We start from the raw sequence: 225315 nt of genomic DNA, 5'->3' as shown, positions 1-225315 counted from the left end.
ATTCTGGAAACGGCAAAGCTAGGGGGACAGTAAAAAAAAAATCAGGGATTGTTAGGGGTTGGGGAAGTAGGAGGGGTGTGGGCAGATTTTTAAGGTAGCAAAACTATTCTGTATGATACTACAATTGCAGATAGCTGTCATTATACATTTGTCAAATCCAGAATGTACAACACCAAGAGTGAACCCTAGTGAACACTATGGACTTTGGTAAATAATATTGTTAATGTAGCTTCATTGATTATAACAAATGTAGCACATGATCTAGTGTGGGATGTTGATAGTGATTGAGGCTGTGCATGTTTGGGGGCAAGGGTGTATGGGAACTCCGTACTTTCTGCTTAATTTTGCTGTGAACCTGAAACTTCTCTAAAAAAACAAAATCTACTCAAAAACACACACAAACCATAAAGAAAGAAAAAAAAGACAAAATGACAGAATGGGAAAGAATATTTCTAGCACCCACAACCTATACAAGTCTAGGGTCTTATTACCAGAAATCAGTGAGTAAAAGCCCAATAACTCAGTAGTACAGCTGACAAATACTTGAAGATTCTCTTCTCCAGAGAAATCCAAGCAGCCAAGAAACACGCACAAAGGTGCTCAGCTCCAGGACCAATCAAATAAATGCAAGGAAAGCCACAGTAAAATCTCAAAGTCTGGGGCTCCTGTGTGGCTCAGTTGGTTGAGCTTCTGACTCCTGATTTCAGATCAGGTGATGATCTCACGGTTGTGGGATGGAGCCCCGCATTGGGCTCTGCACTCAGCAGGGAGTCTGCTTGAGATTCTCTCTTTCCCTCTGCCCCTCCCCCCACTCGCGCACACACTCTCTCTCTCTCTCTCTCTCTCAAAGTAAAAAATAAAATCCTTAAAAAAATTTTTGAAGTCTAAAAAATTCCAAGTATTAGCAAGATTGTGGACCATTGAAATTCACGTACGGCTAATCAGAATCTCAATTGACAAAACCCACTTTGGTAAACAGTTTGGAATTATCAAGAAAGTGAAAAATCAACCTACAAAATGGAAGGAAATATTGGCAAGTCATATATCTCAGAAGGGTCTTTTTTTTTTCCAGATTTTATTTATTTATTTTTGTCAGAGAGAGAGAGAACACAAGCAGAGGGAGCAGCAGGTAGAGGGAGAGTCAGGCTCCCCACTGAGCAAGGAGCCCGATGTGGGACTCCATCCCAGAACACTGGGATAGTGACCTGAGCCTAAGGCAGACGCTCATCCGACTGAGCCACACAGGCATCCCAAGGGGCTTTTTTTTTTTTTTTAAGATTTTATTTATTTGACAGAGAGAGACACAGCGAGAGAGAACACAAGCAGGGGGAGTGGGAGAGGGAGAAGCAGGCTTCCCGCAGAGCAGGGAGCCCGATGCGGGGCTCAATCCCAGGATGCTGGGATCATGACCTAAGCCGAAGGCAGACGCTTAACGACTGAGCCACCCAGGCGCCCACCAAGGGGCTTTTTTTTTTTAAAGATTTTATTTATTTATTTGAGAGAGAGAGAGAAAGCTAGGACAAGCAGGGGGAGGAGCAGAGGCAGAGGTAGAAGCAGGCTCCCCGCTGAGCAGGGGCTCCATCCCAGGATCATGACCCAAGCTGAAGGCCGACGCTTAACTGGGCACCCTAGGGGATGTCACTCTCAAGACTTATCAAAAGATACAAATGTAGTGATCTGAAAGGGCACCTGCACCCCAATGTTTATAGCAGCAATGTCCACAATAGCCAAACTATGGAAAGAGCCCAGATGTCCCTCAACAGATGAATGGATAAAGAAGATGTGGTATGTATATACACAATGGAATATTACACAACCATCAAAAATGAAATCTGGCCATTTGCAACGATGTGGATGGAACTAGAAAGCATTATGCTAATTGAAATAAGTCAATCAGAGAAAGACAATTATCATATGATCTCACTGATATGTGGAATTTAAGCAACAAGGCGGAGGATCATAGGGGAAAAGAGGAAAAAATGAAACAAGAAGAAACCAGAGAGAGAGACAAAACCATAAGAGACTCTTAACTCTAGGAAACAAACTGAGGGTTGCTGGAGGGGAGGGGGGTGGAGGGATGGGGTAATTGGGTGACAGGCATTGGGGAGGGCACGTGATGTAATGAGCACTGGGTGTTATACAAGACTGATGAATCATAGACCTGTACCCCTGAAATGAATAATACATTACGTGTTAATTAATTGAATTTAAATTTTTTAAAAATCCTCGAAAACAAAACAAAACAAAAAATCCCACTTGCTTACCAAAGACCCGGAACAAGGACTTCTGCTCCTCCATTCTGACCTCAGATTTTCCAGTTCGGCTCTTGGTTCTGGTGCAGGACCCTGAGGGCAAAGCATCCCCTGGTGGGAACCATAACCACCCCCTGACTATAAGGACTGCCCTGAGCCAGCGAGACCCTGACCACCCAGTGATTGACCCCAAGACAATGACCAGTTTGACTTTCATTGCCCACCAGCTCGTACCCACCCACCATTACCCCACATTTTGTTTATATAGACCTGGAAGTAATTTCAGCACTTTGCAGACAGTGTTTGAGACGCTAGTCTACTATCCTCGCTGTGTTGACATCACTGAAATAATCCATTTCTTGTTTCACCACCACTCATTTCTCTGCCTTTGGATTTTGTCAGCAGCGAGTGGCTGAGCTGGTCTGTTTGGGACTCTCCGAGTCAGGTACTCTTGCTCCCCGCACCCCGGCTACAACCCCTACAACCCAAGCTGCTTCGGCTCCTTTCTGCTCTCGCTCACTCTGTCTCTCTTCCGGCCTGAGAGCCCTCCCTGGAGGAGGGGCCTGCTGCCCTGTTGTGGGCAGTCCTACGGCCATGGCCGAGGAACTGATGTCTCTGGCCAACAGCCGTGAGGAGTTGGGGGCTGCCAACAGAGATAAATGCCTAAGTCAAAGACCAAGGAGGGAGGAGGAGGGTGAGCGGTCTCACCCTCACCGGTACGGGGAATCCGGATGCTCTTATGATCCAAGCAGCTCTCCTGTCCTTCAGAGGCTCACTCCCAGCCCTCTTCCCAGCAGCCCCCTCCTTCCAAGGCTTGGCCCCATCGATTTTCAGTGTTGGGGTGTCAGTCTGACCGACGATGAAGTGCCGCGTGGAATTAGGGATGAGCACAACCTTGGATTTCTGGAACGTTCCTGTGCAAGAGCTGGTGGTCTTCGTACAATGTACTTGGAGAGACCCTACCCTGCAGGGTGGGAAGGAGGGTGGCAGAAGAACCAGATCCTACCCCCAGCCCTGCTCCTGTGAGCCTCACTTTCCCATCAGTAAAACAGGTCATTGCCTGGAAGAACTGAGTTTTCCCAGCTGCAGTTTGTTTGTTTGGTTTGGTTTGTTGGGGGGGAGGGCCAGAAGGAGAGGGAGAAAGAGAATTCAAATTTTGGATAAACGTGGAAGTGTCCGTCCTGTGTCGCAGGAAGTGGGGGGCCTGGGGCTCCAAAGCTGCCACGCCCGGCACCTGCGAGCCTGCGGCCAGGAACAGCTCTCAGGTCTGGCGTTCGCTCATCTCCGGGCGGGGCACTGTTAAAGGACTTCTTTTTTTTTTTCTTTTTTTTTTTTTTATTCATGAGAGACAGAGAGAGAGACAGAGGCAGAGGGAGAAGCAGGCTCCCCGCGGAGCAGGGAGCCCGATGCGGGACTCCATCCCAGGACCCTGGGATCATGACCTGAGCTGAAGGCAGACGCTTAACCGACTGAGCCACCCAGGCATCCCTTAAAGGACTTCTGATTTAGTTCCATCCTGGTCCGAAAAACATGTTCTATGTCACTTAAATTCTTTTCAGTTTATCAAGAATTGTTTTATGGCCCAGCATTGATCTATTTTGGGGGGACTTGGAAAGAATGTCCACTCCGCAGTGGTTGGATGCAGTCCTCTATAAACACAATGAGTTCACGCTTGCTGACAGTGTGGTTTAAATCCTTTGTCTTTCCTGATTTTCCCTCTAGCGTGTTCCGTCAACTGCTGTGACAGAGCCATCAAATCTCCTCCCCTCATCATGTGGAAATGCCTCTTTCTTTGTCTCATTCTGCCAATTTTTACTTCATGTAATCTCAAGCTCTCTTAGTAGGTGTGTGTACACGCGCTTCTTCCTTATGAATGGACCTGCTCATCACTGTAAGATATTTTTGCATGTGTTTGATCATAATCTTTCCTTTGAAGTCTACCTTATCTGATAAAAATAGAGACACTCCAGTTCCTCATGCTCATTATCACATGATTTATCTTTGTCCATCCATTTACTTTTAACGCATCCGTGTCTTTATAGTTGAACTGAATCATTTCTAGATAGTCCGGTCTTGCTTTTTTAATTTTTTTTTTAAGATTTTATTTATTTATTTGACAGAGAGAGACATAGTGAGAGAGAGAGCACAAGGCGGGGGAGTGGGAGAGGGAGAAGCAGGCTTCCCGCTGAGCAGGGAGCCCAATGTGGGGCTCGATCCCAGGACCCTGGAATCATGACCTGAGCTGAAGGCAGACGCTTAACGACTGAGCCACCCAGGCGCCCCTGGTCTTGCTTTTTTAATTTATTTATTTTTAAAATTCAGTTTGACAATCTCTGCCTTTTTTTTTTTTTTAGGATTTATTTATTATTCGAGAGAGAGAGAGAGAGAGAGAGAGAGAGTGAGCAGGAATGGAGGGGCAGAGCGAGAGGAGAGAGAAACTCAAGCAGACTTTGCACTGAGTGCGGAGCCTGACTGGGAGGGGGAGCGGGGGTTCCACGACCCTGAGATCATGACCTGAGCCAAAACCAATAGTAGGGTGCTCAACCGATTGAGCCACCCAGGTGCCTCTCTGACTTTTTTTTTTTAATTGAAGTATAGTTAGCACGTTACATTAGTTTCAGTATTGATTTGACGATTCCATACATGACTTAATACTCACCATGATGAGTATAGTCACCATCCCTCACCATACATTATCACAGTATTATCAACTATATTCCCTATGCTGTACTTTTCATCTCTGTGACTTACTGATTTTATAACTGGAAGGTTGTACCTCTTCATCCCCTTTATTTCACCCATCCCCCTACTAACCTCCCCTCTGGCAACCCCTGGGTTGTTGTTCTTGGTATTTAAGAGTCTGTTGTTTTGTCTCTTTCTTCTTCGATGGTTCATTTGTTTTGTTTCTCAAATTCCACATATGAGTACAATCCTATAGCAATTGTCTTTTCCTGACTGACTATTTCACTTAGCATTTTATCCTCGAGGTCCCCATCCATGTAGTCACAAATGGCAAGATCCCATTCTTTTTTATGGTTAAGTAATATTCCATTCTATATAAATACCACCTCTTCTATATCCATTCATCTATGTTGTTGTTTTTCAATAAGCTGTACATTAAACGTGGGGCTTGAACTCACTACTCTGAGATCAAAAGTGGCACATACCTCCAGCTGAGCCAGCTACGTGCCCCTATTTTGTTTATTCTTAAAGAATGTTTTTGCTAGATATAGAATTGTGGGTTGACGAGAGTATTTTTTTTTCCTGACTTCTGGTCTCCATTGTTTCTGACTTCTGGGAAGTTAGAGATCATTCAAACTGCTGTCCCCTTGAATGTCATTTTTCTCTGGCTGCTTTCAATATTTTCTGCTCAAGTACGGTTTTCAGTAGTTGTGCCTGGGTGTGGTTTTCTTTGTATGGATTCTTTTTGTGGTCACTGAGCTATTTGAATCTGTAAAGTAATGTTTTTCACCAAATCTGAGAATTTTTGGCTACTAATTTTCCAGATATTTTTGTCTGCCTCCTTCTCTGTTTCCAGTCCTCTTGGGACTCCTATTTTATTTTATTTTTTATTTTTTTAAAAGATTTTATTTATTTATTTGACAGAGAGAGACACAGCGAGAGAGGGAACACGAGCAGGGGGAGTGGGAGAGGGAGAAGCAGGCTTCCCGCTGAGCAGGGAACCCGATGCGGGGCTCGATCCCAGGACCCTGGGATCACGACCTGAGCCGAAGGCAGACGCTTAACGACTGAGCCACCCAGGCGCCCCTATTTTATTTTTTAAAGACTTATTTATTTGAGGGTGCCTGGGTGGCTCAGATGGTGAAGCGTCTGCCTTCAGCTCAGGTTATGATCCCGGGGTTCTGAGATCATGTCCCGCATCGGGCTCCCTGCTCCTTGGGGAGCCTGCTTCTCCCTCAGCTTCTCTCTCTCTCTCACTCTCTCTGCCTGTCTCTCATGAATAAATAAATAAAATCTTAAAAAAAAAAAGACTTATTTATTTGAGAGGGGGGAGGGGCAGAGGGAGAGAGAAACTCAAACACATTCTGTACTGAGCTTGGAGCCTGATGCGGGGCTCAATCTCACAACCCTGAGATCACATCCTGAGCCAAAACCGAGAGTCGGATGCTTAACCAACTGTGCCACCCAAGTGCCCCAGGACTCCAATTTTAGACATATCAGCCCTCTGTTTGTCCCTGCTCAGGCTGCTGCAGGGAGGAGACAGGAAAAATGGTCTCCTCCCCCTAGGACAGGCCCTTAATAGCCTCTCCAGCATCTGCCAGCCCAGGCTAACTGGTGAGGGCTGCCAATGAGGGCCTTCAAACCAGAGCACAACTCTTGGGTCCTCCTGCCCTAGCACGCATCTTCTGCCCCTGTCACCCTCTGCACCTACCCCTTAGAAGGGGGCCAGGAGTTTGCTCTGGTCACCATGCTCCAGGGCATTTGGATCTCATCCCGGGCTCACCGTAGGTGAAGAGCCTGAGGATACTGCTTGTACCCTTCATCTGCTGGTTCATGAGTGCTCAACACCCAGGACAGGAAGCATTCATTTGCCCAGATAAAATGGGGATAAGAACCACACGCTGAACTTAAAAAAAAAAAAAAAAAGGCTAACCTTCATTTATACATAATTCTAAGAATATGTATTACTCTTTTGGTTGAAAAATGACTTTTCCTGGGGCGTCTGGGTGGCTCCGTCGGTTAAGCGTCTGCCTTCAGCTCAGGTCATGATTCCAGGGTCCTGGGATCAAGTCCCGCATCGGGTTCCCTGCTCAGTGGGGAGCCCGCTTCTCCCTCTCCCACTCCCCTCTGTCATGCTCTCTCTCTCTCTCTCCCTCAAATAAATAAATAAAATCTTTTTGAAAAAAAAAAAAGAAAGAAATGACTTTTCCTTTATGAAATGATAATAATAGTAATTGGACTTTAAAAAACAACAATTTTATTTTGGTAAAATAAAGATTCAAAACCTTATGTTGCTTCCAAAACTTTTGGGTAAGTCATTCCTATGAAACCCAAATTTCTGAGGATCCTGGTCCAGTTTATGCCAATAAGTTGGGGCACGGGGACAAAGAGGAAGAAGAAGGTCTGCATCTCCCCCCGCCCCCCCCCAAGACCACAGAAGGTGTGACCCAACTCCTTCCTACAGGAAGCCTGCAGTGGGGTGGTGTAACAGGAGGCCATGAGCGCACAGAGCGGGGAGCTCTTCCGACCTGGGGTCTTCACAGGGCTTCCCATACAAGAGGCCCTTGGAGGAGCCTGTGTGAGTTATGGAAGACAGGTAGGATGGAAAAGAGTAGCTGGGTTGTCTGAAGACCTCAAGCATTCCCACAGGTTGTGCAGGGCTGAGCACCTGCCTCTTCCTCTACTGTGTGGGTCCTGAGGCCTTGGAGGCCTCAGGTGCTGCAGTTCTTCCTCTGATGAATTGAATAAAAGTGGATTATAGGTGGTTTTTTTTCTTTTGTAACTGTGAAATTTTTATCCAAAGCAAACACAATAATGTGGCCGGACATAGCCTGCGTGTAGGGAAATTATCTCCCCTGTCCACCGCTCCGTCTTCCCCTCTGTGTGAGTGGACTGCGGTCCACTGGGTCCATACCCACAGAGCTGGTGGGAGGATCTGAGAACATTCCAGTTTGGAAATGGGATGTATCCATGTTATCTAGCAACTGGATTTCTCCACTCTATCGGTACTCCTGCAGAAGACCCATAGACCTGTCTAGAAGCTGTGTAGAAATTCATGGTACCTATCCTAATTTCTTTGCAGAGTTCCAGGGTTCCTGCAACTACACAGGCTCTGGGCCCATTCTCTGTGTGTCTGTCCTTAGGCTCCCAGGTTTGTTACATTTTAATGTTGCCACAGTGACCTTCAAAAGGTTGAGGTTGTTTACATTCCCATGGGCACAGTGTGAGGCACCTGTTCCCTGCATCTGGAGAGAGCTGGGCTTCTGACTGATGTCCTATTGTGTTAAAATCACACTAGCACTTGAATTTTCACCAGGACGACTGAGCAGTGTGGCTCATGGGCTTATGCCCACCACTGGCATCTTCCTGCACCCTCTCTTGTGATAGCCTGAGTCTATTTTTCTTTTGGGTTGCCTTGGTTTCAATGTGTAAATTTCCTTTGTATCTTAGGTATAATAACCCGTTATCATATGCACAGCACATGTATTCTCCCATTTGTATTTTGACTTGATGACTTTTTTTTTAAGATTTTATTTACTTATTGGACAGAGAGAGTGCGTGCACAAGCAGGGGGAGCAGGAGAGGGAGAAGTAGGCTCCCAGCTAAGCAGGGAGCTCCATGCAGGACAGGATCCCAGGTCCCCGGGATCATGACCTGAGCCCAAGGCAGACCCTTAACAGACTGAGCCACCCAGGTGCCCCTGACTTGATGACTTTTATACTACGTTTTACTTTCACAATTTTTATACTTACATAACATTTATTATTATTATTTTTTTTTAAAGATTTATTTATTTATTTGAGAGAGCGAGAGAGAGAGAAAGAGAGAGTGCATGAGAGGGGGGAGGGTTAGAGGGAGAAGCAGGCTCCTCGCTGAGCAGGGAGCCCGATGTGGGACTCGATCCAGGGACTCCAGGATCATGACCTGAGCCGAAGGCAGCCGCTTAACCAACTGAGCCACCTAGGCGCCCCTACATAACATTTTTTTTAAAGTAAACTCCACTCCCAACGTGGGGTTCAGGAACTCAGGACCCGGAGATCAAGAGTAGCTGGCTCTACTGACTGATCTAGCCAAGTGCCCATACTTACATTTTTTAAAATGTAGTCAAATGAGTACCTTTTCCTTCATGATTCCCCAGTTTCCTGTCCCTCTTGCTTAATAAATTATTTCTTATCCCTTTATTCCAAGGGGTGTGTTCTAAGTCTCCTTCTAATATTTTTATCATTTTATTCTCAGCAGTTAACCATCTCATCTAGTTGGAATTCACTGTTCTGTGTGACGTGATGTGGAAGGCAAGAGCCTCTGTAGACAGGGCCCTCCCTGGTGGGAGCCTCAGCTTCCTGTCTTCCAGCCGAGGCCCTGCCAGGTGGGTCCTAGGCTTCTTCCCACTGCAAATGCTCTGGTACTGAGCACAGATCTCCTGACACCAGCCCAGGGCACCAGGTCCATCTATAAGTTTACCAGCCCCCAGACACAGCATTGGGATGGGGCGTGTCTGCCACCTCCCCTCCTACCTGGTGGGGAACTTGAGGCACAGGAGTCTCACACTGAAGTGACACACTCAAGGGAAGCACCTGAGTGAGGAGGGCTAGCGGGGGACCTGAGCCCAGCCCAGGGTAGGAACAGTTTTCCAGTGCTCAGTGCTGACCACAGCTGCTGTCCCAGCATGACTCTGGCTCAGCAGTGCACTAAAATCAAAGCTCAGCAAAATCCCACAATTGACCTCTGTCCCTTTAAATTGAGACTGGCCAGCAGCCCCGGGATTCCTCTGCGGCCAAGGGTGAGGAGGGCCCAGCCTAGATCCCAAAGGAACAAAGGGTTTCTTAATGGCTTCACACCTTGGCCTCCACTCTCCACCCTTTTCCAGCTTTCTGTGGTCTTGGGCTGGCTGGGTCAGTGTTTGCCCCCTTCCCTTCTGTAAACTCTCAACAAACAACCCCCAGTCCCTTCCCAAGCAGGACAAAATTCAAAAGACACCCACAGGTAAAGTCCCTCCTTCCAATCCTAGGCCAGCGGGTTCCCTCCCCCAGAGTCAATCAGCATAACCTGCTGCTGGATGCATCCAGTCATTTTATGTCTTTGGTGCATGCAAATACAATTTTTAAAAATCTTCCTACAGGGGCGCCTTGGTGCCTCAGTCGGTTAAGTGTGTGACTCTTGATTGTGGCTCAGGTCATGATCTCAGGGTTTGTGAAATCGAGCCCCTGGCCTGCTTAGGAGACTCTTTCCCTCTCCCTCTACCCCTCCCCCCTCTCTCTAAAAAATTTTTCCTACGAAAATGGTAGCTTTCTATACCCGTTGTTCTGCCCTTTCCTTTTTTCAGCCAAAGCTACATCTGGCAGACCCTTCCCAATCGGTATATAGAGCTTCCTGGTTTGCCGCCACACTGTATCAGTGTTTGAATCACGGTGTGAATGTCCATGATTTGAATGCCCCATTGCCTAATGACCAACATCTGGACGTATGAGGTACCATAATGCAATCTCACACTTCTGTGAGCATCTCTACAGGGAAAATGCAGAGGTGTGATGACTGAAGCAAAGCTATGTGCTCTTCTCACTTTGGTAGCTGAGTCCAGAGACTTCCGGAAGCTCTAACCTACTGCTCACTAAATACAGGAATGTCCATGGGCCCACAATCTTCCCCTTCCAGTGTGATCAAACTTTTTGATCTTTGCAGATTTGTTAGGTTTAAGAAAAAAAAGACGTCTACAGGCTTTTCAATTTGCATTTCTCTAAGGAGGGGAGGTTGGAGTCTGTTCTTGTTCATCTGCATATTCTTTACAGGAGTCTTCTTGGATTTACTGGAGAGTGGGTATTTTGTTATTGATTTGTAGAGACTCTTCATTATTAAACTATTATCAATCTTTTTTTTTTTAAAGATTTTTACTTTTTTTTTTTTTAAGATTTTATTTATTTGCGAGAGAGAGAATGAGAGACAGAGAGCATGAGAGGGAAGAGGGTCAGAGGGAGAAGCAGACTCCCTGCCGAGCAGGGAGCCCAACGTGGCACTCGATCCCGGGACTCCGGGATCATGACCTGAGCCGAAGGCAGTCGCCCAACCAACTGAGCCACCCAGGCGCCCCTAAAGATTTTACTTATTTATTTGTCAGATTGAGAGAGAGAAAGCCCGAGCACAAGCAGGGGGGAGCAGCAGGCAGAGGGAGAAGCAGGTTCCTCCCTGAGCAGAGAGCCCAAAGCGGGGCTCATCCCAGTACCCTGGGATTCATGACCTGAGCAGAAGGCAGACACTTAACTGACTGAGCCACCAGGCGTCCCTAAACCATTATCAATCTTGGAATGCCTGGGCGGCTCAGATGGTTAAGCGGCTGCCTCCGTCGCAGCTCATGATCCCAGAGTCCTGGCATCGAGTCCGGCATGGGGCTCCTTGCTCAGCGGGGAGCCCGCTTTTCCCTCTGTCTGCCGCTCCCCCTGCTTGTGCTAGCTTGCTCTGAGAAATAAGTAAAACCTTTAAAAAGATAAACTATTATTAATCTTATTAAGATTGGGACTTTGTGATAGGAGTGGCAAGAATGTCCTTCCCAGTTTATGGATTGTTTCTTGACATTGCATAAGGCAGTCTGGCTCTGGCTCTGCAGAAAGCTTTGATTTCACCTAGTTGAATTTCCGCCTCCCCTCTAGTGTGCTGGGTTTGAGGTCATTATTTAGAAACGCCCTCGCTTCCACCAAGACTCTGAAAAAGTTCCCCCAAGTTTTCTTCTTTTTTAAGGCCTAAATCCTTATTCCGTTTGGAATCTAACCCAATGTGAAGGGTGAGGGGTGAATCCCACTCACTGATGCAAATCGCCACCTTAAAGAGTAGGAAATTCCCACTCGTCCATGGAGCCTTTTCATTTTGCCATAGGAAGTGTGTTCTTTACACACACCCGCCCCTCCCCGAGGCCCTCATCACGCGTCGCCCGGCCCACGACTCAGGGAACCCAGACGCTGGCGTCCCATGGACCCCAGCGAGTGTAGGAAGCACTTGGGGCGCTCGCTTGCCGCCTCAGATCCACAGTGGTTTCCAATTCACGACCCGCCACTTTCCCTTCTGAATCCCTGGGTCCCGCGCCAGCCCTCTGCCCTCATGCACCCGGGTCCCACGTCCCTCCTGCGCCCGACTGGGTCCCGCGCCAGCCCACCTGCCACGCCCCCCCGTGCCCCCTCCGTCCCACGTCCCCCGCTGGGTCCCGCGCCAGCCCGCGGCCCCCCCCGTGCCCCCTCCGTCCCACTTGCCCCGCGCCAGCCCGCCGTCCCCCCCCCAGTGCCCCCTCCGTCCCACGTCCTTCCCGCGCCCGATTAGGTCCCGCGCTAGCCCGCCGCTCCCCGTGTCTCCTCCGTCCCACGTTCCCCGCGCGCCGCACTGGGTCTCGCGCCAGCCCGCCGCTCCCCCATGCCAGCTCCATCCCACGTCCCCAGAGTGCCCCACTGGGCCCCGAGCCAGCCCGCCGCCCTCCCGTGTCCCCTCCGTCCCACGTCCTTCCCGCGCCAGCCCGCCGCCGCCCCGTGCCCGCTCCGTCCCACGTCCCCCGAGCGCCCCACTGGGTCCCGCGCCAGCCCTCCGCCCCCGGCCCCTCTCGGTTCCGCGTCCCCCGCGCGCACTGCGTGACCCTCCATCCTATCCCGCCCTACCTCCCCCTATCTGCGCGCGCGGTGGCGGGTCGGCATTCCCTCTCAGTCCACGACCTCCCTCTGACCCATTTTCCTCGCGCTCCCCGTGTCCCCAAGTCGCCTTCGGCCCGCTTCGGCCCCCCGCCAGCGTCCTCCTTCCGATTCCTGTCCCCGAGTCCGGCTCCGGCCACGGCTCCCGCAGGGCGGGGCCTCGCAGGCGGAAGTGCCCGGGGCGCCGGCGGCTGGGACCGGCCGGGACGATGGGAGCCCGGGGCAGAGGCGGCAGCGGCAGCGGCGGGGGCCGCAGTGGCGGCGGTGGCTGCCCGGGCGGCGGCGGGGGCGGGCGGCCGGGGACGCGGTCCGGGTAGCGCCGGGCCGAGCGCGGAGCCATGGGCCGGGCTGGGACCGGGACCGGGGGCGCGGCGGTGGCGGTGGCAGTGGCGGGGCCGTTGCTGCTGATGTTGCTCGCTGGGCCCCCGCCTACCGCCGCCGGCGACAGCAGGAAGAGCGGTGAGCCGGCGCGGACCCGCGGGTGCCATGGCGGGGGGGCGTGGGCTGGGGCCCGGCGGGTTGGGGGGCGGCTGGGAGGCGGAGTCTGGATTGTGTCTGGATTGTGACTCACCCTGGGGGCGCCTGTGCGCTCACCTGGCGCGGGCTCAGGGCCCAGGTCCCCACCCCAGGCAAGGGGGTGGGGGGGGGCCAGGGCAGCCCCTTGCGTGCGCCCCGTGTTAAAGTAGAAGTAGTCGGGGTGGAAAGGACGCCGGTGCCCCCTCCATTGTCCCCAGGGCCGAGTTCGTCCAGACTGGCCCCTTGGAGTGCGCCCTCCCTTCCCGGTTCCTCCCTACGCGTTTCGGTAGGGCACAGCCGCGCTGGAAGGGACTTGGAGGTGGAGGAGTGCAGGGGGACCCAGCTGGGAGGCCCACTGGAAAAAGGGTTGTGCGGTGGCTTCCAGGGCGCCCCCCTGGCCTCGGAGAAGGGCGGGTTGGGAGAAAGTTGCTTAGGTTCAGGAGAGGGGCCAGGTGGGTTTCCTGTCTTCACCCTTCACAGGGTCATACCCAGCCCAAGTGCAGTGACTTTCAGCAGCCGTGCTTCTTGGAGGCTGGACTCCCACGGGACCCTAGGAGCCTGGTAGGCCAGGGTGGTCTGAGGGTCCCCACCCTGGACTGAACCTCTAGGAGGTGGCTAGACCAGGAGATGCTGTCCCTCAGGGTCCTCCTGGGGGTGTTGAGTAGCCTCCCTGAGGGCCCTGTGGCCAGGGCTGGGAGGGCCTAAATGCCCCCTTGGGCAGCAGCCGGCTTATCCAGCACAGCATGGGGCTCTCTACCTCCACTTCCTGGCCCCCTGCCCCTCCCCCCTTCTCTGAAACCCTCCAAGCTCCTATTTCTTTGAGGGCTGTGCCTCTGGTTTCTGAGCTTGGCACAGTTTGAAATGAAAGGTGGTTTCCCCAGAGATTGGCTCCTGATTCAATTGCTCCGTTGGATATTGCCATATTTATGTCCACCTTTTTCTTCATCCTGGGGTCAGGGCCCGGTGAGGGCTCACTGGTGGGGGGGCTTATGGAGATGGAAAACTTGGGGCAGCCCCTCACCTCTTAGGCCTGCTGAGAAGTCAGGCCACTGTGTGGCCCTGGTTTCTGGAGTCTGTGCATGGGCAGAGTCCCTGTACTGGGTACCTGTCCTGCTTTGGAGGGTGTGGGATAGTGTGGGGATAGTGTGCTCTCCCTGGGGTTCCCAGGACAGGCTCAGGGACTTTCTCTCTTTTCTGTCTAACCCTGTGTCCTTGGAGGGGCCTGTGGGGCAAGGCTGGGGTACATGAAGCTGGTGCTCCCTGATAGAGGTAATGTGCTAACCGCCTGGTGTTCAGCAAGATAACCCCGTGGGTGTCTGGGGCAGGGAGGTCAGACTATAGAGCTGGGGTGCTGGAGGAGCTAAGTAGCCCTAGGAAGAGGGTTCACTGGGTCTTAGGGGGACCTTGAGCAGGTCTCTTATCTCCTATGCACCTGCTGAAACCTACCAGCTGTGTTCCAGGTGCCCTCAGGCTGGCATTCTGGCGCTGGCAGTGGCCAGAAGTCCTTGCCCCTTTCAGGCCAGGGTGCTGGGTGCCCAGCTGGCAGACTGTTTCTCTACGGTCCCCTGGTCCTGAGGTGGAGGTGGGGAGCTGTCCTACCTCAGCTCCCCAACACTTTTCTCCGCCCTTCTCATCATGTTATCCTGGGGGCTGAAGCAGCCTCACGAGGAGGTTTGTGTTAGTTCAGCAGCTCCTGGCTTCCTAGTGTTCAGTCCATAGCCTGGTGAATGGGACCTGGTGGCCAGCAGCCACCGGGAGAGTCTGGGATTCGTCCTGCATAGAGCCTACCCCTGAGCACCCTGCTGTGTGGGGCTGCTTTGTAGCTCAGACTGGCTTTGCAAGTGGGTCATTATCTTCTCTCCCGTGCCTCCCATGGGAGGGTCAGGAGGCTGGCGGGAGAGCAGATGCTCACCTGGCTCCCGTCCCTGCTCACCTGGCTCACCTTGAGGGGCCCTGGCCTGTGGCTGAGGTGGTGTCAGCCAGCCACTCTCCCAGTGGGGCAGAGATAGGCATTCAGCTTGGAAGAGCGGGAGGCCGCACCCTGTGTCCACAGTGCCTTTCTTCCGGAAGCACTTTAATATCCATTAACTTTGGAGGGCAGGGCACCTGAAAGGAGGTGCTGTCTACCTCAGCCAACTCACAAGGAAGCTGGGACTCAGAGAAAGGAAGGGACACCCAAGGTCACCAGAGGTATGAGGCCTGAGCTGGTGCTGGGGCTGGACTCCCGGCCATCCAGCCCAGGCATGTCATGACCAGACCCCATGCACGATTAGCTGTCCCCAGGAGCACAGAGAACACTTAGGGTGTTTTTGTCCTGTAGGAGCCCCAAGAGGGAGGGTTGTGGGTGGGCTCCACGCATGGGGTCAGACACCTGCTCTGGTGCTGGTTGTGCTCAGTCAGTGGACACCCCCAGCAGGGGCCTAATCCAGGGAGGGGCCTCTGGTCTCTGTGCTGAACCCCAGAAGACTCAGAGCTGGTCCTGGAATGGTTGGCATGACACAGGCTGAGTTTTAGAGTGTGGAGGGGAGGGTAGCCGGGGAGCCACAGAGGTGAAAACCTGAGAGCTCCTAGGAGGGTGGGCACAGGGGCGCCCCAGGCTGGGGCCATGGGCAGTTTTGTCTCTGTGGCCACCCTGCGTGAGCACAGGAACCAGCTGTCCCTTCGTCTTCAAGGCGGCCAGCCTTCCGGCCTGGGCCCTCCTCCCCCCAGGGTCTCTGCTCGCCTCCTCTCTGGGTGAGGGGGAACTCAGGCTCTCGTCTGGCTGTGTCTCAAGTCATCATGGGGCTGAGCAGGGGGCCAGGCTCTGGGCCTGAATCCCCTCAGCACAGCATGCCCCACAGCATGGAGCAGGAGGGGCTCCGAGGAGGTGGAGTGAGTGTTCTGGTGTCTGGTGCCCAGGACAAACGTGAGGTGGGGGCAGGCCTACCACCCTGAACACTTCCCGTGACCCTCAGCCTCCATCTCTTGGCCCCCGAGCTGCTGGGGCTGCAGTACTGAGTGAGACCATGACAGCGTGCAGGGGCGGTGGGGGGTGTGGGGGCGTCGGAGGCGTCTGGGGTGACAGGTGTGGGGGGCTCGTTCTGGAAGCTGCCCGATGGGTGGGATGTCGGTGATCTGGGGAGGCTTGGCAGAGACATGGCTTCAGGGTCGGAGCCTGTGCCCCGGAGAGATCAGTGGTGGGGGTGGAGAGGGTTAGAAAGATGACAGCTGTGGTTGAGAATGTGCGGCAGCTGAGAGGGAATGTGGCGGTGGCGGGAAAACCTGAGTCCTGGGCCTGCTGGGGGGGGACAGCGACAGGTCCAGCCGGGGTGCCAGGCTCATCCCTCTGTGGGATCCCGTGAGGAGGTGGGGGCCTGGCTGACAGCACCCTTCTCCCCGCAGACATCAGGCTGGTGTCCGAACATTTCTCACAGTCCCCACAGAAGCTGTCTTTCTACAGCTGGTATGGCAGCGCCAGACTCTTCCATTTCCGCGTGCCCCCGGACGCCGTGCTGCTGCGCTGGTTGCTGCAGGTGTCCCGGGGCAGCAGCCCTGCGTGCGCCAACGTGGAGATCACTGTGTAGGTGCCCGCCCGCCCGCTCGCCCACCCGGGTCCGCCCAGCGTCCACCCCTGACGCCTGTCCTGCTCTCCCTGTCTCCAGGTACTTCCGGTACGGCGCCCCTCCCGTCATCAACCCTTTGGGCACTAGCTTCCCTGCCAATACGTCTGTGCAGTCCCCCTTCTTCATCAAGATGCTGCAGAGCAACGCCTCCATCAACATCTCCCACCCAGCACCCGGGGACTGGTTTGTGGCCGCTCACCTGCCCCCCTCCTCCCAGAAGATTGAGATGAAGGTAAGGGGGCTGCCTCCCGGGGATGGGGGGCAGGATCCTTCGCTGCATGAATGCGCAGTCACTGTCGTTTACCTCCCCGGGGCAGACTTGCCTCTAGGTTCTGCTGCCCTGCTCTGGTCCAGTCCTGCCTGGCCCCCATTCCATGCCTGGGCTCTCTGCTCCGGCCCTGACCACCCCCATGTCTGCATGTTCTTTCCCCCCACACTTCGCTCTCTCCCCAGGGTTTTGCTCCCACCTGTGCCTACATCTTCCAGCCCGACATGCTGGTCGTGCGGGCAGTCGAGGTCTTTATCCTGGAGCCCGACGTTCCCCTTCCGCAGACTCTCCTCTCCCATCCCAGCTACCTCAAGTGAGTGGGACCCTCGGGGAGGCCTAGCCTCCGGGTGCGGTGGAGTGGGTGATCCCACTGTCCTCACTGTGCGGGCCTGGGCCTCAGGGCCCAACGCCCAGCTCCCTTGGGCCAACATCCCGAGTGTGAGTGAGGGGGGGTTTCGTGGCGGCCACAGAGCCTGAGCGAGACTGTGTCCCCTTGGCCACAGAATCTTCATCCCTGAGTACACCCGGGAGTTGCGGCTGGAGCTGCAGGGCTGTGTGAGCAATGGGAGCCTGGGCTGCCCCGTGCGCCTTACCGTGGGCTCGGCCACCCTGCCCAGAAACTTCCAGAAGGTGCTCACATGCATCAGCCCCACCTGGGCCTGCCACCTGTTCCTGCCCTCACCCCCCGGGGACCGGTGGCTGCAAGTGACTGCCAAGAGCCTGGCGGGGCCTCACGTTTTGGTGGCTTTCAGGGCTATAGCTGCCCTCACAGGTGGGCTGTGTGGAGAGGGCAGGGCGAGGGTGGCTCTGCCCCCTGCCGCTGACCCCCAGGCCTTCCTGCAGCTGAGCCCCTTATCCTCCTGACAGCCTGCAGGCCATGGAATCTGAACTCCCAGCACCTCCTGCAGAGCAGCCCAAACCAGAGCTGTAACGCCTCCACTGGTCTGCTGCCCCCGAGCCCTGGCTGCCACGGCCTGGGCAGGAGCAGCAGGGTGGGCGGTGGCCCCTTCTGCCTCGTGAGCTACCCGGTCATTCGGGAAGACATGGACGTGGTGTCTGTACGCTTCTGGCCTGCAGACAGGGTTTCGGTGCTGGTGCGGCCAGCCACGCCCTCAGTGATGCGGCTGTACCTCAGCACAGGCATGGACAGTGGGGGCTCCCTCACCATCTCCCTGCAGGCCAATAAGGTACCTTTACCTGTGAGCACCTCGCGGCCGGGCTCAGCTCAGGGCTCTCACGTGCCCAGGCTGAGGGATGCTGCTCAGGTCTTCCTGCCTTGACTTTGGCATAGACACAGGTCAGCCTTCCGGGCAACACCTGACTGCAGCAGGCCTTGGGGCAGAGTAGGGGCTCTGTCTGAGGAAAGGAAGGCCTGTTCTGTGGGCTAAGGAAGTGAGGCCGTGGGTGGGATCGGGCTGGGTGTCCCTGGTCCTGGAGGGATGGGCCCCGGAAGGGCCCTGGGCCAGCAGGAGCCACCGAGAACGGAGCCCAGCACCAGAGAGAGTGGGAACTTAGGGCAGTTGCGCTGGGGCTGGGGCTGACTGCATGGCCTCGCCTTCCAGACTGCAATTACCAACAACACCTTGGTAGCGGTCTGCCTGAACGCCGCCTCCCCCTTCCTCGGCTTCAACACATCGCTCAACTGCACCACAGGTATGGGCCGGCAGCATCCGGCCAGTGTCCCCAGCCAGCCCCTCTGGCCGTCTCTGCTCAGGCCCTCCCCCTTCCCTGCAGCCTTCTTCCAGGGCCACCCCCTGTCTCTGAGTGCCGCATCGCGCAAGGCCGACCTCATCATCCCCTACCCAGAGACAGACAACTGGTACCTCTCCCTGCAGCTTGTATGCCCCGAGAGCCCTGAGTAAGTAGACTTGGGGACCACCAGAGGGGGGCAGGTGGCATGGGGCTGCCCGGGTGCAAGTTCGGGAGTGACCAAGCCTCCTGCAAGCCACGTGGGGTCAGTTGCCTTCTGGGAGTTGAGGGATTCTGCTCACCCTTCCTGCTGCAGCCCCGGGAGTCAGGACACAAGGAGGGGGACCAGTCCAGGACACAGCCCTGGGAGACTGGGACTCGGGGCAGGGCGAGGGGAAAAGGCATCTCGGCCTCGGCAGGGCTCACAGCTGCTGTCCTCCAAGGCTGGGAGCCTGGGGGCCTCAAGTCTGGGTTCATGTGTCCAAGAGCCTGCTGAGAGCACGGACGAGGGACTGGCCAGCAGATGTCAGCAGCTAGCCTTCCTGTGGCCCCTTCCTCACAGGGAGTGCGAGCACGCCTCGGTCCTCGTGGAGACCACCTTGTCCTTGGTGCCCTGCCTGAATGACTGCGGTCCCTACGGCCAGTGCCTCCTTCTGCGCAGACTCAGCTACTTGTATGCAGGCTGCAGCTGCAAGGCCGGTGAGGGCCAGGCCTGAGGCCTCCAGACGCTTCTTTTTTTTTAAGTTTCTTTATTCAAGTAATCTCTACACCCAAGGTGGGGCTCCAACTCACGACCCCAAGATCAAGAGTTGCATGCTCCTCCGACTGAGCCAGCCAGGCACCTTGCCTGCAGACCCTTTTGCCCTTGGCCTCTCAGCCCGGTGTCTCCCTCTGGGAGCCCATTTCCCCTCTGTCAAGGCCGGAGAGTGACTCTGCCAAACAAGGGCAAATGCCTCCTCCTCATTCCTCCCCTGCTTCCTCAGTCCCCTGCCCCCCTGCCTCCCAGGCACAGATGGCACCCACAGAGAGAGTCCTGCCTCCTGACCTTGGCCTGCCCTTCCCACACCTGCCCCAGCCTGGCCCACGCCTGCCCCACGCCTGCCCCACGCCTGCCCCAGCCTGCCCCACGCATGCCCCACGCATGCCCTGGCCTGCCCCACGCATGCCCCACGCACGCCCCACGCACGCCTCATACATGCCCCGGCCTACCCCATGCATGACCCACACATGACCCATGCATGACCCACACATGCCCCATGCATGCCCCTCGCCTGCCCTAGCCTGCCCCATGCCTACCCCGGCCTGCCGCACGCCTGCCCCACGCATGCCCCACGCATGCCCCACGCATGCCCTGGCCTGTCCCACGCCTGCCCCAGCCTGCCACATGCCTGCCCCACACCTGCCCCAGGTGAGGAAGGGGCTTCTCTGCAGGCCTCTAGGTGAGGGGTAGGCCCTGAGCTTCAGAAGAAACCCCCCTCCCCGGCCTCAGCCCCCTGGCATCACACTGGCCCACAGGCTGGCGTGGATGGAGCTGCACGGACAACAGCACAGCCCAGACCGTGGCCCAGCAGAGGGTGGCCACCCTCCTTCTCACCCTCAGCAACCTCATGTTCTTGGCCCCCATCGCTGTCTCGGTGCACCGCTCATTCCTGGTGGAGGCCTCCGTCTATGCCTATACCATGTTCTTCTCCACGGTAGGCTCGCTCCACTGCCTTGGGGATGTGGGGGCGGGGCTGGCTGGGGGGCGCTGGGCTGCGGCTTACCACCCCTGCTCTGCAGTTCTACCATGCCTGCGACCAGCCCGGGGAGGCCGTGCTGTGCATCCTTGGCTATGACACCCTGCAGTACTGCGACTTTCTGGGCTCTGGGGTGTCCATCTGGGTCACCATCCTCTGCATGGCGCGGCTGAAGGCAGCCCAGAAACATGTGAGTGACTCCTGACGCCTGGGTCTGGACTCCAGGCGTGCCCCATATCGAGGAAGAGACCAGAAAGAGGGCTTGGCTCTTCGAAACCTGCCTTCTCTTGTAAAGACCATTCTCCTGCTGGAGGAAGCTGCCTCCGGCTGGGAGGGACCGGCTGCTTGGAGAGGGCCAGGAAAGAAAGGTGGTGGGCAGGGTCAAGTGAGGCCCCCAGCCTGTCTCTCCCAGAGCCCCCTTCAGAGAGGAAGCCTAGAGCGCCAACCCTAGGCCAGACCTCCCTGAGAAGCCCCCAGCTGTGCTCCTGCAGTCCTTGTGCGGAGGACACTTTGGGACTTTTCTGCCTCAACTGGCTCTGACTAATAAGGACACATGCCTGGGGCCTTGCCTGGCCACATTTGTGCCTCAGAAGTCCACTTGTGGACGGATCAATGGAAGCCCTGGGTCCCAGCAATGCAGAGCAGGACAAAGTGTGCCAGCAACTCTAAGGCCAAGGGACAGTGGGGGCCAGCAGGACGATGACCATGCCCAGGTCACCGGACCTTGCATTGTCATGAACGACTGGCTGAGGGTTCCCATGACCCTGTGGTCACCCCTGTGTCTTGCCCAGGTCCTGTTTCTCCTGGGCACGCTGATCTTCGCCATGTCCTTGCAGCTGGACCGCAGGGGTGCCTGGAACATGATGGGGCCTTGTCTCTTTGCCTTTGTGGTCATGGTCACCATGTGGGTAAGGAGCTGGGACAAGCCAGCGCTCCTGGCCAGACCCCCCTCCTCTGGTGATTGGGATAAGAGTCTGGGCTCCCCGCAGACCCCTCATTCTGGCCATGTTCCCGCCCCTGGGCCCGAGTCCTGCACAGCTGCTGAGGATTGCTGGGGGCACCCACGAGGCCCGGGCCTGACACCTGTCAGCTCTTTGTGCCCTTAGGGCCCCCTCCAAGCAGCCACACCGACGCGGTCCAGCTGCCCAGACCTGGCGGGGGGGCCCCCGGGAGCTGCGGCTGCAGCCTCCTGTGCCGGACCTCACGCGGCGGCTCTCTCCAGGTGTACCGCTGCGGGCGCCGGCGGCACTGCTACCCCACCTCCTGGCAGCGCTGGGTCTTCTACCTCCTGCCCGGCATCTCGATGGCTGCTGTGGCCGTTGCCATCTACACCTCCATGATGACCAGCGACAACTATTACTACACGCACAGCATCTGGCACATGCTGCTGGCGGGGAGTGCGGCCTTCCTGCTGCCGCCGCGTGAGCAACACACCAAGCCCTGGGCCTGCTCGCAGAAGCTCACTTGCCACTATCAGATCTGTAAGAACCACCGAGAGGACCTGTACACGGTGACGTGACGTGGCCAGCTCAGGGAGCCTGGCAGCTGCGAACATGACCTCTCTGGCCAGGGGCACGACCAAAGGAGAAGGACCCTGTCCAGATCGATTTCCAACTGAATAAAATTGCCCTTGCACTCTTTGGCTTCCTCCCGAGGAGAGGAGTGCCCCCCCCCCCCCCCATTCCCTCGTTCCTGCCGGTTGCTGGCTACCACGGTCCCTCTGCAGGTCCCAGCTGGTGTCTGCAGGGGCCCCTGGGGCCTGGGCCTGGCTGCTTGGAGACTGCAGGTGCCATGCAGGGGCAGGCTCTGTGTTCGGCTGGCTGAAGGATGGTTGGCGATGTGGAGCAAGATTCCCCCATCATCCCTGTTCCCTGTGAGGTGGTGAGGTGAGGCCCAGGGGGACCGAGGAGGCCTGAGCCCACCTCCCACAGGCCTCCGCCCCACTGAGCCTGGGACCGTGCCCTCCTTGCGTCCCTGGCTCCGTGACGAGGTGTGCCCTGATGCCGGTCTTCCCGGGTGTGGGCATGCTCCCTGCTGATGCAGTGGTGTGGGGAGAGGCGACCAGTCACCAGGCACCTGCTGGGCACTGAGAGGCTGGGTTTTGGCCTTCCGGTCCTGCCCCTCCCCTCCATTCGGCTCTCTGCTTTGGAGGTGCCGCCCCTTGGGAAGAGCTTCCTTGGGAGGGGGCTGCCAAGCTGCTCTGGGAGTGCAGTACCACAGGTCCCACCCTGCCCCAACTCCATCTCTCCAGCCAGCCCATGGGTTCCTGGGCCCTTGCCTGGGGAGCCACTCATGCTCTCCAGTTGCTCCAGGAAAGCAAGTGATGACTGCTGCCTTGTACAGGCCTAACCGTGTGTTTGGGGAGGGGGTTCCCTGAGACCCGGCCCAGCCTTTCTCCATCCTCTGTGGGGGAAGCAGGGTAAGGGGGGCTGACTGCCCCTCCCCTAAGGCAAGACTGCCATGGCTGCCTACCAGGGGTGCCTGAAGTGGCCCAAAGTGGCCACAGGAAACTGAGGCCTCTGAAGGTGGGGTGGGTTGGGGACAGGCAGCCCTCCCACCTACTGGCCCCGGGGCTTCCCTTCCTGTCCCGCTGCGGCCTCCCGCACCCCTTGTCACCCTGCACTCGGCCCCTAGCACATTCTCTAGGCTTGTAAAGGGGAAACAAACATTTAGATATGGTGGTTTTGGGGGTTACAAGTTTTCAAGGCATTAAGACATTTTTATGTAGCTCTGATTTTGCTGTGATTGGTGAGTTTAATATTCTACAGTGATATTTCAAGGCACAAGAGTCTTTTATTTTATTTTTATTTTTATTTTTTAAAGATTTTTTGTTTATTTATTTGACAGAGAGAGAGAGCGAGAGAGGGAACACAAGCAGGGGGAGTGGAACAGGGAGAAGCAGGCTTCCCGCCGAGCAGGGAACCCGATGCGGGGCTCGAACCCAGGACCCTGGGATCATGACCTGAGCCGAAGGCAGACGCTTAATGACTGAGCCGCCCAGGCGCCCCAAGAGTCTTTTATTTTAGAGTGAGCGTGCAGGGGGAGGGGAGGGCGGGGAGGATCTTAGGCAGGATCTATGCTTCGCGAGGGCCCGATCTCAGGACCCTGGGATCACGACCTGAGCGGAAATCAAGAGTTGGACTCTTAACCGACTGGGCCACCCAGGCGCCCCGAGACACAAGAGTTTTTACATTGATTTCTGCTCCCCATCCGGGAGGAGAGGGGGTGGGACCGAGGATGACAAGCTCCACCCCTCCCCGCCCCCAGCTCCGCTCAAGGGGAAAAGGATCCGCATTTGCCGACGGTGCCTTGAGCTGCTGCTGTCACTGCCGCGCATTTTCCACGGTCCCTAAAGACAGGAAATGGGGCGGGACAAGAGTAGACTGACGGGCTTTTCAGCCAGTTAGCGGCGGATGGGGTGCTAGGCGCTGCGTCGCGACTTCTGGTTCCGGTGGGGCGCGGAACTTGGAGAGGTAGGCAGTGGGCTAGGTCAGGGTTGGGTTTCGAGGGGGCGAATAGGGACTGCAGATCCGGGCCAGGGACGGGAGTCAGGGTCCGGGATTAGGAGTCTGGGCGAGGGGAGAGGCTACACGGGTACTTGGGGCCGGATCTGGAGTCCTGGGGCCGCGGTTGGGAGTCCGGGGGACCGGGGTCGGGGCCGGAGGGACCGGGGTCGGGAGTCCGGGGGTCGGCGTTGGGAGTCAAGGGGCTGGGGTCGGGGTCGGGGGAACCGGGGTCGGGAGTCAGAGTCCGGGATTAGGAGTCGGGGCGAAGGGAGAGGCTATACGGGTACTTGGGGCCGGATCCGGAGTCGTGGGGCCGCGCCGGTAGTCTGGGGGCCAGGGTTGGGAGTCTAGGGGCCAGGGTCGGGGCCGCGGTCGGGAGTCAGGGGACCGGGGTCGGGATCGGAGGGACTGGGATCGGGAGTCAGGCGGTCGGCGTCGGTAGTCAGAGGGTCGGAGTCGGGGTCGGGAGTCAGGAGGCTGGGGTCGGGGCCGGGGGTCGGGGTCCGGGGGACCGGGGTCGGGAGTTAGGGAGTCGGCATCGGTAGTCAGAGGGTCAGAGTCGGGGTCGGGAGTCGGAGCCGCGCGGGTAGTCGGGGCCAGAGTGCGGCCGGGCTGCGGCGTAACGGCGCCACCCCTGTCTCCCGCCAGGCTCGCCGCGATGCCGCTGCACAAGTTCCCGGTCGGCCTGTGGAAGCAGCTCCGGCTGCGGGAGGGTATCTGCTCCCGCTTGCCCCGGCACTACCTGCGCTCCCTGGAGGAGGCGCGGACGCCCACTCCCGTGCACTACAGGCCGCACGGGGTTAAGTTCAAGATCAACCCCAAGAATGGGCAGCGGGAGCGTGTGGAGGATGTACCCATTCCCATTTACTATCCCCCAGAATCCCAGCTGGGGCTCTGGGGTGGGGAGGGCTGGATCCTGGGCCATAGATACATCAACAACGACAAGGTACGTGAGCAGGGCAGGCTTTGGGGTACTCCTCTGGGATTTGCTGCCCTGGGCCCCAGGGGGTGGGATGGGGGTGTGTACTTACAGTGTGGTGGTGTCCTGAGACAGGGTGGTGCAGAGCCACTGGATGGTTAGCCAGATCAAGTGTGAGGAGGAGGAGGAGACCTGTGTGTGAGAGGCAGTAGCGGGAGGTCAGGTCTTCGGTTACCTGTCAGCCTGACACGCTGTAGTTTGCCTCCTTCTCGTGACTGCCACTGCATCACTGCACTTAGGAAGGCTGAGAGATGCACAGTCTGCCTTCCACACCGTGCAGTCTCTGGTGGGAAACCTGGAGGGGCTGCTGAGCCCTCTGCAGGGTGGCTTGTGTCTTTGAGGCCTCCTGGGGGGCCTCTCCTTTTGTCTTCGGCCCCTTGGTCCCTGGTTTGGAGTGTGATGACCTGTGAACCACAGAGTTATGGTTGTACATGTGGTGTGTCTGGAACGCACACCAGCAACCCAGGTAGGGTTGAGGAGAAGCTGATCTCTGGGTCCCCAGGTGGGGCCTGGTCCATCCAACTCTCGGTCCTGAGCCTCAGTAAGATGCCCCGGCCCCATTTGGCTCTGTTGGGAGAAGCAACAGCCCTCACGAGGTCTCTTTTCCTCCCTTAGCTCTCAAAGAGGGTGAAGAAGGTGTGGAAGCCACAGCTGTTTGAGCGTGAGCTCTACAGTGAGATCCTGGACACGAAATTCACCATCACAGTGACCCAGCGGACCCTGGACCTCATTGACGAGGCCTACGGGTTCGACTTCTACATCCTCAAGGCAAGCGGAGGCTGTGCCAGCACACAGCGGAGTCTCCTAGCGAGTCAGAGACTCTCTGGGGCACACCCGTGTCTGGGGTGGAGGGACACCAGTGAAATATAAACGGGGTCTCAGTGAGCATTGCTGCCTCCTTCCCTGCTCTCAGACCTTCCTTTGTCCTGTGATGGCCTGGGGCCCTCCCGCTGCTGAGGAGGTGGTGGGGTCTGCTGGAGGGTGGGCAGGGCCCCGCCAGCAACACCTGGCCCCATGCATAGTCTCCTGCCAGACTCCAAAGGAGGACCTGTGCTCCAAGTTCGGGATGGACCTGAAGCGAGGGATGCTGCTGCGGCTTGCCCGACAGGACCCCCAACTGCACCCAGACAACCCCAAGAAGAGGGCAGCCATCTACAGCAAGTACAAGGTGAGGGCTTTGGTTTGTACTTCTGGCTCCTTGTGGGTCCCATTGGCGGGCCGTACGTCTGCTCATCGAGTGCCTGGTCTCTCCTGTGCAGGAGTTTGTCATCCCGGAGGCAGAAGCCGAGTGGGTCGGCCTGACGCTAGATGAGGCTGTGGAGAAGCAGAGGCTCCTAGAGGAGAAGGTGAGCACGTGTGAGCACCAGCTGCTGAGCACTAGCAGACCGGTGGGTGGGGAGGCGTACTGCCTCAGGGAAAGCCTGGACTGGGGGCCGCTGCGCCCGGTGAGCTCGGGGAGGAGCTGCTGCTGTGCACGGCTGGCCCGGTACAACCATGGCCTTGGGTTCCGTGCGGCGTGCCCCCTGCCCTCGAAGTCCTGACTCTGTCCTGCCCACCCCACCCCGCCCCTCAGCTGACTTCATAAGTTCATGGACAGAAAGACTCTTGGTGGTACCTTTGGTTTCTTTGGCCACGTGGCACCCCCCTGTCCTGCAATCTTCCTGGTATCGAGCTGAGGTCTTTTTGTGTCTGCACCCTGGAAGGGTCTGGAGCTCGTGGTCGCTGCTGGAACAGGGAGCCCACCAGCAGCTGTTGCCCCTGTTCTCTCTGCTTGGTTTATCTGCAACCATAGGGCCCCAAGGCAGGGAAGTGGGGGAGAGATGCCTGGTCCCTGGGTCCCCAAGGGAAGGTGGCCTCTGTCTCGTGGACAGGGCACTGTGCTCTGGGCTGGTGGCTGCAGCCAAGCCTGAGGGGTCTAGTCTCACGCCGGATGCCTCTGTTTGGCCAGCAGCAACTGGATTCCTGCCTTCCCCAGAGCGACTCATCCTGACCCTGTCTCGTTCCTGTAGGCCCCGACTCCTCTGTTCAGGGTCTATGTGGAGGAGCTGATTGGGCAGCTGCAGCAGCAAACACTGTCGGAGCCCATGGTGGTGCACAAGAGAGCCAGCAAGAAATGACTGCACGGTGACCCAGGCCTGACAGCCATGCTCAGACATGCCCCCCCACCCGGCACTGTGGACACAAGAGCCTGGGGTGGTGGTGAGGGCCACGTGTGGGTAGCGGATGAACCCGTTCTTCTGCTCTGACTCAGCAGCTCCCAGGGTTGGGTGGGCTTTGTGGAGGCCCCAAGGGGTCTCGTCCCAGGGTCCCCAGAGGTCTGGGGCTGTCTTGCTGCCTCTGTGGCTCCTCCTTCCCCCTGCAGTGGGGTCACCACACTTCGGGGGCAGCACAAGTAAAGTCTGAACTGGGCCGTGTGTGTGCTGCTTTGCTTGGAAGACTGGAGCTGTCCTGAGTGGTCTTTGACCTCGTCATGCCCTGCCCCAGAGACCCAGGATATGGCTGAGCTGTGGGACCGGGGTTTGTGTCAGTGTCTTGGCTTCCTCTGGGAGAGTCCAGTGTAGTTGAAGGCATCTTGCAACAGATCGTCTCCCTGTTGCACATCCCCACCGTCTGGAGGGTTCTCCAGAGTGGAGGCAGGGAGGCTTGGCCTCAGTCTGGGAGTGACAGGGAAGGCTCTGTGCTGGCATACCATTCAGGGTGGTGAGCACCCCCACCAGCTCTCGGGAGGTGCAGGGATGGGATTCCCAGTGGGAGGCTAGCCCAGGTGCCCTGACACCGTTCCTGCTCTGAGATTTGGGGGCTGCCTTGACCTTCTTCCCCAGCATTTTCCTGGGAGTATTAAGCGTTGAGACCCATTCAGATCACTCAGGGAGGACAGGGAGTGATTCCCCTGGCCTGATCCTGGCAGCTGACCCCGGGGCACCTACCTCCCCTGAGAGATGCTGTGGAAGTGAAGACATCTGGGCTGTGTTCGTGGAGGTGGAGACCAGAGGGGGCATGAGGCTGGGCAGTGAACACAGCGGCAGGAGGGCCTTAGAGACCCCACAGCATAGGGAGGTCATTGCGGGGGGGGGGTTCTGTCCTCTGGGGAGCAATCCTGAGGTCTCTGTGCGAAGCTGGGAAATGCTGTCATCAGTCCCAGAGTCTGCTGGGGCGTACCTTTGGACCCATGTCTTTTTTTTTTTTTTTTTTAAGATTTTATTTATTTATTTCACAGAGAGACAGTGAGAGAGGGAACACAAGCAGGGGGAGTGGGAGAGAGAGAAGCAGGCTTCCCACCGAGCAGGGAGTGTGATGCGGGGCTCAATCCCAGGACCCTGGGATCATGACCTGAGCTGAAGGCAGATGCCCAACGACTGAGCCACCCAGGTGCCCCTGGACCCATGTCCTGATGCACATGATTGTTTCTTCGTGGGGTGCCCCAACGTTGGGAACAGTTTTTAATTTTTCAAAAGTTTTACCAAAAGCTGCCAGCGCCCAGCCCACCGCTGCCCCAGTTCTGGCTGATCTGCAAGGCCCAGCCCAGCTATCCGAACCGCAGCCCCTGGCTCCAGCTACATAGGTGGTGGTCTGGACTGGCCAGCCCTCTGACCCCCACTGGATCCCACTTGCTGCTTCCCATGCTCAGCCCTGAACTGAATCACACTGATTCCTTTCTAGCCTGTGTCATCTGTGCGCCCCCCCATGCTGTGCACACAGGTGCCCCTAGTTCTTGGCCATGGCTCTCAGTCATGCCTTGCTCAGCTGCTCTTTCCTGCCCCCACTCAGGGTACAGGTCAAGGTGGGAGGAGCTCCTATCAGGACTTGTAGTGTTTGTGTGTCTGCTGGTACCTGAAGGGGCCTAGACCTGGTGCAGGGTGTGTGGCTGGAGCCGGGGGGTAGGGGGGTGCTAGGCTGCCTGTGGCTGTGGTGGGGGAGGGTGGACTCTGGCCTGGGTCTCCCTGTCAGCACTGGAGGGCCACACAAAAGTGTCGAAAGCAGAGGCCCAGCCGAAGTGGGGTTACCACACTTGGGGGCAGCACAAGGAAAGTCTTAGGGTTGCAGCTTTGCTCTCCCTGGGGCGTGGGGGTTACCGCAAGGACGGCCCAGACTGGCCTCCAGGCTGCTGGTCAATAAAGGAGCTTGGTGTGGCCTCAGCAGGTCACTTCCCTCCCCATAACCTACGGCGGGTCTGGCTGTGGCCTTGGCCGTTTTCTGGCAGAGTCAGTCTCTGTTTCACCAAATTCTCATGAAGAACTTCTACCCGGGTAAGGTTAGGCTGTCAGTGAATGACAGACTCACCTCCCCAACCCAAATAAAACTGCCCGGTCTGGGAAGGTGCCTGGCAGGCAGAAACTGCCACACTGTCCCCTTCCAGAAGGTGGGGAAGCTCACACGCTGCACACCAAGCAGGAGCTGGGCAGTGGGGGCCCACCAGGCCACATGTCCCCCTCCAGGGTCACCTTCCTCGTTACTTGTCCCCACAGGCCACGGCTCCACTAGTCTGCTGTGTGCATCCCTGAGAGCCGCCAGTCCCCTCACTGAGTCCCTGCAGCCCCTCAGGCCCCTAGATTGGGGTGGGTAGTCGTACTGACCAAGGTCAAACCTGCAGAAGTCCAGACTGCCCTGTGCTGGCCTGGGTGGGCAGACAGGCTAGGCCACTGTGGAGGGACCCGGCCCTCTAGGAGCCCTTGGGCAAGCCCCCTTGCTCGTGTGTTTCTATGACAGCCCAACCAGTCAGGGACCATGGACATGAGGGTTGACCATCACCAGCTATAGATGAAGAGGTCCCTTGGTACCCGGGCATTGGAGGCCCCTGACAAGTGTGACCATCAACACCATGGGGTCCCGAGGCCCAGGAAGGACACCTGAGGTTAGGAAGGGCGTGGCCCAGTCCATGGCTCTGTGTCTGACCCCTCACCTGGAGGGTCTTGCCTGAGTCCTACTCAGGTGTGCACTGGCTTGCAGGGTGGAGGATGTGGAGAGAACAGGCAAGTCTTCACATCTCCCTGCTAGGAGCCCAGAGGAGCTGTTGTGAGGCCTACCCACATACACTGTCTTTCCCTCTGGAGCCTGGGCTCCAGATCCCCTTGCACACCAACTTGCTCAGCAGCATCAGCCCTATGCCATCTGGCACTCTCTGCCACAGTATGCCAGAGCCCTCCCCAAGCTCTCTTGAGCCCCAGAGTGGGGCTCCCACTGCTGGACCCTCCAGCACCTCCAGCTGACTCAGACCTATGTCCCCACCCACACCTCATCCCTGGACAACACCTGTCTGCTGGTGGTGTCCAGCATGGGGGTGGGGAGGGCCCTTGAGGCTGGGGGCTCACTCCTGTGACTGAGCCACTTGGGGTGGGGCCAAGCCAGTGTGGAGAAGTCTGGGACCACGTCCCCAGGCTGGCTGAGCAGCTTCGGTGCCATATAGTTCTGGGCCCAGCCTGGCCCACCCTGAGCCCATTCCCTTGGATGTGCAAGCCCTGTGGACCTGTGTACCAGATACCCCCTATTTCCCAGGTCCCTCTGACCTTGGCAGTGGCTTCCTCAGCAGGCCCTGGGCCCCTGCAGTCCTGGCCTCTTTGCAAAGATTTGGGGCTCACAGCTGCTCCTCACAGACCTGTGGCTGTTGTTCACTTCCTCTTTTCTCCAGCAAGTGTGGGCTGGACGTGGGCCAGGAAGTGGGATGCAGCTCCCCAGGGCTCTCAGGTGGATCTCGTGGAGGCCTTGACTCTGCCCCTGTTTGTGCGGAACCAAGAATGTTTGGACTGTCACAGAGATGGGTGTAGGTTTGCTCCGCCATGGTCAGTCCTTGGGGTGATGCTGCCTCGAGGCCTTGATGAGAAGCCCTGGTCTTGAGACATCTGGGAAGGCCTTACCAAGGGGCTGGTGCTGACGGACCCAGGGGATGCAGGCCAAGGGATGAGCGCAGGTGTGTGGTTAGTTTCTGCAGGGTTGGAAAGTGCTTGGTGTGACTGAAGTCCCAAAGTCCTGTTGGGTTGGGGACATGGGTCTGTGAAGCGACAGGGCCAGGCTGGGCCTCTGAAGGCTCTTGAGAGGGGACTGTGGGAGTCTGTGTGTGTGCTCAGCAGGTTGATGAAAGTGGAGGAGGGTTTGACAGGCCCCTTGGGGTCTCAGGTGGATTGAGAGCTTGGCTCTGTCCCCCTGAGTATGGGGAGTTCCCCCTGCCCTTTCTCCCACTGCCCTCACCCATTATATTCTCACCAGATGGCCTGGCCTTCAGCCTCTGGGGCAAGCCTGACCTGAAATCCTCCTCAAAGTAGAGGCTGCAAAGACATTGTTCCTGCCTCCACCAGGTGGTCAGGCAGGGCATGGAGTGGGCTGGGACATGCCCCAAGAGAGGGACCTGGACCCTTCACACTGGACGTATGTGAAACACACACACACACACACACACACTCAACAGCTGGTGCAGGAGCAGGGTCCAGTCATGCCTGACCCGACACTCCGAGGGGACCCTGGTGTGGGCCCACGGCGGCACTGCCTGCTCCCTCAGCAGTCAGGAGTGGCTTGGGGGTGGCGGTGTCTAAAGGGGCTGGTTGCCATGGCTACCATAGGGTTCTGAGGCCGTCATCTGGTCCCTGCCTCAGCCAATCGGCAGTGGGAGCCCGAGCTGCAGCCCAGAGTCACACTTCTTCCTCCCAGCCACACAGTGGCCAAGAGCAGGGACCCGCGTCCTGGAGTGGCTGAAAGTGCTCAGACAGACGGCCAAGCCCATCATGGCGGACCGCGGGATGGTGGGGCATGAGCAGGCGCCTGGAGCCAGGCAGGTGAGGTAAGCCGGGCGGGCAGACGGATGGACAGACGATCAGGCGGACAGGTGGATGTGCTCCCTGCTGCCCATTGTTCTTATGGCTGAGGCCCTGCCCTCAGCCCACCCTGCCCTCTGCACCCTCGTGTGCACACTCGCACACACACCCGCAGCCTCACCCTTACCCCGGGACCCTCTCCCCAAATGTCCCAAAGAAGGGTCATGGGAAGAGAAACAAAGGGAACCGCACGAGGCAGGATGAATCCCACTGCACCGTTGGTCCCGAAAATCGTTCTCCCATGTCTTTCACTCGGATTTCACATGGAGGCGGCATCAAAGACCCCCAACTGGCCAGGCCCTCAGTGTGCCGGCCACCTGGTCCCTGGCCCGGCCCCGCTCGCAGGGCTGGGCCACAAGCCACGTCCAGTCAGTGCTGTTTAGGGAGCATTTTTTTTTTTTTTTTTTGAAAGGAAAGAAAACGAGAAAGGAAAAAAATGTCCACCTGTACCGGGGAGTGGCCAGACCAAGATGGATCAGAAGTGCCAAATCCCATTACTCGGGACTTTAGTGGACAGGCCCCGAAAAGGCAGCTGCGATTAGGAGCTTGTAAATGGAGCGTCCTTTGGAGATCAAAGAAGGACATGCTTGTGTGTGTGTGTGTGTACGTGTGTGTGAGTGCACGCGTGTGTAGAAATGTGCACCGCGCGGCAGCGTGGTGGGGCCTGGCATGTCACCTGCCCGCCACGATTACCCTCCATGTTGCTCATGTCCTTGCTGCTGTTTGCAATGTGTGGATGTGCCCGGGGGGCAGGGCTGGGTATAGCAAGGCCTGGTCCCCACCACCCACGCCTGGCCTCGGGCAGCGGGCCCTTTGGAAGGCGGTCCTGGCTGGGCCTTGTTCCCCTACCTAGGTCTCTTCTACCTTCCCCTAGAATCTGGTCTCGCCCCCAAGTTTGGCCCAGATGGGCCTGGCAAGAGCACAGGCCTGGCCGCTGGCAGAGTGGAGAGTAAGGACAGGCGGCGGCTCCCTGTAATCACCCTGACCGCCATCCCGTTGCCCGCAGAGGCCGAGAGCTCCCAGATGGCCTGGCGAGCATGTCCTGAGGTTCAAAGCCTCTGTCGGCACAATTGTTGGGTTATTAGGTAAACTCTGGGAAGCAAATCTTTTAATCCACTGTGGCTAATCCAGTGCACTTTTGTTTGCTACGACAGATTCTGCAGCAACAAAGGGCCGGAGGGACCCCGGCATACATAATCACATACTTCTCATGTGGCTGCAGCGGCTGCAAGGCTCCTAGGCAGCCAAGAGAGACATCTCTGGACAGCACAGTGGGGGGCAGGTGGCGGACAGGCCGATCTGGAGGGTGTGGGTGTGGGCACGGGTAAAGGCAGCCGGCCGTCTTGGGAGGGCACCTCCCTGCCTCCCCATTACCAGGCCTCCTGGCTACCAGCTCAGGGGGCTGCCCCTGGCCCCTGGGGTTGCACAGGCTTGGTGGAGCTAAATGAGGTATGTCAGGTGGAAGGAGAAATGAGAGCCAATAGCCGAGCGAGGGGCACTGAGCTCCTGGCGCTGGGAGAGAGAGGCCTTTGGGGACGGGGCGGTCAGGTCAGGGAAGGACAGTCCAGGTGAGGGAATAGCAGAGACAAAGGTGGCAGTCGGCCTTATGTCACGGTTAGTATAGCGGCAGGGCAGGTATGCCCAAGACCAGAAGGGGAAGTGACCTGAGGCCACCTGGGAAGCTAGGACCTCAGCGGCTGCTTTTACCAGGTGGGCTGAGGCCCCTCAGGAGCCTGGCCCCTCCACTCAGACATTTCCCTTCCTGAGAAAATGGCGTTGGGGGCAGGGAGGACAGCAGGCCCTTCCTTCTTTGGCTTGGGCCACTGCCAGTCAGGCTCGTTGACAGAGGGTGGCCCACAGACCTCTGGGGCCAGCAGAGTTGGGTCAGGACCCTTTGCTGAGGAGAGGTGCCCGCCTTGCCACAGGCAGACATGTCCCCAGGGAGGCAGGAGCAGGGTCAGCCCTAGCTGCACCCCTACATCCCTGAGGCTCCCAAATTGGGGAGGTGCTGGGCTGGTGATGGGCGGGCTGCTCTCTCCTCCTCTCTCCTCCTCTCTCCCAGGCCCCTGTGGCTGGCAGGGACCACCCAGACCTCGCTCAAGTACTGTCCTCCAATCGTGAGCCTACTCCACCATCTCTGAGACCCCCAGACACATCCCCAGGGTCAGAATTCTCCAGGGGGCAGCATGGGAGGATGTCCTGCTGTAGCCCTCAGCCTGGAGTGACAGGAACCCCGTAGGACGCTGGGGGTGAGCCCCAAGTTGGGCTGGGTGTGGATGGCACCTGGGGCCATAGGCCTGCAGCCATGCCACTGCTTTCCTGTTGGCTTTGAGACCTGACCCTGGACACATGGGGGCCGGCAGGGATGTGGGGGCTGCGTCAGGTCTGCTGGGGGACATGGGACAAGCACAGCATCAGCCAGCTCGGCCTGGAGCCCTGGACTGCCGAGCCAGTGGGGACAAGCACAGTGACCACAGCGGCTGTTTCTGAGGGCACCGCCCCACGCCTGCCTCACTACCTCTGCCATGGGGCCTCCTAGCCGAGGAAAGGGGAGAGCACAGTAATGTGAGGCCAGCCCTGAATGCAGCTGACGACGGCTCCTAGGAGCAGGGCCTATCAGGGGAAGGTGACCTGCAGCAGCAGGGGGAGAAGGTGACAGTTACGCCGGGTCTCATCAGCACTGAGCTGAGGCTGGAGCCAGCTCGTCTGAGGGAAAGCCCTGATCTCATCCACTGATCTTAGAGAGGTGGTGCCTGCTGCAGAGCTTCATGGTTCCCACACATTCACGACAGTCACATGCGTGCAGAACTGCTTCCTGAGTGCATAAAGGAGGCAACGGAGCACTCCCCCCCCCAACTTCTGCACTCCAACAATAACTAGTATTAATACTCTGGAATAGTCTTTTAGTATTCTTGACTTTATACGCACATTTTCTAAATTCACAAAAACGGGCACCCTGTATGTGTGGTCTTGTAGCTTTCTCCTTGGTGTTCTATCTCATGGCCTTGGTGTGATGTCTCTGCATCCTTTTGGGGGCTTGGGATGGGGACACAAACAATACCCAGCCCTCCCCATTGAGCTCAGAACTGATGGAGAAAGGACACTCAGGGATGATGAATGGAGCCCGGGGGCTGTGCTTATGGCCAAGAAGGCGGCTAGCCAGTGTGACTGGGGCTGTGCCTCCAAAGTGAAGCCCACACCATACTCGTCAGAACTGGATGAGCCTCCCTCCCCCTCGGGGCCTTGCCTGCCCACCCACCGCCCCCTCCCACACCTGTGGACAGGGCAGAGGGGCAGGGAATGGAGAGCCCAGAAGGGACTCAGCCTGAGACTCCTGTCTCCCTCCAGAAGCCCAAATCAGAACGGTCCCTCCTGTCCTCCCCTCCCAGGAAGACAATGGGGATGTGCCGCCCAGTAACCCATCTCTGCAGCTTTTCCTCTGCTGCTGGTTTTCATCATCACACATCGGGCCATGCTGGACGCGCCTCAACATCCTCCTTGGTGCATCTTGGATGATTTCTTTGAATCACTTTTTATAAGTGGTCTTCCTCAGCCAAGTGGACGAACACGTGTAAGGCTTCAAAGCTCCCTTTATTTCAAAATACTCATTTTATGTCTGAGTTGAAGAAAATAATTTCATTTCTGCTCTTAAGTTTTTCATGTAGTTCCTGGAAAGCCTGAACAAATGTCCTCTATGGTTCATCAAATCAAAGCCTCTAGTGGCAAACTCCAGAGCCCCCTTGACTGGGAAGGTGAAAAAAGGGTGCCCCATCGAGGAACTCACCCGTTCCGAAGTGAGGCTCCCGTGGTTCTTTGTCTGGTTTCACATCTGGGGGTCTGACACAGTCCCCTCCAGCTCACCCCTATTCCCACCCGGCTCAGACAATCACCCCTCCATGCCCACAGTTGTAATCCACTGTAGCTGGGCCATTGCATTTCCTCCAGGCCTTCTGACTCCCTTCCTGTCCCTGCAGGGCTGGGGCCCCAAGGAGCCAGGGGCCCCAGGGTCCTGTTCTGGTCCCAGGGCCTGGGGACACCAGCCGCCATGGGTCAGGAGGAGGATGGATATGGACACAACCCTGGGAGCCTGGCCTGGCCACAGCAGCAGCTCTGCAGAACCAAGGCAAGCATTGGGGACCCGTGTCTGGGGAGGGGGAGGCAACTTGAGGCCAGTGTCTGGGAGTTCTTGCTGTCTGTCCAGCCCACCCAGGACTCTTACACCCCACAGAGACCCTGCTATGCCTTGAAGGCCACTCACTGTGTCTCATCTCCTCTAAGACTCCTAGGCTGAACAGAGTTGGGGAGGACCTGCACTGTGGGGCCTGGGGCCATCCCAGCTAGATGCTGGTGAGACCCCTACTGCTAAGACCCTAGTGGGGCCAGTGTGGGTTCAGTAGTATAGCTCCTCCCCTACAGCCCCAGCCCTTGCCCAGCCTTCCCTGAGGCATGGTGATGGCCCTGGGTGGCCTGGGCCCTTGGTAGGCTGGGGATGCTTCCCTAGTGGCCCCCATCCCTCATTGCCCCCCTTTCCTACGAAACCCTGGATGCTAGGCTGAGCCCTCAGAGAGGCAGGCTGGCATGCCTCCATACCTGCTCCTCCCAGGCAGGCACCACCCCTGGGTGGCTGGGTGGCAGCTTGGTGGGTGGCTCATGGAGCCCTGAGCCAGGACTTCTGCACTGGTATGGGGATTAAGAAAGAGGAGGATGGGTAGTGAGGGTGAGCAGTGTCCAGGAGAAGATGTGGTGGCCTATAGCCCTCCCCCGGGGGCTACTGGGAGCATTTCTTGAGGTGCCAGGCCCAGCATGGCTCTGTGCAGCGCAGGGTCCAGGTGGTCATGGCAGGGGGATGTGCCAGAAGCAGTTCCTTAGGGGCAGTGATAAATTTTTGGCCCACATCCTTCCCTCATGGAGGGGCCAGTGATGGGTGGACAACATGGAGTTGGCCAGCTATGCTGGCAGGTTGGGAAAGAGCTACTACGGTGACAGTGAGGGGAGAGTGTGGTGGGTACAGGAAGCCCTTTCTCTCAGGCTGGCCTGTGCGAGTGGGACCTGAAGGCAGTGGTAGGAAGGAGAGCCCTTGGCCGGACTCCGGATGATGCCTGGAAGAAACTGAGCAGGCGTGGCCAGATGGGTGGAGCCCCAGGCCACAGCTCTTTGGAGATGGGGGTTCTTGCCCCAGTGACAACCAGCGTTTACTGGAGGCCTATTGCCTACTGTGTGCCCTGGCCTTGAGTCCAGACCTACTGGCGACTCAGGGAGGGTGGAGCCCCAGCCCACCTCCTCATGGTCCTGGCCAGCTGGGGGGGGCCGCAGGCCCAGAGAAGGGGGAGAGAGGGACTGGACGTTACCAGGGGCTCAGCTCCAAGGCAGCCTGGCTCTGCCCTGCAACCGCACAACTCTTGCACACCTGCTTCCTTCAATGCCCTGGCGAGGTCTCCAGTCCCTCCGGCCATCCTGCCAGCCCGCGTACATGCTGCTCCCTCTGAAGGCGTGTGAGGCCGGTTGGGTGCGGGCTGGGCCTATTGGCGCCAACTTTGAGAGCCCTGGGCCAGTGGACACCCGTGTGGGCGGCAGAAAAGGGCTGCAATGTGGCGTGCGCCTCGCAGTGCTTACATAAGGGGGCGGCCTGGCCGCTCGGCGCACCAGACCAGACATTCCTGGTGGCCACAGTCTCTCAGCGACCCTCGCAAGGGTGTCTCCGCACGCCACAGCCCAGGGGTAGAAGCTCAATTGCCCGCAGCCTACGCACAAGGCACTGGCCCCACACCTGCAATTTGACCACGCCCACTCATTTGGCTCCGCCCCACACTGGGCCCGCATTGACGTTCTTGGCTCCGCCTCCGAGCTCAGGGCCCACCCTAACGCCCACGCCCAGGCTCCACGCTCTTCGCTCTTCCCAGCGCTCCCGCTTCCCGTCTCGCGGCCCGCCCAGGTCCTCTCTCGGCCCCGCCCCACTCTCTCGGGCCGCCCACGTCCCGGCCCCGCCCCCATCTTGGTCCCGCCCCCTCCCGGCCTGCCGCACGGTCCCGGTACGGCTCCCACGCTCCGAGCCCCGCCCTTCGCTCCAAGTTACGTCCCTCATCCCTGTCCCGCCCCACGTCCCGGCCCCGCCCTACGCTCTAGGCTTCGCCTGCGTTCCTGGTCCCGTCCCACCCCCACGCTCCGAGCCCCGCCTCATGCTCCGGGATCCTCTCGCAATTCCGCTCCGCCGGGCGCTTCGGCCCCGCCCCAAGTCCCTGCCCCGCCCCGCGCTCTCGCCCCGCCGCACGCTTAAGGTTGTGCTTCCCGTTCCAGCCCCGCCCCGCGGTTTCAGAAACGACTGCGTCTTGGCCCCGCCCCGCGCTCCGGGCGCGCCGCACGTCCGGCCCCGCCCCGCGATCTCGGCCCGCCTCACGCTCCGGGCCCGCCCCACGTTCTCGGCCTCGCCCCCACGCTCCGGGCCCCGCCCTGCGCTCCGGCCCCGCCCCCGCACTTCCGGGCGGCGCCGGCGGGGGCGCTCCGGCCTGGGCTTCGGTGCTCTGGGCTCGGGCTCCCCGCTCGGGGAAGCTTTTGCGGCCGCCGCCGCCGCCGCAGCCGCAGGACCGGCCGGAGTCGGGCCGGAGCCGCGTCCCCCGGTGCAGGCGGGTGAGAGCGGGCGGCCGGCCTCGGCGGCGCCCCCGCGGCCTGCCCCGCGCCCGCCTCCGGGTCGCCGCGCCGCCGCTGCGATGGGGGCCGCCCGGGGCCGCGCCCCCGCCCCGTCCCGCCGGCCGCGCCGCCGCTGAGCGCATGGGCCGCGCCGCGACGCTCCGGGAGCCGGGCCGGGGCGCCGCCGCCGCCGCCGCCGCCGCCACCGCCGCCGCCGCCGGTGAGTAGTGCGGGCCGGGCGCGCGTTCCTGCGGGGCGCGGGCCTGTGCGGCCGCCCATTGTAGGCCGCGTAGGCCGGGCCGGGCGGGACGGGCGCGGGACCCGGAAGAGGGGCTCGGCGGGTGCGGGCTCCGGGGGCGTGCGGGGCGGCGTGCAGCCGTGGGCAGGCTGTGCACCCCGGGTGCTGCAAGGGCAGGCGTGCCGAAGTGGGGGGTGCTGGCTCGGGATGGAGACGGCCGGGGCCGTTGATGCTGGGCTGTGTGAACCTGGCAAAGTGCGGGGTTTGCTTCAGAAAAGGCAGCCCTTGCTCTGGGTGAGCGGAGGGGTGTAAGGAAGAACCAGGATTCTGAGAAGGGGTGTGGGGGGCCCCTCCTGGAGGGGCAGGGTGCGCAGCCGATGTGTTTGATTGGGTGGTGCCAGCCTGTGGGCCTGGGGCGTGTTTCGCGTGTGCGTGGGGTGCAGGGATCCTGGAGAGAGGCTGGACGGTGGCGCATCCCTTCCCTGTCCCTCCAGCAAAAAGTAGGGATGAGGGGATCCGAAACCTAAGGAGGGCCCTCCCGCTGAGGCAGAGCTGCCTGTGAGGCCGGATCCAGGTGTGGTTTGGCTTGTCTCAGTGGCCGTACTCTTTCAGATTGATACCTTGTTCCCCAAAACTCTCTCTTGGGGGTGGGTCTTCGACCTCCACCCCACATTTTGGAATTCAGTCCCCCATGAAGCCGGACCTGCACGGCTCAGCTCAGCACTGAGGACAGTAGAGAAAACAAACTTCAATTCTCTGGGGATTTTTCTCAGCCCATCCCTAAGATAACTTACGAAGAGTTCTTACTGTTCATCTCAGCCCCTCCTTCTTGCTCGCCCGTATGTTCTCTGCTTCTTCAGGAAGAATCTCAGGCATATTTGGATCCACAGGCCTTGTTTTGGAGAATACACATGGTCTGAACCTGACCTCCCAGGGTAGCCGTATTTGAGTTTCAGTTTTGAGAACTTATATTGGGGGACAAGAATGGACAGGCATACAAAAAAATGTTTCTGTGGGATTTTCAGGAGGTGTGGGGGTTTCTTGGGTTTCTAGAGTCAGAAAAGTGAGTGGACTTTTTTGGGCTGCATTGGTCATTGAGAATTTAGATGGTGAAGGAGTGGATTACACTGTAAAACAGTGACCCTAACCCTTTCAGAGCTTAGTTAACGGACAGGAGAATGTCAGAGTCATGCTCTATTACTTCCGCACTGCGCAGAAATCAAGAGTTGAAAAGTTACATTTGAGTAAAATAAACAAACATATAGACATGTATAGCATTGAGCTGGCTGCCATGGCACCTGGGGGTGTATGCCTCAGCAGTGACTACAGGAGATTTTAAATGCCTTATCAGGGTTGTAGGTTACTTTTATGGAATCCTTTTATTGATGGTGGTTACAGGCTGTTGGCCAGATTCAGTGCTTGTGGGCATTTGACTCTACCCTGAGTTAACATTAACTGCTTTATGTGTGGTATGTACGTGTGTACGCTAAACGCTTGGTGTGCTTCTATGTGGAACCCAGAGATTGAGGGAGTTAGAGCGTGTTTCGATAACGTCAGTAATTTGGAGAGGTGTTCATATGCTTCCGGGGACACCAAAGGTCTTCTGTCAGTTGACAGCCAAAAATAGATGTGAGTTATAAGAACTATTTCTTCCGGGCAATGAAAAATAGTTTAAAATGATTAGGGGGACTTGTTCACACGTGAATTAAGATGTTAGTTTTTAGAGACAGCCCCAGTTTTGTAATAAATGGCTAGATCTTGAGTTTTGTTGTTGTTTTTATAGCACAGTAGTTCAGCATCTATGAAGGGCTAACGTTTGGCATCTATGACGGTTGGCATTTGCCTTCATGTCAATGAATGAAATTATTTATTGGTTGCAAGACCTTATGCTAGGTGCTGTGGGTCCTTCAGAAAATGTTTAATCAGGCTGCTACTAATAATTTACACAGGAGATCGCGTCTTCAGAGCAGGTGACAGTGACTTGTAATTAACCTCCCTTTGGAACACAGTGACTCAGTTCTTTCTGAGGGCTGGTGAAGTAAAGAGTATCTCTGAGAGTAGGGCTCAGGGGGCCAGGCGTGGGCCCTCCTTCCTAAGAAGGCGTCTTGGACAAGAGGACATTAGAGATCCATGAGCTGGTGTGGAGCTAAGACACCACAGGTGCTCATTCATGTTGACAGGGCTCAAAGAAAGCGACTTTGCAGTTGAAGTGGTCCCTGACGGCAGGGTGCCACAGTCCATGGGCCTTGACCTTAAGAAGCAGGCTGTTCCTGCTGAGATTACAGCCTACCCAGTAGTTTTCACAAAAAGTCATTAGCTGCAGAAATGTCATTTGGGGCACATTATTTTGACCAACCATTCTCTGTCTCTGTTTCGCTTCTAGCCATCAGCTGCTGCTGGCTGGGGCGGTATGTACAGTGTGAGAATGCAGGTGTGGGGCGGATTACATGTAGGCCCTGGCCCAGAGTGTGGAGTGGTGGCCAGGGAGAGCTACCCTTTGTGTTGGCACCAGGTTTTAGGGGTTTATTTTTCTTCCTCTGGCTTGTTCAGGCATTTGGACTTGACATGCTTCTCTCCAGCCTGTTTCTAGCCAGACCACTTTGATCACGGCCGGCCACCAGGTTGGGAGGTGTAGCTCAGCTCGTGGGCTCTGTGAGCTCCTGTAGGATATGGCAGGGAGGACCGAAGACTATGAAAGAGTCCGGATCCAGGAGAGCCTTCCTTTACACCTACGGCAGGCCTGTCGCAGCAGCAACGACAAAACCACAAAACCCGTAGTCCCCTGACCCCTAAGAGGGTGGGTAGTTTGGATTTGAGCTTATGGAAGTAGATCATGTGAGCTGTATGCTTCCTTAGCTAAAATGTATAATTGTATTTGGCCTTCATTTTCTTTTTCTATACCTTCTCCGTTCTTTAGAGTACTAAATTGCCGTTTGCTATCAGAAGGACACTTTTTTTTTTTAAGATTTTATTTATTTATTTGACAGAGACACAGCGAGAGAGGGAATACAAGCAGGGGGAGTGGGAGAGGGAGAAGCAGGCTTCCCTCTGAGCAGGGAGCCCGATGCGGGGCTCGATCCCAAGACCCTGGGATCATGATCTGAGCCGAAGGCAGACGCTTAACGACTGAGCCACCCAGGTGCCCTGGACACTTTCCTTATAAACGAGGTCAAAGGCAGCATTCTGGTGGAAGCATTTTTCAAGATTGTCCACACTGGTGGTATGAGATGACCACTGTGTGTGTGGGGGGGGACGGGGTGTCCTTTGATCACTTGGTTGAAGGTGCTGAAGGTGACCCGCAATTGTTCGTGTAGGTGTATGTTGAGAGTTAAAAGAACACCTCCTTGTGTGTTTGCACCTGTTAGGAGGCATACCAAGTGTGAAGTGATGGGGTAGGCAGAAGGCACAGTGGCTGTGGGCCTAGAGAATGTGGGAAGCAGACGTGACACCTGCCTGATGGTGTGTGATGTTCCATAGCTTTCTGTATCTGAATATCACAGCGACCCTGCAGTGCAGGTAGGCGATCATCCTCATTCATCTTACATGGGAGGAACCAGCTCTCATCCAAGTTTATACAGCCAGGAGGACTAGAAAGCATATTTCTTTCCTCCCATCCTCCTGCCTCCCTGGAGCTTGCAGGGAAGGACTGGTTGTGGCAAGATGGGAGGTCCCTAGGCTGCTAGTCTCCATGATGTTCTCACAGAATGACACCTGAGGGAGTGGCGCTCTCCCTGCTCTGGGTGCTTAGTTTTTAGATTCAGAGGCATTCCTGTAGTTAAAAGTTCCCAGAAATTGTTTTAATATAGCACAAACCTTGTGGCAAAAGATTGAAAATTTAAACTGAATTTCTGGCTTTGAGTTCGAGCGGGAGGGCATCATTACGAGTCTTGTCTTGAGAAAACCTCTGTGGTCATGTTTCCGTGGACCCACGTTTCCTAATCCTTGTCCTCTTAATGGTTTCAACAGGACAGATTGATTCACTTTGGAGCTATAAGTACTGATGTATTAGGGTGCAGCGCTCATTGTTCATTGACGCACAGAGTCCCAAAATGAATATCCAAGAGCAGGGTTTCCCTTTGGACCTTGGAACAAGTTTCACCGAAGATGCCCCCCGACCCCCAGTGCCTGGTGAGGAGGGTGAACTGGTGTCCACAGACCCCAGGCCCGTCAGCCACAGCTTCTGCTCCGGGAAAGGTGCCGGGGTTAAAGGTGAGACTTCAGCAGCCACTCCCAGGCGCTCGGATCTGGACCTGGGGTATGAGCCTGAGGGCAGCGCCTCACCCACCCCACCATACTTGAAGTGGGCCGAGTCGCTGCACTCCTTACTGGACGATCAAGATGGAATAAACCTGTTTCGGACTTTCCTGAAGCAGGAGGACTGTGCTGACCTGCTGGACTTCTGGTTTGCCTGCAGCGGCTTTAGGAAACTGGAGCCCTGTGACTCGAATGAGGAGAAGAGGCTGAAGCTGGCCAAAGCTATTTACCGCAAGTATATCCTTGATAACAACGGCATCGTGTCCAGGCAGACGAAGCCAGCTACCAAGAGCTTCATAAAGGACTGCATCATGAAGCAGCTGATTGATCCTGCCATGTTTGACCAGGCCCAGACGGAAATCCAGTCCACCATGGAAGAGAACACCTACCCCTCTTTCCTCAAGTCTGATATTTATTTGGAATATACGAGGACAGGCTCAGAGAGCCCGAAGCTCTGTAGTGACCAGAGCTCTGGGTCAGGGACAGGGAAGGGCATACCTGGATACCTGCCCACTCTGAATGAAGATGAGGAATGGAAGTGTGACCAAGACCAAGATGAAGACAGTGGCAGAGACCCTGCTCCCCCTGGCAGGCTCACACAGAAGCTGCTTCTGGAGACGGCCGCCCCGCGGGCCTCCTCAAGTAGACGGTACAGCGAAGGCAGAGAATTCAGGTGAGTCAGATGCAGGGCGTCCGTGTCTGTGCTCACATCCGAGACCTGGAGGACTGGCAAGGGAAAGGTGTCGGGAAGGAGCGGTCTTGTCTCTCAGCCCCCAAGTGGGTATGCTCCTGCTGCTGGGGGTGAGTTGTGGTGTTCGTTCTTCTTCATGATACCTTCACGTTTGTCATTAAATGTTTTTAATATTTGTGAGTTGAGGACACTTTTGTTAAGAGCAGTCTAAATAATATATGGCTTTGTATCCCATTAAGAGTCTTGGAAGTCTAAAAGTCTTGACATTCGAACTTACCCTTTAGCAGTAACATTTGTACTCTCTTGCATAGGAGGTGGGCTTACTCCATTGATGCAATCCTTGTGGCCTAATAGAGGAGTGGACATGTAAAAGCATCAATCCGTAGAGAATTCTGGATCGTTGCATTTTTGTGACAGTTTTCCAAGATTCTTCCTGGAGGTTGGGAAGTGTTGGCGGGAGGCTGCCATGCAGCAAATTGTCAGAGCACTTTGGGAACCTCCTGTGAATGTAGTTCTAGGGGTGGACCATTCTCCCTTCTGCTGACAACATGAGTGCTGTTGTGTGGTCCATTCCCAGTGGCATTAGCATTTGTGGGTATAACTTGTGCATATAGCCACATTGCAACTTGGAAGGTGCCAGTGGTGCGATCAAGAGGTTGTTCCAGCTTGGGAAACCCGTATCTTCATTCTCTTTTCTTGGTAGTCCCTTCTGTGCTTACTGGAGATTTATTTGGTATGGGTTGGAGCCTCTTGCCGGTGCGAGCGATGTTGGCAGGGCACTTCTGTTTCCCACTCATTTCCCTGTAGCTGGTCCCAGGGACATCTGCCTGTGAAACTTTCAAAGTGGGGAATCCGCCTGACCCTTGCTGATTTAATCAGTCAGAATCCTCTCCTCTCCTGTGGTATTATTAAAACCTGGATCATTTCTTCAAGCTTATGGTGGTAGAGAAACTGGCTACTTGCTAATAAACACAGGACTAAACATTTCTAAGGGTTTTTGTTTTTTTTTTAAGATTTTATTTATTTATATGAAAGAATTAGAGACAGTGAGAGAGGGAACACAAGCAGGTGGAGTGGGAGAGAGAGAAGCAGGCTTCCTGTGGAGCAGGGAGCCCGATGTGGGGCTCGATCCCAGGACCCTGGGATCATGACCTGAGCTGAAGGCAGACGCCAAATGACTGAGCCACCCAGGCACCCTAAACATTTCTAAGGTTTAAATATCATTTAAGTGATGTGATTCAAGATATAGCATTTGAAGTAATTTTTGTGTGCCTTTTGCTCATTGTCTTGAGCTGAACACTTGATATAGCAAGCTTTTTAGAGCAGAACTTGCCATAAAATTATTCTAAGTAAGGCTAGTAACTGATACAATTTTTGTTTTATTTATTTTTTATTTTTTTAATTTTTAAAAAGATTTTATTTATTTATTTGACAGAGAGAGAGGGAGTGTGCACAAGCAGGGGGAGAGGCAGGCAAAGGGAGAAGCAGGCTTCCCGCTGAGCAGGGAGCCCGATACGGGACTCGATCCCAGGACCCTGGGATCATGACCTGAGCCGAAGGCAGACGCTTAACCGACTGAGCCACCCAGGCGCCCGACACAGTTTTTAAAACCCAATCTAAAATGATTTAATTGGAACAGTTTTAAGATGGGATTAAATCGGAGGCCTGGGCTTCAGGGGGAAAATTTTGAGCTCAATTCTGACTCCTTTCTTCCTTTCTGTCTTTCTGTCTTTTTTTCTTTCTTGATTTTACTTCTAAATAATTTCTACAACCCAGGGTGGGGCTTGAGCATAGAACCCCAAGATCATGTCATATACACTACCAGCTGAGCCGGCCAGGTGCCCCAGGGCTCAGGAATTTTTTAAGTCAGAAATCAGAATTGGCTGGCTCAGTTGGTGGAGAGAGTGACTTTTGATCTTGGGGTCGTGAGTTCGAGCCCCAGTTTGGGTATAGAGATTACTTAAAAAAAAAAAAAAAATTCCTGAGCCCCATTCTGCACTTTTTTCAGTTCTCAAACAGCAACTTTGCTTTTTCTTTCTTTGGTTTGCTCTATTTGTAATACACAATGTTTGCTTTTAAATTAATAGAATATGTTGGCATCACTTGTTTAAGTGGGTTGAGCTCTAAGGACTGTGGTACATTTTAGTTTTGACTTGCTTGTCATGGAGCTGCTGGTGGCAGAGCAAGGCTGAAGTTTGAGAGTCCCATCTGCAGTTGAACACCATGCCGCTCGAGGTTGCTTGTGATGCTTTTGTGGGTGGCGGATCTCTGATGTCAGGGGCATCATTTACTAGTACTGACAGGGTGTGGCGTCCAGCACATTCTACTTGTCCGGCAAGGGTGTGCACTTAGGATGCACTAGGTTGGAAGTCACAGAAAGTCCAGCCCACCCTGGCTTAAACAGTGAAGGGGATTGGTTGACTGAGATCAATGAAAAGTCCATAGGCAGGGCCAGCCTCAGATGTGGTTTGATCTGGACTCCAGCCATTTTTCTTTTAAAGACTTTATTGTTTTAGAGCAGTTTGAGGTTATCAGCAAAAATGAGAGAAAGGTACAGAGGTTCCCCTCACCCCCACCCCCACAAACACACAGCCTCCCCCATTATCAGCACTCTGCACCAGAGCAGTGCGTCTGTTAGAGCGGACAGAACTACATCAACACCATTACCACCCAAAGTCCGCGGTTTGCATCGGGGTTGGTGCCTGGCGCTGGGCACGCTGGGGGCTGGATGAAGGTGTGGTGACGCGGAACCAGCATCATAATGTCGTGCAGAGCCGTCCTGAAAATTCTCTCTGCCTCTGCCTATTCATCCTGTCCTCTCCCCCAACCCCAGGAAGCTGCTTTTGCCTTCTCCAGAACGTCGTGCTCTTGGAATCATACAGCGTGTGCCTTTTCTAACTGGCTTCTTTCACTTGGTGACCTAATGTTCCTCCATGTCTTCCCATGGCTTGTAGCTCATTTCTGTTTAGCGCTGGATGATAGTTCATTGTGTGGATGGACGACAGTTAATTTATGCGCTTGCCTGCTGAAGGACGGCTCCATTGCTCCCAAGTTCTGGCAATCATTAATAAAGCTGCAGTAAACTTCTGTGGTGCAGGTTTTTGTGTGGACAGAAGTTTACACCTCCTTTGGGTAAACACCATGGAGCGCGATTGCTGGGTCATAAGGTGAGAGCACATTTAGTTTTGTAAGAAACTGCTGCTTCTCTTCTTTGTCTCTGCCTTCCCGTGGCCAGTTTTGCTGGGGCAGGTTGGAGGTGGTTACTGTAGTGACCTTGGGCTCCGGGCTCCCTTGCTTTGTAAACAGACACTGCCCCCAGCATTCGAAGGAGGTCCTGCATTTTGCTCTGTATGGCCAGGGGTTCTGTGTGCCTCTGTCCTGACTATTCCAGCATAATCTTTGTGCAAAGGCCCGGGACTGTGCTGCTGGGCTTCGCATCAAGTAGGGTAAACCAGAAGGCACAGAAGGTGCCCACTGCTCCCCAGTGGTGGACATGGTCCTCCAAAGGAAGGGAAGAGGAGGGTGGGTGCTGCCTGCTGCTAAGGGGGCTGGGGGCTGGCCTGAAATCTCCTTATTGGGGGATGCACTTCCTGTGGGCAGCAGGTGCCTCCCATAAGCATTGATTCTTCATGGAGAAGTGTGTCTGGAGGGCCATTATTTAGGGTCTCCCGACCTGAGCCCTACAGTCCCATAGGTTCTCCATCCTGGGGCTGGTCTGATTGTGTTCTCTGGTGTTGTTCAACCTCCCTGACGGGGCATGGCTCTTTCCCCATAGGAGGCCTGAGTGTCAGTCTTCATTTGGCCGTGCAGGTGTGCACGTGGCTGTTCTTCATACAGCCAACTTGTGAAAAGTTAAATGAGCATTATGCTTAGGTCTCTGTCAAAGCTCAGAAAACACCCGTGCCCCTGGCCTTTTTCTGCATTTATCCTGCTCACCTGGGGTCCTTTTGAGCCCCTGGGCCAAGGGATCCCAGAATTCCTTGCTCTCCGTGTCTCTGCAAATTCTGTTCTCTGTGTCTCTGTAAATTTTCCCAGTCTCTATTGCCATAGTCAGTGAACTTTGAACATAACTTTGGTTGGTTCACACCCACCATTTTAAGTGGTGTGAATTGACAAAAGGTTCTCTGATGATGCATGTGATTTGACATTAGGGCCCAAGGGCTGTAAGACATAGCTGGCAGGCTCAGGTTTTACTCCCCCATCAGACGTGTGGCATGGGGGCGCCTGGGCATCTGCCTTTGGCTCAGGTCCTGATCCCAGGGTCATGGTATTGAGCCCCTTGTTGTGTAGCGCGTCAGGCTCCCTGTTCAGCTGGGAGCCTGCTTCTGCCTCTCCCTCTGCACCCCCTGCCCCCTGGCTAGTGTGCACAAGCTCTCACTCAAATAAATGAATAAAATCTTTTTTTTTTAAAGATTTAATTTATTTGACAGAGAGAGCATAAGCAGGAGAGTGGCAGGCAGAGACCAGGTCAGGGCTGGTCGTCATGGTCATGGCCAGAGAGTAGACCGTGGATACCCTTCATAGCGGGAGCAACTCAGCACTTAAAGGGCCGACAACCAGGGTGTTTGGCGGCTCGGTCGGCAGAGCGTGCGACTCTTGATCTCAGGGTTATCTGTTTGAGCCCCACGTTGGGTGTAGAGATTACTTAAAAATAAAAAAATTAAAAAGTAAAGGTTGGACAACTGGCCCTTCCTCTCCAAGGTCCCTTCGGAGTTTGGCTGAGGAACTGTCTGACCTGTTTCTTGGCTTTTTGATTGTATTTCTGGTAGTGGCTTAAAAGGTCAAGAGAGGAAATGTAAAAAGAGGAAATGCGGGCGCCTGGGTGGCTCAGTTGGTTAAGCGACTGCCTTCGGCTCAGGTCATGATCCTGGAGTCCCAGGATCGAGTCCCGCATCGGGCTCCCTGCTCGGCGGGGAGTCTGCTTCTCCCTCTGACCCTCCTCCCTCTCATGTGCTTGCTCTCTCTCATTCTCTCTCTCTCAAATAAATAAATAAAATCTTTAATAAAAAAAAAAAGAGGAAATGCCCCAGATATATACAATTTCACATGGAAGGCAGAAAAGTAAGATTGATTTTGGGTTTCTGATTGGAGTTCAAGTTGAAGGGGGGTTAGGTGTTGGCTCTAGCGGTGATGGCTTGGCTTTAGTGTGCGCCCGTGGGCCTCTTTGCTTGAACCTCCAGCAAATTCTCTTCACTGGTGAGTTTTTAGGCCATTTGTGATGGAGGGAAGCTCATTTTTAAAATCCGGCTCTCGGGCGCCTGGATGGTTCAGATGGTTAAGCGTCTGCCTTCGGCTCGGGTCATGATCCCAGGGTCCTGGGATCGAGTCCCACATCGGGCTCCCAGCTCAGCGGGGAGCCTGCTTCTCCCTCTGACCCTCTCCCCTCTCATGCTGTTTCTCTCTCGCTCGCTCTCTAAAAAATAAATAAAATCTTAAAAAAAATAAAAAAATAAAATAAAAATAAAATCCGGCTCTCCCTGAAGTCCTCCCCTGCTTATTCTACGGCAGTGATTGTGGTTCCTCTGTGAGGGGCATGAAGCTTAGGGAGAGAGCATGGCCCTGTTGCCATTTCCTTGTCATCTTCCAGATGTGTGACTCTTTCAGCTGGATGAATTTCTTTAACCGAACAGATGATCCCAGAGTAGGTGACCAGAGATGTTTTCAGACAGATCTTAGTATGCAGCCGTGGGGTTCTCGAGTCAGGAGTGTGCAGATCTTCTCACTCACCTTGCCAGCTGGATGGGGAGAACAGTAAGCCTGGTGGTTTAGCTTAATGACCCCTCACTTGATGACTTTTCCACTAGGCAGTGTCTTGTGAGGTCAGCCTTCTGGTCTGTGATGGTGGGGAAGTTGCTGTATCTGTCTGTGCTTATCTGTAAAATGGGGAGGATGAAGTGCTAACTGCCTAATGAGGTTGTCACAGGGCTTCCGTGTCATAACGCCTGGGGGTGATTACACCAGCCCATGCCTGCACAGAGCAGGTGCTCAGTAAATTTCAGTTCTTGCATTGGTGGCTCTTCTTCATCTTCATCATCTTCATCGTTGTCTGTTAGATGTTGGTGAAGTTTGTATCAGAATTACAGATGGTTTCAAAGATATGAATGACATGCTCAGATTTTAATAACATATTTCCTTCAAGGGGGGCATAGTAATTCTCCACCCCAAACCTGTTCCTCTTGTAATCATTCCAGCCTCCAGCAGCGGCACCACCATCTACCAGGTCAACCCAAACCACCAGATCCCTGCTTCCTTCACCCCCACGTCTGGTACAGCAGCAAGTTCTGGTTCCCTGCCCAATGTGTGCTAAATCCCTCTGCTTCTTGCTGTCTGCACGCCGGCTCCCACCTCCTCCTCCTGGGCCGCTACAGAACCATTTTTTTTTTAAGTAGGCTCCACGCATGGAGCTCAACATGGGCTCAAACTCATGACCCTGAGATCGAGATCTGAGCTGAGATCAAGAGTCGACGCTTAACTGGCTGAGCCCCCCAGGCGCCCCACCACAGAACCTTCTACCTAGGCCTCTGTCTTTTCTCCCCACAGCACCAAAGCAGTCTTTCCTAAGCGCAAGTCTGATCGCATCATCCCTTCTTCCAGCTCTGTCAGGACTCCCAGTGCACCCTGACTCAACCCTAAGCTCCTACGATACACGCATGCCCGTGCTGGACTCCCATCACTGGACCTCGGACGTGCTGTGTGCATTTCATATACCTATCAGTGGGGTAGGACTGGCCATTAAAATTTTTAAATTAATTACAGGAGAGTCTAAAAGTGTTTTTTCTCTACTTTAGTCATATAAAACTCCATGGTCTTCAGGTTTCAGCAGAGTCCAGCAAAATATCTGTAGTTAGATATCAGACTGGAGAATTCTGGAATAGAGAGGCCTCTTTGCCTTGACCTCTGTATCAGTGGGTTTATGAAAAGGAAGTGCTTGTAGAGAGCTGACGAGCAATGTTGTTGACCGGGGCCCTTTGCGTGAACTGCGCTGCCCATGGCTCTGACGTGCAGCTGCAGCTATTTTAGGAGAGTGTGGGCTTGATGTGCTTGGCCTGGTGTGCAGTTCTTGGAACTGAGCCATACCTATAGGTCAGCTGCTTGGTGTCACTGCCCATTCGCAGGTTTATGCCCCAGTGTCACAGAGATTTGAATTTGACTCTTACTCACCAGCTCTGTTAATCTTTTTTACTGTCCTGACTTCATTTACATCAGTGTACCGTGTAGATATTACAAGTACGGGGATTTGGGTGAGTAGTGGTAGTTCAGTTAGGAAAGCAAGGCAGTCTAATAATTCTTTCTCCAGTTTGGGACCCACATGAGAGGCTGCACACCTGTGTGTAGAGGGGAATCAGTGTTGCTTTATTTTCCCCGTGTCACATCAGTACAAATGCTCAGTTTAGTGAGCCACTTGGGGTCCTTTTAGAGCCTGTTAATTCCAGAAAGTGTTTGATCTGAGGAAACAGTTCAGTATATCTCTTCTGTCCCTTTGTGGGACTGAGCCTGGTTGCCTGACTTCAGCGTCTTCAGAGAGCCCACAAAAGAGGCGTGAAGGGGCTCAGCCTTGCCCCTCCATGTCCCCCCTGCAGTTGGACTCCCATTGCTGGGTGGGTTCCAGTATTGGCCCAAGAGCCTTCTCTGTGAACCATTGAAACTTCAGGTAGCAACTGGACTTGGCTCTTCTGGTTTCAAGGGACAGAGGTGGCTAGGTGCTTGGGTGGGTGTCATCGTTAGCCCCGCAGCAGCAGGGAGCTCTCTGTCCATTCCTGGGCCATCTGCTCATCCAGCTCTGTGCACTTTGAGCTATTTAAATGCTTTTTGTTTTGTTTTTGTTTTTGGTATTGACCCCCTCTGGATCTTTACTCATCTTCAGTCTGTAGCGCCAGTGTCTTCTCTTGAACCAACATTTGAAGATTTATTTATTTATTTGAGAGAGAGAGAACGCGTGCACATGAGTGTGGGGGAGGGGCAGAGGGAGCAGGAGAGAGAGAATCTCAAGCAGACTCTGTGCTGAGCACGGACCCCCGACGCAGGGCTTCATCCCAGGACCCTGAGATCACAGCCTGAGCCAAAATCAGTAGTTGGACACTTAACTGAATAGTGAGCCACCAAGGCGCCCCTTGAACCAACATTTAAAAATAATCATGAAGGAGGACCTGGCTGGCTCAGTTGGTAGAGCATGGGGCTCTTGATCTCACGGTCATGAGTTCAAGCCCCATGTTGGGTGTAGAGATTACTTAAAAAAAAAGTCGTGAAGAATGTTGCTTGCAGTGTTACTTGTGATAGCTAACAGCATAACTCAAATGTCCAATTGTGGGGTCGAATGCACAGGGATTTTTTTTCTGTATGGTTGGAGAATGTAGGCTTTTTATTTTCTACTTTGTGTTTATTTCTACATTTTCCAAATTCCTATAAAACATATTTATAGAAAGTATGTTATTAAAATACAGAAGTATGTTACAAGGTCTAAATTATATGCTCTATTCAAAATCCTATTTTTTCTTTAAGAAGGATGCATGTAAATGTTTCCTTTTCACATGATCTTAGATATTCTTAATGTTTGCACTACTATCAGTATTTTAAGTTAATTTTAATTTTTCTGAAAAAATATGGAGGCAAGGAAAAACTCAAATAATACCAAAAGGCTGATAACTGGGGTACCTGGGTGGCTCAGTCGTTAAGTGTCTGTCTTTGGCTCAGGTCGTAATCCCAGGGTCCTGGGATCGAGCCCCGCATTGGGCTCCTTGCTCCACAGGAAGCCTGTTTCTCCCTCTCCCACTCCCACTGCTTGTGTTCCTCTCTCGTTGTGTCTCTCTCTGTCAAATAAATAAATAAAATACTTAAAAAAAAAAAAAAGGCTGATAACTAAGCTTGGCAGTCCATGTCCCCCCTCCCAGTTATTTCCAGCTGTGTCTTACCCTCATGTATGAGTCTGCTCAGGCTGCCCCCACAAAACACCATAGCCATGGGGGCTTAAACAGCACACATTTACTTCTCACAATTCTGGTGGCTGGAAGTTCCTAATCAAGGCCCGGCAGGGAGATTTCTTTGCAAGGCCTCTTGGTCTGGCTTTCAAACGGCCACCATCTATCTCATTGTGTGCCTGGAGTGGGAGCAGCTCCCTGCTCTGTCTGAGTAAGGACTCTAATCCTGTTGGGTCAGGGCCCCTGACTCACGGCCTCATTCAAACTTCACCTTTTTTAGAGGCTCCCTCCAAATGCAGCTGCACTGGGGTCAGGGCTCCGGAATGGATTTGGGGTGGTGTAGACTTGTGGTCCCTCACACCTACCTTTCTGAGTGTGGCTGCTGTGTGTGTGGAGGAGAGCTTGAGTGGGTTTGTAATTCCAGTCTGGGGGATGTTCAGAAGTTAAAGCATTTGCACTACTGTCTTCTTTCTTACAGCCTTGTACCCGAGAAGCCTGACTCCATTCTATTTATATTCCCGTAGATGTGGCTATCCCCTTCTCTCTGAACATTTCTTGGATGTTTTATCAGCAGTGCTGTCTCATAGTACTTGCTGTGGGGTTTTTTAATTTCTTTGTGCTGAAGAAACTAGTCCTTCAATTTTGGGAGTTTGTTAAATGTTATTTCTTCAATAATTTCCTATTTCCCATTTTCACTGTTTCCTCATTTTAGAGCTTCCTATTATTTAGAAGTTGGACCATCTGGAATGAACCTTTAAATTTTAAATCTCTTTTTCTCCTACTTTTCTCCTAAAATTTTTCTGCCCTTGTTTTCTTTTTTTTTTAAGATTTTATTCATTTGAGACACAGATATACACACAGAGAGAGAGAACACAAGCAGGGGGAGCAGCAGAGGGAGAGGGAGAAGCAGGCTCTCTGCTGAGCAAGGAGCCCGATGTGGGGCTCGATCCCAGGACCCTGGGATCATGCATGACCTGAGCCGAAGGCAGAGGCTTAACCATCTGAGCCACCCAGACACCCCCTGCCCTTGTTTTCTGAATATACACTCTACTGTACATTTTCTGCTCATGGGTCAACATTTAAAAATCGTTCTGGAGAGGGGGGCCTGGGTGGTTCAGTCGTTGGGCATCTGCCTTCGGCTCAGGTCATGATCCCAGGGTCCTGGGATCCAGCCCCGCGTCGGGTTCCCTGCTCAGCGGGAAGCCTGCTTCTCCCTCTCCCACTCCCCCTGCTTGTGTTCCCTCTCTCGCGGTCTCTTTCTCTGTCAAATAAATAAATAAAAATTTAAAAAAAAAATCTTTCTGGAGATGTTAGTTATTACTTATTAATTGTTGTTTGCCCAGCTTTCTGCATAGGATAGTCTTTGTGTCCTCCTAGTTCCTTTCTTAATGGTTTGTTTTGGTTTCTGTCCTCCTTGCTGAAAGTTTTACCCAAATGATCCTTGGCTGTTCTTGTTTAAAAGTGAGGCACCAGGGGCGCCTGGGTGGCTCAATCAGGTAAGCGTCTGCCTTCTGCTCAGGTCATGATCCCAGGGTTCTGGGATCGAGTCCCTCATTAGGCTCCCTGCTCAGTGGGGAGTCTGCTCTCCCTCTGCCATTCACTGGGCTGTGCTCTCTGGCTCTCTCTATTTCTCTGTCAAATAAAATCTTTATTTATTTTCTTTTTCCCTTTTAAAGATTTTATTTATTTGACAGAGAGAGACAGCGAGAGAGGGAACACAAGCAGGGGGAGTGGGAGAGGGAGAAGCAGGCTTCCTGCCGAGCAGGGAGCCTGATGCGGGGCTCGATCCCAGGACCCTGGGATCATGACCCAAGCCGAAGGCAGTCACCCAACCAACTAAGCCACCCAGGCGCCTAAATAAAATATTTAAAAAATAAAGTAAAAGGCTCTAGAGATAGTGGTTGAAAACTGCATGTGAGCTGGCCTTTTTGAGTGGTATACTCAGTGTTCACGCTGCCAGTGGACTTTCTTTGTGGGGTCTTTTCTCTGGGGTGATTTGCTTCCCCTTGAGAGGGATGCTTTAAGTCCCCCCTTTTTGTGGGGGCTGGCTGTTGGATTCTGGAGCTGAACAGATAAGGGAGTTTGGGGTTTCCCAGGTGCCCATGCACACTTTCATCTAGTTCCTCAATTTTCAGTCTTAGTCCCTGTAATGTCTTGCCCTATACCTGATTTCCCTAAATAGGAGCCTTTGATTTTCATTCTTCCAGAGATTGTCTCTGATGTCCTACAGGAATGTGTGAGGAGGAGTTGTGTGACTGTGCTGGATGTGAGCACAGGGCCCTAAAGGCCTGCCTTCCCCTCACATGTTGCTCAAACAATTCTTGTCGTTAGCATCATGCCCTCTGTCCTCCCTCAGTAGGGAGGTATGGTTGGTTATTGCCAAGAAGTCCCGCATATATGTGGGAGGAAGATTGCCCCTTGTATGTATAGAGCTAGGCCTGGTTTGCAAAGGTAAGAGAACTCTGTGAGAAGAAATCTGTGAAGGAAAAGGAGATGGGAGCATGCAGTTTAGTGGAGGTCTGATGTGATTACTGTAAAATATATGATTTGGAGGTGGCAGCATTGCGAAAGAGTTCTTTCTTTTTTTGTGAAAATTCATTCAGGATGCCTGTAATACCCTGAGATCACTCAGTGAATAAAAATTCTATGCATACGTGTAACTTCTTCGGAGCACATTTCCCCTGTGGGTCAGGCTTGCCTGTACTGATGTAGCTGAAGGGTTGGAGTCTTGGGGTAGATGTAGCTGCTGTTTTTCCTTCTTGTGTGACTCTTGGTTTGTTACTGGATCTTCCTGAGGACGTTTGTTCTTCTTAGAGGGGACAGTTGATCCCTATTCTGGTAATGGACTATTATACGATCATGACGTTTCGGATAACAAAAGGAGAGTAAAGGGCAGTGGTACACACATGTCCAAGAAAAGCTGTGTCTGAGCAGACAGGGAAAGATACCTTTACTGTGTGTAGCTCAGTACAGCTGCCCCTCTAGAAGGAGAATTGACAGAAATACAGATGCATTCATTCAGTGAGTGCTGTATGCCAACTATTATTCTAGCAGCTGGAGATTCACCAGTGAACAAAGCAGACAGAATCCCTCCGCTCATGGAGCTTACATTTTATTTCAACAGGGAGAGATAAAAGGTGAAAAAAGTAAAATATAGAATGTTCCAGATGGTGATAAGTACTGTGGTGAAATAGCAGGTGAGAAAGGGCAGTGAGGGGCAGGGGGAGGGTTGTAATTTTAACAAAGTGTTGCCAGAGAGTGTCCCATTTTAGAGGATGACTTTTGTGCAAGACCTCAAAAAAGTGAGAACACAAACCGTGTACCTGGAGGAAGATGATTCTAGGTAGAGGGAAAAGTGAGAAAGGCAGCATGGCTGGAACAAAGGGCTGGAAGGGAGAGTAGTGGGACATAGCTCAGAGAGGTGGTTTGACATTTCTGAGACGAGGTTAAAAAAGCCACTGCAGTTTCTGCTTTGGTGTCTCTCTCTCTCTCTCTCTCTCTCAGGTTCTCAGTGTATGCATGGCACCTAGAGCCCTGAGCCCTGAGATTGCCGGAGTGTGTGTGCAGATAGAGAAAAGGAGTTAGGTGACACTCCACCGTTGAGACTTCAGGGATGGGAGATGAGTAAGGAAGAAACCAGTCGAGTGTGGCATCTTGGAAACCAAACGAAGAAACTGTTTAGGAAGGATGGAATGATTAGCTGTCAAACGCTGCTAATAGGTGAAGTAAGATGGGGACTGACAGTCATTAAGTTTAGCAATGTAGAGATTATTGGTGATCCTGAGTGGTGGTTAGTGGGAAACTGTAAAAGTATATGGAAACGACTTTCAAAGTTAGCTTTAAATAACTCAAAGCCTTTAAAAAATTCTTTTAAAAAAATATTTATTTAAGAGAGGGAGTGAGAGAGAGAGCAACAAGCAGGGGGAGCAGGAGAAGGAGAAGCAGGCTCCCCGCTGAGCAGGGAGCCCGATGCGGGGCTCAGTGCCAGGACCTTGGGATCATGACCCGAGCCGAAGGCAGACGCTTAACCAACTGAGCCACCCAGGCGCCCCAACTCAAAGTCTTTTGAGAAGGGACTGTGTTTTTGTCTTATCTGTATCTCTTGGCTTAAGATAGTGGTTTCCAGGTCTGCTCTTGATAAATATGTGTTGAGTTGAAATGATTCTAGTTATTAGAAAATATGTGCAGGACTTAGAGTTTGATGGCTTTATGCACTTGAGCCATGGCACTCACATCATCTTTTTGGGATCTGTCTTTTATTAAGGAAGCTGCTACTTGAATTTATAGTGACAGCCAGTAGCCGCCTCTGCATTGGTTTTACCTTTTTTGACCTCTCACTTTGACAAAGAAGTAGATAATTTTTTAAAAAATCAGATAAAGACATTCTTTCTGATTTATTAAGTGTACAGGAGGGGCGCCTGGGTGGCTCAGTCGTTAAGCGTCTGCCTTCGGCTCAGGTCATGATCCCAGGGTCCTGGGATTGAGTCCTACATCGGGCTCCCTGCTTGGCGGGAAGCCTGCTTCTCCCTCTCCCACTCTCCCTGCTTGTGTTCCCTCTCTTGCTGTCTCTCTGTTAAAAATTAAACAAAAAATCTTAAAAAAAAAAAAGTGTACAGGAACAAGCTATGACTTAAATGTTTAGCACCACTATTACTGAATGTTGAGGCTGAATTTATTGGCTAAAATCTCCCATTATGAATGTTAATATCTATTTCTTATTTTATTTATAGTTTTTTTTAAATATGATTAACATGTAGTGTTATATTAGTTTCAGGTGTACTATTGCTGTTAGATTTTGCTTTATGTGTTTTGAACCATAGTTTGAATGCATACAAATTTAGAGTATATATTCCTTATGGATTGACCTTTTTATTATTATGAAATCTCTCTTTATATCTAATGTTTCTTGCTTTTTTAATTTTTTTTAATGTTTCTTGCTTTAAAATCTAATTTGATACTGGTAATGCTGTCCCAGATTTTTTTTGTTAATATTTGTGTGACTTATGTGGTTTCTCATCTTTTATTTTCAACTTTTCTATATTCTTATATTTAAATTATTTCTTTTATAAGCCATGGTTAGTTTTTTTAAAAATCCAGATTATCTCCTTTTAATTGGCATAGTTTATTTATATTTAACATAATTACACATCATGACCTGAGCTGAAGGCAGATGCTTAACCATCTGAGCCACCCAGGCACCCCAAAGTAGGGATTTTCTTATGAGAAATGGATGTGACCTAAAATTATTAGGTCAGTCACATAGAGTATGGTATATTTAAGTATAAATTCTGGATCTTTTGCATATATATTCATTTTTCTTTTTTTTTTTTAAGGATTTTATTTATTTATTTGACAGAGAGAGAGATAGCCAGAGAGGGAACACAAGCAGGGGGAGTGGGAGAGGGAGAAGCAGGCCTCCCGCTGAGCAGGGAGCCCAGTGCGGGGCTCGATCCCAGGACCCCGGGATCATGACCTGAGCCGAAGGCAGACGCTTAACGACTGAGCCACCCAGGCGCCCCTCATTTTTCACTTATAAACATGACTTTACTAATTACTGCAGACATTTCTAGGATTTTCTTTGTGTTTTGAATTACATAGCTTTTATCCATCTTAGTTTATGCCCCATTCCCCATGTGACAAAGATGATTGGATGGATTGGTGGCCACGTTCACTGCTGGGGAAGAAGATGAACATAACTAGCTGAGGAGCAAACTCAAGGTCTTGGCAGATACAATGCTGCCCAGCAGACACATGCCAGGTACACTCAGCTCTGTGTGTCCTGTGTGTTGGGGCGTGTATGCATGCCCCAACACAAAGATGTTTAGCATTCAGCTCTCATCAGCAAGCTAAGTATGCAGACATTTTGAGCCCGTGTCCCTGGTACTTTTGCTGGGAGGACAGAAAGCAGAGGCCCGTAGGTGTGCCTGTGCTGGAACCCTCTTCCCCTTTACCTGGAGTTCCCAGCATTGGGGCCAGGACTTGCCCTCAAGGCAACCTCTGCAGTTCGCTGGTGTGGAAATAGCAGTGTTAGGCCTGGCGCTGTGTTCTAAAGTAGAGGTCGGGCTGGGGTGAGGCCAGTGGCAGACATGCCTTGTTGGAGATCCCAGCAATGGAGGGAACAGGATTGAAGGAATATCAGACTTGTACCTTGGTTCTTTGAAATTTCATTCGCTTTGGAATGTAAAGTTCTATGACGCTACATGGAACTGTGTTGGAGATGCTTTAAAGATAAAAACATTTCCATGGTGAAGAAAGATGGGCAAATAAGAGTGTCCCTGGCCACGTTCCCACACGCGCAGCTGTCATTATACGTTCTCTTTACATATGAGCACATTGCATGGATCCTTTGTAGTTTGGCTTTCTCATTAGGTGGTCCTGTGAAGTTCATTTGGATAAAGTAAAACCCTTTAAAGAGAAAATCCTTTTGGGGCACCTGGGTGGCTCAGTCGTTAAGCATCTGCCTTCGGCTCGGGTCATGATCCCAGAGTCCTGGGATCGAGCCCCGCATCGGGCTCCCTGCTCGGCAGGAAGCCTGCTTCTCCCTCTCTCACTCCCCCTGCTTGTGTTCCCTCTCTTGCTGTGTCTCTCTCTATCAAATAAATAAAATCTTAAAATAAATAAATAAAGAGAAAATCCTTTTGAAACATTGTGAGAGAAAACTCATAAGCAGAAAAATCCAGTAACTTTTTTTTAAACTTTTTTTTAAAAGATTTTATGTATTTATTTGAGAGAGAGAATGAGAGAGAGAGCACATGAGAGGGGGGAGGGTCAGAGGGAGAAGCAGACTCCCTGCCGAGCAGGGAGCCCGATGCGGGGCTCGATCCAGGGACTCCAGGATCATGACCTGAGCCGAAGGCAGTCACTTAACCAACTGAGCCACCCAGGCGCCCTAAACTTTTTTTTTTTAAGATTTTTATTTATTTGACAGAGAGAGAGACAGAGAGAGCACAAGCAGGGGGAGTGGCAGAGGAAGAAGTAGGCTTCCCACTGAGCAGAGAGCCCTATGTGGGACTCGATCCCAGGACCCTGAGATCACGACCTGAGCTGAAGGCAGACGCTTAATGACTGAGCCAGCCAGGCGCCCCTAAAAATTATTATTATTATTATTATTTTAAAGATTGTTATTTATTTGAGAGAGAGAGAATGAGAGAGAGCACATGAGAGGGGGGAGGGGCAGAGGGAGAAGCAGACTCCCTGCCGAGCAGGGAGCCCGATGCGGGACTCGATCCCGGGACTCCAGGATCATGACCTGAGCCGAAGGCAGTCGCTTAACCGACTGAGCCACCCAGGCGCCCAAAAATTATTTTTAATAAACCACGTTTTTCCAAAGTCACTGTTTTGGTCTTGTAGCTTCAAAGCTGAGAATAGGTCTTCTTCCCAGCTTTGTGGGATCTTCATTTGTAAGCTTCTGCATCTTGTTTTGGATTATGGACTGATTCTGACCTGTGTTAAAGACATTATGAGTCTGACATGTGATCTGCCATTTTTTAAAACTTATTTGATAGAACAGAAGGGAGAGGGAGAAGCAGGCTCCCCATAAAGCAGGGAGCCCGATGCGGGGCACCATCCCAGGACTCTGGGATCATGACCTGAGCCCAAGGCAGACGCTTCACAGACGAGCCCCCCAGGCGTTGCTAACCTTCCTGTTCATCTGATCCATGACAACCTGAAAATCAAAAGTGAAACATCTCTGTAAGTCCAGGCCCTGAAGAGAATCCCACTGATGTTGAGCAGACTGGCAGTGTGTCTAGTTTAGTTATTAGCTCATCGTGCCAGAGCCCCACTAGGAAGTTCCATGAGTGACTTCTGTACAGTGCTTACTGATTCTCAGTCCTCTTCATGTATGTTGTTCTGTACATTTCAGTAACTGTTCTGCACAGATCAATCACGAGACAGGTTATTGTCAAAGTCATATAAGAGTACATTTAGTGCAGGAAAATAAGAAAATACAGATGAGCCAAAACTGATGTAATGTCCCACTGCTCAGAGATAGCACTGTTCTATCTAGATCCCTCTAGAGTCCTCTTGGCATAAACGGATCTTTATGTCCCCCACAAAGACAGGGTCCCGATCCATGTGGCCCACGTGTGTGTCTCCCACGGTTGTTTGGGAGAGCTGCTGGTTTCAGGAGCACAGCTACATGTAAGAAGGGTGGCACAGGGAGCGGTACTAGGGGATCCTGCCTGCCTGCCTCCTGTCCTGGGGACCCGTCCTCCAGGGCTTGGGCTTCCGTGAGTATCACGTGCTTCCGACCAGAGCCTCGAGTCTGGTTTGTTCGCCTTCGTATTGACTCTTACAGAAAATTAGGTGGAATGATGGGTCTTAACTGCTGCCTGGAGGGTTTCCCGTCCAGGACTTCTCTCTGGATGTGAGGGACACGGTGCCAGGACAGCATGGTCGTGGTCTGCATGGAGGGCTTTCTGCATCTTATGCTGACCCTCAGCAAATGCTGTGTGTGCCGTTCCTTAGACACTTGGAACCATTGTCGTTCCACTTGGCAGGAGACGAATGGCAGCTTGAGCAAGGTCAGTAGCTGGTGAGTGGTGGTGAGTGGGATTTGGCCCCGGGGGCCACTCTAGAGCTAGGCTTCTCTTCTGCCCACCTCTGGCGATGGGGGGCAAGTGTGAGTGGCCACCCAGTGGCCACCTGGCTCGTCTGTGCTGTGCCTGTTCACAGAACACACATCCTCCCATCTTACTGTTTGATTGTGACCATAAAGGGCCTTTGATATGTTGCACAACCCAGACCCTGTGTTGGGTGGGGTGCGCCAACTGTAGAATAAAAATAAAGTGCCTGCAGGAATGTGTAACCATGGGCAACCTCCTGCACAGATACCATGATGGCTGAGCAGGAAGCTCTCACCTGGAGCCACCAGGTGACTCATTCAGCTTCCATCTCCTCCCACCGCAGTTATCTCTGCGCTCTGTCAGGAGTGGCCCATGTCCTCTGTGGTCTATGTGTCAGCGGAAGGCTGTCTGTTCAGCCTCTGGCCACACTTGTCCTGCCCCCATGCTGACCCAAGTGTCTGTCATCTGAAGCCCACGATGGGTGTGTAAGTCAGGGTGTGTGGAGGAGTCAGTGGAGGGGGCTGTTAACCCTGGCTGTGGGTTTGTGTAGGGGCCAAATTTCTGCACTTTTGCATAGAGCATATAAGGTAGATATTTTATGGTTGACATTGGCCTGACTTTTGTCATTTTTAGTGTAAACTTCTTGATGTTATTTGTTTTATGGGTAATAATACCTACGTGTGAATGTGGGCACCATGGCCTGAAGTTGTGTCTGCTGCTGGAGAAGCACAGAAGTATGTCTTCTCCGGAGGCTGGTGCTCTGCATTTTGTAAAGAGGTTAATTTGAAATGAGGAAACGTCCATCCCGACCCTTCTGGTGCCTTTGTCTTGGTCATTTCTTATGGCGTTGAAGGCTCTGTAAGAAGACAGAACTCTTGGGGCGCCTGGGTGGCTCAGTTGGTTAAGCGACTGCCTTCCGCTCAGGTCATGATCCTGGAGTCCCGGGATCGAGTCCCGCATCGGGCTCCCTGCTCGGCAGGGAGCCTGCTTCTCCCTCTGACCCTCCCCTCTCTCATGTGCTCTCTCTCTCTCATTCTCTCTGTCAGATAAATAAATAAAATCTTTAAAAAAAAAAAAAAAAAAGAAGACAGAACTCCTGGAGCACGTTGCTTTGTTAGGAAGCCGGCTCTCCTTCCTTCTCCCTAGGGGCTGGCTGGTCCTGTGAGTGACACCTGGATGCTGGGCAGAACCCCATCTGAAGGCTGGCCATGTCGCTCTGGTGTGGGTGATGATGTTCTCGCTTGGTGGAAAAGAGCTCTGGCCCTAGATTTGGGTCTAGACCCATACTCCCTCCCATTGGGAGAGTGCAGGTGTGTGTGTGGGGGGTGCCGGTCTTTGTCAGCTGTGCCGTGTTGTGCACCTGGGGGGGACCTGTGTTACTGCAGGAGCTTGAGGATGGTGCCCACATTCACACGTAGGTATTATTACCCATAAAACAAATAACATCAAGAAGTCTACACTAAAAATGTAGTGGAGTCAGTGGAGGGGGCTGTTAGGAGTCAGGCCAATGTCAGCCATAAAAATCTCTACCTTATATGATCTATGCAAAAATGCAGAAATTTAACCCCCCAGCCCAGGTTAACAGCACCCTCCACGACCCAGGGGGCCGTTGCCAGGTGGCTGGAGAAGCAGGCCGTGGTGCCTGTAGCCCGCGGTGCCACCCACAGAGGAGGGACGGACTGCCGATGAGAGCAGAGCCTGCACAGATGTCAGAACAGGTGTGCCAAGCGAAGGAAGCCAGACAGAGGGCGCACGTGGCCCCGTGTGGTCCCATTTACGCAGAGCTCTAGAAAACGCCTCCTAGCCGCTAGTGACATTGGAGGTGGGGGGCACAAGGGAACTTTGGGGTGACAGAAGCATTTACTGTCTTGCTTGTGGCAGTGGTTTCACGGGTGTGGATGTATCCTAGAAGTCATTACGGTGTGAGCGTTAACGATGTGTGGTGCGTTGCACTTCGGGAAAGCTGTTTCTAACAAAGCAGTTTACATGCCTTCCTCTAAGGGAACTAGATTTTTAGGACTGGGGGAGAAGGGCTGGGGCAGAGCCATGACAGGTGTGGGCTCCTGCCAACGGCCACTGTCCCTCGGGTCTCGGTGAGGACCAGGCTCTGGGACGGGCAGGGTGTTGCTTGGTGATGTGTCATGGGTGTTCTTGCCTGGCCTGGCTGCTGGCCCTCGGGTGCACGCTGGTGACAGCATGGCAGCATCTGAGCTCAGGACGCCCCTCCCCCTCGGTTTTGTGAAGGTGAGTGAGTGACACTGACGCGGTGCTGTTTGTAGTATAAATTGTTATTTGTCTTGTCAAAATAGCTGTCAGTTAAATTTGTCTATTTCATGAGCTAATGTGTCCTTTAGGGTTCTGTAATCTCACAGGGTGAGATTTTTTTTTTTTAAGATTTTATTTATTTATTTGACAGAGACACAGCGAGAGAGGGAACACAAGCAGGGGGAGTGGGAGAGGGAGAAGCAGGCTTCCCGCTGAGCAGGGAGCCTGATGCGGGGCTCGATCCCAGGACCCTGGGATCATGACCTGAAGGCAGATGCTTAATGACTGAGCCCCCCAGGTGCCCCTTACGGGTGTATTTAAGAGATGTTGTGGGATGGCTTGAAGCTTAACCTACTTCTAAACTTCTATTTTATTTTTATTTGTTTACTTTTTAAGTAAACTCTTCGCCCCAGTGTGGAGTTGAACTCAAGACCTGAAGAAGAAGAATCACATGTTCTCCCAGCTGAGCCACCAGGCGCACTCACTTTGCAGAAATCACTTCAGGCATTTGTTCCTTTTAGTTAGTTTAGTTAAAATTACCTGATGTGGGGTACCCGGCTGGCTCAGTCAGTGGAGCGTGCCACTCTTCATCTTGGGGTCCTGAGTAAGATAAGGAAAGCAAGCTTAAAATTAACTGATGTGGTGTGCGAGTCCACTCAGACCGTGCACACCTTTGCAGTTTGCCGACGGCAAGCAGATCGCCGTTTGTCAAGTATTATTTTTAGGGGTGGAGACCATTTTCATTAACTCTTAGTAGAAAGTCCCAGGGGAGGCCTGAGAGTATTTAGGACCAGAGAGAGGCACTCAGCAGGGAGAGAGGTGCACGCAGCTGTAGACAGCGGTGTTGCCAGGGGTGGAGGAGATGGCCAAGAGCACTGTGCGCGTCAGTCTGGCCGTATCACAGATGACCAGCGGTGACCGGACTAGCTCTTACCGTGGCCCGAGCACCAGTGACCGTCTGTGTGGGGGCTGTCCTTCCTGCACAGTCGCCCGGAGGTGAGGGAGCAGGTGGCCTTGGGGTCCCGTGGGCCCCAGGCCCCAGCACTGTCTGTCCATGCACCTTCGAGTCACGTGTCAGAACCCTGAAGGCTGTCCTGGGCCGAGCGCGCTGGGGAGGAAATGAGCCGCGGCAGGTACTTGTCGCGGCTCCCGTTCTCGCGCGTCAGTCACAGAAGCTGCCTGAGGGAGGCCCGGCTTACCTCCGTCCCGCAGCAGGTGGTGGGGTGAGGTTGTCCCGGAGCAGTGGCCCAAGGGTCTGTCTGCACTGTGAGCCGCCTGGGTGGAGGGACACTGGCCACTTCGGTGTGGTGGCCTCCTTGAGGTCAATGAGTAGCCCAGCCCAGCAGCCCAGCAAGGACAGGGGAGCCTCGGTGGGGGCAGGGTTAGTCAGAGCGAGGCAAGGACAAGCTGACCACCAGGCCGCCTCCTTGGCCCTTCCTGCCTGTCAGCCAGCTTTCCAATTTAATAATAAGAGCTGACAGCTTCCTTCTTTTCTTTCTTTCTTTCTGGAGAGAGTGAGTGTGTGCGCCGCATGCGCGGGCACACGAGCAGGGGGTGGGGTAGGCCAAGGGGAGAATCTCCTGCACATGCGCGCGCACACAAGTGGGAGGGGTCGGGGGGAGAATCTCGTGCACGCGTGCACACAAGCAGGAGGGGCAGAGGGGGAGAATCTCCTGCACACACGCGCGCGCACACAAGCAGGAGGGGCCGAGGGGGAGAATCTCGTGCACACACGGCACGCACAAGCAGGAGGGGCCGAGGGAGGGGCCGAAGGGGAGAATCTCCTGCACACACGCGTGTGCACAAGCAGGAGGGGCCGAGGAAGGGGCAGTGGGGGAGAATATCGCGCACACAAGGGGAGGGCAAGGGGGAGAATCTCCTGCACACGCATGCGCAGACAAGCAGGAGGGGGCAGAGGGGGAGAATCTCGCACACACAGGGGCGCGCATAAGCAGGAGGGGCCGAGGAAGGGGCAGAGGGGGAGAATCTCGCGCACACACGGGCGCGCACAAGCAGGAGGGGCCGAGGGAGGGGCAGAGGGGGAGAGTCTCAGGCAGACTCCCTGCTGAGCACAGAGCCCAATGCAGGGCTTGGCGCCGGGCTGGATCTCAGGGTCTTGAGATCATGCCCGGAGCCGACATCCAGAGTTGGTTGCTTAACCGACTGAGCCACCCAGGCGCCCCCAAGAGATGACCGCTTTAAAGTGGGAACACTGTCTCTGACTCCAGTCGTGGCTCTGCCTGCTTTGGCGGCCCACTCTCCTGTGTCTCCCGTCTTCCAGGCCAGGCCACCCCACCTTACTCTGTCCCCTGCTTTTACTTCATATGAGAGGCTGCATCAGACTCTCCCCAAACTCTTTGGTGAGGCCCTCTGGTGTCCCAGGTCAGGGGCCTGGCTGGGCTTTGCTTTCCGACTTTCTCATCCTCCCGCCTGCGTTTTCATCAGCGTATGACAGGCCCCAGCACCAGAAGTATCTAACTTGCCTCTCCTCTGTCTCCTCGTCTCGGGAAGGGGGATGTTGAGCCGCTGTGTATGGCGAGCACGCCATTGTAACCTATTTTACCTGTAAGCAGACAACCGTGTCACGTACTGTGGGAACCAACGAGTGCACTTGTCTGGAGAGGGGAGCCCAGGGGCTGGAGCAGGGCACGAAAGCTCACTCCTCTCTCTCCTTTCTGCTCTTTGTTTTTATTGTTCCTTCCCAGAGATTCTGTAACTCTTTAGTTTTCTACAGAATTTTTAAAAACGCAGGGAAGAAACCAAATCCCCACGCCTCTCCTGGAGTTGTTGCAGGACACTGTGGTCTAGAGTGAGGCCCTGACTTGCTCCCGCCGGCCAGTGCGTGTGGGCCTGAGAGGCATGCTACTTCTCTTGTCTCTGGTTCTGCAGGCGAGGACCTCCGGCACGGCCACAGGACTAGCAGAAGGTCCTGCAGAAAATGGGGAGGAACATGCTGGTTAGGCAGAGCAGAGCGCTAATCAGGACCCAGGTCCAAGCTGGAGCTGCCCTCATGTGGGCGTCTTGATGTGAGCAGGGCACGCAGAGGACAAAGCCAGTATTGGCCACTATTTGCACAATGATGAGGTCTTCTGGCTTTCCTTATACCTTAGGAGTTTGAGGAAAGACACGTGGGAGAAGGTGCTCACAGCCCCTTCTTCCTACCTACCTGACCCAAGGCAGGACTTGGTGCTTTTGGGGCCAGGGTCTCCTGACCAGCCCTCTGCTGAAACAGCTGTGGTGGCCAGGTACACACCACACGCCTGGGGTCTGCCTCTAAGTGACGGCAGGAGTGGGTGAGGTGTTCGAGGCCCGGGGGAGACAGGCTGGTCGTGAAGGGGTCGTCGTGGAGGTGAGTGATTGGAGCCTTGGGTTCATACGTTGTTCTCTCCACTTTTATACAAATAAACATTTCTTAGGATCAAAAATGTGTTCAAGAACTGACCAGACTAAATGTACAGAGGAAAATCCAATGAGCAAACTACGAGGGAGGATCTCTCCGAGGTCAAATTTGGGGAAATTTGGGGCTTTCCTTTGTCAGCTCCCAGGGCTGGGGGCACACTCCCAGCCTCGGACCAAGGGTGCTTCTGCACTGGGCCTGGTGACCCGGAAGCAGGGACCAAGAGCCAGAGTCACCCCAGGAGCACAGCTTCAGATTGAGTGCGGGTGGTTCTGGCGTCTGGCAGAAGGCACTTCATCCAAACCCACAGCGACTCCCGCAGGAAACGTTCTAACAGCGGCCAGTCCGCAGCGATGGGTGGCCAGACACGCGAGCGGGGGCCACCGGAAGCAGACGCCAGAGTAAGCCTTGGCAAAGCTCCAGACATGGGGTGTCGGACAGCCTGTAAACGTAAGCTCTCTCCAGCGCGGCATTCAGGGCTCGCTGACAGGTTCTCCAGACAACAGTAGAGGGAGCAGTGAGGTAGTGACCTCAGGCAGCCAGAGAGATCTTCCAGGGCCCTTGCCGTGTGCCGGTCCACGCTGGCTGCACAGCTCCGCAGCCCCGGTCGCACCCCTGCAAGAGCCCCTGCAGCGCGGCCGCTGTGCCCGAGGAACTGCACTTCTAATCCATGTAATTTTGATGACATTTAAATAGCACATGTAGCTAGTGGCCACCATAGAGGATGGTTTAAGAAATAAGATCTACAACAGCCAAAATAAAAAATCCCACGGATGGATTGAACAGATGAGTCCGTTAGAGGATGAGCCAGAAGGAAGTTTCTACAGGGCAGCAAGAAGAACAGGAGGTGACTCCAAAGCCTTCACACAGATGGTGTGCAGTGGACTCAGGAAGAAATGGCCTTCGAGGAGCAGCCATTTGTCCGGCAGTTTGTGGGGATGGGTAGATGGTGAGTGGGGCTCTGTGCACCATCCCAGAGGGGACTCCACGCCGACGGGGGACGGCCTGACATACTCGTGGTCAGTGTGGGTAGATAAGAACTGATAAATACGTAGGTGACCGCAGTCGTCTTCGGGCTTCAGAATACATCCACGCAGGGAATTCAAGTGTGTGCAGCAGTAGTTTGCCAGCTGCAGGCTGCAGGCTGCCTCGAGGTCCTAGAATCGTCCAGAAGGAGAGGGCCAAGGCATCAGCAGACTTGAGACTCTGCTCACTAAGGACACCTGCTACGGTCTCTATGGCAACAGAGCTCCTATCCTGATCCACTTGTGTACATAGTATACAAGGGCTTGAGCTAGTAGGGTGTAGGTCTTGCAAAGGGACATAGGAGTGACTTTGCCAGGGGCAGGGCTTATGGCATCTGTGGCACTGAGCACAGTGCCAAGGTCAGGGTCAGGAGGTGGGGGTTGGGTACAAGGGGCTGGTTTACTGTCTCTGTGCCAGGCACTGCTGAGGACACAATCAAGGAATCAGAGCTGGGGTGGGGGGGTCAGAGCAGGCATGTTAACAATGATTCATTTCAGATGCAGAAAATAAACAGACCAGAGGAAAGAAGGAGCCCATGGGGCTTCCTTGACCCGTCAGCCATGAGGCCCACCTGTCACCTCAGCTGACCAGAGACCACCTGAATTGCTTAGGAAAGACAGTGTGGGGACGTTGGTGTGTGGTCCCCGACATTCCCTCCAGACCGACGTGAATGCGAGAGGCCGGTGGGGCCAGCTTGTCAACCTGAGTGTGCAAAGCTGCTGCAGGACAGAAACCTGAGCGCTTTTCTGGAATGCTGAGTGGAATTACTGCTAAGCCCTGGAAGGCATGATCTTTGTGTCAGAACAACCAGGGACAGAACGTGAAGGATAATGCAGTAGGTGCCTGAATTGCTGAGTAAAAAATCACAAGACTCTTACTCAAGGATACTTGACTGAGGAGGTTGAAAGGAGTGTCCTTGTGGGGCGAGGGCACAGATTAAGGCTGTAGGTAGTGGGGCAGATGGAGAGGTCTAATCGACATTTCGCTTGGGTGGAGTGCAAGTTAGTTGACTCTTTCATCCGGAGGATTTCTAGGAGATAAGAGGTCTCACTAGGAGGAGAAGCAATGCTTCTGATATCAGATAATCAGGTGGTTCAGGGCAAACCTGCTGCTGAAAAGAGCTAGAAATGTTGAGAACTGTTTTTTATTTTTATTTACTTTATTTTATTTTTTTAGAGAGAGGGAGAGGAGCAGGGAGGAGCAGAGAGTGGGGAGAGAGAGAATTAAAAAAAAAAATCTGATTGAGGGGCGCCTGGGTGGCTCAGTCGTTAAGCATCTGCCTTCGTCTCAGGTTGTGATCCCAGGGTCCTGGGATCGAGCCCCGCATCGGGTTCCCTGCTCTGCGGGGAGCCTGCTTCTCCCTCTCCCACTCCCCCTGCTTGTGTTCCCTCTCTCACTGTGTCTCTCTCTGTCAAATAAATAAATAAAAGCTTTAAAAAAGCAAATCTGATTGAAGGTGGGGTGCTTGTGTGGCTTGGTCAGTTGAGCGTCCAACTCTTGGTTTCGGATCAGGTTGGGATCTCAGGGTCCTGAGATTGAGCCCCACGTCCGGCCCTGTGCTCAGCGTGGATTCTGCTTGTCTCTCTCCCTCCCCCAGCTTGCGCATGTGCTCTCTCCGCCCCCCTTCAAATAAATAAAATCTTTGAAAAAAAAGAAAAGGCGTTGCAGAACTAACCAGGCAGGAAGGAGTTGCCCCATTCAGGGAGAAGGGAACCCAGGTGGGTAAGCTGGAAGGCATGGCCGGCTCTTGGGCTCCAGCTGCCAGGGCCTGCCTAGGAGGGAGGTGCCCCACCCTCCAAGGAGGTGCAGTCTGGAAGAACACAGGCCCTCCACGCATCTGCAGCCCAGTGCAGTGGCTCTCCATTCCTGACACTGGGTTAAGGTGGTGGGGTTCCTGGTGCCCCAGCGTCCTGCCATGTCAAATGCATATGCTCTGGAGAAGAGTGTGTCGTCCTAGGGCTGCCCGGATACAAGGATTTCCACACAGTGTTTGGTCCTCTGTCCAGAATAGCCAGATACTGAATGAAAAGTAACCATGTGCTCAGGGGTGTAAGACAACATGATTTAAAAAAATGAGAAAGAGAAAACCACAGGGATCCAGATAATGCAGCTCATGGACACCTTCTTGGTGAGACTCTCAGGGCTGGGGCAGGGGGTGCCAGAGAGCGAGGGAGTGTTCGTAGGCTGACGGGCAGTGCCAGGTATGAGCAGAAAAGAAAGTAGTGTATTGTAATCCACTGGATGGAGTAACAGTCCGGGTCTACACACATGTAACTAAAGGCAGGTGGCGAGAACATGTTGCTTTTTTTTTTTTTTTTAAAGATTTTATTTATTTGAGAGAGAGAGCACAGAGGGGAGAGGGAGAAGCAAGCTCCCCACTGAGCAGGGAGCCCGATGCGGGACTCAATCCCAGGAGCCTGGGACCACGACCCGAGCCAGAGGCAGACGCTTCGCTGACTGAGCCACCCAGGCGTCCCCAGTGTGTTCCTTACAGTGGAATACCAGCGAGGAAATACAACTGAATGAAGGGGTTAGAAAATCATCGGGTGGTAACAGAATTTGCATGTAATCTCAGAGTGTCTCCCCACAAATTACCTATTAATGACAAAAGAAAAATAATAGAGTGGAAAAAGTTGGCGGGCACTTGGTTTGCTACCACTATTGGGACCAACCAACCTCAATGCTCTTGGGGTGACTGAGCATCATTTCTGTGACAGTCCTGCCGAAAAATGCCCACTGTGAATGTCACAGTGAGGAAACCATGAACTGTTGTGCAGAGTACCTGGCCTAGACTCTTGGAAACGTCATGTCGGTGAGAGTGAGGACTGAGGAGCCGCCCAGGTGAAAGGAGGCAGGAGACACGGGACCGTCTTAGAAAAGAAAAAGAGCTCTAAACGTGACTGCTGGGACAGTGAAGCAGATCTTTGTCCTTTGGGCTAGCAGCTGGTGTTGCGTCCGGGTTGGGGTCCTGCTGCCCTTGTTCGTGGTGCGTCAGGGCGCAGCACCCTGTGAGGGATGGGGACTGGGACGCGCTCTGGCCCTGGGCGCTAGCAGTGGGAAAGTCGCCGTCAGCCAGCCTTAGAGCCCGTGGGGCGGTGCGCAGGCAGGTGCCTCGCTGCCTTCTGTGGAGCAGGCCATGTTCCCCAGGGCCCAGGGGGACAGGCCTCTCTTCCAGACCCTGCTTTCCGTTCCTGCAGACATACCATGCAGTCGAGTTGCTGGATCATATGGTCATTCTGTTCTGTTGTTTAGGAACTGCCGTACTGGGGTCTGGTTCCTTAGCGGTTGTCCCATTTTACATTCCCAGCAGACGTGCCCAAGGGTTCCATAGAAGTAGGTTTCCAACCCAGAGAGAACATCTCTGGAGAATGAAGGTGATGAAGACAGCCTCAGCTGCTGGCAGCCGCCCCTTCCCGAAGGAGACCGCTAAGAGTGTTCTTCAAACAGAAAGAACCAGCTGTCAGCTGGAGACTACCTGATGCACATATGCCGGTAACTCTAGGTGACCATCCACGGGACAAAACCATACTAACAGTGTCCTGTGGGGTGTAAGATGTTTAGAGTTAAAACACAGGAGACCAACAGCACGTGAGTGTGCAAGTGAAGTGAATGGAATTAATTCTGACCTTGTGTTGCCAGGGGGGACTTTGATACGCCAGGGCTCCTGCTGTGATCTTCACGGGAACCACTGAAAGCATCGTAAAAGGGTTATTTTGTTAGAGAGAGGAGATGGAAAATAAAAATTATCCCAAAAGAAGGCAAGAAAGAACTAAAGAATGTGGAACAGGAGGACAAACAGAAAGCTAGTGACGAGACGGTGGACAACCCCCTCTCTGACAGTGATCACACCCAGCACAGCAGGATCAGATGATGCAATTTGAAGAAAAAAATTGTCCAGCTGGATCTTAAAAAGACTGGGTTTTACAGAAGACACACAAGAGTAAAAATAACATATATCAAATTAAACGTCAAAAGAAGGAAACCCAACGTTCTGCAAACAGCAACCAAAGAGAAAGGCAACGCAGAGGCAGGGCATGTTCGCGGTTGGGCATGTTCGTGTCCATCCCATCGAGATTTTACTCTGAGAACTTTGAAAGGTACGGAGAAGTCGGAAGTTTCTCTACCGGCAGCACCTGGAAAATTGGCTATGTTGGCTGTGCCCGTGTGTGCGCGCGTGTGTGCGTGCCTGTGCTCCGGTGCCTGGCTGTCTTGTGGGGACACGGTCTCCCCCACTGGCATTTCCTCTCGCCGGTCACGGGCCAGAACTTCGTCGTGTCAGCCAGCAGCGAAGGCCCAGGGCACTCAGTCTTTGTCCCAAGGGCCAGCTTTGCTGTCTAGAAGGTTAAAAAGGTAAACAATTAACCAGGTAAACAGATAACCAGCTTTTTCTTTTCTCTCCCCTTTGTCATCTGAACTTAGAGCTCCTGTACATAGTGGGGTTTGCTCTATACTGGAGGCTGTAGAAAATTAAGAAATTGTGTTTTTCTTGGTTTCTGCCTTAAAGATGGACTTTTTATTTTCTTAAGTTTTGTTTGTTTAAGTAATCTCTGTACCCAGTGTGGAGTTTGAACTCACCACGCCGAGATCAAGAGTCACATGCTCCACCAACTTAGCCAGCTGGGAGCCCGAAAGATGGACTGTTTGTCCATGTGAAAGGCACGCTGGGGCCCTGTCTGGGGAGGGACCAGACAGTCCTGCTGGACGTGGGTCCTGCTGCATGGGGGCAGGGCAGAGGCCAGTGCCTGCAGGGAGCAGAGCTCCAGGGCCACCACGCTCCCCAGCATGCTCTGTGGGCTGGGCCTTCCGTGCCAGGCTACCTTTTTCCCTTTAATTTGAAGGTTTTTTTCTCGTTTGACCAAATGGGTATTTACAGAAAATTACCAAAGTTTAATATTCTTTAAATGAAGCGGGGAAACGAAAAAAGTTTATTTAGCACTTAGCCTGGGATGAGGATTTCAGTAGTGGTTAGAGTGGTGACAGTATTGGTGGTTTGGGCGCCTGGGTGGCTCAGTTGGTTGGGCGACTGCCTTCGGCTCAGGTCATGATCCTGGAGTCCCGGGATCAAGTCCCGCATCGGGCTCCCTGCTCAGCAGGGAGTCTGCTTCTCCCTCTGACCTTCCTCCTTCTCATGCTCTCTGTCTCTCATTCTCTCTCTCTCAAATAAATAAATAAAATCTTAAAAAAAAAAATATTGGTGGTTTTATTTTTTTAAGTATAGAAGAGGAATAACAGTGTCATTTAAAAATAATGTTTTATGATAGGGGTGCCTGGCTGGCTCAGTTGGTAGAGTGTGCGACTCTTGATCTCCAGGTCGTGAGTTCAAGCCCCATGTTGGGCCTAGAACTTACTTTAAAAAAGAAAGTAAAAATAAAAAAATTTTATGATGTTGCAGGCTCCCATCATTTTGTCTGCTTCACGTCAGATATACTCTAGATGAGGAGGTATAAACAAACAGGGCCAGGGACAGGCTGTCTGCGTTGCTGTCCGTGTCCCCATCCCTTCCTGCAAGCGCGGACCCTGTTCTGAAGAACATGCGCTGCCCTGGCTCGGCCGTCATTCGGCTGGAACCAGTTCACGGCCTCCGAGGAGGGGTCAGTCTGCGGCGGGTGGGTCAGAAGAGCAGATGTGCTGTAGGGCAGTGAGTTACTCCTCTCTGGTGCGGGGACGTGGAGCTGGTGGGTAAGTTATGTGGCTGTGTCGCTGGCCACCTGTGTGGCCTCCTGGCTGCAGTAGGAGGATCACCTGGTACTCCTCTGGCTTTCGTGGCCTCAGGTACTGCTCCTCCTGAGGCAGTGGATGCCAAGACCACCGGGAGAGTTGACCCCACTCGGTCGGGCCTCTCTTCCAGCCACAGTGCCTGGCCCAGCCCAGTCCTGCACATCCTGCGTGATGGGTGTTCAGGATACTGAGGTACCTGGTTCCAGGTCTTGTCAAGCGTCTTTTCCACTGAGTGTGTGCATGGTTAGGATTGGGGCTTCCAGAAAGTTCTGTCGATCGGTGATGGTTGTCACTCCTTCTGGGGTCTGAGGATTGCACCGATTCATCCCAGGTCCCCCCCGGCACTTGGCACAGGTTGTTGTCCATGCGGGTGACAAGCGTTCGGTCCTGTTACCAGAAGTGAGGCTAGAGCCCAAGGTGGGACTGCGTCCCGGGCCTTGTGTACAAATCACTGAGCGCTCGACATGGGTACCCCAGCCACCAGGAGGGCTCGACGGGCCCCCGTCGTGTTGGAGCTGTCAGAGAACCTTGCTGTCGTTTGTCACTTGGCCTAAGATCTGTATGTTGCTTTAGGAGGACAGAGTTTGGGGGAGGAGGAGGGGTCGATCGTGCTGCGGTGACATGGCCGTGGGTGGTGGGGGAGGCGCCTAGACAGGAGAAGAGCGCAGCCTCCAGGAAGAGGCCCATGGAAGGATGACAAGGACTGGCGTTGAAAGTTACTCAGAATAAGGTAGATTATTCAGTATTTGGTGCTAACAACCGGCTCTCCATTTTGATGCAAGGGAATGAGGTAGATTATATACCCACCATTTTAGGTAAAGTTTGAAATTTAAAAAGAAACGAACTATTGGAGCATTTGAGGAAAAATAAAAGAATATATTTTTAATGTTGGAATGAGGAAGGCCTGCCTACTAAGATACAAAAAATCTATGAAGGAAAAGATTGGTAAGTCTGATTTCATAGAAATGAAAACCTTTGTGTGACCAAAATCAATCTAAACAAAGTTAGAAAAGTGACATTTAGGGAGAAAGTATTTTTCGCATGTGTAATTAGAAGTTAGTAGTAAGAATATTTAAAGGCTTTGGGAGATTCCTGAACATCCCGGTGGAAAATGGACGAAAGGTGTGAGCAGGTAACGGACAGAGAACAGGGTGTAAATGATGTGTGAACGGCTGCCCTGTCACCTCTCGGGGAGATGCAGACTGAAACCCAGTGGCACGTTCTGGCGAATCTGCCCTGAAGGTGGAGGAAGTGATGAGAAGGCAGCGTGAGGTGTCCCTTCCCTCCTGTCTTGCATGTCCCGTCCTATGACGGTTCTCGGACGTGTGCACGAGGGTCCCGTTTTAGTTGGGTGCGTAAAAATGCACATACAGATGACGGTCTGTGTGCTCACCGAGGCATCTGTGTAAATGCACAGGGAAGGTCTGGAGAGACATCTGGGAAGAGCAGTGGGCGGAGGCAGGACGGACACCGGCCCCTTGTGCCGTCTCCTCTGGAGGGTTTGCGTGTGCGGTTCCGGAGCCAGGGCGTCCAGGTGACTCGGGAAAGGGGGTGAGCGCCACGTGTTGCTGGGCTGCTGCTGACCTCTGCTCTCTGTTCACAGGTGTGGGTCCTGGCGGGAGCCCGTCAACCCCTACTATGTCAGCTCTGGCTACGCTCTCGCCCCGGCCACCAGCGCCAACGACAGTGAGCAGCAGAGCCTGTCCAGCGACGCTGACAGCCTGTCCCTCACCGACAGCAGCGTGTGAGTGCCTGCCCCTCGGCCGCGTCCTGTGCCGGTCCCAGCGGGGCCTGTCTTCCTAGGAAACGTTGTGCGGCCCCCCAGCTGATGCACAGACAGGCTTGCACTGCCCGAAGTATCATGACACATCCTGACTTTTCCGTAGGCTTCTCTCCTGGGACCTTTGAAAGAGGGAAAACCGTTGGGGGGCAGGTGGTAGTGCCGAGAATGCTTGCTGTGCTGGGGTCCCTCTTTGTCAGGGCCCTGCTGTCATTGTTCCAGATCTAGTCTCTATCACATACTCTGCGTAGGCCACGGGATGACAGGAGCCGGACGGGAGCTGGTGTGGCTGGTTCTGTGCTGGCCCCGGTGCCTGGAGGACTCAGGGATAGCCGCTGGGGCTGCTCGTGTCCAAGAGGCCTCGGCGACCGTCCAGAGCCCCCTGGAACCTCAGTGTCCCTCAGGGGTCACAGTGGACCTTATTCTTCCATTGTCCTCTCCAGGGAGGCCTTCCCTTTGCGGGAAAGTACTTACTTTCTGACACTTGGCTTTGCTTTTTGGCAGGTGGTTTTTGGGACCCAAATGCACCAGAAGTTTGGTGGTGTAAAACACTCTATGGTTATATCAGAGCGTGGCCCGACCAGCCTGCCAAGGGCATTTGGGGTCGTGACTGCCCATGAACGTCAGATTTACCCCACTTTCAGTCACCTGACTGCCACTGATGGGAGGTTCCTGACCAAGACGGGGGCTGGGGGCTGGGGGCCGAAGCCCGGGCGCTGCCCGCCACTGTCAGGGCCAGAGAAGCCTTTGGCGGGGACAGTGAGCAGGTGTGAGACCGCAGTGGGTGGCGGCAGTAGCTCTCAGCTGGCTGCCCGGCGTCTCTTCCCCAGCCAGCAGCTTGTTTCTTCCTGAACCTGTCTTTCTGCAGGGAACAGCTCTTAAAACTGTGCTCCCACTTCCTGTAGCGTTTTCAGAGTGTGTGCTCTTCTGTGCTTGTGTCCACGTGTTCCTCTGACCCTGCCTCGTGCTGTGCAACCCAGCCAGCGTGGGCCGTTCCCGGGCCACACCAGCCAGCCCCGAGTCGCTGCGCATCTGGGGCACCTCGTCTTCTCCTCTGTGGGGACCACATGGTGGTGACATCGCGAGACACGTCTGTCCCCATCATTTCCTTCTCCTTTGTGTCAAACCTTTAAGATAAAATGTTGATGTGTGTATAGCAGCTTCTTCCTTGAAATGACCATGGTTTCAGCAGTACTTGCCACGACCCCCATGAGCAGTCGATGGCTTCGGATTGGGCATTTATAGCATTTGGTGTTCTCTCTTCCCGGAACCGGCTACTACAATGAAAATTTGCCAGCACATTTTTTCTTGAAAAGTCTTAATTCTTTCTAAGAAAAGGACATATATTCGCGAAAGGAAAGAAGTTTTTTTTTTTAAGATTTTATTTATTTATTTGACAGAGAGACAGCGAGAGAGGGAACACAAGCAGGGGGAGTGGGGGAGGGAGAAGCAGGCTTCCCGTGGAGCAGGGAAGCCCAATGTGGGGCTCGATCCCCGGACCCTGGGATCATGACCTGAGCGGAAGGCAGATGCGCAACGGCTGAGCCCCCCAGGCGCCCCTAAATAAATAAATCTTAAAAAAAAAAAAATGGAAAAACCATTCTTAGCTATGAAGGCGTAGAAAGCGGGCCATGCTGCTCTACTCCAGGTAGAACCAGCACAGCAGAGTTTCGTTGAGCTGTTCTGTTTGCCCTCACACTAGGCTCTCCTTCTTCTGGACAGGGATGGAATCCCACCGTACAGGATCCGCAAGCAGCACCGCCGGGAGATGCAGGAGAGCGTCCAGGTCAACGGGCGGGTGCCTCTACCTCACATTCCTGTAAGTTCGGCTGCATAGCCGTCCCCTTCCCGTCAGGGAGGTCGGGGCTCCCCAGTCCTCTTGGACCATACCCAACCCTTCTCCCTACCCCACCTGGCCGCCGTGGCACTGGGCAGTGGGAAAGGCGCTTGCCTGGCTTCTTGTGAGCTCAGCTCACGTCCAGGTTCAGCACGTGGCCCCACACGGTCACACCCCGCAGGCTGGAGGGGGCAGCATGGGCGGCTTGTAGGTGTAGCCGGCACGGTCCCCCACAGGACCAGGGAGGGCCTGACACAGCACCTGCCGGGAAGTCTTCACGCATCCTGTCAAGTGAAGTGCTTCTCCTTGAGGTGGGAGAGCAGCTCTCAGCTCATCACTGGCTTCATGCCCGGGCCCGGCCCCCGCACGGGCCTCCTGACTGGCTCCGTCGTCGACACGTAGTGACCCTGGCGCCAGGTTCCTGGGAGGGCTTTCTTCTGCTTTGCCTCATAGTGTGAAAACAGTGAGGGGATTGGTGGCCCCGACTATGGGCACTGGGGGGCCGCACGGAGCAGGCCGGGCAGCCTGTCTCCACCTGCGCAGCTTCTGTGTGGGTGAAGGGAGGGGTAGCTTTCCTTATTCGGCCCACTGACTGAACGGGAGACCCTTCTCAGGGAGAGAAGGAAAGCTCTCAGGAGTCTCCAGCCCATGGGTGCCTGTGAGCTCCCGTCAGCGGTTTCTGTGCGGGATCGCTGCACACCTGTCCATGGTCAGGGCTCCTCAGTTAGAGTCTTCTAGCTTCTCCAGATACTTCAATTCCCGAATGAGAAAAGTGGTGGTTGATGGTTGAGAAGAAAGGATGTGGGTGTGCTCTTACTTCTGAGGAAAGGGTGGGCCAGCATTTTGTCACCTCCCAGCCCACCCTGGGCATGGCCCAGATTTGGCCTACATAGGCACTGACGGTGTCTGCTCGGGGAGGAGCGGAAGACGCTGTGGGGAGTGTGTGCGCGCTGCCAGTGACCTCTTGGGGCTCCCTCTCAGGGCGCGCCTGCCAGGCTGGCTTGTGTTGTCTGGAGCCGCCTGGGCCTCAGCCCAGGCAGGTGCCTGCCCATGCCTTTGCCTCACTGTGTGGTGCGGCCTGCGTCCCCCAGCTGTGCTCTGCGGACGCTGAAACTCAGAACTGGGTCTGGGCAGGGGAAGCAGAAGGTATCCCATGTCCCTGAAAGGAAGGGAGTGAGCGGACACAGGAGCCGCGTGGAGGTGCTCCCTCCCCCAGGCTCTGCTGGAGCGTCAGAGTCCGTGGTGGTGCAGGAGAAATCTGTGCATCTCTGCTGGTAAAAGGAACAAGTAGAGTGTGCTGAGGGACAGGACACTGACATCATCCCGGATGGTCCCTCGGGAAGTATTTGCTCACAGCGGGAAGAAGCGACTTTCTGTGGTGGGACAGACGGATGCTGCCCTTGTGAGGACAGTGAGGAGGGCCTGGCGCCCCTAGGGGCCTCTTGCGGGGGATGTCACCAGGACACAGCCCACGTTGAGGGCCACCTGCACGAGAACTGGCTTCAGATTGTCAGACATGACAGGGTCGTGGAAGTGCAGGGACGCAGGAGTGCGGAGAAGCAGCCCAGCTGAGCACCGCAGGCCTCGGTGGGGGAGGGAGAGAAGCAGTGTGGGGCCCGCGTGGCCTTAGGGTCTGGGGTGCCTGCATCAGAAAGCCCTCCTGTGTGGGACACTTGCCAACAGATTCCTGCTGATGGCACATCACGGAGGGAGCTGACTCACGGGGTGCGGGAATAGTGCTTTGCGTGTTCCTGCAACTTTTCTGCCCAGCCGCCATCACCCTGGACGCTTGCTTCTCTCCAGCGGACTTGCCTTCACAGCAGCCCCCCAGCTTCCTCCCCCTTCTCTGTAAAATATCGTCCTTTCCTTTGTTTGAGGGAGTGGTCTATGATTTTTGCCATACATTGCTTGTTTTCAGTTGCAGTTCTTTGTTTTTCTGAACAAAGCCATTTTTCTTGGTAAAATAACTCCCTTTTATTTTCAAGGGTAACGTTTCTTACCTAACAAACCAGCAAACAGCGGTCCTCATCTTCACAGAGGTTCTGGAGGGCCGTGATTGCGGGTGACGCCGGCCTGCTCCAGGGTCCTGCACACGTTCTTTTGTCATTGGCGGAGGCGGGCCCAGGAAGTGCGTGCCAGACCCGCACGGCCCACAGCTGCCCCTCGTGCCTTCACTGCGCTGTGTGACTTGCAGGGGCTCCCGGGCCAGGCTGAGGGGCTGTGTGTCAGGGCCACAAGGGCGCCAGCCGGTGCTGACCATCCAGGGGTGAGATGTCTGCTCCTTATGGCTGAGGGAGGGGCCGTTTTCACGCTCCAGGAGGTCCTGGTTCTAATGACTGAAACTTTTTCCTTTGTGACTGTTTTGTTCCTCCCCAGCTGGAAGGTTGTTGGTTTGTACAGATCTGGTCTTTGTAACTTCCGGCAGGTTGCTACTTTCAGAAGCATAATTGTGCAGCCTAGAGGCTCTTTTCCAGAACACACGGGCTTGGGGGTGTGCATCTGCCGCAGGGCCGAGCCTCCCACGTGTCCTCTCGCCGGTGTCACTTCATGTGCGTGTGGTTCGGTCTTGTCAGGACTTTTCTCTCTGCCCGTGGCCTGCGTGTCACGTCATGTGGTCAGGACTGCGAAGCTCTTGCCATCTGGACGTCTGGCCTTCAGCCTTCAGTCCCATGTGGGTCCCGGTGGCATTCTCTGCTCGGCGCGGTACCCAGAGAAGCCAGCACTCCCCGGCCAACCCCACTGGCCTCTAGGCCTCTCTTGTCTGTCTGAAAGTCCTGTCCAGGAAGATTCCTTCAGAGCCTCAGCCACTTGGCTGTCCCCACTGCCCAGGCTCTTCTGGGAACACTGGGCACCCCCAGCTGCCCCTTCCTCTTGGGTCTCGCCTCCTCGCCTCCAGGACAAACTCCTGTCCGGCGTTAGGCACCACTGGACGGTCAAGAAAATGCCTGTGTGCGTCCGTGTGTGTGGGAGGGAATGACAGTAACTGGCAGGTAGCAGCAGTTAGGGAATCTGGCCGAAGAGTGCACAGCAGTTCTCTGTGCTGTGCAGGACGGTCGCGGGCCGTTTCTCCCCTGGGGCTCCTGGACTTGGCTTCTCCCTCCTGCATAGTCCTTGCAGCTCTCCCTTCCCTCTGATCAGGCCTCACTGGGGATTGGCCTGGCCAGTCGTGTTAGAGGCCCTTCTCTGGGCTAGGGTAGGGGGGCGCCGAGGTGAAGGGTACACCTGGGCTTAGGACACCAGAACCTCCTACTAGCTGGGGCCCTGCCAACCGCTGCCCTGATGACCTAACCAGACCCAACCCGGCTCCTGTCTGCTCTAGACCCCCAGTTCTCTGCTCACGAGGCTGGGGAAGCATTGCTAGAGCTCTGTTCGTCCTCCTCGGTCAGGGCTGGGTGAAGGACAGCTTCAGTCCAACAAGGAAAGTGGGTAACGAGGAGGTGGACACCAAGCGAAAGGGAGAAAACGCGAACACTTGCTTGAAGAGAAAGTGCAGATTTCATAGGCTATTTCTTATCACCCAGAAAGAGCTCAGCTGCCATCTTGGCATGGGGGTGGCCGTTGAAAGCTGCACGTGGCTGGCTAATCAGCGGTGTCTCCTTGTAGCGCACTTACCGAATGCCAAAGGAAATCCGTGTGGAGCCCCAGAAGTTCGCCGCGGAGCTCATCCACCGCCTGGAGGCCATCCAGCGGACACGGGAGGCCGAGGAGAAGCTGGAGGAGCGGCTGAAACGCGTCCGGATGGTGAGTGGGCGCCCCCTGGGGAAGGCCACACCACATCTCCGTTCCTGAATTATCTTCTTGCGGTTGGGTTGAGACAGCTTCAGGCCCCAAGGAGCCCCTTCCCGGCTCTCCCAGCGTGCTGGCTCCTGACACACCCTGGCCCTATCCTGGGGTCTGGCTGCTCTCCTGGGATGCCTGCCCCTCTGAAGCCCCCACCGTGCATGCCTGGCCTTCATGTCTCCTGGGGGGCAGGTGCGCATGGTTGGGGGGTTGCCAAGCCAAGGCCTGGAGCAACCCATAGGCGCTCAGCAGCAGCTCCTTGGCTCTTTGCAGGGCTGGGGTTCCTTGACCACCTTCTTATGGGAAGATGGTTCAGAGGCGGGCTCTCAGGTCCTGGCCCCTTCCCGCTCCCTTCCCCTCACTGCTGCAGGCTCTAAGGGCTGGTCCTCCCGTCTGCCTTGCTGGCCACATCTCCGTGTCCCCTAGGCTCCCTCAGGGTGTAGAACTGAGAATTTCCCTGAGTGCTGATAGATGGAGGCCCGTCATGGACACGGCCTGGTTCTGTGCCACGTGCATGTGCAGAGCGGAGCGTGTACTTGGCAGGAAGGGCTGGTAGCTCCCACTTGTCATCTCAGAACGCAGAAAGGCTTTAGTTTCGGACATAGACTTCTGGGTATCTTGTTCTCTGATCTGTGGCCTTCCTTGATAGAGTGCTGGATAATAGGGAAATTTAGTATGATTGATAATTTATTTGCTTTAAGCTTGCCCCCCAGGAGACATGAAGGCCAGGCATGCACGGTGGGGGGTTCAGAGGACCTTTTCTGCCTATAACTGCCAAAGAGACACTTTGCTTTTGTTGTCCCTGCGTGTCATCCTGCAAGATTCACTTCCACACACGTTCACGGGCTTTGTGCTGAGACATTGATGACAAGCAAGCCCCTCGAGTGAGGCCCTCCCTGGCTCCCCACACCTTACGAGGTTGTTTCTCCTCAAGGCCATTGCAGTCTGTCCTCCTGGAGCCACAGGCCTCTGAGTACCTGGAGTCAGGCCTCTGCTTTTCTCTTAGCACGTGGAGTTCCCTGCGGACATTAAAAGTGGGGGCGCCCGACCAGCTCAGGTAGAGCGTGCGACTCGATCTCAGGGTCATGAGTTTGAGCCCCATGTTGAGGGTAGAGTTTAAGAGAAAGAGAAAAGAAAAAATGGTCACCACCACTTGGGTGTCTTCTGTTCTTTTCTCAATATTTTATGCCCAGCACCTTAAACTCAAAAATGTGATGGTGCTTAAAGGAGGTATTTCTCTACCTGACGTTTGTATTTACAGTACACCCCTGAGCCCTCCACAGACCCTTGTCAGAACCCCTCAGCAGGGGCCTGCCGTCTTCCACTTCGCATGCTCCCAGCTGGGTCGTGTGCATCCGACGTCTGGAGACGCTGCTGTGAGGGTGGTCCTGGGCCACGGCCCACGGCCATGCTCGGTGGGTTCCACGGCTATGCCCTGCAGCTGCCCTCAGGGTTTCTGGACCTCCCTCATGTGACACCCAACTTTGAAACAAGGGGCCTGCCCCCTCCACACACATGTTTCAGATTTCACATAGCTTCTCAGAACCTGGGGTTGGTGGTGGGTACCAGGAAGGCGGGTGTGGTCGCTGAGGCAGTCGGACTGAGGGCGGTGCTCTCCGGGAGGGAGTCTGCGTGCACACATTTTCAAGCACTGTGCAGGGACATGTACGTGAGTGTGGCCAGCGTCTTGTGCTTCCTCCCTCATAGAGACCAGGGCCCCACAGCACAGATGCCGGCCCGAGGGTCTGTGTGAGCTGACATGCTGGGTTCCAGTGAGGCCACCTCTTCCTCGGGGTCCCCCTGGAGGCCTTAGTGAGTGACGGGGGCTGTCAGGAGCAGAGTGGCGGGAAGCATGGCATGTTGTAGTGGGCAACAAAGCCGGCACGCTGAGCCCCGTCTGGGTGAGGCTGCCCTCCGCGAGCCTTAGTCAGCAGCTCTCAAACAGCTCATGAAACGAGTACATGACGTTTTGTGAAATGAGCTTGGGAGGAAGAGTTCACCTTTTGCTGTAGGATCGAGTTTTTATACTTGGGCCGAGTTTTCAGTCTTGGCTCAGCGGCTCTGTGCGTGTGGTCCTGGCAGGTCAGTGTACCCGGCAGGCATTTTAGATGCAGCTTAGCTATAGGTACAAGGCGGAGTCGTAGTCTCCTCTTCTCTGGGGCATCCCTAGCGGGTCTGGGCAGTTGTGCCCAGATCCAGCAGGAGCCCTCACTCATAGAGGGGCTGCACCTGGGCACAAGGACTACACGGTGCTCTGTGACCTCACAGAACATGTTCAAACCAACAGCCCCTGTGTTTCTGTCCTGTCAATTCAGCAACTAATGGGCGAGCACATGGCCTCAGCTCAGGTGTGCGGCCCTGTGCAGGGCCTGCGGCGGCCTCTGGCCAGGGGTGCCGGGCTTAGCCGCTGCAGCCACGTTGTTCCCACAGGCGCCCCTCACGGCCCCACCACTGACAGTGAAGTCTCGTCTCTCATCCTTTGTGTTTCAACGCAGAAACCCAGGAGAAAATCAGATTTAATTACCTGCGTACAGGGAATCCACACGGACGGGAGACTCCCAATCTTGTATGATTTTGTATCCTATATAAATATGCCATAAATTAGTCTTTTTTAAGAATAACTACAGGGGAGCCTGAGTGGCTCAGTCGTTAAGCGTCTGCCTTCCGCTCAGGTCATGATCCCAGGGTCCTGGGATCAAGCCCCACATCGGGCTCCCTGCTCGGGAAGCCTGCTTCTCCCTCTCCCAGTCCCCCTGCTTGTGTTCCCTCTCTCGCTGTATCTCTCTCTTTCAAATAAATAAAATCTTAAGAAGAAGAAGAACTACACATTTTAAAATAACTTATTTTTGGGGGGCACCTGGGTGGCTCAATCAATTCAGCATCTGCCTCTTGGTTTCAGCTCAAGTCACAATCTCAGGGTTGTGGGATCGAGCCCCACATCAGGCTCTGCACTCAGTGGGGAGCCTGCTTCAAGATTATCTCCCTCTGCCTCTTCCAACTGTGTGTGCGTGCTCGCTCTCTCAAATAAATTAATAAATCTTTGAAAAAATAACTTATTTTTATTGTAAAATTTGGAAAATAAGAACAAAGAAGAAAGTGAGAACTATTAGCTAGACAATTCAGTTAAGCCTATAACATTTCAAAACCCTAAAATTGATTTCCTCTATACGCAGAGCCACTGAGACAGACTGGATCTCGGTCCAGGGTGTCGCCAGCTCGCACCCCCTGGGGATGGAGAGAGCCCCCCTTGCTCACTGCTGCCTTTGGGGTCACTTTCAGTGCCCTGGGGAGGGTATGCCAGAGGGGTCAGGATGGGGACATGGGGTGGGGTGCGGGAGCCCAGGGTCCCAGTGTGAGCCCGTGAGGGGCACATGCACTGTCCACCCCCCCATGTGCCCGTCCCTCTGTCCTTCTCAGCACCACCTCCGCCCTGAGCAGGGCTGACGTGTCTGCAGCTGACCACCCGTGCTAGTGACGTTTAGATACTTTCCTATTAAGTGAGAAGTTTCATGGCGAAGTTTGTGAGGTTTGTTTATAGTAGACTGCAGGGGTATCTATCCCGTCCTTTTTGGTTATTACCAAATTTACTCAACATTGTTCTGGTTTGCGCAGTTCAGTGAAATGAGAAAATCAACATGAGATGTATCTTTTGGAATCAGACTGACCAAATGTTTATGTTTACAGATGTGGTTCTGTGGACCGTCAGACAAATGAAATTCAGCTAGTTCAGTGTGAGAATTTACTAAGAAACACAGAGCAAGATAATTAAGCAGAAAACAAGAGCTCTTCTGTACAAGGGCAATATTCCGTTTGGAAATATAATGGAAAATACGGCAATAAAATTGAGAAATAGGAGGGGCGCCTGGCCGGCTCAGCCAGAGGAGCGTACGACTCTTGGTCTCAGGGTTGTGGGTTCGAGCCCCACATTGGGGGTGGAGATGACAAAAGTCTAAAAATTTTTTTAAAAATTTTTAAAAATTGAGGAATAGGGCACCTGGGTGGCTCAGTCGGTTAAGCGACTGCCTTCGGCTCAGGTCATGATCCTGGAGTCCCAGGATCGAGTCCCGCATCAGGCTCCGTGCTCAGTGGAGAGTCTGCTTCTCCCTCTGATGCTCTCATCTCATCTCATCTCCCTCCTCCCTCTCATGCTCTCTGTCTCTCATTCTCTCTCTCGCAAATAAAATAAAATCTTTAAAAAAAAAAAAATTGAGGAATAGGAAAATCAGTTGAAAAGGTAAAAATACCTTTACTGAGAAATGTGAAAGGAAACTCAGTATGGAGGTTTCTCAGTGGGCAGGACGTAGGCTGACGTAATGACCCTGGGCCTGCTGGTGCACGGTGGTCATGTGCGTGTGTGTGAGGTCGCACGAATGCAGTGGGCGCAGCTCCGTATCCCAGAGCCCAGCGCTTGCGGCTGGGTCGGGGCGGGGGGCCCTCTCGTCACCCTTGAGTCAAGAAAGCGGTACGTCGGGTGCCTCACCTGGCCCCGCCTCATCCTGGGCTCAGGGCTCAGGGCCCCCAGGACAGTGCTGCCAGGCTTCTGTCTTTGTGACCCCAAATGTGAGATTTTCGTGACACAACCAGTGTCAGACGCTGACCCATGGTCTTGTCCTGCAGGAGGAAGAAGGCGAGGATGGTGACATGCCCTCTGGCCCCCCGGGGGCCAGTCATAAGCTGCCTTTGGCTCCTGCCTGGCACCACTTCCCTCCCCGCTATGCAGACGTGGGCTGCATGGGACTGCGGGATGCGCACGAGGAGAATCCTGAGAGCATCCTGGATGAGCACGTGCAGCGGGTCATGAGGACGCCTGGCTGTCAGTCACCAGGGCCCGGCCACCGTTCCCCCGACAGTGTGCATGTGCCCAAGATCGTGGGGGTGCTGGGGGGCATGCCCTCTGGGCATGGTAAGCACGCGCCCAAGTCAGGGACAAAGCTGGACGCGGCTGGCCCGCACCTCCACAGGCACAGCCACCACCACGGCCACCACAGTGCGGCCAGGCCCAAGGAGCAGGCGGACGCGGAGGCTGCCCGCCGGGTGCAGGGTGGCTTCGCTTGGGGCCCGGAGCTGCACGGCCACGCATCCAAGCCCCGCGGCCACTCAGAGAGTGTGGGCGCCGCCCCCAGCGCCAGTGACAGCCTGGCCTACAGGTGAGTGTCTGGTGGCCTGAGCCTTGCTTTGGGATCGGGGCTGTGGTTCCTTTGTCTCCGAGCCTGTGTCCATGAGGGCCACGTGTGTCTTCCCGGGGAGGAAGGTCACAGTGAGAAGCTGCATCTTCTGTGGATTCTGTCATGGTGGCTTTCTAGGCCAGGATTCCCCTGTAAAAGTCATTCAGCCATGAGGGGCGCCTGGGTGGCTCAGCCGGTCGAGCATTGACTTGGCTTTGGCTCAGGTCATATCTCAGGGTCCTGAGATCAAGGCCTGTGTCCGGGCGCCGTACTTAGCGGGGAGTCTGCCTTTTTCCCTCTGTCTCTCCCTTTGCATCTGCTCTTCCCCTCACTTGTGTGCTGTGCTATCTTGAGCTAGCTCTCTCTCAGATCTTTAGAAAAATAATTTAAAAAAATCAAAGTTATTCAGCCACAGTCAGCTGCAGAGTCCGGGCACCACGCACGGATGCTGGGCCTCCCAGGGCTCCAGCCTTGAAGGGTGCTTAGGTAAAGATGCACCTGTTTCAGAGGGAGGCGTCTGGGCGAGGAGTGACTGGGTCCTGTGGCTGCCACCACCAGGTGGGTGAAGGACAGGTGCTCTAGCCCTCCCAGCTGGTGCTGTCCGGACACCTTCCTCCACATCCCACCAAACAAACCCCTGGCAGCCCCCCAGCATTGTCACAGCTGCCCAGTGTCAGGCCAGGTCACGTCAGCAGGTGACCCCCAGCTCTTGTTTTTGCAGCGGGAAGGCTGGTACTGCCTCCAGGAGAAATGCTAAGAAGGCTGAGTTGGGGAAGAGTGCCGGCACTGAGGTGCCAGGCCCGTCGGAAGACACGGAGAAGAACCAGAAGATCATGCAGTGGATTATTGAAGGGGAGAAGGAGATCAGCAGGCACCGCAAGGCCGGCCACGGGTAAGAAGCGCCCAGTGTCCTGGGGCGGGGACACCAGTGTGGAGAGCTAGCCTGACGAGCCTCCGGCCTGCGGCTGCCAGTGCCCTTGAAGTGGTGGCCTGGCCACCCACGGTCTCCTCACGTGGCACATACAGAGGGAGCAAGATCTCTGTGGCCACGTGAGCTTGCTGACACCTGCCCCGCCCCCTGTGGACCCTGGCGCTGCCTCAGTGTCCTGGGCAGGAGTGCCCACTGGTGAGATCAATCTCGAGTCACCGTGCCTCTGTCTGAGCTCCTGCTGCACCCCACCTGCCAAGGAGGGGCCCTGCTGCCACACGGCTGCTCTCACGAGGTTATTTCTGGGGTGGTGACGCCTCCACGTGACAGTGACCTAAGTTCCTGGGGAAGTTAGGCTGGTACCTGCCCATCACCCCAGACAGAGCCCCCAGGAGAAGCCGTCTGTGTTTGCAGCGGGTCGTGCCCCCGGCTGTCTGTGGCATCTGCATCCCTCTGAGCTCCGTGTGGCCCCTGTAGGGCCAGAGGCTGCTCTGGACAGCGTGGAGCCAGGCCTGCAGATAAGCCACTGCTGCCCCACGTGGGGGACTGGGGCTGGCTCAGACACACCCCTGGCCTGCGGACACATCACATCACTCCCAGAGCCCCTGCCTGGGCCCTGGGGCTCGTGGCATCTGCTGCGTGGTGGGTGGGCTTCCCCTACTTCTCAGTCTCAGACTTGCCTGATCCTCCATCTTGGACGTGGTTGGGGAGGGTGGAGTATGTGGGGGGGCAGGGGGGGCGTCCTGAGTGGTGAGACGGGGTGGCGCTGCCCGCCTCTGGATCCCCGTGTCTGGGTCCCCGAGTCTGGTCTCCACATGGCCCTGGGGACAAGCAAAGTCACAAAACCTGTCCTGGGTGAGGGGTCTCTCCAGAGCCCCTCTCTTGTTCTGGTTGGGGTGGGGTGGATTGTTGGTTTCTCTAGATTTCTTTCTTTTTGGGGTTTTCACAAGGAGTGGCTCTGTCCTGGCCACTCCTCCCTCCCCGAACAGAGGGCTTCTGTGGTTGAAGAGTAAAAGGTACATCTGGAAACAGTCTCAGGTTGGAAGGTGCTTGCTGTTAGGACAAGCTGTTATTTATTAAATGACGGTGTTTCAGTATCCCCTTGAGGTTCCTTTGGTCTCTCTAGAGTTGGGGGGCAGGGAGAGGGAGGACCTGGTGGGGCCAGGAGGTATGGGGGACAGGGAATGGGGGTGGGGAGATGGGGAGAGGAGGCTGGGGGTGGGAGGAGGGGTGGGGGGAGATGGATTGGAGGGGATGGTGTGGCGAGATGAGGGGTTCCAGGGAGATGGGGTTTGGGAGGAAGTGGGGGAGGGGAGGTTGGGTACAGATGGGGGTGGGGAGGGGGTGGGGGTTGGGCCCCAGAGGGAGGTCTCTTTAGGAGGAAGAGCCCACCGCCCCCTGGGGTGTCGAGCCTTGGGCACTTCCAAGGTCATGAGGGCACTGAGCCTACCCCACTCCTCAGGGGGCCCTCTTCTTGGGGCTCCTTCCTGGTGCTAAACCCCCTTTCCGAGGGCTCCAGCCATGGCTAAAAGAGGCTGATGTTTTCCCTGGAACTCACTCGGGTTGAGCAGAGGCGTAACTGCACAGTCATAAAGCATTTTCTATGTTTAGTAAGAAAGGCACAGGTGGGGAAAAGTCAGAAAAAATTACATGTTCAGAGTTACGCCAATTAGTATTTTTAACAGGGAAGAGAATATACCAACCGAGTAGGTATTTCAAAATTATGAGGTTTTGGGTTGTTTATTTATTTTTTGAGTTTTCTGTATATTTCAGGTTTCTCATAAAGCACGTTTATTTTGATATTAGAATGTTTTTTAAAAACTAAAAGCTTAAAAAAAAAAGCCTATGTAACATAGGATTTATATCATAATAAAGTTATTAAAAATTTGTTACAGAAGGGGCACCTAGGTGGCTCAGGTCATGGTCTCAGGGTCGTGAGGTCGAGCCCCGCAGTTGGTGGGGAGTCTGCTTGAGGCTCCCTCCTGCCCCTCCCCCCCGCCTCTCTCTCTCTCAAATAAATATTTTTTAAAAATTACAAAAGAAGTGTGCCACAAAGGAACGTGTGTACCGTGTGTACAGGGAGAAGCTGTGGACGTTCCCTGGCGGCCAGGGTCAGTGCTGCGCTTGGTCTCCCCTGCCCCGCCCGGTTCCTGGCACCCGCCTGTGGCCAGGCTTTCAAATGCTGCCATGCCTTGTTCTCTTGCTCCCGAAGGTCTTCTGGCGCCAAGAAGCAGCAGGCCCACGAGAGCTCCAGGCCCTTGTCCATTGAGCGTCCTGGGGCCGTGCACCCTTGGGTCAGTGCTCAGCTCCGGAACTCCGTCCAACCCTCTCACCTCTTCATTCAAGACCCCACCATGCCACCCAACCCGGCCCCCAACCCCCTGACCCAGCTGGAGGAGGCCCGCAGGCGTCTGGAGGAGGAAGAGAAGAGAGCCAGCAAGTTACCCTCAAAGCAGAGGTATGGGGGCTTCAGGGAGAGCAGGCCGCACTCCCTGCTAGGGCCACTCTAGCTTCTGTGGTACTGCTTTGGGGCTGAGGTTTCCCAAGGCCTAAGGCCCCCATGCTGGCCGCCCGCTGGTAGTCCTGGTTTCTTTCCCCCGAGGGCCGCGTGGGGCATGGCAAGCAGCCCTGCTGTGTGACCAGGGTCTGGGAGGGCACGTGGTCGTTACACTGTCCTTCTGGGGACGGAGAGGGGGCCCTCTCTGTTCTGTGAGCGTACTCCTCCCGTGTCTTTGCGGGAGCCCGCGGTGCCTGTCGCCACACAGAGCAGCTAGAGCTTGCCGTCAGGTCACCCTGGCTGCTGTGCAGGCTGAGCTCACAGTGGGTTCCTGGGGTTCCTAGCTGCCTCTGCAGCCCCAGGAAGGGGGGGCCGTAAACTGTGCCATCTGCAGGTAGGATGGTCAGCGTTGCTCGAGTACAGGCAGATGTGAAAGTCTCCTGGAGGGACCCCAGCACCAGAATCCCCCTTGCTGGGGGCACCCCTCTGTGATAGTAGGTCTTCTCTCCAGGCCAGAATGTTGTTTCCCCACTTTTTCAGCTGGACCTTGAGGTCACTTTTCCCAGAGGGATCAGGGTCTCTGAGGGGGGCCTGGAAATCTGCATTTCCCACCCAGCGCCTAGAGCATGGTCACACGGTGGCCCTGTTCTCCTCGGACGTTGCCGGCGCCCTTTGTCCAGTCTGTGGTCGCTGGTCATCCTTCCCAGGGACCTCCCCGTGTGTGGGGCTGTCCAGCTCTGGGGAGGCTTGTGTCAGTGCCTGTCTCATTGGGCAGAGCCCCAAGTCTGAGTGTGTCCCCTGGCCATTGCGGGTAGCCACGTTTATGGCGCCTGTCTCACACCCTGTGATCCTGTCAGCATAGAGCGAGAGAGCCAGCCCGGCACAGGAGGCCTGGGCTGGTGCGGGGGATGCCTGGGGTCTGACGGGGCCGACGGGAGCAGGGGGCCATCTGGGAAAGGGCTGGGGCGTGTGGGTAGGAGGTGCTCTCTCTGCACAGACTGTCCGCAGGATCTGTGTGGGACCGTTGTCCCTGCCATGCTCTGGGGGTGCCGGGCTTGCGTCTGCTCTTCCCACCAGCACCCAGTGGGCCCTGCACCTGCCCTGCTGGCTGGACACACTGCACAGGCACACAAGCCTTCAGGGATGCGTGTTTCGGGCTGTGAGCCTCCTGACGGGGTGTTGGCCAGTGGTTGGCGTCTGCACGTGTTGTCAGGCCAGGGCGTGTAGGCCTTTTGTAAATGGCCACAGACACGAGTGAAGGTCCAAAGACAGCAGTGGGGGTGCTGGGCCGTCCCCACGCTCCTTGTGGGGTGACCCCCCCCCGGTTGGCAGAAGACAAGTCACTGCCAGGGCTGCACAATATCACGCCTGGGGCGGGCAGCCATGTGGAGAGGTGCCGCTGGGCAGCCGGCCCCGGGACAGGCATCCCCAGCTGCTCGGGATGGAGCGGTGTGGAGCGCGGATGAGGAAGAGCTGTGAGCACGAAGGTGGCCAGAGGCAGGCCCTCTGCAGAAGGCCCTTCTCGGTGTGGATGAAGTGACAAGACCCTGGTGCCTCAGAGTGGTGGTTCCCGAGTGTGGTCCCGGGAGCTGTCATCCAGTGAGGAGTCTGGGAACTCTGGATTGACTGAAGCAGCACCAGTCTCCTGACCGGCCCGACGAGCCCTTGATATTCCAGTGCCGTGGTTTGGTGTTTTGTCTGCTCACATAGTAGGAGCCTTGTTTGGTGGTGACGGGCCCTCTTGGGGCCCTGCTCCGTGTGCCGGTCTGTGGCCCCACTGTCACCGCGGAGCCCAGCCCCTGCGGCTCACTCACGTGGTTGTTCCCTAGGTATGTACAGGAGGTCATCCAGCGGGGGCGCTCCTGCGTCAGGCCAGTGTGCACACCCGTGCTGAGCGTGGTGCCAGCCGTGTCGGACTTGGAGCTCTCCGAGACAGAGTACGTGCGCCCTCCGCGGGTCCCGGTACTGCTTACCCAGACCGCGCGCGGGCCAGGCCCGCGGTGGAGCCGCTCTTCCCAGGACAGGATTTGGGGCGCCGCGCTGGAAGAGATGGGGCTGGGCTCAAGCTTCGTGTCTCCATGGAAGGAGACGCAGGCCGTCCTCGTGTGACACGTGGCCTGCCGTGGGCGGCAGGCCGCAGAGGAAGTTCTGCTCTGCTTCCTCCACTCTGGCCACGCCCCCCACCCGCCTTTACTTTCCTGAGCTTCCCGGCTGGCCCTGGGGCTCACTGGTGTGTGACTGGCCGTGTTTGCCCTGGCTCGGCCGCCTGAAAGCGCCTGCCCCGGTGGCGTGGGCGCGTCTGGGTGCTGTGCGCACGCTGAGCCTCGCCCTGTTCTTCTGTGGAACGCAGGAATGCACTGGCGTGTCCGCTCCCCAGGCCTGCGTGGAGCAGCGTGGGTGCTGGGGCCCCCGTGTAGACAGTGCTGGCCGCCCAATCCCTGCACTTCTGCTCAGGACAGAGCAGAAAGAGGGGGTCCCCCAGTTCATCCCAGACCATGCTTTGTCACGTCCAGCCGGATGCCTGAGTGACTCAGTCTCCCCACCAGCTCACTCCTTAAGGGTGGCCTCTGGAGAAGCAGGGACCCCGCCTCCCTTCTGTAGAGAACGGGCCCCAGAGGACCCCCCCACGTGAGGTTGCAGGACTGAAGGAAGGAAAGCAGGCACCCAGGAGCCTGGCTTGAGCAATGGATGGCCACATAGCCCAAGTGGCCGCCTGGTGTGTGCCCAGGAGCACCAGGGAGAGGGAGGGTCCGCAGGGAGAGAAGAGCCCACGTGAGCTCAGATGGTCAGATGGCCTCTTGACAGGACGCCGCACGCCCGGCTGGCAGGGGGCTGGCAGGGGCAAAGGGCCGTGTCCGCGTGCACCTGGGCAGCTCTGGAGCGGTCATGGGGACGAGAGCTCCTGGCCTGCTGAAGGCTGCTGACTGTGGTCACAGACACGGCAGCTGCTCAGCACCTGTCAGGATGCGTGGTCCTGGGCAGGAGACGGTGCTGGCCTCGTGCCCTTCTCTGCAAGTCTGGCTGGCCACTGCCTCTGCTCTTCAGACAGGCGCTCTGCTATGGGGCAGGTCCATTTCCAGATCCGTGCATGGTGCGGTCTGTCTGGCCACTGGCCTTGAGAGGCTTCTGAAGCTTTAGGGCTCTAGGCCTTTCCTAGTATATGGGGAGTGCAGCCCAGCCTAGAGGCGGGAGCTGCATTGGTTCCAGGAGCCTGGCGTCTTAGGATCCACCATGGGTTCTGGCCCTGAGAAGCTTGTTCGCCCACAGTGATGTGGTCTGGGTAGGGGGTGCTGCCCCCCGCCCCCCTGCAGCCAGCTCAGACCACGGGGAGGCCTGAGGCCATGCAGTGGGTGCAGGAGGGTGGTGGGCAAACCAAGGCCCTGGCTGCTGTGGGGCAGGTGGGCGGGCGGATGAGAGATGAGCTGGTGTCCTTGCTGTGGATCTGAGAGAACATGGGGCCGGCTCAGGTCCGGCACCTCGGGATGGGACACCGCATGGAGTGAGGCCCCCAGGGGCTGGACGTGGCGCTCCGGGCGAGGGGGTGTCAGGGCCTTCACACACGAGGCGTTGAGGATGGCAAGGCCCACTGTCTGGTCCTTGCTGAGTGTTTCCTGGGGTCCTGAGGCCCTTTGGGGTGTGTCCTGTGAGACCCCGAGCCCAGCAGTCATCACTGCTCCTCTGTCTCCAGGACGAAGTCCCAGCGGAAGGCGGGCAGTGGGAGTGCCCAGCCGTGTGACAGCATTGTGGTGGCCTACTACTTCTGCGGGGAGCCCATCCCCTACAGGACCCTGGTGCGGGGCCGTGCAGTCACCCTGGGCCAGTTCAAGGAGCTGCTGACCAAGAAAGGCAACTACAGGTGAGAGCCGAGGGGCTGGCTAGGGGCAGGGGACCCTGCATGTGGTCACTGCACGTGTTCGGTGTCGGCTCCCAGCAGTTGGGCAGCAGGGTCTGCCGCTCACATGAGGAGGGTGGGGCCACCGGGCCTGGAGAGGAGGGCACAAGGCTCTCGTCTCCTCTCGCCCCTGTCCTGCAGATACTACTTCAAGAAAGTGAGCGATGAGTTTGACTGCGGAGTGGTGTTTGAGGAGGTTCGGGAAGACGAGACCATCCTGCCCGTCTTTGAGGAGAAAATCATTGGCAAGGTGGAGAAGGTGGACTGACAGGTGGGCCTGGCCTCTGTGCCGGGTTGGGCCTGCGTCTGTCAGGGGCTGGGGCCACACGCAGAGCGTCAAGAGGGTCGTGCTGTGTTGTGTGCTTCACGCAGCTGCTGGGAGAAGGCCAGGTGCTGCCTGCCCCGCAGCCGGCCTCCTCTTGGGTCCATCTGTGTGCAGATGGGCGGGGGTCCCTTTGTGTGGTCCCACAGGCCTCCACCCTGCAGCTGACAAGGAGGGTGCCCTGTCCGCTCCTCAGTGATACTCAGTCCGCCTGAGTGGGGAGCCCGCCATGGCGCCGCATTGAACACCCTCTCCAGCGGTGCCCCGCTGCTGACGGCGGGCAGACGCACCCACTCCTCGGCCCTGGCGCTCACACCGCAGGCTCTGCCCCTCCTTCTGGGACTTGTCCGCCACACGGTACCCCGGTCAGGCCTGGCCTGGGCCTAGGGCGCCAGGGGCCCTGTGGGGGCCTCTGTAAATTGTACATGTCACCGAGTGCCTTCGACACAGCTTGTCTCTTGCCTGCCACTGTGTGGATCCGGTGATGGAGCCCCTTAGCGCTCTCCCTCCTCCACCCTTGTTTCCAGAGCGCTGGCTTAGCGGGTCCCGGGCCCCTCCCCTCTAAGGGCCCATGTAAATATGTACATTTCTCAGGCCAGGGCCAGTGGGGGCTGCCCCTGCCCATTTTTCATGCGCTGACTTGTACAATTATCTTTTCAAAGGTACTTGGATAATAATGAAATAAAATCATTTTTGAACCTTCTCTGGCTGTGGAGTGTACCTGTCTTCTGTGATGGGACCTGGCTGGATGGCCTGCCATCCCCTGCAGGCCTCGGAGGGTTAAATGTGTGTGTGTGTGTGTGTGTGTGTGTTGGAGGGTCTTCTGGAGGCACGGGGACAGAGCTCTGGAGAGGGGTGGGTTCCCAGACTCAGATCTGAGTCAGGAATCTACCCAAAAGGGATGGGGGCAAGGGCTAGGCCATACTCAAGATGGAACGGGGCCCAGGAGGCTATCTGGCTAACCCCAAGGGCCAGGCGGCCAGGCGTGCTCAGGAACCACACACACAGTCTAGGACCAAAGCTCTTTCTTTATTCACTGCCCAGCTCCCAGGGCACTGTTGTGGGGGCACCAGATGGCGATGGGGGGGCAGCTACAGCTCCTCTTTGGGCTCTGTGGTGGAGTTGGCAGGTGTCTCCTGGAAAGGGTCACAGAGGCCCAGCTTGAAGCTGCACCCTTGGTTCACCCCTACCCCTGGCAACCCCAGTGCCACATGTCAGGCTTGTCCAGAGAGTGGGAACCTTGGGACAGAGGCACCCACCGGGTCGGGGGCTGTGGGTTCCCCTGCAGGCTCCTCTGCAGGCAGCTTGCCCCCATTGTCCAGGAACTTGGAGAAGGTCTCCAGGTCCCTAGTGCTCTTGTATTCAATCACCTGAGGAGGGACACCAGGTTCTGGAGAATATACCCCACTCAGCCCTACCCTCCGACACCCCATGTAGGCTCCACCCTCAAGCCGGGCCCTACCCCCAAGCCCACACCCTGCCTCGAGGCCCCGCCCACCGGCGCCCCGCCCCTCGAAGCCCTGCCCACCCGAGGCCACGCCCTTCGAGGCCCGGCCCCGTCTCCTGCCACCGCCGGAGGAACGTGCTGACCAAGCCCCCGGGTCCCGCCTCACCTTCCGACCCGGCCCCGCTGGGAAGTATTTGAGGGTAGGGAAGCCGTGCACAGGGAAACCCTCCAGCTCATTGGCTGTGGCGTCCAGCTCTGCGATGATGATGTCCTCGTGGTCCTTGTACTTCTCGGCCAGGGCCTCCCAGGCCGCAGCCATGTCCTTGCAGTGGGTGCACCACGGGGCGTCTAAGGCAGCGGCGCGTTGGCACAGCCAGCAGGGACCCCCAACTGCCCACTGCCCCCCACCCACTGCCTTCCACACTCACAAAACTTGATAAACACGTTCTTGGTTTCATCGAAAGCCACCTGCTCAAAATTCTTGCCCACGAGGGTCTTGACCGGCCGCTGATCCCAGTTGGGGGGCACCTCCTGGCTCAGGAGGTAGGGCTGGGGGGACGGGGCCAGGGGCTCCAGTGGCGATCTCCCCTGGGAACCGCTGCTCCCACCCCCCACTCCCCGGGTGGGCAACTCAGCAGCAGACCTTGACGTGGCCCCCGAGGACGGCGTGGCAGAATGTGGTGATGGAGGCCGCGGTGACTGGCCCGCCATCCGCAGGCGCATACTTCTTGGTGGTCTCAATGTTGATGAAGCGCAGGGTGGGGGCCTCCTCGGCCTTCAGACCAAAGTACTGCAGCACGTGGTCATTGTCGGCACCCACGTCCACCACCACGAACAGCACCTGCCAACAGGGAGTCTGTGGTGGGCAGCCCACCTCCCTACCACCCCCTCCCTGCCCCGGGCCAGCCAGTACCTGTCCCCGGAACGGGGGAGCTGCCTCCCCAAAGCCCACCAGCAGCTCCTGGTGCTGGGCCAGCGTCTGGTTGACGAACAGCAGCAGGTGGTTGAGGATCCTGGCCGCGAAGATCTTCGGAGAGGTCTGCGAGGGCAGGCTGAACTGACGGGCGCTGGCTCCCACAGACACGCCCCCACCCCTGCCACTGCTCCTACAGCCCAGCTGACCTGGCTGTTGAACTCCGTGACCAGGTGCATGCTGTGCATGAGGAGGAAGTGCGACAGGTCCCCCTGGTCCAGGCCCAGCTCTTCGTCCACTGGGAAGTCGGCCCGACCCTCGTCAAACTGGACGGCACTGGGTCGGTCAGCAGGAGCCACAGCCCTGACCCCCAGCACCCACCTTGGCCCTGTGACCCACCTTCTTGAAAAGGACCACGGTGTCCTTGGTGAGGCCAAACTTCTGAAAGAGCTTTGGCTGGTCGGTAAGGCCAAAGGTCATGTCCAGGGCGTCCTGGGCCAGGGCCAGGAAGGTAGCCACATCCTCATCCTGTAGGTCCTAAGGAGCCCAAGCCTGTGAGGTCAGCTGGCACCACAGGCCCTGCTCCCATGGCCTGGACCCCAGTGGCACCAGCTCACCTGGAAGAAGCCAATGACCACAACATCCCGGCCATCTATCAGTGCTTGGGCGCCCTCTTCATCCTCCAGCCGGGTGGCACTGGGCCCCAGCCTCCGCCTCAGCCACTCAGCGATGCCGTCGGCCTCCCTGGGGCCTGTGAAGAGTCCCCTCAGCCTGGGCCCAGCCCAGCCCCGCCCCTGCCCGCCGGTGCCTGCTGCTGGTACCAGAGTACTCCTCCGGGTGTGTGCGGTTCCCGTCACGGAAGAACTTGAGCGTGGGGTATTCCGTCACAGCAAACTCCTTGGTCAGCTCTGCCTCGGCGGGCCCGTCCACCTTGGCCAGCCTGGCTTTGGCGGACTCTGCCGCCAGCAGGGCAGCGGCCTTGCTGTATTCAGGGGCCAGTGCCTTGCAGTGCCCACACCAGGGGGCATCTGGGGGATAGGGTCATGAGCGCCCCGGGCCTCCGTGGCCCCAGCCTTAGCCCCGGCTCCCGCCCAGCTGGAGCTGGGAGACCTTGGCGTCAGTCAGATCTGGCAGGGAGCATTCCTGTCCACACACCCCGCTCCTTCGGGGGCCCATCTGAGCCTCTGCCCCAGAGCCAGACTCCCCAAGGCCCCAAGTCGGGGGGGCAGTGGCGGCCCCATCCTGCCAGCGTGTTTGAGAAGAATCCTCCAGCTGCCACTCCCTGAGGCCGGCAGCCTGGCCACCTGTGTCCGCTTGTGGAAGCCTGCAACCTAGGAATGGCTTTCCCATGTGTAAACGTTTGTAAAAATCTACAGAATGAGCAGGGCCTGAATGCTATCTGGCCCCTTACAGAAAGAGTTTGCAGACGGACGATGATCAAGGGTCTTCCCTGCACCTGCACCTCCCTCCCCAGTCCCATCCTCCCCTGCTCAAGCTGCACGACATCCCCCCCAGGCCAGCTCAGTCCCAGGGCTTTGCTTCCAGGAGCACGGTGGGGGCCGAGTGCTCAGTGGGGAAGCCCTCTCACTGCACAAGCCCTGGACCCCCAGGGTGGGGGGCTGAGCCCCCTGGGCGGCCCCGGGGGGTCCTCCAGCCCACCGGCCCCGTGCACTCACAGAATTGCACCAACAGCGAGCGGTGCTTCCGCAGGGCCGAGCCCAGGTTGCGCTGGCTCAGCACCAAGATCCCATCCTCCTCAGGGACCTCCTCCTCGGGGGGCTCTTCCTCGGGCTCCCCCGGCCCCGGGCCCTGTCCCCACAGGACTGAGGCCCCAAGTAGCAGCAGCAGCGGGAGCAGGAACTGGCCGTCCATGGCAGTGCCGGGCCCACGAGGCAGGGGGCAGATAAGGGGGCCGGGGGCCAAGCTGCAGCTGCCACGTGGCGCCCAGTCCTAGTCCCAGGAGGATAAGGCCACAAGGCTCCCCCCACCCACCCCGGGGGAGGGGAGGCAGACAGAAGCAACACCCAGGGCACTGAGACAAGGCGACTTTAATAGGACTGTCTGGGGCACAGTGCCAGCCCAGGGAGGGGGCGTCCCAGGACGGAGCAGAGGGTGTGGGGGGTGTGATCAGTGACTGAGGGGCAGGGAAAAGCAGGACCCCGAGTGGGAGGACAGCCCCTGGGGTGGGAGGCGTTCAGCTCTTCCAGTCTTGGCAGATGTGGAGGCCCCACTCCCAGGACAGGTGGTCTGTCCTGTCGTCATCCGTGAAGAAGGACGTGACCACATAAGCACCCCGCACCAACACTCCTCGAGGCACTTCCTCCACCGGGGTCACAAACTCATACTCCTGGGCGCTTGGGCCGTAACTGCCCACCATGTACACGGCCTTGTCCACTGGGGGAGGGGGAGGCTGTCAGGGGCCATGCTCTGCCCCACCTGACCCTCCCCACAGCCCCCCCCCCCCGGGCCAGCCCCGCCTTGCCGCCCTCACCACGCAGGCCCTGGCGGTAGGTGTGATGCAGACACTTGAGGCCACTGACGATCTCCTTATTGACCTGGGGGACAGAGAGTGTTAAGGGCCCCTCTGGGGGGCTGACCTTGAGCTGGCAGGCATCCCCCATGACAGCTACCCTCACCTTGAAAGTAATCTTCACTTTGTAATCAACACCCTCCTTCAGGACAAACACCTGGTTTTTCAGCTCGGCCAGCTCCCCTGTTAGGGAAAGTGCAGCTAGGGAATGACCTCCTGGGATATCACAGACCCTGCCCCAGGAGCCCCAAGGGGGGCAGTACCTGTGAGGTCCATGGTGATGGGCCCTGGAGCCTGCTCAGACATCAGCGTCAGCCTGGTCACCTGCACATTGGGCAGGCTCAGGTCTGGGGAAAAACCGGAAGTCACCAGAGTGCTCTCCCTGGCCTTCGCCCCTCCCCTCCCCTCCCAGCCCAGGGCTGTGCATACCCGTGACAGGGGGCAGGGGCCCCAGCAGTGCCTGCTTGTACTTGGCCAGGCTCTCATCATCCGGGTCCAGCTGCTGGATCTCCTGGAGGCTCTTCCTCCCTGGGGCCCGGTACTCAGGCACAGCCTCATCCAGTGCCTCGTCAGGGGGCAGCTGTCTCCCCTCCTTGTCAGTCAGGAGGACTGGGGGTTGGGGAGGTGCGTGAGCCGCTGCCACCAGCGGACCCCGGCGTTCACTCATCATACTGGAGGCCCCCCATCTGGCCAGCTGTGCTGCTCACGGCCCACAGGAACTCAAAGGAAGCAATGGAGGCTCAGGGAGAGAGGTGGGGGTTAGGGAAGGGGATGTGCGCTCAGAGAGGGAGTGCTGCATGGGGGCTCAGGGAGAGGGGTGGGCTGGGAAGAGACTGAGCAGCACCCACACCCGAACCCTTTAGGAAGGGCCCTGGGGGTTGGAGAAGGTTCCTGAGAGATGGAGCCAAGTGACATCCCTGAGGCACCAGCTGCCTTCTCTGGCCCAGCCATCCATCTAGGGCTCCTCCCTGACTCTGAGGCCAAAGATGGGGCGGCACGGGGGCAGACCCTAAAAGGGGGATAGCCCCAAGGACTGGAGGCCACTACTGTGGACCGCTGACCTCCAGGGTCTTCCCTAGAGCAGAGGCTCTGCCCACTACATCTCTTCACATCTCTGTATACCTTCCCACTGTCCTAGGGGTTCTTGCCGGGGGTGCTCCTGGGTCGTAGAGGCGGTTCTCTCTAAATCCCTCAGCTTATGCTCTGGGGCTACCTCCCTGGGTGCCTTGAGACTCAGTCTCCTAGAGCCCCTTGCCATGATGCCCTGGGGCAGGGGTCTCTCTAAGCCCGTTCCCATAGTGTTTTGGGACAGGGTCTTTCCGACTGTGCGCCAGGCTTCTCAGGGATCACCACACGCCCTGAAGGAGCCCCAGCCCCACCCAAGGGAGAGGAGATCTCAGGAGCAGGTTCCCAAGGGGAGAGGGTCCCCCTGCAACCCTGGCTTCACAAACAGACCCGCCCACTCTTGGCTCCTTTGCCCCGAGTATCTGGCCTGGACGAAGCCCCCCACCCCCGACAGAGCCCAGTAGGGGGACCGCGCCAGGATTTCCCCACGCGCGCCCCCAAAGTTTCCGCGGGGGAGGCCCAGCCCCCGCCCCAGGCTGAAGCCTCCCCAACCCCCCACCCTCCACCCTCCCTGTCCCAGACCCCCGCCCACGTGGCCACCCTGGCCCCAGCCCAGCCTGCTCACCTCGGGCGCACAGCGCCAGCCGGAGCAGCTCCAGCAGCTGCGCCCCCAGCTCACATGCGTCCAGGCCCAGCATGGTGGCCCGCGGCCCGGCTCCGCCGCGGAGCCGCCGAGGAGCCGCCGCCCGCCCCGCCGCCGCCCGGCTCGGCGCTCAGCCCCGGCGCGACTGCGGTGAGCTCATCCCGGCCGGGAGCGCCCCCCGCGCCCAGCGCCGCGCCCGCGCCGCGCGCCCCCAGCCACTCCGCGGACCCCGCGCAGCCCCGCAGAGACGCGCGTGTCGCCCGCACGGCGCCGGCACCTGGTCGTCCCCGCCGCGGGCGCCCCAGAAGCCCGCACAGCCACCGCGGTGACGGTCCCAGCCGCCGGCCCAGGCTACACCCCGCTCTGTCCATCAGAGCGGCCCCTCCCCCACGGCGCCCGTGAGAGTCTGGGGGATTCTCCGGGGAAGCCCTCTGGGAGGGGCGGGTGGGGCTGGGGGCGCCCAGTGGAGCAGGTGCTCCCCGCCTCCCCCAGGCCCCTAGGCTCTCATTACCTGCAGGCGGTACAGGCCGCACTTGGGGCTCGACAGGTTCCCCTCCCTTCCCCACCCCCACCGGATCTTCTGTCTGGGCAGTGGGGACTCCTGGAGTCTGCCCAGCCTTGGGAGCTGCGGGATGCGGATGGGGGTGAGTGTCTGCGCAGCCTTGTGGCTCCACATCCCGGAGGCGTTAGCACAGAGAGACCTGTGTCCACATCACCCAGAGACAAGGGTCCCACCCTCCTAGTGAGATGCAACATGGAGTCAGTCACACAGCCATTAGTCTAATGTTTATGGACTGGGCTGCGTGGGTGTGCTGCAGGTCTCTGGGCGGTTACACCCAGACCATAATGAAGCACCCTGTCCTTGAGGAGGAAAGGACACTGATCCAAAGCAGAATCCTGGTGGGGGAGGGCTGAGGGGCACAAAAGGGGCTTCTGGTCTTGATGCCTAAGCAAACCTTGGGGTGGGCAGATGGGGGCAGCCAGTGCAGGGAACAGGGGTGAGCTGTGCGTCAGGCTGGGGACGGCCGGATCAAGGGTCTGAGTGGAGGAGGTAGAATACCAGACCAAGTCCCCCTTTCTTCTGTATACTCCTTCTGCCCCCCCATTTCTAAGGACACCTAGGCATCATACTACCTTTTGCATAAAACAAGAGGGAGAGGGTCCCCCTGCCACCCTGGCTTCACAAACAGATCCCCGTCCACTCTTGGCTCCTTTGCCCCTGAGTATCTTGCGTGGACAAAGCCTCCCTACCCCCACCAGAGCCCAGTCAGGGGACCGTGTTATGATTCCCCCACCTGTACCCCCAAAACTTCTGCAGAGGAGGGCCATGGGTGCTAGGGGACACATGGGCTTGGTGTCCATCCCCCTTGGAGTTCCACCTGTCCACAATCTTTCCAAGGCAGGATTCCCTCATTTCTGCTGCCCTTTCCCCGGGGGTGGGGATGGGGGGTAGTTGGTCCAGAAGCCACTTGTTGAGGCTGGGGACAGCTATGGCCTCTGGTGGCCCTCAGCTTCTGTAGATACCCACCCATCCAGAAAGGACCGTCAGGCCTGGGACCAGCCTGACCCCACCTGTGTGGGTGGGGATGGTTGGGAATTCACTGGGATCTAAGGAAGGATGGTACCCTGATAGAGGTAGCCCCCAATCCGGTCCCCCTGCCCCAGCTCATCCTGGACCTGGCCTTGTCAGCAGTAGAAATGGATCAGTCTAAGGCTGTAAGCCAAGGGCCACCCCCATCTATCCTGCCCTGTCCCCAGCACCCCCAGAGGGAGGAGAGGAACTCTATTTCCAAAAAAGCAGAAATAGACCTATTTGAACTTCTTAAAAATGGGGGCGCCTGGGTGGCTCAGTTGGTGAAGCATCTGCCTTCGACTCAGGTCATGATCTTGGGGTCCTGGAATCAAGTCCCATGTGTTTGGGCCCCCTTTCAGTGGGGAGTCTGCTTCTCCCTGTCCTCTGCCCCGGCTCATGCTCTCTCTCGCTATCTCTCAAATAAATAAAATCTTAAAAAAAAAAAAAAATTGTCCAGCAACAGGGCTGTGGGGTGGTAGTGGCCAAGCTGCTGGAGCAGGGAGAGAAAGGGCCAGGACAGGGCCCTGAGCCTAGAGGATGCAGGTGCACCATGAGTGTGTCTGGAGGTGGGGGCTGGGGGGTGGGCGCTCAGAGCCTCTCTCTCCATAAAGCTCTTCTCCCAGTCTCAGATGTCCTGCATCTGTGGAGTCTCTGCCTGTTCCCCAACTGGTCCTGCCCACGTGTCCGTGCAGCTGGGGGAAGTGAGCTTTCTGCCATCCCCCCAGGCCTCGATGGACCTGCACAGCCCTCCAGTGTCACACCAGCCTGCAGGCGCTGACACGGTGTGACGTCCGGCGTCCCAATAACAAACACACTCCTGCGGCACACAAACCCGCGCCCTGACTGCACAGCCCCCTCCACCACGAGTGTGGCCTGATCCCGAGGAGGCCACACAGGGGCTGGCTGTGCGAGGCAGGTGCTACCGGTGTCCCCCTCCCCACCCCCCCCTCCCCCACAAGGAGCCTCTCCTAGAGACCCTCCTCTCCCTGAGCCCCCCCACCTGTCCCAGCTGAGCTGCGATTCCCTCACAGTCCCCCACACCAGCCGGGGGCGGGGCCCCTCCCACGGGCCTCAGTTTCTCCTGACGCGGGGGGAGACTCCTCCAGACTCCAGACCCCACACCGTGCGGGCGCTGAGGCTCACACGGCCGGGGGCCGGCGGGGCTGCGGAGCCGAGCTAGCGGGGCGAGCTGGGCGGGGCGTGCGGGCCGGGGGCGGGGCGTGCGGGCCGGGGGCGGCTCCACACCCACGCGCCATCTGGCCTCACCGCCGCCATGGCCGGCGGACGCCGGGGTGTGCAGATGCCGCATCTCAGCAAGGTGGGTGCTGGGTGGGGGTCCCGCCGTCCCCCGCCCCCGGATTTCCCGGCATGCGAGGCCGGGAGCGGCAGAAGAGGGGTGGGTGCGGGTGCGCACGAGTGTGGACGCGGGTCTGGGGGCGATGGCACTGTGTGAGGCGGGGCGAGGCGGCGGAGGCCGGGGCTGGGGGGGGAGGGGAGCGGCCCTCGCCTCCGCCCCTCCCCCTCCCCCGCTCCTCCGCTGCCCGCCGCGGCCCCAAATCCCACCATCATGCGCGTTAATCTTCTCTGAGCTCACCGATCCCGGGCATCCCGGCCCGTTGCGGGGAATCAGGATGTGGGGGTGGGGGGAGGCCGGCCGGAACAGCCCCTCAAGGCCCCCCTTCGCTCAGATGGAGCGGGTGGTCGTGAGCATGCAGGACCCCGACCAGGGCGTGGAGATGCGGAACCAGCGCCTGCGCATCACCGTCATTCCCCACACCGTGGCTGGTGAGGCGCCGCCGGGTCCGGGGTTGGTGGCGGCCCTGCCTCGCCTACCCCTGCCCCATGCCAGTCTCTGGTGTGCAGGCAGCGACGTCGTGGACTGGTTGGTCCAGAAGTACTGCATCTCAGAGGAGGGTAAGGGGGTTATCCTGCCCCCTGCCCTCTGCCCCGGGGTCGCTGTGCTGATGGCCAAGGCTGGGCCTGCTCAGGGCTCACAGGTGTTAATGTTGAGCCAAGTGCACTGGGGAGGGAGAGCTCCCAAATTGCTTCTCCCAGGCTTAGCGCTCGCCACCCTGCCCCTCCCGCCAGAGGCCCTGCACCTGGGCACCCTCCTAGTGCAGCACGGCTACCTATACTCTCTGCGCAGCCCCCGCAGCCTTGTGCTCCGGCCAGACGACACACCCTACAGATTCCAGGTCAGGTGCAACTGGGAGCAGGTGGGAACCCCAAACCAGCAGCCCCGCTAGAGGGGACTTGTGGAAGGGGGGAGACTGAGTTTGGAGTAGGAAGTGGTGATGTCATCACAGGCCTGGGTCCGCTGCCCCTCCCCGAAAGGCCTGGACTATGAGTGTCCTGTGGTAGAAAGACCCGATTAAGGGGAGAGACCTTTAGTTTCTCTGAGGCCACAACAGGGCCTCCATAAAGGGTATAGTACTTGTGGAGGATTCTGATGGTTTCCCTGAGAGTCCTTAAGCCCCCGCTCATGAATAAGTCTGTGTGGTACCTGAGGACAGGATCCTGGCATCTCACTGTGTATCCCTAATCACGGTGGAGCTCCCCTGCCTGGCCTCGTGGCTACAACAGGGACCCAGGCAGGGTTTGCTCTCAGTCCTCACCCACAGTCCTCAGCACAGACTGAGTACATGCATGACTTGGGCAGGCCCCACCCCACCCCACCAGGCAGTAGGGACTCAGGGAGCCCAGTCAAGGAGGCAGTGCCTGCACTGGGCCCCAAGGGGTGAGCAGAACTCAGTTCCAGGTGGGGAAAATGGCCAGTGGTCTGTGAATCTCCAGGCTGTGGGCAGACAGGCAGGTTCTGAGACACCGCCTGGCCAGCCCACCCCCTTCCCAAGGGATCTGGGAAGGTGGACAACTCCTGGGGTGGGGAAGGCCCAGGAGGTCCCGGACACCCTGTCCCTGCACCATACCAGACGCCCTATTTCTGGACGAGCACCCTGTGGCCAGCTGCTGAGCTGGACTATGGTGAGTGAGGAGGAGTGGGCTCTAACCCGGGACAAGTTCCTAGCACTGTTGCCCTCCCACCCGAGTGATGCCACAAGGGTCGAGGGGCAGAGATTTTTCCTCTGCAGCCTGGCCCCCTGTCCTTCCAGCCATCTACCTGACGAAGAAGAACATCCGAAAGCAGGGGGCCCTGGTCGGCCACGAGAAGGTGGGACCCTCCTGCCCCTCGGCTGAGTCCAGCCAGAGGAACCCAAGTCCTGCTCTTGGCCTCTTGGCTCTGGGGCCTCACAGTTTGCCCTGGAGCACATAGCCTAGGCCCCAGGAGAGTGCAGACACACAAACACGTCATCCCTATGTGTCTCAGCGGGGAGGTGGGTGGTCTGCACCCCCAAGCTGGACACAGGAGGGGTTACCCAGTGGAGACCTCGACATCCCCCAGGAACACTATGACCAGCTACACAGGAAGATCAACCACACGTGGGACCTGGTGGTGATGCAGGCCCGAGAGCAACTACGGTAAGATCTTGCCCTGCTCACTCGGAGTGGGCACTGCCCGGGAGGCCCAGGAGTACCACACCGGGCACTGTGGGGCCAGAGACACCATTGCCCAGGCTTGGCTCCCCACCAGGCTCTGGTCTGAGGGTGGGGAGGGGGTGGGGAGGTGCTACGGTGGGCGCCATGTCTCCCCCAATTCCACCCCCCCCAGGGCAGCTAAGCAGCGCAGGAAGGGGGACAGGCTGGTCATTGCATGTCAGGAGCAGACGTACTGGCTGGTGAACAGGCCCCCGGTAAGCTCCCCTGTGTGTGGGGAGAGGGGGGTGTGGTTTCTTGTTCAGCAGTGGGGTCTTGCTGGGAGTCTGTGTGCCTCCCTCAGATGCTGTCTCTGGACCTACATTTTGAGCCTGTGGTAAGGATGGGGCTTTCGGGGTCCCAGCAGGAAGTTCTCGTTCTGGGACCCATCGGAACCCAGAGATCGCAGGGCCAATCCACACAGCACAACAAACCAGTTTCTTTGAGGTCTAAGGGAGGAGGCAAAGTGGAGCCAGGCTTATCCACAGCATCAAGGGACTGGGGTCACAGGCCAAGAACTTCTGGGGGCACTGGCCTGGAGTTAGGCCTTATCCAGAGCCATGGTCTGGGCAGGTGGTTTGCAGTCCCCCGGCTGTGTGGGGCTGTGGAGCCGTCAGATCTACCATGAGTGGGGGTTCCTGTGGGAAAAATCCGTGAATAAAAACAGAGCGAGTCACCCACAGGTCCAGCACCTCACCCGGGGTGTGTGTGTGGGGGGGGGTGGCTGTCTCTGGGAAAATAATGGCTCATCTTGCGCCTGAGGGCCAGGTGGGTGGGTGGGGGGAGGAAGGTGGGGTGGACGTGGCCCCAAGGGTGTGTATGTGGGCTGAGGGCAGGGCCATGCAGGGCGAGGGTCCAAGTGGAGGGGACTCTGGGAACGGCAGCTGGAGCTTCCGGGGCAGCGGGCATAAGGGCTGCGCCCTGGGCCGCGGTGAGGAAGAGGCCAGACCAGCATGTGTATTTGAGGTCAGGGCAGCAAGATGCGTGGCAAGTGACCGTTTCAAGACGGGTGGTGAGAGGGGTGCCTGGTTGGCTCAGTTAGTGGAGTCAACTCTCGGTCTTGGGGCTGAGTTTGAGCCCCACTGGGCACACAGCCTGCTTTAAAAAAAAAAAAAAGAAGGATGGTGAGGGTTGTGGTGTGAGCAGTCAGGAGCCCAGCAGGGAGGTGAGCTCGCCTAAGGGGAGGTCCCCGCAGGTGTGGGACAGGTAGAGAGGAGGATCAGCCTCTGCAGTTCCTCCGAATGTCATTCTCCGTGTTACAGGATGACGTGCGGGTGCAGAGCTTCAGTTTATGGAGGCGGGTGGGGGGCAGGAACACAAGGCTGGGTTGGGTCTCAGCAGCCCACCTGGGCCGTACCCCCACCTCATCTCGGCCTTCCGTCTGCAGCCAGGTGTCCCCAGCGTCCTGGAGCAGGGTCCAGAGCGCAGTTCCTGCACAGCTGGGCGAGTGCAGATGGTGAGGGCCCTGCACACATGCCCCCAGGCCACTCCCCGCCACCCCTGCATACATGTCTCCCCACCCCAACGTGGGGGCTGCCCATCGGTCCGTCCATCCATCCATCCATCCAAATGGCACTTGACCCTGACACCAAGAGGCCCTGCTCTGCTCCTGGCATTACTCACCCCTGCCTACACCCCCACTCCCAGGCCTCTGCTAACTCTCACTTCTTGCCTCCCCAACCTGCTACACTGGGTACAAGTAAGTGTGATGGGGCTCTGGGAAGGGTGGGAGCTCTTGCCCAGGCTGGGACAGCCCCAGGGTCCAGGGCAGTTGGAGATGTGCCCAGCAGAGCCATGGGCCTGAGAGGCCTGGGCTGAGCCAGCCACCTCCCTCCAAGGCCTCTGGTGGCCGCTGGACGGACATGTCCAGACCTGGTAGCAGCTGAGCCCTCTGTTCCAATCCCACAAAACCCAAAATATACAATATCTAGTGCCTTCCAGATAAAACTTCTTCCTGACTTTTAAGTTGTAGTTCACGATCACAGGTTTGTAATTTCCTCATTATAAGGTCGGCCAAAGAGAGCCAAGACTAACATTGGAGATCCCAGGCATCCTGAGCAATTTGTGGGTGTTGGGAAGGGTCAGCCTGTCACCTGGCCCTGAGGATGCGGCAGGCACGCTCTGAGCTCTGAACAGGATGGGATAACCTTGAGCACAAGTTAGCAAGACTAAGTCCCCCATGGTGATCCTGTGGCCGTATCTCTCATGTGTCTGCTGGTTTTTGTTTTTTTTTTTTTTTAGATTTTATTTATTTATTTGAGAGAAAGAGTGAGAGAGAGAGAGAGCATGAGAGGAGGGAGGGTCAGAGGGAGAAGTAGACTCCCTGCCGGGCAGGGAGCCCAATGTGGGACTCGATCCCGTGACTCTGGAATCATGACCTGAGCAGAAGGCAATCACTTAACCAGCTGAGCCACCCAGGCGCCATATCTGCTAGTTTTTTTAAAAAATGACCTAAATACATTTGAAAATGTGAAATAGGGACAACTGGGGAACTGTAAGGTACTTTGACAGTGTGTGGGCCCCATGGAACATTCTGGAAACCTCTGCACTAGAGGCCTCCAGATACTTTTTGGAAAGCCAGACGCCTCCATTAGAGGAGGGGGCTTCAAGGGGCAAGGCGGGGTCCTGAGCCATTTTCCACCAGCCGAAGGATGGACTCATGAGCCCAGGGTGGGTGGTCAGTCCCCACAGGGCCTGCCTTCTAACTGCAGCCCATTTGGCCCCTTTCAGACCAAGAATATGGAGTTCTACAAGCAGGAGGTAGGTCCTAGGGGTGGGTGGCAGGGAGGGGCCTGGGCTGGCTGACCTCCAGCCCAGGCCCCACCTCATAGGCCTCGCGTCCTAGATGGAGCGCTGCAGGAAGGCCCTGACCAGGGCCCGGGTGAAGTCCTCCATCTGCCTCGAGGCGTGAGTGGGCTGGGGGGCCCAGAGCGCAGACCCTTCCCCAAGTGCCCGTGTCCCCACGGCCTCTCCCTGCACTGGCCCCTGGCACCTCCCCCCACCCCCTAGGTACCTGAAGTTCAGCAGCCAGCATGGGCCACACGACCCCATCATGTCAGGGTGCCTGCCCAGCAACCCCTGGGTCACAGATGATGACACCTACTGGACCATGAATGCACCCAGGTGAGCCCAGGGTGGGCAAGGGGCACTGCTCCCCACCCTTCCGTCCCACCGGCCCATTCCTTGTGCTCCTGACCAGCCCTTCCGTGTCCCCTCAGCGTGGCTGTGCCCACGAAGCTCCGCGTGGAGCGATGGGGTTTCAGCTTCCAGGAGCTCTTGGAAGACCCTTTGGGACGGGCCCATTTCATGGACTTCCTGAGGACCGAGTTCAGTGGTGAGAGGCCCTATGCCCTGCTCGAGGGCCCTGGGAGGGCACTGCTGCTGAGGACCCTCCGGGTTTCTGCCAGCCCTGGCCACGGCTCGGGTGGGCCTCACCTGGCGTGTGGACCTCCAGCTGAGAACCTCAGCTTCTGGGAGGCCTGTGAGGAGCTGCGCCACGGAAGGCAGGCCCAGGTCCACGCTATGGTGGACTCTGTGTACCAGTGAGTGCCGAGGGGTGGGGACCGGCCGGTGGCGGGCGGGCGTGTGGAGCCCACACCCACTGGGCCTGTGTCCTCTCCCCCTCCCGCCGACACAGGCAGTTTCTGGCCCCTGGTGCTGCCCGCTGGGTCAACATCGACAGCCGGACGATGGAGCGGACCCTGGAGGGACTGCAGCAGCCCCACCGCTACGTGCTGGATGATGCCCAGCTGCATATCTACATGCTGATGAAGAAGGTGGGCGTGCGGGCCCGGAGAGCGTGGCAGTACCCTGCCCCGTGGGGGCCAGCCCCTCCCCACTGCTCTCCAGTCCACACCTGCAGCTTAGGCTCTCCCTTACAGAGGAGTAAACTGAGGCTCAGAGGGCGGAGGGCTTGCCCCAGCCTCTTGCTTAAGGAGAGGTCCAGTTGTGATTTTAAAAAGTATTTTAACGTGGGGGCGCCTGGGTGGCTGAGTTGTTAAGCGTCTGCCTTCAGCTCAGGTCATGATCCCAGGGTCCTGGGATCGAGCCCCGCATCGGGCTCCCTGCTCGGCGGGGACCCTGTTTCTCCCTTTCCTGCTCCCCCTGCTTGTGTACCTGCTCTCGCGTTCTTTCTCTCCGTCAAATAAATAAATAGGATCTTAAAGAAAAAAGTTAATGGAAAATTCCAAATGTAAACAGAAGTATAGTAAAATGATGGATCCTCATGTTCCTACTGCCTGACTTCAAAAACAGTCAGCTCAGGGCCGGTCCTGACCTCTCGTCCACCCCTGCCCACTGCCCCGACCCCGTGACTTTCAAGCCATTTTCAGACTTCTGTCTGTGTATTCAGGATCCTCTAAAGGATGTGGACCCCCTCCTTCCCTTTCCAGTGTGACCCCAGATGCCAGCATCACACATGAACACGGGATATTTATTCGGTGTTCTCAAAGAGCTGGTCAGGGTCCAAACTTCCCCACTTGGGCTCTGTGCCTAGTCTCTTGTTGTCGCTGTAACAAATCACCACAAACCCAGAGCCGTAAGACGGCGACTTTTTATTCCGTCACCGTGTGCAGGTCAGAAGTCCAACCCGGGTCTCCTGGGGCGGAGGTCAGGTGTGGGCAGCGCTGGCGTCTTCTGGAGGCTCCGGGGTGGGGTAGGGATCACGTTTCCTGCCTTTCCCAGTTTCTGGAGAGAGTGCCTTCCTTGGCAAGTGGCCCCTCCTGCGTCCTCATAGCCCCCAGTGGAGCATCTCCAGCCTGTCGCTCCAGTCCTTCCACAGGCTCCTCTTTGGCTTTTAGGCCCCATGGTGACACTGGGTCCACCTGTCCAGTCCAGGGCATCTCCCCACCTCAGTCCCTTTGCCTTGTAAGACACGACCACAGGTCCATAGGGTAGGGTGTAGACATTTCTGGGGTCTTCTCTGAATGCCGCAGCCTATAAATATCTATTTTCTTTTTAGTTTGCTTGAATTTGGGTCCAAAGCAAAGTACATATGTTAGAATTGGTTAATAAATTTTTTAAACCTCTTTTTCTTTTTTAAGTAGGCTCCACACCCAGTGTGGAGCCAACATGGGGCTTGAACTCATGACCCTGAGATCAAGACCTGAGCTCAGATGGAGTCGGATGCTTAACCCACTGAGCCACCTAGGCGCCCCAAACCTCTTTTTTACGTTTATTTAATCTCTACACCCAACATGTGGCTCGAACTCACGACCGTTGAGATCAAGAGTTGCACACCCTTCCGACTGAGCCAGCCAGGCGCTCCTCTTGAATCTCTTTTTAAAGTACGGTTTTTGGGGGCACCTGGGTGGCTCAGTTGTTAAGCGTCTGCCTTCGGCTCGGGTCATGATCCCGGGGTCCTGGGATCGAGCCCCGCATTGGGCTCCTGCTTGGCGGGAAGCCTGCTTCTCCCTCTCCCACTCCCTCTGCTCGTGTTCCCTCTCTCGCTGTGTCTCTCTGTGCCAAATGAAGAAATAAAATCTTAAAAAAAAAAAATGAAGTATGGTTTTTGTTTTGAAGGAGTTGGAGGTCCTTTGTCCTGTAGTTGCTCACAGTCTGGGCCATACTAACGGTGCCCTCGCGGTGTCTTTGGAGTGTTTTTCTGTCGCGTGTGTTTCTGGATGTTGGTAGTGATGTTTCAGACTTGATCAGATTCATCTTCAGTTTTATTGTGTGTGTGTTTGGTTTCGTGGACAGTATTTTTCCTCAGAGATGGTGTTCGGTGTGTCCTCCCATCAGGAGGTACGTGCGGCCCAGCTGTCTCCCATTTTGTGCTGTGAGCAGCCCCTGGCAGTTGCCGGCCAGACCCGATTCCGTTTGGGTGCAGAGCTGGCCCGTCCCTGCCTCTGTTGACGAGCTGGCACATACTCGGAGGGCATCTCCCCTCGCCTGCTCTTTGTTGCGTGGTTCCCCAGGGAGGGCACAGTCAATGCCTCATTCCTTATTTTCCACTTTTCAGAATAATGACTTGGACCCACCGTGTCTGCCAAGGATGGTCAGTGAGTTGGAGATGTTTTTAATACCACAGTAAATCCATGCTCTCAGTAGATGGCGGGTTTCGTTCACATGGTTCTTACTCTTCCTTGCTGTGCAGAGGGCCCCCCCCCCGCCGTCCCCGCGTTGGCTCCTGAGGCATTTGATGTGTTCTGACATCTGCCGCAGCTTGTCCCAGGCTCCTCCTGCACCGTTCCCGCAGGCAGCCCTGGCCCTTCTAGGCTCTTTGGAAATAGGGACCTGCGTGCCGGACGAGTTCGTTGTCACCTGGCTTGTTTGCAGGCCTTTCAGTGAAGAGAATTAGGAAACAGAAGTGTTTTAGGTAGAATATATCAGGAGTTCATCCTGACACGGCTAATTCAGATGCAGGATTACACAGTTTCCTTCAGCTCTCTTGACTTTCATCTCTTTCCTCGCTAACCCACTGAAAACCGTGGTTTGCAGCCAGGCTAACATAATGGCTCACTCGCTTTTCCTCCCATTTCACTCAGGAGTCCCAACCGAACGACACAGCACTGCCCTTTACGATGCACTCACCGACAGTGGTTTACTTTTTTCTGGTCCTGGGGACGCCCCTTGAACAGCTCCGTTGAGTGTGGTCAGGGTGCTGTCACCCTCTGGATGCCCAGCTCACTCATTCCTCTTTACCTTTGATGTATAGGAATTGATTATTCCTTGTTTTGTTTTGTAATTATGTAAAGTATCTACACAGGTTCAAAATTCAGTCTACAAACAAGGTACATTTCAAGATTTTTTTTTTTTTTTAATTGAGAGAGAGAGAATGAAAGCATGAGAGGGTGGAGGGTCAGAGGGAGAAGCAGACTCCCTGCTGAGCAGGGAGCCCGATGCGGGACTCGATTCTGGGACTCCAGGATCATGACCTGAGCCGAAGGCAGTGGCTTAACCAACTGAGCCACCTAGGCGCCCAACAAGGTACATTTCAAATAAATCTAGTTATGTCTTCCCACTAAAATTAACTGTTTAATATTTATATTTTTCTTTTAAAAATATAAACAGGTTCGTAGATTTCTCTTCTTTATTGCATACCATACAGTTTTTCTCAACCTTGCATTTTATTTTGCTCCATGTCCTCACCCTCACTCGTGGGGTACACCAAGAACCAGGGGAGGTACTACTTGGAATTTCCCACTGGAGGTCCCATGGCTCACTCCTCCGAGTGTGGGCACTGGGCCCCTGCCCACCTTTTGAGGGTTAATGGCCCCACTGGCTAGGAGCCCAGGTCTCCCTGAGTCTGTCTGACATGGTCGGGGCAGGTCTGGGATGGTTGCCTCCAGCACTGTCCACTCGGGGGTCTCTGGGGCTGGCAGGGGCCCCCGCAGTGCCAGGCTAGACCCCCAGCGGAAGCTGGCTGAACGCCATCTCTTGCAGGACTCCTACCCAAGGTTCCTGAAGTCCTCCGCATACAAAGACCTGCTGGCAGAAGCTGTGATTCCCCCAGAGGCCAAGAGAAGGTGAGCTGGGCCGCGCCCTGTGCCCCGGGCAGTGAGGCAGGCGGGACCCACACAACTGCCCTGTGCTCAGGTCCGCTCTCCTCCACAGGGTGTTCCCATTTATGCGGAAGCCGCGGCATTCAAGCCCCAGCCCTGCTCTCCTTCCTGCCTCCACCTCTGGGGAGCCTGTGGCTGCAGCCAGTGGCCCTAAGTGTGGTGACGGGGGCACCTAGGTGGGCATAAAGCAGGAGGGGGAAGTGGCCATCCTCACTGCTTGCCCGGGGTCCTCACAGCTTTGAGACCCCTGGCGTGGGCGTCCCCTAATGCCCAGAGGGCCCGCCTTGCCCCTATGCCCAAGGGCGTCTTGGGCTCCCACCTTTTCCCTTGTCAAGCCCTCCCCTCCCCAGAAGGGGCTGGGCCAGGTGCTGATTCCCGGGAAGGGGTGTCATTGAGCTTGGGTCACCTGGAGAAAGGTAGGATGAGGTGGGTCAAGCAGATCAGGCCACATGAAGGCCCTGGCATTCTGTGGTCTGCAGTTCATTAAATCGCTGGCGAATACCAGGTGGTTTCCAGCAGGGGGCACTTATCATGAGGAACCGCAGGCCTCAGGGCAGATTTATCCACAGCCCTTGGCCCAGTGTGACCCTGCAGGGACCCCACACCATGTCCCCAGTTACGCTGGGGCCGTGCTCAGCCTTCCGACCAGCCCAGAGCTGTCCTCATGGGTCTTGCCCACACCGTGGCTGTCACTGTGAGTGTCCCAGACCTCATCCCACAGGGACACCTCCAGCTGGTGTCCTCGAGGCTGGGACTCCTCTGCCAGAGCTGCACAGACATGACTCCAGTGTCATCACCTGTGACAACCGGCCCCGGTCCATGGCCAGGGCAGGTGGAACCCTTGGGGAAGGGGGTGATGCCAGACCCAGGGTGAAGTACAGTCACTCCTTTGGGGTGCAGCTCTGTCAGGCCAGAGGGGGGTGCCACCCATCCCACTCCCACCCACACCCGGCCCAGAAATAAAAGACCCTTGCCCTCACTCTGAGCCCACCCTATTGTGGTCCGACTTGTGGACTGTGGGTTGAGTGTGTGGTGTGCACGAGTGAGACGTATGGCACATGAGGCATGTGTGGTGTGCATGAGACATGCAGGCGTGAGGCATGTGTGCGTGTGAGGCATGCGGTAGGTGTGAGGTATTTGTGGTGTGCGTGTGAGCATGTGTGTGTGAGGCATGTGGTAGGCGTGAGGCGTGTGTGAGGCATGTGGTAACATGAGGCGTGTATGTGTGAGGCATGTGGTAGGCGTGAGGCATGTGTGCGTGTGAAGCATGTGGTAGATGGGAGGTATGTGGTGTGTGTGAGGCATGTGGTAGGCGTGAGGCGTGTGTGCATGTGAAGCATACAGTAGGTGTGAGAGGTGTGAGGCATGTGGTAGGCATGAGGCATGCGGTTACGTGAGGTGTGCATGGTGTGTGAGGCATGCAGTTATGTGAGGCATGTGTGGTGTATGTGAGGCATGTGATAGGAGTGTGAGGCATCTGGAAGGCGTGAGGCATGTGTGCACGTGGGGCATGTGTGCATGTGAGGCATGTGGTAGGCGTGAGGCACGCGGTGTGCGTGTGAGGCATATGGTAGGCGTTAGGCATGTTGTGTGCGTGTGAGGCACGTGGTAGATGTGAGGCATGCAGTGTGCGTGAGGCATGTGGTAGGTGCGAGTCATGCATGGTTGTGCGTGTGAGGCATGTGGTCCGTGTGGCTTGAGGTGTGAGGCGCGTGCAAGCTGGGCAGTGGTGGTGGACAGTGGGGGGAGTTCGGGTATCAACAGCATTGGTCACGGAGGGTCCCACATCAGTGGGTCCACAGCAGAGGGGACCGAGCTGTCAGGCTGGACTCAGGCTGCAGACTCGGTGGTCTTCGGAGGGGACAGTGGGGAATGCCGTCTGTGCTCTGGCTGGACAAGGACGCCTGAGTGCTCCAGGAGAGTCAGGAACCTGAGTCCCGGGAGGTCATGGGGAGAAAGGAGGCTCTTGGTGTTCAGTCCAGCATCTTCTGGCCAGTTGTGCCCTAAGGCCTGAGTCACAGGGAGCCTGGCATGGATCAGAGCCCTAGAGGGACCGTGGGCACGGCTGCTTTATTTGCAAGTCCAGGCTGCACGATGCCCACCAGTGCGGGCATCTCCTGGGCCCGCCTCTAGCTCCTGCCCACGGTCTGAGGACCTGCAGGGTGGTCCCTCCATGCACTGCGGCGGGCCCTGGGATGCTGAGGGGCCCTGCTATGGCCCCTAGCCCTGCCCTACCCCCGGGGATTTTCATCTGTGGACTTGTCACTGCATCCTGTTCCTGAGGCCGTGTGGGCTGGGCAGCAGCTTCTCACAGTGACAAGGGTCCTGCTCCTTGGCAGAGTCCCCCCCCCCCAGGCTCCTGCCACCTGGGCCGCTGCACCCCTCAGGGACCCCTGCTTGTCCTGATGGGCACACACCCACGTCCACAGGCTAGGTTCCTGACTTGAACCAGGGTGACTGTGCGGGGGGCGGCGGATCTTCAGACCTGAGCTGCACTTAGAGGCCATGCAGAAAAAGTCCTCGGGGCCCCATTTCTGACTGGGCGAGGGGGGGGGACACCCTGAGACCCTTGTAGAGGGTTCCCCATCTCTGCCAGCAGCCTGGCCTGCACCAAATCCACTTTACCCCTTTGGAGCAGACACATGAGGCACACACGTGCCCTTTCAGACAGTGCAAACCATTTATTCCGGTTTCTTCCTGCGGGACCCGGGGTCATCAGGGCACAGTGAGCCACAAGGAGCACCACAGCAAGGCACAAAGGTGAGTCCCGCATCAGGTGACACCGACTGCTGGGGGCATCCGAGCACCAGGAGGGGGCCAGGCACCGGCCAGGGGTGTGGGGACCCCCAAGGGAAAAGCAGCTCCAGTGTGTACTGAGGGGGTGCAAACTGACCGCGACGTGCGCCCTCTGGCCAGTTCCTCAGGACGTTCACAGCACACGTGGCCAGCACAGGGACAGAAACGCCCCTGGGGCATCCATGAGCAGCAGGATGGCCTTACAGTGCACGGCAGCCCTATTCCTCCGCCCGTCAGAGGGGAATCCCTGGGCAAGTTTCCACTAACCAGGCCAGAGGCTGGAACGGCCTCAAGTGCCCAGCTGCTGCCCTGAGGCCACCCCAGGCCAACCACCCTCCCAGGCCCCAGGAGGGTGTGCAGACAGGAACGAGGGACGGGACTTCTCAGGATGGGGCTCTCTTCCTGGAACCCCGGTCCCTCCTGCCAATATGGACGAGTGAGGGTGGTGCTGTAGGGCCCAGTGAGACTACGATGAAGGCAGGTGGCCTGGACTGCGACCCCAGTGGGGCAGAGTGAGGACCTGTGGGGACGTGCTGCGCAGGAGGGGAGAGGCCTGGGTATCCCCTCACCCATGCGCGTCCCTGCATAGGACGGGAACCCCAGGATCAGGAGTAGGGAGTCAGTGCAAACCCAGGGAAAGACCGACTTCCCAGCAGCTGGAGCCTCTCCCACATGCGCTGCCCGCCAGGCCTCTAGGCCTCACTCCGGTACCGCAGGCGGGAGAACCGGTCCCGGACAGCCTGGTCGCTGTCGGGCCCGCCCTCGGCCAGGCGAACCACCCTACCGCTCGGGACAAGGTCCCGCACCTTGTGCTTGGCCACGGAGACCATGCCAGGCGCGTCTGGGCTAGCCGGGCCCATCAGGAGGACGCAGGCAGCATGGCGGCTTGGCTCGAACAGGACCGCTACGGGAGGGACGGGCCGTCAGGGCGCTCGGGAGCAGCCAGAGCTGAGCCGACGGCAGGCGCAGCCCCAGCCCCTGGGAGGCGCACTCACCTTGGAAGGCGACGATGTTGGCAGAGAAGTTAGCCAGCTCCAGCAGGATGCCAGGCAGGCTGGGATGGAATACGTACAGGGTGTGCTGGGCGTCTCTGGGCTCCTGGAGCGAGAACCACAGTGCAGCATGAGGCTGACCCCACGTCTGCATCAGAGACACTGGTGTCCTGGGCCCAGGGGCGGGGCCGTGCTATGCTCGCCCGCTCCGGACACCCGGAGAGAGTGGCCCTGCCCAGAGCTGTGTCCACAGGGTCCTCAACGGTGCAAGCAGCTTCTACTCCCCTCCCCTAGCCTGACCCTGACCCTTCTGAGGTATGCTCCCACTGGAACTCCGCACCTGCCTTCCCCCACGTCCCCCTGCTTCTTCCCAGATCCCCATCCTCTGCCCCAAGGCACACCTCAGCCCCAGCCTCCCGTGTGGTCTGGGGTACCTCATCCCACCCACGGTCCCATGGCTTCCATTTATGTGTGCACACCCAGTCACCCAGTTAGCTCCCAGCTGCCTTGAGGCAGGGCCCAAGGCTGGCCTCTGGTCTCTGGCCCTGGCCCAGGTGTGTCCCCTTAGTCCATGCCCTGCCCGTACTGTCTGGTTGGTGCCCATCAGCTCGTAGAGGCCCCAGAAGAAGAAGGCTGAGCGGTGGTCTGCAGTTGGCAGGCTGGCAGACTGCGGATCGCCGGGGAGGCCTGGGAGAGCCTGTTTCCACAGGACAGCCCCAGTGCTGAGGTCCAGGAACAGGATCTGGGAGGGAGGGGGACAGCATGGGGGGGGGCGGTCACAGGTGGGGCTTGCACAGGCCCACGGGCCCCAGCCAGGCCAGCCCTGAAAGAGCTGAACCCCAAGGGCACCCAGGATATCTCGCCAAGGCCTCTCTTTTGCTAGCTCAGCCTTCCAGCACGGCCCCGTCTGCTGTCCCGACTAACGTCCCTCAGCTACGAACAACGGTGGGGCCTCAAAGGGGGTGCAGCCAACCTGTCTGTCAATGCCGGTTCCGTTTTCAATGACCACAGCCAAAGTGTCAGGTTTGTAGTGGCCGAGGATGGGTTTTCTGCAAGGCACAGGACAGGAGCGTTCACACAGGGCCTCTGTCGGGGGGGGGTCTCTGGGAACAGGTACACCAGCCCTCTGCTCCTTGGCCGCACCTGGATGGGGCCTGGACAGGCAGCTGAGGCCAGGGTGGACGGGGTCTCACCGGCCCCTCCGGTGCAGGGCAGCACCAGGGGACAGGCAAGAGGCCTCTGGCTGAAGCACACAGACGTCCCCCAGCCACCCGAGGCCTCCTCCCAGGGCTGCCAAGGGACAGGCTGTGGTGCCCGGCTGGCAAGCACTGTCTGGTTCCTGGAGAAAGACTCGGTACCTCAAGACCTGGGCTGCACTGAAGGTCCACCTGGGCACCAGGTCCTGCCCATCAACCAGCACACAGGCCTCTGAACTCACGAGGAGGAGGTCCTCACCAGTCTTCCCTGGAACGTTCATCAGGTAGCGGATGGCTCCCGGGCTAAGGGGAGAGAGCCAGAGGGATGTGGCAAGGATGCGGGCTGCCTGTGGGGTTCGCAGTTCGCCCCATGCTCCCTGCTTCAGTTTAGGGTAGGACCAGATGCTGGCTGTGTGCAGAGAGCCCCCCCGGCTTCATCTCAGCTGCTGTAGGCCCGCTTCCCGTGTCTGAGCCCAACGGCAGGCAGGGCTGTGGCCCTCGCCCCGCGGCCACCCCTGCAATCCCCCGTCCCGACCGACCTGTGCCACAGCAGCCTGGGGGTGGTGGCGTTCAGCACGCCCTCCCAGCGCGGGTCGCTCCTCAGTGAGCTCCCGTTCCCGGTCGCCTTCTCGTGGAGACCCTTCACAGAGCAGCCACAGAGGGAGCTCGCTGCTGGAAACCCAGAAGAGCCTCAAGACGCTGCTAGCCGGGAGGAGGCCACCCGCTAGCCCTGCTTCCGGGACACACGGTGCCCTCCCTGAGCCTCGGGCGCGACACGCTCGGGCTTTCTGAGCCTGTCAGTGATGAACTCGTGTCCTCCCTGCGGTCCCCGGCTTCCCTGAGAGGGACAGTCCCGGGAACAGAAGGCGCACATACCACAAGGGAAAAGGATGTAGTGGGCACCCGCCGGGGAGATGTGCAGGAGGGAGCCCATGGTCCCGCCCACACCAAGGCTGCCGCGGTGGCCAATCTGGTGTCCAGTGCTGCCGGAGTAGAGGTAGCCGCCGACCTGTAACCCAGAGAAGGGGGTCAAGACCCTCCTGGTCCGAGGAAAGAATGCGTTGAGTGTGTGGACTCAGGCATCTGCACACCCTCCCGGGGACGCGGGCAGCCCCACGCCAGCCACAGGGCCCTGTCCTCCGTGCTGCTGCGGCACCTACGGCCAAGTGCACGCTCTGCCCAGAAGCTGCCCAGGGGGAACAGAGCCGCCCCAGCGTGCCGGTCAGCAGGTGCCAGGAGCACAGGGCCCTGGGCACGTCCCCCGACAAATGGTCAGACCCACGTTGTGCCCAGGAAGTGAGAGTGGACAAGGGGCAGAGAAGAGGCATCACAGTGAGTGGGCCACGGCGACCCAGGAGGGGAGCAGCACCTCCTTCTCCTCCTGGGTGAGAACCAACAGGTCTGGGGCCCCGTCAGCATCGACATCGGGCAGCTGGAGTAAAGAGCTCAGGACAGAAGCGTTCCTTCCAAAGCTGCTGGGGTGGCTCCACAGGGTTTCGCCTAAAACCAAGCACAACGTCACCAAGTGCTGGCTTCAAATCCCCTTCCGCTGCTGGCTAGCAATGGCACAGTGCCCACACTGAGAAATGGAAGTGCCCGCCAGCAGGAGGCCAGAGGCCAGCACCGAGTGCGCACCACTGGGCATCCAAGTCGTCACACGCCGGAGCGTCAGATGTGTCGCTTCTGGAACCACAAAGCTCCACCTTCCTGTTTTGCTTCTCCTGTGTCTTCTCATGTTTGGCTCTAGAACATCTTAGGGCCAACACTGACCCTCCCACCCGGATGGACAGGGCCTGACGCTTCCCAAGCCCCTCAGGCCCCCTGACTATTGCTGAAGTCACAGGTGGACCCTCGGCCTCCAGGGAGGCCCCGGCTGAGTCCTGCACACAGAGGTGGAGAAAGAAGGGGCATGCTTATGGCTGGACCCACGAACAGAGGCCCTGACAGAACAGCTTCTTTTTTCCCCAGGTACGATCTCATCCACACCCTTTTTAAGAGTATTTCCTCTCATGAAATATTTCCAGCCTTCTCTTTGTTTTCCTCTATCCCCTAAACCCACGACTGGTAAGGGAAATGCTACTCCTCAGCACACCCAGCGTCTAGGCACAGAATTCCTTAAGCCGCCAGTGGGATCTGGGGGCTAACCACGGCCTGTTACATGGAGGCCCAGACACGAGAGCCCGTGCATCCAGAGCCCTGACAGGCTCTCCCCCGGGGGCTCAACCAGACGCTGGCCCGGGTACTGCAGCCGCCACTGAGCTCCCATCTCTGCTGGCCCCACAAGCACAAAGGAGCCGGGAGGTGACAAGACAGGGTGGAGTGGGACTGCGAGGAGGCGGCACCCCTCCCTCCTACCCCTGGAACCTTCTTCCCCATCTTGTGGGCTGGGGCGAGAACCCAGGCTGAACCTCCTCAGAGTTCCCTGGTGTGGAACCTCCTGTGCGGAGCCGCCTACCTGTGAACAAGTCCACAGCAACGAAGGAACCGGGTCTGCCCACGAGGATGCAGGCAGAGGTCGACCTGCCGCCCTGCAGCTGTGGGACGGAGCACTGCACAAGGGCCCCGTCCTGGGCTGCGGGCCTCTCCCAGAGCACGCTGCCGTTGGCCCCAGACACGGCGGCCACAAAGGTACAGGGGGAGGAAAAGCCTGGCGGGGAGAGACCCAACTCTGTGGGGCACGTCAGCCCCTCTTCCCCACACCCTGCTCCCGGGCCCAGCCCTGACCGCTGGCCCCGCAGGAACCCTACTGCTGGCCCCATGGGGTCAGGAGCTGCGCGGGGGCCAGGGTGCTGGGACCACAGCCCACACCCTGTCTGTTTCTAGGCCTCCTGGGAAGGAAGGGCAACGTTCCAGTTTCCCGAAATTCCACCAACTGCTTCCCCCAAAGACGGCAGAAGGAGAGGATCCCTCCACCCACAGGAAGTTCCTCCTTTTTCAGGTAAAAGCAAAATCACCTTCGTCGGTGCAGGATAGGTTGAAATTGTTGCTGCCATTGGTATTTTTATAAAGAAAGAGAACATCTTGGATCCTGTCCCTGTTTATGTCTTCTGTAGCCAGAAAGTCATAGGTGACTGAAAAAGAAAATCACAGACTGTAGTCCTGGGGCCCCGCCAGGCTTAAAGGCCTGGTCAAGCCCGACACCACCTACTTTTGTGCTCCCTGTGGGTCAGCACCAGTTAGCACCTGCTAGCGTGAGGCCGCACCCAGAGCAGTGGCGTGCAAACGCATGCTCGCACACCTTCTCTTCAGGAAGGAGTCCCTCCCTGCCTGTCTGGGTCCAGGAGTCTGCACTCCCACACTCGTAAGGGTTGACTTCTCCCTTTCATTCAAGGACTCAAATGATACACTGCAAGTGTTAACACAAAAACGAACTAAGGGGCGCCTGGGTGGCTCAGTCGGTTAAGCGTCCGACTCTTGATTTCTGCTCAGGTCATGATCTCAGGATCGTGGGATCGAGCCCCGCGTGGGGCTCTGGGCTCAGCATAGAGTCTGCTTGTCCCTCTCCCTCTGCTCCTCCTCTATCTCTAAAATAGATAAATAAAATCTTTAAAAAACAAAACAAAAAGAACTCAAAATGGATCAAAGACCTAAACTTAAGAGCTTCCTAGAAGAAAATATAGAGAAAAATCTTCATGACGTTGGATTTGGTAATGATTTCTTGGATGTGACACCAAAGGCAAGGCAACAAAAGAAAAAACTGACACACTGGAGTCAAAATTTAAAGCCTTTGTGCATCAAAGGACACTGTCAAGAGAGTGAAGAGACACCCCACAGAGTGGGAGAGAATGTCTGCAGATCAGGTATCTGACAAGGGACTGATACCCAGTATCAGCCTACCCCTCCAGCACAAAGACAACCCAAGGCAAAAGCAGGCAAAGGACTTGGAGATGCTCAACATCACCAGCAATTAGGGAAATGCCAATCAAAACGGTAATGAGACATGACCTCATGCTCTTTCACCCAAAATAACTGGAAGAAGGGACTTGGTCCCTATACAGCCGGTTCAAGGCGTCATTCCCAGCTGCCAAAACGTGGAAACAAGCCAAGTATCCATTGACAGAAGAATGGATAACCAGAGTGCAGTCCACATACAATAATTATTCACCCGTAAAGAGGAAGAAGATTCGGATGCCCACGACAGCATGGATGAACCCGGAGGGCGTTGCACTCAGTGGAATTGGCCGGACACAGAAGGGCAAGTCTTATATGACTCCACTTCTGCGGAGGCCCCTGGAATAGGCAGACTCAGAGGCCAAGAGGCTCAGGAGGAGGGAGAGAGGAGTCGGTGTTTGCTGGCTACCCTTTCTGTTGAGATGATGAAAAGGGGCAGAGGTGACGGTTACATGGTGTTATTGATGTCCCAACGCCAGTGAGTTACACTCTCTAAATGTACATGTCTATTTCACTACGATTTAAAAAATAAATCAAACGCCAGTCTCAGGACTTCCAGATTCATGGAGGGAAGAGCTTGGCAAATCCTCTCCTTTGAAACAACAATATAATGAGACAAATTGCCAAAAGCAACCGTATCAGGACTCTGGAAACAGACACAAGGCATGCCACAAATCAAGAGGTGCCTCCTGAGAAAAACCAAGCCATGGGTCAGGACAGTCAGCGTCCACCATCCTACTTATGGTTCCTGCTGACCTCGCCCTCCGCGGCTGGGCATCAGACGGGTCAGCTTCCCCGCCAGAGGGGGACAACGTGATTTGCAGCCAGATGTCCAGGGCTACGGTGCTCTCCCCGGCAGCGAAGACCAGCTCTGAAGCCAGACACAGGCTGGGATACAGGGCGGAGCCGACAACAGTCAGGAGGACCAGTCAAAAAGTGAATGGAGCCAGGACAAACAGAAACTAAAAGAATTTGCGATCACCAGACCAGCCCTACAAGAAATATTGAAAGGAGTCCTCTAAGTGAAGGGAGAGCCCAAAAGTAACATAGACCAGAAAGGAACAGAGATAATATACAGTAACAGTCATCTCACAGGCAATACAATGGCACTAAATTCATATCTCTGAATAGTCACCCTGCATGTAAATGGGCTAAATGCCCCCAATCAAAAGACATGGGGTATCAGATTGGATAAGAAACAAAAAGTGAATGGAGAGATCCAGAAAATGAGATCTGGAAATGAGACTCTAGGTCCCCACATATCCCCGGCAGCCCGAGGCTGCAGGAACCACAGGGAGGAAGCCTGTTCAGCCCCAGAAAGAACCGGGGACATGCTGTAACCAACAGACTTGTCTCCCGAGCGAGTGGCCAGACTCAAAGATCCACGCCACATGACTTCCTTTATGTGACGTGTCCACAAAAGGCAAGACTGTAGGCAGAAGGCAGCTGGTGGCTATCTGGGCTGGGGATCGGGGACAATGGAAATCTAAAACTGGACCGGGCCAACAGGTGCACAGCTGCTCCATAAATGGACGAAAAATCATCGAATCGTACACTTAAAACAAGCGAACACTTTGACATATAGATTACACTTCAATAAAAGCTGCAAAAAAGAAACACAGAAACATACATTATTCCTGTCTCTCAAAATTAAGTGTCAAATTCTGAATAAAACTGACGGCGAGGCTTAAACGAGAAATTCCCTTCACTGCACAAGAGACGCCCGCCGGCGTTCACAGCCGCTTGTGCTCGCTGTGGGCGCTCCCACCCTAACAAGGAAGCGAAGTGTCCAGAGAAAGCCTGACTCGGTGGCTTTGCATAGAGGCCAAGAATCCAGACCACCGCCTTCATGGGGGGAAAGGGATTTGCTCAAGTCCAGCTCAGCCGACCGCAATGGCCGCAGAGCACTTGAGGAAACCAATTACAAAACCTGCAGTTTTCATAGCTCCCCACAGCCTTCCTTCTATCTCTTCTTCCAGCTGCTCTGTGTTATTAATTTTTTTAAATTCCAAAACCTAACCCAAGGGGCCCCTTTCCTTTATCGGCACAACCCATCCTTCCTAATACGGAGAGCAGGCCACCGTGCTCCCGTTTTTCCTGAGAGGCTGCCCGGCAGCTCGCCGAAGTCCCAAGACCGTGGACGCACCATCGGCAGCCACTCAGGGCTGATTCTCAGTCACCCACCACCCTAGACTCGGGGACATGATGCCACCCCCACCCCGGGGACAGGGGTTTGGGGCATACCTGCTGCATTGTAGTCGATCCTCCACACCCCCTGGGACACAGGCCGGTCTGGACACGGGATGATGAAGGAAACCACGAACACTACAAAAAGGCAGACAAACAGTGAAAGAAAAAATGCCACCGTGCGGCATCGGGAGAGGTGAGGCTGCCAAGGCGAGCCTTTCAAGCTATCCTCCGTTTTTGCTTGGTTTCCCAGATTCTCCTGCAGTTTCTTGTCTTCATTCTTCAAGGGGTGGATTTCGGCTTCTAGGTCCTTGCTGTCCATCATCACGTGCACATGCCAGAGCTGGTCACTGCGTCAATAAAACAGGGACAGTCACACAGCTGCCCTTCCAGCCTTCCAGCCGTGCTTAGTCTCCCAGACCAGGTGCAGCCATGACTGTGCCCATCAGCCCAAGAAGGAAAAGCTAAATGAATGTTTACGGTGTCTTGGATGCCACCCAAGAAGGTCCTTTTGATGGCAAACTGCTCCTGTGGAACCGGCAGGCAGGGGATATTTCCACCCTTAACACCCCAGTGTCTCCAGCCTGCTAAGGCGGGGGCAAGCCGAGGGAGTGCTGGGCAGCGCTGGGGCCGTGGCGGGTCATCAAGCCACGCATTAAACATTAACTAAGCTGCCTTGGCACAGTCTGGGCACGCCTGAGCCACTGTCCCCCAGCCTGAAGCACAGACAGGCAGGGGGCCCAGGCGCGAATGTGGTGAAACCAACACCCTCACACGGGGACCCCCCCCCGGAGGATCATGGGTCCCTGGGGAAAAGTGTCAAAAGTGAAGGCGGGTTCTGGTGTCCCAGCCTTGCCCCACGCTCACTGTGTGAAATGAGGCAAACCACTGCACGTGACCATGCCCCATTTCCTGACTTGTAAAAGGAAATCAGAATCTATTTTAGAAGGCTGCTTAAAGGATTAAATTTGTAAATTCACATAAAGCACTTATAACAGCACCTGACATACATTAAGTACTCGAACGCTAGCGGATTGTTACTAATGATGAGTTAAGACGCGCTGGACGTCCATGGAGGAGGAAGTGGACAGCGGGAGGACGGGTCCCAGTGTGAGTGCCGCCGGGAGCCCTGCCTCCTGCTGGCTGGACGTGGGTGACGTGCTGAGCCAACCTGGAGGCACCAGCTTGGAAAATGAGGCAGGGAACGCTTCTGAAGATGGCCAAGCCACAGGACGGAAAGCACCTGGACCCTCCCTGGCAGCTGGAAACCACCATCCATCCTTGGGTTCTTTATTAGATGAGAAAGACAGGACTGTCTACCTGGTGTAAGGCAAGTTACCTGTCATCCAGGTCCTTTTGAAACACCCAAGCCAGTGTCCTAATGAACACAAATTCTATCGAGAGAATGGAAGGGACTACATGGGTCTGCGTGAGTTATGATCCTTGTCTGCCCCAAAAAGAAAGTCAACAGTTCATGACTCAAATGGGGACATGCCTGAGACCAGATGGAGGCGAAAACCAGAGGACATGGCCGGTGGCTCAGAGTGGCCCGTCTAAGGACAGGTTAAGGAAGATGGAAGGAGACAAGAGACTGCTATTTTTTTTTTTTATAAACTTTTTAGTTTCTGTCTTTAACTATTTTTCTCTAATTATTTTTTTTTAAAGATTTTATTTATTTATTTGACAGAGACACAACGAGAGAGGGAACACAAGCGGGGGTGGGGGGGTGGGAGAGGGAGAAGCAGGCTTCCCGCAGAGCAGGGAAGCCCGATGCGGGGCTGGATCCCAGGACCCCAGGATCATGACCTGAGCCGAAGGCAGACGCTTAACGACTGAGCCACCCAGGCGCCCCTCTCTAATTATTTAATTAAAATAATTCACTTAAAGGGCGCCTGGGTGGCTCATTTGGTTAAGCGACTGCCTTCGGCTCAGGTCGTGATCCTGGAGTCCCAGGATCGGGTCCCGCATGGGGCTCCCTGCTCCGCAGGGAGCCTGCTTCTCCCTCTGACCCTCCCCCCTCTCATGTGCTCTCTCTCATTCTCTCTCTCTCAAATAAATAAATAAAATCTTAAAAAAAAAATAAATAATTCACTTAAAAACCTGTGTGTAGCCTCCTGGATGGCTCAGTTAGTTGAGCATCTAGCTCTTGATTTTGGCCCAGGTCACGATCTCAGGGTCGTGAGATCGAGCCGTGCTGGGCAGGGAGCCTGCTTGTGATTCTCTCTCCGCCTCCCCCTCTGCCCCTCCCCCCCAAACCCTCAAAACCTGTGTGTATACCTCCATTAGGGTAGCTTTCATTAAAATAAAAAAGTGAAAGATGACGAGTGCAGGTAAGAATGTGGAGCAACTGGGACCCTGTGCACTGCTGGTGGGAATATAACCGGGGTCAGAGTAACAGAGTCACCCTGTGACCCAGCAACTCCTCTTCCAGGTTTACGCCCGAGGACACTGCAAACAGACTCACGTAAAAACCTGTAAACAAACGTTCTTGGCTTCCTTATTTGTAAGACGTGGATACACACAATGGAACAGTACTTGGCCCTAAAAAGGCATAACGCATGACGCCTGCTACGGCAGGGATGAACCTTGGGAACAGCCGTGCTCGGTGAGACACCCGGACAGAAAGACGCCATCTACGTGAAAGGGTCACAACAGGCAAATGCATAGCCACAGGCAGCGGTGGCTGCCGGGGCGTGGGGGTGATGAAAATGGCGGCACTGCGGACGGATTAATGTCGCCAACGGTAACTTTTAGGTGTATTTTACCACAATTTTTTTTTTTTTAAGATTTTATTTATTTATTTGAGAGAGAGAATGAGAGACAGCACAAGAGGGAAGCGGGTCAGAGGGAGAAGCAGACCCCTCGCCGAGCAGGGAGCCCGACGTGGGACTCGATCCCTGGACTCCAGGATCATGACCTGAGCCGAAGGCAGTCGCTTAACCAACTGAGCCACCCAGGCGCCCCTGTATTTTACCACAATTTAAAAAGAAACCCAAATGCATCTGTGTGCATTCTCACTCGTGCTGACTCATGAGTGTGGAGGTCTGGGAAGTCGGAAAAGGCATGCCCGTCCAAGGTAATGAGTTGGACACGGGAGGATCAAATAATGACTCATGAGCAGGGGCCTCATTAAACCCGAGCACCTGATGTGGGGTGGGGAGGTGGGGTGAGGGTGTCTGGAGGAGTAAGTAGGGAAAGAGCCGCAGCAGAGCCTGGGGTCAGGCTGGGCCAGCAGGAAAGCTGCTTATTCAGCAGGTCTAGACGCTATGTCCCCAAGGAGCGGACGTCTGATGTATTTAGAACACGTACATCCCTTTGGCAAAGGAAAGAAAACTGAGCGAGAAATCGGAATGCTAAAATTCTTGACTTTAAAAGCTCTGTCTTTAGGGGTGCCTGGGTGGCTCACTCAGTTGGGGTCCGACTCTTGGTTTCAGCTCAGGTTGTGGGATCGAGCCCCGCATTGGGCTCCTCGCTCAACAGGGACTCTGCTTGAGATTCTCTCTCCCTTCCCTCTGCCTTCCTTGCACACGCTCGCGCTCTAAGATAAATAAATAAATAAAATCTTTATAAAAAAAAAACCTCTATCTTTAAATTTCTCTTACTTCAGAGCTTTAAAACACTGGGCAGGAAACTCAAGGTGTCTGAGCTGTAACTGCCCTCATCTGTCAAAAGCACGGCGTCCACCAGGGGACAGTGGGAAGGCACCCTAAGACTGTCTATGCAAGAACAAGGGGCTCCGTTCAAAGTGACCCCACTACTCATACCCAGCCTGTGGTCCTCGTTTTCCCAGACCCACCTGGTGGAAGGAGCACAAGGGGGAGAGCTCAATACTAGCTCTCTCTCCCTCTCTCTCTAAATCTAGTAAATCTGTTTACTTGAGAGAGAGAGCGCACAAGCTGGGGCAGAAGGAGAGGGAGAAGCAGGCTTCCCGGCTGAGCAGGGAGCCCGATGCAGGGGATGCAGGGCTCAATCCCAGGACCCCGGACCATGACCTGAGCCGAAGGCAGACGCTTCACCGACTGAGCCACCCAGGTGCCCCAATAAAGTAATATTTAAATAGCAGCCTTCTCTGCTGTTGTTTTAAAAATGTAGCCAATTGACCATTTTGACCTTTTTTTGTTTTTTAAGTAATCTGTGCCCAACGTAGGGCTCAAACTCAGGACCCCGAGGCCAAGAGTTGCACGGCCACCGACTGAGCACCCAGCGCCCCAGAACACATGGCATCTTTAAGCAAGTGCATTGAAAGGTCTGTTACACGCAGAACTAGTTCGATAACCATTTGTGATCGATCATAAGTCATGACTGATCATGACTGAGGGAAGTGCATGGTATGAGTTACAAAATCACAGAGAGAACATTCTGTCGAGCTCCAGAACCTATATATACTTTGGGGCCCTAAGAGCTGATAGTTTTATTTGTAACTTTGCAAACTGCTATTTATGTATGAAACAAAGTAGGAAAACATACGGAGAAGGGGTTATGTTTACAGAGGACTGCTTAAATGTGTGACTTTTCCTCAATGTAAACATTTTTAGTGCCTACTTAAGGACGTCAAGTCAAGGAGTACAATTCCACTGTTGTGCATGTTGTCAAAGACAAAAATAAAACCAATTTGGTGCCTTAAAAAAAGAGAAAGATTATTAGCACCAAAATAAAAGAACCCTAAATATACGTCCAGATGGTCTAAGCGAAAACCCGAGTAGACTTTGAAGCTGGGTTTGGGAGCAAGCTCTACCACCTGTTTTGTGGCTTTCCAGACTTGTTAATAGAAGCGTGATTTCCTTTGCGTGGTTGTGGGTGTTTCGTGCGTCTCGTGCAGGTGTTGGGAAGGTTGTAGGCAATGTCCGCAGTGCGCCGGGCTCTGTGTGCCTCCCTCTGTCTCTGTCACTCCTTTCTCGGTTTTCGTCTTCGTCACCGCCAGCTGGTGCCGCTTCTACTTTCTCTAGACCCTAGGAGACCCGACTCATCTCACTCACCTCCTCTTTCCTGTTAAAGGACCTGCTTTGGGCCTAGGGCCTAGAGCTGCCCCAGGGGCCAAGGGTCTGTGCTTGACATTCTGAGAAGCAGCATAGACTCTTGGCATGAAGATTCCTCGACAGCCTTCCAGTGAGGCCTTGTGACCTCCCACCCCCCAGGAATAGCCTCTATAAGGGGGCTTCACAGAGCCGTTCCTACACCACTGACAGTTTACAAGATAATTTAGGTGGTACGTAAATGAACATTTTTATTTCGGTAGTTACGTATACATATTTTAAAGATGTATTTATTTATCTGAGAGAGAGGGAAAGTGTGTGTGCACATGCACAGGGGGTGGGGGGCAGAGGGAGAGAGAAGCTCAAGCTGACTGAGCACAGAGCACGGAGCCCGACATGATCCCACGACCCCGAGCTCATGACCTGAGCTGAAACCAAGAGTCAGATGGTTAATCCACTGAGCCACCCAGGTGCCCTTGTCACATACATAGTTTTCACAGACGTCTTTCCATTTATGGTTAAGTGATTATCGTCTTAGATATACAGTTTCCTTTGCTGTCGGTTCTCAAATTACTGCTATCTAGAAGTGGCAAAGATCACCCCGAGAGGTCTGGTCCTGCCCTCCGTCCAGTTTCCCCTGCGGTCACAGCACAACTACGGCACGGTGTCAGACTCCGAAAGCAACACAGGTGCAGTGTTTTAGCCCGTGTGTGGACTCATGTGTGCCAACATATGCAACTGCTCCCCTGTGCTCTCTCCCTAGGGCACACCCACCAGCTCCTCCCCAGCATCTCTGACCCCTGCCAATCTCAAAGCTCCGTTTCTAGCATTTTATCATTTTGAGAATGTTATGTAAATAGAATTGCAGCGCAAGAACTTTGAAATTGGCTTTTTTCCACCCAGCATAATGCCCCTGAGGTCCAGCCACCGTTGCTCTGTTACTTTTTATTACTGAGCAGTACTTCCTGGTACGGAGGGACCATGGTTTGTTTAACCACTCACACACCGAAGGATAGCGGGTTGTTACCAGTTTTTGGCTATTTTAAATAATGACTGTGGGGGCGCCTGGCTGGCAAAGTTGGTAGTGTGCGCGATTCTTCATCTCGGGGTCATGAGTTCAAGCCCAAAGTTGGGTGCAGAGGTTCCTTAAAACAAAAGGTCTTAAATAAAGTCATTGTGAAAGTCACATGCAGATTCCTGTAGGGACATAGGTTTTCACTTCCCTGGGATAAATGCCCAGCAGTGTAGCTGCTGAATTAATTGTATGGCAATCACTGTCTAGTCTTTATAGAAACTGTAGCTCTGTTGTTTGTTGCACACATATTTAGGATTGCTGTGACCCTTTTATCATCACACAATGTTCCACTCTGTCCCTAGTTCTTTTCTTGCTCTGAAGTCTGCTCTATCTGATATTCATATAGTTATTCTTCTTTTGATTAAAGTTTGCATGGTTTATCTTTGTCCATCTTTTTACTTCCAATCCATCTGTATCATTAAATATATAGAGAGCATTATATACACGTATATATCTATAGATAGATAGATAGATAGATATTTATCTAAGTAATCTCTACACACAACACGGGGCTCGAACTCATGACCCTGAGATCCAGAGTCACATGCTCTTGTGAGCCAGCAGGGCGCCCCATGTGTCATTATATTTGAAGTAGGTTTCTTTTAGACAGCATATGGGTCATTTTTTTCCTATAAATCCACTCTGCCAATCTGTCTTTTACCTTCAGGTCATTTACTTTTAAGGAAATTATTGATGTCAGGCCTTTAACTTGCCTTTTTGTTCTGCTGGTTCCCTGTTTTTTGTGTCTTGGTTTTCTCTTTCCTGACTTCCTATGGTTACCTGACGTTATTTAGAATTCTAGTTTCATTTGGCTGTAGCATTTTGTATAGATTTTTGAGTGGCTGCTCTGGGCATCACATTAGATACACCTAACTTATCACAGTGACTGGTGTCAGCCTTTTACTGGCTCAGATGGAGGCAGAAACCTTAGGTCCCTTAGTCTACCTGCCGCTGGACAGGTCTTTCCGCTATAGACACTGAGACCCATGTCAACGAAACGCATCCTACATCAACCACTGAACAGGACTCGAAACTCAGGAGAAGTATTTACTCAGAGTTTCACTTTTTCTGTTTTTTCTTCCTGACATTCCAAGACCCCTTCTTCTCCCATTTCCTTTCTGTTTCAAGAACTTATTTCAGTGATTCTTTTAGAGTAGATCTGGGGCAACAAAATTTTTTCTTTCTTTAAGATTTTATTTATTTATTTGACAGAGACAGAGACAGAGAGAGAGGGAACACAAGCAGGGGGAGGGGGAAAGGGAGAAGCAGGCTTCCCGCCGAGCAGGGAGCCCAATGCGGGGCTCGATCCCAGGACCCTGAGATCATGACCTGAACCGAAGGCAGATGCTTAACGACTGAGCCACCCAAGGGCCCCTGGGGCAACAAATTAATTGTCCTTCACGTGATGATGTCTAGGTTTCTCCATCATTCCTGCAGAATGCTAACACCAGGTGCAGGATCCAGGGTTTGAGCATGTTTTCAGCACCTCCTCTGGTCGTTTCCAGCGAGAAATCTGCTGTCATTGGAATGGTTCTTCCCCGTTTGTGAAGATGCCAATTTCTCTCTTGATGCTTTTAAATTTCTTTCTTTGTCTTTAGTTTTCAGGAGCTTCATTGTCTGGGGTTTGCTCAGCTTTGAACCTGTAAGTTTATGTCTTTTACCAAATTAGGGATATCTTCAGTCATTACTGCAGTTTCCTAGAGTAGTAGCACCTGTGAGAGTCCCAGCCCAGGCCACGGGGATGGGGGCTCAGATGCTGGGCTTGGGCCAAACTCCAACTGTGCCGTGTCCTCTATTTCTGTCCCTGGCTGCCCCAGGGTGTTCTTTTAAGGTGTTTTTAACTAGAAGAAATGAGGAGCACCTGCATGGCTCAGTCGGTTGAGCGACCAACTCTTGATTTTGGCTCAGGTCATGATCTCAGGGTCCTGGGATTGAGCCCCACGTCAGGCTCCGTGAGGGGCTTGGAGCCTGCTTGGGACGCTCTCTCTCTCCCCTGCTCCTCCCCCTGCTCATGTGCACCCTCTCTCTCGCTCAAAAAAAAAAAAAAAAAAAAAAAAAAAGTAAATCTTAAAAAAAAAGATAGATTCTCTCTCTCCCTTTCCCTATGCCCCTCTCCCCCACCCTGCTTGCGCTCTTCTCTCCCTCTCAAATAAATAAATAAAGGAGTTGATTAAAGAAAAGTACTAAATGAAATGATTTTTAAAAAAAGATTTTATTTACTTATTTGACAGAGAGAGCGAGAGAGCGCGCTCAAGCAGCCGAGAGGCAGAGGAAGAGGGAGAAGCAGGCTCCCCACCGAGCAGGGAGCCCGACATGAGACTTGAATCCCAGGACCCCAGGATCATGACCTGAGCCGAAGCCAGATGCTTCACCAACTGAGCCACCCAGGCGCCCCAGTGAAATTTTATAGGTATTCTGCAAATATGGCTGAAGTCCCGAGTGGTATATGAGTGAAGTCTGGAGGGACTGCTCTCTACAGCCTGCAGATGGTGGAGCAGAGAAGCTGGAAGACCTCCCATTGTTGCCCGGTCCCAACTGAGATCTGCTCTCCCAGAACCATCCCCCGATCCAGATTCTGTGCTCTGTAAGACCTCATCCCGTTTTCAACATGGAGTCTTCCAAGTGTCTAAAGAGCACCAGGGAAGAAGCCACACCAGGTGATTTTCACCTGCGACACGGTGCTGCTCACGTGAATGGACAGAGCCTTCAGTGGCCCTGAAAAGCCTAATCCTAACGCTTTCCCCGTTGCTAAGTCTGCCTAGAACGTCCTTCCCTTTCAAACCCCATCCATCCCTTAAGGCCCTCAGCAAATGTGAAGTCTTTCTGATTTTTCTAACCAAATGTGACCCAAAGCCAGTGAACATTTCTGGCTATTTGGGGCTGAGGGGTGGGGACATCACAATTGAGGAACATTGACTTCTCACCTAATCTAAGTCATGAGGAAGGGCAAAGTCCAGGGGAGTGGCTGGGCCTGGAGGTTCACCCCCTTATCTGGGGCACCTTGGCCATATTACCTACCTAGCCTGTCTGTCTGCCTAGTTCTTGCTCGCCCAAGAGATCTTAGCAGAATTAGGTAGAAAGGGATTTTGTTGGAAAGAGACTGGACAGTATCCAGATTGATGGATGAGGACATGGGTGGACATCCAGAGATGGTAGGAGGCCAAGACCACAGTGAGACCATGGCCCTAGGAGCAACCCACCTGAGACGAGGCTCCTGGGCCCTGGACACTGCCTCACCTCCCACGGCCTCTCACCATGGGCTCCTCCCAAGACAGGCCAGGCAGCCCTCAAACTGCCGGGTCTGCAACAACCCTGTATTCTCAGGTGGGGCTTTCCAGATGCGGCCGGTACCCCTTCACTCCCCCATACCTTCACCCCGTGCCCCAGAGAAATCTGGAGAAGGCAGCAGACACCCAGCACAAAGTCCTACAGGAAAAGAGAGCAAGCCCTATCCCGAAGGAAAAACTTATTTTAAACGTAGAGAAATACCATGAAAATGTTAACATCTGGGCTTCCTAGTCCAGCTGGTGGAGCCACCTAGATTCCTGGAGACATTACGTTACACTGTGAGCAACTCCAAAGGCCACAGTCCTCACCTCGGGCGACGTCTGACCTCACAGGAGTATTTTTATATTGGGGTCAATAATAAACAATTCTTCCTTGTGACATCTTTGAAAATTCAAAGGTAAGGCTTCGTATGGTAGGGGAGGTGTAGGACCAGGGCCAGCGCAGAGGAGATGTGAGCCCCTACGGTGGCCACAGAAAGAACTGCGCCTCCTTGGGAGGGGGTTCACGTGCCCAGAGACGGGACCCAGGACATTGTGACCCTGATGCTTGAGGACTAGAGGCTGAACCCAAAGGCCGACTTCCAGCTCCGGCCCCATCTCTATAAGAGCAAGTTGTCCCTGAGTGTTTCTGGATGAATCACCGGCTGACTTCAATTACTCTTAACAATTTCTTCTTCTTTATTTAATCATTAACAGGGTTCCAAGACTTTGTCCCAGTGAAATTAAAGATGCTTTATAATAACAAACAGATGAAAGACACTGTGATCCTCCTCCAGAGGTTTCCATTCTTGGAAGGGACAGCACATTACATCCAGCAGCTCTCTCTAGAATCCCGAGCTGAGCTGGGTCTTTGGGGTGGGTGCAGGAACTGGGGGTCAGTAAGGGATGGGGGCAGAGAGGAAGCGGCGGCCTGGGAGTCCTTTGTCCTGACGGTCAGTTCTGTATCTGATCTATCCGGGCTGCACAAATACCTCCTTGTGATAAAATCTCATCGAAGGAGACCCACGTACAAATGAGTGCGAGTAGTAACTGGTGAGGTGGAAGAGAGTGAAGCCTAGCAGCCAGGCTGATGTTTGTGCCGAGGTCAATTTCCTACTTCTGATAATGTGGACAGTTATGTAAGACATCTGAACGGCACGAGGACAGCTCCTCACAATTTCTGTAACATCTCTAGAGTCTATAATTAGTTCAAGATAAACAGTTAAAAAAAAAGAAAAGAAAAAAGGAAAACCTGTGCAAGAGGGTGGGGCTCGGAGCTTCCCACAAGCTAAGAGGAAGGACCAGCTTCCCCACGGGCGGCCCTGGGTGAGGCCGCCCCACTACCTTAGTAGGAAGCTCTTCTGTTCCAAAGGCAGGGAACTCTGTGTGCTTCGTTTTGTTTGTTTTTGGCAGAATATCAACAACAATGGAGTTCTGTGGTAACTTGAAGGCATCTGCAAGAACAGCCAAACCCCTGACAGGCTACAATTCTCTATTTCAAAATAATGACCAGCTTTCTGAAGACTACGCCTAGCAATCATCTCCCTTCCCACTGTGGAAAAGAAAGATGCTTGCAGTTCTTCAGCATGACCGGCTTATAATGATACTGCAAAACACCCAGAGCACAAAGCAAATGCCAGAGTTTACGTGGGGTCAGGGAGTCCAAGGACACCACGAAAATGTAAATGGCCAAAGGGGTGGGAGTTTGCCCTGCTCAACAGCCCCCGAGGGCTTGGAAAAGGTGTGGGCGCTCTGGAGTATTAAACTGACCGGAAACGTCCTCTTGGGGCCCCAGGTAAGGCTCTCCCGGAACTCTAAGCCCAGCCACCCGAAACCTTGGCACCACAGCCAAGGCTTTTTCTTAAAAAACAGAAGCCAGGGGCGCCTGGGTGGCTCAGTCGGTGAAGCGTCTGCCTTCGGCTCAGGATCCCAGGTCCTGGGATCGAGTCCCGCGTGGGGCTCCCTGATCAGTGGGGAGCCTGCTTCTCCCTCTCCCTCTGCCTGGCCCTCCCCCCTGCTTGTGCTCCCGCTCTCTCTCTCTCTCTCAAATAAATAAAATCTTAAAACAAAAACAGAACCTAAAACAAGCCAATAACCCAGTTTCCTCAATCCTATTGTTAACCTAATAGGACATACGAGTGGGAGCCCAGAGCCAGTACTTTTTTTCACTTTCCCATGACTTACTTGGGTTTCTCGGGGCTCTTTCTGGTGCAGAACAAGAAAACTTTCCAAGGAAAGAACACAAGTCTTTCCAGATGAAGTCTACCCCGACTGGACTCCCCGCCCGGCTTTTTCAGCTTCGGCTTACTACATACCTGAACACTTCTCACACAGCAAAGTGCTTTCAGCCCCCTGCTACCTGGCAGGAAAACCGCAGGGTGAACACGGTGATCTTGGGGGGTCTGGGAATAGGAAACAAAATCATCCTCTGCTGGAAGCGGAGGAGCTTCCTGACTCCCCAGGGCCTGTTCTGAGGAGCAGGGTCGGAGGAGGGCTCTCAGCGCATCGGGACGCAGGGCTGGGTAGGGCCCGCACGTCAACGCTGCAGCGCGCCGGGGACAGCACCGGAACTGCCCACTTAGGGACAAACCTCTCCCCTCCTGGCGAAGAGGCTGGGCCGCTGTGCGGCGCCCCGCTCACAACCCAAGTGAGAGACGTGGCGCCAAGGGCCAACCCCATCTGCCAAGAGGCTGAAAAACAAAGCGCCCAAGATTTCTCCCCAAACTAAATCTGTACGTCTATGAACTGCTGGGTTTTTTTCCCCACTTTTGTTTCAAATTGTAACCTCTGTTGTTAAATTCCCCATAAAGAGGGAATAAGAGAAACTTAAAAGGTATTTTGCATCTAATAGCACAAGGAAACGTCTGCAAACCGTAAAGCTGGAACAAACCACATCCCCGACATCGAGTGTGTTTATGTATTAGTCCTCATCTGCTAGCGTAGGAAAGACTCAGAGCCGCGGGCCTGTGGGCTTTAAATATGCACACCCACGTAACAGAGGCTTCTGCAAGCCCCACCTGGGAACGCGATGTTCACCTCTGTGTCAGCGACATGAAATGTGAGAAGCAGGAGAGGAGTCCTAGGGGACTAGCAACATGTGTTAACACCTGTCAATAAGCCCAAAAGGAAGACAATCCACATTTGTGTTCGTGGCATTAACACTTTCCAGCTACCAAAATGGAATTAAGAGCTTTTTATTGAACATAAAAGCTGTTACGATATAAAAGGTGAAGAAAAGATAATACAGGAAAAAGGCCTTGAGGTAAAGAGACTCGCATCCAGTATCCTTTTTGGTCGGTTCTAACAAGCTGGTGGTCGCCAGGACAGAAAACAGACACCAAGTCACAGGATTCTGCGACAGTCATTAACTGGGATTTTCTCCTATCAATTCTGAGTTATCAGTGGTAAAACTAAAAGTCCACTTTTTAACTTAATGTCAAATAAAAAGCAAAGAAACGAAGAGAAATGTCACAGATGAGAAAGAAAATGCCTGAAAAGATGTGACCCTAAGGGCACCTGGAGAGACAGGAGCCAATGGCCCGTGGGCCTGGTTCCCCCCCAGATTACTCTCCTGGCTCCCAGCTACCGTGGGTATGTCTGCTCCCGGCCACCGCAGCTGCCACACCTGTCCTCCCCGGAAGGCGGGCTGTTGGGACAGCGACCAGGTGGCAACTCCAATCAGGGGGAAGGATAAAATCAGTTCAGGCAGGTCATCAACATTTCAGGGGGCAGGCGTATCTGCAGAAGCTGCACCTCCAGTTTCTCCAAAGGCTCTTTCTCTAATTATGGTTTGCTGAGTCAGAGAGAACAGAACATTTAAATTAGAAAAGTCTCACTCTAATTGTTAATGGATTAAGAAAGTATAAAAATATCTGTGGCAAGGACAGAAAGAAAACTGGCAGGACAAGTAACTGGCAACTCTACAGAAGTAGGGGGTCTACTTTTTTAAACTAAAATTTGATTTCTTTTCCTTTTTTTTTTTAAAGAAAAAATCACTGCAGGGTACTTTAATAAGAAATCCCCTGCTAACTTTTAAAATTTGAATTTTACAGCATTCTTTTTTTTTTTTTTTTTAAGATTTTATTTATTTGACAGAGAGAGCGAGAGAGCACAAGCAGGGGGAACAGTAGAGGGAAAGGGAGAAGCAGGCTCCCCGCCAAGCAGGGAGCCCGATGCGGGGCTCGATCCCAGGACCCTGAGGTCATGACCTGAGCCGAAGGCAGACGCTCAACCATCTGAGCCACCCAGGAGCCCCTACAGCATTCTTTTAAGGGAATTTTCAGACCACGCACCATCGTCTTCTGTGCTTCGGGGCCACCTTTCCAGACTTCAGGGTCTGTGATCGCTAATTGATCTTTTTTTTTTTTTTAAAGATTTTATTTATTTATTTGACAGAGAGAGACACAGCAAGAGAGGGAACACAAGCAGGGGGAGTGGGAGAGGGAGAAGCAGGCTTCCCGCGGGGCAGGGAGCCCGATGCGGGGCTCAATCCCAGGACCCTGGGACCATGACCTGAGCTGAAGGCAGACACTTAACGACTGAGCCGCCCAGGCGCCCCTCGCTAATCGATCTTACAGCAAGTACGCTCCGTGGCTCGTCCCTACAGCTGGTTGTTATGCATACAAGCGGTTTAAGAACGTCTCCTACACTAGGAGGCCAGGAGCGGCCCAAGTATTCTGACAGCGGTCCAACACGGGGTATGAGAGGCACCCACAGTATCCCAGCAGGCAGCACTGAATTTTTGGCGGAGCAAAGTGGAAGCCAGACAATGACATCTATAGTGTTCTGTTGCTTACAGATGAACAACTATTTCCTCTCTTCACCAAAAAAACATCTGAAGACAAAGAACAGGCCCGACATCATCTTTCAGACGAGAACAAATTGGAAGGTCCTGGTTCCTGGATAAAGGCACGTGCAGTCAGCGCTCACCAGCCTGACCGAGGATGGTTCCCGGTACCTCCCAAGTGTCAGTCAAGGATGAACATCCATCTGCACTTCAGACAGGTAACTATTACACAGAATAACTTCATAGTTTGTTCAGAAAATAGCACAGAGTAGCCTTTTCCTTGAATTCTAAGGCAGATTTTATCTCCTTTGACTGCTACACTGGTGTTACTTCTTGTCTTTTTTTTTTTTTTTTGACAGAGAGAGACACAGCGAGAGAGGGAACACAAGCAGGCGGAATGAGAGGGAGAAGCAGGCCTCCCGCAGAGCAGAGAGCCCGATGCGGGGCTTGATCCCAGGACCCCGGGACCATGACCTGAGCTGAAGGCAGACGCTTAACCGACTGAGCCACCCAGGCGCCCCTTTAAAGATTTATTTGAGAGACAGAGAATGAGAGAGAGAGAGCACAAGAGTGGAGAGGGTCAGAGGGAGAAGCAGACTCCCTGCTGAGCAGGGAGCCTGGACGCGGGGCTCGATCCCAGGACCCCGGGATCATGACCTGATCCGAAGGCGGACGCTCCACGACTGAGCCACCCAGGCGCCCCACTTCTTGTCTTTACACTAAGGGAAGGGGGCGTGTGGGGGGGAAGCAAAAGCCCTTAAAAAGATAAAGTGTAACTCTTACTCCATCACTTTTTTTTTTTTTAAGATTTTTATTTATTTATTCATGAGAGACAGAGAGAGAGAGGCAGAGGGAGAAGCAGGCTCCCAAGGAGCAGAGAGCCCGATGCGGGACTCGATCCCAGGACTCTGGGATCATGACCTGAGCCGAAGGCAGACGCTCAACCATCTGAGCCACCCAGGCGCCCACTCCATCACTTTTGACCAACTCTGCAAGACCAGTAGGTCTTAACTTTACTTACTTTTTATCATTATTTTTTTTAAAACCTTTTGTCATGTCAATGTTTGATTATTCATAAGAGCAGGGCAACCCTCTCGGATCCCCTCCCTCCTCAGGAGCTTACCTTGCTTTGCTGCCCAGCAAAACAATAAGAAAATAAAACATATTTGTAAGAGTAGAGCCCCACAGCCCATGTGCCCATCAGCCAGGTCCAACAGTTACCAACACATGTGGATGGAGCGCTTGTCCCCTACAGCCCACCTCTGATCTTTCTGAACTGGACACTTGAGAGGCCTGTGGCTGGATCTGCCTTGTCTCTGCTGGTGTTCACTTAGGAATCAGCACTCTCCTTCTCCTTCTTCCTTTTTTTTGACATCACATCCAAACAAGCTAAGCTCCATTATAAATTTTATAAAGGAAGAGTGTGAACGAAATTCATTAAGTTTATAAAGACCAGTTGTGAGTGAGATTAGAGTAGGTTTTGAAACATCCAACAAACCCTATGGATGCCAACGTATTTCCGTCTGCAATTCAGTTCCACTGCTTTAGGTGCTGTTCTGACAACTTCTCACCTGGGTTTCTGGAGCCCTCTCCAACTTTCTTTCCTCGACGCTGCAAGAGACATCCTTCTAAAATATCTCCTGAAAATGCCATTCCCCTGCTTTGAACTGCTGAATGACTCCTCAGGACTTTAGAACAAAGCTAGGACAGCTCTTCAGTCCGCCACCTCTGGTGTTACCTCTCTCCAAATCCTACATCCAGGATCTGTTCTCCAGTCACAGTGCTGATCTTCTGTGCACACTGTTCGTCTGCCCTTCTTCCTCTAGTAACCCCTGTGTGCCTTCAAAGCCCACTCTACTTGATCTTGCCATGCACACTGCTCAGTCCTCACTGAGCCACTGGTGAGACCCACCCCCAGACCGGGAAGGGCCTGAGGGCCTACACTTGTTTTTATCGCCTTTGTTTTCCCAGGACAAAGCATAGTGCCTGGCATAAAATAAACACATTCACATGTCTGAATAAATTTCCAAATCTTGCTCTGCTCTGCTCATGTTCTTTTCTTGGAAGGGTAATTATTAATGGATTTATTAACCATTGCTTTGAAATCTACAGCTTGCCCAAGGAGTTGACTTTTAAAACCTGATTTTAAATAATGGTATTAAGTCACTTGTAGGGGTCACTGACTGCCTGACATCCATTCTCTCTAGTAACAGCACCTTAATTTCCCTCGGGGAAATCTACTTTCCCACATGCTCAATGCAGTTCTGGTGGGACTGACGCATCCCCACTTTGGGGAGGGCTCCCTACCCGGGTCTAGCTAACTGATTAGAGCCCAGATGAATATCAGGCCAGAGTTCACCTGCAATTATAGGGAATAGGCACTCTTTTCCCACAGGAGTGATAAGTGGAATGGTGGTTTTAAAATACGTTCACAAACTCTTTGGTGTGACTCCCTTAAAAGGTGAAGTCTTTTGTACTTAATAATGCTGACAAATAGAATATGGCAGAAGTCACAGAATCAGAATTCCTGAGCTAGGCCACAAAAAGCACTGTGGCTTCCATCCGCCCCGCCCCCCCTCCCTGATCACTGACTCTGAGGGAAGACCACCACCACGTGAGGACGCAGGCCCTATGGAAAGGCCCACCAGGCAAGGAAATAAGGACTCCTGCCAACAGCAAGGAACTGAGGCCTCCAGTCTTTGGCCATGTGAGTGGGTCATCTAGAATCAGACCCAAGAGTCCTGGTCCAGGCTTCAGATGACCACAGCACCAGCCAATGTTTTGGTTGCAACCATATGAGTCTCTGAACCACAATCACCTCACTAAGCTACTCCTGAATTCCTGACGGACAGAAACGGAGATAATAAATGTTTGGGGCACCTGGGTGACTCAGTTGGTTAAGCATCCAACGCTTGATTTTGGCTCAGGTCATGATCTCAGGGTTGTGAGATCAAGCCCTGTGTTGGGCTCCATGCTGGGTGTAGAGCCTGCTTGGGACTCTTTCTCTCTCCCTTTGCCCCTTCCCACCTCTAAAAAACAAACAAATAAATAAATAATAAATGTAGGATGTTTTACTCCATTACTTCTTTTTTTTTTAAGATTTTATTTATTTGTCAAGAAAGAGAGCACAAGCAAGGGAGAGCGGCAAGCAGAGGGAGAGGCAGGCTTCCTGCTGAGCAAGGCGCCCGATGCGGGACCCTATCCCACAACCCCAGAATCATAACCTGAGCCGAAGGCAGATGCTTAACCGACTGAGCCACCCAGGGGCTCCAATCCATTAATTTTTATGTTGATTTTTATGCGGCAGCAAATAACTAAATAAGTAAGTAGGATGGAGGCAGGAACCTAAGAAAAAAGCCAACACAGAAACAGGGCAAAGAGGAGGTATGTGAAAGGATGGGGGACCAAGAAGACCTCCCCCACACACCATTACCAAGTCCTGATGACCTAATTTAAGCCATTGGCCCCTCCTATTCTTGGTCCTCTGAACTTTCCCATATGAAAGCCCGTAGAATGCCACCATAGGTTGAGCTAGTTTTAATGGATTCTCAACACTTGAAACCAAAAGCACTCCAATCAGTACAACAAGGTCCAGAGAGCTGGTAAAATGTGCAAATAAATGTCCACTTGATACTTGGATCATTTCCATCTCATCCTTCCCTGCTCTGTACTTTGTCTTTAGCATGCTCTCTTTCTCTCTCTATATATACATATTTAAAGATTTTATTTATTTATTTGACAGAGAGAGAACACAAGCAGGGGGAGCAGGAGAGGGAGAAGTAGGCTCCCCGCGGAGCAGGGAGCCCGATGTGGGGCTCGATCCCAGGACCCTGCGACCATGACCTGAGCCCGAGGCAGACGCAGAATGGACTGAGCCACCCAGGTGCACCCCGCATGCTCTGTATTTTGCTTATTATCCATATCCTTCCACAGAAATGGAGCTCCTTGAGGACAGGAATCCTGTTTTGTTGAGTGCTACAGTCTCAGCACCTAGAACCATGCCTCGCACCCAGCAGACACTCAGTGTCTCTAACTGCCTGCTCCCTGAGAAACTGCAAGGAAGTGGTGCAATCTGGTGGCGGCACCAGAAAGACATTCCCAGCCGGTACCGGGAGAGGAGCCTATCACACAAGCTCCTTAGCTGAAATCCCACGGTTTCCAAGAGAACCCGAAAGTAACTGCAGTTGCCTCCTCTGATAGCTTAGGCTGCTCAAGGTCAGGCTCTCAGTCAGATCACTGCCAATCAATTTGTAGGGGAGCAAGGAACTCTCTGAGAGCGACCTTGCCTTTTTCCCTGTCGAAGTCTGCCTGTCTTGTTCAGTAAGGCAGGCTACGTCTGTGCGAGCGATGTCCCCCCTACACGAGTACACGTCAGCTGACCTTCGGGGTACTTTGCGAGTTCACTGTCCGGACGACAGAGAGAGGAGGACGGAGGCCGTCTCTGCACATCGGCTTCCGTGGTCCTACATTTTGCATCGCCCGCGGGCAAGCGGTGCAGCACCCTCAAGAGCACCGCGAGTACAGACTGGCTTACCTACTGTGCCGCCGACGTGGGGCGGGAAGCTTCCTACCGGGAGTAAATCCGGTCTTTGGGGCAGCTGGGGCTGGCGCGGACCGCCTCCGGGAATCGGACCTGCCGACCCGCTGGGGCTGGAGGGCTGGCGGAGCGGGCTGGCCGCGGCCGCTGCGGCAGCCTGTCCGCCCACGCCGCTGCACGGACACGCGTGGACCCGCCGCTGGGCGAGGCGGGCGACACCGTGGGCGGGGTCTCGCTGGCTGGCAGTCTCCCCGCGCCCGGATCGCCCAGGCGAAGAGGAGCTTTCGCGAGCGAAGAGGTGGGGCCCCGCGCGAGCCCCGCCGCGAGCACGCGCGAGGAGGACGAGGCCGCGCTCACTCTCGGGCCGCCGCCGCGCTCCTCGGCCCCGCCCCCGAGCGTCACTTCCGGCCGACCGGAGCCGAGGCGGAAGCGCGCCAACCGAGCGGGGTCCTCGCGGCGGGAGGTGGTTGCTGAGCGGTGCGGCTGGCGGGGTGGCGGCACCTGCGGAGGCGGCGGCTCTGGGGTCGCGCGTCGCGCCGGCTCGCGTGGGGGTCTGGCGCCGCGGCCCTTTGAGGTGGCACCTCCTGCGGCCTTATTGCGCTTCCCCGGGCTGGCGCACCCTTCCACGCGGTTTGCTGGCCGTGGCCTTTCCCCTGCAGCGCCGCTTCTGGCCGCGGGTCGGTCTTTCTGTGGCGTGGTTTGCCTCTCTCCGCTTGTTGCGTTGCGCTATGCTCAGGGTACCGTCTTTACCCGTGGTGTGTGCGGTAAATATCGCCGTTCGGGGTGCCTTTGACGAACGCAAGTCTCCGTTTTAGAATAGAAAAATAAATCAGTCTTTTACGGGTAGTCCTTTTGTGCCCTGTTTGAGGAATCCTTCGCTACCCCTAATAAATCTCCCACATTTTCCCCAATGGTTTTAAAGTTTCCATTTTAACATTCAGTTTTTATTTCGGTTTGGAATAGATTTAGGACGGTGTAAGGAGGCTACGTGCTTTTCTTCATCAGGGGGATAACCTGCAGCGCTAGTGCCATTTATTTAGTCTGTTTTTTCCCCAAGGGCACCTGCCACACTTAAAAAAATCTGGATATGCACGAGTGTCTTCATTAATTGGCTTTATCGTAATGCTCACACCGGGTGTTCTGGATCAGATCAGATATCTTACGACTCCCTAGTAATAATAAGCATGATGAGTCCCCCACAGCCTTTAACCCCCAGAGAAACACAAAGAGAACCAATGGAAATTTTTCCGACGTGAGTGGCCCAACAGAACATACGTGAGGAATGAAGGAAAGGGACTTTCTGTACTTATAAAGGGGAAGAGGCAGCTGTCTTCTCCCCTCTTCAAAGGGTCTCCCCACTCCAGTCCTTTGGTATGTTAATGAGTTTCTCCTGGGGCCAGACTGCCCCAGTGTCTCTTGGCTACACTTTTAGGACCTAGAGATGTCTCCAAATTCCTGGGCTTCACTCCCTGAAGTGTAAGTACGTGGGAAGAGAACACTCTATTCTCCCCAATACCTAGGCACCTAATCCAAGTCTATAACTACTTGGCCCTCTTAGGGAGAGAAGGGAAGTTATACTTCTGAACCAGAGCAATTAACTGGACAAATAAATAGCTGCAGATCTAATGCTCATAGTAGGTGAAGGGTCTAAGACGAAGGCTTTTTACAGGAGCACTGGGAAATTGAGGAGATTTCCCTACAGCTTCTCTCTGGCATCTTTATTCTCTGTCATTGTTTCATTGCTCTCCATTTTTGTGCTGGTACCACACAGTCTCAATTACAATATACTTAAAATAACTCTGATATTTAGTTGGACAGCTACCTCCACCTTTTTGTTATGTTGAAAAGCTTTAGCCATTTATTCTTCAGTAAGATTTTACAACCAGGCCAAGTTTCACCAAAACAAACCCATAGGGGTTTTTATTTTTTATTTTTATTTATTTGTTTTAAAGATTTTATTTATTTGACAGAGAACGAGAGAGGGAACACAAGCAGGGGGAGTGGGAGAGGGAGAAGCAGGCTTCCTGCTGAGCAGGGAGCCCGATTTGGGGCTGATCCCAGAACTCTGGGATCATGACCTGAGCCAAAGGCAGACGCTTAAGGACTGAGCCACCCAGGCGCCCCCAAACCCATAGCTGTTTTTAATAGAATTGGATTTAATCTGTAAGTCACTTTGGAGAACAGACCAGATACTTTTTTTTTTTTTTTTGAGAGCAGGCGCAAAGGGAGAGGGAGAATCTTTCTTTAAAATATTTTATTTATTTTTGAGAGAGAGACAGAGAGCGCACACGAGTGAGGGGAGGGGCAGAGGGAGAAGCTGACTCCCGGTTGAGCGGGTAGCCCAAATGCGGAGCTCGATCCCAGGACGCTGGGATCATGACCTGGGGCGAAGGGAGATGCTTCACCAACAGCCAACCAGGTGCCCCTATTTATTTTATTTTATTTATTTGCAGTTTAGTCTTCAGAATATATGGGCTTGGGCTCTAGAATAAAATCAGGGTTGGGACTCTTCTGGCTCGGGCTCTAGAATAAATTCAGGGTTGGGACTTTTCTGGCTCCGCCGTTTGGACATCTTGCTTGGACCACTCCTGCCGGTCTCCTCTAGGGCGGAGTTTCGTTACCTATTCCGCCCCAGAAACTACATTTCCCAGCAGGCTCAAGGCCCGCACCGACGCACTTCCTCCCGGCGTCCCCCGCGGCGGGAAGGAGCCGAGCGGGCTCGAGGCCGACGCGACAAGCCTTCGTTGCCGCCGCCGCCGCCGCCGCTGCCGCCACCGCTGTGAGAGGAGTCGCCGCGGCCGTCCCTGCCGCCCTCGCCGGCCACCATGTCCGCCCAGGCGCAGATGCGGGCCCTGTTGGACCAACTCATGGGCACGGCCCGGGACGGTGAGTCGGAGCGGCCGGACAGGCGAGGGGTTGGGGCGGGAGTGAGGCGAGGCCGCCGGGCGGCCTGAGGCGGGGGCCGCGACAGTCTGCGCCTGCGCCTGAGCTGGACACCCTCCCCTCCCCCGCGCGCCGACCGCAGGCGCCGGGCCTTTGTCTGAGCCGGTTCGCTTTGGAAGCGGCCGCGGCCGGGTTCTCCCTCGCTGGCGGTGGGTCCCCGGTGGGCTCCTCCCTCGGAGCCCGAGTCGTCGGTGGGGCTTCAGCCCCCTCCCCTTTTGCCGTCCTGCGACTTTCTCCCTGTCCCGCGGCCCGGCGCCGCTCGGGGAGCCGGGGAGTCGGCGAAGGGCTGGCGCCCCCGTGGGCTCCACATCGCTGGCAGCCGGGTGGCGGAGCTCCTCCGAGGCTCCTCGGGGAAGAAGCTACCTACAACCCGAGGGAGCCGGATGGGCCCGGAAACCCCGGCCGTTCCTGTTCTGCACCAAGAGCAGCCGTAAACTGAGCTTTTCTAACGTTGGTTCCTGCCGAGTGCCTTTCCAGCCCCCTTCCCCTCCCAGCCATATAGGAGAGACTCTGTTTAGCTAGCACTTGGCAGTCGTTAGGTAGGTCGTACAATGACGGTTGTAGGGAGGAGTGAAAGATCATGATGGTTGTCTCAGGAGAAAGCGGTTGCACCTTTGCAAAGCTATATACCTGCTGTGGTTTGTGTTTTCTTTTCTACTGAAGTAATGAAGTTGTAAGTTCACATTGGCACATTCGCAGGGCTGTGCAGATTCTTTGCACTTTATTTCATAGGTGAATAAGTGCTTTTTAGCTTTCTTTGTATATTGAGTTGCTTTTGAATTGCTTCCCATATTTTTATTTCATACAAACTGAACAATTGTGGCCCCTCTATTTTATTTATAAAGGTTCAGTGTATCTTTGCCTGCCTACATCAATCTGCAAGGGAGTTGCAGAAAAGCCTCATGTTCATCGAGCCGTGAGTCACAACCAATTTCTAAGCTGTTATAACAAAAAAGTGTTTGCTTTTTTTCACAAATAACTTTAAAAGTGTAGTTTAGAAAGAAAACATTTTCAATAAAAAGACACAACATTAATCCTGGATGCTTGCAAATCCTAAAATATATTCCTCCTTTAGTATTACACAGCTCTGTGTATACACAGATTAGCTTTAAAATTTGTCACATTCCACTTTGCCTTTACTTTTATGTATCATTCCCCTGACTTCCTTACTGCAGGTTGGGCAAGAAAACTTTTCCTTTAAAACTTTTCAACAGCGGGCATAAAATTCTGCAGCTGAGGTCTTGAAGAATGCAGATGGGTACAGTATGTGTTGGAACTCACAGTGTGTATTGACTAACCTAGTTCCCTTTTTTTTTTTCTCCTTTGGTATTGTCTTGTTAAAAGTGACTCCCAGGTGCCAACTTTCTTTTTTAAGGGTGGGGGTGAAGGGGATAGGAAGATTAGGTCTAGATTATTTATCAGTCAGTGGTAGAGTTTGAAAGCCTTCTTCTTCATGTGATTTTGGGCAAAATACTGCCTATGCATTTGTGCATGGCAAAATGATTAGATTAATATGTAGCTTCTGTTGGTGGAAACTACCAGCTATAAGTCATATGTGGTGATTCATGGCCCTCTGATTAGCGTGGGTTTTGGTATTACTGCCCACATGTATGTGTGGGGTTAATGGCCTTTTGGTGCTCAGCCTCTTCAGATTCCTTGACTTCTTTGGCACAATGATGGAGTCAGATCTCATTAAGTGTGATTCTTCATGATACATTTAGCATCAAAAAACATCTGTATTCCGCTCCAGTTGTAAATATCTCTAGATCAGCTTTTCATTGTATTTGGTAGTCTGCCAATCATCCAGGTGAATTGTTGTACCGGATATGCTTTGGTGTTTAACGTGATAATATTGTCTTATTTAAAACCACAAATGAATTTCAGGAGACGAAACCAGACAGAGGGTCAAGTTTACAGATGACCGTGTCTGCAAGAGTCACCTTCTGGACTGCTGCCCTCATGATATCCTGGCTGGGACGGTAGGTGTATTCGGGCTTGGGGGAATATCATAGAACACTCAGACTTGGGGGCTGTGTAGGCAGTGAAGGTTGAATTGTTTTTCTTTACCAGGCAGAAATCTCCTACTGCCTTTCAAATGATAGATTGTTAGTTTGATGGAATTTTGTTATGGGGTATACTTCACTGCTATAAAAATTTCTTTTTGTAACTTATCATATTTTTGTAGAATCATTTATATGGAGGTATTCACAGCTAAGTAGTATGAGAAGTGTCATTTGGCCAAACCAAAAAAGTATGCTTTAGGTCAGCCTATAGTTCTTTGAAAATTCGGGATTGGTGGGTTGGTTTTCATGTTGAACATATGTTAATGCTAGACTTTTGATCTAACGAGGTACTTTTTTTTTTTTTGGTGGGCAGCAATGTAAGGTTTATTGAGTGATAGCCGAGTGATAGTACAAAGTTCCTGAGGAGGGAGGGGATCCGAGAGGGTTGCCCTAACAAGACACATTTCTTACCCAATTCTTAGGTTTTTAATAGATCAGTTGGGTATAACACTGAGTTTTTAGTGTTGTGTTACGTTACCCTTTCAAGAAATCAACACATGATCCAATGAATATCGATCCCTGAAATTTTATGTTCACTTTAGAAGAACCAAATAGGTAAATACTAGTATTATGTAATGTGCATTTATTCAAAATCAGATAGGATTGGGGCACCTGGGTGACTCAGTTGTTAAGCGTGAGCAAGACTGGTACATTTCCCATCCTTTCTTTTTTTTTTTTTTTTTTTAAAGATTTTATTTATTTATTTGAGACAGAGAGAATGAGAGACAGAGAGCATGAGAGGGAGGAGGGTCAGAGGGAGAAGCAGACTCCCTGCCGAGCAGGGAGCCCGATGCGGGACTCGATCCCAGGACTCCAGGATCATGACCTGAGCCGAAGGCAGTCGCTTAACCAACTGAGCCACCCAGGTGCCCTTCCCATCCTTTCTTAAGATTTTACCACAGTAATTACCAGCACTGCAAGCTGATAAAAATGCTGTGAAAGAAAAGCAGAGACGGGTGCCTGGGGGGCTCAGCCGTTGCGCATCTGCCTTTGGCTCAGGTCATGATTCCAGGGTCCTGGGATCAAGCCCCATATCTGGCTCCCTGCTCTGCGGGGAGCCTGCTTCTCCCTCTCCCACTCCCCCTGCTTGTGTTCCCTCTCTCGCTGTGTTTCTCTCTGTCAAATAAATAACATCTTAAAAAAAGACAAAAACAAAATCAGATAGGATTGAAGAAGACTAAAAGCTGGAGAATTATCTACCATGATTCAGCCACACAGAGAAAAGGAGTCCTGTAAATACCACCACCATTCCACCATTTTCAGATTGCACAGCCACTTAATGGAATATAAAACCGTCTGCTCATTTTTAAGGGTCAAATGTTCATCCACTAGGGAACATTTTCTTCATGATTAATTGTTGCTTTTCTCATTACCATTGTGAGGGGAGCAGCCTGTGGAAAACCGCATATATGTATTAGATCTTCTCAAGCTGACTCTACAGAGAGCAAATAGGAAATGAATGTCAAACAGTGTACCTTTGTTACCTGAGGTTTTGCCTGTAGTTTGACCTAGTATAGGGATATGTTTTGCTGTGGATTGTTGTGGGTACCATTAACATAGATTAATGGCTTCCGCTAGTTAAAAGCAGTTCTGCTGAAAGAAAATCCTGTAGGGGAGGCATCATAACCTGGAATTGTTGATGGATCTTAGTGGGAGAAGCCAAGGAGCAGAGGGATGGATGTGCACGAGTGTGAAGCATTTCAGTTTTTTGAGGGAGGGCTGGGGGGTGTCAGATCCCTGGGTAGCATTGTTCCAGAATGCTGGTGAGAAAAATAACCAGAATGGGGGCATTTCCTACAAATATTTATTGTGTGTTAGTTACAGATTAACTCATCAAATAGTCCATTGAACACCTGCTGTGTGCCAGGCACTGGATATATGGTGCCAGTAAAATAAAGTCTTTACTTTATCCAGTGGAGGAAGAGGATAGACAATAAATGAATAGATAACGGGTTGTTTTAGGTAGAGTGATAAAAGGTTTCTCAGGGACATTGGAGCAGAGACTTGAATGGTAAGAAAGATTGTGCACAGTTTGGGGTTAGAATGCCCTGGGTGAAAGATGGAGCCGGTGGACAGCAGGCATGCTGCTGGCGTGTCTGGAGTGGTGAGAGTGAGGGGGAGAGGTGGGAGAGGCAGGCAGAGGCTGTGGAATCAGATGAGTTGTGAGAAGCCATGGACTGAGCAGGTTGGCCAGGGATGGCTCGGCAAGGGGAATCTAAGAAGCAGCCGACAAGGATGATTAGGATTAGGATGAGGGTTGAGAAATTGGATGGGGGTGGTTGTAAAAGGTGAGCCTCACTGGTATGGGCTCCATGGAAGTGGGAAGTGAGGAGTGGAGTTGAATGATGGGTCTTCTGATGAGTTTGTGTTTTGTGTAAAATTGAAATGGAATGAATGTGATTAAATTTTTAGAGCACAGTGGCTAAATGAAGGTGGTTGTAACCTTCAGTCTTCTAAGGATTGCTCCAGGCCCAAGTTGTTGCTCAAAACCATCTCCTGTCACTGGTAGGGGTGAGGCAAGGAGGAATGGAAGTTACAGTTTTATTGAGGCTTAATGGGAAAATACAGTATTGGTTAGTAAGTTTGGCAGAGTAAGATAGCTGGAGGGAATGTAGTGTAACAAGTTACACTTGTCTCAGTGGAAAAACTTCTGTTTTCCAAACGTTCTGGAAGGAGCCTTTAGTACCCTTCCCTGTCAGCAGTGTGAGACCACTAGAGGGTAGACAACACAGGTGTTTGGTAAAAAAAAGATCTGACACACTGGATTTAACAGCCACTTAAAATCTTTTGGAAGAGGACTTACTGTAGTATTTCAACTCTGTGTGGTGTTTAGCTGCCAGGGGAATTGGCCAGTACTTCCCTACCTCCTTGGCAAAACTGAAAATACACAGTCGGAGAGTAACCGTGGAACCCAGCCCCGTCCTCTGCTTGCATTAGCCATGGCTTTTTGAGAGTTCTCAACCAAAGGAAGGCTAGCAGTGAATTTTTGCTTCATGGATGGTTCGCTAATGTCAAAACTTTCTTGACAGTTGAAGTTTCTAGAATGGAAATTTATTTGTACTTAAAATGCTTAGTAGTTAAGGTTTTAGTGTTTACTTCTCCTGGTGGTAGGTTTTCTTTGAGATACAGAGCTTTCATTAGCTTTTAAGCATTTCTGGTGTTTGTCAGTTATTTTGCAGCTGTGGTGCTTGCTTTTCATTTGTGGAGACTGTATATTTTAAAGAATCATACTGATGCTTAAAAGAGTGAACGAAGCAAAAATTGTCAGCAATATAGGGACAGCGATTCTGGCTACAACTTTGGCTTATAGAATTACTGTTGCCCTACCTCTGGATCCCCCCCATGTGACCAACATACATGAACTCGTATGACTTTTTTTTTTTTTTTTTAAGATTTTATTTATTTATTTGACAGAGACAGAGATAGCAAGAGCAGGAACACGAGCAGGGGGAGTGGGAGAGGGAGAAGCAGGCTTCCCGCTGAGCAGGGAGCCCAATGCGGGGGCTCGATCCCAGAATCCTGGGATCATGACCTGAGCTGAAGGGAGACGCTTAACGACTGAGCCACCCAGGCGCCCCTGAACTCATATGACTTTACGGTAAGAATAATGAAGGAGAAAAGAGGTCTTTAGCATTTAAATGCAGAAGTTGATCCTTGGTCAAAATGAAGATGAGCTCCACACTAGGGAGCCCACTGTTGGTTCTGTCATTGTTTTTACTAAAGGATGTTTTGTTAGTGAACGTGGCATGCGCCTACTGTGAGACTAGGGCCCAAGAGTCAGGTACTACCAGCCTCCCTAATTTGCCTAAAATGTTAAGGACTTTATAATCCATGAAGTTTTTGAACTCATTTTGGTTGTAGTTGTCGTTTGAGCTTAAAGGAGGCTCTGGACTCCATCATTCTCTGTTTACTCGTTATGTAGACACATGTTTTGGTCCAAGTGCTTGGACTTGGTGTCTCCTCATTGTGATGCTGGGTTTTGTTAACTTGCACTGTATGACTTGATAGCATGATCCTTAGCATACAAACTTTCCTTTTGCTCTTGATGGCCAGAGGTAGAGGGTGCTGTCACAGAGTCCTGCACTCAGAATTTAGTTAAGAGATATGCTCTGTTGTCTAATTGTTCTACATGTGCTTACAACACATAGTAGCATATCAGGCTAATCTTACTGGTAATACAGGTCATTTGTTTTCGTGAAACAACCTTTTGTTTCTCAAATGGGGCAACTGAGTGGCCCGATTCTATGTCTCCATTTATATCCAGGGTCATTTACTAGGTTAGGAGAATGTTTGGAGGATTTTTTTGGCTCTAAATTGGCCTATTCTGCTTTATGCCTTCTGGTATACAAAGAGATACACAAAGCTAAGTGTTAGGTTGTGTTGTAATTGCCAAAACCTGATTGCTATCTGCCCTTTCCTTTTCCTTGCCTCTGTACCTTAGGCATTTGAGCATCCTGAGTAGTGAAGGTTATAGGAAGGAATGCCTAGACAGTTTATGATACTCTTGTTTTCTGGCCTTTTCCTTGCAACCTCTCCCCTCCACTATGCTGCTGTTCACTGAGTAGATGTTTCTTACTCTTTTTTTTTTTTTTTAAAGATTTTATTTATTTATTTATTTACTTAGCACTTGAATGGGGAGTAGGGGCAGAGGGAAAGGGAGAGAGAATCCCAGCTGGCTCCCCGCTGAGTGTACAGCCTGCCATGGGGCTCTATCACACAACCCTGAGATCATGACCTGAGCAGAAATCAAGAGTTGGACAGTCAGCTGACTGATCTACCCAGGTGCCTTACTGAATAGACTTTTCTTTTTTGACTGATGCAAAAATAAAACTAGCAAAAGCTGATAAATATCGTCTTCATTATTAGTCCAGTTATCTCTGGGTCTGAAAGAGACAGAAACCTTCACACTTAAATGTATCAAAATGTCGTATTAACATGGTGGTAAAAGAAAAATAAGGTTTCTTGGCTATATGCTGTTTTTTAATATTTTTATTATAGTTTACTATTCAAAAAGGTATTGTTTATTTTGGTGACAGTTGAAACACCAGGTCATGTGCTTTCTACAATGGGTAGATGTTCATGTGTAAACTTTTGTTTCTTTCTCACAGCGCATGGATTTAGGAGAATGTACCAAAATCCACGACTTGGCCCTCCGAGCAGATTATGAGATTGCAAGTAAAGAAAGGGACCTGTTTTTTGAATTAGATGTAAGTTTTATTTTGTGTTAATTCATCCTTACTGTGAAGAGCCAAATATCAACTAACAAGAATAAGATGATATTTGTAAGTTATGAAGCAGAATAACAAAAGAGATAACTTGTTATTCTACCACTAGGGCTGAGAGCTAGAACATAGCCAATAATATTTGGTATCTACCTGTAAGTCTACCACCCCCACACCATTGTGCATTTTGTATGTCTCATTTTCTTTTAAAAATGTTATTACATATTTTTATGATTCCTTGAACTTTGTATTTTTGCTTGTTTTTAAGCCTTAGAAGAATAGTTTCATAGCACAGTCTTAAATAACGGTTTTCATTCAATATTATATTTTTGTTTACCCATTTTGTTGGGTATGGTTTATTCTCATTGCTGCTTGAGTATTCCCCAAACTCTCTAGTCATTATTTGGGTTGATTCTAGGTTGTGGGGTTTTTTTGTTTGTTTTGTTTTGTTTTGCTATTACAAACAGTATTATGAATGTTCTTGAATATATTGTTGGTGTATGCATATTAGATTTATTTAGGGTCTATTCCGAGGGGAGGAATTGCTGGCTTACAGGGATTGCATATGTTCATCCTTGCAAGATAGTTTTGTAATGGTGTCCTTTTTCTCTCTTCTGTTGTTGATAAAGCCATGGTATCAATTTATACCCGAAAGTAGAATTTTTGCAACTCAGTGGTTATAAAATGGAATTTCACAACTTTTTTTTAAACTGTTGCCTCCCAAAGGAACCCTTTTAAAGAATTTTCTTCCTGATTCGTCCCCTACCCTTCTATGGAATTTTGTTACCACAGAACCCTGCATATTACCTTAATGTGCTATGGTTTTCCAGGCCACAAACTATTGTGATATCTAAGAGGTTTTTTTCACCCTTTAACAGCAGTTTTCACCTCTTTACCCATTGAGAGTGCAGGATTTAGAGTCACTCTATTTGTTTTTTCTTTTCCCTAATCCTCCATCACTAGTATGATCAAAGGTCAGTGAAGAGGTTTGGTGGCATTCAGGTTCCTAAGTAAAGACTGGGAAGGGACAGAGCTTGGTGTGAGGAAGCCAAGGAAAGGCATCTCCTCTTCACCAAAGGACATTTTACTTTATTTTATTTTTTTTTACCAAAGGACATTTTAAAGGATATGTTGTAGCCGGAGTAAACTGTCTTTAACAGTAGTCTTAAAAGTAATTAAAATTAATTCTTTTTCAGATTCATTCTTTAACCACAGTGTGCTCTCAGTGTTGAATCTTTGAATTAACTAAAAATGCCTTTAGCAACAGTTTGACTAACAGAAGAGGCTTGGAAAGGGAATTTTTCTATATTGTGAGTTTTCATTCTTCAGTAACCTGCAGATGCTTATGCAAAGAGGCCATTACTTTGGGACGTCAGGTTCCAGAGACTGATATGTACACAGGTGTATTGAAATCTCAGGTTTAGTAATGTTTTCTGGATCAGAAGTCTTAGCATTTCTACTAAATCAGAATGTCAGTGCATTTTTTATTTTTTATTAGATTTTATTTGTCAAAGAGAGAGGGAGAGAGAGAGAGAGCAAAGCACAAGCAAGGGGAGTGGCAGGCAGAGGGAGAAGCAGGCTCCCCGCTGATCAAGGAACCCAATGCGGGACTCGATCCCAGGACCCTGGGATCATGACCCGAGCCGAAGGCAGCCGCTTAACTGACCGAGCCACTCAGGCGTCTGGTCAGTGCATTTTCTTAAATGACTGATGAATTTAAAGTTAGAAAACATTCATAGAAGAAATGGTGTCAGTGACTGAAACACACAGAATCATTTAGTATATTTTGAAGGAGTTGTGTCCAGCCAGTGTGCAGAAAGTGGAGTGTGTTTTTTTGTTTTGTTTTGTTTTTTAATGAATATTATTGAAAACTATGCATTAGCCAGTAGGAAAATACCCAGTTGGATCCCCAGGAAATGAATTCTGTTTTGTCATCTTGATGCTATAAAGTCTAGAAGCTATAAGAGAAAGATGGGTACATTTGTCTGTATAAAAACTTAAAATTTAGCCTATCAAGAGTACCTACCTGTACATGGGTCGCCTGGCTGGCTCAGTCTGAAGAGCATGTGACTTCATCTTGGGGTCGCAAGTTTAAGCCCTACGTTGGGTGTGAAGATTACTGAAAAAAAGTTCCCATACGTACAATGAGAATAAACTGGAACAGGATATTTACAGTGTTTATGATGATGGGCTGGTTATCTTTATATGTAAAATTCATCATAATGGACATAGATGGTATCAATGGCTCAATAAAAAAATGGGCAAAGGATAGAAAAGGACATTGCCTGGTGGGCATCTAATCCTATGGCTGGTGCTCACCCTCACTCAAAACTGAAGACATGGGGGATTAAATGATCCTGATACACCTCCTGGGTAACTCAACATCTCAAGATGTGAAAGTACATGCCAGCATGGCCAGTTCTAAGATTATATCTCACTGATATGCTTGCATATGTACAAAGATACATTTGTTTTAGAATGTTCCTTCAGCATTTATAACTGCAGAAAACAGGAACCAAGTAAACTTCCTCAATAAGGGACTGCCTAAATCATAGTTGCTCTTTAGGATGGAATGATGTATAACTGAAAAGAGAATTGGGCTAGTTCATTGTGTTGTTGATGTGAGATTATCTGCAAGACAGATTAAGTGGATAAGCAAAGTGTGATATCATGCTTCCCTAGTGTTTATTAATTTAACTTAATTTTTAAAAAGATTTTATTTATTTATTTGAGAGAGCTCCACATGCAGGAGTAGGTTTGGGGGCAGAAGGAGAGGGATAAGCAAACTTCGCACTGAGCACAGAGCCAGAGGCAGGGCTTGATCTCACAAGCCCTGAAATCATTACTTGAGCCGAAATCAAGAGTCGCCAACAGAGCCACCCAGGCTCGTCCCCATAGTGTTTGTTTTTTTTAATATGTTATTTATTTATTTTTAGGATTTATTTTTAGGGAGTGGGCACTCATGCAAGTGGGAGGGGCAGAGGGAGAGGGGAAGAAGCCGACTCCCCTCTGAGCACGGAGCCCTACATGGGGCTCGATCCTGTGACCCTGAGATCAGGACCTGAGCTGAAACCAAGAGTTGGATGCTCACCCAGGCGCCCCGTGTCTTGTTTTTTAACAGTGTTTTAAATTGCATACATCCTTATTTTTACTTACTTGCTTTTAAGTGAGCGGTGTGCCCAGCATGGGGCTTAAATTTATCACCCCGAGATCAAGAGTTCCATGCTGTACCACTCAGCCAGCCAGGTGCCCCTCCATAGTGTGTGGTTGTTTTTTTGTTTTTTGTTTTTTTAATAAGGAAGGGTGTTGTACACTTGTTAACATGTTTAGATGTGCAGAGAGGTGTTTTAGAGGAACCCAAGAGATTACAACCACTTTTAACTTGGTTTGAGGGTTAGAGCAGGGCAAGAGACCTTTGTGTACTATGTGAAGTACTATTCCACCTAGAGGAATTACTTTTTCAGTTAAAAAGGTAACCACTCTTCCCCCCAACTCCTTAAAAATAATTGTTGATCTTATAGATGGTTCATATTAAAATGTTTGATAACCAGTAGAAGAAGTCCTTCTGCCCTGAAGAATGAAGGGCATTTTGGAGTAGCCATATCTGAAGGAGGGCAGTCTGTCAGGGCATAGTCAGCATGTGAAATGCATATACGTACTCGTTCCAGAACTCCGCTGTTGGGAACATATCTTAGGGATATGTGCAGATGAGTACACAGAAAAGATGCTCGTTGCAAAATTTTTTTTAAAGGGAGAAGAGGCTATAATGAAACTACTAATGGAGAACTGGTTATATAAATTGTGCTATCAACAGTGGAATGTTGCTTTATAAAGCTAAGAGGAAGATACCTCTGGGTGTTAAGGAGGGAGATTTTACCTTAAAAAGTTTCTTCAATGGCTTTAAGATATAATTCACATGCCATACAATTTACCCCACCTTTAAATTCTTCTTTTCTTTTTTCTAAAGTAGGCTCCATACTCAGCTTGGAGCCCTTAAGTTTTTAATTTATACATATCAGTAGTGTTTGGATGTACATGGTTTACTCTGATAAGTAATTAAAAGTGGCCTGACTTTAAAATACCAAGCTAAAAGAACTTGTTTTATCTCCTTACTTTTACAGAGTAAACTAATGGAAAAATAAAGGCTTTTCTCAAAATACAGATTTGTTAATTTTTTTTTTTTTTTTTAAGATTTTATTTATTTTTTGACAGAGAGAGACACAGCGAGAGAGGGAACACAAGCAGGGGGAGTGGGAGAGGGAGAAGCAGGCTTCCCGCAGAGCAGGGAGCCCGATGCGGGGCTCGATCCCAGGACCCTGGGATGATGACCTGAGCCGAAGGCAGACGCTTAACGACTGAGCCACCCAGGCACCCCTTGTTAAGTTAATTTGATGAAAATCAGTTTTTAAATCTTTTTGGTAGGTAATGCATGTTCACTGTGGGAGATTTCAGAGGTCTAAAAGGCTCTGGTAAAAAGTCTCCCCTTTCCATGTAACCAGCCATCCAGTAGCTCTCTCTGGAGGTTAGTTTCATTTTTTAAAGATAGCTGGTACACGATGAAGAGATATGTTTATCAGAAGGCTAGTTGTGATTTTTTGTGTCAAAATGTCGGTTTTGAGAAGCAGAAAACTCTTCAGAAACATTTTGGTCAGATGTGGTCAGTGGGCTGACTCTTGATAATCCTGACCTGCTGCTGCCCACCTGCTGGTGGTTCTGGGCTCCTGGCCTTCTGTGAGGCCCCTGCACTGTCCAAGGCCCAGGTTCTGGACCAGCAGCTCCCAGGCGTCCCTCTTGAGGTTGGTTTCTGGAAGGGCTGCAGTGCGGTCATCACTGTTGGGAAATGGGCATAGGTTTCATTGTCACAGGTTGTAAACCATCACTAATCCATGACTGGTTCTGGTTTTTCTTAGTAGCATATTCTGTAGCTCACCAGGAGTTTTGGTAGATCTCCATTATTGGTTATAACTCTGTTAGGTGGGTCCACCATTTACCAGAGTTTCAGGAAGTACCTTAAGCCTGATGTTATTTGCCAGAATTAATGGAGGCAGCACCATGTGGTGCTGGCAGAGCAGTTGGACCCCTTGTAGTGGGCCAGTCAGGGGGACACCTGACCTCAAACTCAGAACGTTTGCTTTAATGTTGAAAAGCTTATCAAATATATTAAAGATAACAGGCATTTGAGTTATATTTTAAACCATTTTTGTCATACAAGGGTTGTATATATATATTTTTAGAACAGATTATTGTAATCAGGTCGGTGAGAAAGCTTTGCATACTAGATTGTCTTGCTAAGACATCCATGCCTTTTGTTTGTTTTTTTATAAAAGAAAAACCTTGCTGGGTGCCTGGGTGGCTCAGTTGGTTAAGCGACTGCCTTCGGCTCAGGTCATGATCCTGGAGTCCCGGGATCGAGTCCCGCATCGGGCTCCCTGCTCAGTGGGGAGCCTGCTTCTGCCTCTGACCCTCCCCCCTCTCATGTGCTCTCTCTCTCTCATTCTCTCTGTCTCAAATAAATAAATAAATAAAAAATCTTTAAAAAAGAAAAACCTTGCTAAAACTTGGGTTTTTAGTTGATTTATTAATTCATGATGTATTAGTTTAAAATAAGATGTATTTTTACAGAAGGCGTCATTAAGATCTTTTTTTTTTTTTTTAAGATTTTATTTATTTATTTGAGATAGAGCAGCAGAGGGAGAGGGAGAAGCAGGGTCCCCATGGAGCAGGGAGCCCGATACGGGGCTCGATCCCAGGACCCCGGAATCATGACCTGAGCTGAAGGCAGACGGCTTAACCGACTGAGCCACCCAGGTGCCTCTATTGTTAAGATCTATTTTCATAATTAGTTGCTGAATTTATAGATTGACATTTGACTTTTAGTAGATCTTCTACGAGAGCTCATCAGCCCTTTTTACAAATCTAAAATATTTAAGCAATTTGTAAGAAGTTGTCCTACAAGGACATTCGCATATGTATGAGAAGACTTGAGATGTTCATTGCATCGTTTTGAATTAGTGAAAAAGTGAAAATACCCAAATACGTTTGTTTTTAGAGGAGCTAAATAGTCATGTTACAGTGAAATGAAATACTGCACAGCTGAAGATTGTAGAAGACAGAGGATGTATGCATTGATGTGAAGAAGAAATATGGAAACTTACCAAACTGTCTTGTTTGGTTGGAATAAAAATTGAGTGCTTAGGTATGCATTTTAAGGCAATTTTAAAAAATATATACCAAATTCTTTTTTTTTTTTTTTAAAGATTTTATTTATTTATTTGACAGAGAGAGAGCGAGCACAAGTAGGCAGAGTGGCAGGCAGAGGGAGAGGGAGAAGCAGGCTCTCCGCTGAGCAGGGAGCCAGACGTGGGGCTCGATCCCAGGACCCTGGGATCATGACCTGAGCCGAAGGCAGCTGCTCAACCGACTGAGCCACCCAGGCGCCCCGTATACCAAATTCTTAAGTAATTTTTTTTTTTGGAGAAACCACGCAGGAGCTGGGGGTGGGGGCAGGGAGGGAGGGAGAGAATCTCAAGCAGGCTCCACACCCAGCATTGAGCTAGATCTCACGACCCCGAGATCATGACCTGAGCTGAAATCAAGAGTCAGATGTCTAACCGACTAAACCACCCAGGGACCCCATTAAGTAATTATTTCTTGTGGGGGGGAGAAGAAGAAACTATTTTCTGTACCATGTGAAGTTATCAGGTCCTGTTAGCTAACATAATAGGCAGAAATGAAAACGTAAAAATATTTCTGCCTTATGATTTATTTTTATAAATCTCTAGCCTTAGGAAGTAATTAGAAATACAGGCAGACATTGGTACACAAATGTGTTTATGGTAGGATTGTTTATAACATTGAAAAATTGGACACAACGGAAATGTTCAAGAAGAGAGAAATGAGTTAGTAAATTATGATTTATTCCTGTCAGACTGCCCTCGAAACTTTACAGAATCTACTTAGTGACAAAATTGTGGTGATACCTCGAGTAAGACAAAGGTAAAAAATTGTGTGTACTAGAGAGTTCACCTCTAGTTTTTTTGTGTGTGTGTGGTCTTATTGAAGATACACTACTTAGAGAATTGGTAGACCTGGCCTTTAAAACATGGAATGTGCTCTCCCCTCCTTGGAGGCAGTCCCTTACTATTTCAGATTTATTTATTTATTATTTTTATCTATTTATTAGATTTTATTTATTTGTCAGAGAGAGAGCACAAGCAGGGGGAGCGGCAGGCAGAGGGAGAAGCAGGCTCCCCGCTGAGCAGGGAGCCCGATGCAGGACTCAATCCCAGGAACCTGAGGTCATGACCTGAGCCTAAGGCAGACGCTTAACCGACTGAGCCCAGGCATCCCTTTTTTTTATTTTTTAAAGATTTTGTTTATTTATTTATTTGACAGAGAGAGACACAGTGAGAAAGGGAACACAAGCAGGGGGAGTGGGAGAGGGAGAAGCAGGCTTCCTGTGGAACAGGGAGCCCGATGTGGGGCTGGATCCCACCACCCTGGGATCATGACCTGAGCTGAAGGCAGACGCTTAACAACTGAGCCACCCAGGCATCCCCCTTACTACTTCAAATGCAGGGACTCAGACACTTTAAAAGCAACAACTTGCTGCCTTTTTTTTTTTTTTAATTTAAATAATCTCTACACCCCCAACATCGGGCTCAAACTAATGACCCTGAGATCAGGAGTCACGAGCTGTTCTGACTGAGCCAGCCCAGGCCCCCCAACAGCAGCAGCTTGCTTCTTACCTGCCACAAGCTGACCTTGGTTGGTTAGGGTTTAGCAGAGTGTTTAAGAGCAGTTGCTGGAAGCCTGTGTCACACTGTCGGTTTAAGGATTGGTTCTAGGTCAGAATTCTGAGGCTCTGCTGGCAAAAAGGGTGTAGGGAGTTGTGTTCATAAAGCAGTTTAAAGCTATGATTACAGGGACGCCTGGGTGGCTCAGTCGTTAAGCGTCTGCCTTCGGCTCAGGTCATGATCCCAGGGTCCTGGGATCAAGTCCCACATCAGGCTCCTTGCTCAGTGAGGAGCCTGCTTCTCCCTCTCCCTCTCCTACTCCCCCTGCTTGTGCTCTCTCTCTCTAACAAATAAATAAAAATCTTTAAAAACAAAATAATAAAATAAAATAAAGCTATGATTACATAAACTATTTTTCTATTAAAAGAAGAGACTAAGGCGGCCTGGGCTAAGCGTCTGCCTTCAGCTCAGGTCATGATCCCAGGGTCCTGGCATCAAGTCCCGCATCGGGCTTCCTGCTCAGTGGGGAGTCTGCTTCCCCCTCTTCCCCTCCCGCCCTGCTCGTGATCACTCTCTCTCTCTCTCTCTCTCAAATAAATAAATAAAATCTAAAAAAAGTAAACCTTCTTAAGAAAGGTTGATTTATCAGGGATTGATTGATTTGAGAGAGAGAGAGATTGCATACCTGCAAGGGAGGGAAGAGGCAGAGGGAGAGAGAATCTCAAGTCGACTCCCCACCGAGCACAGAGCCCAATGCAGGGCTCAATCTCACGACCCTGAGATCATGACCTGAGCCGAGACCAAGAGTTGGATGCTTAACCAACTGAGCGACCCAGGTATCCCACCAGGAAGGTTTTTTTAAACTTTATTATGGAGAACCTCAAATATCAAAAGTGGATGTAATCTTGTGATGAATTTCCTTATATCCATCCCTTAGCGTTGGGAGTGATCAGTCCACAGCCAGCTGGGTTTCATCTTCCCACAGCTTCTCACAGATCTCCAAACAGACTGCACACATCTCAGTCATTTTATGTGTAAATATTTCAGCATTGCCGTTGCCATGTGTGTTGAGATCTGGTATGCTTGGTGGTGACAGAATCTACTTGGCATGTTTTTAAAAATGTGTTAAGGAAAAGTTTTAAAGATACAGAAGTGAACAGGATATTACAATGAAATTTCTGGGTTTTGTCTCCCAGTTTCCAATGATTATTGACATGAAGACTCTTGTTTCATCTTTATCCTTGTGTTTCCCCACTGGATTTTTTTTTTTTTTTTAAGATTTTAATTATTTGACAGAGAAAGAGACCACCAGAGAGGGAACACAAGCAGGGGGAGCAGGAGAGGGAGAAGCAGGCTTCCTGCAGAGCAGGGATCCCGATGTGGGGCTCTATCCCAGGACCCTGGGATCATGACCTGAGCTGAAAGCAGATGCTCAACCATCTGAGCCACCCAGGCACCCCTGGGTTTTTTTTTTTTAAGATTTTTATTTATTTATTTGACAGAGAGAGAGAGACACACAGCGAGAGAGGGAACACAAGCAGAGGGAGTGGGAGAGGGAGAAGCAGGCTTCCCGCTGAGCAGGGAGCCTGATGCAGGGCTCGATCCCAGGACCCTGAGATCATGACCTGAGCCGAAGGCAGACACTTAACGACTGAGCCACCCCTGGGTTTTTTTTTTAAGGTTATATTTTTCTTCCTTTTTTTTAAGATTTTCTTTATTTGAGATACAGAGTGAGAGCTGGGAGACAGGGAGAAGGAGAAGCAGACTCCCTGCTGATCAAGGAGCCTGGTGCGGGGCTCGATCCCAGGACTCTGGGATCAGGACCTGAGCCAAAGGCGGACGCTCAATTGAGCGTCTCAGGCGCCCCTTAAGATTATATTTTTGGCGGGCACCTGGTTGGCTCAGTCAGTTAAGCATCTGTCTTCGGCTCAGGTTATGATCTCCAAGTCCTAGGATGGAGCCCCATGTCCGACTCCCTGCTCAGCAGGGACTTTGCTTCTCCTTTTCCCTGTGCCCCTCCCCTCAGCTTGCACTCGATTTCTCTCTCTCTCAAGTAAATAAGATCTTTAAAAAAATTATATTTTTTAAGTAGTATCTACACCCAACATGGGGCTCGAACCCACAACCCTGAGATCAAGAGTCACACGCTCCTCTAACTGAGCCAAGCAGGCACGTGTCCCCCTGCCCCGATTACTTTTTATAGCTACAAGATAGAATTTCATCTGTAAATACTGTAAATAGTACATGTAGAATTTGAGGACTTTACTAAAAACAGTCATCTTTAAAAGTAATTTCCTAGCATCTGATAGAGTTCAAATTTCCCAGATGACTTCAGAAAGGATTCTTTTATAGTTTTATTTCTCTGACTCAGGATTCAAAATAAGGGCTACACATTAGAATGCTTTGTAAATCTTTTTAAATGTATTTGAAGTAATTAATTTTTTTAAAAGTCTCATACCCTGGATTTTGCTGATTATAGCCTCATGATGTCTTCTTTAACATGATTCCCCTTGTCTTTGAAATTCTTAGGAGTTAGATCTGGAGGCTTGATCATCAGATTTAAGTTTTTCTCTTGTGATGGGAACATTTCAGAGGCAGAGCTTTGCACCTGCTCGTGTATCACCTCAGCCGGCACCGTTGTTGAAGGCAGCCTTGACCTGTTGATGGTCAAGGTCCCCTTCAGCCTTTGACCTGATGCTTTAAGCAGCGCTTGAGGATTGTTGCCTAGATGAGTTATTTCACTGAGGTTACAGCATCTCTTACTAACGTAAAAACATGTATAACTTTCACTTGGATCAGAATTTACCAGTAAAGAAGGTACATGTGAAACCTCTCTCCTGCTCTGTTCTTCAGTCATCTGGTTGCCTCTAGAACTACCCAGTGTCTTCTGTGTGCTTTAGAGTTTATGTGGATACCTGAGGCAGACAGAATGTCTATATTCCTGTTTTTTCTTTTACACGAGTGGTAATTTATACACCTATTCTAACCTCACCCTTCCTTTTTTTGTTTAACGTTTTAGTATATCTTTGTGTAGAGTTCCTTATTCCTTTTTGTGGCTGCACAGCATTCCAGACGATGGATATCTTCTTTATATGACCAGTCTCCTGTTGATGATCATGGTGCTACATTACACATTGCCCTTGTTTGCATGTATGCATTGTTTGCATGTATGCAGGGGAGATTCCTAGATGCAGAACTGTTGGATCAGAGGGGTATCTGGGGTTTTGATGATACCATGGTGTTATCCAGCGGAGCGAATGCTCCCACCAGCAGTGTAGAAGAGTTCCCATCTTCACATCTTTGCTAACAGTGAGTAACCATATTTTGGGGTCTTTGCCCGTCAGAGTTATAGAAAGGTATTTCTTTGTGGAGGTATTGCCTGCCTAGACCCTCGGCTTGAGCTTGGTGGGTGGAACCACTGGTGTTTTATGTGGGAGAAGGTGCCTCCCTGTCCTCACCATTGGCTCCTTCTAGCTTAACACAGCCTCAGCGTGACCATGCCAAGGCCTGGCCTTGGCTTCCTGAAAGTGTTTTATCCAGAAATTCCCTAGGAAAGAGTATGTAATGTCTGCTACTAGGTAATCTGTATAAATAACATTTCAAGTTTCTCAGCTTGAACACTGGCAAACAAATAGCAATATTAACACGTTAATTTAAGCTGTGAAAAAGTTACAGAGCAGTACAATTTCTTTAGTGTCCACATACTGAAAATATAGAACTGATTCTTTTTAACTCAGTAAAAATACAATTAACTTTTTCCCCAAATTGTCTTGGTTTGTGATGTTTTATTTACAGGTTTCTGAAACTACACATTATATCAACTAATTTCCAGACTATCTTTAATATATCAAATGAAACTAGTTCTGATTACACCTACTTTTTCTGTCTACAGATATATGTTATAATAGTTACATTGACTAAGTCAGATGATGTTCTGGGTTAGAACCCCTTTGTGACCTTGGGCAAGTTATTTTAACTTTTTCTGTACATCTATGAACTGGGCTGGTGGTGACTGCCTCAGAGTTGTGCACATTGAGTGTAGGGATTTTGGAGCCAAACCATAAGGGTGCTTGTACCCTGATGCCATCACTTAGTAGTGTGGAAACCGTACCTCAGTTTCTTCATCTGGGAAATGGAGACCTTCCAGTTTCCGTGTGGACGTGCAGCACAGCACAGGGACACATGTGCACCATGACCAGTCTCCTTGACAGCCCATCTCAGCCTCACTGATTTCTGGCCAGTGTCATTTCTGCTGGGCTGGCAACACTGGGAATAGCATCACACAATCCTGAGTGTGGACGAACAGCCTCCAGCAGCAGTGAGACTCACGTGCTTACTGTGTGCCGGCGCTGTGTTCAGGCATCCCCAATCGTCCATGTTTCATCGTACCACCCTTAAGTTGTAGAGCTTGGGTGACTTTCTAGTAAACAGTAGGTTGTGATTAGGACTTAATTTTTAGACTTGAATACTCTTTTTTTTTTTTTTTAGATTTTAAAGCATGAGCAGGGGTGGGGGGTGCAGAGGGAGAGGGAGAAGCAGGCTCCCCACTGAGCAGGGGGCCCCAGTGCGGAGCTCGATCCCAGGACCCCGGGATCATGACCTGAGCCGAAGGCAGATGTATAACTCACTGAGCCACCCAGGCACCCCGACTTGAATACCTTTAAAAAAAAAAATTATTTAAACCTCTCCTCTTTGATATATTTTAAGACTCGATCTGAAATTGACAAGCACATTGAACAGGAGAAGGGGCAGTAGAACAGAGTGCCATCTTTTTTAAGATTTTTTTTTTTTATTATTTGAGAGAGAGAGCATGAGCGAGGGAGAGGGAGAAGCAGGCTCCCCACTGAGCAGGGAGCCCGATGAGGGACTTGATCCCAGGACCCTCGGATCATGACCTGAGCCAAAGGCAGACGCTTCACCCAGACACCTCCAGAGTGCCATCTTTTAAAGAATGTGGCAGTTAAAAGATGTCTCTGTGGTCTGCCTATTCTGTGTTGTGAAGTTACCGTTTAGTTTTTAGCCTATCAGATGTCTGAGTCTGTAGTTGATTTGGGTTCTGCTGAAGCTGCCGCTGGTTGCTTTAATTAGTCAAGGTGTCCCATGTCACCCACTTGTCTTCAACCCTGATGAGTGGATTCGTGGGTCTGTCTCAGGTGTGAAATCACTCTGTTTGGGTAGATAACAGAAGGACACTGCACCATAGACTTAGTACCTCTGTGTGGGTGAACCTGGGGCATATAAGGGTGGTCTTCTAGGATCCATTGTCCCTCACAGGAGGCATGTGACCTGTATCAGCTTGCCGGCACCTTGATCTTGGTTAGTTATCACTGTCAGCAGGATTGTCAACTCTGTCTTTCCAGGAAGTATGGTGCATGCAGACAAATGCTGATCATTTGCTTTCCTGATGGATTTGAACATAGTGAGAAATGTTTATCAGGGAATATTTGGATGTCCAACAACAGGAAAGAGGTCCTGAATTCCAAAATTATGGAGTGAAATTGGGAGTTGTCCTCAGTGGGTGATTATGCTTTAGCCTTTCTCCAGCACCCTGTGGGGCTTGGCACTGTCAGAGAGCCTATTCTCTGTCTTGACTTATGTCCAAGTATGCATTTATTTGAAAAGAGTATTTAAGATTTCTGGAGGAGACCCTAACCCTGTCGTCCATTCCAGTGTCACACTGATCCTCGTAGAGTGCTTTCTTAACAGCTGATTTGCTCTCTCTGGCCATCTTTGGGCGGAGGGACATAGATTATCACCACTTGGTCTGTTGGCGTAACCTTCATCTGCTTTATATCATCTCCACCCAAAGTTTTTTCTTCTGTATTTTTTGGTGATAGATCACATGATGCAGTCCTGTCATCCTGTGCTAAATTCCCTTGCTGTCACACTTAACACAATGCCAACCTTTGCAAGTGCACTAACGGGTGTAACTTAGGAGGTGCTGCTTGCCAGTCACCGGTCATAGCCTGGCAGATATCCTAGTTGTAGGTCTATCTGAGGTTATGCTGGGGCCTTTGACTGGTCCTGGCAAATTAACTGCCTAACACATGTGAAGCAGCTCATTAGTGTTCTCGTGTTTCCCCCATAAGTCTTCAGAGTGAGCAGGTAGATTTCTAGAGTTTCTTTCCCTTTATCTCTTTGGGGAAGTAGTTACCAGTTCTCCTGCTACTTTAGACAGGCAATAACGACCTGTGCTCACAACTCTCAGTAATATTTGTTCTGTTGTTTTGTTTTGAGGTGGAAGGGGGATCTCTACCCTCAGAACATGGGGGAATAATATTTACGTGGCTCACACAGACCAGTGAGTACATGATCCGCACCCCCCACAGCTCACCAGAAGAGGGCCTCCGATACTAGTCTCAGTCCAGCATTTGCTTCCCCACAGAGAACGCTACTAATTATGGCCAAAAAAAATCCGGGAAATATTATCGAGGGATGGGGGTCCTTTTACAACTTTTAGGAATAAATAGATCAGATGAGAAGACCATGCTTCTGAATGATCACTTGGTTTAACAAAGCCCCTTGGTTAAATGTGATTATGGATGTGCTAGCTGTAGTGTAGTTGAAGATCTTCCCACTGAACTTACAGGCTTTAAGAAACCAACCCAGGAGTGTATGTCCTATTGAATTGATGGGTTCCAAGACCTTACCCTTAACTGATCATAGCTCTCTGCTTCTCCTGAGCTAGGCGATGGATCACTTGGAGTCCTTTATTGCTGAGTGTGATCGGAGAACTGAGCTTGCCAAGAAGCGGCTGGCAGAGACCCAAGAGGAGATCAGTGCAGAAGTTTCTGCGAAGGTATGCCTGAGAGACTTTCTCGAGTTGTGTGTGCAAATCAGTGTCTGGTAAAAACCAGCCTGCCAACTGGCTAACAGCTTACCATTAGCACTGACTCTGCGTCTTTGGGGTGGACAGTCCTTGCTGCCTCGGTGCTTCTCAGTAAGGAGAGAAGGCTGTCAGCAAGCTCTCCACCCCCGGGAGCTGCCTCTGTCTGTCCCCCAGTTTTTTTGTTTTTTTTTTTTTTTTAACACCCCTAGATAAAACAGGAAATGGAGACAGTTAGTTGGGAAATGGTTAGACTGTCCTGAAGAATGAAGAAGATACATCTGTGTGTCATTGGCCTATCAGCACATCCTCCTTCTGTTCCCGATTTTGAGTGCAGCTGATGAGTCTCTTCAGTGTCCTTTTCTCTCAGTTTTATAAAAGCATTGCTTAGGATATGTGTAGTTGCTACCTTATTTCTAGAATTAAATCCCAAATGATGAGGCATTTTGCTTACGGTACAAGTTTATGCATTTAATCCTGGACAATTTATGGCCCCTACCCAGAAGGTTGAGTTGTGATAGAAGACATGAGAAGAGACAGCTTAGAAAGTGACCATGATGACCCTGGCCACATGTTGGAAGTGACAGGCATGATGCTGCTTTTACTGGAATGCAACACGCAGGTTTAGTTTAAGGTCAGAATCTCAGCGATGCCAGTAAAGATGTCAGAATTGTTACAGTTTGCTTGTGATCCTGCAAGGATCTTGGCTATTCCATTTAATTTTTGTAGAACAGAGCAGAAGTACAGCAGGAGAAACACTCATTGTCTCTGTTAAGATCTTTTGCTTTTAGATGTTTGCTTACCTGATTGTTGTCTTCTTTCAGGCAGAAAAAGTACATGAGTTGAATGAAGAAATAGGAAAACTTCTTGCTAAAGCTGAGCAACTGGGAGCTGAGGGAAATGTGGATGAATCCCAGAAGATTCTTATGGAAGTGGAGAAAGTCCGTGCAAAGAAAAAAGAAGCTGAGGTTGGTGGGAAAATGTCTTCAAGAAAGAGGAAATGTAGTAACCCCTAAATGTTGACTGTTTGGGCTAAAATTAAAGTATTCCTTTTTTTGAATATTGGGAAGAAGTTGGAAATAGGGTGCTATGTGGACAGGGTTGTAGGATTTAGAGTGTGCACGTACTTGGGTTTGTGCCTTTGCTGTGTCCCCTGTAACCCTGGTGTGACATCAGGCCCGTCACTTGCCAGCCCTGAGCATAACATCCATATGCAGAGCACAGTCCTGAGCGTTGAAGAGTCACCAGAGTGGTGTCGTTTACTCTCTGGTCCTTTGGCTCTGTAGGGGTTTGCTGCGCTGTGGTGGTCACTCAACTGGTGTGAGTGGGCCAGAGTGGTAGTGCAGATTGCCCTAAAGAACAAAACCTGCGTGTTCTTGGTGACACTGCATCTCTGGTAGAGAACCTATGCAGATTGAGGGTAGCATCCAAGTGGTGTCAGCTAGGGTACCAGGCCAGGACACACTGGCAGGGTGGTGGAGAAACTGAGTCAGGGACTCAGTGTTTGTATCGTTGACAGGCATTTTCTTCCAGACTATTTTATCCATTAGATATGCTCTGGCTCTCAAGTCCTTACCACTGGAACTGGAAATGGCTCACATAGGCTTTGAGAATGGTGGGAACAGTAGAGTCAGAGGGAGGCGGGGATGGTTGTATTCCCGGAGTAAATGCTTGTTAAGCTCCAGCTGTGTGCCAGATAGTTTTTAGTTGTTGTTTTTTTTTTTCTTTTTAAAGATTTTATTTATTTGAGAGAGCAGAGCAAGAGAGAGCATGAGTAGGTGGGGGAAGGCAGAGGGAGAGGAAAAAGCAGACTTCCTGCCGAACAGGGAGCCCAACACGGGGCTCAGTCCCAGGACCCTGGGACCATGACCTGAGCCAAAGGCAGATGCTTAACCGACTGAGCCAGCCAGGCGCCCCAGATAGTTTTTAGCTGTGAGCACACCAGAGGAGGCCCTCCTCATGGAGACCGTGCTGGAGTTGGCAGGGGATACAGACAGAAGGGTATGTGAACAGATGGATAAGATTGATTCACATGAAGATAGGTGCTCAAAAGAAATGGGGTCTGAGTTTGAGAGTGACTTTGTGTTGCCAGGGGTCTCCAGGTGGAGTGATCCTGGAAGTGCCCTTAGCTGAGACCCACAGGCTGAGAAAGTTATTAGGGTGGTGGGGTCAGGGAGCCTGGGTAGAGATGAAGTCTTACATAAATCATGTATATAAATCCTTAACATAGAATCTAAACTCCTTTTTACTGAAGTGGAAAATACATGTTTATATGTAGAACAGAGTCGGGCTCCTTGGGTTGCTGACTGCTGTACCAGAAAGGCCAGAGAGTCAGGAGGGAAGCTCTGTGGCTTCTTGGTGCACCCTGAGGCCCAGCCCTTCATGCTTCCAAGAGCAGAACAGACACCAGAAATCCCTGGGATGGCTCAGAGATTTGTATGGGGGTGTAAATGATTGTAGATGAGGGGTTCATCATGTGGATGTCTTTAGACAGCCCAGACAGGAGCAGGATGTGGGATGCATGGGTGTTCATATCCAGGACCTGTAGCATCCTTACCCCAGCCATTGTCCTCCATCCCCATCACTGAGAGTGCCCCCAGGAGGCAGCACCACCTCCTTAAAACCGCTGGGCAAGACAGGATGGTGTTGGGGAGGCCTCCGCCAGGCTGATCTCTGGTGGTGTGGCACCTGTGAGTTCCTTTCCGCTCTCAGCAGGCATGAATGTTCAGTAGTCTCAAGGAATAATAGAGAGAGATCCCATGTGCCCTTTATCCAGTTTCCCGTGGTGATAACATCTTGAAAAACCATAGCACAATATAATAGAAAGGATGTTGACAGTCACGATACGGAATATCCATCACCACCAAGATCCCTCCCATGACCCTTCTGTAGCCACATCCACTTCTCTGCCCCTGGCAACTACGAATCTCCTGCATCTCTATATTCTGGTCATTTTAAGAATGTTATGTAAATGGAGTCATACAGTACGTACCCTTTTGAGACTGTTGTGTTTTGTTTTGTTTTTTCCCACTCAGCATAATTAGAGTTTATTTTGAAAGAAATTAGAGGGTGGTAGTTTCAAAATTACAGAAAGGGATAGAATATCACAAATATTTATGGGTCCACTATATTTGTCATTTTTGCCTAAGGATTTTGGTTTTGTTTTTTCTCTTTGTTTTTTTTTTTTTTTAAGATTTTATTTATCTGAGAGAGAGAATGGGAGACAGAGAGCATGAGAGGGGGAGGATCAGAGGGAGAAGCAGACTCCCTGCCGAGCAGGGAGCCCGATGTGAGACTCGATCCTGGGACTCCAGGATCATGACCTGAGCCGAAGGCAGCCGCCCAACCAACTGAGCCACCCAGGCGCCCTAGGAGTAACCTTTTCTGGTTGATGTTTTGTTTCATTTTTTATTTTTTATTTTTTTATTTTTTTTACTTGACAGAGAGAGTACAAGCAGGGAGAGTGGCAGGCCGAGGGAGAGGGAGAAGCAGGCTCCCTGCAGAGTAGGGGGAGCCTGATGTGGGACTCGATCCCAGGACCCCGGGATCATGACTTGAGCCGAAGGCAGTCAGTTAACCAACTGAGCCACCCAGGTGCCCTGTTTCATTTTTTAATTAGGTGCTAGTGCAATAGGGAAAATGAAAGAATAAAAGGTATCAGGATTGGAAAAGGAAAAAAAAACTGTCCCTATTCACAGTTGACATGATGGTATACATTGAAAATCCAAAGAATCCACAATTGATTAGAACTAATACATGAACTTAGGTTTCTGAACACAAGATCAATACATTAAAAGATCATGTATATTTCTGCTTACTAGCAATAATGAAATTGAAAGTAAATTTTTTTTAAGATTTTATTTATTTATTTGAGACAGAGAGAATGAGAGACAGAGAGCACATGAGAGGGGGGAGGATCAGAGGGAGAAGCAGACTCCCTGCCGAGCAGGGAGCCCGATGCGGGACTCGATCCTGGGACTCCAGGATCATGACCTGAGCCGAAGGCAGCCGCCCAACCAACTGAGCCACCCAGGCGCGCCCCTCCCCCCCCCCCTTTTTTTTTTTAAAGATTCTATTGTTTTTTCTCTTTAATAAAAGCTGTAGCACATCATAATGGAAATTCAGGTTCCCAGTGCTTCCCTCTCCAGCCTCCTCCTGTCCCTCCTGTCACTAATGTAGACATTAGTGTGCATTCTGTTCTGTCTTTACCCTTTATTACATGTGTGTGCTGCCCGTAAACTGTGTGCTTGCGTGTGTTTGTGCACGTGAGCACTTTGTGCTTTTAAAAAAATCTCCCATAAATGCTGTGTATGTCTTTCTCGCTTGCATTATTCACTCACCACTGTTTGTGAGGTCTCTCCTTGTTGCTATATACAACTTCCTTCAGTTTCTTGCTGTAGGGTTCTGTTTCATGAACATGTGACTATCTGTTGGTGGTTTTCTAGGGCATTAGTGGTTTCTCATCTTCACAGACCGTTCACACAAGTGTCCTTGCACTTCCTTGCTGGCACATGTATGAGCATGTTCTAGGACACGTTCCTGGAAATGGCACACACCTGTCTGGCTTTCACAGATAATTCAGTTGCACTCCCTGTGGGTTGCGCCAACGTACCTAGTCTCCTACTAGCAGTGTGTGAGAGTGCATCTTTGTTTATGTCTTTGCCAGTTTAGTGAGTCATGTGGTATCTTAATCTGCATTTGCTAGGGAATTTTGAATGAATTAATGGAATACCCCTTTATTTTTTTAAATTTTTTAAAAAGATTTTATTTATTTGAGATAGAGTGTGCACAGGGGGGTGAAGGGCAGAGGGAGAAGCAGACCCCCCTGCTGAGCGGGGACCCCGATGTAGGGCTCGATCCTGGAAGTCTGGGATCATGACCCGAGCCAACGGCAGACGCTTAACCAACTGAGTTACCCAGGCTCTCCTTTTTAAAATTTTTTAAAAGATTTTATTTATTTGTCAGAGAGAGAGGGCACGCACACAAGCAGGGGGAGCGGCAGGCAGAGGGAGAAGCAGGCTCCCAACTGAGCAAGGAGCCCAATGCCAGACTCGATCCCAGGACCCCAAGATCATGACCTGAACCGAAGGCAGATGGTTAACCAACTGAGCCACCCAGGTGTCCCATGGAAGATCCCTTTAAATAAGGACCAGTGACTGTTGGAATGCATTTTTCTTTTTTTTTTTTTTTTCATTTGAGAGAGAGACAGAGCCCAAGCACAGGGAGAGGCAGAGCGAGAGGGAGAAGCAGACTCCCCACTGAGGCAGCCTGGAGCCTGATGTGGGGCTCGATCCTAGGACCTGGAGATCATGACCTGAGCTGAAGACAGGTGTTTAACATTAATGTCTGAGTCACCCAGGCACCCCCTGGAATGCATTTCTTAAATCTGGGTTTTAGAGACCTGTTTTGACTTTGGCACCAGCACCAGGAACCATGTCTTATTACTTCATTTCTTCTGTATTTCATCCATTCTGACTGGAGTGGCTGCCGGAGGGGGTGTGTTTTGCTCGTTCTGTCGGACACATTCTTTTTTGAAGAGAGTGTCTAATGTATTTGTGTGTCCAAATTTTAGCTTTTAGGGCAGAGTTGGCATACAGCTTCCTGGATGTTGGAACACAGTCTCCATGAGTGGCTCTTGTGTGTTTTGTCTGTTTATTTGGTTTGGTTTTTGTGCTTTGTGTTTTTGAGGGCCCCTTTTGAAGAGTCTCCCTTGTTCCTCTGGTCCTCCTAGAGCTCTCCACTGCATGTAACTGAGACCTGCCTTCCCTGCTGGCCTCTGAGAACAGACAGCATCCTGCTTGTCTGAGAATTTTGAATGTTCCTTATTGCTTTGAAATCATGATTGTTCATTTCGTAAATAAACGATGGAAATAGAGTCAGTTACAAATATCTGAAGTTTGTAAATGATCCATTTTTTGTTTATTTAAAAGTCACCTCTATAGTCCCTTCAAATATTTCCATTTTGGGGGTTGAATATTTAGTTGTGGTTCTGTGGACCTCATTTTCATTGCTCTGTTCCCACTGTCCAGGAAGAATACAGAAATTCCATGCCCGCATCCAGTTTTCAACAACAGAAGCTGCGTGTCTGTGAGGTCTGTTCGGCCTACCTTGGTCTCCACGACAATGACCGTCGTCTTGCGGACCACTTCGGGGGCAAGTTACACTTGGGGTTCATTCAGATCCGGGAGAAGCTTGATCAGTTGAGGGTATGTTAATATGTTGTTTCTGGAGAAACCCAAGAAGTCTTGTGATGTCTTTGTATTAACTTCTAGAAAACCTTGTGTTTTGATCTTTTCTTTTCTTTTTTTAAGATTTTATTTACTTGAGAGAGAGTGTCCACAAATGGGGGCGGGGCAGAAGGACAAGCACACTCCCCGCTGAGCAAGGGAGCCTGACGTGGGGCTCGCTCCCAGGACCCTGAGACCATGACGCGACTTTAGACACTTAACTGACTGAGCCACCCAGGCACTGCTGTTTTGATCTTTTCTAAGAACATGTCTTTGAGTTTTATTGTGAAATATTCAGATTTTATCACTTCATTCACCCAGGAGAACAAAGGCCTCAGAATCCAAAGCGACTAGTCTACACTTGTTTGCAGGAAAAAAACGCAGAGTCTAGTCCTCTGGTACAGAGAGCTCTCACACACCTCGGAGATAACTTTTGGTTGGAGATGGGAAGAGCCGGTAGTCTCGTTTTTCTCCTTTGGCAGAGGCGGATGCATGGAGAGTGGTTAGGCTAGACAGAAGATCACACTTCCTGGCCCTTGCCTTTGAGCCTCCTCGGAAGGACGAGAACATGGTGGAGTTTTTTGGATAGCACTGCTTCACCACTGCCCACCTTTGTCTCTTCCTCAAGGCTCCTCAGTTTCCTGGGTTAGACTCTAAAACTTATCTTGGGTCCACTTAGAAGGATGGGTGAGCATGTTTCAGATACTTTGAATTATTTTTCAGACTGGTGGAGTCCTCCCTGCTCTGTATAGGGGCCACTAGGATGGGGTGCTGGGAACTATGCAGGTCTTCCCTCCAGACATTTGGTGGAAAGACGCATGGCACTTGACTGGGACACTGCAGCAATCAAGATGGAGGGCCTTGTGTGCCCCTAGAAGGAGCAGGGGGCAGAGCCCTGCACGTGAGGAGAGGTTGCCAGTAGGTGAGGTGTGAACTTGGCACTGGGAGTGGAGCTGGGGTGGCAGCCACTGGTCTTAACACAGTTTGCTCCTGTGCTCCCAATAGAATTTTGGGAAGTGATACACTGTTACGCATATCTTCTTCTTCTTCTTTTTTTTTTTTTTAAGATTTATTTATTTGAGAGAAGGAGCATGTGCGTGAGCAGGGGGAGGGGTAGAGGGGGAGAGAGAATCCCCAAGTAAACTCTCCACTGAGCACAGAGCCCAGAGATCATGACCTGAGCCAGAGTCAGATGCTTAATGAACTGAACCACCTAGGCGCCCCTTCCATTTCTCCTTTAAATTGTATTTCCATTTCATAGCACCCCATAATTTAGTTTTGGGTTTTTTTTTTAAGATTTTATTTATTTGACAGACAAAGCAAGAGGGGAAACACAAGCAGGGGGAGTGGGAGAGGGAGAAGCAGGCTTCCTGCTGAGCAGGGAGCCTGATGCGGGGCTCGATCCCAGGACCCTGAGACCATGACCTGAGCCAAAGACTGAGCCACCCAGGTGCCCCTAGTTTTGATATTTTTTTTATACCTGAAAGCCTTTTATTTTTTTAACACATATTTCTCCAACAGAGATGAGACTATATTGAAATTTTTTCCCCTGAAATCTTAAGAACAAGTTTTTGGTTTTTTTAAGGTTTTATTTTTCAGTAATCTTTACACGCAACATGGGACTCAAACTTAAAACCCCAAGATCAAGAGCCACATGCTGTACTGGCTGAGCTAGTCAGGCACGCCTTTAAAGAAATTAGTATTAACTAGATCGAGAAAGCATGCTTTATCTTTGCAGTGTGAGTTGTACGAAGTTGACTAAAACAACACAAATATATTACAGCTTTTGATAATGGCTATTAAACTAACAACTGAAAACATGTTTGGAAGTGCACCTCTAAACAATCAGGAGGGTGAGAGTTCTGGGTCCTAATCAGAGATGGCTTCACTTACAGTTGTCCCAGAGGTGCTCATACCACCAGGCCACACACCCAGGTAATAGTGAGGCAAAGCCTTCTTTCTTAGGGGTGGAAGGACAGTGTCTAGGAAGTAGAGAGGTTTGCAAAGGAGTTAATACCAGACCATAGCCCTGTGCTCGGTCACATTCTCTTTACGAAGAGTCTGCATGTAAATTGAGGGGCTGAAACTCCCATCCTTAACCTTAATGTGTCCATCCTTGTGTGCCTGCTCAGATCCAGGACAAGTGAAGCCAGGGGTGGAGAACCAGAGGCTCCAGACAGGAGGGCTCTCACACCTTGTGAGTGCTTTGAGGAGGATAGCTGGCCCCTCTCCCTCAGTCCTTGCTATACCCTTTTGTTCAGGGACCTGGCTCCAGTTTGCACTGAGATACAGGGTTATCCTTCATGGTAGACTGGTGACCCTTTGTCTCCCTGGACCTACTGTACTCCCCCTTAGGGCTTCATTCCATCAGCAGAGAGGTGCAGACATCAAAAGGCTTTGGGTTGAGGGGTGCCTGGGTGGCTCAGATGATAAGTGTCTGCCTTCAGCTCAGGTCATGATCCCAGAGTCCTGGGGTCGAGTCCCACATTGGGCTCCCTGCTTGGCGGGAAGCCTGCTTCTCCCTCTCCCACTCTCCCTGCTTGTGTTCCCTCTCTCTCTGTCAGAGAAATAAAATCTTTAAAAAAAAAAAGGCTTTGGGTTGATATGGGGTGGGAGTATGTAGACCGGACCTAGTGCTTTGAGCTAAGTTGTGTCAGTAGTGTTCCACAGTGGAGTTTCTCCGGACCTCCTCCGCTCTGTTGCATTGTCTTTTCTGTTGTGTTCACCATCGAGCCTGTTAAGCCAAGTATTGAGCTTGGTGTTGAAAGCCAGTTGTGGGTGCCCCTGGCTGGCACAGTGGGTAGAGCATGTGACTCTTGATCTTGGGGCTGTAAGTTTCAGCCCCATGATGGGTGTAGAGATTACTTAAAATACTAAAGAAAGCAAGCAAACAAGAAAGCCAGCCGGTTGTGGAGTGTTCACGGTCTACCTTCCCTGGCCTGCTGTCCCCACCGAGGCCGGGTCTCAAGCCAGTGTAGCACTCAGCACTCCCAAGAACAGGCTGCTCCTGGGCAGCAGGATAGGTTTGGTCATACATGTGGTTTTTTTTACAGTAAAGTGTGTGGAATCTCCTTTGGGTAGAAAACTATCTGGATTGGTGTGAAGCGAAAGATCAATTTCTGTGCCTTAGAACCATAGCACCTCTTAGAATATACAGTTTGTCAATGAATTTATAAGATGTATTTGTAAAAGCGTTACTTTCGTGTATTTTCCATTAAGAAGCTTTAAAGGTGATTATGTTCTTGTTTCCTAAGAGTTTTTTTTAGATTTCTAAATTCTTAATACTGAGATCATGTGAAAGTGCTTTTTTTTTTTTTTTAAGATTTTATTTATTTATTTGACAGAGATAGCTAGAGAGGGAACACAGGAAGGGGGAGAAGGAGAAGCAGGCTTCCCGCAGAGCAGGGAGCCTGATGCGGGGCTTGATCCCAGGACCCTGGGATCATGACCTGAGCCGAAGGCAGACGCTTAATGACTGAGCCACCCAGGGGCCCCATAAAAGTGCTTTGTTAAACAACATTCATACTCTTGTTGGTATAAGTTTTTCTTCTCTTATTTTTCAACTTTTTGTTTGTTTAGAAAACTGTGGCTGAAAAGCAGGAGAAGAGAAATCAGGATCGACTGAGGAGGAGAGAGGAGAGAGAGCGGGAGGAGCGACTGAGCAGGAGGTGAGTCCCACAGTACACACATGCCCAAGGAGACCCTGCTCCTTCCTTGCAGTCTGGCTTGTAGCAATTGAGGTCTGCTGCGGACCTACGTGGCCCTTAAAAGAAAAATGAGCAAACATGCAGCCTGTTCAGAAGAGCGGGGTTTTGGCTGGCCTGGGAGGAGCGCTGTGTGGTGCAGACAGTCGTCCGGAGCTGCACACGCAGCTGTGGCGACCTCACTCGTACCTCGGAAGGTGTAGGGGAGGGCTGAGCAGTAGGAGCAGGAGAGGAACCTGCTCTGCCCTGACCCGCCTCGTGGGTCCTGGGGACACGGCGCTCAGCCAACAAGTCGGGCAGGAGCTGACACTCTGGAGCTGGGGCATGCTTTGTCACACAGCCATACGTTGAAGGGAAAATCCGTCAGGGAAAGGCCTTAGGCCTGAGCAGACTCTGAAGTTGACTGAGTGTTGTCAGGCCCTGCTGAGAACGAGTGTAGGTGGTAAGGGTGGAAGCAGCAAGAGTCCCAGTGAAGGAGGTGCCAGTTGACAGGGTGAGCGGGGTCTTGGTGTGTTGTGGGGGTAGAGCTGTTAAGATTCGCTGGTACAAGGTTGTGAGGCAAGCAAAGGGGGAACAGAGCTGGCCTCATGATTTCAGGCCTGGAGCTGCCACTTAGGGGATGGAGAACACTGGGAGCAGTGTACTAGGGTGAAGAGGGGTTGGTGGGCAGTAGGATTTGGCTCTGGCCGTACTCCGTTTGAGATGCTTAGGAGACATGTGGTCAGAGTTCAGGGAAAAGGCTGGAGCCAGGACCCCACTGTCATGGGATGCAGCTCACTGTCCTTGAAAGGCCCAGAAGCTGGGCTTTCCTGGAGGAATTAATGTATAGTTCAGAAACAACAAGTAAGTGTTTATTGTATTTATTGTGTTTCTCTTCATTACTTTAATTACCTAACACATTTTGATTGTAAAGAGACTCAAACAAAAACAAAACAGATTCAAACAGTATAAAAATGTATTAAGCAAAACACATAAGGCATCCCTGATTTCAGTTTTTGATGACGAAGTTTCTATAAAGCTATTTTTGTTTTTTGTGGGTTTTGTTTTGTTTTTAAGATTTTACTTATGGGACACCTGGGTGGCTCAGTCAGTTAAGCGTCTGCCTTCAGCTCGGGTTGTGATCCCAGGGTTCTGGGATTGAGTCCCACATTGGGCTCCTGGATCAGCGGGGAGCCTGCTTCTCCCTCTGCCTGCCACTCCCCCTGTTTGTGCATGCATACATACACATTCTCTCTATCTTTCTCTCTGACAAATAAATAAAATCTTTTAAAAATAATAAAGATTTTATTTATTTTAAAGAGCAAGAGAGCGTGAGAGCATGAGCAGGGGGAGGGGCAGAGGGAGAAGCAGACTCCTCATTGAGCTGGGAGCCTGATGCTCAATCCCAGGATTCTGAGATCATGACCTGAGCCAAAGGCAGACTCTTAACCATCTGAGCCACCCAGGTGCCCCAATTTTGGGGTTTTATTTTAAGATTTTATTCTTTTTTTTTTTTTTTTTTAAAGATTTTATTTATTTATTTGACAGAGAGACAGCGAGAGAGGGAACACAAGCAGGGGGAGTGGGAGAGGGAGAAGCAGGCTTCCCGCTGAGCAGGTGCCCGATGCGGGGCTCGATCCCAGGACCCTGGGGTCATGACCTGAGCCGAAGGCAGATGCTTAACAACTGAGCCACCCAGGCGCCCCAAGATTTTATTCTTTATTTGACAGAGAGTACACGCAGGGGGAGCAGGAGAGGGAGAAGCAGGCTCTCCACTAAGCAGGGAGCCCGATGTGGGGCCTGATCCAAGGACCCTGGGATCATGACCCAAGCTGAAGGCAGATGCCCAACTCACTGAACCACCCAGGCACCCCTATTTTGTTTTTTAAAGATTTATTTATTTGAGAGAGAGAGAGCGTGGGGTGGGGGGCAAAGGGAAAGAAATCCTCAAGCACACCGCCCAGAGTGGAGCCTCATGCAGGGCTCCATCCTAGGACCCTGAGATCATGACCTGAACCGAAATCAAGAGTCAGAAGCTTAACCGACTGAGCCACCCAGGTGGCTCTGTAAAACTATTTTTGAATGGGTACTGTAGTGATCATCCTTACTTTGATGTTTGATTGGTTTATAAAATTTCTTAGAATTCCTAGGACAAAGGAATTTAATATATAAATATTAATAGGTGTTGGAAAAATTGCTTTACAAAAAACTATCAGATCATCCTTTAGATGCATGTTGTGTGAACATCTTCTGTCACATCCCCCTCAGCACATTTTGCTAGTGATCTTGTTAATTTTTGCTGTAGAACAGGGTATAAAATGAGAACTCATTGTATTGTGTATTTCTTGGATTGCTGGTTGATTATATAGTTTCCAAGGAGGTCATGTGACCCTCACCTAGCAGTGAACCTGTGTCTGGAACTTGAGGCTTTGGCTTTGCTTTAACTTTGGTGTCCTTTGGTGACTTTAGATCCCGTCCAGCCTTGCATCTGCTGTGTGACAGTCTGCATAGCTGTGCAAGTGACTTTGACGAGCCAGTTGTTGAACTCAGAGTGTAGCATTTGACCCCTGGGGGTTGGGGGCTGGCCTCATGCTGTGAGTATTGACACCTGGAGCTGTGGGCCTGAGAATGGGTGAGCCGACTCGGTGGGAAGTCAGCACTGCTTCACCTTGTAGACTGTGGCGTGGGCTGTTTGGGGGAAATTGCCCATCCTTTTTTTCTCTTTTTCATTTTAGGTCTGGATCAAGAACCAGAGATCGAAGGAGGTAGGTTTCCAGATCCATTAACATATTCTCAGATGCCCTTCCCCCCACACACACATTTTTTGTCTTTTTTCTCCCCCCATATTTTTTCTTTTTTAAGATTTACTTATTTGAGAGAGAGTGTGTATGCATGCATGCGCGTGCAGCAGTGGGGAGCAAAGGGAGAGGGAGAGAGTCCCAAGCAGACACTGCCCTGTGTGTGCAGCCTGACGTGGACCTCGATCTCATGACCCTGAGATCACAACGTGAGCCGAAACCAAGAGTCACTTAACTGACTGAGCCCTGCAGGCACCCCTCCACATGAATTTTTCCTTATAGTTATCTTTTATAGCTTCACACTTGTTATCTGGTGGGCAGGGCTGGTGAGGGACCAAGCTCGGGCCCTATCCATCTGTTGTCAGGTTGGTTGGGGCTTAGTGCAGCAGTGGGATCCATTGTAAATGAGAGGGGAAGTCAGAAGGTACTGCTGAGGCCTGTGGGGTGGTAGGTGTTTCCTGGCGAGGTGTTTTCCGGAAGCATCATTGGGATGGGGCCATAATTCTGAATTGATGGGACTGTTGTGGACCCCAGTTGTAAATTTGTAGAAGGGAAGGGGAGATGCCAGTGAACCATCCAGCAGAACTTCTTGCGAGAGAAGGGCTATTGGCAGGGGGCATCATGGCCTTCAAAGCCTTCTGGTTGTCTGCTGCAGGTCACGCTCCCGGGATCGGCGTCGCAGGAGGTCCAGATCTACCTCCAGGGAGCGACGAAAGTCGTCCCGATCCCGGTCCCGAGACAGACACCGGCGCCACCGCAGCCGTTCCCGCAGCCACAGCCGGGGCCACCGCCGGGCTTCCAGGGACCGGAGTGCGAAATACAAGTAACTACTCTGACTCCTTCAGTAGCTGCAACCAGGAGTGAGCCCCTTCTCTTTGTGTTCCCAGGGTCTTCTGGGGGTCTATCGTTGGGGCCTGTTGGCCATGCCTGGTCGGGATGGGTCTGGGGCTTTTGTTCAGGAGCCTGGCTGGGCATCTCTGGAACAGTGTTGGAGCCTTGAGGAGTCATGAATGGGGCCCAGCGCATAGGGAGCTGTAAGCTCGAGCAGCAGGTGGATTCAGGGCTGGGACAGTTGAGAGGCTGTGGAGGTGGTTACACGGGCATAACTCCCTCGTGACCTGCCACATGCTCAGTGTCCCCTCAGTACAGAGTCCCTGAGATTTGCTTCCTAACCAGGCCCTGCTTACCTCTGTTGTGGTTTTCTTAAGGAAAAACAACCCAAAAAACATTCATACTCACCCTTTGAGGTAAGCTCTGTGAGCACCCTTGTGTGCTTGATTTATAGCCTTTTTTCCACTGTGTTTATGTAATGGATCATACTCCACATGTACACTTTGTGGTCCTTTGCTTCGTTCACGTTACAGCAAAATCCTACCCTGTTGGGAGAAATCTTTACAAATGTCACTTTTGAGTAGCTGCTTGAACACTCCCTTGTAGTGGCTTGGGCACTAGACGGCTGCCCTCTGCCTGCCGAGGGCTTCCCTGGGCGTGCTGTGTTTTGGTCTTCCCTGAGCTCATGTTGAGGGTCCAAGTTGCCGGTGCTCAAGGAGTCAGCCAGAAGAGGGATGCTGGCCTCCTCTGAGCCTCTGATTCTCATTTCCCAGGTTCTCCAGAGAACGGGCACCGAGGGAGGAGGCCTGGGAGCATGGGCGCAGTGAGCGAGGGGCTGCTGACTGGAGGCTGGAGAGCTCCAATGGGAAGACAACTTCGCGGAGGTCGGAGGAAAAGGAGGCTGGAGAGATCTGAACCTACATCCGGGCCTGTAAATAGTCTGATAAACATTCAACACAGCCTAAAGTTACCCTTTATATTTGCTGAATACAACTCATCTTTTGTAGTTTACAATTTCTATTGTTTTGGAGCTCGCTGTGAGTTTCTAGCGATGTACAGAGTTGCTCCTGTGTTCTGGGGTTCTGTTGAGTAGGAATAAATAAATCTGACAGACGGCCTCCTTACTGCTGCGGTGGGGTCTCTGCTGTCCCGCTGTGCTCTAGAGACTTCACCGTGGCCTCCCACAGTGGGTGGCACACTGGATGTTCTTGGTGAGCAAGCTCACCCTCAGAAATTGTGACTTAATGTTAGACTCCCTTTGACTGTTGGCATCTGAAATGCCTGCTGCCCTGCCCTGACCATCTGGCGTGCAATGTGCTGTCTGCTCGCTGGGCTGCACAGCTCCACCCCTTGGTGTAGACCACAGCAGGCTCCGCTGGGGAGGAGGGAGGTGCCCCATTCCACGTCCACTTCTTTAGGAAGGGCTGCCCATCTAGTCTGCTGTTAGCGCAGCCTCAGCCTGGCTCCAGTGAACAACACTGCAGCTTCCCCTTTGGGAGTTACTTAAGAACAAAGACGGGCCTTTGGACAACATCCACATGACAGCCACAAGGTCCTCAGAGGCGGGAGATGCTGATTTGGGTCAGGTTGTAGTTTGATGCATACTCAAGAGAGCCTGGTGGTGGTACCCATGCTCTCAGCTATTCTGTCACATTTTACTAAGAGACCAAAATGAGCCCTTCTGAAAAAGGTAACAGGGATCTCTTCTCTTCACTTCTTGGGGGAAGGATACCTGCTTGGTAGGTAGAGTAGACCCCAAGCTCGTTGAGTAGAGGTGTGTCCTCTAGGGTTTGGGAAGTAGACGCAGGTTGGTGCAAAGCCATGAATGGGTTAAGGGTGGTCCTAAGGAGGGGAGGGGCAAAGGGGGATGAGGCCTGGGATTGTGGGTGCATGACTGTTTGGCTGCCTGGGCTGAAGCAGGCAGAACACACCCCAGGTCAGGCAGCATGAGGGTGCGCAGCTCAGAGCCAGGATGACAGAAGGACCTCCCGCCTCCATCCCTCATCTCCTGGAGGGGTGGACTTTTAAAAAAAAGAAAAAAACTAGTAAAATACACAAAACTTACCATTTCAACCATTATTAAGTGTGTTCATGTGTTGTGCAGCCATCACCACCATCCATGGAGGAGTGGTTTTGAAAAGGCAGAGTGAAGACATCCCTGGACTTAGGAGTAGTAATGAGGTGTCAGCCACAAAGGTAAGGCTGAGTTTGAGACAGTTGTAGGATGCCTGGAAGCTGCACATGCTCCCCCCACACCTGGGTTTTCCTCACTCGGTCTAGGAGCAGGTGGTCTTAAGCTCTTGTGCTTGGCTCTTCCAACCTTGTTGCTAGAGGCACCCACCTGTCCCTGGTGCACCCCAGACCTCTGAGCCTCATGGGTTTCAAGTACTGCCCATTTTCCTGTGTGTAGGAGTGTAGTGGACACATGGTCCTGGGTGGGTGGAGAGGAGGAGGTCAGATGGACGGAGGCCATGCACAACACTCCGAGGACCCCATAGCTCACCCTAGTTGGGTTCCAGCAGAGGAGAGTTCCCAGACGGGGATGTGGAGGGTGCCTAGAGGAAGTCACCCATAAATCATAAGGGGGCTGGGGGCAGAGAGGTCACCACGCCACCCTGAGTCCTCTTGAAGAATATGAAAATGTGGGAAATATTTGTTTATATAGAGAGAAGCAGGGACGCAGGTCAGGAGGCAGTTGCAATCCCTGAGATTTGGGTGGGTCAGGCCAACAGGTGTAGATCCTCCAGGGCTCTAAGATCATGGTGGAGTCAGGCTCTTGAGGTTCCCCCCCCCACCACCACCACCACATACACACACACCTTGTTTCTCCAGTAGAGGAGGACATCTTAACTAGCATGTAGCGTAGACTGTGGCATCTCCTAAGTGCATAGAGGCCCCCAGCTGCCCTGGAGGGAGGGGTCCTTTGGCCACAGTGGGTGGGATTTCTGGGGCCACCTTCCAGGCTCAAAACGGGGTCTCTAGCCAGGCCCAGAACTACAGGCTGGTGAAGGGAGAGCTGGAGGGACTATGCTGGCCCTGCAGCTTGCATGGGAGCCCATAGGATCCCCAGGGGGCCCAACCTTAGGGACACACCCACTGTGTCCTGTGGATATGTGGAGATTCTCCCTAGGATAGTGGGGGGCACTTGGGTTTGCCTGGGAGCTGGGAGTGCCCTGTGTGAGGTGGTACCCAGCTGTGATTGGAGCAAGTGGGAGAGGGGATGTGCACCACAGTGCTTTGGAAGGGACTCTCACCTAGTTGGGATGGTGGCCACAGTGGGGTTTGGGACCTGCCCGTGGCCCTGCTTAGGAAAGACTGGGACAGTTGAGTCAGGCATCAGAAATACTTGGGAGGACTTAAAACAGGTTATTGCCCCATTTCCCCATCTGATTTTCTGGAGAGGGGCCCAAAAATGTACTTTTATTATATTGTAGGCAGATTTTTTAAAGATTTTGTTTTTTTGACAGACACAGCGAGAGAGGGAACACTAGCAGAGGGAGGGGAGAGGGAGAAGCAGGCTCCCCACGGAGCCCGATGCTTAACAACTGAGCCACCTGGGTGCCCCTGTATAGATTTTTTTAGATTGAGTTAAAACATAAAATTCAACATGTTAACTACTTTAAAGTGTACAGTTTAGTGGTTTTTGTTTTTTTGTTTTTTTGTTTTTTTAAAGATTTTATTTATTTATTCATGAGAGGCAGAGGCAGAGGGAGAAGCAGGCTCCCAAGGAGCAGAGAGCCCGATGCGGGACTCGATCCCAGGACCCTGGGATCATGACCTGAGCCGAAGGCAGACGCTTAACTATCTGAGCCACCCAGGCGCCCCAGTTTAGTGGTTTTTAATAACTGCACGATGTTATGCTCTGTAGTTGATCACTGCATAGTTTTAGAACATTTCATCACTCCCGAAGGAAGCCGGGGTACCCATTAGCAGTCACTCCCCCTGACACCAGCCCTAGACAACCGCTAATCTACTTGCTGTGTCTGTTGATTTGTCAGCTCTGGACCTGTTGTCAGTGAGAGCACAGAGTAAGTGACCTGTGACTAGCTCTTGTTAACCAAGCAGGGTTTTCAGGGTTTATCTGCACGGTAGCCTGTGTCAGTACCACAAACGTGAGTCTCCCTGGGCTGCTGATGCTCTTGGTCTGAAGGACACCAAGAGCTGGAGTAGGGTCACTGGGGGTGGGGGTGATGGGAGTCGGGGCGCCAGCTTCAAACCCTAAATGGCATTTCTTCTGGGATGTGAAGTGAGCTGCTGTCTGAGTCCTTAAAGCAGCGCCCCCAGCTCTGGCCATCAGGGCACACGGCAAAGGGAATACTTAGCCTTAGGAAAGGGGGATTGAGGAGTCATACCCTCAGTTGCTGGCACAATTAATTGCTTTTATGTCCACTGCACAGTCCCTATGCCAGCTCCTCAGACAGCCCTTCCCCTACTGACCCCACATCCCCACAGGGGCTTAATCTGGGCATTCTCTGGCACGAGTCTGTGGTGCCACATCGCCCTGCGTGCTGTATGATAGGTGATAGGTGACAAAGCTGGTGGCTACTTACGGACAGGTGCAAGGTCTCCCGGGCGCCCACGGTCCCTGACCCAGTCCGTGCAGGAGAAGGACTGTTCTACAGGAGTGCCAGCCCTCCCTGAGTGACACAGGAGCTCACCGGGAAGGCTTGAGGGATCCCTGGGGATTAGCAGATTTCCTGGGCACCAGAAGTTCTCTAGTGCTTTCTGGCCCCTTGTTCCTGCCCTTCTCTTTCCCTCCCTGGGGCTAAGCCTGCTGAGGCTCGGCTGGGACTGCTCTCCCAAGGAGGTTGTGCAAGGGACACCCCTGCCATCCATCCTCACGCCCAGGGGAGGAGCAGTGGTGAGGGGCTCGCGAAGAAGACTTCAGCCCTTCGCCTGACCCAAGCACCTTCCTTTTATTTTTATGGAGAGATAATTGACAAATGGTGTTCTATTAATTTCAGGTGTACGATGTAATGATTCAACACATGTATATATTGCAAAATGATCACCACCAGAAGTCTACTTAACATCTATATCAAAAAGTATTTTCTGGTGATGAGGACTTCTAAGCTGTACTCTGAGCAGCTTTCAAATACACACTATGGTGTTACTGTATATGTAATAATGTAACAGTAAGGTACAGTATTGTATATATAATACTGCATATATAACTAATACAAGTTATTACAAGCAGTCTTGTATATATAGTGCTATATATATAAGTAGTATGTAATACAGTGCCATGTTACTGTATATATAAATTCTGTATAATTAATACATAGTACACTATTGTGTATTTATAATACTGTATATGTAATTAGGTATTATAATGCAATGCAGTATTATATAATACTATAGATGTAATTATGTAATAATATATAACACTGCAGTATTTTTTTAAGATCTTATGTATTTGAGACCGCAAGACAGAGAGCACAAGTCAGGGAGAGGCAGAGGGAGAAGGGGAAGCAGACTATATACACTGAGCAGGGAGCCCGATGCAGGACTCGATCCCAGGACCCTGGGATCATGACCTGAGCCAAAGGGAGACGCTTAACCTACTGAGCCACGCAGGTGCCCCTGCAGTATTTTTTTTTTAAGATTGATTTATTTGAGAGCATGAGCAGGAGGGGCAGAGGGAGAGGGAGAGAATCTCAAGTAGACTCCACACTGAGTGTGGAGCCCGACACGGGGCTCCATCTCATGACCCTGAGATCAAGACCTGAGCAGAAACCAAGAGTCAGACGCTTAGACACTTAACCAGGTGACCCAGTGCAGTATTGTGTATATATATAATACCATATAAGTAATGTAACAATATGTAATACAGTACCATATTGTATATATAATACCATATATGTAATTATGTAACTAACACAGTGTGGTGTTACTATATATGAAATACTGTATGTATAATTATGTAATAATATATGGTGCAGTATTATATATATAATAAATGCATATAAATCTATAATACAAATGTATATAAAATATAATACTGTACATGTAATATATAATACAGTACATTTATTGTCTATGGAATACTGTGTATTTATGTAATATGCAGTGCAGTATTATATGGTACTGCATATATAATTATGTAATAATAATATATAATACAGTGCAGTATTATATAGTCCCAGGCCTTTTTCTGAGGCTGCCAGGACCTCCTTTGGACCTCTCCCAAGGTCCAGCATGCCTGGGACTCAAGACCAGTTGGCTCCTGGCTGGGCCCAGCCTCTCTCCCTACAGAAGAGAGCACAGGAGAGTCCCGAGAATAAGAAGCAAACCCTGCATGTCCAGCGGGTCAGGAAATAGAACAGTGTCAGCTCCTAGGAAACCCATCTTCCCAGAGCTCATGGCCTCCTGACACGTGGGAATCATTGGCACATTTATTATCTCATGGTGGTTTCTGAGGGCTAGGAGTCAAGCCACAGCTCAGCCATGTTTCCCTCACAGGCTGCAATCAAGGAGTCTCATCTGGGGCTGTTCTGGAGAAGGGTCTTTCCACACTCACATGGTCAGCAGCATTTATCTACTTTCTGGGTGTCAACAAGAGGCCCATTCTGAGCAGCCACAACATGGCAGCTTGCTTTTTTGAAAGGGAGAGGGTCTCCAAGCAAGAGAGGCATTTTAAGATTTTACTTTTTTGTTTGTTTTAAAGATTTTATTTGTTTGACAGAGACATGGCGAGAGGGAACACAAGCAGGGAGAGTGGGAGAGGGAGAAGCAGGCTTCCCAGCGAGCAGGGAGCCCAGTGCAGGGCTCAATCCCAGGACCCTGGGATCACGACCTGAGCCGAAGGCAGATGGTTAACGACTGAGCCACCCAGGCGCCCCAAGATTTTACTTAATTTGAGAGAGAAAAGGGAGCGTACACTTAAGTGGGGGTGGGGGAGGGCAGAGAGCAAGGAGAGAATCTCTGAGCAGACTCCTTGATGAACGTGGAGCCCAACGTGGGCCTCTGTCTCACACCCCAGAGGTCATGACCTGAACCGAAATCAAGAGTCAGACCCCTAACCGACTGAGCCACCCAACCGACACTCTCCACAAGAGAGTCATTTTTAATCATGGAAGTGACATCCCATCCCCTTATAGATTCCTGCGGGTTAAAAGCAAGCCATAGTATCCACTAGCATGAGCGTAATTCCAAAAGAAACGAAGAGAGGAAGAAAGAAGAAATAATTGCTGGCAAGGATGTGGAGAAATTGGAAACCTCACACATTGCCGGTGGGAATAAAAAACAGATCCTGGGGAAAACCATCCGGCAGTTACTCAACTAGTTAAACAGAATTGTTTAACTCAGCAACTGCACTCCTAGGTATATACCCAAGAGAATTGCAAGAAGGAACTTCAGTATTTGTACATACAGGTGTATAGCAGCATTATTCACAATAGCCAGAAGGTGGAAACAGCCCAAATATCCTTCAACAGCTGACTGTTAAAACAATGTGGAAAACAGTATGGAGGTTCCTCAAAAAGCTAAAAATAGAAATACCATTTGACCCAATAATTCCACTACTGGTTATTTACCCAAAGAAAGTGAAAACACTGATTTGAAGAGATATATGCACCCCTATGTTTTTTGCAGCATTGTGTGCAAAAAACAAAATGTCTCTTCGTACGATGGAATATTATTCAGCCATAAAAGGACTGACATCCTGATGCACACTACAGCATGGATGAACCTTGAAAATACGATGCTAAGTGAAAAAGAAGCCAGCACAAAAGACCACATATTGTATGATTCCATTTATACGAAATATCTAGAAACAATAAATCCATACAGACAAAGTAGATAAGTGACCTTCAGAGGTGGGAGGGACTGGTAATGGGCACAGGGCTTCCTTCTGGGGTGATGGAAAGTTTCGGAACTAGGTGGTGATGAATGTATGAAATGCCACTGTGAGGCAATCCCCAGGAGGTGGGGAGGCTGGGGTACTTTTTATTAGTGACACTTTGAGTCTGTACTTTGTCTTAGCCTATATGTCTGATCTTTATCCCTTACCTGGATGAATTAAGTCACTTATAATCAATATAGTTAACATTTTGGTTTTGCTAATAGTATTTTATCTTGGGCTTTCCCTTTGTCACATTCTGTTTCTCTTCATTTTTGCCTCTTTTTGAGGGGACTGTTTTAGAATATTTTAATACGTTCTACTTTTTCCTCTCGATTACTTTGGAAGTCTTACATTCTATTTTTATTCTATGGTTGCCAGAGAATTTGCAACAGGCATGCGTAATATATTGTGGTAGGCTGAATGATCACCCCCAAAGAGATCCAGGTCCAAATCCTTGGAAATTGTGAGTGTGAACTTATATGGCAAAAGGTTTTTGAAGATGTGATTAAGAATTTTGAGATGGGAGGGCGCCTGGGTGGCTCAATCATTAAGTGTCTTCAGCCCAGGTCATGATCCCAGGGTCGTGGGATGAAGCCCCACATCGGGCTCTCTGCTCCGCGGGAAGCCTGCTTCTCCCTTTCCCACTCCTCCTGCTTGTGTTCCTACTCTCGCTATCTCTCTCTGTCAAATAAATAAATAAAATCTTTTTTTTTTAAAGATTTTATTTATTTATCTGAGAGAGAGAATGGGAGACAGAGAGCATGAGATGGGGAGGATCAGAGGGAGAAGCAGACTCCCCGCTGAGCAGGGAGCCCGATGCGGGACTCGATCCCGGGACTCCAGGATCATGACCTGAGCCGAAGGCAGTCGCTTAACCAACTGAGCCACCCAGGCACCCAATAAATAAAATCTTAAAAAAAAAAAAGAAAAGAAAAGAATTTTGAGATGGGGAAATTATTCTGGATTGTCCGGATGAGCCTAATGTGATCACACAGGTCCTTATCAGAGAGAGGCAGGGGGAGATTGGACTGCAGAAGAAGGCAAGATGCGACGAGCATTACAGGTGGAGGAAGGAGCCAAGAACCAAGGAATGCAAGGAATGCAGTTCTAGGAGCTGGAAAAGCAAGGAAAGGGATTTCCCCCACAAAGGCTCCTGAGGGAGGAGCACAATCCAGCTGACATGTCGATTCCGGCATAGTGAAACTGATTTTGGACTTCTGCCCTCCCAAACTGTTAGAGAATAAATTTGTGTCAAGTCACCAAGTTTGTGTTACACCAGTGATAGGAAATGAATACACCTACCAAAATCTAAAGTTAATAAAAACATTGTTTGCCTCCCAGATGATACAAGGACTTAAGAGCACTTGACCGCCATGGAGTCATGACTCAGTTCTGAGTTATTACTGTCTAGTGTTTTATGTCTGTCGAGGCTTTTTTCTTTATAACCCCATAGACATTATTTTATATATAATCAATGTTTGCGTTTACCACTTTATTTGTCCATTCCTTCTTACATCTCAGGCTTCTCCCTGGTCTCACTTTCCTTCTGCCTGAAGTACATCCTTTACTAGAGTCAGGATAGGATGAGGCGCGTGAGGCTCCAGGGGTACAGAATTTCAGGAGGAGCTCCTGCTCAGGGGTGTAGGGGCTGTAGTCTGGAGAATTTATTCTAACTTAAGCTCCCTACTTCTCTCTATGATTGTGTTTTATCTGTTAAACTTATCCATTGAATTTTAATTTTTGATGATTGTCTTTTCTTCATATACACACACACACACAGGTTTAATGCAATTCATATCAAAATTCCAGCTTATCATATGTGCTATGGCACTTTTTATATTTTGTTACTTCCTGCAGATATTTAAAATCTCATCTTTAATTTTTTTTTAACATAGTAGGCACACCCATAATTGAAACTGACATCTTCAGTGCCTGACCCTCGTGGGTCTGTTGCTCTGACTCATGTGTCTGCTGGCTCTCATACATGGTGTGCCTTATTTCCTTGTATGCCTGGTGAGTTTGCTGCTCTTTGCCCTTTGTGGCCTATAATGAAGTGCCTTTATCTAGGGAGGATTTATTTGCTTCTGCTAGGTGCCTGGGGCCTATGAGGGAGTCCAGATCATTTTTGAAAAAAAAAATTTTTTTTAAGATTTTTATTTGGTTAGTTTTTAAGTAATCTCTACACCCAGTGTGGGGCTTGAACTCATAACCCCAAGACCAAGAGTCACACTTGGTCCAACTGAGCCAGCCAGGTGCCCCGAGTCCAGGATCATTTTAAATGAAATCCATAGCCTGAGATTTTTGGGGGGACCACTCCGGTGATACGAACTTGGGTTGCAGATCATGGGATTTTAATTTGTCAGGGTAAATGATGTTCCCTTTTCTGCTAAACACCAAGGTATTTTTTCCCTCAGGCCCCCTGTTTGAGGAAAGAGAGAATTGTCCAGTAGGTGTAGCCTTTTGGGGCCCCAGCTTTATGGGGAGGAGTCACCTATTGAGCACATCAGCTTATACTGGCTTTTTTTTTTTTTTAAACCCATGAGCCCATGAGGAAGAAGATTCCAGCCCACATTTGCTAGTTTTGGCAAATACCTCAGGACCCAGGTAGTTAAGGTATTGTGATAACCTCTCCCTCTCTTGAGTTCTTGCCTTAGTTTTAGGCCTGAAAGTTCCTTATTATCTTGTTTGCTCTTTGATGCTTTTAGGACCATTTAGCCTGGGTGTCCAGCTGGCTCAGTCGGTAGACTGTGTGATTCTTGATCTTGGGGTTGTAAGTTCAAGCCCCACGTTGGGTGTAGAGCTTACTTAATTAAAAACATTGAAAAGAAAAACCCCAACTATTTAAACCATTTTGCCCAGCATTTTTAGTTAGCTGTAAATGAAACTATAGCCACTTTTCCCAGGTTGGAAATGGCAGCTCAGAACAGGCCATCTTGGAGCAATGACAGGGGCCCAGAGCCCTGAAGGAAGAGCTGGGTGTACCTGGAGGAAGCATTCCCCCCCCCCACTCCCCCATCCCCGGCCACACACACACACACACACACACACACACACACACAAAATAAAGATAGAAAAAAATGGGCAAGTAATTCCAGTGCCCAAAATGACCTCAAAGTCTTCTATGGATTTACATTAGAAGGGCTTCTATGGGCTAATCTGATGAAGAATGCCACAGTAGGAAAACGGGAAAGGACACAGGTGGGCAGTTCACACATTCACCTTCACTAGTAGTCAAAGGGGAGCTGCCAACCCCTGTGGAGGGATGCAGGCACTCTCCTCCTGCTGGCAAAGCTGTAACGGAAGGCAATTTGGGCAATGAGCATACCATACACCCCAGAAATTCCACTTCTATAAAAATCCCCCAAGACAATAGTTGTGTGAATGTTTCTGTAATCAAAGTTTAGCTACAGATGTTCAGAGCAAGATTTTCTGCAAATTATTTGTAAAAATGAAAAATCACTCATACCCCAACCTACTTCCTTTTCTGGGATTATGTGAAATGTGGTGAAAGCTTCTTGGTCTCTTTGGTCTCAGGCCTGTGAAAAATGCTGCTAACATTCAGTGTATAATGTCAAGTCTTGTGATCGTACCAGTGTGAAGGTGGATCTGTGTTCTACACACTGACCCACAGCATGATCTGATACGTGAACGTCTTGGCCAGCAGCGTTCGCTGTCTGTGCTCAGAAGCTGACTTCATTCTCTGTAATGGCTACACACAGTGGTCCCTTGCAACACAGTTCAACTTCTTTTCCACTGGTGAATGTGTTGGTTGTGCACCATATTTTCTTATTTTTAAACATTTTTCAGTTCTAATAAATGATTGTGCAAAGAACATCACTGTACATACATCTTTACATATGTGTGCCACTGTTTTCTGTAGGATAAATTCCCAAAAGCGATATTGCAGGCTTAGAGAATTTGCACTGGTTTTTTGTTTTGTTTTGTTTTGTTTAACTGGTTGCTTTATCTGTTAAACTTATCCATTGAATTTTAATTTTTGATTAATCTTGAATGGCCACCACCAGGCTTCAGGAGGTGCTGGGCTCATCAGAGACCCCCCGCCCCAACACACACACACACCAGGTCCCCCCCCCCCCCCCAGACTAGGCAGGCTGCAGCAAGAAGCAGCAATTGGGTTCTTTTATATCCAAATAGCAAAACACCAAAAAGGAAGTTCAGAGAACCCCACTCTTTACTACCCAAGCCTCAAGCAAGCCTTCCTGACACCCTGAAACCGTGTGCCTTGCAACGAGTGTAAAATAAACTTGTAGTCATGGGTGGCCACCAGCGAGCTGCTGAGCGGATGGCTGCCATGCTGTCGCTCGTGGGCTGGCAACCTCCCGAGGGCCTCGACGTGCAATCGCAGGTGGCGGGAACCGGGACACTAGGCCATGGAGCCCATTAGTAGAGGAGACTGCCGGAGGCTGCTCCACAACCAAAGTGTGCCCCGGGGTGCACTTTTTGGATTTAAAGGATCTAGCCATTGATGAGTGGAGACTGCCCGTATTAGCTCATGGTAAATTTTCAGGAATTCTGAGAGCATCACTATTAAAAAACTAGGGGTGCCTGGGTGGCTCAGTCCGTTAAGCGTCTGCCTTTGGCTCAGGTCATGATCTCAGGGTCCTGGGATCGATCCCCATGTTGGGCTCCTTGCTTGGCGGGAAGCCTGCTTCTCCCTCTCCCTTTGCCGCTCCCCCTGCTTCCCCTGCTTGTGCTCTCTCTCTCTGACAAATAAATAAAATAAAAAAAAATTAAATTGTATTAATTTACAAATAAATAGGTTATGTTAAAAACAAAAGTAATAAATACTGAAAACTCATTACTTTTAATTAAGTTACAAGTTACTATTATCTATGTTCTTATTCTCTGTGTTCACCTCTATTTATTTTGTATTTGGACAGTGGAAATACAACACAATGGCAGATACTATGCATCTCTTCCTAATTTTCCATTCAGTGATAGCATATTGATAACTTGAAATCAACCATGATGGCACCATGGAAACTGGCAAATGCTACAAATTAGCCCCCTTCCCCATTTTCCAGAGTGCCAGTCATTAGACACTCACCAGCTCACAACTGTATACAACTGAATTACCTTCCCAAAAAGTCATTCTTTTTTTTTTAGATTTTATTTATTTGAGAGAGAGTGAGCACACAAGCAGGGGTGGGGGCAGAGAGAAAGGGAGCAGCAGACCCCCAGCTGAGCAGGGAACCTCATGCAGGGCTGGATCCCAGGACCCTGAGATCATGACCTGGGCACTTAACCGACTGAGCCACCCAGGAGTCCCCCAAAAGATCATTCTAAGTTACACTTCTACCAGAAGTGTATTAAATCTTGCCTTTTTAATATTTTTTCATGCTAAGTGTCTTGTTAAAAAGCATTTTAACATGCACGTCTTTGAGGATCATTGCAAATGTCTCTTGGCCATCGGTACACTGTGAGTTGCCTATTAATTCTTTGGCTTATTTTTCTATTGGGTTGACTAGCTTAAAAAAAAAGGTGGGGGAAGGAAAAAGGTTGTGGAGGTCTGTCTTGTATAAGAGAAGTAATAACCCTTCGACTGCCATCTGTGGCAAATATTTTTCTCTAATTCCTCTTTTAACTGTGCTGTTTTTCATGGTTTTTTTTCCTCCCCATACCGAGGTTTTTTCCTCTCTCTATAGTCCAATGTGTCCACTTTTTCCAGTGTCACTTTGAGGATACCATTTAAGAAAAGCATGTCTAAATGTTCCTGGAAGGACCTGAAAGGCTACACATTAAATGTTAGCTTGTTGCATGTCTGCATGGGATTGCTACTGCCCGTGTGTGTGTGTGTGTGTGTGTGTCACACGCATGCTCTTAATCTGACCCCCATATCCTCCCCATTTGTTCACAGTTTCCCCATGTGTCAAGTGGGAGCTGAAGAAATAATGAATGTGCTGGACCCACTGGGATACAGAGGAAGGTGCAGTAAGTGGGGTATTTTCTGAAGTTTCTGCAATGACTGATTGATTTTGAGAGGAAAAATATAAAAACACACGCTCTGACGTCTGTCTCCTTTCAAGTGTGGGATGCAGGCAGGGCTCCAGCCTGCCTCCTTGATGCACCTTGTCTGCTACACGGCTCCAGCCATCCAACCAGGTCCAGGGTCTGGCGGAGGGGCTTTCACACCCATCCTCCAGGGCCCCCAGGCCCCTCCCCCCAGGGCCCCCCAGGCCCCTCCTTCCAGGGAACCCCCCCGGCCCGCCCCTCCAAGACTCCCAGACCCCTCCAAGGCGCCCAGGCCCTTCCTTCCAGGGCCCCCAGGCCCCTCCCTCCAGGGCTCCCCCCAGGCCTGCCCATCCAGGGCCCCCAGGCCCCTCCCTCCAAGGCCCCCAGGCCCCTCCAAGACCTCCAGGCCTTTCCCTCCAGGGCCCCCCCAGGCCCCTCCCTCCAGGGCCTAGGTCTGCGCAGGTCCCGGGCCGCTCCGGCAGGGGGCGCCGCTCCCTCACGTTCGCCGAGGCTGGCCCCTGCTAGCGGTTCTGGCGGGGTCCGGGGCCAGGCGGAGGGTCCCGACCCCGCGTGCCGGGATCTGGAAGAAGTCCGGACCTCGTTGGCCGGGGCACTACTAAGAGTCCCAAGCTCGCCTCAGGCGCCGGGGGTGGGGGCGACCTGATCCTCCCCTCGACCGCCCGGGGCGCCCAGAGGGCAGCCAGGGGCGCGCCCGGGTCTGACGACGGTGGGGTGCGACTCCGGCGTTTCTGAGACCCCCACCCCGCAGACCCGCGCGCGCCCCCAGAGAGAACACGCGCGCGCCGGCTGAGGCTTTCTTCCGGGGACTTTACTCGAACTCTGGAACTCGCGGGAGGGGCAGCTGGGGGGTCCTGCGACGCCCCCCTTCGAGTCTAGCCATAGCTGGAGGCCAGCGCCGAGATCACGTGGCTCAGAAACTTGTCCAGCGAGGCGTGCATGGCGGGGCCGAAGTCTCCGGGGTAGTGCCGGGCGAGGGTCACCAGCAGGCAATGGCCCAGGAACTGCGGGGAGAGGGAGTCGTCCCGCCCGGAGCCACCTTTCCCCCACCCCCTTCCTCGGCGACAGCCGGTCCAGCGCCGGCCCGCGTGCTCACCTTGAAGTTGACGGGGTCCACACGCAGCTGGTGCGCGTGCAGGTCGCTCAGAGCCGACAGGGCGCCTGGCAGGTCATCCATGTGGGCCACAGCGGTGGTCAGCGCGTCGGCCACCTTCTTGCCGTGGGCCTTGACCTGGGCGGAGCCGGGGCTCAGATCGAAGTGGGCGAAGTAGGTCTTGGTGGTGGGGAAGGCCATGAAGGTCCTGCGGGAGGGAGGGCGAGTGAGGTGCGGCCCGGGGGAGGAAGCTTGGGGAGAAGGGGCACCCGGAGCGGCGGGGGGCACCCGGAGCGGCGGGGGGCACCCGGAGCGGCGGGCGCAAAGCCCGGGAGCCGGTGGGGCGCTGGGGCCTGTTGGCCCGCACCTCTCCAGGGCCTCGGTCGCGTAGATCCCGACATTACTCCCCAGCTTCCTCCACAGTGCGCGCACTGCCGCCCGGTCCGCGGCGGACAGCACCATCGCGGAGCCTGCGTCCAGCCGCGCGCGCCCCGCGCCCTGTCACTGCCCCTGCGCGACCGGTGGTTTCTCTGCGCCCCCCCGCCCGTAGCCTGCAGGGGGCGCCGCGCCGCGTCCGCGCCGCACCTCTGCTGGTAGAGTCGGGTTCTGAGGGGTCCCGGAGCCTGGGACCTTCCCCATGGCCATGCACCGCGCGACCCCACTTTTGTAGTGTTTACTATATGGAAAGTAATAGTTTATTATTATTATCGTTAGTATTAGGGGACACTGAATTTTAGCGTGGATTTTGACATTGATCGTCAGCTTATTCTCCCTCCCTTCCTCCAGAGCCTATTATGACACTCTCGGAGTCTGTTTTCACATTTATTGTGTAAAATGAACATAAAAATGTCCTCTTCCCAAAACCGTTGTGAGAATTAAGTGGGTAACAAATGTCAAGCGCCTGGCTCATAGCAGATATTCCTTTCAGGACAGTAAACATTTATTAAATGCCTCGGATGTATGTCAAAAGTAATACCTGATACCTATACCGGGCACTCACTCTGTGCCAGGCACCACTCTACGCATTAATAAAATGGGGGGGGGAGCGCCTCGTGGCTCAGTTGGTTACTCCACTGACTCAATCTCAGCTCAAGTCTTGATCTCAGGGTCCTGAGGTCAAGTCCCATGTTGGGCTCCACGCTGGCTGTGGAGCCTACTTAAAACATATTGTTTTTTGGTAAAATTAATATAACATAAAGTTACCATATTAGCCATTTTATTTTATTTTTGAGAGGGAGAGAGAGAGCAGAAGGGCAGAGAAGAGAGAGAGAATCTTAAGCTAGGTGTAGAGCCCGATGCCAGGCTCCATCTCACAAACTTGAGATCATGACCTGAGCTGAAATCAAGAGTCTGATAACTGCCTGAGCCACGCAGGCGCCCCCCCCCCCCATATAAGCCATTTTGAAGTGTACAATTCAGTGTCTTTAACCACCTTCACAATGTTGGGCAACCACCACTATCATCATCCCAAATGGAAACTTTGTCCCCATTAGCAGTCACTCCATAACCCTTCTCCTCCAGTCCCACCAGTCTGCTCTCTGTCTCTGTGGATTTGCTGATTCTGGATATTTCATGTGAATGGAATCACACACTTCTCTGTGTGGCTTCTTTCATTTAGCGTCATATCCGGGTTCCTTCACGCTGTGGGCTGTGTCAGTGAGCACTTCATAGCTCTTAATGGCTAAATAATATTCCACTGTATGGATAGACTGTGTTTTGTTTATCCATTCATCCCCTGATGGACATTTGGGTTGTTTCCACTTTTAGCCCAGGCCCTCCTGGGCTAAATAAAAATAAAAATTTTTTTTAATAATAATAAATAATTTTTCCTAATAATAAAAGAAGGAAGACTGCCTCTTACTGAGAGCTCGTACTGTGCCCCCAGCTGTGCTAAAAGTATCACAAACTCAGGCAGAGACCTGCCATCTCATTTTCCAAGGATGACTCTTGGACCCAGAGAAGAAAAGACATTGCTGTTAGTTGAACAGGGCTCGGGCCTGGATGGCTGCCGGGACCAGACGCCTAAGGCGCTAGGGGCTTGCTCTGAGGGGAGGAAGCACGTGGAAGTGCTGACTCCCAGGACCTGGCTCTTCTCCCTTGCAGTGTGTGTATGTGTGGGGGGGAGTTGGTGGGCCTCTGGGCTATGCAGTAACTGCTGAGCTGGCCCCCAAAACCAGGCCTCCAGATCCACAAAGCCCCAGGATGTCAGTATCTTCAGAGGGAGTGTCCTGGAAGTGACACCAGGAGAAAGAGGCACCACCAGGAAATCACCTGGCTTCTGCAATTGCACTGCTCATGCCGATTCCATCTAGACTGTGTGTGTACTTGGGAAGCACTTGATGGGTAGGGGCCATTCCGTGAGACTCCAGGAGCCTGACCTCTGGTCTTCCCCACCACCCAACTTCAGGGAGAGCAGTGGGAGACCTCAGAAGTCCAGGCTGGAGACCATCAACTCTCAGACCAAGTGTGTGTCATAAAATGTAAAGATGGAAACCCGGTTCATCATTTCAGCAAATGGGAGCGGAATCTGCAAAGTTCTGAAATGAAACGCGGGACATGGAATGCACGCAAGGGACCACTCCAGGTGCAGATGGGGAATCCCAAGCAGTGGCAGCAGAACCCACCCCACTCCCCTCCTCTGCCCTTTTCTTGCCTTCCCTCTCCTGGACGCTGCGGACAGGTCCCTGGTGGAAGCGAGGAGACCCCCCCCCCCCCGCCCCCTCCGGGCGCCGCGGCACGTTCGCAGACAAAGAGAACGGAGGCGTACAGAGGCTGCAGCCCACTCAGACTTTATTCAAAGATCGGGAAGTTGAGATGCGCCGAGCGCGAGAGAGCCTCGGGTCGGGGGCAGGGGGACCGCCGCGGCTTCAGCTTAACGGTATTTGGAGGTCAACACGGTGCTCACGGTGCTGAAGAACTTGTCCAGGGAGGCGTGGACCGCAGGGGTGAATTCCGCGGGGTGGTGGCTGGCCAGGGTCACCAGCAGGCAGTGGCTCAGGAGCTGCGGAGAGAAGGGACGTCAGCGGCCGCCCGCGCTCCACCTTCCGGAGCCCGGGGGCCGTCTGCCCTGCTAGCAGGCCCCGCTGCGCCCTCCTGCCCCAGATCTCTCCGGGCCGGCCCGCGTGCTCACCTTGAAGTTGATGGGGTCCACACGCAGCTTGTACGCGTGCAGGTCGCTCAGAGACGACAGGGCACCTGGCAGGTCATCTATGTGGGCCACAGCGGTGGTCAGCGCGTCGGCCACCTTCTTGCCGTGGGCCTTGACCTGGGCGGAGCCGGGGCTCAGGTCGAAGTGGGGGAAGTAGGTCTTGGTGGTGGGGAAGGCCATGAAGGTCCTGCGGGAGGAAGGGTTGGGCGAGCCAGGGTTAGGTGGGGCGGTGGAGGACAAGGGTCGTGAGGGGTCCCCGAGCCCTGATCCCAACAGGGGAGGGTTGGGTCCTCACCTCTCCAGAGCCTCTCCGCCATACTCGCCAGCATGGCCGCCAATCTTATCCCAGGCGTTCTTGACGTTGGTCTTGTCGGCAGGAGACAGCACCATGGTGGGTTCTTTCTGAGTCTGTGTGAGGACCAGAAATGCGCCGGGCGGGGAGTGTGCGGAGCATTTATGCCTGGGGCGCGAGGGGCACGCCCGCCCGGGCCGCGCTCATTGGCTGGCGAGGGGCCCGGCTTCACGGCGGGGTCGGCCGGCAGGGGGTGACCGCGAGCGGCCAGAGCCTGCCTGGCGCGGTGGGGGCTTTGCTGCAGGCTTGGGGAGGGTCTGGGTGTCTCCCTCCCACCCGCTTCTTCACGCCCCTGCCTCCACCGCCCCTGGAAGTGATATCCCGGCCCCCCAGCTGGTGGGGGCTGGTTGAGGGGGGTCGATGCCCGCTCTTCCAACACTTGAGCTCAGTAACACCCTTCAGGGTCCCTGAGCGCCCCTAGCCCTGGGCTGCCCTCTCCTGAGGATCGGAAGGGAGTAGTCAGTTTGTGCCACCTAACCTGATCTAGGCTTGGCACTCACGACACGGGTATTAATTTGAGCGGAGTCAGTGAAGGAACGTGCGGTTGATGGTGGAAAGAAAGGCCTCGCCTAGTCCAGGGTGGAGAGAGATGTGCACCCAACGGGGTCCTCTCTCGGATGTAGTCAAGAATTCTCGCAGGGAATCCCTCCTGCTCTCCTCAGACTTGGTTCTTCTAACCCCCTTTCTTTACACAAATAATCACTGAGTGCAGTCACAGTCAGAACTGAGAAGGAACAAATACCAAGGGGCAGAATTACAGGGCTGGGGTGGGAGGGTTCCAGGCTCAAGATCCTTCTTCCAGGGTGGTGGTCGCTGCAGTCCCAGATCTGGGACTCACAGAGGCGGCCCTCTCCTATTTTGGACCTTGTTTGAGCGACTGTCCCTCCACCCCCCCATCCTCCCATCCACCCCCCTTCCTGAGTCACAATGACACACCCAGTGCTGCAAATTGTTCCTGAGGAGACTCACTAGGCAAATAGTGGCTAAGTGGATGCACAAGGCCTGAGCTTCCAACCTGGTCAGGGACCGTCACCAAATCATCACACAAGCACACATAGAGTGGAAGAGCTTGTTAAAAGACCCAAGGAAGCATGGAGAGAGTGGATGAGGCATTCACGGAGAATCAGGGTTAGTCTGAAGATCATGGTGGACACCACCCTCTGTCCCCATTCCTCTCCTAGGACCCTCCCTCAAGACCTGCCCTGTGTGTCCAGGAGGAAGTAATGGTCAAACTGACTGGGACAGAGAAGAAAGAGGCTCCAGACAAGCCTCAGCACTTCTCCCTTCTGCGCTGCCTCCTTGTGTCTGTTCTTCTCATTTTGTTCACACGGGACCCTCCTCCCAGCTCATTCCACTTTCCCTTCCTACCCTCTACCCTTTTCCTGATTCTGTCACAGCCAAAGGCCCAATTCTGGCCTCCCAAAAAGGATAAGACACAGGGGGGGACAATCCCCCTTCTGCATCTTGTTCTAATCCTCCTGACACTGAGTCCTTTTGAGGCAAGACTTGGGGAACATATCTTAGCCAAGGGCTTACATTCCTAATATGGGAAGAGCTTCTCTCTCTATATATATATACACACCCACACATATATATGAAAAAACAAATGACTTACAGGAACAATTGACAAAGGTTATTAACAGGAAATTAACAGAAATATAGAAATGACCAATAATGGGGGCCTGGGTGGTGCAGTCAGTTAGGCATCTGACTCTTGCTTTAGGCTCAGATGATGATCTCAGGGTTGTGAGATCGAGCCCCGTGTTGCGCTCCATGCTGAGTGTGGAGTCTGCTTGAGGTTCTCTCTCCTCCCTCTACCCCTCCCTCTGCTCGCACGCACACTCTCTCTCTAAAATAAATACATAAATGTGTGTCTGTCTGTGTGTGTGTGTGTATGTGTGTTTAATGACCAATAAATCTGTGAAATGAGAAAGAGCTGAATAAACTGCTGGAAGAGATGTAGTGGAGACAGCTCATTGAGAAGAGCAGGTTGCAGAAAAATACCTAGGGTGTGATATTTTTGACCAAAAACAAAACAAAACAAAAGAGTGTAGTTGTAGATGTAGCTGTGTCCCCTCAGCACAGGGTAGAAGCCAGGAGGCTCAGCCCCAAACCATTCACTTGTCCTATTGCTGCAGGGGTGGGGGGCGGGGCAGAGGGGCTCTCTTTCCCTACTTTGAATAACACCAAGTGTGGGGCGGGGGTGGGGGGTGGAGAGAAAGCACGGGCATGTTTTAGTTTATTTCTTGAGTGTTTTCTACATTTAAATAAAAATGAATTGGGCTCAAGGGCAGAGGACGGGTGCAAGGTGGAGGCGAGGAAGCAAATTCTCAGCTGTTCAGAAAGGTCCATGTCCAAAAAGAAAGTGGGGAGCAGGGGGCTCTGCCACCGGCCAGCCGCAAGCTTGCCCAGGGCTGCATGTTGCCCTGGACACCAGGCTGGGCTGCAGGCACCGACACGGACCTAATTAGGGTGGTTGCAGAGCCGGATGGGGTGTGCGAAGTGGAGTCCAGGGCTTCAGCACTTTGCCAGGGGCAAAGGCAGAACTTCTGGGAGACCCCAGGAGCCTCGGGCTATTGAGTAGGGGGAGCAGTGAGCTGGGGGACACAGGGCTGCACACACAGTGAGCTGTTGATGTGCCTCACAGGAACAAGGGAGCAACGTACTCTGCTAAAGCGCTTCCCCAAGTGCATCCTGACTGCTTCACCCAGCTCATGCCCCACTCTTCTTCCCTGACTCTATCCCCACCTCCAACCTCAGAGTGTTCCTGTGACCCAGGAAGGGTGCAGGGAACTGTGACCCCCTTTCCAACCCACCTTCCCTTGGATAGGAAGGAGGTGGGAATCTCATACAAATTGTCCAGCACCCACAGTTGCAGAGGAATGGTGTATTTTTGTGGTTTTTATTTTTGCTCTGTTTTGTTTTAATCTAGACCGTTTAACCAGCATCATCAGTCAGAGAGACTTCAAAAGAGGGTGGGGGGGGGCCCTTGGGGACTCAGTCCCTTGGCCGTCAGACTCTTGGTTGTCGCTCAGGTCCTGATCTCAGGGTCAATAGATCGAGCCCCACGAGGGCTCAGAGCTCAGCACGCAGTCTGCTTGTCTCTCTCCCTCTTCCTCCCCTCTTTCTCTCTCTCTCTCTCTCTCTAATTAATTAATTAATTAAAGCTTAAAACAAAAAGAGGTTGGCAAATTTAGGACTCCCCTATCTCTCACTCCAGAGAGGAACCCTTGGAATTCTGGCACCACCTGGTCCTGAAGCATGAGTTTCCGCCTTAGTTCTGCGGTCCTCCTGGCCCCTGCGGACAGGTCCCTGGTGCGAAGCGAGGAGACCCCCCCGCCCCCTCCCGGCGCCGCGGCACGTTCGCAGACAAAGAGAACGGAGGCGTACAGAGGCTGCAGCCCACTCAGACTTTATTCAAAGATCGGGAAGTTGAGATGCGCCGAGCGCGAGAGAGCCTCGGGTCGGGGGCAGGGGGACCGCCGCGGCTTCAGCTTAACGGTATTTGGAGGTCAACACGGTGCTCACGGTGCTGAAGAACTTGTCCAGGGAGGCGTGGACCGCAGGGGTGAATTCCGCGGGGTGGTGGCTGGCCAGGGTCACCAGCAGGCAGTGGCTCAGGAGCTGCGGAGAGAAGGGACGTCAGCGGCCGCCCGCGCTCCACCTTCCGGAGCCCGGGGGCCGTCTGCCCTGCTAGCAGGCCCCGCTGCGCCCTCCTGCCCCAGATCTCTCCGGGCCGGCCCGCGTGCTCACCTTGAAGTTGATGGGGTCCACACGCAGCTTGTACGCGTGCAGGTCGCTCAGAGACGACAGGGCACCTGGCAGGTCATCTATGTGGGCCACAGCGGTGGTCAGCGCGTCGGCCACCTTCTTGCCGTGGGCCTTGACCTGGGCGGAGCCGGGGCTCAGGTCGAAGTGGGGGAAGTAGGTCTTGGTGGTGGGGAAGGCCATGAAGGTCCTGCGGGAGGAAGGGTTGGGCGAGCCAGGGTTAGGTGGGGCGGTGGAGGACAAGGGTCGTGAGGGGTCCCCGAGCCCTGATCCCAACAGGGGAGGGTTGGGTCCTCACCTCTCCAGAGCCTCTCCGCCATACTCGCCAGCATGGCCGCCAATCTTATCCCAGGCGTTCTTGACGTTGGTCTTGTCGGCAGGAGACAGCACCATGGTGGGTTCTTTCTGAGTCTGTGTGGGGACCAGAAATGCGCCGGGCGGGGAGTGTGCGGAGCATTTATGCCTGGGGCGCGAGGGGCACGCCCGCCCGGGCCGCGCTCATTGGCTGGCCTGGTGCCAGGAGGTGTCCCCAGTGAGTGCTGGTGAGGGTCCCAAGGCCACCCTCTCCCCGTCCAGCGCAGACCAAGATCCAGTTCTCTATGGTACCCTCCATTTCCACTCCTGTGGTTCCAGGGAGGCCACACAGGTTCCTGACCCACCCGCTTTGCACCTGCTTTTGGCTCCGAACCTGGGGTATTTGCTGGTTGGGGAGGAGAGTACAATATTTTCTGAAGTGAAACAAGCTGTTTTCGCACCAAACTTTACCCAGGACCAAGAGCTGTAGATTGTCCATGTAAATAATGAGGGTGAAGGAGATAATGTGGGATCAGGTGCTCCAAGCCCTCCTTCCCCTAATGGTGAGCAGGCACTCCCCACCACCGCAGGGTAACAGGTGCAGGCACCGACTGCAGAGTGGGGTGGGTAGTTCGGCGGAGGCACCATCAGGGCTTACCCTCTGGCATCCTTCGGACTTGGGCGCATCTGGTCAGGTCGGGCTCAGTGCTCCCTGCACCCACGGAGATTGTTAGCGGGAACCTTCCTCATTCAGAATCTAGAGCTCCCCGAGTCCCTCTCCCTGGCCTCGTTCTGTTGTCAGAGAAGGTTCTCAGTAGAGCGCTAAGATTCCTGCCCCAATGTCAGGGAGGGGGGAGAGATTGACCCTGGGGACTGGGTCTGGGGGTGAAGGAGAGGAACGCCTTGGTTGGGGGACCCACAGAGACTGAAAGGTTTGGCTGGGGCTGGAGTGGAGGTTGGGTGGCCCTGGGCCTGCCAGGTACTGACCCTGCTTTATGATCTTATAAATTACTTCAAAGACCCAGCGAGGGGTCAGCTTTTTGTTTGTTTGTGTTTACATTGGATGCATTAGGGTCAGATTGCTCCTGGACATGTCCAGTATCACAGAGCTGTTGTGTGAACGGGGTTAGAAACCTGCTCTGTCTGCCTGATCGTGGCCATCGGGACCCCAGTCCCCCACCCCAGGAGATTCAGAGGAAGGGGCTAACTTGGCTAGGGCAAAGTTCACTGCCGACTGAGTGCCAGGGGGAGGGGAGGAAGCAAAGAAGGTCAGAGGGGTCCTGGCCCCTAACTCTGACCTCTGGCCAGGAACTTGACCCTTGGTCCTAGGTGCCTGCATTTGTCTGCCAGAGGTGAGGATTCCAGCTGGTAGCCCCCAGCGAAAGGGATGGAGGGAGAATGAATGAATGATTGAATGAATGCAAACGTGCTTTGTGAACGGTGTGTCACCGTGGGTGTGTTGGAAATAAACTGCACCCTGAGAACCTTCCTCATCTTAGCACCCACCTGCCCCCCCCATTTCCCCATCACAGGAGGGCAATTGTTTTGTTCAAGTCTTTGGGGATCCACACCCTGCCCAGACCCGGGAACGTCAACCCAGGAACTGTCCCCATTTGAGAGTCCTGGGCCCCTGTTCCTTTGTGCGCAGAGGTCTGGGATCGCGCCCTAAGATTCCGGGAGGCTCCACACGGGACCCGGAGGTTCTCTGCCAAGGCGCAATAACCTCAGCCCACCAGCTCCCCAAAGACCACACACGCGCAGGGTCCGGCCGTTTGAGGCCTGTTTATTGACATACAGAGATCTAAGCCGGCGGGGCAGGGGACTCAGCGGTACTTCTCGGTCAGCACCACCGCCACGCCGGTCAAGAACTTATCCCATGCCGCCTGCATCTCTACGGTGAACTCGCCCTGCAGGTGGGAGGCCAGCACCACCTGGAAACACTGGATCAGCAGCTGTGGGAGAAGGGGCGGATGAAAGGGGGACTGCCTTTGCCAATTCCCTGTCCAGCCCCAACCCCGGCTGCGCGCGCGCGAACCCTACGGAGGCCCGGGCGGGCTCACAGGGAAGTTGGAGGGGTCCACGCGTAGCACTTGCGCGTGCAGGTCGGCGAGCGGGCTCAGCGCCGCGCGCAGGTTGTCCATGTGCTGCACGGCCACGCCCACTGCCTCGAGCATGCGTTGTCCGTGGGTCAGCAGCTGAGTCTCGTCAGGGCAGAAGCCCAGGTGCTTGAAGTAGCTCTTGGTGCTGGGGTAGACGGTGAAGAGCCTGACGGAGCAGGTCGGTGAGTGAGGAGGGCGGCCGCCTGGGGTCCTCCCAGCGCCTGCACTGCCCAGACACCCGGAAATCTCCCGCCTCGGCCGCTCCTCGGACTCCGGCCCCAACCCCCTGTGACCGCCTCCCTGCGAGCCTGGAAACCCCGCCTCAACCCACCTGAGCAGCAGCTCCGCCCCAAAGGACGCCTCGTGGCCAGCGATCAGGTCCCAGACCTGCGCCACCTGGATGCGCTCTTGGGCGCTGAGCATGGCGCTGGCGGGGCGTGCTCTGGGGGCCCCTCCCGCCGCGCCGGCCTCCTTATAGCCTCCTCACACCCCAGGCACCCCGCCTGCCCTTATCGGCAGGACGGCGGCGGGAACGCGGGGACCCTCGGCTAGCACCGGGAAGTGTCTCCAGCCCAGGTCCCGATCGCCGCGGAGGCCACCGCCTGGCGGGGCTCCAGCTTGCCGGCGGTGACTCACGCGGCTGTGCGTGCGTGCTTTTGCTGCAGACTTTAGCTGGATCTGGACTTACTCCCGCGCGGGCAAAGTTAGAACCTCTCCAGGAGGGAGCCAGTGGAGGGATTGGGAGAAAGAGCGCTGGGCAAGGAACCCCCTTTTCCCCGCGGGACGGGGGATCGTATCATGGGTCCCCGCAGCGCGGGAGCTATGACAGCAGGCTTTGAGGAAAAGCCTCCCGAGCGCCGACGCGCACCCAACACGCTGAGTAAAGCAACAATCTTTGGGCGATTTGGGAAGTAGGAGAGGAACAAACGCCTCTTTGACCTGCTCTGCCCCTTCCCGACTCTGGGGTCCGCAGGCGCACGGATCGCCCCACAGCACCCTTGGGGTGGCCTTCAAGCCGCTGGTGACACGGGGGTCGGCCGCATTCCTGCGGCTCTCGCTTTCTTTCACTCCCCCCCTTTCCCGCCAATACTGAACACAGGGGCCACTCCGTCCTCATCCATTTATTGGAGAATCCGGGGAGGAATTACGGAAGGTTCAGGGGCAGGGAAGGGGCCGCAGTCCGCCCTCCGTAGGGCGGCTGCGCTCAGCGGTACTTCTCGGTCAGGACGCAGGACACGATGGACAGGAACTTGTCCCAGGCGGTGTGGGCGTCGGCCGTGAAGTCGGCGGGGAAGTGCGAGGCCACGGTGACCAGCAGACAGTGGGACAGGAGCTGAGGGGCGGGAGCGCGGCTCAGTGAGCGGCCCGGGGGCGGGAGCGCGTGCTCTGGGGGTGGGGCGGAGCACCTTCGGCCGAGACCCCGCCCCTTCCCGCGCTCCCCGTCCCTGCCAGGACCCCAGGCCCCGCGCCCACCTTGAAGTTGACGGGGTCCACGCGCAGAATGTAGGCGTGCAGCTCGCTCAGCTTGGCCAGGGCGCCCGCGACGTTGTCGATGCTCTTGACCGCATCGCCCAGGGCGGCCACCACCTTGGCACCGTGCACGCGCAGGTGCACGGAGCCGGGGCGCAGGTCGAAGTGCGGGAAGTAGGTCTTGGTCTGCGGGTAGCTGGTGAAGAGCCTGCGTGCAGGCATCGTGTGAGTGCCAGAGGAGGGCGGCCTCCCGTCCACCTCCCCAAGATCCCTGCTTCCTTTCCTGAGCCTGAAGACCCAAATGCGACCTCGCCACGGGGCCTGCCAACTCAGCAGCTGCATCGCATTCTTGACACCCACTTTGCTCTCAGACTGCTGCCGCTGGCCCAAGCTTGGTCCCGTGGTCTGGAGGCCCTCTGCCTCCACACCCTCCCAGCACCCAACCTTGCCCCTGCTCCCCACCTCAGCCCTCTTCCAAGGTCTCCTTGCTCCCAGTTGACCCTGCAAACCCACTGTAGGGCTCCAGCCCCTTTTCACCTCTTGTCTGGCCACAGAAACCCCCTTCCCAGCCCCTGACCAGGCTTCCTGATGAACGGTCTGCCAGAAATAATGCCCTCTCCAGCCCTATGGCAAGGAAGATCTCTTCAGGGAAACTACCTGGGATCACCTTCTGGCAGGATTAGAGACCCTGATGTTAGTGCTTGTAGTCTCTTGACTGCCTCCTTAGGCACTTGAGGCCTTGGAAGAAACACATCCATGCTCCTCTGGGAAGATCCTGGGCCTGTCCCTGCTCAGGCCTCAGTGAGCATAGGGTCAGCCAGAAGTCCATGCAGTTCCTCTTCCCTCCTCACTGGTCTCTCCTCGCTGGCCCCTGTCCTCCCTGGCCCCACACCGTCACCTACCTGGCTCCATCCCAGCCCATCTGGCACTCACCTCTCCAGGACCTCAGTGCCAATGGCATCCTCCTGAGTGGAGATCTTGTCCCACATGGACAGGATGATGGTCCTCTCTGCCTTGGTCAGAGACATGGTGGTAGCTGAGCTGGGCGTGCTTAGGACAGGTCTCTGTGGTGCTCGACCCCCAGGATCCCTTTATATACACGGAGCCAGGGTGGGGGCTGGGCTGTGGCCATTGGTCTGGAGAGGGGAGAGGGCTGTGGGGGTGGGGTCTCTTATCAGACCCAGTGAGGGTGGGTGGTCAGGGGCTGGTGGCACTGGTGGGGTGAGGGGTTCTCCGGCCTCCCCCTGCTGGGCCACAGCTAGAGTCCAAGTTGCAGGGAGATAGGGGCCCAGGCCTGGGTGGAGAGTCCACGTGTCGGCCCAGCTGCATGACTGGCCTCCACAGTCATTGTCCCTGACCTCCCTGTCCTTGTGCTGGAAGGGTGACCTAGAACGCGTCAGGATCTCACAGAAGCACTCCCCCTCCTTCCTGTATTTACGCTTCTGCCATGCTGCCTCATGAACCACGTTACAGATGAGTGAACTGAGGTCCACAGAGGGACACTCAAGCCAGCTGTCACAGGGTGCAAGTGACAGTCTTGGCTTCAGACACTCTGCCTCTGCTATGTAGCCCCTTCCCCACCTGGATGAGGTTCTTCTCCCCCAGCAGCTTGACTGGGGACACTCTCCAAGCTGGGCACCCAGGCTGGGAGGAGGCTCAACTCTTGACTCAGAGCCTGGGATTACATGAGTCTCCGCCTGCCGCCTTCCCAGCACAGCTTGTATGGTTTATTTCTATCTCTTTACCCTCCTAGCTCATTCCCTTTCCCTTCTCCCCTATAAGGCAACCCTTCTAATGTGCTTAACATATTCCTTTAGTTAGTATGTGTTATTGCAAAGGGTACATTTTTAGGCGTGTATTTTGAGTTAAATTATAGGTTGATTTTTAAAAATTTAACATAATCATTTCCTCAAGCACACCTTTTTAAAATACAAGAATTTTTTTAGGGGCGCCTGAGTGGCTCAGTCAGTTAAGTGTCTGCCTTCGGCTTGGGTCATGATCCCAGGGTCCTGGGATGGAGGTCTGCTCAGTGGGGAGCCTGTTTCTCCCTCCCTCTGCAGCTCCCCCTGCTTGTGCTCTTTTTCTGTCAAATAAATAAATAAATCTTTTTAAAAAGAAGAAATATAGGAATTAAAAAAAGATTTATTGATTTATTATTTGAGAGAGAGATCGAGAGAGGGAGTCGGGGGAGAGGCGGAGAGAGAGGGAGAGAGAATCTGAAGCAGACTCCACACTGAGTGTGGAGCCCGACACAGGGCTTCATCTCACGACCCTGAGACCACGACCTGAGCAGAAACCAAGAGTCTGATGCTTAACTGACTGAGCCACCCACGTGCCCTGAGCATGGAACTCTTGATCTTGGGGTCGTGAGTTGAGGCCCCACGTTGGGCATAGAGATTAATAAAAAGTGTGTGTGTGTGTGTGTGTGTGTGTAATCACTGAAACTATGCCCGAGAGAGCTCACATGGGGTGAGTTATTCTCCCCATTCCAAAGTCCGGGGCTGCCAGGGTCCTCACCCCCAGCTCTAGAGGGGACCAGTTAGCACTGTGTCCTTAAAGGCTTCCTAAAAGCCACCCTTTCTGTTCATAAAAACAATGCATGGTTCTTTTTTTTTTTTTAAGTTTTTTTTATTTATTTGACAGAGAGAGACAGTGAGAGAGGGAACACAAGCAGGGGGAGTGGGAGAGGGAGAAGCAGGCTTCCCGCTGAGCAGGGAGCCCCATGCGGGGCTCAATCCCAGGACTATGGGATCATGACCTGAGCCGAAGGCAGACAGACGCTTAATGACTGAGCCACCCAGGCGCCCCCAATGCATGGTTCTTTAGACCTCTTGAGGGAGCCTACAGACTATGGAGGTGAATAGAAATCACTTATATCTCACCAGTCATACTAACGTTTTAGTGTTGTTTTCTTCCTTCAGCTGCATTACCTTGAAAATGCGTCTTCATGTACTGCGGTCCAGCACGTGTGGCCCTGTGAGTCAACTTGAACCAGCCATCTGGGAAGCTAAGTCTGAAACCAAAAGTAGCCATTGGAGGCTCACTGTGGGTGCCCTTGCTGGCTGGGTGCCGTCACCATCACTTGAGCAAGTCTGAAGTTTAGCAGAAATTACTTCCACGTCCATGTCTTCACAGAAGATGAGGACAATATTCAGGCCCCAGGCTAGGGAGAGGACCCAGAGGAGGCTGCCAACACTTACCTTGGAAATTCCTCCCAGGAGAGGGTCTCCAGCCAAAATGGAGGGTGGGGAGAGGATTGGAGGGACTCCCAGTGTGCCAGGCCTGTGGAGGGGTGGGGGGGGGAGGAGCATGTAGAGATCGAAGCAACAGTTAATCACTCTGGAGTAGAAATTGGTCTCAGGGTGCCAGCCCTGAGCTCCCTCCTTCCAACCTTGAATCCCCGGAGGTTAGGCAGAGGCAGGGGCTGCAGATGAGACCAACCTTTGGCCCAAGGGTGCCTTGGTGAGAAGGGCTGGGGAGAAGCCAGGGAGGGCCTGAGGGCAGAAGACAGGGACCCTTTCCCCCAGTCCCTAGGGCAGTCCACAGTATCCCTTCCTCCTGCAGGCTGGGGCCTTGGTCTGTACCTCAAGCCCATTCCAGGCATACCTCCCAGACTTTGCCCAATTGGTTAGCATAGCTAAGAGTACCCTTTGCCCCCCAAATTTTCCACCCTTTCTTTCTTCTCCGGGGTAGGCTTGTGTCCTGACCCCCCAAACTTGTGCTGAGGTAGTTTCTCAGTCTCCATCCTATCCCCATCTCTGTCTGCCCTTCATCCACCTCATGACCTTAACCTCCATCTGTGACCTGAGACTCCTGCTGACATCCATGTAGACACCCTTCCTGAGCTCAGACTCTATCCAGGGAGCAAGTCATCACCTCACCTGTGCATCTCCAATGAAGCCCTGATCTTCCCCTCAAAGCCTGTTCTTCCCTGCTCACCTTTCCCCTGGTCCTGGTGGTTCAGGCCAGAGACCACAGGCCTCCTGGACCTTCCTCTCTCATCCCTGAAAATGGCTGTGGTTTCTGATCCTCAGTGAGGGAAAGCCTGCTGCCCCCCTCCTGCTCCCTGCCCTCCCAGCTCTGCTCCCACCCCCTGTCCTCCTCAGTCCCCTGGATCTCTCTTCCCCAATATTGTCACTCACTTAAGTGTCACCGTGTTCATAGGCCCAGAGTGATCACCCCATTTAAAATTGCAACTCCCTACCCCTGTCTGTGCAATCTCCCACCTGTTCTACTTTTTTTTCCCCCTCAGAAAATAACTGTTTTTGTTTATTTTCCAGTAGAATGTGAGCTCCGAAAAGCAGAGAATTTTTGTTTTAGTTTTGTTTCCTGGTCTATTCCAAGAATCCCAGACAGGACTTCCCGGAGCAAGCTCCCCCAAAAGTACTTGTTGAGTGAATTAGTGGTCCTCAACCCTGTGGTTGTCTTCTCTCTGAGCTGGTGGTCCTTCCTGCCCTGCCGCCCAGACAGAGCCCAGGGCTGGGAGCACCATGAATGCTTGGTCATTAGCTGCCCGACAGTGGACAAGGAGGATGTTTCCTCCCTTCATGGGGCTGACCACACACGCAAGTCTTCAGATCCACCGGAACAAACAGGCACTGGTTTTTTGGGATGGGAAGGATCCCTGGGGTCATCTGGGGCCTGGGGGAAACTGAGGCCCAGAGTGGAGGAGAGGCTGGGCACAGTCATAAAGCCCATTGGAGGCAGGGCCAGGGCCTCAAGAGACTCAGACTTGGGCCTCTCCTATGCTGACGCCAAAGGTCCCACTCCTGGCAGGCACCTCCCCGACAACCAGGCACATGGGACCACACCTCATACCCCACACGCATGCTCCTGGGCAGGAGTCCTTCTGGGTCAGAGTCCTCCCTGGAGAAGGGGCTCCCACCTTGGGCACCTCCCCTCAGGACAGAGTCTCTTTGCGGCACTGAGAACCCCCAGGCCCTAACGTCAGGCAAATAGCAAGCACAACCTCCGGCAGGACCCTGAAAGCCCCCAGAAGCCCCATGCGCTCTTCCTGGATTACATTTGACCACCTGTCCTGAGCCAGGCCTGCTCTAACAGCTGCGGGCACAGCAAAGGACACACACAAACACCTGCTGGCCGGAGCTGATGTTCTGGGGAGGAAACTGTACAATACGGTGAGTACAGTAGGTAAGCCCAGCAGTGAGGAAGAGTAAAAGCCCCTGACACCTGGGCTGTTGCCACAAAGCCCCGTGTTCTCCCATGACTGTGATGCTCCAGACGAAAGCCCCATGTGAACACAGAGAAACCACAGGCAGGCCCAGCATCCCCATCCTGGCTGATAAGGGGCACTGCTGCTTGGCCAACTGCAGCTCCAGCCTCCCGGGCCCTTCCCACCCTTCTAGACGGGAAGTATTAAGATACGAGAGCATAGGGCTACTCCCACTTCTTGGCAGCATCCAATCCAGGGCAAAGCCCTGCTTCCTCCAGCCCAAATCACTAAACACCAGGCCCAACCCTCTAGCTCAGAGGCCCACCATTTCCCGTGGTGGATGGCCATGGAGGAGGCCATGTTGACGAAACCAACTTTGAGGACAGGAGTGTTCCCAGGGGTCTCTGGCTGGATGGCAGTGACATTGGAAAGAAAGAGGGGAACAGGGTAGGCAGTGTTGAGGGGGGTTGCAGTTTTAGACAAGGCGGCCAGAGAAGATATCGCTGGGATGGCAAATTTCAGCAAGTATTGAGTAGTTGGGAGAATAAACCATGAGATGCTTCGGGCAAGAATGTGTGTAGCAAGTAGAGGGAGTAGGCAAGTCCAAAGGCCCCCGGGAGGGCTGTGCCTCCGTCGTTCAAGAGAAACAAGGCGGGGTGGGGGGGACAGTGAGGCTGGGGCAGAGTGAGGGTGACAGGAGTGGCACTCAGGATGGATCTTACAGTTAGTACAGTATATCCCTTTCCATCCCAGTGTATCCCAGTAAAGAACGATGGTCCTGTGTACTGCCACCTCCTGGGTCCCACAGTTGTGAACATTTGCCGTATTTGCTTTGTCAGTATATATAGGGATATACCAGGGTGTGCTTTATTTTTCTCCTGAACAACATGGAAGTGTGTGGTGGGCATCCTGGAGCTCTGTCTCCATATACTTCAGCATGCGTCTCCTAGAATAAGGAGATGTCCTGGCATAAATAACCACAAGTTTATTGCCGATCTAAGTGAACTAACATTATTTTGCATCAAATTTCCTCACTCATCCCCCAAATTTGTTCAACCTGGGTCAAATGGAGATCTGACCCAGGTTCACACATAACATTCAGTTGTCCCTTTATTCTCTTATTCCAGAAGCTTTCCACCTCACATCCACCTTTTCTCCGTATCAGTGAACTTTGAACAGCCCAGGCAAGGTGTCTTGTAGAACATTCTATATTTTGGATTGGTCTGTTGGTTTGCTTGAAGTGTTGTTGTTGTTGTTTTTTCTTAGATGGTTCCTTTATCCATGTATTTTCTGTACACCAGAAGTCAGATCTAAAGGCTTGAAGTCAGGTTAAAAATTATTGGCAATAAAAAGGCAACCCACAGAATGGGAGGAAATATTTGCAAACTATATATGTGATAAGGAACTTGTATCCAGAATATAGAAATAATGGTTACAACTCAACAGCAAAAACACAACCCAATTTAAAAATGGACAAAGGACCTGAATAGACTTTTCTCTAAAAAAGATACACAAAAAGCACATGAGAAGATGCTCAGCCTCATTACTCGTTAGAGAAATAAAAATCAAAACCTACAGTTACGTACCACTTCACACCCACGGTGATAGATAATATAAAAAAGCAAGATAAGGATTGGTGAGGCAGTGGAGAAACTGACCCTCACACCCTGGGAGTGTGAAGGGGCAGACGCTGTGGAACTCAGCCTGGGGACTCCCCAACAAGTTAGATGTCGTTACCATAAGACTCAAGCTGAGTGAGAACATATGTCCACACAAAACTTGTACGAGAATGTTCGTCGCATCGCAGTTCACACAGCCAACGGTGGAAACAACCTCAATGTCCGCCCAGAGGAAGAGATAAACAAAATTGGTACATGCATACAATGGAGTATTATTCAGCCAGGAAAAGGAAGTTCTGACACCCGCAAAACATAGATCAACTTAGGAAACGTTATACAAAGTGAAGGAAGCCAGACATGAATGTCTGCATATTATAGGACTCCCTTTATATGCAATTTCAAGAATATAAAAATTCATAGAGACAGAAAGCAAAGTGGTCCCCGGGGCTGAGGGACACGGAGCTTCTGTTTGGGGTGATGAAAAGTTCTGGGATGGGGAGAAGCAATTGTTGTACAACACTGTGAACGGACCAAATGCCACTGTGTTTCTCACTTTAAAATAGTTAAAGTGGTAAATGTGTTTTGTGTATTTTATCACAAGAAAACGAGAACTTATTGGCCAGCGTCACAGGCGATCCTGAGGACCTGCATGGTACCAGGAGGCATGTGATGTCAGGTTGCCTGCTGTTGGTGATGCCAAGTGTGATCACTTGGTTAAGGAGGGAACCATCAGATATCTCCATAGTAAAGGTATCTCTCTCCCCCTTTGCAGGTAGCTAGTAATTTGGGAGCGATTGTTTTGGCACCATGGAAATATCCTATTCCAAAGAAACTTCATCCTACGGTTTTAGCAATCATTGATGATCCTGCTTGAATCATTATTTCATCGAGGATCATAGAATTGTGATGATTCCGGGCACCTGGGTGGCTCAGTTGGTTAAGCGACTGCCTTCGGCTCAGGTCATGATCCTGGAGTCCCTGGATCGAGTCCCACGTCGGGCTCCCTGCTCAGCGGGGAGTCTGCCTCTCTCTCTGACCCTCCCCCCTCTCATGCTCTCTATCTCATTCTCTCTCTCAAATAAATAAATAAAATCTTAAAAAAAAAGAATTGTGATGATTCCTTCTGTATTGATGAGTTGGTGTTCTTTTGTATAGAGGCTCTCCTCATCAGCTGCAGATGAATGACAGTTTCTCTAAAAGGTCGGATTTGTGCTTAATTATTTTGCTTACCAGCTTTTACAGTAAGCGGTCAATGGTGGCAAATTCTTACTCTCCTAGTGGCAAATAAATTTCTCTCTCTCTTTTTTGATTAATGCTATGTAATCATGGATTTTTAATTTATTCAGTATTCTCCACAATTACAGTTGTTAGTTTTTGATGCTCAAACTGTCTCAGACGTGACCGGTGGGAGCCCTCCTGCCATACCCCATCCCTCTGTGAATATTTCCTTGCTTCCTGGAACAATAATATATTCCTCACTCACCGTTACTTTCTCTGTCTTTGCCCTGGAATCAGCCATTTCTTCAAGGAAGTCTGGACTCTCTTCAGTGAGGGATGGTGTTTAGAACCAGGATCTGGGTGCTGTGTCAACTTGTGACTGTTGGGTGTCATTTCTTCTAGGACCTTAGTAGTGGACAGAACTATGAAATATATATGTAAAACATGAGTTTACAATGATATTTCCAATTCAAATTTTATGTACTTTTTAGTAAAGAAAGTTTAAATCATAAAAGACTTTTTATTTATTTTTTTTAATTTTTTTAATTTTTAAAAGATTTTATTTATTCATTTGAGACACAGAGATACAGAGAGAGAGACAGCATGAGTGGGGGGAGAGGCAGAGGGAGAGGGAGAAGCAGGGTTCCCACTCAGCGGGGAGCCCAATGCGGGGCTCGATCCCAGGACCCCAGGATCACGACCTGAGCCGAAGGCAGACGCCTAACCATCTGAGCCACCCAGGCGCCCCCATAAAAGACTTTTTAATCTTTAAAAAAACCCCACTTATTTATTTATTTTAGTGGGGAAGGGAGGGGCAGAAGGAAGAGGAGATTCCAGCAGATTCCAGTTGAGCAGGGAGCCCGACATGGGAGCTCCATCCCAGGACCCTGAGATCACGACCTGAGCGAAAATCAAGCATCAGACGCTTCATCGACTGAGCCATTCAGGTGCCCCTAACCTTTCCTCAAAGTAAACATGTAGGGTTTGAACTCATGAGATTAAGAGTTACATGCTCTACAGACTGAGCCAACCAGGCACCCCAATCATAAAAAATGTTTTAAAACAAAAAATGTCACCGTTTTTATATTTGCATCTATTTTCACTTAGACTGAAAATAGTGGTTCCTAATGGCATATTTTTACTTATTTGCTTTTATCCTACAAAATAAATAATGGAGTTTCAAAATTGTGATATCGACCCTTGGTGCCAGTTGGCATATGCTGACTCAATTGGGATATTGGTAACATACAGGGAATTGAGCAAATAAGTAAATATTTTGAGTACAGTGAGAGCCAGGTTTCTCGCTATTGTGGGAGGGAGAAGACAAGAATAAACCATGTGGTGTTGGACCATAACTAGAGATATTGGTGTGAGGTTATGGTTTCTTTTTTTTTTTTAAGATTATTTATTTATTTATTTATTTGACAGAGAGATAGAGAGAGAGCACAAGTAGAGTGGCAGGCAGAGGTAGAGGGAGAAGCAGGATCCCCGCTGAGCAGGGAGCCGATGCGGGGCTCAATCCCAGGACCCTGGGATCATGACCTGAACCGAAAGCAGACGCTTAACCGACTGAGCCACCCAGGCGCCCCAAGGTTATGGTTTCTAATATACTTAGACACAGAATAGATATATGTGTGCATGTGTATTTACTCACGCCCATGTGTGTATATAAATATAAATATATCTCTTAGTTCTGTCAGCTGAGAGGGGTTGGAAGCAGTGACACCCTGCTTCCCTGCTTCCCAAATATCGTTCTTCACTAGGAGGAAACAGAGCTACGTGGGATAGGGCTGATGTTAGGCTGGTACAGGGAAAGTACAGGATGAGTCTGGAACTTCTTACGGCAGAAATAAGGAATGTAATCAAAGGATGATGAGGACACATCAAAGCACACATGAGTCAGTTTGTCCAAATCTGGGACAGTTTGGGGATCAAGATAAATAATGATTGGCAATAGATCATAACCCACTGAATAAAATGGAAATTAATGAGTTAATATGATATATATAAAAAGATGATGGGAAGTAAAAGCTTTTCCTTACAGTAGAATGCCTACTAGTAACTATGGAAGGAATGATGGAGAACTGCCATCGTGGTAGCAACTGATATAGGCAAGGGTCATCAATGGATGCCAAGAGCCACGGGTGCTTTTATGCTTGCGACTGGCTCAGAAAGAAAGAGCAAGTGAGCAAGTGAATGCCAATGACTGGGGAGTCTTGATGAAGAGTATTTGAGGGTGTTTTTTTTAGTATCATTTTATTTTACAGACTTATTGAGATATAATTCACATGCCATACCGCTCACCCACTTAAAGTGTACAATGCAGTGGTCTTTCTTATATTTATGGAATTGTGCAATTATCACCACAATCAATTTTAGAATATTTTCATCCCCCCCCCCCAAAGAAACCCTTTACTCACAAGCAGTCACCCTTGCTTCTCCATCTTTGTCTTTTTTTTTTTTTTTTAAGATTTTATCTGTTTATTTGGCAGAGAGAGAGAGAGCATAGAGGGGAGAGGGAGAAGAAGCAGGCTTCCCGCTGAGCAGGATCCCGGGATCATGACCTGAGCCGAAGGCAGATGCTTAATGAATGAGCCACCCAGGCACCCCTCTCCATCTTTCTTAATTCTTGCAAATTTTTGATAGTTGGAAATCTATTTTTTATTTTTATTTTACGTAGACTCCTCAGCCAGCCTAGAGCCGGTACCAAGAGTTGGTCGCTTAACCAACTGGGCTACCTAGACACCCTGATAATTTAAAAATTTTTATTTTTAATTCTTTAAAAAATCTTTCTTTCTTTCTTTCTTTCTTTCTTTCTTTCTTTCTTTCTTTCTTTCTTTCTTTCTTTCTTTCATCTAGAGAGGAGGAGTAGCAGAGGGGGAGGGGCAAGGAGAGGGAGAGAATCTCCATCAGGCTTCACATTGAGTGGGGCTTGATCTCACCACCCTGAGATCACTACCCTGAGATCATGACCTGAGCCAAAACCAAGGGTTGGTTGCTCAACTGACTTAGCCACTCAGGTGCCCCTTGAAAATTTTTTAAATAAAAGGTTATGAAATTACAATATCTGTTATTATGACCAATAAACTACTGAGTGAATGTTAGGATTTCTTTGCTGTTCTTTTGGTCACAGCCAAGTGATTATATTTTTACATTCTTGCACAGGTTCATTTAAGTTGGCTTTCAGTTTTGATGTTTTCACTTTTTGCTCTTTTTGATTCTATTTTTGGCGATATTAAAGATTTACATGATTGAAAGATCCAAACCCTGGAGAGAGCTAGACTGGAGGGGGGGGGCTCCCTCCACCCCTCCTCTTCATCCCCACCCATATTATTATTTGTAAACATTTCCAGTTTATCCTTGTGAGATCTTCTTGCAAAAATAAGCAAACACAAGGGGTGCCTGGATGGCTCAGTTGGTAGAGCATGTGACTCTTGATCTCAGGGTCCTGGGTTCAAGTCCCATGTAGGGCATAGTTCTTACTTAAAAAAAATATAAAGAAACACACACAAACTTATGAACACTCACAAGTGCACATACTCAGGGCTATGAACAGTCATACACATGTGCCAAAATGCACATACACAGTACACATTGACACGTGTGTGCGCACACACACATTTGTATCTCCTGTCGCTTTTTTCTTTTTTTCAGTAAACTCTACGCCCAATGTGGGGCTTGAGCTCACTACCCAGAGATCAAGAGTCACATGCTCTACTGAGTGAGATAAACAGGTGCCCCTCTCCTCTCCTTTCTTACAGAAAAGCTACCATGATATATATACACCATTCTACTTTTTTCTGTTTTCTTTTCCTTTTTATTTGATAAATTCTGGACATCACTTCACAGCCACTATTAGAAACTGTCCTCATTCCTTTTTCAGGTCACAGTTCTCTGCTGCGTGGGTTTTCATGGTTTATTCATTCAATGCCTGAAGATGGACTGCGGTTTCTGGTGGTCAGAAAACTAAGCTGCCCCAGTGTCTATTATAGCTGTGTCTGGCTCCCCCCCCCCCCACTCCAGAGGGGACCACCAGCAGAGTGTGGTCAAAGTCTTGGATTTTTGTCCATCAGGTAGTTGAGAAGTGGATCTGAGTGAGTTTCATTTTTAGTGGTGTTAATTTGCATTTTTCTAATTTGGGGCAAAATTGAACTCTTTTCCTTTTTTATTTCTGTGAACTGTGATCTGACTATATATCATATCTGTATCCCCCACTAGGTTGTCAGCTCCACGGGGCAGGGGGCTTTGCTTATTTTAGCTGTTGTATTAGAGTCTAGAAAAATGCTTGGGCGGTTTATGTACCAATAAGTGCTTTGTAGGGGAAGAATGGAAGAATGAATGGGGGACTAGATACATTCCTTACGCCTTTCTTGCTACGATCAAGCATAAACCAGGGAATAGTACAAACTCCAGAGGAAGAAGAGAGTACCACGGTGGGCCCCAAGGACGGTCAGAGGGGCCAGGTGAGCTCCAGCGCTGACCCTAGAAGTAATGGCTGAGGGGCGCCCTTTCTGCCACCCCATCGGATTCCGTGTGCCCCCGCCCCACACACCCTGTCTCTTGAGCTGCGCTCTGAGAGACCCTGGGGTCAGCGCAAAGGATTCCCGCAGCCCTCCTGGTGACCCGGTGCAGCCCCGCCATCCCCCCCCCCCACGCCTCTGCCGCCCCCCGCGATGGCCCCAGGGACTACAGAGGCGAGGTGGACTTGCATTCGTTTATTGGCCTGTCGGAGGGATGCTGGAGGGTTCGGGAAAGCCCGCCCTCCGTAGGGCGGCTGCGCTCAGCGGTACTTCTCGGTCAGGACGCAGGACACGATGGACAGGAACTTGTCCCAGGCGGTGTGGGCGTCGGCCGTGAAGTCGGCGGGGAAGTGCGAGGCCACGGTGACCAGCAGACAGTGGGACAGGAGCTGAGGGGCGGGAGCGCGGCTCAGTGAGCGGCCCGGGGGCGGGAGCGCGTGCTCTGGGGGTGGGGCGGAGCACCTTCGGCCGAGACCCCGCCCCTTCCCGCGCTCCCCGTCCCTGCCAGGACCCCAGGCCCCGCGCCCACCTTGAAGTTGACGGGGTCCACGCGCAGAATGTAGGCGTGCAGCTCGCTCAGCTTGGCCAGGGCGCCCGCGACGTTGTCGATGCTCTTGACCGCATCGCCCAGGGCGGCCACCACCTTGGCACCGTGCACGCGCAGGTGCACGGAGCCGGGGCGCAGGTCGAAGTGCGGGAAGTAGGTCTTGGTCTGCGGGTAGCTGGTGAAGAGCCTGCGTGCAGGCATCGTGTGAGTGCCAGAGGAGGGCGGCCTCCCGTCCACCTCCCCAAGATCCCTGCTTCCTTTCCTGAGCCTGAAGACCCAAATGCGACCTCGCCACGGGGCCTGCCAACTCAGCAGCTGCATCGCATTCTTGACACCCACTTTGCTCTCAGACTGCTGCCGCTGGCCCAAGCTTGGTCCCGTGGTCTGGAGGCCCTCTGCCTCCACACCCTCCCAGCACCCAACCTTGCCCCTGCTCCCCACCTCAGCCCTCTTCCAAGGTCTCCTTGCTCCCAGTTGACCCTGCAAACCCACTGTAGGGCTCCAGCCCCTTTTCACCTCTTGTCTGGCCACAGAAACCCCCTTCCCAGCCCCTGACCAGGCTTCCTGATGAACGGTCTGCCAGAAATAATGCCCTCTCCAGCCCTATGGCAAGGAAGATCTCTTCAGGGAAACTACCTGGGATCACCTTCTGGCAGGATTAGAGACCCTGATGTTAGTGCTTGTAGTCTCTTGACTGCCTCCTTAGGCACTTGAGGCCTTGGAAGAAACACATCCATGCTCCTCTGGGAAGATCCTGGGCCTGTCCCTGCTCAGGCCTCAGTGAGCATAGGGTCAGCCAGAAGTCCATGCAGTTCCTCTTCCCTCCTCACTGGTCTCTCCTCGCTGGCCCCTGTCCTCCCTGGCCCCACACCGTCACCTACCTGGCTCCATCCCAGCCCATCTGGCACTCACCTCTCCAGGACCTCAGTGCCAATGGCATCCTCCTGAGTGGAGATCTTGTCCCACATGGACAGGATGATGGTCCTCTCTGCCTTGGTCAGAGACATGGTGGTAGCTGAGCTGGGCGTGCTTAGGACAGGTCTCTGTGGTGCTCGACCCCCAGGATCCCTTTATATACACGGAGCCAGGGTGGGGGCTGGGCTGTGGCCATTGGTCTGGAGAGGGGAGAGGGCTGTGGGGGTGGGGTCTCTTATCAGACCCAGTGAGGGTGGGTGGTCAGGGGCTGGTGGCACTGGTGGGGTGAGGGGCCACCCACTCCTACCCAGGGCCTTAGAGGGGGTGTTGGCCACAGCCTGACCACAGTCCTGACGTGATAGGGGCCCAGCCAGCCCAGGATGCCATGCTTGTGTTTGTAGCCCAGCTCCGACTCTCCTCCTTCATTTCAGAATCACAGAATGGGGAAGCCAGGATTAGCTCAACACACACCGTGCTCAGGCTGGAACATGACGTGTTCTGCCTGCAGTGTTCCTTGGCGGGATCCTGTGGCTAGCACAGCCTGGTCACATGTCCGTCTCCTCTCCCTCTGGTTCTGTGATCGCTGGGTTTCCTTGAGAAAGCAATGGTTTTGCTCACCTATCGCTGAGCAGAGATGTACTGACGGTCCTCTGAAAAGCTGGGTGAAGTGTCAGATTAATAAAGGGATTCTTCTCATATCATGTGCTATTAGGGGTTGCGGGATTGCTCACCATATTATCGTTGTAACATAATGAGGCAAATACTCCTTTACATTTTATTTTAACATAAAACAAAATTGACTGTCTTTAGTGTACTGCTCCGTGAATTTTGACACATGTATAAATTCATTCACCACCCCCACAATCAGGACATACAGCAGCTCTATCACCCCCCAAAAACCTCCCACATGCTGCCCCTTTGCAGTCTCACCCTCCATGTGGAATTGGAATCTTGACACACTTTTGGCGAGAATGTAAAACTGTGCAGCCGCCGTGGAAAACAGGCAGTTCCCGAGAAAGCCTGGACACAGGGTTCCCATATGACACAACCATTCCACTCCTAGGTGTAGACCCGAGAGAAATGAAAACATAAGGTCACTCAAAAACTTGTGTGTTCATAGCAACATCATTCACAGTAGCCACAAAGTACAAACAAGCCCAATGCCCATCCGCTGATGAATGGGTGAATAGGACGTGGTCTAATCCATACAATGAAATAGTATTCAGTCATAAAAATGAAGTACTGATGTGTGAATGAACTTGAAAATACACATGTTGCGTGGTTCCATTCATCTGAAATGTCCAGAGCAGGGTTATCTACAGAGAAAGAAAGTAGATCAGGCTGTTTAGGCCTGGGGGTTGGAGGGGATGGCTGCTTGGGTATGGAGTTTCTCTTGGGGTGATGAAAATGTTCTAAAATTGATTGTGGTGATGGTTGCACAACCCTCCGAATGTACTAAAACACCCTGAACTGCACATTTTAGATGAATGAAATGCATGTTATGTGAATTGTATCTAATTATAGCTGTTTCTAAAAAATCAGTGAAAGCACCCCCTATACCCCATTCCAGTGTTCCCCAGGAAGTAACAGTAGTGAAGTCTTTCTCACCTCACTTTGACTTCCTGGTGAAGTCACCTGTTGCACCAAACCTGATTCCTGGCAGACCTGTGGGTAGGCACATGAGCATGAAACTTGTACACATTGGGAATGTCTCAGACATTACCAACAAACACATAGCCCTGCGTGGGGCTGCATAGCATTGATTTTATTTTTTCTCCAAAATTTCCAAAAAGAAAAATGCTGTCTTATTTTATGTTGCATTTCTCTGATTATTACTGAGGTGGAGAATTGCAACACTTGATTCTTTGCCAGTGTCTGAGAATCACCTCATTGCTTTCCCTATGGGTTGTTTGTCCTTCTTTGGTGGTTTGGGTGTGTTCTTCTTTTTGAGGGATAGTCACCCTTTATTACAGATTCTGTGAGCCTTTTTCCTAGTCTCATATGTTTTGGTTTTATGTATAATCAGAAGGTTTCTGAGTTCTCCTACAGTTACCAGGAACATCCCTAGAAAGGAAATAAGGGTGCAGCAGCAGGAGGTGAGCCTGAGGGAGCTGGGATGATGGGGAAGGGGAAACCTCTGTCTGGGGGAAGAGCCAGCTGAGGTCATGGGGGTCTCTCTACAGGGGCACTGAGAATCTGCGAGTACCCACATATGAGGTCCAGGACTCTGGCGCAGGCCTCCTTCCTCCAATTTCCCTGACCATGCTGCTGCCCCGTTGGGCAGTCTCATGACCCCAGGACTTGGAGGAGGAGGTCTGATGTCCAGTGGCTGTCCCTGGGCTGGGGGAAGGCCCAGACTTGGAGGAACCCAGAATTTTCCAATCACCCCCGCAGGGCCTGCTTCCTGCTCGCGGCCCTCATAAGAGCATTTGTTGTTTACTTTCCTGGCTATATGGTTAGTATCTTATCACTAATGAGATTGGAATCCATGAAAGGTAAAGGGAACCACAAGGACCCAGGCCACAGAGACCCCAGATGCATCCCTTCCTCGGCTGCCCTAGCAGGGCTTAGGTGCAGGGCTCTCCAGGGCTGGACTGGAGAGAGCAGAGGTCTGAATCCCACACCATCCTCATTGGTCTGCCTCATTGGGCTATTACAGAAGTCAGAACACGTTGTCATTCCCTGGCCAGTCCAGTCTGGTGTTGGCAGCTGGAGGGACCCGAGGGTAGGCTGGCCCTGCTTTGGGCCTCCCCATCTGTGACAGGATTGGGAGTGGGTGGTCTCTAAGTGTGGTCCTAGCTCAAAGCCCTCACAGTTGCCCGGACAATGATGTGCCCAGGGCCAACCTTTGCTTATGTCCTCGAACTTCCCTGCTAACACCCCATGCCTCTACATCCTCATTTTACACTTTAATAACTCTGCTTAGTAACCTACTTTTTTGAAAGGAACTGGATTCTTGGAAACCAAAATTCCTGACCCTTCCACACGACCTGGGTGCCCCCTGGACAGGGCTAGGAGGCCACTTGGCTAGTCAGGCCTTATCAGTCCTGCCACTTGTTCTGGGCCCCATAGAGCTGTCACTGTCTGTCAGAGGGCCAGGCGGGGCTCACATTCCCTATCTTGGACCCACCTTGACCTCTCCACCTTCTCAGCCACAGTGCTCCTGCCCAGAAAGAATCACCCACTCACAATAGTACTACAAGAATCTTGAATTCACGCTGCCATGTCCTGAGGTTCTATGGTAACAAATTTTCCCTCCTAGCAGTGAAGTGGGGGCTGTTTTTAAACCCCACCTGAGTGGTTGCTAATGTGGAACTGGGGTTTACAAGGTTAATTAGCCTGGCCAGGGCCACCCAGGAGCTGCTCTCAGGGGAGGGTCTCTGGATCCCATCACGGCCTTCTGCGGAGTCACCAGGGTCCCTCTGAGCTCAGCCCCAACTACACAAGCTCTGTGTGAGCCCAGGGCTTGGTGTTCAGCCAAGTCCAGCAGGTCTCAATATCCTGGAGCGCTGCCCAAGCTCAGGCTCCTTGTGTCACAGGTGGGAGAACCCAGGCCCAGAGACTGAAGAGACTTGCCTGAGTCCCAAAGAGCCAGCAATCTGGCCCACACCAAACCTAGGTCCCCTCTACCCACTGGGGCTGGTTCCCTCCTTCACTGAACCTTTGAACAATTCATAACCCTCCTGAGCCTCAATTTCCTTATCTTAAAGCATGTAATGATAATAAAAGAAAACTTCTCCCACAGAGAGCTGTGAGGGCCAAACACCCAACACGGAGAGTGTTTGGTGCTGTACCCAGAATTCAGACAGCACATGACAAATGTCAGCTAAAACCACACCTCACCTCACCTCACACGCAAGACCAGTCCCAGGTGGACTGTTGCCCGACTTGAAAGACCAAACAGTAAAGTTCTTAGAAAGCTAACATGGAAGGCTCTCTTCACCTCACAACACTTATTTCACTTTTTAGAAAATCGAGGTAAAATTAGCAGAATGCAAAATTAATCATTCCAAAGTGAACAATTCAGTGGCATTTTGTATATTCACCGTGGTGTGCAGCCATCCTCACTGTCTAGTTCCAGAGTATTTTCATCATCCCAAAAGGAAACTCAGTACCCTTTATGCAATCGCTCCCCATTCCCCCCACCCCAGCCCCTGGCACCCACTCATCTGCTTTCTATCTGAATGGACTTGCCTGTCTGGACATTTCATGTAAACGGAATCATACACATGTGGTCTTGGGTGTCTGACTTCTTTCACTTAGTATAATGTTCTCAAGGTTCATCCATGCTGGAGCAGGTGTTGGTGCTTTATTTTTTAAAAAATATTTTTATTTATTTATTTGAAAGAGAGATAGCACACAGGGAGAGTCAGAGGGAGAAGCAGACTCCCCGCCGAGCAGAGAGCCCAAGGCAGGACCTGATCTCAGAATCCTGAGATCATG

At 52.8% G+C, this 225315-nt stretch overlaps 13 protein-coding genes and 1 long non-coding RNA gene across 59 annotated transcripts; 6 read left to right on the top strand and 8 right to left on the bottom strand.

Moving 5' to 3' along the window:
* Nucleotides 1-12776: 12776 nt before the first annotated feature.
* On the top strand, nucleotides 12777-22046 carry PGAP6 (post-GPI attachment to proteins 6). 7 transcript variants are annotated; one of them, XM_045874568.3, is made up of 13 exons: nucleotides 12781-13054; nucleotides 16493-16670; nucleotides 16753-16945; nucleotides 17167-17294; nucleotides 17485-17753; nucleotides 17849-18168; nucleotides 18544-18634; nucleotides 18716-18839; nucleotides 19233-19369; nucleotides 20186-20364; nucleotides 20450-20596; nucleotides 21198-21314; nucleotides 21629-22046. In XM_045874568.3, the coding sequence occupies exons 1-13, from the start codon at nucleotides 12934-12936 to the stop codon at nucleotides 21923-21925; spliced, it is 2301 nt and encodes a 766-aa protein (XP_045730524.1). In that variant the 5' UTR covers nucleotides 12781-12933; the 3' UTR covers nucleotides 21926-22046. The 7 variants fall into 7 exon arrangements, 5 of the variants coding, with proteins under 5 accessions (XP_064448292.1, XP_054363375.1, XP_054363376.1 ...); XR_010411769.1 differs by having other exon boundaries at nucleotides 12777-13054; nucleotides 18544-18839; nucleotides 20160-20364; nucleotides 21243-21314; XR_010411768.1 differs by having other exon boundaries at nucleotides 12778-13054; nucleotides 18544-18839; nucleotides 20160-20364.
* A 36-nt stretch (nucleotides 22047-22082) lies between these two features.
* On the top strand, nucleotides 22083-27300 carry MRPL28 (mitochondrial ribosomal protein L28). Of its 4 annotated transcripts, none has more exons than XM_064592224.1 (6): nucleotides 22083-22292; nucleotides 24561-24858; nucleotides 25507-25659; nucleotides 25925-26059; nucleotides 26151-26237; nucleotides 26843-26977. In XM_064592224.1, exons 1-6 carry the CDS (start codon nucleotides 22234-22236, stop codon nucleotides 26879-26881), a joined length of 771 nt encoding a protein of 256 aa, XP_064448294.1. In that variant the 5' UTR covers nucleotides 22083-22233; the 3' UTR covers nucleotides 26882-26977. The 4 variants fall into 4 exon arrangements, with proteins under 4 accessions (XP_064448294.1, XP_064448293.1, XP_045730519.1 ...); XM_064592223.1 differs by having other exon boundaries at nucleotides 26840-26974; XM_045874563.3 differs by lacking the exon at nucleotides 22083-22292 and adding an exon at nucleotides 23502-23879 and having other exon boundaries at nucleotides 26901-27300.
* A 5726-nt stretch (nucleotides 27301-33026) lies between these two features.
* On the top strand, nucleotides 33027-94292 carry AXIN1 (axin 1). Of its 5 annotated transcripts, none has more exons than XM_064592218.1 (12): nucleotides 33027-35817; nucleotides 42523-43483; nucleotides 74807-74923; nucleotides 74993-75133; nucleotides 76892-76988; nucleotides 80610-80747; nucleotides 85404-85933; nucleotides 86673-86843; nucleotides 89092-89337; nucleotides 91206-91313; nucleotides 93065-93232; nucleotides 93410-94292. In XM_064592218.1, exons 2-12 carry the CDS (start codon nucleotides 42606-42608, stop codon nucleotides 93534-93536), a joined length of 2721 nt encoding a protein of 906 aa, XP_064448288.1. In that variant the 5' UTR covers nucleotides 33027-35817; nucleotides 42523-42605; the 3' UTR covers nucleotides 93537-94292. The 5 variants fall into 5 exon arrangements, with proteins under 5 accessions (XP_064448288.1, XP_064448287.1, XP_045730517.1 ...); XM_064592217.1 differs by lacking the exon at nucleotides 33027-35817 and adding an exon at nucleotides 38392-38538; XM_045874561.3 differs by lacking the exons at nucleotides 33027-35817; nucleotides 74807-74923 and adding an exon at nucleotides 38393-38538.
* A 389-nt stretch (nucleotides 94293-94681) lies between these two features.
* PDIA2 (protein disulfide isomerase family A member 2) lies at nucleotides 94682-97822 on the bottom strand. The gene is made up of 11 exons (XM_045871502.2): nucleotides 97627-97822; nucleotides 96772-96978; nucleotides 96568-96701; nucleotides 96350-96487; nucleotides 96160-96276; nucleotides 95951-96076; nucleotides 95681-95878; nucleotides 95466-95586; nucleotides 95204-95385; nucleotides 94850-94960; nucleotides 94682-94726 (listed from the first exon to the last, which is right to left on the bottom strand). Exons 1-11 carry the CDS (start codon nucleotides 97820-97822, stop codon nucleotides 94682-94684), a joined length of 1575 nt encoding a protein of 524 aa, XP_045727458.2.
* A 39-nt stretch (nucleotides 97823-97861) lies between these two features.
* On the bottom strand, nucleotides 97862-100314 carry ARHGDIG (Rho GDP dissociation inhibitor gamma). The gene is made up of 6 exons (XM_045871493.2): nucleotides 100171-100314; nucleotides 98910-99089; nucleotides 98744-98827; nucleotides 98587-98663; nucleotides 98442-98505; nucleotides 97862-98344 (listed from the first exon to the last, which is right to left on the bottom strand). Exons 1-6 carry the CDS (start codon nucleotides 100241-100243, stop codon nucleotides 98145-98147), a joined length of 678 nt encoding a protein of 225 aa, XP_045727449.1. The 5' UTR covers nucleotides 100244-100314; the 3' UTR covers nucleotides 97862-98144.
* Nucleotides 100315-103018: 2704 nt separating this feature from the next.
* On the top strand, nucleotides 103019-116231 carry RGS11 (regulator of G protein signaling 11). Of its 16 annotated transcripts, none has more exons than XM_064592205.1 (17): nucleotides 103019-103079; nucleotides 103450-103546; nucleotides 103625-103675; nucleotides 103850-103956; nucleotides 104692-104743; nucleotides 104872-104930; nucleotides 105162-105238; nucleotides 105429-105510; nucleotides 106680-106748; nucleotides 108029-108052; nucleotides 108138-108199; nucleotides 108302-108415; nucleotides 108511-108626; nucleotides 108747-108834; nucleotides 108930-109068; nucleotides 112676-112758; nucleotides 112847-116231. In XM_064592205.1, exons 1-17 carry the CDS (start codon nucleotides 103035-103037, stop codon nucleotides 112968-112970), a joined length of 1389 nt encoding a protein of 462 aa, XP_064448275.1. In that variant the 5' UTR covers nucleotides 103019-103034; the 3' UTR covers nucleotides 112971-116231. The 16 variants fall into 16 exon arrangements, 15 of the variants coding, with proteins under 15 accessions (XP_064448275.1, XP_064448274.1, XP_064448269.1 ...); XM_064592204.1 differs by having other exon boundaries at nucleotides 108023-108052; XM_064592199.1 differs by having other exon boundaries at nucleotides 103450-103977; nucleotides 108023-108052.
* On the bottom strand, nucleotides 111544-142889 carry FAM234A (family with sequence similarity 234 member A). Of its 8 annotated transcripts, XR_010411761.1 has the most exons (13): nucleotides 142491-142889; nucleotides 123914-124206; nucleotides 120733-120849; nucleotides 120234-120446; nucleotides 119148-119278; nucleotides 118655-118787; nucleotides 118318-118450; nucleotides 117941-118081; nucleotides 117556-117631; nucleotides 117062-117324; nucleotides 116586-116688; nucleotides 111824-111934; nucleotides 111544-111570 (listed from the first exon to the last, which is right to left on the bottom strand). XR_010411761.1 is itself a non-coding variant. In XM_064592212.1 (12 exons), exons 2-12 carry the CDS (start codon nucleotides 124179-124181, stop codon nucleotides 111921-111923), a joined length of 1485 nt encoding a protein of 494 aa, XP_064448282.1. In that variant the 5' UTR covers nucleotides 124182-124206; nucleotides 142491-142887; the 3' UTR covers nucleotides 111823-111920. The 8 variants fall into 8 exon arrangements, 7 of the variants coding, with proteins under 7 accessions (XP_064448282.1, XP_064448279.1, XP_064448280.1 ...); XM_064592212.1 differs by lacking the exon at nucleotides 111544-111570 and having other exon boundaries at nucleotides 111823-111934; nucleotides 117169-117324; nucleotides 142491-142887; XM_064592209.1 differs by lacking the exons at nucleotides 111544-111570; nucleotides 111824-111934 and adding an exon at nucleotides 115456-116494 and having other exon boundaries at nucleotides 117169-117324; nucleotides 142491-142887.
* On the top strand, nucleotides 134086-139987 carry LOC135364517 (uncharacterized). The gene is made up of 3 exons (XR_010411767.1): nucleotides 134086-134965; nucleotides 137969-138174; nucleotides 138316-139987. It is a non-coding gene; the product is annotated as an uncharacterized LOC135364517 (long non-coding RNA).
* A 2296-nt stretch (nucleotides 142890-145185) lies between the features above and the next one.
* LUC7L (LUC7 like) lies at nucleotides 145186-214786 on the top strand. 10 transcript variants are annotated; one of them, XR_010411763.1, is made up of 13 exons: nucleotides 145187-145379; nucleotides 147321-147415; nucleotides 152608-152706; nucleotides 167146-167256; nucleotides 168108-168251; nucleotides 173313-173489; nucleotides 177090-177178; nucleotides 179929-179958; nucleotides 180647-180814; nucleotides 181596-181753; nucleotides 182927-183018; nucleotides 194544-194612; nucleotides 209802-210116. XR_010411763.1 is itself a non-coding variant. In XM_064592215.1 (11 exons), the coding sequence occupies exons 4-10, from the start codon at nucleotides 152611-152613 to the stop codon at nucleotides 180816-180818; spliced, it is 819 nt and encodes a 272-aa protein (XP_064448285.1). In that variant the 5' UTR covers nucleotides 145186-145379; nucleotides 146282-146352; nucleotides 147321-147415; nucleotides 152608-152610; the 3' UTR covers nucleotides 180819-180851; nucleotides 181596-181836. The 10 variants fall into 10 exon arrangements, 5 of the variants coding, with proteins under 5 accessions (XP_064448285.1, XP_045730510.1, XP_064448284.1 ...); XR_010411762.1 differs by having other exon boundaries at nucleotides 194544-194617; XR_010411765.1 differs by lacking the exon at nucleotides 209802-210116 and adding an exon at nucleotides 198157-198928 and having other exon boundaries at nucleotides 194544-194617.
* On the bottom strand, nucleotides 195454-196487 carry HBQ1 (hemoglobin subunit theta 1). The gene is made up of 3 exons (XM_045871486.3): nucleotides 196117-196487; nucleotides 195753-195957; nucleotides 195454-195660 (listed from the first exon to the last, which is right to left on the bottom strand). Exons 1-3 carry the CDS (start codon nucleotides 196209-196211, stop codon nucleotides 195532-195534), a joined length of 429 nt encoding a protein of 142 aa, XP_045727442.1. The 5' UTR covers nucleotides 196212-196487; the 3' UTR covers nucleotides 195454-195531.
* On the bottom strand, nucleotides 198523-199343 carry LOC135364516 (hemoglobin subunit alpha). Its single transcript, XM_064592216.1, has 3 exons — nucleotides 199193-199343; nucleotides 198880-199084; nucleotides 198523-198750 (listed from the first exon to the last, which is right to left on the bottom strand). The coding sequence occupies exons 1-3, from the start codon at nucleotides 199285-199287 to the stop codon at nucleotides 198622-198624; spliced, it is 429 nt and encodes a 142-aa protein (XP_064448286.1). The 5' UTR covers nucleotides 199288-199343; the 3' UTR covers nucleotides 198523-198621.
* Nucleotides 202646-203465, bottom strand: LOC123842843 (hemoglobin subunit alpha). Its single transcript, XM_064592192.1, has 3 exons — nucleotides 203316-203465; nucleotides 203003-203207; nucleotides 202646-202873 (listed from the first exon to the last, which is right to left on the bottom strand). The coding sequence occupies exons 1-3, from the start codon at nucleotides 203408-203410 to the stop codon at nucleotides 202745-202747; spliced, it is 429 nt and encodes a 142-aa protein (XP_064448262.1). The 5' UTR covers nucleotides 203411-203465; the 3' UTR covers nucleotides 202646-202744.
* On the bottom strand, nucleotides 203622-207033 carry HBM (hemoglobin subunit mu). 2 transcript variants are annotated; one of them, XM_045871734.2, is made up of 3 exons: nucleotides 205742-207033; nucleotides 205372-205576; nucleotides 203622-205263 (listed from the first exon to the last, which is right to left on the bottom strand). In XM_045871734.2, exons 1-3 carry the CDS (start codon nucleotides 205831-205833, stop codon nucleotides 205135-205137), a joined length of 426 nt encoding a protein of 141 aa, XP_045727690.1. In that variant the 5' UTR covers nucleotides 205834-207033; the 3' UTR covers nucleotides 203622-205134. The 2 variants fall into 2 exon arrangements, with proteins under 2 accessions (XP_045727690.1, XP_064448261.1); XM_064592191.1 differs by having other exon boundaries at nucleotides 205372-207033.
* A 4575-nt stretch (nucleotides 214787-219361) lies between the features above and the next one.
* Nucleotides 219362-221077, bottom strand: HBZ (hemoglobin subunit zeta). Its single transcript, XM_064590365.1, has 3 exons — nucleotides 220870-221077; nucleotides 219940-220144; nucleotides 219362-219799 (listed from the first exon to the last, which is right to left on the bottom strand). The coding sequence occupies exons 1-3, from the start codon at nucleotides 220962-220964 to the stop codon at nucleotides 219671-219673; spliced, it is 429 nt and encodes a 142-aa protein (XP_064446435.1). The 5' UTR covers nucleotides 220965-221077; the 3' UTR covers nucleotides 219362-219670.
* Nucleotides 221078-225315: the final 4238 nt, after the last annotated feature.

This window comes from Mirounga angustirostris, unplaced genomic scaffold, assembly GCF_029215605.1.
Source record: "Mirounga angustirostris isolate CCGP_5_RB_7025 unplaced genomic scaffold, mMirAng1.0.hap1 SCAF_5, whole genome shotgun sequence".
Taxonomy (NCBI): domain Eukaryota; kingdom Metazoa; phylum Chordata; class Mammalia; order Carnivora; family Phocidae; genus Mirounga; species Mirounga angustirostris.
Note: the sequence above shows the minus strand (reverse complement) of the source record. Positions and strands in the feature narration are given on the sequence as shown.

What these genes read in the sequence shown, in the direction of transcription:
- PGAP6 (XM_054507399.2), top strand. Translation starts at nt 12,934, where the DNA reads ATGGGCCGGGCTGGGACCGGGACCGGGGGCGCGGCGGTGGCGGTGGCA. An exon ending in TCTCCCTGCAGGCCAATAAG is followed by an intron (nt 18,169 to 18,543) that starts GTACCTTTACCT and finishes CTCGCCTTCCAG; the next exon opens with ACTGCAATTACCAACAACAC. An exon ending in TGAAGGCAGCCCAGAAACAT is followed by an intron (nt 20,597 to 21,197) that starts GTGAGTGACTCC and finishes TGTCTTGCCCAG; the next exon opens with GTCCTGTTTCTCCTGGGCAC.
- HBQ1 (XM_045871486.3), bottom strand. Translation starts at nt 196,211, where the DNA reads ATGGTGCTGTCCGCCGCGGACCGGGCGGCAGTGCGCGCACTGTGGAGG. An exon ending in GCGACCGAGGCCCTGGAGAG is followed by an intron (nt 195,958 to 196,116) that starts GTGCGGGCCAAC and finishes TCCCTCCCGCAG; the next exon opens with GACCTTCATGGCCTTCCCCA. An exon ending in TGGACCCCGTCAACTTCAAG is followed by an intron (nt 195,661 to 195,752) that starts GTGAGCACGCGG and finishes CTCTCCCCGCAG; the next exon opens with TTCCTGGGCCATTGCCTGCT.
- LOC123842843 (XM_064592192.1), bottom strand. Translation starts at nt 203,410, where the DNA reads ATGGTGCTGTCTCCTGCCGACAAGACCAACGTCAAGAACGCCTGGGAT. An exon ending in GGCGGAGAGGCTCTGGAGAG is followed by an intron (nt 203,208 to 203,315) that starts GTGAGGACCCAA and finishes TTCCTCCCGCAG; the next exon opens with GACCTTCATGGCCTTCCCCA. An exon ending in TGGACCCCATCAACTTCAAG is followed by an intron (nt 202,874 to 203,002) that starts GTGAGCACGCGG and finishes TTCTCTCCGCAG; the next exon opens with CTCCTGAGCCACTGCCTGCT.
- RGS11 (XM_064592193.1), top strand. Translation starts at nt 103,035, where the DNA reads ATGGCCGGCGGACGCCGGGGTGTGCAGATGCCGCATCTCAGCAAG. An exon ending in TCAGGTGCAACTGGGAGCAG is followed by an intron (nt 103,978 to 104,691) that starts GTGGGAACCCCA and finishes GCACCATACCAG; the next exon opens with ACGCCCTATTTCTGGACGAG. An exon ending in ATGGTGGACTCTGTGTACCA is followed by an intron (nt 108,835 to 108,929) that starts GTGAGTGCCGAG and finishes CCGCCGACACAG; the next exon opens with GCAGTTTCTGGCCCCTGGTG.
- LOC135364516 (XM_064592216.1), bottom strand. Translation starts at nt 199,287, where the DNA reads ATGGTGCTGTCTCCTGCCGACAAGACCAACGTCAAGAACGCCTGGGAT. An exon ending in GGCGGAGAGGCTCTGGAGAG is followed by an intron (nt 199,085 to 199,192) that starts GTGAGGACCCAA and finishes TTCCTCCCGCAG; the next exon opens with GACCTTCATGGCCTTCCCCA. An exon ending in TGGACCCCATCAACTTCAAG is followed by an intron (nt 198,751 to 198,879) that starts GTGAGCACGCGG and finishes TTCTCTCCGCAG; the next exon opens with CTCCTGAGCCACTGCCTGCT.
- AXIN1 (XM_064592218.1), top strand. Translation starts at nt 42,606, where the DNA reads ATGAATATCCAAGAGCAGGGTTTCCCTTTGGACCTTGGAACAAGTTTC. An exon ending in CACCGCAAGGCCGGCCACGG is followed by an intron (nt 86,844 to 89,091) that starts GTAAGAAGCGCC and finishes TTGCTCCCGAAG; the next exon opens with GTCTTCTGGCGCCAAGAAGC. An exon ending in TTGGAGCTCTCCGAGACAGA is followed by an intron (nt 91,314 to 93,064) that starts GTACGTGCGCCC and finishes CTCTGTCTCCAG; the next exon opens with GACGAAGTCCCAGCGGAAGG.
- MRPL28 (XM_064592223.1), top strand. Translation starts at nt 22,234, where the DNA reads ATGGTTGGCGATGTGGAGCAAGATTCCCCCATCATCCCTGTTCCCTGT. An exon ending in CCATCTACAGCAAGTACAAG is followed by an intron (nt 26,060 to 26,150) that starts GTGAGGGCTTTG and finishes TCTCCTGTGCAG; the next exon opens with GAGTTTGTCATCCCGGAGGC. An exon ending in AGAGGCTCCTAGAGGAGAAG is followed by an intron (nt 26,238 to 26,839) that starts GTGAGCACGTGT and finishes CTGTTTGGCCAG; the next exon opens with CAGCAACTGGATTCCTGCCT.
- FAM234A (XM_064592209.1), bottom strand. Translation starts at nt 124,181, where the DNA reads ATGATGGACAGCAAGGACCTAGAAGCCGAAATCCACCCCTTGAAGAAT. An exon ending in TGATGGGCACCAACCAGACA is followed by an intron (nt 116,689 to 117,168) that starts GTACGGGCAGGG and finishes TTCTCGCTCCAG; the next exon opens with GAGCCCAGAGACGCCCAGCA. An exon ending in CAACATCGTCGCCTTCCAAG is followed by an intron (nt 116,495 to 116,585) that starts GTGAGTGCGCCT and finishes TCCCTCCCGTAG; the next exon opens with CGGTCCTGTTCGAGCCAAGC.
- LUC7L (XM_064592214.1), top strand. Translation starts at nt 145,319, where the DNA reads ATGTCCGCCCAGGCGCAGATGCGGGCCCTGTTGGACCAACTCATGGGC. An exon ending in GTGCAGAAGTTTCTGCGAAG is followed by an intron (nt 167,257 to 168,107) that starts GTATGCCTGAGA and finishes GTCTTCTTTCAG; the next exon opens with GCAGAAAAAGTACATGAGTT. An exon ending in AGAAGCTTGATCAGTTGAGG is followed by an intron (nt 173,490 to 177,089) that starts GTATGTTAATAT and finishes TTGTTTGTTTAG; the next exon opens with AAAACTGTGGCTGAAAAGCA.
- HBZ (XM_064590365.1), bottom strand. Translation starts at nt 220,964, where the DNA reads ATGTCTCTGACCAAGGCAGAGAGGACCATCATCCTGTCCATGTGGGAC. An exon ending in GGCACTGAGGTCCTGGAGAG is followed by an intron (nt 220,145 to 220,869) that starts GTGAGTGCCAGA and finishes GCCTGCACGCAG; the next exon opens with GCTCTTCACCAGCTACCCGC. An exon ending in TGGACCCCGTCAACTTCAAG is followed by an intron (nt 219,800 to 219,939) that starts GTGGGCGCGGGG and finishes CCCGCCCCTCAG; the next exon opens with CTCCTGTCCCACTGTCTGCT.
- ARHGDIG (XM_045871493.2), bottom strand. Translation starts at nt 100,243, where the DNA reads ATGCTGGGCCTGGACGCATGTGAGCTGGGGGCGCAGCTGCTGGAGCTG. An exon ending in GCTGGCGCTGTGCGCCCGAG is followed by an intron (nt 99,090 to 100,170) that starts GTGAGCAGGCTG and finishes CCCAACCCCCAG; the next exon opens with TCCTCCTGACTGACAAGGAG. An exon ending in GCCCCTGCCCCCTGTCACGG is followed by an intron (nt 98,828 to 98,909) that starts GTATGCACAGCC and finishes GTTTTTCCCCAG; the next exon opens with ACCTGAGCCTGCCCAATGTG.
- PDIA2 (XM_045871502.2), bottom strand. Translation starts at nt 97,822, where the DNA reads ATGGACGGCCAGTTCCTGCTCCCGCTGCTGCTGCTACTTGGGGCCTCA. An exon ending in CTCGCTGTTGGTGCAATTCT is followed by an intron (nt 96,979 to 97,626) that starts GTGAGTGCACGG and finishes CCTATCCCCCAG; the next exon opens with ATGCCCCCTGGTGTGGGCAC. An exon ending in AACCCACAGCCCCCGACCCG is followed by an intron (nt 94,727 to 94,849) that starts GTGGGTGCCTCT and finishes GACCCTTTCCAG; the next exon opens with GAGACACCTGCCAACTCCAC.
- HBM (XM_064592191.1), bottom strand. Translation starts at nt 205,833, where the DNA reads ATGCTCAGCGCCCAAGAGCGCATCCAGGTGGCGCAGGTCTGGGACCTG. An exon ending in TGGACCCCTCCAACTTCCCT is followed by an intron (nt 205,264 to 205,371) that starts GTGAGCCCGCCC and finishes CTTCTCCCACAG; the next exon opens with CTGCTGATCCAGTGTTTCCA.